General features: G+C 41.8%; 2 protein-coding genes across 2 annotated transcripts; both read left to right on the top strand.

The window, feature by feature from the left end:
- The first annotated feature begins 378 nt into the window (after window positions 1-378).
- Window positions 379-41,178, top strand: ALLC (allantoicase). The gene is given in 14 exon segments (XM_073336624.2): window positions 379-978; window positions 10,834-10,884; window positions 12,855-12,905; window positions 18,621-18,669; window positions 18,672-18,704; window positions 19,952-20,095; window positions 23,676-23,743; window positions 25,169-25,301; window positions 32,445-32,600; window positions 38,280-38,353; window positions 39,457-39,565; window positions 40,364-40,410; window positions 40,412-40,492; window positions 40,917-41,178. Coding segments are annotated over 14 exon segments (1,746 nt in total). The 3' UTR covers window positions 41,067-41,178.
- Window positions 41,179-49,678: 8,500 nt separating this feature from the next.
- On the top strand, window positions 49,679-164,933 carry DCDC2C (doublecortin domain containing 2C). Its single transcript, XM_073336085.2, has 13 exons — window positions 49,679-49,977; window positions 52,598-52,649; window positions 68,852-68,928; window positions 73,842-73,973; window positions 79,815-79,952; window positions 89,796-89,841; window positions 106,105-106,270; window positions 108,073-108,173; window positions 128,869-128,931; window positions 134,592-134,633; window positions 139,793-139,862; window positions 154,544-154,664; window positions 157,300-164,933. Exons 1-12 carry the CDS (start codon window positions 49,679-49,681, stop codon window positions 154,630-154,632), a joined length of 1,275 nt encoding a protein of 424 aa, XP_073192186.1. The 3' UTR covers window positions 154,633-154,664; window positions 157,300-164,933.
- Window positions 164,934-243,793: the final 78,860 nt, after the last annotated feature.

Below are 243,793 nucleotides of genomic sequence, written 5' to 3'. Positions count from 1 at the left end.
ATTAGTTTAGTCAGTGAGCATGCCCCAGGGTTTAAGTCGTACGGCTCTTGTAGGCGTTCTATGCCAAGAAGTGACCCACATGCAGACTATTTGCGCTGCTTGAGAGAAACCTATATCAGCAAAAGGTGCAAGGTTTGCAAGTCGTTTAAACCTACGGACCAAAAGAGAAAGGGACATTAGGCTCAGGGCCATCCTGATGGAGTCGGCGCTGACCCCGACCCTGGCATGCTGCTCTGAACCGGTACCTTGCACCGCGGCATCAGTACATGGCAACCCTCCGGTGCCATCGACCAGTTGGCACTGCTCCCCATCCACGGGGCCAGGAAGGCTCCCTCTTCGCAGCGGCACCGAGGGAAGTCTGGGACAGAGGCTAGGCCCATGTTGGGCAGTCCTCGATCCCTGCCAGGCCCCAGGTCTCCTACTCACTTTGAGCGGAGTAGCCTGGCCCCTTCAGAACAGGCCTCTCTGGATGTCCGGATGCTGTCCATGTCTGAAGCCCTCCAGGCGGCCCGGGACATTATGTCCATGCTGGTGCCCAGAGCGCCGCCAACGTCAGCCCCGCACTCCAGAGGCAAGCCGCTGCTGGGATCTCTGCAGTTGCCACTGGCTCGGTACCGGTCTCGGTCGAGGGAACATTCCCAACGCCGATCACCGCCCAGCGATTGTTCGGGGCAGAGTCCAGGTGGATTTGTTCTCGACGCCAACCAGACTGTCTGGCTGGGTTCCGTCCCTCCGGGATTCGCGGCACCACTCGTCCTCAAGGAGCGAATATTGGCGGGACTGCGGCGGGCGTTGCTATCGGTCCTCGTCTCGGAGAGGGTACCACAGTCAATCACGGCACAGTCATCGACGCCGTTCCTGCTCGGACTCCTGCTCCAAGTCTCTGCCAAGACATCGCAGCCCCGGGCGTCGATTGCCGGCGTTTTGCCGTCGTGGATCTGCCCGTCGAGGTCATTTGCAGAGCAGCTGTTACTGCCGGTACTGGTCCTCCATGTTGAGATTGCGGTCCCATGGCTGTCGTAGATCCCAGCACCGCCACTTCTCCCGGACCAGAGACAGCAGCAGATCTTATGCCAGCCCGGTCTCCATTTGTAGCCGTCCTTCAATGGGCCAGGCCAGGCCAGCCAACCCGAACAGCCGGCCCCGCCAGTGCCACACCAGGTGCAGTGGCACCGAGCGTAGTGGCTGGCCCAATGGTACCAGTGGGCACTGTGGCCTCCGGTGCAGCCCCCGGTGGGAGCTCACTGGGTGGCCGGAACTTCGGGGGCACTGTTGGCCTCCCTCTCCAGACCCCCGAGAAAGGAGGCGGTGGGACGTGTGTCCTCAGCACCATGCCCAGAGTCCAACCAGGTGGTGGACCCTCTGGTGCCGACCAACACCCACAGCACCGCACCGGCCTCTTCTCCCCTCCCGGAGGAAGAGATTGCGGCCCCATCCCCCTCCGTCCCACAGGAGGACTTCAGAGCCCACCAAGAACTCTTAAAGAGGGTGGCAACAAGCCTCCACCTCCAGGCAGAGGAGATGGAGGAGCCCTCAGACTCCCTGTTTTATGTGTTGTCCCCAGCGGCACCAGGTAGGGTGGCCTTGCCTCTCCATGAAGGGATGTCTAAGATTTCAAATGCCCTGTGGCAAACATCGGCCTCGTTGGCCCCCATCTCTAAAAAGGCAGAACACAAGTACTTTGTACTAGCTAAGGGGGCTCTGGCTTCCTACCTCGAGCAGACCAAGCCATTAAGAAAGTCCTCACAACTGTTCATCACCGCGGCTGAGCGCGCGAGGGGCCAGCCAATTTCCACTCAGCGGCTTTCCAATTGGATCACTTCGTGCATCCGGTCCTGTTATGAGCTGGCAGGTGTGCCATTGTGAGGGCACACTCGACTCGGGCACAGGCCTCGTTGGTTGCCTTCGTGGCCCACGTCCCCATCCAGGACATTTGTAGGGCTGCCACGTGGTCTTCGGTTCACACGTTCATCTCACACTATGCAATCGTCCCCAAAACCAGGGATGACGCTGGGTTCAGCAGGGCTGTCCTCCATCCTGGGAACTTGTGAACTCCGACCCACCTCCAACAGGTATAGCTTGGAATCACCTACACATGAGCAATCACTCAAAGAAGAAAAGACAGTTACCTTTTCAGTAACTGGTGTTCTTTGAGATGTGTTGCTCATGTCTATTCCACATCCCCCCGTCCTTTCCCTCTGTTGGAGTTGTCTGGCAAGAAGGAACTGAGGGTGGGGGGAGTGCGCAGCTCTCCTTATACCGCGCCAGGCAGGCACCACTCCAGAGGTTGCAGGGGGCGCTCCCCGCTATGGGTACTGCTAGGGGAAAAGCTTCTGGCACCAGTGCACATGGCGAGCATGCACACCTATTGTGGAATAGACATGAGCAACACATCTCGAAGAACACCAGTTACAGAAAAGGTAACTGTCCTTTTCTCTTTAAAGAGCCTCTCTTTTCTTGCATCTATGCAAGCCCACAGGGCCAATTTAACATACTTTTTAAAAGTTTATATTATATGTCTTATTATCATGGACACTGATTTGCATGTACAATCATATATGTGTATTACCTACTTAAAATACATTAAATGAAAATTTAGCCCAAAGCATTAGCTAATGTGGACCCACTTAAACTTATAGGTTTTGAGGATAAACAAATTAAGTCCTTCAGTCTCTTCAGGAGGTACCTGTATTGGTTTTGTCACCTTTTTTTGTCTCACCTTTTTCTATTTTGATATGTGGAGATAAGAACTGTGTACACTATTCCAGATGCAATGTAAAGTGATATTATAACATCTCTTATCCTGCAATAAAAATTTCTTCATATATACCCATCCATCAATTATCCTCTTTGCATCTGCACTTTGCTAGAATCATAGAATATTAGGGTTGGAAAAGACCTCAGGAGTTCATCTAGTCCAATCCCCTGCTCAAAGCAGGATCAACACCAACTAAATCATCTCAGCCAAGGCTTTGTTAATCCAGGCTTTAAAAACCTCTAAGGATGGAGATTCCACCACTTCCCTAGGTAACCCATTCCAGTGCTTCACCACCCTCCTAGTGAAATAGTTTTTCCTAATATCCGGTCTAAACCCCCACCCCTCCCCGCACTGCAACTTGAGACCATTGCTTCTTGTTCTGTCATCTGCCACTGCTGAGAACAGCCTAGCTCCATCCTCTTTGGAACCCCCCTTCAGGTAGTTGAAGGCTGCTATCAAATCCCACCTCACTCTTCTCTTCTGCAGACTAAATAACCCCAGTTCCCTCAGCCTCTTCTTGTAAGTCATGTGCCCAGCCCCCTAATCATTTTTGTTGCCCTCCACTGGACTCTCTCCAATTTGTCCACATCCCTTCTGTAATTGGGGACCAAAACTAGACGCAGTACTCCAGGTGTGGCCTCACCAGTGCCAGATAGAGGGGAATAATCACTTCCCCCAATCTGCTGGCAATGCTCCTACTAATACAGCCCAATATGCCATTGGCCTTCTTGGCAACAAGGGCACACTGCTAACTCATATCCATCTTCTCGTCCACTGTAATCCCCAGGTCCTTTACTGCAGAACTGCTGCTTAGCCAGTCAGTCCCCAGCCTGTAGCGGTGCATGGGATTCTTCCTTCCTAAGTGCAGGACTCTGCACTTGTCCTTGTTGAACCTCATCAGATTTCTTTTGGCCCAATCCTCCAATTTGTCTAGGTCCCTCTGTATCCTATCCCTACCCTCCAGCGTATCTACCTCTCCTTCCAGTTTAGTGTCATCTGCAAACTTGCTGAGGGTGCAATCCACACCATCCTCCAGATCATTTATGAAGATATTGAACAAAACCAGCCCCAGGACCGACCCTTGGGGCACTTAATACTGGCTGCCAATTAGACATGGAGCCATTGATCACTACCCGTTGAGCCCAACAATCTAGCCAACTTTCTATCCACCTTATAGTCCATTCATCCAGCCCATACTTCTTTAACTTGCTGGCAAGAATACTGTGGGAGACCGTGTCAAAAGAATACTGTGGGAGACCGTGTCAAGGAACAACACGTCCACCGCTTTCCCCTCATCCACAGAGCCAGTTAGCTCGTCATAGAAGGCGATTAGATTAGTCAGGCATGACTTGCCCTTGGTGAATCCATGCTGACTGTTCCTGATCACTTTCCTCTCCTCTAAGTGCTTCAGAATTGATTCCTTGAGGACCTGCTCCATGATTTTTCCAGGGACTGAGGTGAGGCTGACTGGCCTGTAGTTCCCAGGATCCTCCTTCTTCCCTTTTTTAAAGATGGGCACTACATTAGCCTTTTTCCAGTTGTCCGGGACTACCCCGGATCACCATGAGTGTTCAAAGATAATGGCCAATGGCTCTGCAATCACATCCACCAACTCCTTTAGCACTCTTGGATGCAGCACATCCGGCCCCATGGACTTGTGCTCGTCCAGCTTTTCTAAATAGTCCCGAACCACTCCTTTCTCCACAGAGGGCTGGTCACCTCCTCCCCATGCTGTGCTGCCCAGTGCAGTAGTCTGGGAGCTGATTTTGTTCGTGAAGACAGAGGCAAAAAAAGCATTGAGTACATTAGCTTTTTCCACATCCTCTGTCACTAAATGTTTATGCACATTGATTCCAAGTCCGTTTTCCCACTTATCTAGATTATTAATATTTGTAGGATTTTCAGAGGCGTTCTGTAATGGCTTAACTCTCCTATTGACTTCAGTGGGAGCAGAGCTAGGCAATGCTGGAGGGCTTTTGAAAATCTCACTCATTGTGTCAAAAGTGTGCCAAGTGCTGTAAAACAGTCCTCTAATTTGCATCTATGCTGTGTTTAATACCCTTCCCCATACGGCTCTGTTTTGATCTCCCCACTCTTACGTACTTCATACTTATCTTCATACTGAGTATGAACTAAAGAACAGATTCCAGCACTGTTTAAACAAAGCAATATATACATATGATGGAGCAGCCTACAGTTGGATGTCCTCTCAGAGATGCATATTTAATAGTAAACAGACTGTGGGAGATTATTTGTCACAGGTTAAAAAGAAGAGAATATTTAAACCAGTAATGCAAGTTTAAAAGATCTAATGGAGCATGATTGAGATTATGTATGCTAAATTTGTTGCTAGGAATATAATGAAAATGAAGAGGATTCAAAGAGAAACACACAGTAGGAAGCAATATTAAATAAGGTAGCCGAGGAAAGAAGAGATTTTTTAAAAAAATCTAATAAGGGAAGGTGTTGGGTTTAGTAATATTTCATGTAAAAAGAGCTGTGGGAGAAATGCAGTCATAGCGCATAATTAACCTGGTATTTCCTTGCTTTTATGGTTTTGAATGGGTAGATATTGCCTTTAATCAGCCTTAACTCGTTTGTAATGAAGTTTTGCTTGGGTGAATTAGATATTTCAAAAAGAAAAGGAGGACTTGTGGCACCTTAGAGACTAACCAATTTATTAGAGCATAAGCTTTCGTGAGCTACAGCTCACTTCCTCAGATGCATATCGTGGAAACTGCAGTTTATCTTCACATGTTTCTTACATCTTCGTAATTCCTGAATTTATTGGTGGTAAATGGTGTAGTCTGCTTTAACTGACAGTGCTTAATGTGTGAATCTTTTGGGAACATTATTGCAATAGTAAATGAGTAGACAAGCTGACCTCTGAGATGTTTTACTCATTTGAGGCTAAGATGTGGCTTTTCCACAAACCCTGAGTAAGGGACAGCACACTATTGCATTGCCCCAAGAGCTGACTGGGAACCAGACAGTGACTCTGATTATGCCTGTGCCTGACAGAGTTCTGTGCCTGGTGCAGATTCCTTCCCCTGGCAGACTGGCTTGGCTGTGCTGACCAGCATGTTAGAGGGAGGACCCAAGCGTCTTCTCTTATCGTCCCCCTCCCAGCCCACCTGCACGAGAGGGGGACTAATGCCCCCTGGAGGCTGCTTTTCTCCCTGTTGCACTCAGCAATATATAGGAGCCAGTAGCCCCCTAGCTCATTTGTGCAGCAGCATTAGGCTAGTGATCTAGTCTTCTCGTTGGAGTGCACATAGCTAAATGTCAGAGAGAGACAGGATACAGTGGTCAGCACAGCGATTAAGCCCCAAGAAGGTAACTTGGGTGCCCTTTGGGTGAGGGGAGGATTGCCAGCCTACATCCAGTGGCAAAAGCTTGAAGTAGAAGCATGGGGGTAGGTGCCAAATCCCGCTTAGGAACCATAGTGTTAAGTGTTTATGTCTGAGGAACTGGGCCTACAAGGATTTTTAAGTCCTGTGGTTGGGCAGGACTCTTGTAGTGTGGGCAGTGGAAGGGCAGGGCTCTGATATCTACACTGGAATAAAAGACCCATGGCATGGCCATGGCTGGCCCAGTCAGCTGACTTGAGCTTGAGGGGCTTGGACTGCGGGGCTAAAAATTGCTGTAAAGATGTTTGGGGTGGGGCTGGAGTTCAGGCTCTGGGAGCTCCCCACCTCGGGTTGCATGTCGGAGGCTCGTTTGCTGCTCAAGGTTCTCTTCTGTAACAGGCCAGTTACTGAACCAAATACATAGTGAGGGTTGTTTTTGGGGAGGGATGAAAGGGATTAGCCTGTAGTAGGGATTGATTTCTTAGGGATGGGGAATGGGTAGGGGGCATACAATGTAAGGGGGTGTATAGACCTCAGTTACCTTGAAGATAGGGGAGGGGGCAATGAAGGAAGCTCAGGGGAAGGCAGAAGCTGAGCCAGCTGGGCTCAATTGCAGCTCCACCAGCAACAGGCTTTGTTTCAGTGTGCATCAGAGCTGGGAGGGGTAGAAAGAAGGAAACTCTCCCTGAGACCTCTTTGGAAAGAGCTTGAGACACCTGTGTCAAAAGACCCTCTGAGCCTTATCTGCATTTCTTTTAAAAGGAAGCCCTAAGAGACCCCTCTTTACCTAGACCTTCTGAGAGTGAAGAGGATGTTGTATGGTGCAACTCCCTTTTTAGTGTAAAAGAGAAAAGAAATCTTTGTTTGTGAATCTAAAATACAGGTGTGGGAGCCTTTCTCAAAGGGATGGAAGCTGCCAGTGGAGGTATCCATGGCAGGGAGTCTCTCACACATGGCACTAGGGGAGGGATTGTGTTGATGTCTTTTTGGAACATTCTGCAGGGAAAGGGTGCCTCCTGATACAGCAGCTGCACGTGGACAGGGAGCAATAGAAGCAGATGAAAGCATGGTGACTCAGTTTCTGCAGATCCAGCATCAGCAGAAGACACAATCGGCCTCATAATGCCAGGAAAGAAGTGCACTTGGCTGCACAACAGACTCCTCAGATGTTTTACTGTAGTACAGCTATTGCAACTACTGTATACCGTTCATCCGCGGAAACCTTTGTCTACCTCATACCACTGTGTATAAAGGCCCAGAACCTCAGGGTGTAGCCATGGAATGCACAGCAGAACTTGGGAGAGAAGCTGCACCAGTAACTGCAAGTTTCACAATCCTAGGCTGTCTTGGTCCAGTGTCTGGGGAAAGTCTGAGCAGCCCAGCGACTGCACAAAGTTAAAGTGGCTTCTAATGGCCCTCAGAACATTAGAGCAATCAGGAATTGCTGGGGTTCAGGGATTACTTCACCAAGACCCCGTTTCCCTAGTCACATCTCCTGTGCCAACAACCAGTGTGTGTGTGGCATAGCAGCCAGTATGCTGGCTCTGTACCAAGGGAAGATCACAGGACGAAGGGATAATCCTCCTATGGCTAGTTATGCCAGCTTTAGGGCTGCTTTATGCTTGTGGCATGGTGCAAAGCAGCCAAGTACAGCCAAGAAAATGTGCCCTGAGCTAAATCCCTCCTTGAATCAGTTAGGCCAACCGTGGAATATGCTGCACAAGTCAAGATACAAATAAGCTGTGGCTGTACATGTTTAAGCTCCAAAAAGAACTGCACAGAAAAATATTTATATCAATCTAAAACAAGGAAAGATGAGCTGTTAATCTTTGCTTTTCAGAATCAATAAGTCCAGTGGCTGTTTACTGATCAATTGCATCACTATGCTTACTTTGGGCTGCAGACAAACATTTAAAAACTTTGACCTCTTAAAAATTTCTTATTTCTTTAGCAGACACAGGAGTGGAACAAGTCATAAGGTAACATGAAAAAGCCAATGCTGACAAGTTTTTTATTTTTTGATAGGCTATTTTACATTGCATGGGAGTATAAGGATATTTCAGATGGAATTAATCTTTATAAGAATTTAAGTATTTGTTTTCCAAAGTAAAGTAACTTCTAAGGTATTCTCTCAAACAATGTTTAATAACTTTTGGGTTATCTAATTTATTTGTAATGGTAGCCTAGATCAGACAATGATGGGTCCATTTAGAAACCTAAATGGTATCTGAATTATGAAATACTTCAGCACAAGAAAACTATAATTTTTCCCTTGACATCTGAAGAGACATGGTTTTGGAAAATACCAGTTATGAAACATAAAGGCCTTACTCTGACCTTTCATCTTGTGTCTGCAATTGATTACAGACACAAATCATAGAATTCAGACCTCGAACTTCCTAATTGGAACTGTTAGTTGTGCCTGCAGATCAGATAGTTAGACCCTGAAGTGTGTATCCACAATCTATTGTGACTATAAAATTGCACCAACAATCAATTGCAGGTGCCAGAGTAGAGGCTGTTATTGAAAATATCTCTCTCAATATTTTGTGGTAGCAATGTGACAGACGTAAATTTGGGTGTAAAATGAAAGAGGTCCCTTTTTTGATAACAGAAATACTGAAGAATATAGCGATATTAGAAATTCTATATGAGATTTCCCAAAAGACACTGCACCAAATTTTTGATATTTTTTCCCTAATCCTGATCAATGTCAATGTAACTTCATGGCATTCATTTCTAATAATGGACAGTGCCATTTGCTCAGTACAAGATATACAAAGAGCACTGAAAGAATCACTTTTCTCTAAAAAGTAAAGTATCTACTGTATAGTGGAGGTTTTGATTGCCGGAGTTGTTCAGTAAATGCATGTTTAACAATAGGAACCTGTAGAGCAGCCTCTTGGTGGCAGAGTGTAGTAACATGGAAGAAGCTAAATACATCAACAGGCTGCTGATTGCTCTAATTACAGTTGGAAAACATTAATGAGATAACTAAATCAGATTATAAAGAAAGCATAAAACAACCAACTAACCATTATGGAGAAAAAAATCATATTTAGTAGGTATAATGGAAGTACTGTTCAGGGCAATGTGTGGTAAATTATAATAACAGGACTGGGCTTAAGGGTCTGTCATGATGCGGCGAGGACAGAATCCTTTCCTTTCAGGTCCTGGGGGTGGGAACAAGATAAAAAGTAGGTGCTGATGTTCTTATGGGGCAGCATATGTATTACTACTTGGATTACAGTATTGCCGAGGTGCCTGGTGCTTTATAAATCAACTAGAGATGGAGTCCCTGACCTGAAGAGCTCGTAGTTAGACAAGAACATAAACACAGGGAGAAGCTATGAGGAAACCAGGGTGGCCCTATATGTAGTTCCCCTCCCCAAGCTGGCAGGAGCATGAAGTATCTGCACAAGGAGTATGTGCATATACCTCCTGACAAAGGAACCGTTGGCAGACCATGACACCTGGCCCCTAGACAGTGGTCTGGGATACAGTGATTATTCTAATCTGATTGTTGGTATAATGTTTATCTTATAGACCAAGGGAGGGTTCCAACCTTGGACTAGGGTCACCCACACTAGATGCACATTTCCCTGCACCTGAATGACAAGGGGATTCACCCTGAAGGAGGGCAGGCAGTGCTGCTCTTACCCTTCCTCATGATCTTTGCAGTGAAATGGCAGCTTTCAGTCAAGGCTTGTGGCATGGAGGAACCCCACTGATGACAGCTGCTTAGCTGTTGTGGCTGATACAGTGCATTCACTAGCTCCCTGGGCTATGCTTGCTCTCCTGCTAGCATTGTCCTCCTTTATGTCGCACACTCAAGAGAAGTCAACTAGCACTTGATTCTCCCAGAAGATTTCCCACCACGGGGAGCATCCTATCGAGTCTAGGCTGGCACAAAGAGACATGGACCTGAAGCAATTCTGAACCCTCTTAGAACATGCCATATTTCATCTGCAGAAAAGAAGAGTGAGGGGGAGTGATTAATAGAAGGTGAACTTTGATATCGTGATGCAAGAAGGTAAATTAAGAATCTACTATTTACAGCTTTGAAAAATATGTGGACTTTTTATTTATTAAAATTTGATTTAACTCCCACACCTAATCATATTTTTATCTCCAATAGATGCATATTATAAATCAATGGAGATGATAAAAGCGTATCCTGACTGTTCAGATAGTTATTTTTCTTCCAGCAAGTAAATAACCCATTCCTGGAGTCCAAGTTTTCTTTGACGGCTGAGAAGCCAGGACAGAATTAATGAAATGAGAAGTTTCAGAGTAACAGCCGTGTTAGTCTGTCTTTGCAAAAAGAAAAGGAGTACTTGTGGCACCTTAGAGACTAACCAATTTATTTGAGCATGAGCTTTCGTGAGCTACAGCTCACTTCATCGGATGCATACCGTGGAAACTGCGGTAGACATTATATACACTCTCTATATATGTACACTCTGTGTGTATATAATGTCTACTGCAGTTTCCACGGTATGCATCCGATGAAGTGAGCTGTAACTCACGAAAGCTTATGCTCAAATAAATTGGTTAGTCTCTAAGGTGCCACAAGTACTCCTTTTCTTTTTGCAATGAAATGAGAAGTTATGCTGAACATGCTCCTTCTCATTTCTCTCGTTTCGTCTTTGAATAGAATACTTCACTTCTGCTTTTAGAGGAAAGATGGCTGCTCATCTCAAAGGAGAAAAACCTCACGTTTGACCTGACTTTCTCCACCGGAATGATTTGGCGTGTGAAGCTGTAGGAGGAAAGGTAAATGTATGCAATTCAAAACACAAATTGTGCTTTCAGCGCAGATTATACTTGACATTTCTACAGCTATTTCCTACTGAGGATCTAAAAGTGTTTTGCAGACACCAATGAATTAAGTCTCTCAACATTCTTGTGTGCTAAGTATTATTATCCACATTTTACAGACGGGAAAAAGGAGACACAGAGAAATTAAGAGATTTGCCAAAGGTCACACAGGAAGTCTTTGGCAGAGCCAGGAATAGAACCCACAAGTCTTAATTTGCAGTTTTATAATCTGAACACAGTCTTTCCTAGTGTTCAAATTCTGAAGATCTAGTCAACACAATTTTTACCTATGTTGGAGCAATCCGATGAAAGGAGCTAGATATACCCAATGATATACATCCACTTTGCAACAGAGAAAATTGTCATCGTGTTTGGGTTTTCTGGGTCAGTCATCCTGGCTTCCTATGCTCCAAAGAAGGGCAAGTCAGTAATAATGCTATTGATGATGCATTACGACAAGGTTGTAGAAGGAGACAAAAAAGAAACCCCACATAATTCTCCAGTAGAGTGACAAAAGTGGTGTCGATAACAATGACCATCTTGCAGGAATGTACTTCGTACAGATGCAAGACAAATAGGTGACCAATGGTTCTTTTCTTCAACATGCTTGATGTTGCTGGCATTGCAAGTTTCATCACTTAGGTCAGTGACAATCCTGCTTGGCGCCACACTTGCCCAAGACAAAGAAGGCTCTTATTCCTTGTCACTCGAGGAGAATGACTTGTAGATGCACATATAAAGAGAAGAATCCTTCACACACAACATCTCACCATCCCGATCAAAGCAGCACTCTCATCCCTTGGCTACCATCAAAAAACAGCCACCACGGGAGCACCTAGCAAACTCAGCAGTGGACTCTGCTAAATTTGCCCAAGGTCAGCTGATTGGAAGGACAAGCAATGTGGAGAATGCAGTGAATTTGTATGCTCTGACAACTCCATTCTGATGCTGACGTGTAAAAATTGTATACTGACTCACACTGAATGAGACTCCAGCTAGTTCTTTCAATTTGCTCGTTAAATAAAGATTTTTCACCTAAAACATTAAAGAATTATTCTTAGTTTCTGAATGCATTTGGGGGACAAAAGTCCCCCACAATATAGTTAATGTAACTTTTTTCTCAATACTGCATGAAGGTTAAAGAAAAAAGTGCTCTGCTGTAAAATGAACCATGTCCTTAAGATTGTTCAGTTTAGCATATGTATGTACAAAACAGAAATACATATTCACAAATCTAGGATTGTATCTCATTGATGGAGGTACTAGTAGTATACCTCCACGAGCAGGGCTTCTTGTCCTGCAGCTACGGGGAGATAAGAATCCTCAGTGGAAGGCCAGGTGTGGCCTGGTTTGTGATTAAAAAGATATTTTGTCCACTTGTTTTTTCTGCATCATGTCATATGAATCCTTATAGCAATGCTTCTAGTCTGAAGAACCACTCATGAAGGTGGAGGTTTTTCAGGTGTACGCATCATGAGTTATTTACAAAGAAAATGAAACAAACCCTTCCCTATGTCACAGCAGTAGGTAAATTTTTTGTAAATAAAGATGCAGAAAGAAGAGTAAGGCCCTGATCCTCAAGCAAACAATTGAACTCAATGGGGTTCTGTGCAGGTTCATTGGAGTACAGTATTGGAAAGAGAAATGCATACAAAGATGGAGAAAGAAGAGTAAGGTCCTGATCCTCAAACAAACAATTGAATTCAGTGGGGTTCTATGCAGGTTCATTGGAGTATTGGAAAGAGAAATGCATACAAAGAAATAATTTTTTTTTAAATATGGTCTTAAATGTATATGTCTATAAGCCTTTAGGCAACTTAATATTTTCTTTTTACTGGATAATTTAACATTGCACTAGGAAATGAAATGAAATAAAATAGTATATATTTAAAATTATTTTATTTTTATTTTTTTTATTTGTGTAGGTTTTATTTGCAACGGACGACTTTTTTGCTCCTGCGGAGAATCTCTGGAAGGTATAGTAGGCTGACATTCCCCACTTTGGAGGGTATGCCTGGACTGTTAAGATTTTAGGCTTCAGAGGCAGGGACTGTAACTTACTGTCAGAGACCAGGACGTGGGCAGTCATACCTAGTGGTTAGAGCGGGAGTCAGCTGTCAGAACCTAGGGTCAGAGCCAAAGACAGAAGTGAGGCGTCAGAGGAGAGGGTCAGAGTTGGGTTACTTGGAGTGAGACAGAGCTAAGAACAAGCAAGTCCCGGAGCCAGGGGTGAAAGTGGGCTGGTACGGCGTACTGGTAAGAAGGCAGTACTGGCCTGTACCCAACCGATATTAAAGCACTGCTGCAGCAGCACTTGAACGTTGCTGACCCCCGTGTTGGTGGCCCTTCCGGTAGGGACCCTACCAGCAGGGCTGCCAACAGGGGGAAAAGGGGCAGCTGCCCTGGGGCCAGCGATTTAAAAGGGCCCAGGGCTCCCGACCACCGCTGCTGCTACCATTGTCTTTACTGGAAATTACTTACCTTGTAATTATGCTTCTCCCTTTGCAAGATTCTTGTTCTTGGATCCCTAGTTGAGACAGGCAGAACTTCCTTAGTTGTCTAAGGGCCGTGGGAGTGGGTAGAAGCACAAGACCTCCTTGGTCCCCAATGGTGCTTGTGTGTGGAATATAACTGTAATCCCTAGAACCTTCCAGTCACATCCTGAATTAGCAAGAAGTAAAAGCTCACAAAATAGTATCAAGCCAATCATTGAAAAATTAATGCCTCTGAAATGCAGCACAATACAAACCGATCAAGATGTAGAGATAAACACCACTAGCTGGAGATGTCTGTGCAGGAAGCAAACCCCATTGTGATTATGCAAAAACATGCTTGCATTATTATGAAAACATAAGAATGGCCAGGCTGCATCAAACCAACAGTCTATATAGCCCAGTATCCTGTCTTCTGACAGTGGCTGGTGCCAGAAGCTTTGGAGGGAAAGAACAGAACAGGGCAATTATTGAGAGATCCATCCCCTGTTATCCAGTCCCACCTTCTGACAGTGAGAGATTTAGGGACACCCAGAGCACGGCGTTGCGTCCCTGAATTTGTTGGCTAATAGCCATTGATGGACCTATGCTCCATGAACTTGTCTAATTCTTTTTTGAACCTTGTTATACTTTTGGCCTTTAAAACTTCTCCTGGCAATATGTTCCACAAGTTGTCTGTGCGTTATGTGGAGTACTTCCCATTGCTACTTCATCTTTTGCATCCCACCCATTAGCTGGTTTCGTCCAACTCTTGCCTGGATTGCTGTTTGGGGTAGTGACTACCTTTTTAATGTGTGTTTGTACAGTGCCAAGCACAATAGGAGCTAGTGCAATACAAATAAATAAAAATAAATAGGCTTCCCTTCAAACTTTGAGGGGGTGGGTGGATGAATGTGAATCCTAAATGATAAAATCTTCTGAGAAGCAGAATTACTAGGTAGGAGATTTTTCTTTCTCTAAAGATGCCATCCAGGCAGGAGTCTCACCCCTAAGATATATCTACACTTTGAGAAGGGGAGGTTGAGGACAAATACCCAGTCCAACTGTGATCAAGCTATTGTCGAGGTATTCAACCTTATTTCATTTATGGACCCTTAAAAATTTTTTGAATGGAGGTGCGGACACCTTTGAAAATCTTAGACCTATAGTCTACGGACCCCCCAAAATCCACGGACCACGGGTTATTGAAAACCACAGTTCTGTGGTAACGACAACATATCACAGACCCCTTAGACATAGTCTTCAGACCCCCAGGGATCCACGGACCACAGGTTGAAAACCCCTGAGCTAGTGCATTAAAAATAGATTGTAGTTGTGGAGATTGGAGCAGCATGAGGAGCTAGTGCACCCCCTGCTGAGTACAATCCTGTCAGAGATGCTAGTGTGGCTAGCCCCTCCCACCACTTGCACTACCACAGCTACGCTCTATTTTTAGTGTGCTAGCTCGATCAGTGCAGGTGCAGGTATGTCTCCTCAAGCTGGGGACATACCCTTAGAGATTGAGAAACTTGAGGGATGCACCAAGCAAAAACCATGAATAAAACCACAACAAGGCCCAAGAACAAGCCCAGTGTTAACAACATGAATATAGCTGGCTGAAAAATGGAAATTCCTTCCCAGGAAAGACTATATATGCGTGAATTTTGTTTTTTTTTAACCAGACCAGAACAAAATGTTAAAAAATTGAAATTTTGTGCAGGAAGGAATTTCCAGAAACATTCAGTTTTGGGAGAACCAAAATGGAGGTTTTTGGCTTGCTGGCTGCCTGCCTGTCAGGCTCCCTGGCTGGCTGGCTTCCCTGGGAGCCTGGGGAAGTGACTAGCAGGCAGCTGGGCAGCCTGGGAACAGGCTGTCTCGGGAGCCTAGAAATCAGGCCTGCTGGGGAGTCAGCCAGGTGGGCTGCTAGGTAACAGGGACCTGGCCACCCCACAGAAGCCAGCTAATCAGGGAGATGGCCAGTGACTCCCCAAGTACCCCTTAGAGCCAGGAAGTGGGCCACCAAGCTTTCTGAGTAGCCCATAGAGCTGGCTGCCAGACCACTCAGCTCCCTTAGCAGGCTGGGAGCTGGGGAGCCTGGAACAGGCTAGCCTAGTGACCCTGGCAGCCCTTGCTCCTCAACATCTCACTTGGTGGGCTGCTGGAGAGCCTGAGCCCAGAAAGCTGGCCACCCTGGGGAGCTGGGCTGTCTGTCTGGCTTCCCTGGCTGTGCAGTGGATGCCTGCCAGGTGAGAAGCTGGGCAGCCTAGGGAGCCGGAGGGACCCTAGGCTCTCCAATATCCTACCAGGCAGCCTGCCAAGCAGCTGGTGGGGAGCCCAGGGAGGCAGGCAGTGGGTGGGCACGCTGGCAGGAAACCAGATGCCTGGCTTCCATCAAACATTATGACAGAATGGACACATTCCACAGGAATACGTCAATTCCACAGAACAGAATTTTCCACAAGAAAACATCTGACCAGTACTAGACATGAAAAAGAAGGAATGTTTGCATGTGTATTTTTGTTTGGAGCATAAAAGAAGGGCCAGATACCTCCCTGTTTCAGGGCACCTCCGTCACTACCCCATGTAGTGCACTGCCTGGGCAGTCCGTGTGGTGTCTCAATCACAAACACCCCTCACACGTTCACCGCATGTGTATTTATTCTTTCCTTACAAAGTATCACAGGGTAGTGCAGGGTTACAGCAAGTAGAGGATTCCACACAACCTTCACTCCTCAGCCCAGGCTCACCCTCTGAATGCTATGTTCCGCCCACTAATATCCTCCCAATTACTGAGCCAATTGCCCCATTAGCCTAGCAATCGCCACCCAATTGTCAGTGATCCCCAAAGGAAATTGATTAATTGGTTTCAATTAAGCCCATACTCTTCTCACTGCTGGAGCAACCTCAGTGACCAAGATGCTACTAATAGTGCGCGGTCACATGCCCCAAAACACTAGGCTTAATATTATAGCCTGTAGGCAACCAGAAACAAAGGATCTGGTTCTGCATTGTCTTTTCCATTATGGAGTCATTTACACTTTTGCAAAGTGACGGTAAGGTAGCTGTACAATGAGCCAGTTGGTAATAATGAAGGGTGGTGGCCCCTATTACCTCTCTGACATCTTCATTGTGACAGGTGGCTCTTGCTACTTTTGATAAAAGAAACATTTGTACAGTCTTGTTTATGATTACCAAACTTTTTGATTCTTGATTACTGATTTATTTCAACTGCTGTCTCATTACTACTGTAATAATAACTTCTGAAAGTACCCAGGTGTAATCAGAATTCAGGCATTACAGTACAGTGGAAACTATTTCAATGAATCAAGTGGGATTTCTCCTCTCCCCCTGCCTCAACTACCATTTCCTTTAATCTCCTAGTAAATAATAGCACAAACATTTAGGAACATAGGAACTGAATGAGATTGATGCGACTGAATGAGATATGATGAGATTACTGGTTCTGTGGATGAAGGGAAAGCAGTGGATGTATTGTTTCTTGACTTTAGCAAAGCTTTTGACACGGTCTCCCACAGTATTCTTGTCAGCAAGTTAAGGAAGTATGGGCTGGAAGAATGCATTATAAGGTGGGTAGAAAGCTGGCTAGATTGTCGGGCTCAACGGGTAGTGATCAATGGCTCCATGTCTAGTTGGCAGCCGGTATCAAGTGGAGTGCCCCAAGGGTCGGTCCTGGGGCCGGTTTTGTTCAATATCTTCATAAATGATCTGGAGGATGGTGTGGATTGCACTCTCAGCAAATTTGCAGATGATACTAAACTGGGAGGAGTGATAGGATACAGAAGGACCTAGACAAATTGGAGGATTGGGCCAAAAGAAATCTGATGAGGTTCAATAAGGATAAGTGCAGGGTCCTGCACTTAGGACGGAAGAACCCAATGCACAGCTACAGACTAGGGACCGAATGGCTAGGCAGCAGTTCTGCGGAAAAGGACCTAGGGGTGACAGTGGACGAGAAGCTGGATATGAGTCAGCAGTGTGCCCTTGTTGCCAAGAAGGCCAATGGCATTTTGGGATATATAAGTAGGGGCATAGCGAGCAGATCGAGGGACGTGATCGTTCCCCTCTATTCGACATTGGTGAGGCCTCATCTGGAGTACTGTGTCCAGTTTTGGGCCCCACACTTCAAGAAGGATGTGGATAAATTGGAGAGAGTCCAGCGAAGGGCAACAAAAATGATTAGGGGACTGGAACACATGAGTTATGAGGAGAGGCTGAGGGAGCTGGGATTGTTTAGCCTGCAGAAGAGAAGAATGAGGGGGGATTTGATAGCTGCTTTCAACTACCTGAAAGGGGGTTCCAAAGAGGATGGCTCTAGACTGTTCTCAATGGTAGCAGATGACAGAACGAGGAGTAATGGTCTCAAGTTGCAGTGGGGGAGGTTTAGATTGGATATTAGGAAAAACTTTTTCACTAAGAGGGTGGTGAAACACTGGAATGCGTTACCTAGGGAGGTGGTGGAATCTCCTTCCTTAGAGGTTTTTAAGGTCAGGCTTGACAAAGCCCTGGCTGGGATGATTTAACTGGGAATTGGTCCTGCTTTGAGCAGGGGGTTGGACTAGATGACCTTCTGGGGTCCCTTCCAACCCTGATATTCTATGATTCTATGAAGAGTGGAAGGGACCTCCTATGTCCCAGAGTCCAGTTCCCTGCTTTTTGATGACAACCCTGCCGTATAATCCTGTTCATACATCTTTCAAGCTCCATCTTAAAACTAGTTAGGTTAACAAATTTTCTTTGCACACATTCTTCCTCTGACTGCACCTCTTTTGAGGAAGCAACTTTAAAATACATTTTAGCTTTGATTAGAATTTATGACGACTTTCAAATACTTCCATTTAAAATACAAAAACAGTTAGCAAACTGTTCCTATGGTCATTACACATGCAAAAATCTCTCTGATATCGGTGGGGTTACTCTGGATTGATACCATATATGTAACTGAAAGAAAAAAACTGGCACATGGAAGTCTAGCTCCTCAGTTGAAGTAGATCAGTATAAATTCATTATTTGATGCATCTGATATTTTTCTAGAGACAAGAATGAGACCTATATGCTCCTTTACTAATAAAATCAGTCAAGCGGCTTGAAACCTGCATGTTCTATGCTGGTCAAAATTCTGTGCTCAATACGCTAAGCTTAGTGGAGTTGTATTGGTGTAAGTGAGGAGAGAATATGGCCTGTTCTTATTTATTTTTTTAGAAAAAGAGTCCAGTTTTTAAACCAGATGAATTGACTGATTATGGCAGATGGATGGATGGGAGACAAGGAGGAAAAGGGTTCCAGGTAATGCGCTTAAGATTAGTCACTTAATAAATAGTAACAGTAGAGGATTTGCAGAAGAGGTGGGAAGAGGAGAGGAAATTGACTGACATCATTATGAAGCCTTCCAGTTTTGAGAGTGGTGAGTTTGGAGTTGTTGGGACTGAATGAACCAGAAACGCCAAATGAATCTTTCACAGTGTGAACCACCACATGGACTAAAACTACTGGCTTGGGTTCATCCAATCTATAGGAATCCATACCTTCAATTTTTGCACAGTCATACTGAATGGCAAGAGTTTAACCAGTAGATAAATTCATGAGTTTAATGCATACTGAAAAAGCTCCAGAAACTGCTTATAAACTTCCTGGGAGTTTGAGTTCTTTTTGTGCTTTAAGTATCCATTCTGTGATGGCTCTTGTTGTCAAGACCTGCTCTTTTGTGTTTTGTTTTTATTTGACGTCCAAGTACTGTATATACACTTGTAGTGATTTGGGGAGACTCCTAAACCTGTCATTGCTCATTCCAAAATAGAGATGGACCCAAACCAAAATGCTGGATCCAAATACCCCTAAACTTAGATGTATTCAAAATCCAGACTTAGGTCTTTGTCTGAATTTTTAAAATGTCTTCTATTTTATAATGGTGTGAACCAAACTCCCAGGTATGAGCACACTCAAAATTCTGGGGTTTTGAAATCCAGACCTGAATTCAAATTCTGTGGTGTGAGCTCATCTTTTCTCCCAAATACATGCACATTGCCACATTTTGAGAAAAGGCAACCAGATAGCCCAGTTTGGAATAATTCTTTCTTAAAGAGTTGTTGACCTATCCTTTGATTTTCTGTCCAAGGCCTTAGGAAACCACACACCTTTTTAAAATCCAAACATCTAATGCTCTTCAAAATGCCACTATAACAATCAGCAATTTGGTACTATTCATGTTTTGTCAAGTATGCTTAGTGTCTTTATGGAGTTTTTCAGGTTTTGATTACATGCAAATTCCTTCAAAAATAAATTGGAATGTGTTGTAGCTTTTTGATTGTTTTACACATAAATTGATTTTACAAAAGCACAGATCTGAACACCTCCAAATTTTGGTGGTGTTGAGGACTGTATCTGGATCTAAAGTTAACCACTTGAGCCCTTTTCTTAAACATATTTAAAAAGAAGTGTTGTACTCGCTAAATATTGTTGAAGAGAATTGATACTTTTATTCCCTGGTGCTATATTAAACTTGTTAGAAAAGCAGTTTGTCCTCTGTCTTTCAGGACATGATTGGTATATTATCCATTTGGGAGTACCAGGTATTGTCCGTGGATTTGAGGTAAACACATCTTTCTTTGCTGGAAACTGTGCTCCTCGTATATATTCAAGCAGCCAATCACTTCAGCAGCTCCGGACTTTGCAATTAAGTAAAACACACTATATGAAGCTTCCAAAGCTTTCATATTTTCACCTCCTGTCACATTACGAATATTTTTCTGCAACTTTTGGAGATCTTTGCACCTATTTTCAAAGAATTCTACAGGTTTTTCCTCGTATTCTTTATGTTTGCTATCAAAATGGCATTTTAGATTGGATGGTTTCATACTTTTCATTTGTGAGAGTCTCGTAACAAATCACACATAGTGGAACAGGCCCCACCTCATCGCCACTCCACGAAAATCCCAATTTAAGATATTCTTCAACATATTTGCAGGCTTTTTTCATTTTTCTTTGCAGCTGGTACGTTCAATAAACTTACAGATGGTTCATACGGTTCACTAATTTTGTCATCACAATTGTCTGATGTAGCCATATCACTGCATTTTTCGGCATAATTATCACTAACATTCGTATTTCCTTCATTATTTTCTTTTGTATGTTTCAAACTTCCTGTTTTTAGCCAGCGATCCATTGTAAATGGAAGAGCTATTTGCTCTTTACATTGTATTGCTAATATTAGAGCCTTATTATTATGGGGGAAAGTTAAGTGCAATAATTTGTTTCTTATGGTAGTTAAAATAGTTACATTTCAGGCATTGCATGGTTAGTAGTTGGAGTGATGTAATTCCTGGAAATATCGCCTTGGGAAAACAGCACTTCTGGCAATGCAGTGTCAGTAACGCTGGGCGACCAAGGCTGTGAATGATGGGGGAATACAGCTGTTGCTTCAATTGTTTTATATCACAAGTTCACACCACTTACCCCACGGTGTTGCGTGTGCTTAATAACAAAACACATTTCAGAGAATTGCTGAAAAAGCACAAGAACAAATCTGCACAGACACACCCCTGGAACCCCAACCTGGGGTATTCTATCTGCTACCCAAGATCCATAAACCTGGAAATCCTGGATGCCCCATCATCTCAGGCATTGGCACCCTGACAGCAGGATTGTCTGGCTATGTAGACTCCCTCCTCAGGCCCTACGCTACCAGCACTCCCAGCTATCTTCGAGACACCACTGACTTCCTGAGGAAACTACAATCCATCGGTGATCTTCCTGATAACACCATCCTGGCCACTATGAATGTAGAAGCCCTCTACACCAACATTCCACACATAGATGGACTACAAGCCGTCAGGAACAGTATCCCCGATAATGTCACGACAAACTTGGTGGCTGAACTTTGTGACTTTGTCCTCACCCATAAATATTTCACATTTGGGGACAGTGTATACCTTCAAATCAGCGGCATTGCTATGAGTACCCGCATGGCCCCACAGTATGCCAACATTTTTATGGCTGACTTAGAACAGTGCTTCCTCAGCTCTCGTCCCCTAATGCCCCTACTCTACTTGCGCTACATTGATGACATCTTCATCATCTGGATGCATGGAGAAGAAGCCCTTGAGGAATGCCACCATGATTTCAACAATTTCCAGTCCACCATCAACCTCAGCCTGGACCAGTCCACACAAGAGATCCACTTCCTGGACACTACGGTTCTAATAAGCGATGATCACATAAACATCACCCTATACCGGAAACCTACTGACCGCTATTCCTACCTACATGCCTCCAGCTTTCACCCTGACCACACCACACGATCCATCGTCTACAGCCAAGCTCTGCGATACAACCGCATTTTGCTCCAACCCCTCAGACAGAGACAAACACCTACAAGATCTCTATCAAGCATTCTTACAACTACAATACTCACCTGCTGAAGTGAAGAAACAAATTGACAGAGCCAGAAGTCACCTGCTACAGGACAGGCCCAACAAAGATAATAACAGAACGCCACTAGCCATCATCTTCAGCCCCCAACTAAAACCTCTCCAACGCATCATCAAGGATCTACAACCTATCCTGAAGGATGACCCATCACTCTCACAAATCTTGGGAGACAGGCCAGTCCTTGCTTACAGCAGCCCCCCAACCTGAAGCAAATACTCTCCAGCAACCACACACCATACAACAGAACCACTAACCCAGGAACCTATCCTTGCAACAAAGCCCGTTGCCAACTGTGTCCACATATCTATTCAGGGGACACCATCATAGGGCCTAATCACATCAGCCACGCTATCAGAGGCTCGTTCACCTGTGCATCTACCAATATGATACGTGCCATCATGTGCCAGCAATGTTTCTCTGCCATGTACATTGGTCAAACTGGACAGTCTCTACATAAAAAAAAATAAATGGACACAAATCAGATGTCAAGAATTATGACATTCAAAACCAGTCGGAGAACACTTCAATCTCTCTGGTCACTAGATTACAGACGTAAAGGTTGCAATATTACAACAAAAAGACTTCAAAAACAGACTCCAACGAGAGACTGCTGAATTGGAATTAATTTGCAAACTGGAAACAATTAACTTAGGCTTGAATAGAGACTGGGAGTGGATGTGTTATTACACAAAGTAAAATTATTTCCCCATGTTTATTCCCCCCTACATACCGTTCCTCAGACGTTCCTGTTAACTGCTGGAAATGGCCCAACTTGATTATCAATACAAAATGTTTTCTTTCCCACCCCTGCTCTCCAGCTGGTAATAACTCATCTTAAATGATCACTCTCCTTACAGTGTGTATGATAACACCCATTTTTTCATGTTCTGTGTGTATATAAATCTGCTCACTGTATTTTCCACTGAATGCATCCGATGAAGTGAGCTGTAGCTCATGAAAGCTTATGATCAAGTAAATTGGTTAGTCTCTAAGGTGCCACAAGAACTCCTTTTCTTTTTGCGAATACAGAATAACATGGCTGCTACTCTGAAACAACACATTTTTTAGTTCTTAAGGAAAGAAAATTCTCCATAAAGGGCTAAATCCAGAGTCCAAAAAACCAGCCTAAGTAGTCAGGCTAGGTGCCAAGCAGATGTACCATGGGAGAAATCCTACCAACCTTTCTCAGGCTTTAGATGGCTCAAGAACTACTCCATTAGAATGAATGAAGTGTATCCATGGCTCTGGATGTGGCCTTTCCACAGTGAATGATGGGGAAAAACCATGTAGGAGTAAATCTTTTAGCATCATTTCTCCCCCTTCTTGCCCTGGCTCTATCTTCTCCTTTCCCTGCCTGGTGCCATACTGGTTGCTCGAGGAGGTCTGTTCCGTGCTGATATTACATATCCCTGCTATGTTCCTCCACTGTCCTCTATACAGCTATCCCTTTGTACAGCAGAACTGCACTGGTTCCACTGGCAGGGATCATGCTGGAGCTGCAGAAGAGGAGCCTGGATTTAGCTCCAAGAGAAGAACCGGAGCTATTGTAAAACAAAAAAAATTGAAATAATTCAGCTAAAATGTTTTTGTTAGTAGAAATAATATATCAAATACACTTCCAGAATAATATATTTTTATAGGCATGGTCCACCTAAAATAAGTATTCCTACAAAATGATCAGCTTCTTGCGATGGCATTACTCAGCTAATCAAATAGTGCTTTTACTACTTCTGTCATTCTATATATTTTAATTTAAAAACAAAAATATTTCAATAGCCCTAGTTACTGACTGGGTGTGTGTTTATATTACTCCTGCAGTGGATTTACCAGAGTTTTGGCCAAGAGGGGACAGGATAGGAACTGCAGCTTCAGATGAAGAGTTAAAAGCTGTCAGGAAGGTATATGACGTTGGAGGCTGGCCGGTTCTTGGGATTCTAACGGGATACAGAAGCTTTTACTTCTAGACCATAGTTTGAATTAGGCCTAATTTGATTCTGAGTTAATGTTGAACTGTGATGGCTTTTCAGAGATCTATTATTAGATTGAGTGTTGGTCTGAATCCAGATCCTTGTGAGCAGGTGCCCATAATACCAATTGTGCTGATGGCTTTAATGAGCATATTTACTTTGGCAGTGTCATCAAAGAGGACAACAATTTAGTGGGCATGGACACTGAATTATCCTTTCACACTTAGAGGGAGCACCTCCAAAATGGTGTTGAGACATATCTGTAGGACAACCTAGGGAAGTTTGCATGCCGGTGCTGTACCTCTGTATTGAGTACAGGACTTCATTTCTCAGGGCTGGCACCTTTCAAGAGTTCTCAAGTCACTTATTATGTTTTAAAAAAATAAACAGGCCATTAATGTGACGTTTCTAATTGCCATGACAGTTTCGTTGTCCTGTACAAGGCTTTTCTTCATTTAATTCCAGTTTGTTCCAATGAATCTTGCTTACCTGTGGCCTCGTGTTGGATGCCTCCATTTTTAGGCGCCAGGCTTTAGATACTTTAAATATATTAAGCTGGGTACCCAAACTTAAGGCACTTTTGAAAATGGTCTTGTACAGGTCACATAGGAAATCTGTGGAAGACCTGGGAATAAAAAAATCAATTTCCTGACTCCAAACCACAAGATCATCCATTCTTCCCTCCTTGAATGCTGTGGGATATTTGCCTGAGTAAGGACTGCAGAATCAGACCCATAAAGTCTGTATTGCATTACATATGGATTGAAGGTTGTTCTAGGAATATATACTAGATTTACACTAGTGTAAATCAAAAGTCACCCCCAATAGAATTACTTCAGACTGACACCAAATGTAACTGAGAGCAGAATACAGCCCCTTAACTCTTTATTTCATTTTTGTTTTGCAATGAAAATCTCAGTTTTGACATTATATTAGCATCATGTATTTATTTGGTTGTAAATAAAAAATTTGGAAAATAAAAAGTACTTCCCTACCCATTTAATCAAAGAACACCCCACCTTCATTTGAATGGTCAGTCCTCAAAAATGGATGGTTTATTTCAAACTTTCTTAGATGACAGATGAATTTCTTTGAAAGTTCAACTCAAAGGTACTTATTTTGGAACTGTATAAGCTGCTGAACACTGGGGCTTAGAATGCAAATACCATCCCAACCCTACCTGTAAAACACAGGTGATTAATAAAGGAATTCTAGCAAGTATGGGGTAGAGAAATAAGGGCTCAAATATATCAGAACATACTGGGATGTATTAATTCTAATTAATAAACATATGGACTAAAGAAGAATATCCGTCACGTTGACCCAGACAACTAATTAATTAATATTTGTTATCAGATGAAGTCAGATGAATGGACTCTTCTGGTTCCCATGAAAGAGTTGAAACCAAGATACCTTGATACTAGCCACAATTATTTTTCTGCCAGCTGTAAGAGAGAATGGACTCACATAAGGCTCAATATCTATCCAAGTAATTGATTTTTATATATCCAGGTAATATATATTATGTAGTGTGTGTGTGTGTATGTGTATATATATATATATATATATATATATATATATATATATATATATATATATATACAGAGAGAGAGAGACTCATGAACTATGGTATTTAAAAAGAAAAGGAGTACTTGTGGCACCTTAGAGACTAACCAATTTATTTGAGCATGAGCTTTCGTGAGCTACAGCTCACTTCATCAGATGTTTACCGTGGAAACTGCAGCAGACTTTATATACACACAGAAATCATGAAACAATACCTCCTCCCACCCCACTGTCCTGCTGGTAATAGCTTATCTAAAGTGATCAACAGGTGGGCCATTTCCAGCACAAATCCAGGTTTTCTCACCCTCCACCCCCCCACACAAATTCACTCTCCTGCTGGTGCTAGCCCATCCAAAGTGACAACTCTTTACATAATCAAGTCGGGCTATTTCCTGCATAGATCAAGGTTTTCTCACATCCCCCCCACCCCCATACACACACAAACTCACTCTCCTGCTGGTAATAGCTCATCTAAACTGACCATTCTCCAGGTTTAAATCCAAGTTAAACCAGAACATCTGGGGGGGGGGGGGGGGGTAGGAAAAAGCAAGAGGAAACAGGCTACCTTGCATAATGACTTAGCCACTCCCAGTCTCTATTTAAGCCTAAATTAATAGTATCCAATTTGCAAATGAATTCCAATTCAGCAGTTTCTCGCTGGAGTCTGGATTTGAAGTTTTTTTGTTTTAAGATAGCGACCTTCATGTCTGTGATTGCGTGACCAGAGAGATTGAAGTGTTCTCCGACTGGTTTATGAAGGTTATAATTCTTGACATCTGATTTGTGTCCATTTATTCTTTTACGTAGAGACTGTCCAGTTTGACCAATGTACATGGCAGAGGGGCATTGCTGGCACATGATGGCATAGATCACATTGGTGGATGTGCAGGTGAACGAGCCTCTGATAGTGTGGCTGATGTTATTAGGCCCTGTGATGGTGTCCCCTGAATAGATATGTGGGCACAATTGGCAACGGGCTTTGTTGCAAGGATAAGTTCCTGGGTTAGTGGTTCTGTTGTGTGGTATGTGGTTGTTGGTGAGTATTTGCTTCAGGTTGCGGGGCTGTCTGTAGGCAAGGACTGGCCTGTCTCCCAAGACTTGTGAGAGTGTTGGGTCATCCTTTAGGATAGGTTGTAGATCCTTAATAATGCGTTGGAGGGGTTTTAGTTGGGGGCTGAAGGTGACGGCTAGTGGCGTTCTGTTATTTTCTTTGTTAGGCCTGTCCTGTAGTAGGTAACTTCTGGGAACTCTTCTGGCTCTATCAATCTGTTTCTTTACTTCTGCAGGTGGGTATTGTAGTTGTAAGAAAGCTTGACAGAGATCTTGTAGGTGTTTGTCTCTGTCTGAGGGGTTGGAGCAAATGCGGTTGTATCGCAGAGCTTGGCTGTAGACGATGGATCGTGTGGTGTGGTCAGGGTGAAAGCTGGAGGCATGCAGGTAGGAATAGCGGTCAGTAGGTTTACGGTATAGGGTGGTGTTTATGTGGCCATTGTTTATTAGCACTGTAGTGTCCAGGAAGTGGATCTCTTGTGTGGACTGGACCAGGCTGAGGTTGGTGGTGGGATGGAAATTGTTGAAATCATGGTGGAATTCCTCAAGGGCTTCTTTTCCATGGGTCCAGATGATGAAGATGTCATCAATATAGCGCAAGTAGAGTAGGGGCTTTAGGGGACGAGAGCTGAGGAAGCGTTGTTCTAAATCAGCCATAAAAATGTTGGCATACTGTGGGGCCATGCGGGTACCCATAGCAGTGCCGCTGATCTGAAGGTATACATTGTCCCCAAATGTGAAATAGTTATGGGTAAGGACAAAGTCACAAAGTTCAGCCACCAGGTTAGCCGTGACATTATCGGGGATAGTGTTCTTGACGGCTTGTAGTCCATCTTTGTGTGGAATGTTGGTGTAGAGGGCTTCTACATCCATAGTAGCCAGGATGGTGTTATCAGGAAGATCACCGATGGATTGAAGTTTCCTCAGGAAGTCAGTGGTGTCTCGAAGGTAGCTGGGAGTGCTGGTAGCGTAGGGCCTGAGGAGGGAGTCTACATAGCCAGACAATCCTGCTGTCAGGGTGCCAATGCCTGAGATGATGGGGCGCCCAGGATTTCCAGGTTTATGGATCTTGGGTAGTAGATAGAATATCCCAGGTCGGGGTTCCAGGGGTGTGTCTGTGCGGATTTGATCTTGTGCTTTTTCAGGAAGTTTCTTGAGCAAATGCTGTAGTTGCTTTTGGTAACTCTCAGTGGGATCATAGGGTAATGGCTTGTAGAAACTCGTGTTGGAGAGCTGCCGAGCAGCCTCTTGTTCATATTCCGACCTATTCATGATGACAACAGCACCTCCTTTGTCAGCCTTTTTGATTATGATGTCAGAGTTGTTTCTGAGGCTGTGGATGGCATTGCGTTCCGCATGGCTGAGGTTATGGGGCAAGTGATGCTGCTTTTCCACAATTTCAGCCCGTGCACGTCGGCGGAAGCACTCTATGTAGAAGTCCAGTCTGCTGTTTCGACCTTCAGGAGGAGTCCATCTAGAATCCCTCTTTCTGTAGTGTTGGCAGGGAGACCTCTGTGGATTAGTATGTTGTTCAGAGGTATTTTGGAAATATTCCTTGAGACGGAGACGTCGAAAATAGGATTCTAGGTCACCACAGAACTGTATCATGTCCTGAGGAAACTTCAATCCATCGGTGATCTTCCTGATAACACCATCCTGGCTACTATGGATGTAGAAGCCCTCTACACCAACATTCCACACAAAGATGGACTACAAGCCGTCAAGAACACTATCCCCGATAATGTCACGGCTAACCTGGTGGCTGAACTTTGTGACTTTGTCCTTACCCATAACTATTTCACATTTGGGGACAATGTATACCTTCAGATCAGCGGCACTGCTATGGGTACCCGCATGGCCCCACAGTATGCCAACATTTTTATGGCTGATTTAGAACAACGCTTCCTCAGCTCTCGTCCCCTAAAGCCCCTACTCTACTTGCGCTATATTGATGACATCTTCATCATCTGGACCCATGGAAAAGAAGCCCTTGAGGAATTCCACCATGATTTCAACAATTTCCATCCCACCACCAACCTCAGCCTGGTCCAGTCCACACAAGAGATCCACTTCCTGGACACTACAGTGCTAATAAACAATGGCCACATAAACACCACCCTATACCGTAAACCTACTGACCGCTATTCCTACCTGCATGCCTCCAGCTTTCACCCTGACCACACCACACGATCCATCGTCTACAGCCAAGCTCTGCGATACAACCGCATTTGCTCCAACCCCTCAGACAGAGACAAACACCTACAAGATCTCTGTCAAGCTTTCTTACAACTACAATACCCACCTGCAGAAGTAAAGAAACAGATTGATAGAGCCAGAAGAGTTCCCAGAAGTTACCTACTACAGGACAGGCCTAACAAAGAAAATAACAGAACGCCACTAGCCGTCACCTTCAGCCCCCAACTAAAACCCCTCCAACGCATTATTAAGGATCTACAACCTATCCTAAAGGATGACCCAACACTCTCACAAGTCTTGGGAGACAGGCCAGTCCTTGCCTACAGACAGCCCCGCAACCTGAAGCAAATACTCACCAACAACCACATACCACACAACAGAACCACTAACCCAGGAACTTATCCTTGCAACAAAGCCCGTTGCCAATTGTGCCCACATATCTATTCAGGGGACACCATCACAGGGCCTAATAACATCAGCCACACTATCAGAGGCTCGTTCACCTGCACATCCACCAATGTGATCTATGCCATCATGTGCCAGCAATGCCCCTCTGCCATGTACATTGGTCAAACTGGACAGTCTCTACGTAAAAGAATAAATGGACACAAATCAGATGTCAAGAATTATAACCTTCATAAACCAGTCGGAGAACACTTCAATCTCTCTGGTCACGCAATCACAGACATGAAGGTCGCTATCTTAAAACAAAAAAACTTCAAATCCAGACTCCAGCGAGAAACTGCTGAATTGGAATTCATTTGCAAATTGGATACTATTAATTTAGGCTTAAATAGAGACTGGGAGTGGCTAAGTCATTATGCAAGGTAGCCTGTTTCCTCTTGCTTTTTCCTACCCCCCCCCCCCCCCCCCAGATGTTCTGGTTTAACTTGGATTTAAACCTGGAGAATGGTCAGTTTAGATGAGCTATTACCAGCAGGAGAGTGAGTTTGTGTGTGTATGGGGGTGGGGGGGATGTGAGAAAACCTTGATCTATGCAGGAAATAGCCCGACTTGATTATGTAAAGAGTTGTCACTTTGGATGGGCTAGCACCAGCAGGAGAGTGAATTTGTGTGGGGGGGTGGAGGGTGAGAAAACCTGGATTTGTGCTGGAAATGGCCCACCTGTTGATCACTTTAGATAAGCTATTACCAGCAGGACAGTGGGGTGGGAGGAGGTATTGTTTCATGATTTCTGTGTGTATATAAAGTCTGCTGCAGTTTCCACGGTAAACATCTGATGAAGTGAGCTGTAGCTCACGAAAGCTCATGCTCAAATAAATTGGTTAGTCTCTAAGGTGCCACAAGTACTCCTTTTCTTTTTGCGAATACAGACTAACACGGCTGTTCCTCTGAAACCTATGGTATTTAACAACTTCTTGGCTGGTTCTGTGTCTATCCAATCTCACGTACTGCTGCCATCGGAACAGGAAGAGAGCAAGTACTTTGAAATAAAGTAACTAGGAAAGTGCTGGGCTAGGTATAAGGCTTGGTATGAGGATTAGGTTTTTGCTGCTTTTGGTTGGCTAGTGGGATGATCAAGCAGAAACAAGACACGACAATAGGCAGTAAAGTCTATTAGCAGGGCATAATCTTTATAAATACAAAGCAAACAAGTTAACAAAAGCAAAAGGGTTACAAACCAAATTTTTCCCAGCCTTGAGATTAGCCTAACCTTCAGATTAGCCTAACCTAGGTAGGGAGCCCTGACTTCCTCCAAATATTGTCCTCTTCTCTTCTTCCCTTCCTCTTTCTCTCTAGCAGCCCTTCCTTTTACACAGGTGTTCAAAAGGCATCTGGAGTTCGCCCCTTGTGCTCTGGGGACTAGACTGTGTTCCTGAACCCTCTAACACATGGGGTTCATGATTCTAAGTCAGTCGTTTACATTTACATTTTACTAAGTCAAGTTCACTTGGTGTTTTGGGGTTCAGAACCAGAAAATGTCCTGTGAAATTCAAAGTGAATGCAGCAAGATCTGACAATTCTAGAAATCAGCAGAAAAGCAAGGAAATGTACCCCCAAATGCTGGGCTCCTCATGCAATGAATGCTAATGTTTTAGGCTTGGGTCTTTTTTGCCTTAAATATGCTGAGGTTTCTGTATCTTTGGGTCACAGGATCAGGCAACCCTGCCTCAGACAATTGATAGTGAATAGTTCCAAAATGAACACATCAGCTAACAGGGAAATAGTGGAAATCTATTTTAGGCACATAACCCTCTCTGTGACCATTGGATTGCATTTAGTGATCCAAAGGTGATTGTAATTATGTGAGATGGACTTCAGTCCTTAGGAAACTAGCCTGTCCCGAGCAGTTTAATACCTTCAGGGGTCTGGCAGTTTTCCAGGGCCAGAGAGCTAGACTGTGAAGGAAGGAGGACCTGAGATGGAGGAGGTGCCAGACCAGGCCTCCTGAGCAATGTCAGTCCTGGCTAACACTGTTGTTTCTGGTAGGAACAACCTGTTTTCTCCCAGCCTTCTTTCCTTCATTTCCCTGCCTCCCCCTGATGCTGATCTCACTTATGTATTTGTGTGTGAAGCATGCACAGGAAGCAGTATGGGGTGAACAGGGGAGAGAAAGTGGCTGAGGATGGAACAGAACAGGGAGACAGAAAAAGTAGCTCTGCACATAAAAGTTGGTGGCTTGGAGCAGAAGGCTCATTGCCAGTCAGAATGGGGCCTTCCTGCGGCAATTACGAGGGACCAGAGGTCAGCCAGAGAAGCCTCTTTCTGTTATGTGCGTATCTTGGGGTTTCCAAATTTGTGAGTTTAATTAGTTTTTTGGTGAGTTCAATTTAAAAAATATATACACCACTGCCGGCAGCCATGCACACGGTTGTGTAGCTCCTGTGGAGATAAACACCACAAGAAGTACCATCTCAGAAACACAGCTTCATTTGTGGCCCCTGATTGGTCCAGACACCCTGTTTAAGCCCAGGAGGAGTTCCTGGAATTGGACTCTATTGCCACTGCCAGTTGTAGTGTTAGGCCTGCCCCTCTTGATCTTGGACTCCTGGTTCCTGACTCTAGCTCTGATCTTTGGTGCTGTTCCTGGCCTCTGACCATCACTGCTCCGACCAGTAGGCATGACTACCCAATCCACAGTCATGACAGTTGCCTGATTTAAATTTCCTAATGCATTAGTATACATCTGGATAAAGGATGCACTGTATAACAGCAGCTTCTTTTGTAATAAACTGTTCAAATGGAATTTAAAATAATATTTTGCTTTTTAACAAATTTCTGAAATGCTCATGAGAAGGCATACTCCTAGAAGAAACTTTGGAGCAATCATAGAAATGTCAGGCTGGAAGGAATCTCAAGAGATCATCTAATCCATTCCCACCACACTGAGGCAGGACCGAGTATATCTAGAATGCACAAATATATCCAGAACTGTGTTGTTATAAAGCTTGTTTGATCCTTCTATCAGTTTTGCTCTTTGATTCTCAGTGTGAATTTTATAAACTTTTATAAACTCTACACAATGGTTTAAAGGGTTTGACAGTATTCTCAGATACTACTGCACTGGGATTATTAGTGCACTGACATGTATCATGGATATCCTTCTGGCCTTGATGTTTATTAATGACATAATAAATTGAAGAACCCCAGTGTGGAAACGTGTCATGATCAGCTTCCACACTGAAATCCAAACCCTTTCCTTTTATTCCAGTGTCTGTACATTAAAAGGAAAGTACAGTATATCTTGCATTTGCCATCTGTGCTGTACACTGCATCTGAATATGTATAAGCATGGCTCTCATGGTTCTATTCATTCTTAAAGATAAAAATCATTCACTTTAATTTTATTTTTTGACAGATGGTGGGATTGCACATTTCAAAGTGTATGGTGTTGTGCAGAAAGACTGGTCAGCTTCTGGCCCAAATGACTTGGATGACTTGGTGGCAATGGAGAATGGGGGTATTTGTGTTGGATTTAGCAGTGCTCAATGAGGCCACCCAAGAAATATTCTAGGTAAGTTAAAGGCATTTACTATTTCTGGTTTTAAATACTAAAAGTAAACTGTATTCACAGCATAGAATCAATGTTAATCATTCTCCTATGTAGTTTAACAAAAACTCCCTCTTTGGTCACAGTAGTTACGATAACTGGTTTAAAGTCGAATTTACTGAATTCAGTCCTGTAGTCTTTTCTCAAACAAAACTCACATGAGATGCAGGTCTGGGCCCTACCCACATAGTTATATGAACTTACCAATTAAATATATTTGTTTTATTAACTTAATTTATGATAGATGCAATCTTCCATATGGGCCAGGATTTCTAATGCCATCTGTAAACAAGGATTTCACTTCTAGGCCACTGCTCAGTAGTAAATTTAAATTGTTACATTTAGAGGGCTCATTCTGTAGCCAGAGCTCAGATTATCTTCTCCTGTGGCAAAAACTTTGGGAAGGAACTTTTTAAAAAGAAGACCACAAGGATTTCCTCATGGAGAATCCCCTGTAGCATGTAGATAGTATGGTTTTATTCCTTCCACCACAGAAAAGCTGCCCCAAACAGGGCAGATATCCTGAAATCTGCAGGATACATCCATATAGAGCAGGGGTCGGCAACCTTTAAGAAGTGGTATACCAAGTCTTCCTTTATTCACTCTAATTTAAGGTTTTGCTTGCCAGTAATACATTTTAACGTTTTTAGAAGGTCTCTTTCTATAAGTCTTTAATATATAACTAAACTACTGTTGTATGTAAAGTAAATAAGGTTTTTAAAATGTTTAAGAAGCTTCATTTAAAATTAAATTAAAATGCAGAGCCCTCCGGACTGGTGGCCAGGACCCGGGCAGTGTGAGTGCCACTGAAAATCAGCTTGCATGCTGCCTTTGGCACATGTGCTATAGGTTGCCTAACGCTGATATAGAGGTTCTGAACTCCCTGGCATGGTCTTTCCCCATACCCCTCACCTCCCTGGTAGTGAGCTGCCACTGGAGCCATGCTACCAGGGACTCCCTTTTGACTTCAAGTGGCTCGCAGGGACCCCAGTGTGTTCTGGGTATGGTGGAGGGCGTGTTATGCAAAATAGTGACTAGTCTAGGGTGGTATTAACTCTTTCAAGGAAATTCTTCCGGGCTAGGACGGCGGCTTTAATGTTTCCACCACTGGTCTGCCCCTTCCCAAATTCCATCCTCTCTCTCACAAAGACCCCAGATCATATGGAGAAGAGGTCTGGAAAGTCAGGGAGGGAGAGGAAATGGTGCTTTGGAGGTGCCAGAGCCTTCCTTCCATGGGTGGAGCACTCCTCTACATGTGATTCTTGGGGGATCTGATCTGTCCTCTCTTTTGATGCTCTCAGTCTATATCCCTGTGGAGAAGTGTTCACATCACAAAACCCACCACCACTGGCAGTCTCAACAGAAGCAAAGGACTGAATTGAACATAGTAACAACCATTCTGGCCCCCCTAGAAATGGGCGTGCCTGGTTATGGTTGTGGCATACTGGTGGGGCAAAGTGATGAAAATAGCATATCCATTGCCTGCATTGTACATGTTCAGTGGATATACAGCAAGGTGACATACCTGAAAACTACACTCTAGCATCTTTCATGAGCACTGAATTCAGAAAAAACATTGAAAGCAGAGAGAAACCACAGGTGATTTATAGAGAATACCTTCCGTCCACTGTGTTACTGTGACAGGGTGCTCTTAGTAGCTATAAACTGAGCCCTTTGGAAGCCAGCACCCTGGTCTCATAGAACACCCAGAGCACTGGTTGTAGTTAGGGCTAGTCTACACTAGACGCGCTCCAGCGGCGCAGTTGCACTGATGCAGCTGCACTGCTGTAGCATGTCTGGTGAAGAGGCTATATGCTGACAGGAGAGAGCTCTCCCATTGGCATAATAAAACCACCTCCATAAAGGGAGCAGCTATTTCCGTGGGAGAAGCTCTCCCACTGACATAGAACTGTCCATATTAGTGCTTAGGCTGGTGTAGCTTACATAAGTTATATCAACATAACCTATAGTGTAGCCAAGCCCTCAGAGTAGGAGGGACTTAGTTTGGGTTTGAAAGGGCAGAAGAGATCACTTGCACCTGTAGAAAACCTGAGGAGCTAATGAGGAAATTAGCTCACCAGCTGGGTAGCTCTGAGTAGAACGCAAGCAGTAAAAAAGGCAGAGCTAAGGAACAGCATGGGACAGACTGAGAGCTGGGCTTGGAACTCAGGGGCAGTTTGGGCTGGTGGCTGACCAGAGCTGGAAATACAAACTGAAAGTGAAAGGCTGGAAGTTATGTTGGAAAACGAGGGAGAAGAAATAATGGGTGAGGAATTGTTTCAGATTAGGAAGAAGAAAAAGGAATAGAAGAATTTGTATCCAAAGAATACGGAGCAGAGATGGATGGATGTATTCTTACATGGCTGAGTAGAATATAAAGATAACATATTGAATGAAAATGTCAGCATATAGAGGGGTTCTCAAACTGGGGTTGTGAGGTTATTATGTGGGGGGTTATGAGATGTCAGCCTCCACCCCAAACCTTGCTTTGCCTCTAGCATTTATAATGGTGTTAAATATACAAAAAAGTGTTTTTTTAATTTATATGGGGGCAGGGTCACACTCAGAGGTGTGCTGTGTGAAAGGGGTCACCAGTACAAAAGTTTGAGAATCACTGGCATATAGGAACTCAAAAAAGCTATAGAAAAGTAAAAACAGTCCCAGGTAAAGATAGTATATGTAATGAAATGCTTAAGCACCTATCAGAAGGGAGTTTAAGAGTTTTACTGAAATTATATAATAATACATGGGGAAAAGGAATACTATTGGCAACAAGCAAAACATGGTAAATTACGCACAGTACCTGATGCGTATAGACCTATTGCCCTCACATCGTGTGTGGGCAAAATGATAAATTAGAGAATAGTAGCATACTTGGGAAAAAAAAGAAATAAATTGTGTACAAAATGGTTTCAGGAAAGTAAGATGCACAGCTGATCATACTGTAAGATTAGAAACAGAAATACAAAAAACCATGAGGAACAGAGAGTTTGACAGTTTTTTGGACATTGAAAAAGCATCTTACATGGTATGGAGGGAAGGCTTGCTGTATACGCTAGCCGCAACTGGAATAAAAAGAAGAATGTTCTGATGGATAAGAGATTTCTTAAGTGATAGAACCATACAAGTCAGGGTGGTGGTGGCTTTTTAAAATATTTATAAACTTACTAACGGCAGCGCACAGGGGAGCATTATCAGCCCAATCCTATTTAACATTACGATTAATGATGTCCCGGAGAATATATGGGCAGGAATAGATATTACTCTATTTGCTGATGATGGTGTTATATGGGCCAAGCATAGAAGACTTAAGATAGCAGTGGAGACAATGAAAGAGGCGTTCGGGAATTTCAGAATGTGGAGATACTTGGGGATTTAAGTTCACTTGCTAAAACAAAGGGAATGAACTTCACAACAAGGAAATTTGGGAAAGAATGAAAGCTATATCTCTATACAGAAAGAATACAGGTAGTTCAAAATATTACATTCTTAGGAGTTATGTTAGATGATAAACTAACTTGAAAAGGTCATATAGATAATATCAAGACTAAATGTAAAGGTAGGATGAATCTTCTGGGAATAATTGAGGTGCAGATAAGAACACATTGTTATTGCTATATAGGACATTAAAAAGACCAGTTATATATTATGGAAGCTAAGCCTTTAGAATTCAGCTTCTAAATCAGCACACACAAGAAAAGAAAGCTGATCCAAGCCCAAGCTCTGTGAATTGCATGTGGTGCAAGTATTACGACTCCTTTGTGTGCTTCACATAGCAACCGGAGAAATGCCTATAAATTTAAGGATAAAATTGTTAGATTTTGCCTTTTGGGCTCAGGTTAATGTAAATAGTGAAGATAAGAGTACAAAACAAGTATATGAGGATTGTTGGGAATTAAGTCAACAAGAAGTAACTGGGCATCACAAAAACTCCCATATGCTAATAGGGTCAAAAGGCGGGTATAAGACTTGGGTGAAAAGGAAGATCTGGGAGAAATTAAAATCTTTAGTCATGGGAAATTGAACTACAGCTGGACAGTTATCTCTCTAGCTGTGGATTTGGAATTATATGAAAAAACAAAGGGAAGAGCAGGACCATTAAATACGATGACTATGATTTAGGAGTTTATACATGGCAAATCTCTACCAATGACTCTACAGAAGTCTACAGGTAGAGTGGGAATGGCCTTTTGTATCCCTGAATTTGGAATTCAGAGATCTATGAGTCTATCCAATTTTGTGGTCATTATGATGGCTGAATTGACGGGCACACTGTTAGCACAGTGTTAATTGCTTTGCAAACCTGCACAACCATGATGCCAACAGTGGACTTTACAACCCCTCATTGGTTTGCAACTGACAGGTAGCTGTCTGGTGTTGCTAGCTTCCACAAGGCAATAGTCCCTTGGTTCTGCATTAGTATGGCTTCTCTGAATCAAGTGTTCTGGTGTGGGAGGTTTGGTGCAAGCTCATCGCACATCTCCATGAAGGTCTGTTTCCTAATTTAGAAGTTCTGAAGCCACTGCTGGTTATCCCAGGTTTCCAATACGATGTGATCCCACTACACCATATGATTCTCCTGCACCAAAAAGGATGGTCCAATCATAGGCATATTGTGGCTATAGCAGCATTCACCATATCTGTTCCATGGGACACAAATAGATTCACCTGGATAAGAGATGTATGCCTAGCTATGACTGTTCTATCCTATCTGACTCTTTATCAGGTATAGTGGTGATTAGAAAAGAAGCCACATAAAACAGGAATGACTTAATCAATTAACTATTGTTCTGTACTACAGAGGTAGTACAAATGGGTATACACATTGTAATAGTGTGGATTCCAGTGCATGTTGGGGTACTGGGCAATGAAATGGCAGATAAAGCAGTGACAAATGCCTTAAAATGGGGAGGTTGATATACAGATACCTTTGCATAAACAGGACATCAGAAGTTTGGTTAAGAGAGAACTTAAGAAGCAATGGTAAGAACTATGGGCCAAAGAGAAAAAAGGAAGAAGGTTCTATGAAATGTGTGCTAAACTTGAGGATAGTAGTGTACTTAATAACTATGATAGAAGAAGTAAATTAACTATATTTAGTGTGCTAACAGGTCACTGTGATCTGAATGGTAACTTAAATTTGCTAAACAAGCACAAAGATGGGTTGTGTGATGCATGCAAAGTCAAGAAAGAGTTGAGCATCTGCTGTGGCAATGCAAGGACAATTACATCGAGAGAAAGTTAGTCATAAAGAATCCAAGATGCCTCGGGATGAGAGAAGATAGTCCAAAAGGACTGGTGAGAGTACTGGGAAAGTGGAGTAGCATTTAAAAAAAGCATCACTTCACTTTTTTAAGGATACAGGACATTGATTTTTTTGCTTATGTGAAAACTGAGGTAGGTGACGCTCATAGTCTCACATGCTGAGTCTGCTGCACCATAAAACGACAGGAAAAGAAAGGAGTGGGGCTACACATGACGGCTGCTATGTTGTGATGCACTTGGAATATAAACATCAATAAAGACACTTGGTGGAGGTACTCTGCTGGACTGTATGTGCCGCTTAATTCACAAAAAGGATTTATCAGCCAGGGTTTCCAGGAGCTGAAGGGGGAGCCAGTTCACAGTTTCCTATTTTTGTAGGGATAGGAAGAGCAACATCCATAGAAGATGGTTGGGAAACAGCAAGAAGACCGGACAGGCCACCAGTTTTAAAAGTAAGGAATATGTGAGTTACAGTTCTTATTTTAGATCTGTTTACAATTATTTTTTTCATAAAGATTTTCATTTTAAATCCCCAAGAGGGGTGTGTGTGTATATAGGTGTGTGTGTGTGTTAGTGAAACTTGTGAAGATTTAAAATAAATTTTTCTTAGTGTGTGTTGTGTTCCCAGGAAGTAGCAGCAACTCATATTGTAGGCATTGCAGTATATTCTCTAGGTCTAGTTCAAAACTATTAGGCCCCCTATGGTCTGTCTTTTTCTCACCATCTCTATCTGGATTCTTAACCTTTCTTGATAATGAAAAGAACTATACTAAAAGGAGAGATGATTATCATCTTTGGGAATCCAGATTCTTAACAGAGAGACAAATGGATATAATAATAAAGTTAAAGGATGCAATATTTATTGAGAAATGTGCAAGCAGGTTTAAAGGGAGCAAATTATTAATGGCCTAATCCTGCATTCATTGCAGTCAATAGGAGTTTTGCCACTGATCTCAAAAGAAGCCCTAAATAATGCAAAACAGGTTGAATGCTTATTGTAAGAATTACATGTGATGTGGTATGTGGAATGATTGAAATGCCGGCACTTGCAACTGGAAAGGGATCACTTTGTTTACTCCTTTAGTTTACTTTTGTTTAATGGAACCTTAAGATTAGGATGATTTTGGCTTTCAGACTCTAAAAATGGGATTTCTTCTTGAAGAGAAACTACTTGTCATCTTACAGCTATCCATAGGAAAACATACTGAATTGCTTGTGAATTCTCTCTTTAAATGCATTATATTTGTATTGACCTGCAGATTCCATATCTTACTCAGTCCTATTAATAGAGCTCTAAACCATTCCATGAAGGTAGCTTATATATTATTTAATATAATTCTTTGCAGAAAAATTTCTCATTGTTAGAAGGGAGGTGGGGAATCCTGTGTTCAATCAGATTAATTCAATAGTTTGAAAGTAAAACGTACCTTATACTTTTTTCCTTTCAGAAATCAAGTTCAGCTAGTAAATGCAAAAATGTACCGTCTTGCCTTTACCTTTTTGATTTTTTGTAATTCACCGAACCACGTAAAAGGCTTTTCCCTCTTATTTTCAGGCTGATGACAAAGGTATCCTCCTCATATCAGGGAATGAATGGGCAGTTTTCCGGCTGGCACATCCTTGTGTAATAACTCACATTAAAATAGACACTTATCACTTTAAAGGTAAAACAAATGCTGCTTATTTGGCCCCTGTATTTTACTGATCATACCAAAACCATATGTTGTACCATAGATATATTGTGCAGGACCATTGGTTACTGGGCAAAGGTGGAGTTAAACTGTTTCAGCAGTTGATGATCAGCTAAGCTCAGGGGCACCTAGGGTGTATCTTCCTTCTGCTGGGCATATCGGCACCAGGACTGGGTAGCATAGAAGCCACTATAGCTGCCCTAATCAGGGGAGGATTCCTCGATGCTGGGGGAATCTTTGAGGGCAGTCACTGAGTGAAATCCTGACTCCATTGAAGTCCATGAGTATTTTGCCATTAAAATCCTGGTTTCATTGAAGTCACGATCGAATGGATTGGAGAATCTGAGCACTTTATATCAGTTCTTACAAAGAGTCAAACCATATTCCTCCAAGCAGTAGGTTTTAAATATTTGTAGAAAAAATGTATTTTATTGAACAAATATAGTATGACAAATGTGGAATTTATGGAATAAATTATGTAGTTGTTATTGGTCCTGGTGATGGAGGTGGGTGCATAATTCACTAATATTCATGAATAAATAGAAGTGTTGTGATTTTTTTATATTAAAATATTTGTAAATAGCTTTTTAATTATTTGTGCAGCTCTACTTATTTCTTCTAGTCATAATTGCAGTATAAACGTAAAGAATCAATTCTGTGTTTTGTGAAATTCATTACTCTGTGTTTCAGCTCTGAAAGCCTAAATTTATCTTAAGAAAATAATTATAATGCAACAAAAATATACAAAAACATGTTACTGTTTGCTGTCAGGTAACTTTCCAGATACCTGCAAACTTGAGGCCTGTGTTCTGAACACACAAGAAGGAAAAAGATTGCATAACACAGAAAGGGAACCTTAAACAGGATCCAAAATGGAACCCTTTGCTTTCTGTTACAAAGGTAAGGCTTTTATTTCTAGATCACATGAATACTGTGGACTGTTAGCTTATAGCCTATTGGTTGTATTGAAATAATGCTTTTTTTAAAAAGTGTTTTGTAGGTGTTTATATGAGTAGATCAATTTACAAACACTACAAGGACAAAACTACACAGTATAGTAAGCAAAAGTGGACACACACCTTGTTTTCATGATTTTTTTTTCCCTTGGGGGATGGAGAAGCATTATACAGTATATCAAATAATAATGAGATTTATTTTAGATTCTTGAATTTTGTAGTTTCTTCTCTGTGTATCTGAATTTCATCTATTCTATCTGTAACTAAAGTGTTAGTGGACATATGCACCCTTCTGTCTATATGTAACAGTTATTCTGTTAAAAGGCAGTATTTAAGTATGCCAGTTTTACCTTACATTTTTGTTTTAGCTTAAGCCTAACAAGAGGCATTTCTTCGGTACTGCCCTGGAAATACAGGATGTAATCACTCAAGTGAGACTCATTATTGTTCCTGATGGAGGTGTAAGTAGGATGCGTCTCTGGGGTTTCCCACGGGCTCCATTTTATACAAGCAAATGAACAAAGAGGATTTTCTAAAAAAGGCTTTAAGGGTTATAGAATGGATGTTCACTTTTTTCCGTATTATATACACTTGAATATATTTGTTGAATGGTACACATTCATTAAACTAAGCATGACTTTTTCCCAGCAATAATTCAAACATAACAATTCTGTATGTCTCATGGCTGTACAATAATACAATGACTTCTGTACTCCTAGGAATATAAGGAAAGTAATATATTTTTGCTGAAATTGATTTTCTCCAAAAAATACATCAATGATAACACAGTGCATTCCTGGGTGATCAAAGCTCATCTTTGTGAGAATCAAAATTGAAGGCCAAATTATTTTAACCACTTTGTAAATCCACTAATTACCCTAAAATGTACTGCCTGTAGTGTCTTAGTGGTGAAAAGAAATGGCATTTTTAAATACAAATAAATCAGAGACAGGCTATGCTTTATTGTTATGTCTGTCTTAATTATAAGCCAATCAAAAAGATCTACTTATGTTCTACAGCTTTCACTCATGTCTACAGTTCTCATATACAGCCATTTCATAATTATTCATTATATAAATTATGTATTCATAAGCATCTCTACAGCCTATCCTTCTGATAGTACAAAGTGCGCTCATGGATTATTTTGTCAAGATTCCAAACCCTAAGAAGAAAGACAGGTTGTGTCTCTCTGTCAGCTTCAAGTGTGTCAATATATTGGTGGAATTTGGAAACATATATTTCTTTATGAAAACACACAGAATGATTTTAACCCTCCTTTGCCTTGCACTTTTTTTGCTGTAATCTAACACCCAAATATTGTCTGTTTCTCTACGAGCCTATGCTTGAAAGTTATGCTTAAAGAGTGCTTAAAGTTATGCTTCTAAACCCCTATTTAGCGATCTAAATTAGTGACCTGATTTTCAAAAATACTGAGCATCCCGGAGTTCTCTTTGACATTAGTGGGAGCTATTGGGTGCTCAGCACTTAAAAAAAAAAAAATCAGGTCAGTGCCTAAATATGTCTTCAGAAGCATAGCTCTAAGCACGCAGTTTTGTGACCCTGGGCCTAGATTATGCTGAATGAGGAGAGAAAAAAGTGCTCAGCCTGGGGCTGACTCTACAAGGCATGGTGAGGCTTTTTGTGTGATGACACATGATCATGATATACTGCAGACAGGAAAAGGTGGCCCCACCTTCTGCTTTGCTTTCCTTACTCTGGGCACACACCAGCCTTGTTCCCCATGCACCTCTCATTTGCACGATGGCTTCTGGGGGGAAGTGGTGTGATGGAGATGGAGAGTAGTTAGGGCCATGGGCAGGCATCTTTATGGGGGGTGAGTGTGGGTGGGTTTTTAATTGTTTGTACTCAAGCTTATATTGTAGTAATTAAAATGCTGCATGATATATATATATGAAGGCAGATATGGCAAACAATTTTCTGGAATTTTACATAATAATTGAATGTAAAATAGCATTGTCTGTAACAATTATGGAGGCATTGGCAGTGATTCTGTAGTTAAAGCTGAATTGCCCATGAAATGGGGACTGCTTTTTCTTTATATGTAAGTAGTCTGTCACTGTGAAATTTGACATAAATGTATATTTTATATAGGGTCAAAACTGGGTATTACAGAATTGTATCTGACTTTACTTGTTTAATGCACTGTATTTGAGAGCATTCAAAATATGTTGTGGCATAACATATACTGTTTGTAATCTATGCTTTTGATTTACACCTAATTACTATTCCTGACATCATTAGTATTATGTTGTTTATCACTCTTATGAAGTGTCAGTGAAAAGTACTTATTCTGTAATACTACAATCTATCCAAGGTATTTGTAATCCCTATCTTTAATGTATTTCTCCTCATAACACCCTGCTGGATAGGGAAATGCAGCTATCCCCATTTTGCAGATGGAGAATGGAGGCACAGAGAGATTAAATATCTTGCTAAACGTCACACAAGAAACCTGTTGCAGAACAGGGGATTGGACCCACAAGTGCCAGGCCAGCATCCTCCCCACTGGACCATCCTTCCTCTTATGAGTCATCTAATATGTGTCCTCTCTTGTTCTAAGAAAGAAGCTTTTCTCCATTTTGTTTATTAACCTTTATAGCTTACTTTGTATTCTATCCTTTAGTTAAAAGAAAAGGAGTACTTGTGGCACCTTAGAGACTAACCAATTTATTTGAGCATAAGCTTTCGTGAGCTACAGCTCACTTCATCGGATGCATTCAGTGGAAACTGCAGAAGACATTATATACACAGAGACCATGAAACAATACCTCCTCCCACCCCACCCTCCTGCTGGTAATAGCTTATTTAAAGTGATCACTCTCCTTACAATAAGAAAAGGAGTACTTGTGGCACCTTAGACACTAACCAATTTATTTGAGCATAAGTTTTCGCGAGCTACAGCTCACTTCATTGGATGCGCATCCGATGAAGTGAGCAATAGCTCACAAAAGCTTATGCTCAAATAAATTGGTTAGTCTCTAAGGTGCCACAAGTACTTGTTTTCTTTTTGCGAATACAGACTAACATGGCTGTTATTCTGAAACCTCTCCTTACAATGTGTATGATGATCAAGTTGGGCCATTTCCAGCAAAAATCCAGGTTTTCTCACCCTCCGCCCCCCCCCTCCAAACTCACTCTCCTGCTGGTAATAGCCCATCCAAAGTGACCACTCTCTTTACAATGTGTAAATATAATCTCATTTGGAAGGAGAGACTCTCTAACACTCAATAAATTTTGAAGTTTTTAAAATCTGCCCCATAATTATGAGATTTTTTTCAACACCATATTTCAAATTTCTGTCTACAAATATTCTGAAAGTTCACTCCTTCACCGTGTCACAGCATGAGAATTTCCCACCAATAAATCTCACACAAGAGAAGCATGACAAAGTCCCTAAGGAGCCTGAAAATAATTCTAAAACTGGTAACAAATAATCACTCACAAACTGAAATGATCTATTTAAAGCAATAGCAATCAAGCTTTTGCAGTTGGAGAACCACAGAAGTGATTGCACTATTTTTTTAAAATTGCTTTTTTCCCTCGCTGGGGACAGCTGCCAGAATGTTGTCAAGCAGCCCTGTGCCACCTTACTCTAATGTGGAACCAATGACTTTAAAATGAGTCTTCTACCGGTTTCTCCTCTTTTTTTTTCTCTGACAAAAATTCTACTAGCTTGTTTGTGCGAAAGGGAGTTCTCTGGGCTTTTGGAAGGGCTACAACGTAGGGGGAGGGAGCAATGACAGACCTGAATTTAAGGTGACATGATGGGAGAATAGTAAGTAGCAGGAAGGGAAGGAAGAGAGTTTGAGGAAATTTTGTGCTAGGGAGAAAGGAGGAGAGACTGAGGGGATTTCTGCAAAGGGGGTGAAGTGGTTGCAGGTCAAGAGGAAGGAAGAGGAACTGATGGGGGTGGGAGAAGGGGGTGAAGTGATGGCGGGTGGTGAGAAAGAAGGGGATCTGATGGGGGTGGGAGAAGGGGTGAAGTGACTGGGGGTTGGGGGGAAGGAAGGGGATCTGATGGGAGTGGGAGAAAGGGGTGGAGTGATGGCGGGTGGGGAGGAAGGAAGGGGATCCGATGGTGGGTGGGAGATGGGGTGAAGTGACTGGGGCTGGGGAGGGAGGAAGGGGATCTGAGTGGGGTGGGAGAAGGGGGTGGAGTGATGGCGGGTGGGGAGGAAAGAAGGGGATCTGATGGTGACTGGGGGAGGAAGGAAGGGGATCTGGGTGGGGTGGGAGAAAGGGGTTAAGGGAGTAGGAAGGAAGGGGATCTGATGGGGAGAGGTGACTGGGGGAGGAAGGAAGGGGATTTGAGTGGGGTAGGAGAAGGGAGTTAAGGGGGCAGGAAGGAAGGGGATCTGATGGGGGCCGGGGAGAAGTGACTGGGGAAGGGAGGAAGGAAGGGGATCTGATGGGGGCCGGGGAGAGGTGACTGGGGAAGGGAGGAAGGAAGGGGATCTGATGGGGGCTGGGGAGAGGTGACTGGGGGAGGGAGGAAGGAAGGGGATCTGATGGGGGCCGGGGAGAGGTGACTGGGGGAGGAAGGAAGGGGATCTGAGTGGGGTGGGAGAAGGGAGTTAAAGGAGCAGGAAGGAAGGAAGGAAGGGGATCTGATGGGGGCCGGGGAGAGGTGACTGGGGGAGGAAGGAAGGGGATCTGATGGGGGCTGGGGAGAGGTGACTGGGGGAGGGAGGAAGGAAGGGGATCTGATGGGGGCCGGGGAGAGGTGACTGGGGGAGGAAGGAAGGGGATCTGAGTGGGGTGGGAGAAGGGAGTTAAAGGAGCAGGAAGGAAGGGGATCTGATGGGGTAGGAGAAGGGGGTTAAGGGGGCAGGAAAGAAGGGGATCTGATGGGGGCCGGGGAGAGGTGACTGGGGGAGGAAGGAAGGGGATCTGATGGGGTGGGAGAAGGGCGTTAAGGGGGCAGGAAGGAGGGGGATCTGATGGGGGCCAGGGAGAGGTGACTGGGGGAGGGAGGAAGGAAGGGGATCTGATGGGGTGGAAGAAGGGGGTTAAGGGGGCAGGAAGGAGGGGGATCTGATGGGGGCCGGGGAGAGGTGACTGGGGGAGGGAGGAAGGAAGGGGATCTGATGGGGTGGAAGAAGGGGGTTAAGGGGGCAGGAAGGAGGGGGATCTGATGGGGGCCAGGGAGAGGTGACTGGGGGAGGGAGGAAGGAAGGGGATCTGATGGGGTAGGAGAAGGGGGTTAAGGGGGCAGGAAAGAAGGGGATCTGATGGGGGCCGGGGAGAGGTGACTGGGGGAGGGAGGAAGGAAGGGGATCTGATGGGGGCCGGGGAGAGGTGACTGGGGGAGGAAGGAAGGGGATCTGATGGGGGCTGGGGAGAGGTGACTGGGGGAGGGAGGAAGGAAGGGGATCTGATGGGGGCCGGGGAGAGGTGACTGGGGGAGGAAGGAAGGGGATCTGAGTGGGGTGGGAGAAGGGAGTTAAAGGGGAAGGAAGGAAGGAAGGAAGGGGATCTGATGGGGTAGGAGAAGGGGGTTAAGGGGGCAGGAAAGAAGGGGATCTGATGGGGGCCGGGGAGAGGTGACTGGGGGAGGAAGGAAGGGGATCTGATGGGGTGGGAGAAGGGCGTTAAGGGGGCAGGAAGGAGGGGGATCTGATGGGGGCCAGGGAGAGGTGACTGGGGGAGGGAGGAAGGAAGGGGATCTGATGGGGTGGAAGAAGGGGGTTAAGGGGGCAGGAAGGAGGGGGATCTGATGGGGGCCGGGGAGAGGTGACTGGGGGAGGGAGGAAGGAAGGGGATCTGATGGGGTGGAAGAAGGGGGTTAAGGGGGCAGGAAGGAGGGGGATCTGATGGGGGCCAGGGAGAGGTGACTGGGGGAGGGAGGAAGGAAGGGGATCTGATGGGGTAGGAGAAGGAGGTTAAGGGGGCAGGAAAGAAGGGGATCTGATGGGGGCCGGGGAGAGGTGACTGGGGGAGGGAGGAAGGAAGGGGATCTGATGGGGTGGGAGAAGGGCGTTAAGGGGGCAGGAAGGAGGGGGATCTGATGGGGGCCAGGGAGAGGTGACTGGGGGAGGGAGGGAGGAAGGGGATCTGATGGGGTGGGAGAAGGGGGTTAAGGGGGCAGGAAGGAAGGGGATCTGATGGGGGCCGGGGAGAGGTGACTGGGGGAGGGAGGAAGGAAGGGGATCTGATGGGGTGGGAGAAGGGCGTTAAGGGGGCAGGAAGGAGGGGGATCTGATGGGGGCCAGGGAGAGGTGACTGGGGGAGGGAGGGAGGAAGGGGATCTGATGGGGTGGGAGAAGGGGGTTAAGGGGGCAGGAAGGAAGGGGATCTGATGGGGGCCAGGGAGAGGTGACTGGGGGAGGGAGGAAGGAAGGGGATCTGATGGGGTGGGAGAAGGGGGTTAAGGGGGCAGGAAGGAGGGGGATCTGATGGGGGCCAGGGAGAGGTGACTGGGGGAGGGAGGAAGGAAGGGGATCTGATGGGGTGGGAGAAGGGGGTTAAGGGGGCAGGAAGGAGGGGGATCTGATGGGGGCCGGGGAGAGGTGACTGGGGGAGGGAGGAAGGAAGGGGATCTGATGGGGTGGGAGAAGGGCGTTAAGGGGGCAGGAAGGAGGGGGATCTGATGGGGGCCAGGGAGAGGTGACTGGGGGAGGGAGGGAGGAAGGAAGGGGATCTGATGGGGTGGGAGAAGGGGGTTAAGGGGGCAGGAAGGAGGGGGATCTGATGGGGGCTGTGGAGAGGTGACTGGGGGAGGGAGGAAGGAAGGGGATCTGATGGGGTGGGAGAAGGGCGTTAAGGGGGCAGGAAGGAGGGGGATCTGATGGGGGCCGGGGAGAGGTGACTGGGGGAGGGAGGAAGGAAGGGGATCTGATGGGGTGGAAGAAGGGGGTTAAGGGGGCAGGAAGGAGGGGGATCTGATGGGGGCCGGGGAGGGGTGACTGGGGGAGGGAGGAAGGAAGGGGATCTGATGGGGTGGAAGAAAGGGGTTAAGGGGGCAGGAAGGAGGGGGATCTGATGGGTGCCGGGGAGAGGTGACTGGGGGAGGAAGGAAGGGGATCTGATGGGGTGGGAGAAGGGGGTTAAGGGGGCAGGAAGGAGGGGGATCTGATGGGGGCCAGGGAGAGGTGACTGGGGGAGGGAGGGAGGAAGGGGATCTGATGGGGTGGGAGAAGGGGGTTAAGGGGGCAGGAAGGAAGGGGATCTGATGGGGGCCAGGGAGAGGTGACTGGGGGAGGGAGGAAGGAAGGGGATCTGATGGGGTGGGAGAAGGGGGTTAAGGGGGCAGGAAGGAGGGGGATCTGATGGGGGCCAGGGAGAGGTGACTGGGGGAGGGAGGAAGGAAGGGGATCTGATGGGGTGGGAGAAGGGGGTTAAGGGGGCAGGAAGGAGGGGGATCTGATGGGGGCCGGGGAGAGGTGACTGGGGGAGGGAGGAAGGAAGGGGATCTGATGGGGTGGGAGAAGGGCGTTAAGGGGGCAGGAAGGAGGGGGATCTGATGGGGGCCAGGGAGAGGTGACTGGGGGAGGGAGGAAGGAAGGGGATCTGATGGGGTGGAAGAAGGGGGTTAAGGGGGCAGGAAGGAGGGGGATCTGATGGGGGCCGGGGAGAGGTGACTGGGGGAGGGAGGAAGGAAGGGGATCTGATGGGGTGGAAGAAGGGGGTTAAGGGGGCAGGAAGGAGGGGGATCTGATGGGGGCCGGGGAGAGGTGACTGGGGGAGGGAGGAAGGAAGGGGATCTGATGGGGTGGAAGAAGGGGGTTAAGGGGGCAGGAAGGAGGGGGATCTGATGGGGACCGGGGAGAGGTGACTGGGGGAGGGAGGAAGGAAGGGGATCTGATGGGGTGGAAGAAAGGGGTTAAGGGGGCAGGAAGGAGGGGGATCTGATGGGTGCCGGGGAGAGGTGACTGGGGGAGGAAGGAAGGGGATCTGATGGGGTGGGAGAAGGGGGTTAAGGGGGCAGGAAGGAGGGGGATCTGATGGGGGCCAGGGAGAGGTGACTGGGGGAGGGAGGAAGGAAGGGGATCTGATGGGGTGGGAGAAGGGGGTTAAGGGGGCAGGAAGGAGGGGGATCTGATGGGGGCCGGGGAAAGGTGACTGGGGGAGGGAGGAAGGAAGGGGATCTGATGGGGTGGGAGAAGGGGGTTAAGGGGGCAGGAAGGAGGGGGATCTGATGGGGGCCAGGGAGAGGTGACTGGGGGAGGGAGGAAGGAAGGGGATCTGATGGGGTGGGAGAAGGGGGTTAAGGGGGCAGGAAGGAGGGGGATCTGATGGGGGCCGGGGAAAGGTGACTGGGGGAGGGAGGAAGGAAGGGGATCTGATGGGGTGGGAGAAGGGGGTTAAGGGGGCAGGAAGGAGGGGGATCTGATGGGGGCCAGGGAGAGGTGACTGGGGGAGGGAGGAAGGAAGGGGATCTGATGGGGTGGGAGAAGGGGGTTAAGGGGACAGGAAGGAGGGGGATCTGATGGGGGCCAGGGAGAGGTGACTGGGGGAGGGAGGAAGGAAGGGGATCTGATGGGGTGGGAGAAGGGGGTTAAGGGGGCAGGAAGGAGGGGGATCTGATGGGGGCCGGGGAGAGGTGACTGGGGGAGGGAGGGAGGGGATCTGATGGGGTGGGAGAAGGCGGTGAAGTGGAGGAGGACGGAAGGGGATGCGGCGCGGAGCAGACTCCGCGCGGAGGGATCTGAGTGCCCGCGGAGGAGGTGCGGTAGTCGCGGGCAGGAGGGAGAGACTGGGCGAGACCAGGGCGGGTTTTTCGTCCAGACCCCCCGGCCGCGCTGTCCTGGTGGCGGGCCCCCGCTCGGCAGGTTGCCGGGGAGACCAGTCAGTGCCCCGGGGCCCGGCTTGCCCCCTGCCTGCGGGGATGGGGATCACAATCCCCGCGGGTCACGTCAGCCCCGTGCCGGGAGGGGAGAGGGGCCGGCTCGGGACAGCTGCTGCGATCCGGGGGTGGGGGCCGGGCCGGGCCGCCTGGGGACGCTATGAATTAGGAGGCCTGGGGAGCAGCCCCAGCTGGTGCCTGGTACAGCTCAGGAGGCCGGACAGCGGCTGTGAATAGCCCCCCACCCGTGCCCTGGCTGGGGGCGGGGGGGTTATGGTGTGTGTTAGCCTCACCTGCCCCTCCCAGCCCACCTTCCCCGGGGCCATGGTGCCATCGCCACGCCCCCGGGCCAGCTACAGCCTGACGGGGGTGACCCCGGCCAGCACGGTGCTGGTGTACCGCAACGGGGACCCCTTCTTTTCGGGCAGGAAGTTCGTGATCCACCATCGCTACGTGAAGACTTTCGAGGCGCTGATCGCCCTGCTGAACGAAGGGGTGGAGGTGCCCTTTGGGGTGCGGACCCTGTACACCCCCCAGGAAGGGCACCGCCTCCGCAACCTGTCCGACCTAAAGCAGGGCGGCAAATACGTGGCTGCCGGGCGGGAAAAGTTTAAAAAACTGGAGTAAGTATGAAAAGCTGGCTCAACATTTAAATTTTGTACAAATCTTTTATTATTACCCTAGTTCCGAGAAACCCTAATAAAGATCAGGGGTCCATTGCGTTAGGTGCTATACAAATGCATAATAGGAGACAGTCCCTGCCCCAAAGAGCTGACAAAACTAATTAGACAAAACTAACAAAGGGCGAAAGGGCCTGAAACATTGCACAAAGATGTGAGTTACCTACCATTACACAGTAAATCTGTGGCCAAGAGAGGAATGGAATACTGTTTTCCTGAGTCCGACACCACTGCCCTCCATACCCACTGGAATACGTTGACAAACCAAAGCCAACAGAAGTGTTTCCAAAAGTTAAAATGGGGAAAAAAATAGCTAATGGAAATAGTTGGCTTTAAACAACTCTACATTTCTCTGCAGGGTTTGCAATAAAAATGTGGCTGCACTGAGAACCTGAAACTGACTGTGGTATCTGGCTGGTGAATCTTGCCCATATGCTCAGGGTTTAGCTGATCGCCATATTTGGGGTCAGAAAGGAATTTTCCTCCAGGGCAGATTGGAAGAGGCCCTGGAGGTTTTTCGCCTTCCTCTGTAGCATGGGGCACGGGTCACTTGCTGGAGGATTCTCTGCTCCTTGAAGTCTTTAAACCACGATTTGAGGACTTCAATAGCTCGGACATAGGTGAGAGGTTTTTCGCAAGGGTGGGTGGGTGAAATTCTGTGCCTGCGTTGTGCAGGAGGTCAGACTAGATGATCATAATGGTCCCTTCTGACCTTAGTATCTATGAATAAATGTGAAACTGGCAACACTGAGTTTTAGTTGTCCAAGCTGATAAAAATGCAAAAAGCAATTTGCCTTTTTAAAATGTGAACTTGTTATGATTAATTCATATAATTACCCATTTCTTTACCCACCTGTAAAGTGTCCCTTCTAGCGAAGACAGTTTCAAAACAGGTGGTACCAACACTTAGGCCTTCTCTTCACCAGGAACAAAGGTGTGTTTTTTAATAAGTGGTAAAATCCTAGTGAAGACAAGGCAATTTGTAGGTTTAACATGAGTTAATGGGTTAAAGATCAATTCGGTTTAAAGAGAATCTCCAGTATTAGTATAAGGACAAAGTTTGGAGTCTACCCCAATGAGGGCAGTGGTACTGACAGCAGCTGGTAAATTACAATAGGAAGGGCCATCTTGCAGATAGTATAGCTTCTAAAATGTTATGCTCTATATTGAGCTTGAATGGAAATGATGGAGTTGTGATTCCAGATGTTCAAACAACTCCACTGCCTCTGCTGTGTCTCCTAGTTTTGCAAAGGAAGAACAGAGGGAAATTAACAAGATTCCAGTCAGCTTCACTGAAAAACTGTAGGCAGCACAAATTTCATGCACCAGCTGTGGTTGCTGCTGCTGGTTGGGGAAACTGGAAATTATTCCTGAGAAGATTTGGGCTGGTTAAATGCTGTAGAAGAAGTGCTCAAGAACATTTATTTGAATTCTGAATTACTGTTTGATCAGACGTGTTTATAGTCTTGATTGTGCTTTTTAAAAAAACATCTGTGAGCATGTTTTTGTTTGCAGAAACTCACAGAGAATAGGTGCAGTTTGTATGAATACCCATATTTGCCTGGGTGTTTGTGCATGAACAAAATTGCGTTATTGTTTGTTGTTCCAACAGCAAGTAACTGAAAGGGACATAACTGAGCACTACTGATTATTTTTTCCCTGCATTTTGAATGTGAAACTGAAATTCACATAGTAGTTTTTAACGGAAATCAATTTATATAGTTTCTTATCAAGTCCAAAGATCTGATGTTGACACACTTCTGGCAAGAGTGTAAGATAACTGCTGTTATAGTGCCATTAGTGGGCCCATAAACATTTTTGTTTATTCTAAATAACAGCTGCTTTTTGAACAAAACTTGGCATTGGAGAAGATGACGTAATAACACAAAACAAATCAAAACAAAATACCACAAAACAAATAAAGAACATCATATTTGGAATCCATATGGGATTTTATAACAGTTTTAAAATAGAGTAGTTCAAATTTAGGACCCAATCATACAAGCTGCTGAAGAATCTTCTGGAGAGGTGTTGTGCATTCTCAACTCCGACTCAAGATCATGGAGAGGATCTTTGCAGGATACTCAATAACTCAGCAGTGTTCTTTTGAACTTACAATATCAGCATCTTAAAAAATAAAAAGCATCCAGAGACCCCAAATGAGATTGAAGCTCCATTGTGCTGTGCACTGTATACACACACAGTCCCTGCCCCTTAGAATTTACACTCTAAAATAAATGGACAAGACAGACAAAGTCTGAAAAGACGGGAGTATTATTTCCTCTTTACAGATGGGGAGCGAAGGTCCAGAGGTTAAATGACTTGCCAACAAGTCTGTTGGAGAGCCATGGAATAAATTTAAATATACTGAATCCCAGTCCAGTGCCTAAACCACAAGCCCATCCTCCCAATTTATAAAATATACCAAAACTGACTAAAACCTGCAATATTTTGTCACTAATTAAGGGTGTCACAACTTGGTTAAATGTTTTATGAAATTACTACTCTATTGAAACAGATGAATATATTTTGTCTAATTTTCCTTTTTCTCCCCCTTCTGCAGTTATATTCATATAAGCATAAAAAAACCACAAAGACGACGGAAGGTAGTGGTGGTAAGTATATAACTCTTAACACTACCCTTTTAACATATTGTCAGGACTTAGGTTATTAATTGGCAGTATCTTTGTTTCTTTCATAAGGAAAATTTTGAAGCACAAAAAAAATAAAAAAAGATTGCACTCCAATACTTTCTAATCACTGGACATATCCTTGAAATCTCTCTTGCCACAATTTCTCCAACTCTTAATACCATACAGTTTATATATGTGTTTCTCTAAACAAAGGTTCACTATTGTAATGATTATTGTTTTATATCCAATATTTACATGGTAAGGATTTGTAAACCTATTAAAACTTCCTAAATAAATAAGTAGTTAAAGATTTCATTTGCAATTTTATCGGAAAAGATAATGTACAGTCATGATGCTCATGAAGAACAAGACGTGCCTGAAATTAATTGTCCCAAATTTTAGATTCGTGCACTTACCTTTGAGATACACATCACACTTGCAGTTTGTCATGGCTTTTCTTGTCTCTATCGCTATGTTCTCCATTACCTGTAGACTGCCTCAAAGAACAAATTTTATGAATTTTTACCAAACAGACAGTAATTATTGCACCTTCTCTTTTTTTATAGGCTGTGCACCTAATAGTATTTGAAAGTGTTAATTTCAGGTGACATTGATTGATAACAGTGCTTTATAAATAATGTAAGCAATCTATAGCTAGAATTTAAGGGATATTAATTTCTGTTACAAAAATAACCCATAAACATAGGGTTAAGGATTTGCATCCAAAGATGAAAATAAAAAGGCTTAACCCATATCCATATTACATTTTTATTTAACATGGATATGGTTACTCAGGAAGACCAGGGCTACTCAGGAAGGCTTGGAAGGTTTGAAGGCTACTCTGGAAGACCACGGCTTCAAAAAGCCTGCTCCTAGTGACCAGAAGAGCTAGCAAACAGAAGTGACTAATAGGGCAGTTTTGCAAAGGAGTTTACAGGGGGAGCATGAGAGAGGGCTAGATACACTTAACATTTCTTAAACGTCTTTAAACTTAAGCCAAAAAACACCCCCTGATAAAAACAAAACAACAACAAAGGAACGAGCTTCAGGAATAAAAAGAGAATGAAGGCAGAAGTCCAGCAACAGAGTGGGGGCTACCCAGTTTATTGCACCCAATGCAGCATGTATGATTACCTACCCTATGGGCAAGTGGCCTATGTGTGCATTCAGTGCAAGGAGCTCCTGGCACTCAGAGACCGTGTACGGGCTTTGGAGACCAGGGTGGCTGAGCTGGAGGAGCTAAGGAAGACAGAGAGGTACATAGATGAGACTTTTCGGGACACAGTAGAACGGTCCCACTCTTGGTATGACAGCTTCTGTGCTGTTGAGGAGATTGAAAGTCTCAGGGAAAGAGAACGTCCAACTGAAGCAGAGGGAAACGATTCCATAGTTGGGACCCTCCTTCCAGATGATGTTGTGGTATCCTCTTGCACTGAGGGTACCTCTCCGGGGGAGGGAACTCCAGTTATTAGGAAGAGACAGGTATTAGTAATGGACGATTCGATCATTAGAAACATAGCTGAGTTTGCGATGACCGGGAGAACCGCATCGTGACTTGCCTGCCTGGTGCAAAGGTTGTGGATCTCTCGAGACGTCTAGATAGACTTACGTGTAGTGCTGGGGAGGAACCGGTGGTTGTGGTACATGTAGGTACCATTGACATAGGGAAGGATAGGAGAAAAATCCTGGAGGCCAAATAAGAGATTGAAGTCCAGGACCTCCATGGTAACGTTCTCTGAAATGCTTCCAGTTCCATGTGCAGGGCCAGTTAGAAAGGCAGAACTGCAGGGTCTCAATGCGTGGATGAGATGATAGTGTAGGGAAGAGGGTTTTAGATTTATTAGGAACTGGGGAAACGTTTGGGAAAGGGGGAGCCTATACAGGAAGGATGGACTCCACGTAAACCAAAATGGAACCAGATTGTTGGCACATAAAATTAAAAAGGTCGTAGAGCAGTTTTTAAACTAAGGGCTGGGGGAAAGCCGACAGGTGAGGAAAAGCATGTGGTTCGGACAGAGACATCCCTTAGGGGAGGATCTACTAATGGAGATTCTCTACATCCTAGTAAAGAGAAGAGAAGATGATAAAATACAGGTAGGATCTGATGAGAAACAGTCAAATGAAAAAAAGTCTCATTCAGTTACATCATGTAATGTGAGACAGCTAAAAAGTGAAAGGTTTTTAAAGTGCTTATATACCAATGCTAGAAGTCTAAATAATAAGATGGGTGAAGTAGAGTGCCTCGTATTAAATGAGGATATTGATATAACCGGCATCACAGAAACTTGGTGGAATGAGGATAATCAATGGGACACAGTAATACCAAGGTACAAAATATATCTGAAGGACAGAACAGGTTGTGCTGGTGGGGGAGTGGCACTATATGTGAAAGAAAGCATAGAATCAAATGAAGTAAAAATCTTAAATGAACCAAACTGTATCATAGAATCTCTATGGATAGTAATTTCATGCTCGAATAATAAGAATATAGCAGTCGGGATATATTACAGACCACCTGACCAGGATGGTGATAGTGGCTGTGAAATGCTCAGGGAGATTAGAGAGGCTATTAAAATTAAAAACTCAATAATAATGGGGGATTTCAATTATATTGACCTCAGGACAGGATGCAGAGATAAAGTTTCTCTACACCTTAAATGACTGCTTCTTGGAGCAGCTAGTCCCGGCAGGGAAAAACACCATAGTGGCTCAACACTGTAGCATTTAATTTCAGAAAGGGAAACTACACAAAAATGAGGAGGTTAGTTAAACAGAAATTAAAAGGTACAGCACCAAAAATAAAATCTCTGCAAGCTGCATGGAAACTTTTTAAAGACACCACAATAGAGGCTGTTCAACATAAATATATAACCCAAATTAAAAAACATAGTAAGAGAACCAAAAAAGAGCCCCCATAGCTAAACAACAAAGTAAGAGAAGCAGTGTGAGGCAAAAAGGCATCCTTTAAAAAGTGGAAGTTAAATCCTAATGAGGAAAATAGAAAGAAACATAAACTCTGGTAAATGAAGTGTAAAAATATAATTAGGAAGGCCAAAATAGAATTTGAAGAACAGCTAGCCAAAGACTCAAAAAGTAATAGCAAAATTTTTTTAAGTACATCAGAAGCAGGAAGCCTGCTAAACAACCAGTGGGGCCAGTGGACGATAGAAATGCTAAAGGAGCACTCAAGGATGATAAGGCCATTGCGGAGAAACGGAATGAATTCTTTGCATCGGTCTTCACAGCTGAGAATGTGAGGGAGATTCCCAAACCTGAACCGTTCTTTTTAGGTGACAAATCTGAGGAAATGTCCCAGATTGAGGTGTCATTAGAGGAGGTTTTTGGAACAAACTTGCTAAACTAAACAGTAATAAGTCACCAGGACCAGATGGTATTCACCCAAGAGTTCTGAAGGAATTCAAATGTGAAATTACAGAACTACTAACTCTAGTCTGTAACCTATCATTTAAATCAGCTTCTGTACCAGATGACTGGAGGATAGCTAATGTGATGCCAATTTTTAAAAAGGGCTCCGGAGGTGACCCTGGCAATTACAGGCCAGTAAGCCAGTCTTCAGTACTAGGCAACCTGATTGAAACTATAGTAAAGAACAAAATTGTCAGACACCTAGATGAACATAATTTGTTGGGGAAGAGTCAACATGACTGGTGTGGAGAAATTAAATAAGGAAGTGTTATTTACTCCTTCTCATTACACAAGAAGTAGGGTCACCAAATGAAATTAATAGGCAGCAGGTTTAAAACAAACAAAAGGAAGTATTTTTTCACATGAAGCACAGCCAACCTGTGGAACTCCTTGCCAGAGGATGTTGTGAAGGTCAAAAATGTAACAAGTTTAAAAAAAGAACTAGATAAATTCTTGGAGGATAGGTCCATCAATGGCTATTACCAGGACGGGAAAGGATTGTGTCCCTAGACTCTGTTTGCCAGAAGCTGGAAATTGGTGACAAGGAATGGATCATTTGATGATTACCTGTTCTGTTCATTCCCTCTGGGGCACCTGGCATTGGCCACTGTCGGAAGACCAGATACTGGGCTAGATGGACCTTTGGTCTGAGCCAGTATGGCCATTTCTGTGTTCTTATGTTATGTTTTCTTTACTTTGCACCTTCCATGGAAGTGAGACAGAAATGAGAATTGAAGACTAGAAAAATTAAAGGAGAGATTATGCAAAACTATTAAAGGGTGATTTCGATTTCAAATCTGTAAACTTCTACGTGACAAATCCTTAGTCTCTACCCACTATTTATTTATTACTCCTTTAAAAAGGGGAGTTGGAAATACAACCGCTGCCATTTCATGTCTTCATCGTCTGGTGGGCCAAGTAGGCTTAGTACTCATTTTGCAAACACATGCAGACCTGTTTCCTGTATTTTGAATTTTTCATGCTACTGTATTTTGCATTATGGGCTCTGGTATTGCACGCAGTGCATAGCGTGGTAGCATGCTAAATTCAGACACAATAGGGCAAGTGGTGTTAACTCAAACGGACACATGAATCCCCACCTCCTGGACCTCTTAGCCCTCTCTTCTCCAAAAATAGTTGCCACAGTTGGATCTGTGGCTAATTTCTTTTGGGCCATGGATCCCTGACAGCCAGGATACAGATGCAGAGATCCAGGGGATCTGTGATTAATTTGCCAGTGCTTGGAGTCTTTAGAGTCTTCTAGGAAATTTCTCTTAATCCTTGGATGCCATTCGAAACATGGTGAGAAAGGAATACTCAAAGGAGAAAGTGGCAAGATCAAGACCATTGTCACAGAGTTTTTTCAAGGTACACGTAACTTCTGGTCACATGCAAAGAAATGCCGGGACATCTCTAGCTTTAGAAAGTGTACTTACCTCGACTTTGGCTAAAAATTTCAAAAGTCCAATCCACAGACAAATTAATTGGTCTGGTGTATTTTAAGTCTCTCTTCACCTCTTCAGTCCCTTCATCACCTTCGCAACAGCATTCCAGATCATCCTAATGTTCTAAACTCCTCAACATGCTGCGTAGCTCAGAATCAGAACCTGCACGAGCCTAGCAAGGTCTACATCACGCAGAGCCCAGTTTTGTCACTTGGTGTGTAAGTGAGGGAGCCCAGTACTTCACTGGGGCTGTTAAATTTGCATGTAGGTTTCGATTTAGATTGTAAGACTTTTTGGATGACGGGGATTACATCTTTCTTTTTCATTTTATGTAGTACTGAGCCCACTGTTTGCGCTCAACAAATACTTACAGGAGGAGCTGATATAAAGTTTGCCCAACATTTTGAATTATAAAGGATTCTTGCAACCTTTTCTTTGAGAATTGTTAACACTTACCAGTACTATGTTGTATGTAGAGGGTTGGAGAAAAAAGCCAGTTTGGGTTCCCTTCATGACACTCCCGGACCCAGCACATGGCCCCAACAGCCCACAGAATTTCAGGGTTGAAAGGACCTCAGGAGGTCATCTAGTCCAACCCCCTGCTCAAAGCAGAACCAATCCCCAATTTTTGGCCCAGATCCCTAAATGGCCCCCTCAAGGATTGAGCTCACAACCGTGGGTTTAGCGGGCTAATGGTCAAACCACTGAGCTATCTCTGCCCCCATCACCCTGTCCTGTGGGTACCACATGGGCAAGGAGACTCATGAGGTGGGAAAGCAGGAGAGCTAGGCTGCATATTGCCCCAGCAACCCATCCTTTCAACTCTGGGATAAGAGGCTTCCCCTGCTGCTAGCTTATGTAGTTGGTTCTGTAGGTTGGTTGGTTTGTTTGTTTGAAGTGGTAGTTGTCTCTCCTGAAGCCTCAGGGTTCAAACAGTACTTGGAGGTTGGTACCTTGAACAGGAGGGGATTAAAAAGTGGAAAAAAATCACTGCACAAGTAGTTAACATGTGCTCTACCTTGGGCTGTAATGGCACTCATTGAGGCGGAAGGAGAGGGGGGAAGGGAAGGCTAAATATGACACATGATAACAAGAAATTTGTGGTTTCTTACACATGGCCACTGCATCCCTTTAATATTGTTTGTTAAAAGTCCTCTGGGAGAATCTGTGCTATACATGTTTATCATTAAGGTTAAGAATCCATCACAGGTATTTTTAGTAAAAGTCAGGGACAGGTTGTGGGCGATAACCAAAAATTTATGGAAGCCCATGACCAGTCCCTGACTTTTACTAAAAATACCCTTGGGGAGAATAACAGTTGAGCACAGCTGGGAAGCTGACCTCCGGCAGCTGCTCCACACCCGCTGCTGCTCCTGCAGCCCTAGGGGGGCTGACCCAACCCCAGCCGCTACTTCAGCCCTGGGCTGTTTCTCCAGTGGCCAGGGGATTGCTGCTACAAAGGTCAGCCTGCTCGCCAGCTGCTCCGGCAGCCCCAGGGCTGACTGCTGCTCCGGCCGCCCTGGAGACTGCTGCTCAGGCAGGTCGGGCCTGGCTGCTGACCAGCTGCTGTAGCCCCTCTGCCGCTCTGCTGCTGCTTCAGCCCCAGGAAGGCTGACCCAGTCCCGGGTGCTGCTTTAGCCCTGGGGCTGCTGTTTCAGTGGCCCTGGGGCTGACAGTTGCTCCAGCCCTGCCACTGTGGAAGAAGTCCCGGAAAGTCACAGAATCTGTGATCTCTGTGACAGAATCATACCCTTATATATCATCAGAGGCTTTTCTGTGTTGCCAGTCGCTTTCATACCTAAGCCCAGGATCCTTGACTGGAAAAACTGTCTGTGCCACTCCTGCTTTTGGTACTTTGCCAGCAGCACTAGTGAGCGTGGTAAGGTAGAACTGATGCAATTCTACTTTGGTTTTGATTTTTACTTCTGCTAGGTCCTCAGTACTGAACATATGCTACTGTCAGGGAAGAGGAGGAAGGGGGAGGGAAAGGCTAGCATTCCCAGTGGCAGAGTAGGATCATTCATGTGCAGCTCTGGCATAGTGTGCCTCGCTATGGTGCAGCTGGCGAAGTAGTGAAACTGAGTAGGATAATGTCAATTATTGCTTTTTGGTGCCATGGAGAAAAGTAATAAAAATACAACAAACAGTTGCTCTTACTCCTGTAGGAACTGAAACACCTTAGTTCAAATTCAACTGATGAATTCTCTGAATCGTGCTTCTGACCTAGTTTTTAACAGTTAATCTAAACTGCTACATTTTCTGTATTCTCTGTTTGTCACCCATTATGCTTTGCAAAATGTCTCCTAGTTTATAGTGTTTTCTGAAAGTGAAACCACTGTTCCAGCTCCCTAAGGAATAGTTGTTCATTGAAATTCCATATACAGATTATGGGCCCTGTGAAGGTATAAGGGTTATTATTTGACTGAGGTTAGAGGCCAGCAGTGGGTTGACTGGCTGATTAGCCCCTCCTGCTGCACCTGCAGGAATAGACCTGCAGCTTAACTTGCTGATCCTCATAAAAAGAGTAGCAGGAAACGGAAAGGAGGAACTGCAGTACCTACTAGAGGCTGGAGCTACTGCTGGGAAGAACTGCTCCTGGAAGCAAAAATGGACAGAAAGGAGACTGGGGAAATCCTGTTATCAAAAGCTCTGAGGTAAGAGCCAGGATCTTTGGACTGAGGAACTACAGGGGGTGAGGGACAGACTTTGGGAAGTTTTGATCTTGTTTGTTGAGGAGACTTGAAATAAAAGCAAAAAGGAAACCACAAAAACTGACCCTGCTGGAAATTGCCTTCCCTGGACGCAGTGAGAAGATTCCAGGTAGAATTCCACCAGGGAGTTCACTGGCTCAGAAAGAGCAAGCTGGGGTGCAGCCAGAAGAAGGAGTTATAAGACAGGCTCCAATCTCTTACATATAGTACCTGTAGATCTGAACCCCTTTCATAAAGAAGGGCCGTGGAGGAGATACTCCAGATGATTGTGAATCAAGAGCAGGTGGAAAATGAAAGGAACCACCAGTCCCAGAAGGTACTCCTGGCCTCTCAGCAATGTTTGCAGGAAGCCCAGCTATCTGAGCTTGAGTGGAACAGACTGTTCCAAGTAGATATGGCCTGCTTAATCTCATAGCAGCTGTGGTGAGACAGAAACAGCCATGGAGGGATGGACCTGCCCCAGAGTTTCACCCAGTCTCACCTTGACCAAGATGGGCAGCACCTGATGACCCAGAGACCTACCTGACCTACCTTCGAGTGGGCTGGGAGAAGAGTTCCTGGGCAGCGTAACTGGTCCCATAACTCACTGGTGAGGCCCAAGCAGTGTATTGGTCACTGAGTGTGGATGAAGCACAATCCTATGCAATGCAAAAGGCTGCCATCATGGACTGCCCTGGTCTCTCTACAGAAGCTTATTGGAAGATATTTTGGTTGGAGACATTCCTTAATGGGGCATGCCCCTGGGCAGTAGGTCAGTGGCTCTGGGATTACCCAATAACTAAACCCAGAGGCCGAGACTATGGTGGAACTTATTGACAATATTGGCCTAGAACAGTGTTTCCCAAACCTGGGACACCGCTTGTTCAGGGAAAGCCTCTGGTGGGTCAGGGCGGTTTGTTTACCTGCCGATTCCACAGGTTCGACCGGCTCCCACTGGCCGCGGTTCGCTGCTACAGGCCAATGGGGGCTGCGGGAAGTGGCGGCCGGTACGTCCCTTGGTCCGTGATGCTTTCTGCAGCCCCACTAGCCTGCAGCAGCGAACTGCGGCCACTGGGAGCTGCGATCGGCCGAACCTGCGGATGCGGCAGGTAAACAAACCGGCTGGGCCCGCCAGGGGCTTTCCCTGCACAAGCAGCGTCCCAAGTCTGGGAAACACTGGCCTAGAACAATACCTACACATATGCTGGTACAAGCCTGGGTTCGATGGTTTTGGCCCGCATCCATGGCAGAGGTGGTCGAGACAACTGAGAGATTTCTGGAGGTTGAATTACCTGCAGGTGGGAAGGCCAGACTCTCAGTCAGCTAGCCACACTTAGAAAGGCAGCGAGAGATGATAACCTACCAACCCAGCGAGAATCTACCAAAATTTTACCCCACCCATGGGACCCTACACCCAGAACAGGGGCTCCAAAGTCCCAGGCTTTCAAGGAACCACCATTGCCCTCCTGTGAATGGCTCTGGTATGTTACCGCTGCAGGCAACCTGGGCTCATCCAACAGGGAATGACTCATGATGGACTGTGCCAGTATAATAAAGGGGATAGAGCCAGGGAATTCCAGTTGGGTGACCAAGTGCTCCCACTTCTTCCCAGGTCAGAGAGTGGCTTAGGGACAGACTTGGGGAAGTTTTGATCTTGTTTGTTGAGGAGACTTGAAATAAAAGGAAAAAGAAACCACAACAACTGATCATGCTGAAAACTACTTTCCCTGGACTCGACGAGACAGTTCCGGCAGAGTTCACCCAGGGAAGGCACTGGGTCAGCAAGAGCAAGCCAGGGTCCAGCTGGAAGAGGGTACTATAAGACAGGCCCCAATCTCTTACAGGCCTAGTCCACAAAACCTTTGCATGAGTGGTCCTTACTCATGTGAGTAGTCCCATTGTGTTTGCAGGAGTGATTCCTTCATGATTTCTGGTTTAGGGCTTTGCCCTTAAGGTAATGGCTAACCCAGAAGTGATTGTTGGACTCAGTGTTATAAGTTGAGCCCCATGACATTGTTTTATAATTTTTCATTTTAGTTTTTGGGAATTATTTGTTTCATTTTATCCATTAAAACCATTTTATTATATTTATGTGAATAAAATAACTCAAATGACCGTACATAAATAAAACTAGTATATAAATCCATATTTATGTGTACTACATCATTTTATTAAGCACTGTTTATTATTCCATGCCTTCAGACCTCACCAACCCTATCGCAGTCGGTCACCCCAAAATACTCTGGACAGCTCCTTAACACCGGCCATAGCACTTCCCCAAAATAATTCCTGGAGCATATCTTTTAGAAAAAACATCCAGTCTTGATTTAAAAATTGCCCAGGATGGAGAATCCACCATAACTCTTAGTAAATTGTTCCAATGGCATTACCTTAACTAATAAAATTTTACACCTTATTTCCAGTCTGAATTTGTCTAGCTTCAACTTCTAGTCATTGGATTGTGTTATAACTTTGTCTGCTAGATTGAAGAGCGTGTTATCAAATATTTGTTCCTCATGTAGGTACTTGAAGAGTGTAAATTGGATTGTGTTATAACTTTGTCTGCTAGATTGAAGAGCGTATTATCAAATATTTGTTCCTCATGTAGGTACTTGAAGAGTGTAATCAAGTCACACCTTGACCTTTTCTTTGTTTAAGCTAAATAGCTTGAGTTTATCACTATAAGGCATGTTTTCTAATCCTTTAATCATTTTTGTGGCTCTTCTCTGTACCCTCTCCAATTTGTCAACATCTTTCTTGAATTGGACACTAGAACTGGACACAGTATTTCAGCAGGGGTCACATTAGTGCCATATACAGATGTAAAATAATCTCTCTACTCCTACTCAAGATTCCCCTGTTTTATGCATTCAAGGATTGCCTTTGTCCTTTTGGCACAGTGTTGCACTGGGATTTTATGTTCACCTGATTATCCAGCGTGACCCCCAAGTCTTTTTCCGAGTCACTGCTTCCCAGGTTAGAGTTCCCCATCATGCAAGTATGGCCAGCATTCATTGTTCCTAGATGTATATCTTTACATTTGGCCATATTAAAAACACTTTATTTTTTGCTTGCACCCATCTTACCAAATGATCCAGATCTCTCTGTATTAGTGACCTGTCCTCTTCATTATTTACCACTCCCCCAATTTTTATGTAATCTGCAAACTTTATCAATGATGATTTTTATGTTCTCTTCCAGGCCATTGATAAAAATGTTAAATAGCATAGGGCCAAGAAGTGATCCTTGCTGGACCTCATTAGAAACATACCCATTTCAAGATTCCCTGCTTACAGTTACATTTTGAGACTTCTCTATTAGCCAGCTTTTAACGAGTTCAGTGTGTGCCGCATTCATTTTGTATTGTTCTAGTTTTTTAATCAAAATGTCATGTGGTACCAAGTGAGATGCCTTAAAGATGTCAAAATATATTACATTAACACTATTACCTTTATCAACCAAACTTGTAAAGTAATAAAGAAAAAAATTCAAATTACTTTGACAGGGTCTATTTTCTATAAACCCATCTTGATTGGCATTCATTGTATTACCTTTCTTTAATTCTTTATTAATCTTTCCATTATTTTACCAGAAATTGCTGCAGGCTGATAGACCTATAGTTATCCGGGTCATCTCACTTATCCTTTTAAAATATTGGCACAACCGTTATACCAATGTTGTTAAACTGATACAATTATACTGGTGGTATCCCCAGGTGGACATACTTATCTCAGAATAAGAGTGTGGGTTTTTTGGTTGAGCTTAAACCCCTTCCAAAGTGACACAAGCTAAACTGAAAAAAAGGCACTTTCATACTCGAGTGTCCATCTAGGGAGTTATTCTGTTGTAACTATATTGGTTTAAATTCACACCTTAGGTTATAACTTTGTTGTGTAGATGAGCATTTCTGGGCCTCAGTTGTCTTTCTCTAAAATGGCTGTAGTAGCGCTTCCCTGTCTTGCTGGGATTTTGGGAACATAAACACATTAAAGACTATGAAGGTGTCAAGATACTTTGGTAATGGGTGCCATAAAAGTACTTAAAATGGATAGTGGGAGTAATGGTAGTAAACACTGTACCTGGTAATAAGAGTTGGCAAGATGAGGACTATTGTTTGTGTATTATTACAACACAAGCAACAAAACATGCTTGATGTTTCTCAGTGTTTTACTTGAAAAACTTCAAAATTGAGTACAGTCCATTATTGGCAATATCTTAAGGGGAAAGGGCACACTTGTGAATCCTACTGCACTAAATTAAATGTTAATAGATGAGGAGTGGTCACAGGTGGTTCCTGATGTGTTATAAAACAGTTAACCGAGAACATTGACTGGAAGTCTGTTTTCATATTGTCAAGGTTCCTTCCCCACTCTGAACGCTAGGGTACAAATGTGGGGACCTGCATGAAAAACCTCCTAAGCTTATCTTTACCAGCTTAGGTCAAAACTTCCCCAAGGTACAAAGTATTCCACCCTTTGACCTTGGATTGGCCGCTACCACCACCAAACAAATACTGGTTACTGGGGAAGAGCTGTTTGGAAACGTCTTTCCCCCCAAAATACTTCCCAAAACCTTGCACCCCACTTCCTGGACAAGGTTTGGTAAAAAGCCTCACCAATTTGCCTAGGTGACTACAGACCCAGACCCTTGGATCTTAAGAACAATGAACAATCCTCCCAACACTTGCACCCCCCCCTTTCCTGGGAAATGTTGGATAAAAAGCCGCACCAATTTGCATAGGTGACCACAGACCCAAACCCTTGGATCTGAGAACAATGAAAAAGCATTCAGTTTTCTTACAAGAAGACTTTTAATAGAAATAGAAGTAAATAGAAGTAAAGAAATCACCTCTGTAAAATCAGGATGGTAGATACCTTACAGGGTAATTAGATTCAAAACATAGAGAATCCCTCTAGGCAAAAACTTAAGTTACAAAAAAGATACACAGACAGAAATAGTTATTCTATTCAGCACAGTTCTTTTCTCAGCCATTTAAAGAAATCATAATCTAACACGTACCTAGCTAGATTACTTACTAAAAGTTCTAAGACTCCATTCCTGGTCTATCCCCGGCAGAAAAACAGCATATAGACAGACAGACCAGACCCTTTGTTTCTCTCCCTCCTCCTAGCTTTTGAAAGTATCTTGTCTCCTCATTGGTCATTTTGGTCAGGTGCCAGCGAGGTTACCTTTAGTTTCTTAACCCTTTACAGGTGAGAGGAGTTTTTCCTCTGGCCAGGAGGGATTTCAAAGGGGTTTACCCTTCCCCTTATATTTATGACACATATTTTGACACAGTCATACAGAAGATCGTTCCATAGTTTTATTGCTCAGTGATATTAGTAAATACACACCCACATAGGCAATCCTCAAAGCATAAGTAAATATACTGTTATGGTCTGCATATTGAATCAGTTTTTGTCTTTTTTGTCTTTTCACTAACCTTTGGAAGAGAAGAGCCAACTTCTGCAATGGTTTATAGCCCCTGCAAAGTAATTAATTGCATTGGGATTGCGTAGGTTATAAATAAGGCTAAGATTTAGTCATGGGTATTTTTAATAAAAATCATGGACAGGTCATAGGCAATAAACAAAAATTCATGGCCTGTGACCCGTCCATGACTTTTACTATAAATAGGCCTGATGGCCAGCCCTTGCTCCAGCGGCGGAAGCTGACTGCCCCTCGGCCACCCACTGCTCCGAGGATCCCGGGGACCACTACTTTGGGTCCGCTCTGGGACTGCTGCTGCTCCGGGACCGCTGCTCCTGGGCCACCCTAGGACCGCTGCTGCTCCATGGCCCCTGGGGCCAGCCGGATTGGGCCACTTGAGCAGCAGCTGGTGCAGCTGGCCCCAGGACTGCCTGAGCAGCTGGCCTCAAGCCGCTCCAGCAGTGGCCGGTGTGGCTGACCCCAGGGCTGCTCCAACAGTGGTGGACCCAGAGCTGCCCCAACAGCGGTTGGTGCAGCTGGCCCTGGGGCCGTCTCAGTAGCTAGCTCCGGGGCCAGCTGCTGGGGTGACCCTGGGGTCAGCTGCACCGGCCGCTGCACCTGTGGAAGTCACAGAGATCCAGGAAATTCATGGCATCCGTGACCTCCGTGACAGACTCGCATCCTTAATTATAAATTAATGCAGAATTTGGCCACTGGTATCTCGGTTAATGTGTTTGTGTGCTAATCCTCATGTATCTCTCTTAATGTTTTCTTTGTGACTTTTAGCACTTTGTTTCCAGCCATTGTTCATGTGGGTAGCTTTCAAGGGGTTTGATGCACTTGCAGTTTTATGATCTGAGTATGTATTACTGGGTGCCCTGTTAGTGTTACTCCTTCTGTCTCCTTAGTTTGCTGTTACATGTTCTTAGGATCCCAAACTGGCTCTAGAATTCAAATTCAAGCAGTTGGGAGTCAATATGCAAATACTTACATGATGGTCTCTTTTTTTTTTTTAAGTACTTGTGTGGGGGTGCTTTTTGAAAAATCAGGACAGCTTAGTATCTGTGTTCTGCTGTGATTACTATATTCTGAACTGTTGTGTGAGACCCTGTTTGAGTCTTAGTCCCAGTTTCTCACTTCTTGGAAAGGCTGCTGAGTGTCTCAGGGAAAGGAGTTTATTATGCCACTTGACAGTGATCCCTCTGGTTGATCAAACTGTGTCAGCAGTCTCTGAACAGAATCCTCTCCCGGAAGGATGCGGGATGGCGGTGACACTAAGCCTTGAGGATGGGAGAGGTAAAGCAATGAAAAACTTGGGGCTCTTCGAGCCTCCGACAGTTTCTCCAAAATGATGCTCTTCAGAATCTGACCATTGGATGGGACGGAGCTAAAGTATAATCTAAGTATGGCCCAAAAATGAAATGAATACTTTGCCTCAGTTTTCAGGGAGGATGATAATATGGAACATGTGCGTGAAGGCAGTATGGCTGAGGGAAGTTAGTGTCTAGAAATGGAAATTTCAGGTGGAAGAAAATCTTAAAGAGCTTGATGTACTCCAGTCAGGGGGATTGGATAATTTCCATCCCAGAATACTGAAAGAACTAGCACATAAGATTGCTGGTCTTGTAGCAAGGATTTTTAATAAATCTATCTATTTAGGGGTAGAACCATATAGCTAACATCATACCTGTATTTAAGAAAGGGGAAAAAATGTGATCCAGGCAATTACAGACCTGTTAGTCTGACCTCAGTAGTATACAAATTGAGAAGTAAATGATAATTAAATTAATGGAAATAAATGGTAAAGGGAATGTTGAGACATTATTGACATGAACTGTGACCATATAGATCATTGTTGCAACCAAGGTCCTATAGTTGCACCAAATCTTGTATAAAGAAGGTCAAATAAGGTGTCTATGAAAAGGTTGTAATTTGCTGGTCATGATTATGCTGTCTGTATGTGTCTATTATTTTTGTATTTGAAGTTATGAATATTGGCTATGTACTTGTATCTCAATGTGTTCGATTCTAAGTAGCACTAGTGAAGCAGTTGGCCAGCTTATTGAGAAGGGACTCTTTAGATTAAGTGCCCAATCAAGAAACACTTAACTGACAATGGACCTTGGGAGACTCCAAACACTTAACTGAGAATGGACCTTGGGAGACTCCAATCCACATATGAGGAATCTTCCTGGGAACGTTCAAGGTAGCATGTGAGCAATGGTTGCTCTACCTGTAAAGAACTGAGTCATGCATGGACATGTGATTTGCCCATGTGACTCCAAACTCCATCTTGCTGCTGTGCTGTGGATGTACTCCAGAGACAGATTTGAGCCTGCAGTTTATTCCATCACTGCTACAAGCCTGAACCAAGAACTTTGCAATTGCTGTATGTAATTGATTACTTTGACCAATTTTAACTCTCATCTATATTTCTTTCTTTTTATGAATAAACCTTTAGATTTTAGATTCTAAAGGATTTGCAACAGCGTGATTTGTGGGTAAGATCTGACTGGTATATTGACCTGGGTCTGGGGCTTGGCCCTTTGGGATCGGGAAAACCTTTTTTCTTTTACTGGGGTATTGATTTTCATAACCATTCATCCCCATAAGGCGCGGTGCTAGTGGTGATATCGGGAAACTGGAGATGAGACTCGGAAGGGGAGGAGGGCATGGCTCTGAGTTGGCACCAATAATTCTTTCTCTCAGTTGCTTTGCTGGCTGGTTCTTGCTCATATACTTAGGGTCTAACTGCTTGCCATATGTTGGATCTGGACAGAATCTTCCCCCAGGTCAGATTGGCCATGATCTTGGGATTTTCTTCACCTTCCTCTGCAGTATGTAGGTGTGGGCTGGGTATATCTCACTTAATCATTTCCCTGCCATTGTGGAGGCCTTGATCACTGGTGCACATTGGTCCCTCATGTTCACTGCCTGTGGACATAATAGTGTAGTCTCCTATAGTCTATAATACTGTGGTCTAATTTTGGTTGTTGGGTTTAGTGGTGTTGTAGCCTTTGAGATACAGGAGGGCAGACTAGATGATCTGGTGGTCTCTTCTGGCCTTAAACTCTATGGCTCTATGACTCTATAACATTTGAACCTGGGTCTGCCATGTATATAACTGAGCAGCACTTTTAAGATTAAAATGTTTTAAACATCCCGCATAATGTGTGTTTTATTTTTCTTGCAGATTAAACCAGTAGTTCATAGTAAAATACGTGTGCCTTCCAGGTGGCAACTGATCTATAATAAGCCACGTAATATCAAGTAAGTATGTTGTGAATCAAAACTCTAGATTTGGTTTTAAATATTCTGCAAAACTCCAAATGTCTAGTTCAGTGGAAAGATTATGTTTATAATGAAGCCCAGGTACAACAAACGTAATTTGGAAGGGCCAAATTCAGTCTTGATTTACACACTGTTTAGCTCCTATTAATTTAAATGTAATTTGTATCGTGTGTGAGCCAGAGCAGAATTTGGCTCCCTCTATCATTGTGGAGGGATGGAGGGAGGGGCGAGAAAGAGGGCACCACATTCCTTATAATTATATTGATTTTTTTTTTTTTTTTGCAGCAAACTATTTTTTGGAAAAAAAATTACATATTCTAGGGAGTTATGTGATGTAGCTTTTTTGTGTCACAGATAATATTGTAAAAGGACACTTAGGATGAAAGTCATATTTAAAAAAATCTGTATTAGAATCACTAAAATAGATTTTTAAAACAGTGAAGTGCCATGAATGGAGGGATCAGAAATGAGCAGATTCTCATAGGGGTACAGAAGGAGGGAGTTCCAAAGGGATGGTCACACTTGATATTGATCTGTGGTGAAATATACTGCCCTCCATATGTTGTTAATAAGGAAGCGTGTTGTATGGCTGCACTACCTCCACTAAAAATGTGATGTTCTGCGGGCAGTGGAAGCAGTGCAGTTCTGTTGCACAAGAAGTGGGGAAGGAATAACTGGATGTGGAGGAGAAGAGCCAAAAATGCGTTGTGCCTTAACATATGATGCCACTTTAAGTTCCATTTGAGAGAACTACAGTGGTAATACTCATAGGTTACTTAAAGCGATGAGCATTCCAAGAAGAGCCCTTTTAAAAGTTTATGTATTTTATTTACGTATTTTTTCAACTTTTAAAATGCCCATTGTTCCCACTGGATGCATGTACAAATATTTAAATTACAAGAAGTGACAGAATCCAAAAGACAATAATAAGATTATCTGAATCCCACCAATTAATCATTAAGCCTCTATCATCACCCTCTGCCAAGAATTTATCTTTCCTAGTTGAAGCTTGGGAAAAATAAATGAGGTTGCACTAGGACCTAAAGTTAACAGATTTGGGCTCTGGCAAATGTAGAATTCATTTTACACCTCCATTTGAGGATCCTACTCTAAGAATGCCCTGCCTTCCATACTCCATGCAATTAAATAAAGAGATTTTTAGCCCAGGAGTTTTGTATAATCTCATCTGTTATGGTATCATGTGGGGAAAGAGGTGGTTTCAGATGTAATCATGATCCAATCCATTCAAGGCTTTTGAGGTCAAAACCAATAACTTTTAAATTGCACCCAGAAGTAAATAGGAAGCCAGTGCAGTTTTCAGAATCCAGAGGTATTGTGCTTCTGGTGATAAATACAACTAACAAGCTAGTGCTGAAATATTTAATCTTCCATAGCCTTAAAGCAGTTCAAACTAATTTCAGCATCAAACCCAAAAAGAGTTGAGATTAAAAAATGTAGACTAAAGAGTATTTATGATATCACGTATGATTTGAATTGCTACTTCAAAGAAAGGAAGAGGGTGTTTATTTATATACATAACTCTCAAACATTGGATGTTTTCCATGAGTACATTAATATAACTGAACTTAGAGATAAAAAAGACCCATTAGGTCATCTAGTTCATTCCCATGACAGTCATGGCTTGCTCCCTACTATATGTTTTCTAGTGCTTTGTCTAATCTAGTTTTAAATTATTAAATTAAATTTAAATTGGACCCTCCAAATCATCGTTCGGGATTATTCTATGGTTTTATATTTCTCACCAACAGGCACTTTTCCCCTTGTGTGGGCTATTTTGTTCTTAATTTTATTTTGTAAAAATTATATCCATTAACATAGTTCAGAAAATAATGGTATTTAAAATGTACCATAGCAACACTTTTTTGGTAAATCTAATTCACTGTTTTAATGCATGATCTCTGTGTTTTATATTAATTTACTGAAAATTCCACTAGATGGCCCCAAATATCTTCCAAACCCAGCCTTTCTCATTTTAAAATATTGTTTTAAAGTGGCATCCGGACACACATATCTGCTCTTGACTGCAATTTGACATACTGTATTATTCATCCCAGGAATTATGATTATTATTTTTTATACTTTTTAAGAGTAGAGTTCATGAGAAGCATTGGCCATACAACAATATTAACCTATATAGGGAGTTGTATTAACCTATATAGGGAGTTGTACTATGGCACAATGTGTAACTTCAATGTGTATTTACAAAATATAGTGCACAGATGCTCTTGGAGAAAAAGGCATAATGAGGAAAATTAAAAGTCAAAGGGATGGGTGGAAGCCCCAGTGCATAGGGTATTTAAAGCTGAACTGAATAAAACACTTATACATTCATAATAGGCAATTAATTAATTATTACAGTGTTCAAACATATGCTAGGTGCCCTGAATTACACGTAACTAGTACCTGGTCCCTGTTTCAAGTGACCTATAATCTAAGTTCCCATGTGATGTAATAAAACAGTGTTGGGATGGAGAAGGAGAAACATGAAGGTAGAGTCTCACGGGTATTGCAGCAGCTTTTCAGCACTTGGGCATCATAAAGTGGTTGAACTCCCGCTATAGCTGGCCAGTGGAGAATTCTTCTTGCGTAGCAAAATTCTCTGGCATAAAGCTAGCAGAGCTGGCTCCTTTTCCAGCCCTCCCCTCTTGCCCCAATGTAGCATTCTCCAAAATGCTACATTCATTCTGCACAGATGCAAGGTCAATTATGGAACTTACAGCAAAGGTGGGAGTTAGAACAGGCTCTCAACTACTATATACTGGTGTAGGATCTGGAAGCTGTAACTAGTGGAGACTCTCTAAGCTGATGGGAGAGAGCTCTCCCATTGACTTAATTACGCTACCTCTGCAAGAGGTGATAGCTATGTTCTCCCACTGACCTAGCGCTATCTACACCGGCACTAACTTTGGTGTAATTTACGTCGCTCACGGGTGTGGATTATTCACACTCCTGAGTGACGTAAATTATACTGAAGTAAGTGGTAGTGTAGACAAGAGTTGAAAGGGAACAAAATAAGGGAAGAGAAAAAGGGGAAGGGAAACATGGTTTTAATAGGACTAACATTTATGGAGTCGGTATTACTCACTGTGAGTGAGAGTCGCAGCATATGACCCTGAACATTCAGTTGCTACATACAGGCCATATACTATCTGTGATCTCTGTGCAAACCTCCCACTTACAATGTGGGAGATCTGCTCTTGCGTAAATCTGTTTTTACATAGTAAACAGCCGAAGTGTATATTCCAGTCCACCAACTATACCTACGAATGTAACTCAGCCCTCCACACAGGAGGAGTTTGACAGTCCTGCTTTAGGGCTTTTGTGTAGGCTGCAGTCACCTGATGCCAATTCTTGTGTACACCACATGGTTGTAAAGCATGGTTCAGCCTCATGCAGTTTTGGCATTTTGGATGTGCCATACTATGCTAAGCAGAACCAGATACGTAGCACGGTTTGGTGCTTCAATGTAGGCAGGTCCACAAAAAATGTAGTCAGTTTTGGATTGTTGCACTAATCATTTTTGTTAATGGGATAAAATCTCATTAGAATGTTAGTGGCATCATGAGGAGTAATAAGGAAATAAAACATATTCAAACGTTGTTCAAATCACCATCTGTGCTTTATAGAGACAAGACGGTCGGGTTGAACTAATAGACTAGTTTTAGTCTTTTTAATTTAGCTGGTTTGAAGAAGAGAGGTGCTTTCTCTCCACTCCCTGGGTTAGCCAAGCTGCGCTCCCCCATAGCTGGTCCTCTTCCTTGGTGAGAAGGTCAAAGCTTCTCCTGTTTCAATCTACTTTGGCCTGCAAGATCCCTCACCCTTTCTAGGGAGAGAAACCCTATTATCTCCTTGAAATTGCTCCCTATGTAATCAGCACAAGTGTGTGGGGGTGGGATAGCAGAAGCTGCTTGTTCTTCTGAGAGAAAAGAACACCTATGCCTCAAAAAAGTCTGGGTGGAGTGTGTGGCGGTAAGGAGAAATATCAATGTACAACTATGTGGCTATGCAGGGGGAGAGCTCATTTCACACTGTATATGGGTTACCTTGACTGCCCCCTCCTCCTCCATCAAAGGAGCACATCCTCTGTCATTCCTCAGAGTTTCTGTCCATTTTGTGGGCTAGGGATGCTGCTTTTCTGCATGTGAAGAAGCACAAGTGCTCCTTCCCCTCTACAGCAAAATGTTCTAGGGCCACTGGAGTTACTGGAAGCCGCACCAAGAACCTGAACATTCTCTGCAGTCAGCCAGTGCTTACTCTTGGCCCTGCCCCCTGCTGCTGATATAAAATGCCACCTTCCCAGCAGAGAGTGAGGCTGCTTTTGTGGAGGGGGCCTATAAGGCTGATGGCCCAAATAGCAACATTATTTTTAAAGAGACCAACACTGCTCTATTCTTTACTGTGACTCCTTCTAAGAAGTGAGGGGTCAGCCAAAAAGTGATTCCAGCCACTCTTAAAGGTTGAGTAGGAACAGCTTTCTAATATGGGCACCAGTGAAGAAATCAATTGATTCTATTATCTCTTTTAAAGGATTGTACATTATTTCCTCTGGGAATTGTGAGGACATCTTTGGACAATATGGAGAGAAAGTAATTGAATTTTCAAGGGCTATATTCTTCTTGGCTTCTCCAAGTGGACATATTTCACTGACTCTCCCATCATGTCAGACAGAAACATATTAAAGGATACAATTCTTTCTTTTTATGGATGAGTTTTATGAAATGGACTAAGATTTAAAATGTATTGTTGAAATCTTCATGGCTACACTACTAACGATCCAGATTACATAAGGTTGTCAACTGATATTTTTAGTTTTTCTTTTGTTTATGTCTTTCACTACTGAAGAAATATGGCTTTTTTTTGTCTTTTGGCAGTGTTTTCACAAATGGAGATATGCTTAAACCACCTGTAAAATTTATCATACCCAGGTTTACTTTGAAAAGCTGGAATTGCGTCCTTGCACTAATAAATGAAAAAATCTTTCTTCGCTGCGGTGGTGTTCATAGGTAAGATTACAACTGGTAATTTAATACAAAAGTCCTGAGTCTTGCAATTTAGGGTTCTTTTTGTATTCATATGCTACACCAGTTATTAATGACAATCTAATATTTTGATTGGTTGTGTATGAAAGAAAACGGAATATCAAGGGCAGGACTTTTCCAGGTTTCTGAGAATTTGTGTTTCCTGTTGCATTTAGTTTAGTACCTTTTTATATATCTTCATTTAATAAATGTTCATAGCAGTTGTTTTGGTTCATCAGGACACCATTGTATGTATCTTTGCTTTAAAACCTGGTGTTTTGTATTTAGTACAGACATTAATGGAGAAGATCACAAGAGTAACATAAAAGACACCTTTTCTACCTTTGAAAAAGAACAATCTTTATGGAAGGGCTGGGGTCAGGAAGATAAAATGGACTAGTGTTAACATAATGGTGAAGATAAGATTAACCAATGCTTTAATTGTGAAATAGTGCGTCAAATTTATAACTGGTTTCAGAGTAACAGCCGTGTTAGTCTGTATTCGCAAAAAGAAAAGGAGTACTTGTGGCACCTTAGAGACTAACCAATTTATTTGAGCATAAGCTTTCGTGAGCTACAGCTCACTTCATCGGATGCATACCGTGGAAACTGCAGCAGACTTTATATATACACAGAGAATATGAAACAATACCTCCTCCCACCCCACTGTCCTGCTGGTAATAGCTTATCTAAAGTGATCATCAGGTGGGCCATTTCCAGCACAAATCCAGGTTTTCTCACCCTCCACCCCCCCACACAAAGTTGGACTTTGTGAACTTTGTGTGGGGGGGTGGAGGGTGAGAAAACCTGGATTTGTGCTGGAAATGGCCCACCTGATGATCACTTTAGATAAGCTATTACCAGCAGGACAGTGGGGTGGGAGGAGGTATTGTTTCATATTCTCTGTGTATATATAAAGTCTGCTGCAGTTTCCACGGTATGCATCCGATGAAGTGAGCTGTAGCTCACGAAAGCTTATGCTCAAATAAATTGGTTAGTCTCTAAGGTGCCACAAGTACTCCTTTTCTTTTTGCGAAATTTATAACTGGCGTAACTTCAGCTGACTTCCTGTTTGACTAAGGTTGTTGTTTTATTAGTGACTATTTTTTTTTCGTAGTGATCAGAGTGTGCTATGTGGTTTCAAAACAGAAAAGAAGGCATGAAAGGAGGCAGAAAAGAAGACAAATCATGCCCTGAGGAGCTTGCAGTATATAGACAGACAAATGAATGAGGGCAAAAGGAAGGGGTTCAACATATATGCCCAATTTAGATTTTTTTGGGTTCAAAGCTCTTGGATGCCTTTCAAATTAATGGGAAGTTTATTTTCTTTTCTGCTCACAGATCCTCTCCTTAGAATTTAAATAAAATGCGCACACCCTGGGCAGACTTCTGTCCCTTCCTCAACTTAGTAGTTTAGAGACAATCCATACTGTTCAAAGCACCCACTTAGGAAACAGCTTTAAACTGTGAAACCATTTTTGTGATTACACCAGAAAGTATATTATATCCTCCTCACATATGGTAATTAAAAAATGGCTCAACCATTCTTTCTCAGATTTTCCAGGAAAATGTCCCATTAGGTTAAGCGTGTAAAGTTTTGGCACTGTAAGCAGTTTCATTCAGTGCCTCCTGGTGTCAAGCATGGTATTGCAGAGTCTTTGCCCCTAGCGCCCTCTGTTGATCTTTTGGTTCTGCAGCAGCCTGTTTCTGTTCACACCTACCTCTCTGGCTAGGTCATGTCTAGTCCGGACCCCCTTCAGGGGTAACAAAAATCAAAAAAAAAGTTTACATAAACAAAAGGTTAGACTCACAGACTTTAAGGCCAGAAGGGACCATCATAATCATAGTCATTGCAGGCCACGGCATCTTACCCACACTCTTCTGTAATAGGCTCGTAACTTCTGGTTGAGTTACTGAAGTCCTCAAATCTTAGTTTAAAGACTTCAAGCTACAGATAATCCATCATTCACTCTGGTTCAAACCAGCAAGTGACCCCATGCTCCATGCTGCAGAGGATGAGGAAACCCCCCAAGGATCTCTGCAAATCTGACCTGGGGGAAAACTCCTTCCCTGTCCCAAATACGGTGATTAGCTAGACTCTGAGCATGTGGGTGAGAACCATTAGCCAGACACCTGGAAAATAATTCTCTTGGTAAGTATCCATCTCATTTCTTATCTCTGACTGCTGGAGATATTTGCTAATAGAAGTTGCATATGCCATTATAGGCAGTCTCATCATACCATCCCCTCATAAACCTATCAAGCTCAGTCTTAAAACAAGTGAGGCTTTTTGTCCCCATTACTCCCCTTAGGGGGCTGTTCCAGAACTTCATTTCTCTGATGGTTAGAAACGTTTGTCTAATTTCAAGGCTAAACGTATTGATGGCCAGTTTATCTCCATTTGTTCTTGTGCCAACATTGCCCCTTAACTTAAAAACTCCTCTCCCTCACTGGTGTTTGTCCCTCTGATGTATTTATAGAAAGCAATCATATTTCCCCTCATCTTTCATTTTGATTAGGCCAAACAAGCCAACCTCCATGAGTCTCTTCTTGTAAGGTAGGTTCTCCATTTCTCTGATAATCGTAGTAGCCCTTCTCTGCACTGGTTCCAGTTTGAATTAATCTTTCTTAAACATGGGATTCCAGAACTGCACACACTTTTCCAGATGAGGACTCGCCAGTGCTTTGTATAGTGGTAATAACACTTCCCTATCTCTATTGGAAATACCTTGTCTGATGCATCCTAGGATTGCATTAGCCTTTTTTTCACAGCCACATCACACTGATGGCTCACAATCATACTGTGATCAACCAGTAGACCCAAGTCTTTTCCCTACTCTGTTGCTTCTAGATGATATGTCCTCAGCTTTTAGCAAGAATTCTTGTTGTTAGGTTCTTAAACCTTCCTTGGGCTCCTCTTCAGCCTGCTGTCTGGACTCTCTTCGCATCCCTTCTTCCAGACACTGCTTCAGGGCCTTCCACAGAAGCCCCGGTGTGATTCCTTCTGCAAATAGTCTTGTCAGCCCTTTCATGAGGCCTAGATGTTTCAGGCTGTCACCTGACCCCAATTAGTTCTGCCCCTTCTGACTAAGATGCTGTTGACTATTGCTGAGGTGGGCTGATGGAACAGGCCTAGTTAGCTCCATGCTTCTTGACCCATAAAAGAGCAGGACAACCTACTCCAAGCTTAAAAGGGAAATTTTGGGAAAGATATAAACAGCTGAAAATCTATATCTGTTCTGTTTTCTCCACTACCTTATTTACACTTCTGTTCATATGTCAGGAAGCGTGCATATTCAGATTTGATTAAATTGCCTGCTATCCATACTCACTACAGTATTTCAAATATCCATAACCACAAATTAAAAACATTTTTTCTGTTAGCAAATGCACTATGCACAGAGGACTAATTCGATGCTAAGTTTGAGTTTTCTCCACCAGAATTTTGAAGTCTGAGGTCCATGCACAAAAAACATGTGCAGGTTTGTGGCACTTAGATTTTGGCATCTACCTATCTGTGTTTGGAAATCCTGATTTGCACGTTACAGTAATTGTATGCAAAAATGTAGGTGAACAAATTTATGCACTTTTTTTGCAATGGAACGTGGGCCTCTCCCTTTAAAACTAGAGTGCCAGATCTTCAATAATTTCCAGTCCCTCAACTTCCATTGGCTCAGTTCCTTGCAAGAGGTGTGCAGCACCTTTGGGGAAGTAACTCGTGGCCCTTAAGGTTCAGCAGTTTTTGTGTTACCGTATGTGCATAAAAAAAATCTTGGTAAGAATGAGAGTAATTTTCCCTATCTTATTATAACTCCAAACTGACTAAATGGATTTTCCTCGGTTTTTATAGGAAAACCCATCATTCGGAGACAAAGCATGGATATGTTCAGCCAAAACATGAAATTTTTAGAAAATTTTACCAGCTTCTCAGCTAGTGAAATTGGGCATAGCTTCACTTAGCTACACCCATTTACACCAGCCGAGTATCTTCGCCATTGTGTCTGCATTTAATAGAAAGCAATTGTAACCTTAACTATAGCTTTTGCTCTATAATTGTAGCTGTTTCCTTTTCTATTGCATCATCATCATCAGGGCAAAGCCCGAAAGGACATGGCCTTCTTGCATATCAAGTGCCACTTGGATTGATCTCTGGCTGCATCCCTAACCTGAATTGACTGAATTGACAAATATTCAGATTATGTCCATTACTGGCAGTCGTGTCATTCCATAGAAACTTCTGGTGCACAGGTGATCGCCAGCAGTGTAGCAGCATTCCTTGGTATATACACTTCGGAATTCAGTGGTCTTCCATTCTAATGATATGTTCATACCAAGAAAACTGCTGAAACTGAACCAGCGCTGATGGAGGTGGTTGCTGGGTTTGGCTTCAAATATCCTAAATTTCTGATCTTGTTCTGCCACTTGATGTGAAGCAGCTGACAAGAACTGAAAATGTCAATCCAGTGTTCTTCAGCCTTCCTCAGTTCCCATGTTTCACTGCAATGCTGATTTGCAACTTCATAGGAAGCTTAATGTCACAACGATCCCACGAGGTTGCTGAAGGTCCAAAACATGTCACCAGCTGTTTCTACTATAAGTGTCTATATCTTTTGAACATCCTCCAGCACTATCTATGGTGCTTGCAAATATATAAAATATGTCATTATTATTTAATAAATATTTAATTTGCTTTCTAAGGCTTTGCAATAAAATGTTAAATTGTCCTCCCGTATTAAAATAGTAACTTAATTTATGTGTATTGTTAGGATATAGCTATTCAGGCCTGTCTGTAAAGGCCTATACTCTAAGAATTTAGGTGTATTCTTATCACTTGGCTAGTTATAGAGGTATAAAAGGAAGAATCAAAATCACTGTCTGCCGGTGTAAGGTCAGGCTAAGGCCTTTGGCTAAGCAACAGAGGCAGCCATAAGCTGGGAAGCGACCGGTCACATCCTCACATTCCAAACTAGTCACATTGAAAGAAGGTGCTATTGGGCTGTTAGGAATACAATCCTGTCCTGATAATGCCTATCGCCTCCAGAGAAAGGGAAGTGCCTAGAAGATGTAAAAGGAAATTTAGTTTGATAGCATCCTGTCTGGCAAGAACTCACTTATCAATAGCTGGGGTGTGAAATCCTCACTTCTGTATTGTTTTGTCATTATAGTTCCCACTTTGCTATTGTTTGTCTGTATAATCTCTGTCTGGTTCTGTGATTGTTTCTGTCTGCTGTATAATTAATTTTGCTGGGTGTAAACTAATTAAGGTGGTGGGATATAATTGGTTACATAATCATGTTACAATATGTTAGGATTGGTTAGTTAAATTTCAGGAAAATGATTGGTTAAGGTATAGCTAAGCAGAACTCAAGTTTTACTATATAGTCTGCAGTCAATCAGGAAGTGAGTGTGTGTGTGGTGGGGGAAATGGGAACAGGGAATGGGGGTGGGGAAATTGGAATCATTTTTAGCTAAAGGGGGAAATGGGAACAGGGACACAGGTAAGGCTCTGTGGTGTCAGAGCTGGGAAGGGGAACACTAAGGAAGGAAACTGGAATCATGCTTGCTGAAAGTTCACGCCAGTAAACATGGAATTGTTTGTGCCTTTGGACTTTGGGTATTGTTGCTCTCTGTTCATGCGAGAAGGACCAGGGAAGTAAGTGGGTGAAGGAATAAGCCCCCTAACATGTATAATTCCTCTGTTCTCCTGAATCACAGCTGGGTGGAGCATTGAAAAAACCCTGAAACTTGCACTGCAAGTCTGAGTATTGCATTATACTCTATTCATTGTTACTTCCTAATCTTTATTTCTATTTCTTTTGCTTAAAGCCTCTACACATTGGATGGTCATGCTGTACATGACTCAGATGGCTTAGAAGATGATCATTATTATGTTGCAGTGGGCAAAGAAAAGTTTAAATCTTTGCCATACTGGCGTTCTTCCAGAGTTTCACCAGAAGTTCAGCGGTAAGCTCTTTCTTTCAACATCCATTTTTTCATGTTCTACATATCTTCCTACCGTATTTTCCACTGCATGCATCCAATGAAGTGGATTTTAGCTCACGAAAGCGTATGCCCAAATACATGTTAGTCTCTAAGGTGCCACAAGTACTCCTTGTTCTTTTTGCTGATACAGACTAACACAGCTACCACTCTGAAACCTCTTTTGTAATGTAATCTTAATTTGGAGGGCTTGATCATGCAAGATGCTGAGGACTCTGACAGTGAACCAGCAAAGAACTTAAGCATGCGCTTAATTTTAAGCACACAAGTTGTCCCATAGGATTTCAGAGTTTGACTAGTTCAGAGTCAGAGTGCTCAGTGGGATTAAAGTCCATAGTTAAAGTTTCTGACAGATAGATTTTGGATTTTCTGGATTCAATGCATTGTCTCATATTTCTTAGTTTGACTGTATCAATACATTCATTTAACTGAAACAACGAGGCGTCCGGTGGCACCTTAAAGACTAACAGATTTATTTGGGCATAAGCTTTCGTGAGTAAAAAACCCACTTCTTCCATGCATCTGAAGAAGTGGGGTTTTTTACTCACGAAAGCTTATGCCCAAATAAATCTGTTAGTCTTTAAGGTGCCACCAGACGCCTCATTGTTTTTTTGGATACAGACTAACACGGCTACCCCTCTGATACTTGGATTCATTTCACTGAAGTGTTTCAGTCTTTGTTTTTTTTTTTTTAAATATTGAAGGCAAATGGTGACCTAACCTTGCTAATGTTCTTAGTGACTGCTGTCATTGCTAGTTTGTAGATTATCTAACGTATAATAGTAAAGGCAGGGCAAGTGCCGTCTTTGGGAAACTGAGACGTGTTTCTGCATAACCAGCCTTATACAGCTTCACCATTAAAATATCTGCCATTTCTATACTGGCATATATTGGCATTCATTTCTGCAACAAATGTTTGCCAAAGAGTTATAGTATGTGATGCTTTTAAAACACCCTTTCATAGTGCACATTGTTGTTGTGAAGTTTTCTCTGAATTTCTTAATTCTGTGTATTTTAAATCACAGCCTTACCACTGCATTTTCTCTCTCTCTCTCACTCTGTCACACACACACACATTCATTGCATTTTCTTATTATTTAAACATAATTATCATTCATATCTAAAATGTATTTTCAATTACTTTTACAGGGTTATATTGCTGGAGCTTTTACTTTTTTTAAAATAAAAGCTAAAAGTGTAATTTTATTGAATTCAATTATTAAATTGGTTTCTTTCTTGGAATGTCTGTGAACTGCTTTCTAGACTGTAGAAAATGTCAGTTAAAGGGCACCGACAAAGGTATTGCTGAACAGTGACTAGTTTTCATGCCTATCAGGAATTGCTGAGTTAAGCAGTTTTTGTAAAGTGTCTCTATGGGATGTGTGTTGACTGCTCTGAACTGATTGCTGTACTGAAAATACGGTTGAAGTATCAGGCAATATTTGTGGGTTTTCTAGTAATCTTTGCTAAAGCTATTTTTCTGTCAAGTTTTTTAATGGTCATTATTATCAAGAGAAGAAAAATATCCATCATTTTCTCTCGTATAGTGGAACTGGATGGATGGATGGTTCAGACTGTTCAGCTTATTCATATGGCTTCTGCTTTTTTGTTTTTGTTGTCCTTCCAACTTCATTTTTATTTTTATATTTCACAAAAATACTACAAGCATTAATTTGCAATGACCAATCAGCCGAATGCATGGAATCTCACTTTTTTCCATAAATTGCCTGTTGTATATAAAGTGCTTCATATCAGTTTGATATTAGAAAATTCATATTTTTAGTGGGTTTGTTCTTATCAAGCTTTCTTTTATTAGTTTTTGAACTAATGTCATGAATGGTAGAACCTAGACCCAGTAGGATCAGAGTTGATGTTGATCTACACATATCTTTTGGCAGTTTTATCATTTGGAAATATACAAGGGCCTAATAAATTTTATACAGTATAATGCAAAATTACAGGTCTAAACACTAGCTTCCCCAAAAACCCTAATGGTGAAATTCAGCCCTGGTGGAGATAGACAGCTCAAGGTTCTCCACACTGCAGAATTCATCTTGGGGAGCACTCGCCCAGAACGGTCTCCATGCTGGTCAGATGTGGTAGATTCTCTTTGTAGCGATGGTCACAGTCTATAAAAGTGTATTTGGTTGATTGGTCACTGAAATATAAATTATGTGGTGGATTTCTGCATTTTGAGTCGGTCAACTTATATCTTTCAGACCTTAAATTGGATATACAAGAGAAATTTCAGCTTCCATTTCAGTCTATTGCTTTTGCTTTTTTGGGAATTGTTGGAGACTCCATTAAGTCAGCAGCCTTCCTCCTGTTTCTGGGAAGTTGCTTATCCAGCATTCAGATTTCTTTCAAATGACTGTGTTGTATTAGAATGTTAGAGCTCATAACAGCATTAATCCTAATAGATTTGGCCTGTATACAGTATGCGCACACTTCCTTAGTTTATGCCCACATAGTTTTTCTTCTTCCAGGAGAAATTGCTTGATCAAGACTATTCATCTTTTTCCAACTGTAGTGAAATTAGTTAAGTGGTGGGTTCAGCTAATTAAAGACATGGTAGGATTCCACTATATCAACATTTCTCTATGGTGATTGGCAGTTCCAATACTACTAATCATTTGCTTGGTAACTTAGAAGGCCCAATTTACTTTTTATCTAACTTTATTGCCAGTGCTCTGATACGGGGTGATAAACACAGTAAAAAAACTTTGATCATCTCATCATTCATAAACGGTTATAGATGAAATGTAAATGATAGGTGATCTGGCATCTGCTGTTCTGGAAATTCTGGTGGCAATCTCTGAATCCTTCCACCTGTTTATATAAATATTGTATTTGAGTTATCATCGTCTCAATCTGTGAATCCAGCTCATCTTTAATTGAACTGTAAGAAGTCTTTATAGAAAGTGATCAGTGTTTTGGATTTCACCTGAAACTGAATTGGCAAACAGCACAGAATATGGAGCACAGAGAACCATGGCTATCAGAACGGGGGCCGGAATATACTCCTCTAGCTAAGGCTGCTGGGTGATTTTGAAGAGTAGTAAATAGGAGGTTAGCATAGAGATCATAGATAATTGTAGCAAGGATTGCATCTGTGATGAAAGGATGCAATCCTTTGTCCAGTTGAAGAAGAAATAACCAGTTTCTAGTCACCCACTGTTATCAGGAGCAGAAATTACACCACTAAAATCCTGAGATTGCAAATCACTTCGAAAATTTGTAGGCAGAGGCCCTCATTTGCAGGTATTGCAGTAACCTCTGCCAACTCTACTTCTCTCTGCCAAAAAACCCCTTATCCTATCTGAACTGACTCTAGTTTCACCAAGGTTCTTATCTCAGCCAGATACTGAGAACACAGGGAAACAGTTATGTTCAGGGCTGATATAACTCAGCTGTAAGTATCCTTTACATCAGCATATCTGTAACACTGTAAACCATAATGCCTTGCAGTCTTCCCCAGTTTCTTTAAATATACATTGAGTAAAAGGGGTCACAACAAGATTTTCAAACTGTGTGAGACTTCACAAGTGATAACACTCAGGGAAGACCTGCCCAACACAGACCTCTGGGCTTTTCCAAAAGGAATGTGTAATCACTTTAATAGCTCTGTCCACTCATTCCCAAATGTGAGTTCTCTTGAAGCTAAGAAATTCCTTATCCATAAAACCTCTTCTCTTAAGCATATACTTGCTTAGATGGGTGGTATCTGGTAGATTGCTTCTTGTTTCTTTATGTGTATTGGATTTCATTGACATGTCTGGGTTGAAGACTAATCCATCAAAACTCACCTAGGATTGCTTGTAATTGATCTTGTAACGATTGAAGTTCTCCCTGTGAATCATAGGTCAGGCACTTTCTAAAAGGCCTTACATATTTATGTACCAGTTTGGCTTCTGTGCATGATTTGAATCTAATTTAGACTTGAACAAGTGAGAAGATCCTCCCTCTGAGCCTATTAATGATTGTCACTTGCGTTTCATATTCTTTATTTGGGGCAATTACATTAGATAGATGGGGAAGCGAGCTTCAAGCCCTTATAGGCCTTTTTGTTTTTTTCTGAAGGACAAAGTAGGTAGTAAAAGCCCATACAAAGACTGTTAAAGTCAATGGGAGTCTTTTTTTTTATATGAACCAATTTTTCCCTCTTCTAGTGTTCGTTCCCCAAGCTAAGCTGTTTATCATAAGATTGGTGTCAAATGAGCTCTTTGTTGCTACACTTATGATTTGAGGGACTTTTACAAATCCCCTCATCTCCTTTTGACTTATATTGGGTTAAAGCTGAGGGAAACTCATTTTCAAGCTACACTTGTCAGAGTGGCTAGTTGAATGTACTTCCATTTGCCTTGATTTAGCTCAGGTGCCCATTCTTAAAGGTCAGTGAACTTATTTTACTGGAATGCCTCTTGTGCAGTCTGTATTGTCAGGTACCTATAGCTGAGTTCCATGTGGTAGAGTTCTTACCACACACTTATTCAGTATATTGACTTGATATATTTCCTGAATAGATACTTTTTTAGAAGACTTATTCTTTATTCTTTGTTTAATAAAGAACAGTTTCTTCTGATAGCTTTGACCCTTCCTGGGGGTACCCAGAGCTGTGAGGCACCTCGCTACAAACCTGTGTCTGCCAGGGGTCAGCTCCCCAACTCCACTGGCTACGGGCAACACAAGCACACCCCAAAAGGTCTGTGCATGCCCATATGTCTCTTTGCAGGTTAGCAATAGGCACACTCCAACCTCTAAGCATCTCCCTGGAATATCCAGCCCCTGATCCATTGGACATTCACAGTATTTACAGATTTGCTGCTCCCAAAGAATCAATATACTCCAACTTATCAGTTCCACCTTAGATCACCACTCTTCTTAACAGACAGCACTTAGATATGGTTATAATGAAAACAAATATAAGTTTATTTAACAAATGATAGAGATTCTGGTATTAGCAAATAGAAGTATTGGAAACAAATGGTTACATATAAAATACAATCATAACATACATTCTAGACCCTAGACTTATTTACATTGCAGAACAATGCTCACCCAAAGTCCTAGCAGAATTTTACAGCCAGGCTGGGCTGTGATCCCACTTTCATGAAGCAAACACACACTTTCAGTTTGTTTCCTGGGTGAAGGATAAAATCTTGTCCCCTCTCCTTTTTTGAAATTTAGTTACAGGCTATTGTCTCTTACCCCAGTAGGTCCCCTTTTCAGAAACTTAGCTTGGGGTTCCTTTGTTTCTGTGAATTCTCAGGTCTGCACCTGGTTCATATAGGAAACATAGCCTGTCTTCATGGATGTTTTTTGTTCTACATGGTGATTAAGTTAGCTCTGAGGTTCACCTCGCTTCAGGTCACAAGCTTTGCTTCAACCGTTTTGGAACCTAATATTTTACATTTTACATATCTCTTGAACTATTTCCTATACAAACTTCTTGCAACAATTGTGACCAGTGGGCTTCTAGCTTTTGGTACAGACCTCAGATGCCACACTTTAGTGAACTAATATACTTATATTTAACCCTGTAAAACTGTATGCACCCTACTGTGCCCTCTGTCAGTTGGCACCAGGAGGTCCTTGGGTCATAACAGTATTTGTGGCTCTTTAACAAATTGTTTGCATAGATATTCTGTTTGTGATGTGTGAACCCTTGGTGCATAAACCTGGACCTTTTTGGAAAGCATTGGATGTGCACCCTACTTATGCAGGTAGCATAAATCTATGGAAGCAGGCAATCTTTCCCAACCTCCCACAATTTAACTTGGTAAGTAACCGTTCTTTTTCTTCAACAGTTCCCACTACAATTGATTAAAAAACAATCCCCAGACCCAAAGGAGGTGGGGTCTGAGGAGCCTTACTTGGATAGATTGCAAGAGTGCTATCCCAGGCTGAACATCTTAGCCTCAAGGGTAGTCCAAGGAGTAATGAAGGTGTGAGCCTTTTATATCTCAACAAAGGGGGCATTAGTGGTTTTTGACTTGTGAAATCTCTTCTAAATGCATGTTTGCTGAACTGTGGGAGAGACCTGATTATTTTAAAGTGAAGAGATAGTACAGATTGAAGAAAATGGAAGACTGGTGACGATGAATTCCTTTTTGTTTTGCTGAGATGAAGAACCTCTTGCATTTCACAGAGCAGAAGATTTTCTGGACTCTCTCAGAGCCATCACAGTCCAAGTTGCTCAGCCAGTTGGCATCTTTGTTCTCAGACTTGGGCATCTTGGATTGAGGTGTAGAATCTGATCCTATTCCTGGGATAAAAGTTCTGGCAGGCTGGGGAGAGGCACTGAAGTTTATGCTGCCTGGACCAGCAGGTTGAACCACCAAAATTGATAGGCCCATTCTAGACCTATGAGTAGTAGCATCTGTATTCTATCTTGTCTGCTCTTCCTCAGCATTTTGGAATGCGAGAAATAAAAGGGAACACACTGAAAAAACATCTGGTCCAAGAGGGATGCATCTATTGGAGACCCAGGATTATGCACTTGATATTGTGCTGTTTGGCAACCAGGTCTTCTGAAGTGTTCTCCAGACTGGGAACAGAATGTTGATGAATGACACTTTCAGAATTACTCTTACTGTGCACTGTATTTCCAGCTGAGATTTTCCATTAGGATTTTTACTTTTACTGGAAGACAGAGACCTGTGTCTGTGATATGGTGATGAACATGAATTCCAAAGTATCATGGTTTTACCACATTGATGTCTTGATAAGGGCAGTTTTGCAATTTATGCAGAGAGCCATACACTTCTGCAAAATGGTTGTACATATACATTTTGCAAAATGTGCTGTTCATTTTTGCATAATATTGTGATTATTCACATTTACTTCACATTTACTGGAATCAAATCTGGTCTTTGTAGGTTGCTTAGTATCTGTCTTGGTTGTATTCTCCATCATTGGTTGTAATCTCCATCACTGGAGATTTTAAACAGCAGGTTAGACAAACACTTGTCAGGAATGGTCTAGATAATACTTATTCCTGCCATGAGTGCAGGGGGCTGGACTACATGACCTCTCAAGGTCTCTTCCAGTCCTATGATTCTGTGATTCTATTTTTAATTAGATGTGATCAGTTCTTTCACTGCTTGCTAGCACTTTCATTTGTAAGGCGTAGTTTTTGCTAATTCTGCAAATATCCTTTTGTTTGCAAAGTCAAATCAATTTCTCTCAATAACCTAATGTAGTCTCTAATTAGTGCATCTGTTAATTGTTCAAATTCATATGGACTGATGTGCTCAGTGAAAAGTATATGTATTTGTTTCATCTTGGTATCTCTTAATATATCTCCAGAAGCAATTTATGGTGCCACAGTAATATCCTGTGGCGCTATGGCATAATGAATGTCTCCCTGAAGCCTTTCAAAGAACTATGTGGAAAATATAAGCACTAATACAATGAACACAAATACCTGCAATATAAATACTGGACCTCCGAAACATCCTTATTTTTTTATATTTGAATAACTGCAGATTATATTATAATTTAAATAGTTTGTAGTTTTGTTAAAAACTTTGATTTAAAAATATTTTTGTAAAAGTATTTTTGCAAATAGTATGTAGATAATCTCTATATTTTTAAAATTTGCTTTGCCGTTAGGTTTTAATGAATTTTGACATTTTATATTTCTGAGTATTGTTAAAACTGTCTGCCTCAGGTACTTCAAGTACCTGAAGAAGAACTATGTGTAACCTCAAAAGCTTGTCTCTCTCACCAACAGAAATTGGTCCAGTAAAATATTTACCTCACTCACCTTGTTTCTCAAGTACTTAAAGCAGTCTTTTTTGGAACTTGTTAAATCTGCTGTCCAGTTCAAAAGACTCTATGAAGAGAATTCACATTATTATTGTGCATTGATAGGGACTGGATGATTCAGGGGGATTTGCACTGAGATACAGAACCTTTCACCTGTAGGTAGTCAGTTCAATCTAGATCAGTAGTGACTAAAAGTTGTCACCATTTCAAGGTCTTTTGAGGGACCTAAGTAAAGAGAGTTAAAGTTCTAACTGTAGCTGCTAGTGGCCACGTGTATACTTCACAATAATCCCAAATGCACAAACAGAAATCCATTTCAGCCTTGGAAATTGAATGCTTTCACCCTCAAGTCAGCGTTTGAAGCATATTGAGGAATATTGTGCCATCAGTTTTTGGGCAGAATTCTTCTTCACTGGTTTCTGTGGGGACCTCTGCTCAAATAATTATGGCATGGTATGGTCCATGAGCAGGCAGCTGTATGGGATTTTTCACTGCTGCTTATGATTCTATGGCTTGACTGACTTTATAGTCATCAGCTACACTACAAGTTGTGATGACATGGACTCAGGGTTGCCAGTGAAGATTAAAATTCACTATGTTCTATGCTAAAAACCACATGATGCTATAACTTACAAAATGAGACCTTGATTTTGGAAACAGATGAACTGGTGCAGAGCCTCATTCCTGCACTGAGTCCTAATAAAGTCAGAAAATATTAACCAAAGGGGTTCTGTGTGGGACTAAGAGTCAGCACTGACACATCTGTTTGCAGGATCAGGGTCTAAATAAGACATCTTCTGTTGCATTAGTATTCAGGTTCATGTCCTAACCACTAGTGGAAGACATGATCACAAACACTTGAGTAGGTCTGAAAGTCCAGCCAAGAGAGGTCAGTGGTGCACATAAAAGCTATCCCATTTCAGTACATTACAAACTATGCCGTAAACAGGTTCTTGGATCCCAGCAAAAAGTTGTCATTATCTGAAAGTTGCCAATAAGAGAAAGGGCCCCCCATTTTCAAATGGATGTATACAGTACATACCAGTATACATGTACAATGATATACTATAGTCGTATTTTTGTATTGTATTTTTGTTTGATACAATGTTAAAAATAAACAGGAAACATGAAAAAGCTATACATACAAAATTGTTTCCTTTAACATTGCAATTTTTCTCTGTGTAGCTTCTGAAGTAAGATGGTAGGTTAAGCAAATGAAGTAAAACAGTCAGACTGTATTCTCCCTCCCTGCCAACTGTTTATGTGACAGGCACAGGTAAATTAAAAAAGGAAATTTTGGTATACTTACAGTCAATGCTTCAGGTGTGTCACACAAAGTAAAATGTCACACAGTTTTAAGCCACAATTTGTCCAGTGTCATCACTGTTCTTTAGAATCCACAAAACAACAAATTTTAAAGACACCACACTTCTCAGCTACTCACACTAGCTTAGTCTGGGATTCACATGGGGCCTCTAGAGCCTGAGCTTTACTGGTGAGACAGTCGACAATTTTGAAGTTGTGACACAAAGCCGAAAGTGCACAACTGTGCAGTGTGTTATGAATGTTGGCTAAAGCATGTACAGCAGTAATGTGTGTGCACTGTAGGTCCGGGAGACACACAAACAGTCATGTACTACCTCACATTTGGAGCCAGCAGATTCATTACAAGTGGAACCTGTTCTAAGTTGTCGATAAGTGACATGAGAGTTGCTCATATATGAATTCTGTTAATACTAAAGTCAGTGAGATGTGGTCGGTTCTTGGGAAAATGTTGCTAATAACTGAAAGTTGTCTTTATCAAGATTGCAAATAACCAGCATTAACTGTATGATCTTTTACAATGTGTTATACACTTCCCATGTTGTATCTTTTCAATAAATGGAAATAGGAGTTCAGTTTTTAGGGCTGTCATAAGTAGTGCATTCATTTAAAATATGTTTAAAATAGCAAGAAATGGATCGGCATGGATAGTATTCTTTTTTAGTTTAAAATTGACAAATACTCATATTAGGGTAACTATATTTTTTTTTATAGCAGATATGGTGAGTCTCCAAAAAGGCCCAGAAAGAAAAAGGCAAGAGTAAGTGAAAAAATAAAATTAATATTTTTTATACTTTACTTTAGTTTCTTTTGTACAATCAACACTGTAGAAGTAATAAAATATTTCAGTGTTAACAGTTTGATAAAAATAACTCATTACATAATGGGAAATCTGCTTTAATTTATATTTCAGCTCAAATGGTCTTAATTTTAAGCTTTTGCCACATCAAGTAGATAAAATGCAAACAAACATTAAAAACATATTGATACATTTTAAAACTGGGTAATCTTTAAAAAAATTTCATTCTAATCCAATTGAAGAAAATTGTTACTAAATCCCTATTTTTGCTGCCCTCCCCATCTTGGCTTTACTTGTTTATGTAAATCCCAATGGAAGATTCAGTAGTTTCATTATTTAATTTAGAGAAATTAGATATTTTATGAGAAGAGTCTTCATGCTATGGAATAGGGTTAAAAAACCCCCCAAATGAACCAAAAATTGTATTGCTTCCTTTATCCAGGGCACTATCAATTGTCTGTTTAGATTGTGAGCACTTAGGAGCAGTGACCATTTCTACTTAGGAACTAGATTGTTTATCATTTTGTTTATCATTTTTACATTGCAGATATTTGTAATAAAAATAATATAAAGCGAATCCTGTACACTTTATATTCTGTGTTGTAATTGAAATCAATATATTTGAAAATGTAGAAAAACATCCAAAATATTTATGATAAATTTCATTTGGTGTTATATTATTGTTTAACAGTATGATTAAAACTGCGATTAATCATGATTAAATTTTTTGAGTTAATCGCATGAGTTAACTGTGATTAATCAACAGCCCCAGTATAATTATTTTTTTGTACATTGGATTGTTGCTGTGACTGTAAGCTACAGAAAAGAATTGGGAATTATCTTTTTGGAAAGCAAGATTATGCTGAATTATGAAGAGCTCATATAGAACTAAAATGACAGAAGAAGATGGATGTGGTTAGGGTGGAGAAGGGATTAATGGATTGATTTACCTGTGGCAGTAAAGCATGGGAAGATATGCTTTCTGGTTGTGAAAATATCTGGTAGATGTTAAACTCCAGAGCAGAAGAATCTATGGACTATGAATAAGGTAAATCCCACTGGACACTTGATGCAAACAACCTAATGTTTTTCTATCAACTTTTTATTAAATTTTTAATTTAATTTAATAGCTCACCTTAAGTGATCACTCTCGTTACAGCGTGTATGGTAACACCTATTGTTTCATGTTCTCTATGTATATAAATCTCCCCTCTGTATTTTCCACTGAATGCATCCGATGAAGTGAGTTGTAGCTCACGAAAGTTTATGCTCAAATAAATTTGTTAGTTTCTAAGATGCCACAAGTACTCCTTTTCTTTTTGCAAATACAGACTAACACGGCTGCTACTCTGAAAACAGAAAAAAACATAAACTATATATAAACTTGTCATAATGCGTAAACTTCTCGTAATATATTAATCATGTGCTACCTTATCTTAGCTATACTTGAAACATTTAATTATATATAATATGAATGGTTACAAATAAATTGATTTATATTTTATTACTCAGTTGACAAACAACTGAAAGTTGTTTATAAAAATCCAGCAAGCTATAGGGAATTTATTAAAATAAGATAAAAATAGAAGCAAAATTCAGAGAAGGGGGATAAAGACAGGGAGGGAAGGAAGTTGGTTGAGAGAGAAGGGGAAGAAAAAGAAGAGGCCCATGAATTTAAGAGAGTCATTCAAATACTCCCAGATGAGCATCCCATATCTGAGAGTTTTTCTAGGGTATTTCTGTTGTGGAGTACAATTCTTTCATAGTGGCCAAGTTTATGATATCTATGCTCCAGTCTTCGTTTCCGTTTTTGTAGTACTAGTCTTTTAGAAGTTTGGTGCTCAGCTGAGCCAAAGTTTTTTCAGATGCATTCAGCTTCCAATTAACATCCATTAGGTTTAAGATGACCTGTTTAGCTTGTAACACAATTTTATTTGATAGGAAAAAATTAACTCTGCATTGTGCCAAAAGCATTGGTAAAGTAGCATTCCCAGAGCATATGGGTTAAGTTAGCGTCTGCTGTCAGTTTCAGAATGGAGAGAGGTAAATAGTGGTGTCCCCCAGGGGTCTGTTCTGGGACCAGTCCTATTCAACATATTCATAAATGATCTGGAAAAAGGGGTAAACAGTGAGGTGGCAAAATTTGCAGATGATACAAAATTACTAAAGATAGTTAAGACCCAGGCAGACTGCAAAGAGCTACAGAAGGATCTCTCAAAACTGGGTGACTGGGCAACAAAATGGCAGATGAAATTTCATGTTGATAAATGCAAAGTAATGCGCATTGGAAAGCATAATCCCAACTATACATATAAAATGATGGGGTCTAAATTAGCTGTTACCAGTCAATGGAGTCATTGTGGATAGTTCTCTGAAAACATCCAGTCAATGTGCAGCGGCAGTCAAAAAAGCGAACAGAATGCTGGGAATAATTAAGAAAGGGATAGATAATAGGACAGAAAATATTATGTTGCCTCTATATAAATCCATGGTATGCCCACATCTTGAATACTGTGTGCAGATGTGGTCACCCCATCTCAAAAAAGAGATATTGGAATTGGAAAAGGTTCAGAAAAGGGCAACAAAAATGATTAGGGTTATGGAACTCCTTGCCGGAGGACATTGTGAAGGCCAAGAGCATAACAGGGTTCAAAAAATAACTAGATACATTCATGGAGGATAGGTCCATCAATGGCTATTAGCCAGGATGGGCAGTAATGGTGTCCCTAGCCTCTGTTTGCCAGAAGCTGGGAATGAGTGACAGGGGACGGGTTACTTGATGATTACCTGTTCTGTTCATTCCCTCTGGAGCACCTGGCACTGGCCACTGTTGGTAGACAGGATACTGGGTTAGATGGACCTTTGGTCTGACCCAGTAGGGCCATTCTTATGTCCTTATGAATCACAGTGCCTACATTTATCTGATGTAGTGGCACGTGGTTTGAACAGTTTGAGAGGGGTCCAATGCATTTCTAATATGATTTTCTGCTGTATTAATCTTAAAAGGAGGTCCAAGAAACAGGTCAGAGCACTGGTTAAAATTTGTTTCCATTGTTTAACAGAGCTGGAATAATTTGTCTAGTTCCTCCTCCCATTTGTTATTTAGGGAATCAGTGTTTAATTAAAATTTCTTGGCCAAGTGTGCATGTACTGTTGCCATAGGTTTTGGCAATCTGAGTAATTGGAGAAATGGGTAGGGGGTAGTGCAGGTATTGGGGCCAAACAGATGGGAGATGGCATGTTTAAATTGGATATATTGCCACTTCTTCTTAGTCTGTAGACTGAAACTTTCTTTTAGTATTGTAAAAGGGAAAAAGGTATAATTTTCAATAAATTGACTGACGGTCAAAATCCCTTTTCTAATCCAGTCTGGCCCGATGATGGGGTTGCCAGCTCTAGAGTTTTGAGTTACTGCAGCTAGATGCTTTGGTATGTAGAAGAGGGTGGTTTTTAGATTTAGTAGACTTGGTATGCCATGTATTTCTGGCTGCCACAATAGTTGGTAATTGTTCTTTAGGGAATCAATAGTAATCCAAGTGCAGCGCATTGGAAAGTGGTAAAGGAACAACCAATTCTTCTTCCATCTGGACCTAATCCAGGATTCTATAGCATAAGAGAATGAGCCACTGTGTTTCTGGCTAAGAATTATTGCATGATGGTAAAGTTTAAAGTTCAGAAATCTAAAATCACCTGTTTTGACAGGGGCTGTAACTTGGTCAGGAGATTCTGGGTTTGTTACCAGCACCCCACAAGAAGGACCTGAACATGGTGTCTATTTTGGTAAAATAAAATAGGAATGTGGATAGGGAGGAAATTCAGCATAAAAGGATTCTAGAAAGGGCATTCATTTTGATTTTGTTTTTTCCCCCAAACGGGGAGAGGTAGTATCTGTCATCTATTTAAATCATGATTAATAGGGGCTTGACTATGTTTTTAATTTAATTAGGGAACAGGATGTCCAAATATCTGAGGTGCATCTGTTGCCATCTAAATATCCCAATAGGAGAGCTACTGCCAGCTAAATCCAATAAGGTCTTCATTGTTTCCAACTTATCCCAATTTATTTTGTAGTCAGATAATTTACCAAAGTTATCTATTGTTTGTACAATATTTGAACTAGCTTGATCCGGATTTTTAATCAATAGGAGGATGTCATCTGCATATAGAATAATTTTTGTCTCTGGAGGCCCTGATTTGATCCCTTGAATCCCTTGGTTCCCTAATTAGTTCTGCATGTGGTTCTAATGTTAGATTGAACATGGTGGGGCAGGGTGAGGGACATCCCTGTTTAGTTCCCTGAAACATATCAGAGAGGGGGGATATTGTGCTATTTGTTAGAAGATGAGAGTTGGGATTGGAATATAACAGCTTGATCCATGAAATAAAGGATTTCCCCAACACAAATTTATCCAGGGTAAGAAACAGATATGTCCAGTTCACTCTGTCAGAGGCTTTCTATGCATCAAGTGAAATGATTGCATGGGAATTTCAGGACTGATGCTGGAATGCCATAACAGTAATCAACAGATATGTGTCGTCTGCACTATGTCTTTTTAATAAAACACAGCTGATTGGGGTGAACCAAATCACTCATTACTTTTTCAAATATCTTAGCCAATATTTTTGAGTATTTTTATATCAGTATTGATTAAAGAGCTGAGTCTATAACTATAAGACATTTGTACATCCTTACCAGGTTTACGTAGTACAGTAATTAGGGCTTCCCTCATAGTAGGAGGTAATGTACCTTTCTTTAAGGCATCTTCGTAAATATTTAACAGCTTAGGGGCTAGAATATCTTTGAAACTTTGATATAATTCTATCAGAAGGTCATTAGGGCTGGTGGTCTTGCCCAGACTTATTTCTTCCATGGGTTTGATTATTCCCTCTGATTGCAAGGGAGAGGTTAGCCTCGAGTGCTGCTCTTCTGAGATTTCTGGGAGGTTAAGAGTTCCAACAAAACTATTCAGTTCTTCTGGGTGAGGTGGTAAATCATCATTGTAAAGAGCCTGATAGAATTTCAAAAATAGATCACTGATCTCTTTTTGATTAGTAATAATTGGCCCTTGTTCTGATTTGAGTGATGTTTTTGGAATCTTTGATCTCTCTCTTTTAATCTGTATGAGAGAGGTTTCCCCATTTTCTCCCCGACTCCCAGTATGTTTGACTCTAAAAAAAAAAAAAAAAAAAAAAAAGAGCAAATTCCAGCTTGTGCTGAAGTCAGTCTGTTTACTTCATATGTTAGATTAATTAATTTTTTAAGATTTTCTTGGGTGGGGTAGTTTTCACATTTTAAATCTATAGCTTTAAGTAGAACATACAATTTCAATAACTGAGCCTGGCTAGCTTTCTTCCTACCTGCTGAGTAGGAAATGAACCTGCTCCTAATAAATGCTTTTAGTGTATCCCATAGAATGGATGGGAATATCTCTGGTGTGTCGTTTTGAAGAAAAACTTTAGTTTCTTCTGTGACACAGTTCTGAAAATCTTTATTTTTCAAAAGAGAGGGGTTCAGTCTCCATCTTTTATGAGTTTAGTTCAGCTCAGGAGGAGAAAATCATAATGTCTCTGATCATGATAGACTTGATTTCTTTATTAAGCACTGAGTCCACCAGATTTGTAGAAATCGGAAGAAATGTATTTGTGAATATGGGGCATGTGGGGAAGAAAAAAATGTGAAATCCTTCATTGTAGGGTTCTGTAACTACCATATATCTTTTAACCTGAATTCTTCTATGTAATCTTATAATTTTTCTAGCATATGATTGTGTACACTGGGGCTGACTGGCTAGTCTATAAAGGGGTTCAACACCTCATTAAAATCTCTTGCTAGGATTGATTCTAGTGGGATATTAATTAATTTTAGAAGAAAAACTTGGATCATCTTTATTGGGTCCATATATGTTAATTAAGGTATATATAGTTTAAGAGATCTTAGCCTTCACCAGCAAAAATCTACCTTCCTCATCTTTATTTACGCCTAAAATTTGTAATTTGAGTCTTCTGTGAAATGAAATTGCTACACTGTTGGCAGTGGAGGAGAAATTGTTAAAACACCCTTTTTCCCCAACCTCTTTTCCTAAATTTTCTGCATCCAAATCATTAAGGTGGGTTTCCTGTAGGAAGATATCTTTTATTTGAATAATTAGTGCAAAGGAGGAGGTTAGGCATCAATTATAAAGGCTGAGCCCTTATAGTGAAGGAATGAGAAATGCCCTGCTGTGAAAGGTGTACGATTATAAAAATATGGATCAAGGTAAAAAGATCATAGTAAATTAGGGTTGGCATACTACAGTTTGATTATCAATAGTGCAGGATGATAATGGTGCCAGGGGAGGCATTGTAGCTATTTTTATAATGTAGGAAACAAATAGAATGTACATAGGCCTGTGGTATTTTTGTGTATATCTTTAATAACGATCTGCATGTGTGCAAATGCTAGGGTGACCAGATGTTCCGATTTTATAGGGACAGTCCCGATATTTGGGACTTATATAGGCTCCTATTACCCCCTACCCCATCCCGATTTTTTACACTTGCTATCTGGTCACCCTAGCACATGCACATGCATTCACATTTGAAAGATGAATCATGGGAGGAACTGCCAAGGTAAGTAACAGTATTTAAGGAATATTATACAATACTATAGAATAGAGCACTAAGTATAGTGTATTGCACTAAGCACTTAGGAAATATTTATTTACACAAACTCTTTTCTGGGAGATGTTCTTTATTTTTTTGTAGTTTAAATATAGAATGAATCTTAATTTGAGCAAAATGGTGTTTGTCGGATTTGCCTCTTATGTATCTGATTCTTTTTTCAGTTTAATAGAATTATCGTCATCCAGCTATAGTGAATTGGAAGAAGGCTTGAAAGAGTAGCAGAAATGTGACCTTACAAGAGTGTTAGTGATTACAGACAATATAGAGTATCATAGATGAGTGCAATGTGTTAAAGTGTAGCTTGATTGCTTATTTGATTCAGATGGATGAATATCTGAAGTTATATATCGAAACCAACCTTTCAAAATTCATGTGCTGTAGAGCTGGCTTGTTAATATGAACATTTCTAACATAATGAAAAAAGATGTGGACTATAGGATATATTTTGTATTATTACACATGCAATAAGGATTACCCATGTCTAACACGTAAGGTTGTAATCACTATTCCAGCTGCTAGAAAGAAAGTTTTAGTAAGATTGTAACTACTGAATGCAGAAATTAAACGCAATAAAGCTTGTTAATATAAGACTTCTGTATTAAAAACAACTAGTTCATTCACAAAAATTGCTGAAGAGAAAAATTATGTAACTAGTGAAAAATTCAGGTAAGGGTAAGATTTAATTTTTTGCAATTTTTTTTTTGTACATAGCATGGGCACTGCAGTTTAATAAATTAAGCCGAAAATATAAATAAAACTCAGTGAAGGCCACATGCTTCTTACTTGACATTTTAGGTTAGTAATTTCAGGGACAAGGCAGTATCTCACGATAAATGTGAAACATTCCTGTCATCAATCAACATCATAAAGGAGCAACACTGGAGTTCAAATGTTAGCAAATCTTCCATTTTAATACATCTTCAGATTAGATATGTCATATGATGGAAAACACAGACGACGTTGCTCTGATGAGATTCACTTGAGAAAACAGCACGTCTTTTGCATGCACCTTCAGTCATTTTGTTATGGAGATGGATTGACTTCAGAACAGGCTGCTACTGTTCTTTGTTTAGGTGGCTATGTAGTTCATCCAAGGCTGTCTTGGGAAACTATTTTTTTAGTATCTGAGTTTTCTAACCTATTACAATAATATTGAAATGTAACTAGGTTTCTTGAAATAAGTGTTATTAATGAATAAATATAGTATTAGTAATAGAATGTTGCATGTTTAGTGCTTTCTTTCCTTTTCTGTAATTGTAACTTCTGAATATGGATTGGTTAAATGGTGTTTATTTTTAAGTGAATTAAGAACACCAAAAAGGTGCCAGAGCAAAAGCTGAGTGACTGGGGATGGATCACTCAATAAATTGCCCTGTTCTGTTCACTCCCTCTGAAGCATTGGGAGCAGCCACTGTTGGAAGACAGAACACTGGGCTAGATGGACCCTTAATGTGACCCTGTATGACCATTCTTATGTTCTTATGTAAAGCAATGGAAACTGAAGGTCTCTACTTATAAAATAAGCACAGTGTGGATAATTACAATGAAATCTTCCATGTACTGCCTTTACTAGCATAATTCTATCCAACTGAGAAACTACATCTAGAAATGAGAAAGTAGTTCAAATCCCTTGCTGATTTATGTCTTGGATTATAGTTGTTAGCTAGGGTGACAATTGGCATCAATTATGATACTTCACTAGGAACTGTACTGAGACTACTTGCTAATTTCAGATAGGCCACGGAACAGACATCAGATATTAACAACATTCAGTCATTTCCAATCCAGTATGGACTGAGACTGTAAGCAAGAAGTGAAAGATTCTGTATTCTAACTATGTGTATTTTTATGGATTGTTAAGGCAATATAGGTTAAACCTAAAAGACACATGTACTGTATATAAATCTCCTATAAGTGTACTGTTCTGCAGACACTTACTACTGGGCACAGTGCTTACTATTGTGAGTTGTCTCCCTGACTTCAGTACAGGGACAGGTTTATTTGTGGAAGGAGTTCAATGGAAGCGTGCCCGTTTACAGCAGTGCTGAACTTGATCACTTCGATAATTTTTGACATCTTACCTGGAACAAAGTTAAAAGTGAATGTATCCTTAGGAATTTAGACTATAAAAATTACAAATATATTCTAAAATAAAATATTTGACATTCAGTTTCTTTTCAGTTCTTCATGCACATTGCCCTAGCCCAATTATCCATTAGCCAAATATAATAATCTACATTATCTGGTCTGAAATTAAATGAGCAAATGTACCAGCACAATGTCGTTAGTTGACACTATCTTTAGATGACATTTTGCTGCCCCATCTTGCAGTACTTACGAATGTGAATAGTTCCAGTGACTTAAATGACAACCAACAGTCATTTCACAAGTATTTGTTAGACAACCTCTTAAGTCATGCTGATCTATACAATAACAATGGTCAATGTAACAGCAGAACTGATGATACTAGCAGCAAAAGAACTATGTATTTATAATTTAGATTGGGTAGATAGTATAAAATCTGCAAAGTCTTTAGTATTTGGATTCATAGGAGCAGCAGTAGCCAACATCTCCTATTGACATTTCTCTTTTGTATTATGTTTGATAAAGATACTTGTTACACTACTCTATGGGATTGGGCTGAGGTGATGGAACTTCTTTGAAATATAGATGCACCTCAGACATGCGCACACACACACATACCTATAATACATTGCAATGACAAATTTCTGTTGGAAGCTGATCTAGTGAGATAAAATTCCTGATGCACTAATAGAGAATATTTGAACCACCAAACTGAAGAGCACTTTTTAAGGTGTGACTCTTGGTCACAGTAGTTTTCTATAAATAAGTTCCTAGTTAACTTACCAACCAAGCATTCCCTGTCTCCCCTCCCCCGCCCTTGCAAAAGATAAAAATGATGTCGATACAAGCATAAGAAAGGATAGGGAACAAATTAAAGTAGCTGACAGAATGTTGTAGTTACATCAGAGAACTAAAGTGCAACCTCTAGAGCAGTAGAACACATTTCTACAGAATGCTTAATACATTTTACTGTCTTTTGAATCTGGTTTGAATGAGTACCTCCGGATGATGTATGGTCCATTATCACTGATAAGTATACAGTACTTCCCTTTTTCTGGATCTGTTCTCTAATATCCATTTTTAACAAATCATATATTTTTCTCAGATTTGCTTTAAAATAATCTATAAATGTAATTTTAGTGTAACATTTTTCATATCTAATTAAAGCAACAGTATATCTTTTACGTTAAAGGTATAAAGGTGTTTCTTACTGTACAGTGAAATCCCTAATATAAGAAATCAGATGAGAAGAAAATGTTTACTTTTATGTTTTAAACGTTGTAATTTAAAAAGATTTCTTTAAAAAAAAATCACAGCTCTCCGTAAATTGATACATACATATCTGAATGCCACTTGAAAGAGGAAAGGTGGTCATCGTAAAGTCAATATAGCAACAGGAAAGTAAGAAAGATTCTGTTCTGGCTCCCAAATCATCAACCAAATAATTAACTGAGGCCAAAATTTTCAAACTTGAGTCCTTAAAATCAGGCATCTAAATCCATGTTTAGGCACTCAAATAAAGTGTCTGGATTTTCAGTCTTCCTTCACTGCCAAAAAAGGAGTATTTTTACAATTAGATAGTTAACTTGAATTAGCTATCTTGCTTTAAAATCCTTGCGAAGTCAAGGCACAGGTAGTTTTTATTTCAGTGTCGCTAATCGAGGTCAACCTTGTACCCCTCACCTGGAGTTTACCTCAACTAGGTACATAGAGGTAAAAACTACAGTATGTTGTGGTAGGAATTTTGCCATAAGATATCTAACTCAAGTTAAAACATACCATTTTTGGCAGTGAAAACAACCTTCAAGTACTAATCACTGGGAGCATCTATGACAATCAGGCCATGTTTTTGGATTTGGGCAACAAAGTTTGAAAATTTTGACCTAAATTCCAATTGCAGGCCCAAATTATACCGTTGGTTACACCCTACTGAAAGCACTATTTAAAGAAGAAGAACACGCCCCCTCACTCCCAGCCTATGAAACCGCAGCTTGAGTTTTCAGAGCTAGCAATTACAATAACCATATTTCTGCTTGCAAACAAAGTGAACTTAAATCATAGAAATGTAGGGCTGGCAGGGACCTTGGAGGTCATCTAGTCCAGCCCTCTGTGCGCTAGACTTTCTCTGACAGGTTTTAGTTTAATCTGTTCTTAAAAATCTCCAATGATGTGGATTCCATAGCTTCCCTTGGAAGCCTATTTCAGATCTTAACTACCTTTATAGTTAGAAAGTTTTTCCTAATACCTAACTGTGGTGGGGTATACAAACACCAAACTGGAGAGCAAAGGGTTATGAAGCTCCTCTGGGCCAGGAGGCCCTGCCCCACTGCACCTGCACAGGCTGGAGGAGGAACTTAGAAAGGGGAGCAGAGTAGCTCAATGGCAGGCAGATAGTGGAGGTGAGCTGACCTACACTCTGAGCTCTGCTGCTTGCGGCCTGGCTATAGTGATGTGAACAAGCCTACAAAGAAAGGACCGTTGACTCTGAAGGTTAGAGACTTTATCTTTGTGTTTAATTCTTTACTTTACCCTGTGGGAAGAGAGGAGACTGGTAGGAAGTGATCCAAGGAGGTAGCTGCATAGCACCTGAAGGTGCAGGATTTAGCTACCTAACATTATGCTCTGGATTAGGGCCCAATGGAAAGAGTGGGCCTGGGCTCCCTTACCAGCCCTAAAGAGGGACAGCTAGGGAAATCCATTTCTTGGTGGGGAACCTAGTTGGGGGAAGACTCTAAAGATGCAAGGGTCTGGACCACAAGACCCCCAACCCGAAGGGGAAGCCCTGAATCCCTTGCTTAATCATGATGACCTCCCTGTTATTGGAGACTCTATATATACCCTGAAAGGGGTGGACTTGAAAATGTGACTTGTCTGGAGAACTAAGTCACTGAAAAGACAGATCACTGCAGGATAGAGCAGTAACAAGAAAGGTGAATGCTGGGGAAGAAGTCAACCTGCCACATCCCCTCCTGATCATTAGGCAGCCTTGGTGGTGAGTGTTCCCCTTCACACTAACCGAAGTCTCCCTTGCTGCAGATGAAGCCAATTACTTCTTGTCCTACCTTCAGTGGACATGGAACACTTATCATCATTCTCTTTAACTACCCAGAACCGGACACAGTACTCCAACTGACCAGTGCAGAGTAGAGTGGGACAGTTGCCTCCTTTGTCTTACATACAACATTCGGGTTGATACACCCCAGAATGATATTAGCTTTTTTCTCAACTGCATTACATTGTTGACTCAGATTCAATTTCTGATCCACTATAACCCCTAGATCCTTTTCAGCAGGACTACTGCTTATCAAGTTATTCCCCATTTTGTAGTTTATTCATTTTGATTTTTTTCTTTGTACTTGTCTTTATTGAATTTCATCCTGTTGATTTTAGACCAATTCTCTAATTTGTCAAGGTCCTTTTGAATTTTATTCCTGTCCTCCAAAGTGCTTGCAGTCTTTCCCAGGTTGGTGTCATCTGCAGGTTTTATAAGTATACCCTCCACTCCATTATCCAGTGAAAATACTGAATAGTATCAGACCAAGGAGAGACCCCTGAAGGACTCTACTAGATATATTCCCCCAGTTTGATAGCAAACCCATTGACAATTATTCTTTGAGTTTGGTCTTTCAACCAGTTTTGCACCTACCTTATAGTAATTTCATCTAGGCCACATTTCTCTAGTTTGCCTATGAGTATGTCTTAAGGGACTGTGTTAAAAGACTTACAGAGATTAAGTCATACCATGTCCAGCTTCTCTCCTATCCACTACGCCAATAACCCTGTCAATGAAGGAAATGAGTTGGTTTAGTACAATTTGCTGTTGACAAATCCATGTTGGCTATTACTAATCATCCTATTATCATCTAGGTGCTTATAAATTGATTATTTAATAATTTGCTCTGGTAACTTTCTAGATATCAAAGTTAGGCTGACTGGTCCTGTCAAGGTTCCTTCCCCACTCTGAACTCTAGGGTACAGATGTGGGGACCTGCATGAAAACCCCCCTAAGCTTATTTTTACCAGCTTAGGTTAAAACTTCACCAAGGTACAAACTATTTTACCTTTTGTCCCTGGACCTTATTGCTACCACCACCAAGCGTCTAACAAAAATAACAGGGAAAGAGCCCACTTGGAAACGTCTTTCCTCCCAAAATCTCCCCCAAGCCCTACACCCCCTTTCTTGGGGAAGACTTGATAAAAATCCTCACCAATTTGCATAGATGAACACAGACCCAAACCCTTGGATCTTAAGAACAATGAAAAAGCAATCAGGTTCTTAAAAGAAGAATTTTAATTAAAGAAACAGTAAAAGAATCACCTCTGTAAAATCAGAATGGTAAATAGCTTACAGGGTAATCAGATTCAAAACATAGAGAATCCCTCTAGGAAAAACCTTAAGTTACAAAAAGACACAAAAACAGGAATCTACATTCCATTCAGCACAACTTATTTTATCAGCCATTTAAACAAAACAGAATCTAATGCATATCTAACTAGATTGCTTATTAATTCTTTACAGGAGTTCTGACCTGCATTCCTGCTCTGGTCCCGGCAAAAGCAACACATAGACAGAGAGAACCCTTTGTTTTCCCTCCCCCTTCAGCTTTGAAAATATCTTGTCTCCTCATTGGTCATTTTGGTCAGGTGCCAGCGAGGTTATCATAAAATCATAGAATATCAGGGTTGGAAGGGACCTCAGGAGGTCATCTAGTCCAACCCCCTGCTCAAAGCAGGACCGATCCCCGACTAAATCATCCCAGCCAGGGCTTTGTCAAGTCTGACCTTAAAAACTTCTAGGGAAGGAGATTCCACCACCTCACTAGGTAACACATTCCAGTGTTTCACCACCCTCGTCGTGAAAAAGTTTTTCCTAATATCCAACCTAAATCTCCTCCACTGCAACTTGAGACCATTACTCCTTGTTCTGTCATCTGCTACCACTGGTTATCTTAGCTTCTTAACCCTTTACAGATGAAAGGGTTTTTCCTCTGGCCAGGAGGGATTTAAAGGTGTTTACCCTTCCCTTTATATTTATGACAGGTCCATAATTCCTTGGGTCCTCTTTGTTCCCCTTTTAAAGTTAGGTACTATGTTTGCCCTTCTTCAGTTCTGTGGAACCTCACTTGCTCTCCATGAGTTCTCCAAGATAATTGGTAACAGTTCCAAGATTGCTTCAGCTAGTTCCTTCAGTACTCTAAGGTGAATTTCGTCAAGCCCTGCTGATGAGAATACATCTAAATATTCTTAACATGTTCTTTCCCTATTTTGTCTTGCGTTCCTTCCCCCTTGTTAATATCTGGTCACAATTCACCTTTTTAATGAAGACTGAAGCAAAATAGTCACTAAACACCTGAGCCTTCTTGAGGTCATTCCTTATTAGCTCTCTTTCCCCAATAAAAAGAGCACCTACACTTTCCTTTTTCCTTCTCTTGTACCTAATGTGTTTATATAACCTCTTCTTATTGCCTTATGTCCCTTGCTAGGTATAACTCATTTTCTGCCTTAGCCTTTCTGATTTTGTCTCTATATACCGGTGCTATTCTTTTGAACTCATTCTTAGACATTTGCCCATGTTTTCACTTTTTGTAGGATTCTTTTTTGATTTTTCAGGCCATTAAAGAGCTCCTGATGGAGCTCTTTGGCCTCTTCCTTTTCTTTTTGTCTTTCCTTCACATCGGGATAGTGTACTGTTGCTCCTTTAATATTATCTCTCTGAGAAACTGCTAGCTCTCTTGAACTCCTTTTCCCCTTAGATTTTCTTCCCATGGGGGTTTACCTAAAATTTTCTGACTTTTTTGACTTCTATTGTACTTATTCCACTGTTCTCACTCCGTCCTTTCCTTAGAATCATGAATCTATCATTTCATCCTCACTTTCACCCAGATTGCCTTCAGATTTGCAACTAGTTCCTCCCTGTTAGTCAGAATGATGTTTAAAATGTCTGTTCCCCTTGTTACTTCTTCCACCTTCTGAAACAAAAGGTTGTCCTCAGTACATTTCAAGAACTCATTGGACATTTTGGGTTTTGCTGATTAAAGTTTCCTATTACTACCACGGCTTGTGTGATTTTGCTCTGAAAGTGGAACCCTGGAATACCATTTTCACAGTAGTTTTGCTGAGTAGTTCCACACCTTAACTCTTGTTAATAAATGTGCTATTTTGTTTGGTTTTTCACTAGTGTTTGTTTGCTTTAGCAAAGCTAACACAGGACAAGCTGATGGGCTGTCTGTTTAAAGTGGCAAAACCAAGGGGGTTGCAAGTAGAGCTGGTTGGAAACTGGAATTTCCATTCTGTGGGAAATGCCAACATTTTTAAAAGTTTTTTTTTTTTTTTGGTTCCAAATTGGAACAGAAAGCAAAAGCTAAACTTTGAAGTTTCCTATGAAGTGAAACCCCCAAAAATGTTTGTTTGGAACTTTTGAAACGTTTCATTTTGATAATGTTGAATCATTTCATTTACATAAAAACATGTTACTGCAATAACAAATGTTTCATCTTTTCATTTTGACTCATTTAATTTAGACATTTATATTAAAAACATTAATGTGCATACTTATATATAATATAATATAAAAGTCTAAATGCAATGAATCAAAATGAATTAAAACATTTTCACCTTATCCAATGAAACATTGTGACCTCATCAAAATGAAATGAGAAAATCTAAATTGTTTTAATCTTTTCCCTGTTGCAAAACTCATTAAAAACTATGAATTCTCACAAAATGTTTTCTTTGACAGAAAATTGTTCCATCATATTTTTCAACCAGTTTTAATTGCAAATCTGATTAGTCTTTCCTGCTATCTTAATGCTATTTCTACATAAGGACTGCTGTATTAGAAGTCTCATAAAGATATGTTTATTGTCTATATATATGTAAGTACAACTTCTCAGTGTTATGTCCCTACCTACAGTGGAAATCTAATGAGCTGACCCACACACAGGAACCTAGCAGCTTCTCTGGAAAAAGCATAGTCATAATTTTTAGCCACATGCATCTAAAACTGCAACTATAACAGTATGAAAATCTACATTATAACAGCAATAATCATGATATGGATTAGTTCTTTGCCATTGTAAATTACAGTCATGGTCTGGTTACGGAAAAAGACTTTAGAGGCTAATAGAAATATCCTTGATATTGCAGTAAAAATTGATGAAAGCCATTTAGTAATTTTTAATAGTCTAAAATCCATTTAATCTCCCAATTCCAGCTGTTGCTCCTTGTTGAGCCCTGTAACAGCGGCAGTGCAGGAATGAAAGTGGAAGGGCTATTGCTCTTTTCCAGCCTTTGCAAAGTCAAAAGGCCTTCTAAGAAACTAAAGCAATAAAGCAGATGTGTGTGAAGGATTCTGAAATGCATTGTTGTTAATGCTGAATGTTCACAGTTGCAAACAAATTACTTGGGCATATGTAACAGTTAATATAAAAGAGATTGTTAATCATTTGGATGTTCTCTGTTTAATGTTTCATTTAGTCAGAGAAACACAGTGCAAGTCAACCTTCTTGTAAACATTCAGCAAAATCACAGAAAAGTCCCAAACCAGCAGATGGAAAAGCACACTCAGTTTTTTATGCCAAAGAAAGCAAAGAAGTCAAGAAGGCAAGACCTGAAAGGACTACACCTCTGGGATCTGATAAGGGTAATATGAAATACTGCTTCTGTTGTGTAAGGCAACAGTTATGTTTTAAGAATTTTATTTTGATGAACTATTTCCATTTTTGTTTTTTTAAGTCTATGGAATGGTTGCTGAAATGTTTCTATTAAATATAATGTATGAGGAGCAGAGAAGTGAAAATATTTATTGCTCCTTTGGAAGTAGTACAGAGAAAACACACAAACCAATATTTAAAATATAGGTGCATATAGACAGACTTCTTAATCCATAATTCCCTCGCAATGTCCATGTCATTTGGTCAGCCATTTTAGAACGGTTTATGGTGAACATGGTGAACGGTTTATGGTGAACGTAACAGTGTGAAAATATATCCATTTATAACATTTATATCCCTTATTTCTTGTATAAAATCATACTTTAGGAAAAAACATAGCTGTTGTACTGTATACATACTATGTATATTTGTGTACATATTTCTAAACTTTTCTTAGATTGTAAGATCATTAGCCTGGGGTGTCAGGATCCCAGCTATTGGGGTGCAGGGTTGAGGCTAAGGCTTGGGTTGGAGGGAACTTGAGAATATGGTCTGAATTCAGTCTAGAGGGTCAAGGCCAGAAGCAGCAGTCCGTACCAGCGTCATGCCATAGGATCAGGTCGTAGTTGAGGTCAATGAGCTGCATCGGGTTGGAGCCAAATGAGCCAGCCAAAGTAGGATTAGTGGAACCACGGCAGGGCTAGGCATTAGAAGTGGAGCAGGGGACCAGGAACTGAGGTGTCAGGAGCAGAGCAGGGGTCCAGGAGTGAGGCCAGGTGTCAAGAGCAGGGCTAGGGTCAGAAACCAGGAGCAAGGTAAGGTATCAGGAATGTGCAGCACAATCTGTTTGCAGGAGCAATCCAGGGACCCAAATAGTTGTGCAGACAGCCTCCAGGTGTTTAGCCTAGACCTTAAATAGCATTCTTGGGCCAATCAGAGAACACAGTAGGCTTTGCCACTCAGGACTGCTATAGGTGGGACATCCAGTATGCTTGAACCTATAGGGCTCATAATCTGCTGTTCCATGCTTCACTGGAGCTGTTGGGTAGCAGTGTGGATTGAACCAGCAGACATGGGTTTTAGAGCCCGAGCACCTCACGTGGGGATTGTGTCCACCTGCCTACCTCTGTTTATATGCAAGTTTCTTCTAAACATCTTAGGTTGTAAACTCATTAGACTGCGCGTTGTGTCTACCTGCCTACTTACATTTGTACAAAACCTAGCACATGAGGGGTAATCAGGTCCTCTGCATACATTAATATTAAATTATGCAAATTGCTGATCTTCATTCTGTCTCAAACTTCTGAATGTATATTCTTGCTTTTTATTAAGAAATAAAACATAATAAATTAAGAGAAGACAAGAAGAAATTATGTTTTGGCTATTTGATTGCCCTTTACTCTTCTATGGCATGAAGACTGATAATTCAACATTTTTAGTCTGTTTCTGTTATAGTTTTAGTTTACTGGACATTGATATTTGCACTGCTACATAACCCTTTTTTGGCCAAGTCTTCTGCACAACACTTCCTAGTAAGTCCTTTCAGGCAAAAATAAAATATTTCAACAGGAATACATTTTTTTTCCTTGAAACTGATTAGGTTCTGCAACTTTTGGAAATAAAGCCAATAAGATTAACGTTTTTTCTTATTATAGAATTGATTCTTTACTTACTAAGAAAAATAATGAATTTTAATAATCCTACATGTCAGTTTGATGAACAAAGAACTGTGACATGTTCATGGAGGTGTACAAGCAGTATTTGATAACTAATGTTTTCCATTACTTTCCAGCACCAAGTATTTTTAAAGCTGGTAAACCCCGGGGAGAAGTTCAAGGGGCAGCAGAGGTACAAGAAGACAAAAATCTGAAAGTGGAAATGCCTATTGATCAGGTAAATTCAAGGCAAACTTATTGCCCTCTAATAAATTTATTGGTATAAAATATTCTTGGCCCTTTAAAATAGGAAGAAAGAATTTAATTAGCACATCCCTCTCTCCCTCTGTCTGTCTTTGACAAGAATAAGGTAGAAATAGATTTCCTAGAGTCTCTGGGCAAAAGCAGCCCTTTGTTTAAGTTACTGTAACTATTATATTAGAAAAATTAGTGAGACCTGACTAAGCTACTAGTCTGTAAAAATCCCATGGTTGATTTAAAGATAGAAGTAGTGAAAAAACTTGGTGTATGATCTTCCACTTTCCTTGCTGAATTATACATATCAAAGCACATGTCTTCTCTATTAGTCTTAATGAAAAAGATCAGCAAGCCTTAAACAAGGCCTTGTCTAGATGAGGTCTTAATTTGCACTGATATTTCTTGCACATTGATTGGTGCATATTAGACAGTCTGCAATAATTGTGCATCCACTGTAAAATATTTTCTGTTTCAGTATGGATTGGTTTGTATACATGGCATGGACTTTGGGCGGAGTAGGTGAGCAACATTCTGTGCAAGTATCCCGGAGTGCTTTGCTTTGCTTTGTTGCTATTCTGTATGCATTCTGGGACTTCTCTTGCTTTGCATTGTGGGATACTGTAGCAGTGTGCACTCACTGCTGCGGCGCCTCCCGCTGGTCATCCAGGAATTAACTCATCCCAGCCTCAGAGCGCCTCCTGTTGGCCGGTGTCTCCCTACCGATATCTGCTTACTAATCAATCTCGACCACTTATAGTACTTCTGATGCCGCATCCCTCACCGGCCCACAGTGCCTCCTCTCCTGGGTACTGCCAGTGACAGTACCCCCACACTTGGGCTCCTCCCTTCCCCAGGGAACCCCAATCCTCTAAGCCCCCCCTCACCTCAGTGACCCACTGCCAGTCTTCATCTAGCCCCTTCCCTCAGGGGCAAACTGTAGTCTGAAGTGGCCACTCATCATCAGCCAGGGGGTTGGACCTGCTGCCTTTTCCTACTCTGGCTGCTCCCCACAGCCCCAGTGCCCCCTCAAGCCTAAGAAGCAAAGCCTCAGCCTGGGAGTTTGCCAGGTTGGAGCTCCTCAGCTCCTCCTGCTGCTTCTCCCAGCACTACTCTGCCCAAGGTATGCCCCTTCTGCTTGCAGGCAGCCAGTCCTTCCCTCTCCAAGGCTGGAGAAAGACTGACTGCCTTCTGAGCCTGCAGCCCTTTTATAGGGCCCTGCCTGGCCCTGATTGGCTGCCTCTCAGTCTTTTCTGATTGACTCCTAGCCCCAGCCCTCTCCAAGGGCTGGCTTTTAACCCTTTCTGAGCCGGAGTGGGGTGACCGCCCTGCTACAGATACATAGCAGAAGTTAGCTGGGAGTGAGTGGAATTGTGGCACTTGGGGATAAGCTCAACAGTGCCCATGATTCCTCTCCTGCTGTCTTATTCATTTCTTGTGGGCAAGCCTGTTCCATTTTCAAAACATCCGGCATTTTGTGTCTGCTATCCTGGAATAGTGCTCCAAGTTGTGATGCTGACAACTGCCAATCCACAGAGACTGGTGAACATTTATTTGAGATCTTATCGCCAGGTGACTGTGGCTTTGGATGCCATATGCCGAGCACTTTTGGCAGCTGCAACAACAGCTGTACCAGATTGTTTTGGAGACTTGGGGTGATCAGCCATTGTGGCAGAATGTGAGGATGACAAAGGGCACTGTAATAGGGTGCACTTTGTCCCTGTTTGCAGATACCCCAGGAACCTCTGAGACTCTCCCCATTGAGTGGCAACCTCAATTTATTTATTTACATTTCTAGCACCAGTATGGGAATGCAGACCCATGCAGCAATATAATATACAGTGCTTCTCTATGTTTAAACCTTTCCCACCAGGCCAGAAGTCTCCCTTCCTTGAGATTTCTGAACACACTGGACTCAGCTAGCCCAGGTCCTCTCCTGACTCCCTTCCTTCCTGTGTCTTTCTATGCTCCTCAGCTGATGGGCTAATTGGTTCATCAGCCCTCCTAGCCTGATCGGCTAATTAGCTTGTATATCTCCAGTCAGCCTTTTCCAAAGGCTATGTCTATATTGCAGTGTAAGCCCAGAGTTAGCAGAACTTTACTTAACAGACCATGGTTTATTAATCTAGGGTTTGAGCATCTACATTCATTTGTAACCGTAGATTAGGAATGGGAATCTACACTGCATTATGTGGGCCCAAGTCCAATCCCCCATATCCGAGACTTCCTAGCGCCCTCCCCAAAGGTGTCCTTTGCTTGTGGTGCAGTGAGGGAAAACTTGACTATCCACCAAACTTAACTGTCCAGAGGACAATGAAAGCTGTCCTGTGGAATTGTGGAATACTTTTCGTGGGGTCCCAGAGCATGAGTCCAGCAGGTCTGTGTTTACACTGCAAAGCAATAGGGCTTGAACCCAGGGTCCCGGCTTGAGTCCTGTGTCCCAGGTCCTATGCTTGACTCAAGCTCAGACCCTTCACCTCTGTGGGGTCCTGGGACCCTTCGTCTGAGCCCTGGGTTAGCTCAGTTTATGTGTAGATAAAGAGGAGTTAGGCGTGACGCTGAATTTGTAACCAGGGCTTACATTGCAGTGTAGACTTACCCTAAGTGATTAGAATGCTGGCTCCCTTAGTGTCCAGCATTCTGCCAGAGGCACTTTCCGAAATCTGCCCTGGGCTCACCCCTGAGCTGCAGCTGTAGCACACTGTCATGAATACTCCCACAACCATTCAGAGCCATGTGGCCATCATCACCTGGAAGCTTGCCACCCCAGACAGCTACTGGTCAGTAGCCAACCAAGCAGTCAGAATTACAAATTTCAAAGTTTCTATCCCCTTTCTCCTTAACAGACCAAATATCAGTCAGTACAGCTCTCTTGTGGGCAGCAGGACCGGGCTTACTCTAGAAAATTTATATGTGCGCCAAGCTATGGTGGTATTTAGCACTGGAATAGAAATGTAGCTTGTTCTTTAAAAAAAGAAACATTTCCCTCTGTAAACTCTGGCACTTTGAGGTTTATTAAGAACATAAGAACAGCCATACTGGGTCAGATCAATTGTTTGACCCAGATCAATAGCCTGGTATGCTGTCTTTCAACAGTGGCCAGTGCCAGATGCTTCAGAGGGAATAAACAGAACATGGCAATTATCAAGCGATTCATCCCCTGTCTTCCAGTCCCAGCTTCTGTCAGTTGGATGTTTACGGACACCCAGAGCATTGGGTTGTATCCCCGACCATCTTGGCTAATAGTAATTAATGGACCTATCCTCCAGGAACTTTTCTAATTCTTTTTTGAACCCAGTTATACTTGTGGCCTTCACAACATCCCCTGGCAATTAGCTGAACAGGTTGACTGTGCATTGTGTGAAAGTACTTCCTTGTTTTTGTTTTAAACCTGCTGCAATTGGTGGCTCCTGGTTTTGGGAATTTATATAGTGGCATTATGATATTTTTTGCCTTATTACCTGTCCCTTTCCTAATAGTTCCCAATAGTCTGTTGCTTTTTTGGACTGCTGCTGCATATTGAGCAGATGTTTTCAGAGAAATATTCACGATGACTCCAAGATCTTCCTTTAGTGGTAAAAATTTAGACCCATCATTTGGTATGTCTAGTTTGGACTACATTTTCCAATCTGCATTACTTTGCTTTCTGAGATCCCTCTGTGACTCTTTACAGTCAGCATTGACATTAACTATCTTGAGTAATAACTTTGCCACCTCACTATTTATTAATTTTCCTAGATCATTAATGAAAATGTTGAACAGCACTGGTCCCAGTATAGATGCCTGGGGGACCCTGCTATTACCTCTCTCCACCGAGAAAACTGACCATTTATTCCTACCCTCTGTTTCCTATCTTTTAACTAGTTACTGATGCATGAGAGGACCTTCCCTCTTAGCCGATGACTGCTTTCTTTACTTAATAGCCTCTGGTGTGGGACCTTGTCAAAGGCTTTCTGAAAATCCAAGTACCCTTATTCAACTGGATCAGACTTGTCCATATGCTTGTTGACACCCTCAAAGAATTGTAATAGGTTCGTAAGGCATGATTTCCCTTTACAAAAGCCATTTTGACTCTTACCCAACATACCATGTTCATCTTTGTGTCTGATAATTTACCTGGTATTGAAGTTAGCCTTACTGGCCTGTAATTGCCAAGATCACTTCTGGAGCTGTTTTAAAAAATCAGTTATATTAGATATCTGCCAATCATCTGGTACAGAGGCTGATTGAAGTAATAGGTTACATACCACAGGTAATAATTCTGCAGTTTCGTATATGAGTTCCTTCAGAACACTTGGGTGAATACCATCTGGTCTTGGTGACTTATTGTTTAATGTATCAATTTGTACCAACACCTCCCTCTAACACCTCAGTCTAGGACAGCTCCTCAGATTTGTCACCTGAAAAGAATGGCTCACGTCCTCTGTAGTGAAAACTGATGCAAAAAATTCATTTAGCTTCTCTTCAACAACCTTGTCTTCCTTGAGTTCTTCTTTAGCACTTCGATTGCCCAGTGGCCCCACTGATTGTTTGGCAGGCTTCCTGCTTCTGATGTACTTTAAAAAATTATTAGTTTTTGTGTCTCTTGCTAGCTGCTCTTCAGATTCTTTTTGGCCTGCCTACTTATACTTTTACACTTGACTTGCCAGAGTTTATGCTCCTTTCTATTTCCCTCAGTAGGATTTAACTTCTAACATTTAAAGGATGCCTTCTTTTGTTTTTTGCCTCTGACCACTTCTTTTACTTTGCTTAACCATGGTGGTGCTTTTTTGGTCTTCTTACTATGTTTTATAATTTGGGGTATACATTTAATTTGAGTCTCTATTATGGTGTTTTTAATAACATGCAGCTTGCAGGCATTTCACTTTTGTGACTGTACCTTTTAATTTCCATTTAACTAGCATCCTCATTTTTGTTTAGGTCCCTTTCTTTAAATTAAATGCTAATGTACTGGGCTTCTTTGATGTCCCCCTCCCCATAAGGATGTTACATTTAATTACATTATATTCACTATTACTATTACTACCACTATTACTGAGCAGTTCGGGTATAGTCACCTCTTGGACAAGATCCTGTGTTCCATTTAGGACTAAATGAAGAATTGCCTCTCCCCCTGTGGGTTCCAGGACTAGCTGTTCCAAGAAGCAATCATTAGTGCTATCTAAAATTTTATCTTTGCATCTGGTCCTGAGGTGACACATACCCAGTCATTATGTGGATAGTTGAAATCCCCCATTATTATTGAGTTTTCAGTTTTTGTAGCCTCTCTAATTTCCCTGAGCATTTCACAATCACCATTAGGTTGGTAGTGTATTCCTACTGCTATGCTCTTATTATTGAAGCATGGCATTTCTATCCATAGAGATTCTATGGTACTGTTTGGTTTAAGATTTTACTATATTTAACTCCATGCTTTCTTTTACATATAGTGCCACTCCGCAACCAGCACAACCTACTCTGTTATTCCTGTATATTTTGTACCCTGGTATTATCGTATCCCATTGATTATGATTGTTCCACAAAGTTTCTGTGATGCCTATTTTATCAATATCCTCATTTAATACCAGGAGTCAAGTTCACCCATCTTAGTATTTAGACTTCTAGCATTTGTATACAAGCACTTATAAAATTTATCAATATTTAGTTTTCTGCATTTGTGTGATGTAATTGAACGGGACTCTTTTTCTTTTGACTGTTTCTCTTTAGTTCCTACTTGTACTTTATCAACTTCTGTCCTCTCATCTCTACGAGGATATAGCGTATCCCCTTTAATAAATCCTCCGCTCAGGGATGTCTCTATCTGAACCATGTGCTCCTCTGAACCAGTCGGCTTTCTCCCAGCCCTTAGTTTAAAACCTCCTCTAAGACCTTTTTAATTTTACATACTAGAAATCTAGTTCCATTTTGGTTTAGATGGAGCCCATCTTTCCTGTATATGCTCCTCCTTTCTCCAAGGATTCACCAGGTTCTAATAGACTTAAATCCCGTCTCTGAACATCATCTGAACATCGTTGTCTCATCCATGCATTGAGACCCTGCAGTTCTGCCTGTCTAGCTGGCTCTTTGTGTGGACTGGAAGCATTTCAGAGAATGCTACCATGGAAGTTCTGAATTTTAATCTCTTACCTAGGAGCCTAAATTTGGCCTCCAAGACCTCTCTTACCTTTCCCTATGTCACTGGTACATACATGTACCATGACCACCATCTCCTCCCCCAACACAGAATGTTAGTGTATCTAGATGTCTCAAGAGGTCTGCAGCCTTCACACCTGACAAGCAATTCACAATGTGGTTCTCCTGGTTATCACAAACCCAACTATCTATGTTTTTAATCGAATCCCCATTACTATTGCCTGGCTATTCCTAATAACTGGGGTCCGCTCCCCTGAGAGGGAATGAGAGGATGACATCATCTGTAGGAGAGTCTTAATTATGGGATTGTTTCCCTCTACTCCAGCTTGATGTTCTCCTTCCCCCAGACTTTCGTACTCCTCCACAGCACAGAAGCTGTCTGAGTGGGGATAGGACTGTTCTGTTGTGTTCTTGAAAGTCTCATCTAGGTACCTCTCTGTTTGCCTTATCTCCTCCAGTTCACTCTGGTCTCAAGAGTGCACTGAATGCACACATACACCACCTGCCCACAAGGCAGGTAATCACACATGCTGCATTCAATGCAATAAAAGACATTCCAGAATGCATTATTCTCTTCTGTCTTTGCTGTGGTATTGGTAATGTTTTTAGGAAATCAAAAAGTTGTATGATCTGATGGATAAGGGTTGTCTTGATACCAGTAAGTTTTTAAAGTAGCATGTGTTGAAGGCAGCTTCATAAAACTTTTTCCTCTGCTACTTAAATACTATTCCTTAAATTTTTAAACCATCAAGGTAAGGAAAAATGCTAAAATCAAGTTTATTCATGCATCTGCCAAAAACTATGGGCTAAGTATTTGCATGTTACTCAGGTGTATGAACCAGGGATTTAAATTGCGGTATATAAACTATAAAACATAAAACATGTATTTATAACATTTTAGTCCCTCTGATGATGATAGAAATGAGAGAAAAAGCTTCAGTCTTTGAACTTAAAATAGTCTTGTAAGGGGTCACAGCTTTTTACTTGCTCCCTTGCACTATCTCCTCCAATGATTCAAAGCATAGCTTCCAGCTTTATACTCCTGAGCAAGGGTATGCCTTCTAATCCCTGACAGACACTGGATCAGTTAGCCCCAAGAAAAAGATGCTTTAGAATGTTAATTGCTTGGTGCCTGGGAGATGATGTGTGGATACTTGCTGAAATTCTGTGGCCTCTGGGAGAATACTCCGATTTCCCTGTGTGTGTATGTACTAAAATTTTTTTTGATCTGGAATCTATTAGATTCCCTGGAGATAAACACTGTCAGGTTTTGTGTCTACTTTCTGCACAGCACATGTGGAAGGGAGATGTAGCCAGTTTCATTAGCAAAATGAGAGCAGAGTGGGGACTTGGATCTAGCTGAACAACATATGAAATGGCAAGATTCTTCTAGTGTTTACACTCAGTTACTTTGTGACACAACTGTACCTACAGATCATAGAATATCAGGTTTGGAAGGGATCTCAGGAGGTCATCTAGTCCAACCCCCTGCTCAAAACAGGACCAATCCCCAACTAAATCATCCCAGCCAGGGCTTTGTCAAGCCTGACCTTAAAAACTTTCAAGGAAGGAGATTCCACCACCTCCCAAGGTAATGCATTCCAATGTTTAACCACTCGTTTTTCTCGTCGTGAAAAAGTTTTTCATAATATCCAACCTAAACCTCCCCCACTTCAACTTGAGACCATTACTCCTTGTTCTGTCATCAGCTACCACTGGGAACAGTCTAGGTCCATCCTCTTTGGAACCTCTTTCAGGTAGTTGAAAGCAGCTATCAAATCCCCCCTCATTCTTCTCTTCCTCAGACTAAACGATCCTGGTTCCCTCAGCCTCTCCTCATAAGTCATGTGTTCCAGTCCCCTAATCATTTTTGTTGCCCTCCACTGGACTCTTTCCAATTTTTCCACATCCTTCTTGTAGTGTGGGGCCCAAAACTGGACACAGTACTCCAGATGAGGCCTCACCAATGTCGAATAGAGGGGAACGATCACGTCCCTCGATCTGCTGTCAGTGCCCCTACATATACATCCCAAAATGCCATTGGCCTTCTTGGTAACAAGGGCACACTGTTGACTCATATCCAGCTTCTTGTCCACTGTAACCCCTAGGTCCTTTTCTGCAGAACTGCTGCCGAGCCATTCGGTCCCTAGTCTGTAGCGATGCATGGGATTCTTCCGTCCTAAGTGCAGGACTCTGCACTTGTCCTTGTTGAACCTCATCAGATTTCTTTTGGCCCAATCCTCTAATTTGTCTAGGTCCCTCTGTATCCTATCCCTACCCTCCAGCGTATCTACCTCTCCTCCCAGTTTCGTGTCATCTGCAGACTTGCTGAGGGTACAGTCCACACCATCCTCCAGATCATTTATGAAGATATTGAACAAAACCGGCCCGAGGACCGACCCTTGGGGCTCTCCACTTGATACCGGCTGCCAGCTAGACATGGAGACATGGATCACTAAATGTACAGACTGACACAGACAACTGCATATTATTATGCAGAAATGCAGACACTCCTAGACAATATAACAACACAATATTACAAAAACTTACTACTGGACAGTTGTTGAGCACAACTGAGTGTGAATGCATTATTCATTTCAAGTGAACTTCAGACTTTTTCTTGCAGTGTGGGTAAGAATCATTCAGCCTTTACTGAACAGATGAAAAACAAGCTTTATTGAATAAAGAAAAGCAAATTCAGGCTCTCTAGCCTTGAAGTGTTTGAATCACATAACTGATTCTCTTTGTGTGTCTCTGTCTGTCTGTCTGTCTTTCTGTCTGCTTGAATATCTGGAAACACATTAAATGATCTCATGTCAACTGGCTTATTTCCTTGAGTACCCCCAGTTAGAAAATTGTAGAAATATTGCCGGCAATATATGTGGGTTGAAGTAGAGAGGTGGAAGAGGCTGGTTTCTAAGATTGGTACAGTCTCTTAATCCATGGTTAACTGACTGGAGCGCTGTGCTTTGCTATCAGCTATCAACTGCTGCAGAAGTTTTATCAGCACTGTTATCCAGATGTTTCAGAATGGCTATGAATCTTAAATTTGACCTTGTTTTATGTTTCCACAAATTATGTAAGTTTTGGAGTTGCTTCTATTAATTTCTTTGCTATTGAGCCATGGTATATGTCTGTGTATATTGCACCAGGCTACTCCTCTCCAACTATGGTAAGTTAGGCATTAAAAGCCAAATTAAGCTACTGAAAGTAGAACCAGCCCCTGTAGTGGGGAGGAAGAAGGAGCTGCACCAGACAAACAACAGTGCCTGGAGGCATTTCTTCTGTTCAGGGCATGAGCAAACATAAAGTCTCTGAAGTTGTGAACAGCTGTCAGTGAGCATGCTCCTTTGTACTTCTTTTCAAAAGCTGTAAGTGGAGCTCTCCAGTGCAGCTCTCAAGGCTTAAAGGCTCATCTAGCAGTTTCAAAATATCTCCCACAATACATTTAAACCATCCCATGGCTTACTGAATAGTTTGTAAATTGTGGTGATAAGGGATGGGAAATAAAACTGGTTATGTCCAGTTCGGCAGTATTTGACAAATGGAAAGATAAGACCCCAGTAGGGTGTTCAGGAGGCTTCAACCTCAAGAAGCATTTTGAAAATACCTGTCTTTTGATGCATTCTAAAACCAGACTAACCCTCTGCTTTTCAAATGTATTTTTTGGATCTAGAACTATACGTTATTCCTGGAAAGACTAATGTATAGTCATGTACAGAGGTGGAGATGAATTGAAAGTTTGCTGGAGGCAGAGAAATCTCTTTATCCCACTTCAGTTTCAACGCTTAATTGTGTGAACACGCACACTTATTGTATTGTTACATATTAACATTCACTTTAAGCTAATGGATGCTTAGTTGCCTCCTTTTATTCAGATCTAAGTATATGGTATTTAAAGATTTTGTGCCTCAAATATGACAGATTTTTCCTTCCATCAAGAGTTTTGGTGGAATGTAACACCAAGATAAGTGTGACTTTGCATGAAGGGTATGAAGCACAACTCCATTTGTTCATAAGAATTCTGCCTCCAAAACCAAGAACTTCATTATGAGCTGATAAATATTAAAGTGCCCAGGTTTACCTTATTGCAGAAAAGTCAGTCAGTCAAATCTTTGGAGCTCTATGTGAGGCAAGCATGAGGCTCTCTTCATATGTATTTAGGGAATATCTCCACTGGGTTATTTGAAATTGTAATCCTTGCACTGCTGTATTATAAACTGAGTAAGAAGATAAAAATACAACTCTGTTTACTTCTTCATTCAGAGAATGGAAGGGTGGTCTTGTGGCTAAGGCATGCAATGAGAACTCAGAAGATCTGGGTTCAATTTCTGATTTCCAGCACACTTCCTGTGTGGCCTTGGTCAAATCACTTAATCTCTCTGTGCTTTAAAAGTCCATCTCTAGAACAGGGATAATCAATCTTCTAGTCTCTTTAGACTGTAACATCTTTTGGGAGGAGGAGATCTCTTACTTTGTGTATGTACAGCACCTAGCATAGTGGGGCCTTGATTGTGTTTGGGCTTCTAGGTACTATCCTAATTCAAATAATTAAAGATTCAACCAGTTAGTTCCTTAAAATGCCTCTGCTATACTCTGAAGACAACTTTGAATGGAAGGCTTGCCTCATGTCTCCAGACTCAGCTTGGTTCCTACCTCAAGCTGTTTGCTTTACAGAAAATCCCCCTTAAAAGATTCAGAGATCACTTGATCATTGAGAACTGGGATAAAATTTGTGGTAGTTAGGATCCTCAAAGTTGGAACTGTTTATTGTTCCACATAATAGTTTAGGCTGTCTTCTGCATAAAGGACCTGCATATTAGGGGCTGTTATAAAGAGGATGGTGATCAGCTGTTCTCCATGTCCACAGAAGGTAGGGTAAGAAGTAATTGCTGTAATCTGCAGCAAGGGAGATTTAGGTTACGTATGAGGAAAGACTTTCTAACTATATGGATAGTTAAGGTTACCAAGGATGATTGTGGAATCCCCACAATTGGAGGTTTTTAAGCACAGGTTAGACCAGGGATGGTCTAGGTTTACTTGGTCCTGCTGCAGTACTGGGTGCTGGACTAGATGACCTCTCATGGTCCCTTCCAGCTTGACATTTCTCTGATTTTATGATCTAACATGATATCTTTGTGACTGTTCTGTACATTTGTGGCATCTTTCAGGACAAGACCCAAACTATTTTTGTTTCTTGTATTTGTGGACTGTATGGCAGATTCAGGTTATGTTTGCCAGCTTCTGAATTTTTTTTAAAGGCTTGTTGTCTTTTGTTGTAAGTTTATTCTTAGTTATTGTCTAAGGCAACCATAAGACATTGGTCTACATACTTTAATCTAGGTAGTCTGGGTAACAACAGTAGTGAAGTCATGGTGTCATTGGTTACCTCACAAGGGACCCTGGGTACATACTCGGATTGCTAGCCTGTGTCAGGGTCTGTGCCACGTTTTATGTACGCTAGCTAGATTAAAGCTGTCATGGGTATGTCTACCCATGCTACAGTTAATTTGTGGTGTAGACATAGCCAATGAAGAGCATAGATCTCATGTTTAATTTAACAGATACAGTTCTCAGTCTGCTCTGTGTATAGAGGAAGGGATTAGACCAGTTCCATGTTTTAAACATCTGGATAACAATACTTGCACAGGTTTCAGAGTAACAGCCGTGTTAGTCTGTATTCGCAAAAAGAAAAGGAGTACTTGTGGCACCTTAGAGACTAACCAATTTATTTGAGCATGAGCTTTCGTGAGCTACAGCTCACTTCATCGGATGCATACCGTGGAAACTGCAGCAGACTTTATATACACACAGAGAATATGAAACAATACCTCCTCCCACTTGCACAGTACTCCAACAGACTGGTTAAAACATCAGTGTTGCTGATACTTTAAAAATGAAGCAAGGAGAAGTGTTTACCAGTCAGGATACATGATATATGCTACTTCATCTCTATCTTGATCTTCTCCAAATACAAATAATGGCTTTTATGTTTCTTTTTTGCATAAACAAATCTGATTAAAGACACCATCATCTTTCAGTTTCAGGAAGAATGAGAGAGATTGCCTAAGGGCAATGAACTATTACCTCCTGTGAACTCTCTCATTCAGTTCATCTATCAGGTCAAACCACTTGTGACAGTAAAATCTTTGTTTGTATTTTAAATTGAATTTAGAGCTCGTGAAAGGTGCCAGATGGACAGCCCAGGGAAGTGAAGTCATCTGTTTATTCATGGAACAGATGCTGCTCACGATGCAGCAGTGGGTTGCTGCTTACTAGCCCACCAATATGTAGGAACTGATCTGGAGTGATTAGCTCAGGTTAGCTTGGTTCATGACCTGACACTCCTTTGCCTCTCTGTTCATATACATTCTAATCATATAGAGACTGAAAGTCATATTCCTCCTTAAGACATCCCAGTGCCAGCTGCTGTTATAAAAGGAGACATAGTTTCTTTTAATTTCCCCACAAAGTCCCCTAATTCTAGTAACAACTGGAAGTTACTATTCTCAGAGTAAGAGATAAACTTGGTCCTGCCTGCACTCTAAGCTACATAGCGTTACTTTTGGAGACTGAGAAAAAGACAGCTGTTTGTTGAGGGCATGCTAGCTTTCTCTTGTGTTCTGTGACTAGTTTTCATTGGCCTTCAAAGGAAGTGGGTCACACACTCTTGCACAGAAAATGCTTTATCATCACCGCTCTCTGAATTTCCCTGGGTATTTCACCGGACACTTTTTTTTTTTTTGTAGCTCTGTATACAGGTGCAGAATGAAACCTGACTCTATAGGCTTTATTAACGAGGCTTCCCATATATTAGTGCTCCATTTCGGCCAAACACTACATCACCTCCTTGGTGAAAAATGGCTCTTGTACAGACCCATTATTTACTTATAATTATAAATCCATCTAACTGATAACTAGATCAATAAAAAATTTGCCAGAATACTTTTGTTCTCCACTGTGAATACTTAAGCACAAGAACCATGTGCTCATTGGTTGAGAGACAAAGATAATACCTGTGTTGTTCACCTCTATGATACTAATACTAAAAGAAGTCTTCAGTGACTCATGTTCACAGTTTGCATGGGTTTGCATATACATTTCAGCTGTCTACTCATGATGCTTTATTAACTCTACTAGCCATATAGAGATTGGAAACTGGTCAGCTATTGTAAGAATTTCTTTGTTGCCATTTTTGAACTCATATAATATTTCAGGAACTGGGCCTGCCTGTTACACAGCTCCTTCCTGATATTATCACAAGATAGACCTCAACCTGTTACATATGAAAAGATTATCCTGAAAATAAAGTGGCTTCATCTGTCTCTTTTACTAAGAAATTAAATACAACTTTGGTGTCTCTCTAACTGATACTATATTTACAATGCTGAAATTCTTTGAAGATTTCATTCAAGAGACTGGCAGGAAGTAACACTGCATTTCCATTATTCTACCATCAGTGGACACTTTCAAATTATACCTCAGGGCAAAAAATACAGATAAGTGGAATTACAAAATCAGAAATATTAAACTGTGTTTCTTCACTGTTTAGCCACACTAAATCATTAGGTCGACCCAACTACAATGCACAGGGTGCAAAATTTTTCACAGGCCTGAGAAATGGAGCTAGGTCAATCCAATTTTTAAATGAAGACTAGGACTAAGACTAGCAGGAAAAAAAAATCAGCTAAAGAATACAAATATAATTCCCATTGAAATAACACCAAAAAGTGAAATGTAATCACCAGTCAAGAAATTTTGTTGGATAATACAAGCCTTTGGGACTTGTGATAAAATTTGCAATGGGTATAGTTAACATAGAACCAACCTGGCTTGGTAAACGCGACCTCGTGGAAAGATGGAAACAGAGAGCTTATCTGATTTCCACATCTTGCTGCAATCTTAAAAGGTGTATCTTGGAGGCCCTCCAAGCAGTTTTCCAGAAGACAGTCTGTTCAGTTTTGCTGAAGATATCAATGCAGAACACCACTGCAGACTTTACTAGAAAAGTCAGACGGGCTTTTGATATTTGCCCATAATTAAAGGGAGACCAACAATTTAAAAAGAAAAGGAGGACTTGTGGCACCTTAGAGAGTAACACATTTATTTGAGCATAAGCTTTCATGAGCTACAGCTCACTTCATCGGATGCACGAAAGCTTATGCTCAAATAAATGTGTTAGTCTCTAAGGTGCCACAAGTACTCCTTTTCTTTTTGTGAATACAGTCTAACATGGCTGCTACTCTGAAATCTGTCAAAAATTTAAAAGTCACACTTATTTCTGAAGATATTTTGTCTACTATTGATACAAGTAACCCCTAAAATCCAGTATAATTGAAAGTTTAGGAAGAAAATCCCCCACAAAAATTCTTTTTATTTTGTGCATTTCATAGCCCATTGTGTAAAGTTAGTTTTCATTGTCTCCACTGTATAGTCTATTAGTTGGTCACTTCCCTCTTTTGTGTGTGTGTGAATCTTTTACACAGCAACAGGGAAGATAAATGTATTTTAAAAAATAAATAGGACTCTGAAACCCCAACAACGGGCAGGGTACTCAACTTTCAACACACTTTTTAACTGAAAGAAAAGGAGTACTTGTGACACCTTAGAGACTAACCAGTTTATTTGAGCATAAGCTTTCGTGAGCTACAGCTCACTTCATCGGATGCAGACTAACACGGCTGTTACTCTGAAACCTGTCACTTTTTAACTGAGAATTTCAAACTGATATTGTGCCTTTAATGCTAAAGTACTTGGGGTCAAATCCTGGTCCACTGAAGAAAACAGGATTTTTGCCACCAACTTCATTGGCATCAGGATTTGGTCCGAAGGTGAAGATGAAAAGCTTTCAGCAATCAGGTTTGGGTCTCCTGATGTGTTAGGCTTTGTTTAAACACTTAGGAAACCTTGGTCTGCGGCCTGGTCTACATTTAAAAGTTTTGCCAGCACAGCTATACAGTAAGGAGCATAGACACAGTGATAGCGACATCAAAGTCCTTTTGCTTGTTTTTTTCAGGGAACTGGTATAAACTATACTGGCAAAATAATTAAAATAAAATAGACTGCATCTATACTAGGAGAGGTTGCAGGCATAGCTCTTCTGGTATAGCTATACCAGCAAAGCCTATCTAGTGTAGACAAGACCAGTGTCTCAAAGAGTTTCTAATATAGAGCAGCAAATACCAACATTGCAAACTACTAATTTTATTTATATTTTAAAATAATTGCATATGCTGCGCATGCATTTTACTACATTTAGTCATAAAGCACTTTTAATCAAATTGCATGGCTTTAAATATTAAAATATTTGAAAATTATATTTTAATTTTAGATCATATTTCGGAAAAAAGAGTATTCAACAGGGCAGGTTGCCATTATTGAGGCACTGCTCAAAAAAAAATCTCATGAAGTTAAGGGTCTCAGTCTCTAACATTTAATTTTTGGGGAGGTTATTGGAAAGGTGGTGTCTGAATAGCTCCAGCTGTATCTTGAACTTGCAAATGTTGCAGATCACTATCAGTTTTGTTTTAGCTGCACAGGTGATTTTGTTGATGGCAATCTCTCTCAGCAATGGTGTACATGCTGATGAGGATCAAAAGCTATCAGCAGCCTTTGATACTAATAACTACTAGGCTTTGATAACTTGTCTGTGGGATCTTTCAGGAAGATAACCCTTCAGTGGACTCTTTCCTTCCTCTTTGAAAGGTGCTAAAGGGTAGAATGAAAGCATTATTTTAGTTCCCCAAGATCTTTGACAAGCAGAATACTGCAGGGTTCCAACTTGCCAACCATCCTCTCCAATATATATGTCAAGACTTCAGGGGAAATAGTGAGAATTTTTTGTTTTGCAGTGTCATCAATCTGACAAGTGTGGTGAAGTGGTTGGGAGGAAACTGGTTAAAAATGAGCCCAGATAAGATGGAGGAGATGCTGATTTGAGGAGGAGGAAATATCTAGAAGGCATGGTCTTCTATTTGAAGTGTCTTTGATCTTCATTATTCTCATTCTTGGGCAGGAGGAGGAAAGTTTTGGATGCACCTCTGCTCTTGGTGGTGATGCTATTTCAGATACAGCTATCCCAGACTACCATCATTTCTTTCTGATTCTTCATAGTTTCATAGAGTTTAAGACAGAGGTTCTCAAACTGGGAGTCGTGACCCCTCAGGGGGTCATGAGATTATTACATGGGGGGTCGCAAGCTGTCTACCTCCACCCGAAACCCCGCGTTGCCTCCAGCTTTAATAGTGGTGTTAAATATATTTAAAAGTGTTTTTAATTTATAAGGAGGGTCACATTCAGAGGCTTGCTGTGTGAAAGGCGTCCCCAGTACAAAAGTTTGAGAACCACCGGTTTAAGGCCAGAAGGTACCATTAGGTGTAATCTAATCTGACCCCTTCTATATAACAGGCCATTACATTTCATCTGGTTACCTAGCATTGAACCAAATAACTTGATTTGACGACATCAAGAGGTAGAGAATCTCTACCACTTCCTTTGGTAAGTGTACCAATGGTTAATCACTCTGACAGTTAAAAATGCGTACCTAACTTTTCATTTGAATTTGACTGGTTGCAGTTTCCAGTCATTAGTTTTTGTTTATGCTTTTCTCTGATAGAGTAGAGTCTGGTATTTTCTCCTCATGAAAGTATGTATAACTGTAATTAAGTCATCTCTCAATCTTTTTTTTTTTAAAAAAGATAAAGAGATTGAGCTCTTTAAATGTATCACTTTAAGATATTTTCTCCAGCTCTTGGTCCTGCTTTGAGCAGGGGGTTGGACTAAATGACCTCCTGAGGTCCCTTCCAACTCTGATATTCTATGAGTCTATGATTCTATTCTATGAATCAGTTTTGTCACTCTTTTCTGTACCCTCTCAGATTTTTCAACTTCCTTTTAAAAATGTGGGTGGAAGAACGATAAGCAATATTCAAATATTGGTCTCACCAATGCTGTACACCGGGGTAGGCAACCTATGGCATGCGTGCCAAAGGCAGCACACGAGCTGATTTTCAGTGGCACTCTCACTGCCCGGGTCCTGGCCACCGGTCCGGAGAGCTCTGCATTTTAATTTAATTTTAAATGAAGCTTCTTAAACATTTTAAAAACCTTATTTACTTTACATACAACAGTAGTTTAGTTATATATTATAGACTTATAGAAAGAGACCTTCTAAAAATGTTAAAATGTATTACTGGCATGCGAAACCTTAAATTAGAGTGATGAAGACTCAGCACACAACTTCTGAAAGGTTGCTGACCCCTGCTGTACACGATGCAAAATCACTTGCCTACCTTTACTTTCTATCCCCCCAGTTTATACATCCAAGGATCTTTTATATTCTTTCTTTATCAATTAAATCCTGTATAATTGTTTATCAATTAAATCCAGTACCAGCTTTTCCAATATCTTTCCTGGAATTGATGTGCGGTTAACTGACCAATATTTACCTGGGTCATCCTGCTTTCTCTTTTTGAATATTGCCACTTTCAACATTAACACTCTTACAGTGTTCTGGAATTTCCCTAGTCTTCCAAGACTTATTAAAAATTAACATCAGTGTGCCAAAGATTTTTTCAGCCAATTCTTTTAAGACTCTTTAGTGCAAGCTATTTAGGTCTGTTGATTTTAAAATGTTTATCACTAGTAGATGATGATGTCTAGCATCCTCCTCAGCAACTAACAGACTGGAAATTGCTTCATCATCCTCATGTGATATGAATACATCCTCCCTCTCATTTAAAAAAAAGTCAGAAATATTTATTGAACACTTCTGTCTTTTCTGCACCATTATTAATAATTTTACCATCTCCATCTACCATTGCTAGGATTTCTTTTGTTCCTAATATACCAGGGATGGCCAAACTTTGGCTCATGAACCATATGCGGCTCTTTTATAATTAAAGTGCAGCTCACAGATTCCCCCTCGGGGTTCCCCCATTCTCCACCTACCAGACTGAGGAGGGAGCTTGGGACTCTGCCTTGCAGCAGGGTGGTGGAATAGAGGCTTCTGCCCAGTGGGGAGGAGGATCTTGGGCCTTCAGCCTCACAGGGCGTGCCTGCTTGGGTTCTGGGCTTCAGCAGGAGCAGGGCTGAAACCCTGAGCCCCGGCAGGTGCCTCCCAAGGTACTGAAGCCCTGACTCCCAGCAGATGTGCCCTGGCTTGCAAACTTCTGAAAATTGTCGTATGCTGCTCAGGGGTCTGTAAGTTTGGCCACCCCTGTAATATACTTAAAAAACTCCTTCCTATTGTCCTTAGCCCTGTTAGCATGGATTTTTCCCTATGTGACTGGAGTCCCAGTGGGGGCCAGCTATGGTCACTCAATTAGGGTGAACTGCAACAAATGGGGCAGACAATCCCTATAAAGCTGGTGGATATTCCAATACTTAGATTTACCAAGACAGCATAAAACAGCTTCTTTATTACCTTACTGGTTACTCAGAAGTCCAAACAATACAGTTCCCTTAAAGTGATCCAGCCTCAGGCCTCCATCCAGGTACCTAAGTCAAATATTTCATAGGTTATAGTCTAATGTTCAAATCTCATATTCAGGACATACCAGCATAACTGGCCAGACTCCACCCATCTGGGTTCGAGGGGCAACACCTCCCCCTCTGCATCAGTGGGAGGCCACTCTGCCTCACCAGATGGCCATCCAAGAAATTCATCTTAAAGAATTCCCAATTTTCATTCATGTATTTCTGTCTAAATTTTTCCTCCCAATTAGTTTTGCCCATAATTTCCCTCAGTTTCAGGAAATAAACCCTTTTGAAGTCGCCACCATAATAATCTGTGCCTAAGTAACTATAAGGCTAGAATGCAATGTGCTTTACTGGGGGATATCCTTGGAAAGGCATAGTTAAGCTTCTAGGAAATGGTGCAGGATGCATGAGAGAAGGGCAAAGGGTAAAGAAAGACAGCCGCGGAGAGTTGGTGGTTCAGGAAGATGTGTGAAGGAAAGCCATCAGAAGATATGGGGATAGCCCTAGAGGGGGAAAAATGATAACGGTCCTAAGGAAAGAGAAAGAATGGGACAAATGGAGGATGGGAACAGAAATAATAAATGATAGAGAGGAAAACAGAAAGAAATTAAATATGATACAAAAGAATAGAATGTGTGTGTAAATGAGAGAGAGAGCCGTAAATACACATTTCTTTTTTCTATTTGCCAGGTAGTCTTGTAGGGTTGATCCCATCACGGATATGATTTTATATTTGTAGTATAAAATTCTGATGATTTATTTTTGTTTGGTTTGGGGAGATGCATTGTGGGAGGGGCAGCAAAATTTTTCTTTGCCTGGAAAAACAATACATCTAAGGTTATCTCTACTCTAAAGCTACTTTGCATTACTCTGACTGTTAATTGTTTCCTTCTCTTATATTTTTCTTAGAATGTATTTAGTCAGGTAGTTTCCCAAAATTTATTTTACTCCATCAAGCCAAAATGAAGTTCCTTGACTTTATGCAGAGCATTTGCAGCTTTCTGCTCTCACAAACCTTCCTAGCTAAATTTTCTCTCTGCTCCTAGTCCCTTTCACTCCCTATGTTCCATTAGTGTTTACAATTAATTCTTGTTTTAAAATTCCAAAGCACCTGCTAAGCTGGTACTTGCAAAGTAAAATACCTATGTTTCTATGGAGAAAGTGGTGTCATAACATTGCAAAGGAAACTAAGGTGTCCTGACATGGATCAAGTGCTGCTTGCTTTACTCATACACCTTGTCCCTACAAAGTCAATATAACTACTTATGTGAGAAAGAAGTGCAGATTGTGGCCCAGTGTGTTTAATCTATATCCTCATTGTATAGCAGGAAAAGATGGTTTACTTTTCTTTTACTTTACTTTTTACTTTTAGTGGTATATTGTGGAAAAGAGATTTTTCCTTTTCACTGTTAGAATTACTTTCTGAAGTTTTTTTAATTCCAAATTCAGTCTAGTGCAGATTTAAATTTCTGTAAACTTTATAGAGATTGTCATAACTGTGCTATTTTGTAAACTTCCTTAAATGACCTGTTTACTCAGAAACCTTCTACTAAGCTGATCATTAGCCATTTCAGCATAATGGAAGGAGGTTTTGGTATTTGGTATAATGTTTTTGGTATTGTAAACCACACTCATTCCTTGTGGTTGTGATAAATCACTTTCAAACATTAATGTTGATTATGAGTTCATATAAATTATTTATGAACTGACTTTCTTTTACTGATATGAAATATACACATTTCGTTATTTAAATACTTTGAGCCAAATCCTTCAGCCATAACTTAGGCAAAAGTCCCACTGAAGTCCATACTCAGCCTGAAGTCAAAGTAAAGTCTGCTGGATCAGCGCTTCTGTTTCTTAACAAGTACATAATTTTTGTGCGTACATATTTTGAAGCACAAATTATTAAGCTAGTATTTCTCTGTCTATTATTACTGTTGGGTAGACTAAAATTTTATTTTAAAATGTATGTTAAAATGAAATTGAAACCAAGATAAGTGTAATAGAAAAGTAGTTAGTAGCTAGGATACAAATTCTGTCTATTACATTGATTTTTTTTCACCTAGGTTCCAGCTCAGATTGTCCAAGAAGAAGAAATTGTGGCACCTGCCAGTACTCCTGCTGATGAGGTTAAATTTTTTTGTTTTCTCAGTAGGGAGGAAAGTGTATAAATCTGTAAATTAAGAGTGGACTAGACTAGCAACCCTTGAATCTAACCACTTTTTGAATTTCAGGATTGAATGTGAAACACTTGTATTTGATTCTGAGATCCAAACCAACTAATGTAGCTTTAGTCCTATGTTGGATCCCAAACTGGGCTGGATCTATTTTCTTCTTTTGGTTTTGATGCCATTGAACTCTCAAAAGAACATCTGATCTCATAAAATATACATTATTCAAAGGTAGTGGAAATCTTGCAGGATCATCTGAACTAACTATATTTCTGTCATTTGGGGCCTCAGATTTACAATAACAGTTCATAAAATTTCAGTGGCTGCTGAACCAGCCTTGACTGAGACTTGAACCTAGCCTATAGCTAATCATCACTTCCTTAACCCATCTGTACCATAAATTAAAATGCACTACATTTGTAGTGATGTAAATGTCCTTAATTTTCAAAACCAAGTGCCTAAAGTTAGGTTCCTAAGTCCATATTTAGGCACTTAAATAAGTAGTTTGATTTTCCAAAGTGCTGAGCATCTAGCAGCCAACATAGAAGTCAAGGGAAGTAGCTGGCTGTTGAGCACTTTTGAAACTCAGGACATGTATTTTTGTCCCTAAATTTGGATTCACAAACCTAACATTAGGCACTTGTTTTTGAAAATCTTGGCCTAGATTTTTATTCATATTTTATTTAAAAAAGATTTTAAGACAAAGTGCTAACTCTCAGCCTTGTGCAGTACACACTGTGGCAGAAATCCTAGCCCCATAAAAGTCAGTGGAATTTTGCCATTGATTACAATAGGGCTAGGATTTCATCCAGTATGTAGTTTTCATTCTGAGAGAATTGTTAATCTGCAAAGCATTGCTCCTGTATCAATGCCTTCCCCTTTGGGCACTATAAAATGAAAAACAGAGTCAGTGTGGTCTAGTAATTAGAACAGAACACTGCACAAAGGGTTCCGAGGTTCTCTTCCTAGGGACAGGTCTACACTATCACTTAAGTTGGTCTAACTTACATCGCTCAGGGGTGTGAAAAAAACCTGCCCCGAGCCATACAAGTTTTGCACTTTCCACAACAGCGCTTTGTCAGCAGGAGATGCTTTCCCGCCAATATAGCTTCTGCTTCTCGCTGAGATGGAGTAATTATGCCGATGGGAGAGCACTCTCCTGTCAGCATAGCGCATCTTCACCAGATGCGCTACAGTGGTGCAGCTGCACTGATGTAGCGCTGCAGTGTAGAATTGCCCTAATTCTCCCACAAAGTGTGACCATGGACAAGGTCTCTGTGCCTTGCTTTAGCCATCTGTAAAATGTATGTAATAGTATCTACCTCACAAATGTGTTGTAAGGTTTGCTTAATTCGTGTCTTTCATGTGTGTTAAAAACTGACAATTATCAAAGCTTGTTCAGCACCTAGAGCCTAATGCACACAAATTCCACCACTTTCAAGCCTAGAGCAGCTGTGAAAGGCAGTGTATGCTGGCTCCAAGGTACACCAACCTGTACAGATGACAGGCTGGTCTGCCACAGTTGTGATAACTACAAGATTTTGGTTGGATAGCTTTACTTTTAATTAAGGTTCGATGCACCCAAAAATAATCATCTTTATTGTAGGCGGAAGGTGTGTGATATTGTACAAGATAGTTTTCTCAGATTAATTAAAGGATATAAAAAAGGAATAAAAAGAAGAAAAGTGTTTGTAATCAATATTGTTTAATCAAAATGGTTCAAGCCTGTATTAAACACACATTTGCTTCTGTTTTTATTTCAATGCCACAAGTAAGCCAAGGGGTGGTTTGTAGGCACTGTGCCCTTTGCAACATAAATAATAGGTAACTAAATGGTTCAGTAATGGAGTAAGTACTTTGATCCCAGATTCCACAGGATAATTAGAAACAAACCTTTGATAATTATTTGTAAAAATATGCCCAATAATTATTAATCACATTGTTTACTAACACACATCCCCTTCCATAGATTTATAACCAATTTATACTCTGTAGCTAGAGAACTGGACATACTGTTAATAATCTGATAGATTATTTTAAAGATTTAATGCAAAACTAGATGTTATTCTCATAATCTCTCACATAGTGCTTTCCATTTACAAACATCAGTTAATGATCACAATGAGCCTTTGAGTAAGGCATTATCTAGAGCAGAGATGGGCAAATTTTTTGGGCCGAGGGCCACATCTGGGTGGGGAAATTGTATGCATGGCCAGGGCAGGGGGTTGGGGTGAGGGAGGGAGTGCGGGATGTGGGAGGGGGTGCGGTGTGCAGGAATGGGCTCAGGGCAAGGGATTGGGGGCAGAGGAGGGGTGCGGACTGCGGGAGGGAGCTCAGGGCAGGGGGTTGGGATGCAGGAAGGGTGTGGGGTGCAGGAATGGGCTCAGGGCAAGGGATTGGGGGCAGAGGAGGGGTGCGGACTGCGGGAGGGAGCTCAGGGCAGGGGGTTGGGATGCAGGAGGGGTGCGGGGTGCAGGAATGGGCTCAGGGCAAGGGATTGGGGGCAGAGGAGGGGTGCGGACTGCGGGAGGGAGCTCAGGTCAGGGGTGTGGGGTGCAGCAGGGGGCTCAGTGCAGGGGGTTGGGATGCAGGAGGGGTGCGGGGTGCAGGAATGGGCTCAGGGCAAGGGATTGGGGGCAGAGGAGGGGTGCGGACTGCGGGAGGGAGCTCAGGGCAGGGGGTTGGGGTGCAGGAATGGGCTCAGGGCAAGGGATTGGGGGCAGAGGAGGGGTGCGGACTGCGGGAGGGAGCTCAGGGCAGGGGTGTGGGGTGCAGCAGGGGGCTCAGGGCAGGGGGTTGGGATGCAGGAGGGGTGCGGGGTGCAGGGGGGGCTCAAGGCAGGGAGTTGGGGTGCACCAGGGTGCAGCAGGGGGCTCAGGGCAGGGAGTTGAGGTGCAGGCAGGGGGCTTAGGGCAGGGAGTTATGGGGTGGGATTCAGGAGGGTTTCGGGCTCCGGCCCGACGCTGCTTACCTAAAGCGGCTCTGGGGTGGCAGTGGCACACAATGGGGCCAGGGCAGGCTCCCTGCACACCTGCCTTGCCCCATGCCATGCCGGACGGCTGGAACCACGTCCCTGCGCGGCCCCTGGGGTAGGAGGGGCACATGGCTCCATGCGCTGCCCTTGCCACACCTCCAGGTACCTCCCCCGAAGCTCCCATTAGCTGTGATTCCCTGTTCCCAGGCAATGGGAGCTTCGGGGGGTGGTACCTGGAGGCAAGGGCAATGCACGGAGCTCTCTGCCCCCCGTGGCCCCGGGGCCGCAGGGACATGATGGCGGCCAATTCTGAGAGTAGCACAGGGCCTGCCACACCATGCGGGGCAATCCTGCGGACCAGATCCAAAGCCCTGACGGGCTGGATGCGGCCCGCAGGCTGTAGTTTGACCACCCCGATCTAGAGTTTATATGGAAGAAACAAGGATGCTAAATGATATGCCTGAAACACAGAGTTAATCAGTATCAGAACAGGGATTAATAGTATCACAAATAATAAACAATCTATAAATCCATGAACTAACGGTTCACTTCCAGCAAACCGTTTTTTCTTTTAGTGGGGTTTTCATAATGAGGAGTGGGGAGGAGGTACTTGCAAACCACAGTGATCACAAGAAACAGTGGTGAAAACTAAGGCCAACTATGGTACCTGGATCCTGAAACCTTTTGTTCTGAATGTGTTTGCTGATACACACTCACTCTCTTTTTCCTAGCTGGAACTGGGAAATATATATTTTTTCATTATTTGATTCTTTTTTTGGTGGAAAAAAGAAAAGATTATGGGTGAGGCAGTTACTACTTGTAATGACTCAACAGCTGGGAGATGCATTGCCATCTGCTGCTGAGGCAGTTTAATAGCTTAGTCCAAGATTTAAAAAAAAGGGGCCTAAAGTTCGGGCCCTGTAATCCTTATTTGGGTGCCTTAATATGGATTTAGGAGCCTGACTTTAAGCACCTTATTTTGCAAATTTTGGACTTAGAGCTTTAAGTCACTGTCAAAACTGTGATCAGGCCCAAGTCATATGCAGGGAACGTGGGCATAGGAGTTTGGATCTGCCTGAAACAGACAATAACTACATAAAACTATTTTTTTGTTTTATCATTCCAAGTGTGAAGGACACACACAAATGAAATATAGAGAGTCTCTTATTTCAGTTAGAACTCAAATAAAGTCAGGATGTGGGCGTTAGTTCTTTACTGGCATTGTGTGGAAGGAAACGGGGAATTTTCTAGATTTATTGTGGCATTGCCCAAAAACAGATACTGGGAAGAGGAAGCTAAATATAATTTTAAATACAAATCTACCCCTGAGAGATTGGATATCAAAGGAGTGCTCTGATTAGCAAATATATAAATGAATAAATCTGAAAGTTGTTAGGGGTTTGTGTTCCTCTAAAACAGTTCTAAGAACGTCTTCATTTGTGAAAAGAACATTTGAAAGAAACTGAAAATCATCTATCATTCTGAACATGGAGGACTGAAATAATGAAATGAGTGACCTTCTGGCACTTGAAGGGATACTGTTTAAGAGGAAGAACAAAGAATTTTGAAGAAACATGGAGTTTTTGTACCTTTATATGACCTTTAACAGTTATAACAGATCAAATCTAGAAGTATTTTCAGTTTTGTCTGAGAAAAAAATAAGTAAAAGCAGAGTAAGGACTTTAGGCTCTGTATGTCTGTGTCTGATCATACTTCCAGTGAACTGTACTGTCATTGTTGTACTGCTTCTAATATAGTTCTAATGGATATTTTTAAATACCCTTTTATTCCAAGTTCTAGTTTTACATTTTTAGATCCATATTGCAGCTTTAAGCCTCTCTTAAGGTGCAATTTTGCTAGGAGTGTCGGGAGCAAAGTGTGGCACTTACTCTACACCCTTTCAAAGAGTATAGCATGTTCCACTCTGCAGTCTTCACCTGCCTAGCTCTTTGCAGATTTGGGGAGAGAAGACTTCTCCCTAGTCCCTTCCAACCCCATAATCAGCCGGAGACACAAGACTCTGGCAGGCTATTCACAGGAGGATCTCAAGGCTCAGATTACAGAATGCTTCTGCCTGAGAAGAGGATGAGCTACTTGTGGCTTTCCTTCTCTTCTACACACACCTTCAAAGGGCTAATCCCAGTTTTGCCCTGAGGGCCATACTCTGCCCTTAGAATTGAACACAAAGGGAATTGTGCCTGCATATCTGAAAGCAGAACTCAACCCCTTGTATAGTGATAAAAAAAAATTAAATGACAAAATATGTATAGTTTGGAATATTGATCCAAAATGTTAGCATAACTGAGTGTTTGTGATAATGTCATTATATTCTTCATGGAAAAAAGATTAAACTTGTCTGTCTTTGTAATTCTCCAAGCACTATGTTTCTTGAGAAATTGATGCCTATAACTTACTTTTAGTAAAAATGTACAAACACTGTTCAGGTCATTAAAATACAGTGAAAAAGTCAATTTGAGATTTAATAGAATTTACAATAAAGGAAAATGGTGTGCATGTCAAAACTATTCTTTATATGTTGTCCGTGTGTGAGATTAAAACTGAGAGCAAAGAAAGAGTGATAAACGTTAGTAATGGCATTGCAACTGAAAGTGCAAGTGACTAATCGTGTATCTTTTTTTTATAGGTTGAGGAAGATGGAAGTGCCTATGAGGATATTGAAAAAAAGGTTTGTATAAAAAAGAATGTCAAGTTACTGGTTTCAGAGTAGCAGCCATGTTAGTCTGTAGCTGCAAAAAGAACAGGAGTACTTGTGGCACCTTAGAGACTAACACATTTATTGGAGCATAAGCTTTCGTGGGTTATAGCCCACTTCATCAGAGGCATAGAATGGAACATGTAGTAAGAAGATATATATACGTACAGAGAACATGAAAAGGTGGAAGTTGCCACACCAATTCTAAGAGGCTAATTAATTAAGATGAGCTATTATCAGCAGGAGAAAAAAAACTTTTGTAGTGATAATCAAGATGGCCCATTTCAGACAATTGACAAGAAGGTGTGAGGATACTTAACATGGGGAAATAGATTCAATTTGTGTAATGACCCAGCCACTCCCAGTCTCTATTCAAGCCCAGGTTAATCGTATCTAGTTTGCAAATTAATTCTAGTTCAGCAGTTTCTTGTTGGAGTCTGTTCTTAAAGCTTTTCTGTTGCAAAATTGCCAACTTTAAGTCTGTTACTGAATGACCAGAGAGGTTGAAGTGTTCTACTGGTTTTTGAATGTTATGATTCCTGATGTTGGATTTGTGTCCATTTATTCTTTTGCGTAGAGACTGTCCAGTTTGGCCAATGTACATGGCAGAGGAGCATTGCTGGCACATGATGGCATATATCACGTTGGTAGATGTGCAGGTGAACAAGCCCCTGATGGCGTGGCTGATGTGATTAGGTCCTCTGATGGTGTCACTTGAATAGATATGTGGACAGAGTTAGCATCAGGCTTTGTTGCAAGGATAGGTTCTTGGGTTAGTGTTTTTGTTGTGTGGTGTGTGGTTGCTGGTGAGTATTTGTATCAGGTTGGGGGGCTGTCTGTAAGTGAGGATTGGTCTGTCTCCCAAGATCCGTGAGTGAGGGATCGTCTTTCAGGATAGGTTGTAGATCTTTGATGATGTGCTGGAGAGGTTTTAGTTGGGGGCTGAAGGTGACAGCTAGTGGAGTTCTGTTATTTTCTTTGTTGGGCCTGTCCTGTAGTAGGTGACTTCTGGGTACTCTTCTGGCTCTGTCAATCTGTTCTTTCACTTCAGCAGGTGGGTACTGTAGTTTTAAGAATGCTTGATAGAGATCTTGTAGGTGTTTGTCTCTGTCTGAGGGATTGGAGCATATGTGGTTGTATCTTAGAGCTTGGCTGTCACCAGTGGATCATGTGGTGTGTCCTGGATGGAAGCTGGAAGCATGTATAAGGATAGCGGTCAGTAGGTTTCCGGTATAGGGTGGTGTTTATGTAACCATCGCTTATTAGCACAGTAGTGTCCAGGAAATGGACCACTGTTGTGGATTGGTCCAGGCTGAGGTTGATGGTGGGATGGAAATTGTTGAAATCATGGTGGAATTCCTCAAGGGCTTCTTTTCCATGGGTCCAGATGATGAAGATGGCATCAATGTAGCACAAGTAGAGTAGGGGTACCCGCATGGCCCCACAGTATGCCAACATTTTTATGGCTGACTTAGAACGATGCTTCCTTAGTGCTCGTCCCCTAACGCTCCTATTACAAAGAAGATCGGGTGGGTTAACACTGGGGCTGCTCTATTGGAGAGAGATTTAGAGCACAATTCGAATCTCCTGATTTACAGAGGATTTTTAGGGGCATCATGAATCTCATTCATATCTATGGAAAGGGTAACATTGCAGACAGCAAAGAAACTGGGTTTTCAAATGGGGTCGAAATAGTTTCATGTGGAAGCCCAAGCACAGGGATGGAATTTAAAGGGCTCTAGGACTGAAGACCCTGCAAAGGGCCAATCATTTGTTACTCCAAGAAGGGGACTGAACTTGAAGAAGTGATCTGGCTGGAGAGCTGGGGCAATAAAAACTGAGAAGGCAGAGTCTCCAGAGATGAAGCCCTGGGGGCAATGCTGTATACCAGGGCCGGTAAGGACTTAAAGCTAGCCGAGAAGGGGCTGAGGACTGAGCCTAGAGATAGGCTAAAGACTAACGAGGGCACAGGGATAGGCCCTGTTGGACCTTTTACCCTGGAAGGGATTTGTCTGTGCATAGAGACCGTATGTGACTTGGCCAGAGGGCTGGACCGCTCAAGTCCTACCTGACAAGGTTAACAACTCACAGGGGGTGCTGGGAGCAGAGAGAGTGAGTGCAGGTTCACACCGAATGGACAAGAAGTGAGTGAGCCCCCTCACAGTGAGTTGTCATGCTATTTTCAGGAACGATTTGTCTAAGGCTATTCACTGTATTAGAAACATGATCATACATGCTGTCCCCTATGGGAATTTTGGCATTGAAACTTGGCCAACGCTTAGGAGAAATGTATAATTACCCATTGTTAAGAGGCAATATCTTCCTATAGTGTACAAAAATCACTTAATAAAACTGCATTAGTCGGATTAAAAATATGACAGAGAATCTGTAAAACATTTGTAGAGCTCAGAGTGAAAATTTTGTGTTTCAGAAGTAGTAAACAAATTAATTATATATACAGGAGTAGCCCATTAACAGTCACCAATTCAGAAAAGCATCTTGATTCAGGAAAGCATCTCTATTCAGTGTACCACTTAAGCATGTTCTTAACTTTAAGCATGTGCTTGAGTACCATTGATGTCAATGGGACTCAAATACATGCTTAAAGTTAAGCATGACCACAAATTCTGTCCTGACTAGGGACAGAGTAGAGCACATGCGTAAGTTCTTTCCTGAGACAAGGCCTTAAAGAACTTTATGTTGGAGTAAAATGTTATTAATGTGAGTAAAATAGTTTACATCTTTTACTTGTGATTCTAATGAAGGGACTGTATGTGTGTGTGCATTTCTATATATATTTAGTTTAGTTTTGTGTGCCACCAATACATTAGTTTAACCTACATGTCAGCATGATTATCCTTTAGTATTTACAGTTCATTATGTCCTGTGGACCAAATTCTGCTTCCAGCTGTACTCTCTATAATTTATGGGGTTTGGATCTGTGCATGTTACTAACTTTTAAGCATTCAAATTCAGATAAGTTTTTCTCCCCCCCCCATAATCTCTAATATGTTGTAGAACACATTATATATCAAAATAGTATTAATTTGCAAAAACAACAGACATAAGATACATAGATGCTTCAAGGAAACTAAGAGGGTAAAGTGAAGAGTTTAATACTCAGAAAGGGAATATAATAACAATTGTATTTGAAATGTACATTTGAAATAGGTTTGCAGGCATGTAACTTGAAGCAAAACTTGACTTTGGATGTTTAAAATTTAATACCCAAAAGAATTGTATAGTTTGATTGTTACAAATCTTCTTCCTTTATGAGTATTAAACTCTTTCCTATTTTTTGTGTGTGTCTAAAGAATGTGAAGGTTAATGTTTGTAAAATGCTTTGAGACCCTCAGCTAAAGGTGACAAGTATAATGGAGAAATTATTATTTTTCCCTCTCATGAAAATTTTAAACTGAAAATTAGATATTTGCACTGGCAATATTATCAGTGTGTACAGCTGGTTACGTAGGTTTAAACAAGTTATGGGACTTGAATATATGCAAAAAACTATAACAGTAATTGATAATTTTTGGTTGCTTTATCAGTATACTAGCAAAGGGTTTCTCTTTAATTAATATTGTTAGAACTGCCAATAAAACTCAGATTGTTTGATCAAGTGTCTCTTGCATAGAAATTTTGTGGTTAAAAAATCAAAGTCACATTGATTCTGTTTATTGATTTTTATAATATGTTGCCCACACAGTATCTTTAATTTTTTTTCTCCACTTATTTTCTTTATACTGTTCTCTGGCTACAATTAAGTATTTTAGTACTTCCCACCTAGACAAGGTCACCATTGATCACCGAGAAGTTGTATAAACTAAGCATCAGTCATCAATAATGCTAAACAGGAAAACAATGGAGAGAACATTCAAAACTGAACTTTTAAATGTCCTATCCATCCATTTAGGTTTTTATCCATATTCATTAGCATATTGTATGTAGAGGAAGATCAAGTATTAATGCAACAATGAGTTAGAGCAGTCACAGGTGCTGGCTTTTAATTTTCCCCGCTCAGCCCCAGGCCCTACCCCAAATCCACACCTTTCCCCAAGCCCCCAACCCACCTCTTCCGCCCCCACTCCACTCCACCCCGGCCCTGCCCCCACTCCATCCCTTCCCTCAGACCCCACCCTTGCCCTGCCTCTTCCCACCCTGCTCCTCCCCACTCCCGCCTCTTCCTCACCTCTTTCCGCGTGCACCCCATCTACACTCCTCCCTCTCCCTCCCAGCGCTTCCTTCATGCTGCAGAACATCTGTTCTGCGGCATGCAGGAGGCGCTCGGAGGAAGGGGGAGGAGTTGATTGGCAGGAGGCTGCTGGCGGGCGGGAGTGTGGGGAGGGGAGCTTGGCACCCACTAATTTTTGTACACAAACTAGGAGGCATGCCTTTCTGCGGGGGGCACCATAGGTTCTTTGGGGAGGCACAAAGAAACTGGGATTCTGCAGGACTCACTGCCATAATAGCAGGAATGGGATAAAAATAGAGTGGTTATTGCAGAGTGGTACGGGAGCGGGATTAAAAAAAAAAGATGATCCTTCCGGGCCACAAACAACATGTATGTTCCAACCAGCAGCTGCGCCTCTCTGATCACCTAGCTAGGAAGGCAGGGCTGCTGCCAGCAGAAGCAGCATTGCCACCCTTACTTCTGCTGGCCTTCAGAGCAGGTGACGGGAAGTTGGTGGGGGACAAATTCTGTGAATGGTAAGGGTGGCGTGACGGGAAAAGTTTACGTACTCACTTAGGAGCTCTTTTACAGCCTAATGCTGTAATAATGTCCCATTGGGAAGTTTTTCACTATATCTAACCTTCCATGATTCCATCTGATTACTCCAAATTACACCCAAATAATTCTCTCTCATCTTTTGGGCCAAATTCTTCCTTGGAATAGTTCTGGACATTTCCAGTGACTTCAGTGGGAATTGCATTTGTATATCCAAGAAAATAATTTAAATTGTGTTTGAATTTGTTTTTTTGTATGCTTCAGATATTTGTAGCCTGCCAGCAAGTCTCCCCTTATTTTCTTGTAGCCATTCTATACGTTAGCTGTTTTAATTTTTCCTTATAAGTCAATGCGTCACCGTCTCTGAACCTGTTGCATAGAAAAATACCAATGATTTGTATTTCAGGAAAAGAAGAAAGAATGGAGCTTCAAAAATATGTTTGGATTCTTTCTCAAAAAGCCTGAAGAATCTAAAGGTATGTTATGCAGTTATTGATGGATTAGAAAGAACTCATGCACAAAACAAATTTACAACAGAAAACTGTAATACAGTCATCCTAATTTTGTGTTAGATGTAGCTGACTTTCACCTTCCTGCATAAACTCTCCCAGTCAAATCTCTATTTTTAGGTTTCCTACACTGAATGATGTAGATTAGGAATCTTTTGAATCAGCAGATTTGAAATTTGAGCTGCAAGCCAGCATGTATAAGTGTATTGAACTGGCTGATGAGGGTATAAGTATGAGTGAAAAAAGAACTTGGCATCAGTTTTCCCCTGCTGCTAAATTATGAATTTGCTCTTTGAAATAAAGTTGGCTAACAATCTGACAAAGTTATTTTTATGCTGCCTCACATAGCTAATAGATTGGTTAGTGCCATGGCACTGTTAGTGGAACAGGCCTGTGTGAAATATCTAGTGCTGGTGATCAAGATAGCGATTCTACTACTATCTTCATTGGCTGCCTAATCTAGGTGAAAAGGAGACCAAGTGCATGAATCTTCCCTGCTGGTACATAGCCCCTGCATAGGCAAGATCCTCGCAGTACCTCCTAAGTGGTACCAACTGGCAACTGGGTCCTTGCATGCCCAGGCAAATTCTGTGAGGGATCTTGGAGCAGCAAGGGGTCCCAGAAATGTAGTGAACATGCCCTGACACTCACTAACCTATGCCCCTAATTACTATGTTGATTTCTGTGGTTTCTGTGGCTGATGAGAGTATTCTACTCTACAATGGCATTGCAAGACGATGTCTACTACTATAGAGCAGTGGTTCTCAAACTATGGGGTGGGCTACACAAGAGAGGCGTGGGAATGTATCAAGGGAGGTGTGAGCTGTGTGCTTTTTTTTTTTTTTTTAAAGAGCTCTGGCTGTCAACCCTTGGTGGTTGGGGCTCATGCAGAAGGGCTATGCACACCTGGGAGGCGAGGATAAAAGGGACAGCTGGAGCCCCAACATCCTGGGGCCGACAGCCAGAGCCCCACCACCTGGATTTGCTCTAACCCCCCCCCCACACACACACAGTTAGTCCCTCACGGGGAGGTAGCCTGGGCTTGGGCTCTCCTTCCCTCAGTCCCTCACCTGGAGGTGGCAGGACTCTGGCTGTCAACCTCGGGATGGCAGCAGCAGCGCAGAAGTAAGGGTGGCAATGGGGAGTTAAGTCTGCTGTGAAAAGTGATATTGACAAATACCACTTTTCACATTGCCTCCCTTACTTCTGTGCTGCTGCTGGCAGCGGTGCTGCCTTCAGAGCTGGGTGCCTGGCCAGCAGCCGCTGCTCTCTGCTCTGTCTTCAGAGCTGGGTTGCTGTATGTGTACTGTGTGTGTGTGTGTGTGTGTGTGTGTGTGTGTGTGTGTGTAAACGACTGCAGACACAAAGAAAGGGGTCCCAATCAAATAAGTTTGAGAATCACTGCTATAGAGGGCTCATGGAATAATTCCACGTTGACAGCTATAGCCTGAACCCTAACTCTTACCAGTTCTCTTGGGAATGCGTGCTGCTGGAGCACTGCTGAATGGAAAAGAGAGCATGGATGGTGTGACACAAGCCATCACCACAGAAAATAATTCATGCCCGTGATCTGATGATGGGGGAAAGTTTTACAGTGATGGGCAAGTGGCAAAGCCACAGGTGTGGTGATGCTGGTGGTTGTAGTCACACATTTGAATGTAGGTGGCTCACAACACCAATTATAAATGTTTCATGGACTATTAGGACTTTATGCAACAACGCTACTGCCAGCCGACCTGAGAGAGGCATAGCACTTGTAAGGGAGTATGGTTAGCCATGTAAATTTAAATCACATTCAAAAATCAACCACAAGAGGGGGAGGTTGCTCATACTGAATAAGTAACACTGGTACTTTCAGTAAAATTTAGTTAATAGTTAATATATGTTTTTATTTTTTCACAAAATGTAAAAATTAAAGATTCTATAAAAACGCAAATTCCATGTTTTTCTGTGGGAAATGGATTTCTAGGGTCCCTGGTCACGAGATCCAGTCTAAGCTTAGAGACGTACAGAATCAATGGTAGAATGCCAAGGCAGATGAAATCCAGGGCTATGCTGACCCTCATGAGAACAAAGATTTTGTGCTGCTTTGAAGACATATATGTTCCTTCACATACCACTACAGTGGTATTGAAGAGTGTGGACAGCCTAACACTGACTATTGACAAAAGAGAAATCCTTCAGTGGTGACAACAGCGTTTAAGTGATCTAACACACTGTCCAACATCAGAGACAAGACATTAATAGCAGTAATTGATCAGCCAACATGTAATAACATGAATGCAACCCCATCCTGTGACAAAGTCAGCACTGCAGTCAGTGCCACAAAGAAGTTCAGGGCTCCTAGATCTGATGGCATTCCTGCAGAAATATTCCAGTATGGAGGTGAGATCCTGCTGAGGTGACTGCAAAGACTATTTCTCAATACGCGGAGTACAGAAGATGTACCGCAAGACTTCAAAGACACCACCATTGTCACCATATACAAAAGGAAAAGTTAAAAGTCCAGTTGTGGTAACTATTGCGGTATCTCATTACTCTCCATGGCTGGAAAGATTCTGACTAAAATATTCTTTGATCATCTACTATGCAACATAGAATCATAGAACTGGAAGGGACCTCGAGAGGTCATCTAGTCCTGTTCCCTGCACTCAAGGCAGGACTAAGTATTTAGACCATCTCTGACAGGTGTTTGTCCAACCTTCTCTTAAAAATCCCCAATGATGGAGATTCCACCACCTCCATTCTAACCATCAGAGGAGTGAAGTTTTGGAATAGCCTTCCGAGGGAAGTAGTGGGGGCAAAAGATCTATCTTGCTTTAAGATTAAACTCGATAAGTTTATGGAGGAGATGGTATGATGGGATAACATGGTTTTGGTAATTAAATATTCATGGTAAATAGGCCCAATGGCCTGTGATGGGTTTTTAGATGGGGTAAGATCCAAGTTACTCGGGAAAGAATTTTCTGTAGTATCTGGCTGATGAATCTTGCCCATATGCTCAGGGTTTAGCTGATCGCCATATTTGGGGTCGGGAAGGAATTTTCCTCCAGGGCAGATTGGAAGGCCCTGGAGGTTTTTCGCCTTCCTCTGTAGCATGGGGCACGGGTCACTTGCTGGAGGATTCTCTGCTCCTTGAGGTCTTCAGACTACAATTTGAGGACTTCAATAGCACAGATATAGGTGTGAGGTCTTTTTTAGGAGTGGTGGGTGAAATTCTGTGGCCTGCATTGTGCAGGAGGTCAGACTAGATGATCATAATGGTCCCTTCTGACCTAAATATCTATGAATAGGCAATTTGTTCCAGTGCTTAACCACTCTGACAGTTAGGAAGTTTTTCCTAATGTCCAACCTAAATCGCCCTTGCTGCAATTTAAGCCCATTGCTTCTTGTCCTATCCTCAGAGTTAAGAACAGTTTTTCTCCCTTCTCCTTGTAAAAACTTTTTATGTACTTGAAAACTGTTATCATGTCCCCTCTCAGTCTTCTCTTCTCCAGATTAAACAAACCCATTTTTTTTCAATCTTCTTTTATAGGTCTTGTTGACCTTTCCTGGACTTTCTCCAATTTGTCCACATCTTTCCTAAAATGTGGTGCGCAGAACTGGACACAATACTCCAGTTGAGGCCTAATCAGCGTGGAGTAGAGCAGAAGAATTACTTCTCATGGATTGCTTACAATACTCCTGCTAATACATCCCAGAATGATTACTTTTTTTGCAACAGAGTTACAGTTAACTCATATTTAGCTTGTGATTCACTATGACCCCAACATCCCTTTCTGTAGTACTCCTTCCTAGGCAGTCATTTCCCATTTTGTATGTGTGCAACTAATTGTTCCTTCCTAAGTGGAGTACTTAGCATTTGTCCTTATTGAATTTCATCCTGTTTATTTCAGACCATTTCTCTAGTTTATCCAGATCACTTTGAATTTTAATCCTATCTTCCAAAGCACTTGCAAACCCTCCCAGCTTGGTATCATCCTCAAACTTTATTAAGTGTACTCTGTATGCCATTATCTAAATCATTGATGAAGATATTGAACAGAACCGGATCCAGAACCGATCCCTGCAGGATCCCACTCGTTATGCCCTTACAGCATGACTGTGAACCACTCATAACTACTCTCTGGGAACGATTTTCCAACAAGTTATACACTCACCTTGTAGTAGCTCCATCTTGTGTGAGACAGTGGGTATGTCTGCTCTCACATTTTATAACGCTCTAACTTGCTGGCTCAGGAGTGTGAAAAATCACCCCCCTGAGCACAGCAAGTCTGAGTGCTTTAAAGCGCTAGTGTAGACAGGCTCTGAGCGCTGGGAGCCGGGCTTCCAGCACTCAGAGCTAATCCCCTCAGCAGCACTTTGAAGTTTCCATTGTAGACATACCCAGTATCAAAAGCCTTCCTACAGTCAAGATATACCACATCTACCGCTTCCCCACTATCCACAAGGCTTGTTACCCTGTCAAAGAAAGCTATCAGGTTGGTTTGACACTATTTGTTCTTGACCAATCCATGCTGACTGTTATTTATCACCTTATTATCTTCTAGGTGTTTGCAAATTGATTGCTTAATTATTTGCTCCATTATCTTTCTGGGTACAGAAATTAAGATGACTGGTCTGTAATTTCCCAGGTTGTCCTTATTTCCCTTTTTATAGGTGGGCACTATATTTGCCCTTTTCAAGTCTTCTGGAAGGTCTCCCATTTTCCATGACTTTTCAAAGATAACTGCTAATGGCTCAGATATCTCCTCAGTCAGCTCCTTGAGTATTCTAGGATGCATTTCATCAGGCCCTGGTGATTTGAAGACATCTAACTTGTCTAAATAATTTTTGACTTGTTCTTTCCCTATTTTAGACTCTGATCCTACCTCATTTTTACTGGCATTCACTATGTTAGATGTTCAATTGCCACCAACCTTCTGGGTGGAAACTGAAAGAAAGAAGTCATTAAGCACCTCTGCAATTTCCACATTTTCTGTTGTTGTCTTTCCCCCCTCATTGAGTAATGGGTCTACTCTGTCCTTGGTCTTCCTCTTGCTTCTAATATATTTGGAGTACTTGTTTCCTTTTATGTCCCTAGCTAGTATGATCTCATTTTGTGCCTCGGCTTCCCCCCACCCCGTCATTAACTTCACGCTACTGGAATCGCAATGCGGTTTTGGGCCAACATGAGGTATGGCAGACTTGATATTGGTAGTCCATCAGATGCATAAGAAATGCAGATAACAGCACCTGTCTTTATAGACCTGGCTAAAGCATTTGACACCATCAGTAGACCTGGCCTTTGGTAAGTGTTATGTAAGTTTTGTTGTCCAGAAAAATTGACCAACGTTCTGAGACTATTTCATGATGGAAATAGTAGATGGTGTTCTGTCCAACCCATTTCCTATTACTAATGGTATTAAGCAGGGCTCCATTATTGGTCCACTCTTTTTAAATCTCTTCTATGCAGCAATGCTTGATGATGCTACAAAAAACCTGAATGCCGGTATCAGGATAAATTTCCAATCCTCAGGAAAATTATTTAATCTGAACAGGCTGCAATCTTCCATGAAGATCTTCAAGGCAATTATTTATGAGCTGCTGTATGCCGATGACTGTGCTCTAGAGATACATACTCCAGAAGATATTCAATGGATTACAGACAGATTCACGCAGTCTGCAGAGAGGTAAGGGGTGACAATCAATCTGAAAAAGACAGAGGTCATGTCACCAGGAAAACCCTACATGAAACCAAAAGTCACTATCAGCAACACACATCTGAATGCTGTTACAGACTTTTACTATCTTGGTAGTATATTGTCGAATGATGTTACTGTAGACAAGGAGCTGATAAGTTGTATCAACAAGACCAGTTCATCATCTGTCAAACTATAAGGCAGTCTGGCAGCAACATGTTATTAAGCTTCAAACTAAGTTAAACTCTATAAAGTGGTTGTACTGTCAAACTTCTTGTATGGGCATAAGACCTGGACCTGCTACAGGCATCATATTAAGCTGCTAGATAAGTTCCATTTACAACATCTGTATGCCGTACCTTGCATCAAATATGGCAGATAAAGTTACCAGTAATGAGGTTCTGGAATGTAGTCACTCTACACAAATTGAAGCCATGTTTATCACATCACAGTTACCCTGGGCTGGTAGGGTGTTGAGGATGGATGACACCAGCATGCCAAAGCAGTAGCTGTCTGGCAAACACAGTGTGCAACTGCATATGAGGCAGCACAAGAAACGCTTCAAGGACACACTGAAACATAACTTGAAACAGTTCAATGTTGATTTTGACAGCTGGACTGATGTTTACAGATCATGCTGGCAAGCAGTGGTCAATGATGGATTTACCCAATTCAAGATTAACTGCAGTATGGATCTTAAAGGATACAGGCAGAGTTGTAAACCTCAGCAGGCACAGACTGTAATCCCTTCCTCGGCATCAAGACATAAAACCGCCTCAGCATCATCTTTGGTCATGAAGGACACCAACAACAATGTGAGCTATTAAATAGATGTCTGCTGGATAGCATGTGGTTAGATTATGGGGATACAGAGTAAAGAGTAGAACTCAAGACATTATGGATCCTACTTTGTACTTAGACCTCAAGCTCACATTTCCTTTCATATACAGATATGAACTCTGAACTTCCACCTTCCTTTTCAATGTATTAAGCTTAGCTATAAAATGGTTTCTATTGATGTTGTTATCTCTACAATAAACTGAAAAGAGTTTATCTGAATCTTATAACAGGAGGCATGGCAAAATGCACTTGGAATTGTGAATTTAAGAACATAAGAATGGCCATACTGGATCAGACCAATGTTCCATCTAGCCTAGTACCTATTTTCTGACAGTGGCCAATGCCAGATGCTTCAGAGGGAATAAATAGAACAAGACAATTATCAAATGTTGTCCAGTCCCAGCTTTTGGCAGTCAGAGGCTTAGGGACACCCAGAGCATGGAATTGCATCCCTGACCATCTTGGCTAATACCCATTGAAGGACCTATTCTCCATGAACATATCTGATTCTCTTTTGAATACTGTTATACTTTTGGCCTTCACAACATCCCCTAAAGATGAGTTTAACAGATTGTCTGTGCATTTTGTAAAGAAGTTCTTCCTTATATTTGTTTTAAACCTGCTCCCTATTAATTTCATTGGATGACTTTCACTTTCTCCCCACCAGTCATGATTTTATAGACTTCTATCATATGCTCCTTTATTCATCCAGTTTCTAAACTGTACAGTCCAAATCTGTTTAATCTCTCCTCATATGGAAGCTGTTTTATAACCCTAATAATTTTTGTTGCTCTCTCTGTACTTTTTCCAGTTCTAAGATACCTTTTTTGAGATGGGGCAAGCAGAACAGCATGCAGTATTAAAGGTGTGAGTGTACCGTGGAATTTGTATAGTGGCATTATATTTTCTGTCTTGTTATCTCTTTGCTAATGGTTCCAAACATTCTATTAGTTTTTTTGACTGCTGCTGCATATTGTGCAGATGTTTTCAGAGAAATATTCATGATGACTCCAAGATCTCTTTCTTGAGTGGTAACAGCTAATTTAGCTTATTAAGTGGCTGTTGGGTGGCTCGGCAAGCACTACAAATGCTAGAAGAAGCTAATTTAGACCCCATTATTTTATATACATAGTTGGGATAATGTTTTGCAATGTGCATTACTTTGCATTTATCAACATTGGTTTTCACGTGCCATTTTGTTGCTCAGTCACCCAGTTTTGTGAGTTCCCTTTGTAACTCCTCACAGTTAGCTTTGAACTTAACTATTTTGAGTAATTTTGTATCTTCTGCAAACTTTTCTACCTCACTGTTTACTCCTTTTCCTGATCATTAATGTTGAACATCACTGATCCCAGTACAGATCCTTGGGGGACACCACTATTTATCTCTCTCTACTGTGAATACTGACCATTTATTCCTACCTTTTGCTTCCTATCTTTTAACCAGTTACTGATGCATGATAGGACCTTCCCTCTTATCCCATGACTGCTTACTTTGCTTAAGACCCTTTGGTGAGGGACAATCTCAGACTGGATCACCCTTTCCACACATTTGTTGACACCCTCAAAAATTCTAATAGATTAGTGAGGCATGATCTCTCTTTACAAAAACCATGTGTGCAATTTCATGGGGTTCACTCACCATTAGGGGTGCCTCCTCCTGGCCACTCTGGGGATTAGCTCCTTCCACATGCTGCACTTTCCTTTGGCAGTCTCTCCACCCATCTTTGGAACTCCAGGTACTCCTTCTTTGTAACTTGGCCCTCAAGCCAGGTCACTATGCGCCCTCATCTCTCGGGGTATCAAAGTCTTTCAGGACAAACTGTCCCAGGAAGTCCGCTCTCCCCTGCCTGGTCTGTGCCACTTCGCCAGTGCCTGGTAAGGGAACATGAGCCCACTCTCTACTCCAGGACCCAGTTCTGGGGCCATCTCATCAGCACCCAAGTTCTGCCCTATGCCATACCTTGCTGCTTTTCCCCTGAGCCTTTCCTACCTTTCTGGCTCTCCCTGAAGTCTGGGTTTGCCACTCACACACCCTCCTCCCAGGGAGTAACTGTAGACTATCCTCTATAGTCCCAAACATACCTCCCTTCTTCCAGAGGGTGACTGCAGACTCCTTCCCTGCAGCCCCTAGCTGCTCTCAGCTCCTGGGCTTTATACAGGCTCCTCCTGTTCCTGCCCAGTCGAGCCATATCTAATTAATCCCTGCTCCCTGACTCCTCCAGATGCAGTCTGGGGACTTAATTGGCCCAGCTAGCCAGTGTAACCCCACAGACCTTGTGTGGGGTGGACACCCCATCACATGCACCTCCTTTTGTGTGACGGTTTCCATTTATGCATATAACTAGCTGTTTATGTGCACAGTTACAGGAAATGGACATTCAGGGTTGGCATGCAATAGTTCATGTGTTTTTACACACATTTGTGAGAATTTGACCCATCTTGTCTAATTTTTAAAACTTACTTAGCTGTTAGACAAATCAAAGGACAAAGATAGAATGATTTTAAAGTTACTGCTGTGATTAAGTTTAGGCCTTGTCTACACTAGAAACGATTTGTTGGTATCACTACGCCTGTACAATTATAACCGCAAACATTCCAAGTGTAGATGCAATTGACACCAACAAAAGAGTGCTTTGCTGGTATGGCTTATAACAGTTCCCTGAAAAAACGTTTTTGTTGGTAAAGTAATTGCATCTACACTTTTGATGGTATAAAAATGTCATAAAAAGAAAAATCACAGCCCTAAGAGATATTACCACACTGGCAAAGGCCTCTAATATAGACGAAGACATAGTGAAAGAATTGTTTTGTTCTGAGCACCCTTTCAGATTTCAAATCAGGCTAATCTCTTTGATGTTGATGATCATGTGGACAATTCAAGTGTGAGAGTATTTGGATATAATGGACAATGAGGAAGTGTTGGAGTAATCAGTGGAGCATGCAAAAGGACTGATTAAATTGACTTGCCTTGTGATCAACAATTTTTAATTTTAAAGGTTCATTGTGATTTTGTGATTAATTTAAATCCTGTCTATTTTGACATCTACTTCAGACATGCAGAATCAGCCTACTCAAAGCCAAATAAATTATATTATTCTCTAGCTCTCACTTCCCTTCTTTCCATTAATTTGGTATACTTGGAATACTGTATACAGGGCTTCTCCCTATTTCACGTGCTGTTCTTTGGTAGATATTGTAAGAAAGATTAACTTCATAGAATGCCTTTTTTAAAGCTCAGTTTTGTTTTTAGATGTACTGGATACAGAGAGAAGAGATATGTTTAGGTTCTTCTGAGAGGCATTGTGTTACAGAGAATTGAACAGGGTGCTGGGGGCACGGGGATAGTGGGTAATCCCACTTCTATTTTTGAGTCATGCAACTTTGTGTAAGTCATACTAGATCAAATTCCAATTTTATTTTACAATTTAATTGACTTCACATGAGTTGTACATTAGCTCACAATTAGACCCTGTGTCTGTTACTTCCACTGTCAAATGTTGATAATGCTTACCTACCTCACCTGCAGTCAGAAAGGGTTCCCAATGAGTACAAGTTATTGTTTCTCTTGTCATCCACTTCTTTTAGGGCTACTTATGTCAGGTAACTCACATCATTCTGAATTGTAGGAATGAGTATGTCATGGAGAATATGATGATGATGTCCTTTTAGCAGAAACTGAGATTTGTGATCTGCTAGGTGAAGAAAAAAAAAGAGATGTGTACAGGTTCCTGTCATGAAACAACCATTTTACTAGAACGCCATGTCAGTTAGTTACTGCAAATGTTACTGTATGTACTGCTATCAATTCCTGCAATCTCTTTCCTGTTTTCTTTATTGGAAATCAGACCCCTGACAACAATCAGTTACATTTATGGACCTTTAACTTCTGTGGATTTACACCAAGGGAAAATCTGGCCCAGGAACAATAATTATTCTATAACTGGACACTTCACTCAGTTACATCATATTGTAGAACTGCTTCCTTGTCCAGTGTTTAGGGTAAATATTGTGACTGAAAATTCTGTTTTTCATTTTCTTCATTTAGAAGTGAAACTTAATTAAAAGATGATGGCTAATACAGTAGCACTATTTATTTCTGGATAGATGCAGCAGATGAGTGCTTAGTTTTCATTGAACTGGAGATCATAATGTGATAGGGTCTTTTTAGTTTAATATTCAATAATTTAGTTAAATATCTATATATTAGCCTTGCTATTGAAAGGGGGTTACGGAAGTAATCTATTTTTATACTGAATATTATCGTTCTATTCCTACTTTTTCTATAGATGGTCTTTATTGCATGGATTTCAAAGGATGCTGCTCTTTCCATGGGACCGTATTTAATTTTGTCACACAAAAGCTTGTCTCTTCACCAACAGAAGTTTGTCTCAGAAAATATATTACCTCACCCACCTTGTCACCCTATCCAATGTTACTGTTATTTGAGACCCTGATTCAACAAAGCACAAACATGTACTTAACTTTAAGCATGTGCTTTAGTCCCATTTAAGTCAATGGAACTTAAGCAAGTGCTTAAATAAACTTCTGAATCAGGGCCTGAGTTAGGTGTTTCATGCAGTCTTTCATGTCATATCACAGTCATATCTGATTTATAATACTGTGTGTATATCCTTCATAATTTCATAACATAGCAGTAGGACACTGTGCCTATGCTTCTTTTTGCAAAGTTATAATGTAAAGGTATTATAACATTTTGACCTTTTATTATATGAACACACCTCACTGGAAGACACATCTGGAAATAGTTTGTTATTAACTGTACTGTATTTTAATTATATGAATTATAAAGTACATATTTTGGGTATTTTTAGATGCACATTTTTAAAGATGTAGTTATGTGTTCACCTGGCTGGTGTACATCAGGTGCATGCAGAGTTGTGCCTTTAAAAATCTGTTCTGTAACTGCTTCGTGATAGAGAAATTTGCAGAGACATAGGTTCATATATTATTTTATATTCAAAATAACAATTTGTTAACATTTGATGACTGTGGTTATGGTGCAGAGATTTATTTCCTTGTCAAGGCAGTGGACTCAGGCTTTTACTTACAGCAAGAGGGCTGTTTTAATGCTTGTCCTAGGTAGTTATTTCATTCATCTAATCCATTCTGAACTGTCTTCCTCTTTATTCTTCCAGTAGTGTGATCTTTACTACTATGGTATTCTAGCTATTAGCTGTTTAGTGTGAGATAGACCTTCACTATTTCACCCTTTCATGAGAATTATTATTTTTCCGACTGTCAAGGCTATTATGAGCCATTTTGTCAATAGTAAGGGTGTATTAATTTGGAAGGACAAGGAGTCATATAATATCTTGATTAGGGGATATTTATTTCTAAGGCTGTGGAGAGGTTATTAAGTATTTCTGGCCAAAAAAGTCAGTTCAGAATATGAAAATCTTATGTGTGAAATACTAGCTGTTTGCTGATGTTCAGAGAATTGTAATCCTTCGCAGATGTTTCTTTTATCCAGTCATCCTGATTTTGAGGGTGACTTCAACAATCATAGTTTGTAGCAGGGGATCTTTGCATGGATCCATAGAGCCAGTGTCTGGTTGTGTTGACAACCATGTTGTTTCTGTACCTGGCGCTGTGCTTCCAGCTGTGGAACGTCTTCTTAAAGTTGCAGACACCCATGCTTACAGCATGGTGCCGTGCTATGTGGTCAGCTGCCAGATGCTCGAAGATCAGATCAGAACTATTCATCGTATGCAGATTTTGTTTTGAGTATCTTTGAAGTGTTTCATCTCCCCTCCACATTTACAATTGCCAGAGCTTAATTTGGAATATAGTATTTGTTTTGATAGACAGGTCTCAGGCATATGAATTATATGACCAGCCCATCCCAGCTGGACATAAATCAAATGAGCCTCAATACGAACCAAACCGGCTTTTGCCAAAACTTCTGTGTTGGACACCCAATCCTGCCATTTGATGCCCAGAAGATGTTATGTGTGTCACAAATGGAAACTGTCAAGCTTCTTAATGTGCCATTGATAACAGGGCCATGTTTCACATCCATAGAGTAATGTTGTGAGGACAATAGCATTATACACTTCGATTTTTTTCTGTAAACAGGTTCTGTTACTTCCAGATTTGGTGATAAAGGTAACCATATGCAACACTGGCTTTCTTAATTCATGGGTCTGCAAAGATGTACTTAGAGGCTTATTGCATTTTTACCCTGATAGAGTCCTACTTTATATACTCTATGGGGGGAGGAGGGCTTTACAGTAAAACCTATTGTGTATCTTTCTGAAAACCCCTTAATACTGCTGAGTTGGTGTTTGTCATTTTCCGTACTGTTTTCCAGTCTCTTTTGTTGAACTGGAGTTTTTAGTTCATTTGCCTATTTGATTTTTTTACTTTTGTGGCAACAGATTTGATAGAGTTCAGCTATCAACATATATTGTATAAAACCTGCTCTATTTCCAAAACTCTTTCTTGTATGGAACTCTTAGAGGTTCTGAACCTGCATTCTTTATACACCTAAAAGTTCCACTGCTTCCAGTGATGGCTTTTGGTGCCCAAGGAATGCAAGATTAGGCTAATTATTTGCACAGCTCTGGCTACTAGTGGTAAAATGGGTTGCTTTGCAATATCCTTGCAATACCGTTTGTTCTCTGTGTTGGCAGCCTTACTGATGTGCCAAATAGTGTATTATGGAACACACACCATTGGCTGTTCTTCTCAAATGTAGATTTCATATGTCTTCAATCTTTTGGTTGACTTATTGTGAGTAGATGACAGATGAGAGGAATGTGTCATGAATGTAGTAACAAAATAAAGTGTGCTTTCATTGATTTTTTTATAAACTGTGAATGCAGAATCGTATATGCAAACAGTATATGTCTTGTGTATGTATTTTTTATGTATATATACATACTGCATATACAATGTACTCTATATATTTCATATGCCTGATGAACATATAATGTTTTTAGATATTGCTTTTTGTCTTCCCTTTTTATTTTAGTTTTATATTATTTTCATTAGTAGCTTGGTTATTTTGTAACAACTGTGATCAACTATGCCTGGTTGTTTGACTTCCTTCAGTGAATCTGCCTACTCTGTAAGCATGCAGGTGCATCACTTTAACATGCATTAGTTTTGTTGCGTATTCTTGGTTGTTGCCTTGGCAGATCTTCTGCGTCAGGAAAAAAAATCACCTCTTGCCATTTTCTTTCACAGTAGCACAGAACACACAAACGATGTCTACTCAAACTATCATTCAGATATCAATATCCATAAAAACTCCTCCCAACTTCTGACCTGCAAAAGGCCATACATGCTGTGAAACATTACATCTTGCCTGGGCCTATGCACCATGAAAGGACAAGAGTTGTTGCTGAATCTGACCACAAAAACAACTGTCCTTAAAGCGATGATACTAATGGACTAGATAGACAACAGTGAATTAGATGACTAGATGGCAGTGGTTACTCGTAGCTTTTAGGTGATTTATCTGTTTGTTTATTAAATTGTAAATCCCGTTTTTGGCACCTGTGACCGTTCTGCTGGAAGTAGCTGTACTTAGGCTTCCCCGCTCTTGGAATGCAGTGGAGATGTGAGTTGCCTCCCCCTTCCCCCTTAATTTCAGAGACAAAAAGATCCGTGTAGCCCAGAGCCTTTACACTGGCCTCTCTGGAGGGGAAGAGAAGAAGCCCCAGCTGCTCTTTTTTTAACTACAAAGCAGGAAGACAGAAGAAACATAGGCCAGGGGAGGGACTGCCAATGAAGAGTGAGAAGAAGAAATAAGATAATCCAACCACATTCTGCACTCAACTGGACATGTGGATGTCTCATTGAGATCAATAGGAGCTCTACATACATATCTGGGGACAGAATTGAGTCCATCATGTCTAGTGAACGCTGACACATGGTTATTTAGCATGGAAGTTGTTTTTGCTTTCTTTTCCTGGAGCTATAAATGTTATTTCTTGAAAGGGTACTAGTTACTTTAATGAAAGCATAAATTAGTATTTATATAGTGTTTTACATAGTTTAGGGAGACTAACTTATTGCAGTCAAAATCTGTATTATTTTAAAGTAAAACAAAGAATCTAATTATAAAATGTTTTATCACATTTATTTATTTATTTTGTAGACAAAGAGGGAGAATCCGAACAAAACCAGCCTGCAGAGGAACCCATACCAGAAGAAATTAATGAAAAAAAAAGGAACATAAAAAGATGATTTCAAATGTCATGTCATGTTGTGCTATAGAGGTACAAAAGATGTTAATACTTAATTTTCCCCTTATTCTCTTCCTTTCTGATTTGCAAAATGAGCTGGATTGAAATGATTGGCTTTAAGATTTTTTAAAAAACAATAGAAACTGGAGATTAAATATGCCTGATTCTGAAAATATCTCACTAGTGTGCTGGAATATAAGGCCCATGCCTGCACTATAAACTTACACTGGTATAACTACGTCGCTGAAGGGTGTGAAAAATCCACACCCCTGAGTGATGCAGTTATACTGAGCTTACCCCACTCTCATGGAGGTAACTATGTGTAGTTTAACTATGCCTATGGGAGCAGCTGTCCCATCAGCATAGTAGCATCTTCACTGAAGCACTACAGCGGCACAGCTGCACTGTTTCAGTGTTTTAAGTGTAGACCTGCCCTAAGGCTCTGGCATTTGTCCAAGAATCAAGTGAAAATGTTCCTTTATTCCTATATTGATTTGTGACCCACATTTTTTGAAGGCATTCTTTAAATTTTTCAGTAAATGTATAGATTTTTAGGCCAGAAGAGACCATGATAGTCTAGTCTGACCACCTGTATAACACATCATAGAATTTCACCCCGCCCGTAACTTGTGGCTGAACAAGTGCATACCTTTTAGAAGCCATCCAGTCTCAATGTAAAGATTCCAACTGGTGGAAAGGGTACTGAATTCCTTAGTAAGATGTTCCACTACTTTGTTATCCTCCCTATTAAAAATGTCATCTTTCCAGTTTGAACTTTTTTGACTAAATAAGGAAATATATTTTGCCTCATAAATGTAATACTTTACTTTCTACCTATATGTAACAACTATATGATATAAAATCATGGTGTTCGATCCATATTATTATTGCTAAAATTACTGCTTCAGGGCATGGATTTCCCCTACCCTTTTCTTGAGGATACCATCGTATCTGGTAGCATCCATTGATTCAGGGTGTCTAGTATCCTGTTTGAAATGCTGTTCCTGAGGATGGGAAGGTGAAAGCCATGACTGAAAGCCATGAAAGCCATGGTGAAGCCATGACTGTTCTACAATCATCTCACAGTAGCTGCTGGACACTGGCCTGATCCTCAGGGCTGGCCAGGTTCTCCTGGACACAGAACTTGAGTGGGGGCCTGAGGGTGGCTTTATGCTGTCTGTGGCTTTTCAGGAGGAGTTTAAGGTACAGGTTTTGATCTATAGAGCCCTAAATGGCTTAGCGCATACTGACCAAAGAAATCACCATCCCAGCATGCCATGCGTTTGTGTTGTAAATCAGTAAAGTGCTTGAGCTGATGCCCTGCTGATGTAGCAAGAGGCCTAAGGGCTTTGGAACCTCCCTCGGTCCATAGCAGCACAGAGGTAGGGTATGCTGCAAAGCTAGTCTTCAACCTTTTTTGAAAAAAGCCGGAGGAGAATTGTTGGAGCAGGATGGTGATTTAAGTTGGCTAGCTTGCTGGCTATAGGCTGTACTGAGCAGTATAGCTTCCGTTTAGGGATACTGAAGTGTTATTTTAGAGGTGGGTCTCTAATTTACGGGAAGGACTCCTAGAGTGTATGACAGCTCAAGTGCCTCTGATGACATCCACTACGATAATGTGGGGTGGGGACAGAGGTGGTTTTTCAGGTAGGTAAATCCTAAACCATTAGTTTAAATTCCATGGGGAAAACCACAGGCATCGTAAAGCCACCTTTTTAGTGTATGTATAAATGCAAATACATTAATAAATAATTCTTAAAAGTAAAACTCGTAAGCAGATGTGCAGGGCGGGGGGCAGGGAATGGGGATAAGCAAACCTGATTTAAACATTAAGTAGTTAGTCCTGATTGAGTAATCATAATAGTGCATCTCTATATAACTTTTAAAGGCAGCTACAGTGCTTGCAAATTCATATGGCCAGTGAGGGAGACAGTGTTTTCCAGTGATAACAGTAGTGGACTGGGAGTCTAGAGACCTTGGGTTCTATCACTGATTCAGCCACGGACTTTTTATGTGAACCTGGGTACATGTGCCTCACTTGTGTGTAAAAAGATGGTAATAATGATACCTACTTTTGTATATTATTTTGAGATCCTTGACTGAAGGAACCCATATAGGTGCCAGTGAGTTTTATTCATCTGTCAATGAACTCTATCTCAGATCAGGATTGAGCTTTAAATGTCAAATTGTTTCAGACTGGGATTTTAGTAGGTAAATTGGTGAACTCTTCAGTGCCTTTCAGTGATAGTTTTTCTTTGTGCACTTTCATATACATTTTGTTAGGCTCCTAACCTGCAATTTATAGTGTGATGCACTGTTGCAGAGCCCCATTGACTTCAGTGGGGCTCTGTGTGCATGTAGCCATCTGCTTGTGTACTGTCACCTATAGGACCAGAGCCTTAGGCCCCCAATCCTGCAAAGACTTTTGCACCTGTTTAATTTTATGCACTGTGAATAGTCCAACTGAAGTCAATGGGACTGTTCACAGTGCATAAAGTTAAGCACGCTAGCAAGATTGAGGCCTTAGATTGTAAATTGTTGTTTGTGGGGACTGTGTCATCCTAGGTGTCTATACAATATCTATCATATTTTGGGGGACTTCAGTAATAATAACAAACAACCACAGTCATCTGTGTTTTGACATTATCTTTTCATTTCTCTGTTTCAGGATTTTAATGATGCAGGCCAGGATGTAGTTTGCAACTCATGAAATATCATGCTTACTACAGGGGACAATCTTCTGCACCATCAGTTAAGACATAAAGTTCCTCATAAAGAAACAAATACATTCCTCCATCTTTCTTGCACAATTAGAAGTGTAAACCTTTAGTGAGTGGTTATGTGATCTATACTCAGTCATTGGGTATGTATACATGCCTCCTATTAAGCCTTGACTAGTACGTTTGAGAATGAAGGAGTTTAATTAGTGACTACCAAGTACTGCAATCTTTACTGTACATGTTGTTGATGATTAATTTTTTTTGTAATTTTCTGATGAGTTATTTCTCTGTTTCTGCCTAATCAGCAGGCATACTGCGAAATATAACGCACTTGCAAGAATATTACCGTCTCATAAGATGAATATGTTTGATGATTAAATTAGGTAGAATAAAGTAATAACAGTCACATACTCAAGGAGAATGACATGCTGATCCTTTGCTTTGGTTTGATGACCTTTATAAAAAACAGAATAGCATTTTAGAAACAATCCAATCTATTTCAAGTCAGTCCCAACATAACAAGGAAATGTAAAGAATCCTCAATAAGCCATATGCTTTTGGAAAATGAAGGAATTTCTCCTCAGTTAAATTAAAAATACCAGCCTTGATCTGAGGTCAACATGACATAAATCACTGAGGTAGCAAAAAATTCTCAAACCTGATAAGAAAACATATTTGCTGCTAAATTTAATTACTAACCTTGATCAGAAATGTGCTTGCAGCCTAGCATTCATATCAGGAAGAGACAGACTTCTGTGCAAACAAAATGAAATATCTGTTGTTTCCTGCATATAAAATAAATCCTTTCCTACCCACATTTTCCCTAATGATAAGCACCAGTTTTTAGCCATATCTTTACACAATGTAGTATTCATGAACTCTTAACTGTTCTTCCATGAAATACAATTGTTTGATGTAGGGCCAGCACAATTCTGATTGAGAACTAACATGCAGAAGATGAAAGATTTGGAACAACTTAGGCAATATTACTCCTTGAGCTGTCTGTGACTAAGGCCCTGATTCAGGACAGTACTTCAGCACATGCTCATGTGCTGTCCTGAATCGTGCTTTCCTGAATCATGGCCTATATGTTTAGTGTTTGGAGAACAGAGTGAGAGAATATGTATTCACACCCAGAAGGAAAAACCCTGGTGCTCCCCTGTCATTCTGTTTGTATCCATGTATTGTAAGCTCTTTGGACTGTCTTTCTCTTCTGTGTCTGTACAGCTGCTAGCGCAATGGGGTCGTGGTCCATGACTGGGGCTCCTTGGTATTATGATAATATGCATAATACATAATAGTAGAATAGTGTTTTCACTAATTAAGTCTCTTCCCAAGAAGAAAGACAGGAGATGAAAAAGAGGTCTTTGTAAGGTATTGGTTTGGTTTGGCAACCTTTGATTCAGGAATTATGGTGGTAAGAGCTGTTGCTTTAAATTAGATATCCATGGCTGCATATATGTATCATTCAGAAGCTAATCAACCTCTCCTATTCTGTGGAGAATCATTTTGGTGAAAAGGTTGAGGTCAGTATACAGAGTTAAAGGAAACCAAGGCCTGCTTTGTTCACTGTATTCCACAAACTCTTCTACTGTAGAGAGGCAAACGGGAAAGTGCTAGTCCTAAGGGACCTTATGCCAATGGAGGCTCATCATAGGGGAACAGATTCCACCCTTAGCACCCTCTACACTGCAATCAGGACAGCTGGGGCAGGAAATGTTGCTGCCAGCATTCCTCCAGTTCGCTTCCTTCTCCTTTAGCGAAATTTTTTGCTGGTGGGTTATGGTTAGAATCTGGTTCCTTTGTGCAGCTCAGGTGATGTGAAAGGGCTGGAGTATAATGCAAAATCTAGCCTTTAAAGTAAAGAAAATTGTTCATGTGTAATTCTTTTTCTTTTGAAGACTACACAAGATTTCCACTCACCCACATACCAAACCAAACTCTGCTCATTATATTGATTTTTGTTCATCTTGGCAGATAACTCTTGTGTGTTTGTTTCAACAGCGTATTTATGGGAATTTTTGCTTGCTGTGTTGTCAGGAAGTTACTGGATGGTTCTAAGGAGGACCCTGACAATTGGAATAGAGGGATTTGGGTGGGGGCTCAACTACCAGTACTGCAGAGGTCCTAAAAGCTAGCAGAATTCTTGGGACATTGTGTTTCCAACATAAGGAGCCAAGAGTCTGAGTAATTTGATGCTATCTTTACAGAAGAGTTATTACAGGTAAGCAATTTTCTTTACTAGTAAGCTGAAATTTAATTTGAATGTAGAAAAATAATACTCACTTTGGGATACACAATGCAGCATAAGGTACAGATACTGGTCTAATTAAGTTTGTTTCCCATTATAGCATAATAAAAATAGCTCTGAAACATCAAGTTAGTGCAACTCTGAACTGCATAGCCTCCTTAAGTAGCTGTCAGACCTTGCATCTTTGTGCATGAAGTATAGGACAGTTCCCATTCTAACTTGTGAAATTTGTATTTCTGGAGCTTTTACAGGTTTAACCTTCATAAACTCAGATGGCTCAAGAAAATGGAATAGAGGGTAATATCTCATGTCCTAGACAAATTTCTTTAAATCACAAGGTCACCTTGTGCCTCAGCAAATTAAAAAACCACAAATTACAAGAACAAATTAACTTAGAAGAAGAAAGGTACAAATGACATAACTACAGAGCACTGAACAGGAAAGCATTGTTGTGTAGCTTCCGGATGCCAAGTACATGTTTAACACAAGATCTTGCATGGAAAAGCTGAACCTGCAGTTTTTTGGTTAGGATCTGTTTATTGGGAGGGAGAGAGAAACTGGGTACGCTATTGACATCTTGACTGAAGTAATGTAAACAATGAGATGTTGGTCTTAATGCTATCAAAGATGAGAAGAGCTCTCAAGTTACAGGTAACAGAGAGATGAACAAGATATTTACTAATTATGCAGAGTTTATTTGACCCAGATATGAGATCATTTTTTTTAAAGAGCACTTGATACTGGTAGCCAGCGTTTGATATGGTTGAATAAGGTCAAGATACCAGCATGGAGGATATTATATTTTGGGTATGTTTAATGTGATTTAAACATTTTACACATGTACCCCAGCCACGTTAGAAACAGAACACGTTAGCTATATATATAAAAACCTCATGAAAACCAGATTTACTTAACATTTAAAATAAGTGTAAAAAGGTATGATTAGAGCTAGCAAGGTCACCTTTGAAGAGTTCATAAAGTGTGAAATATCCTTGAAAAACAGGTTTAACCTTAATGTCACTGCTGGCACTGCTAGATTTGTCAAGAGGTGTTGGAGTGGGGCTCAGGGTCCCCAGACTCTTCTGCAGAGGCTATTGTCAGAAGCCAGCACGGCAGAAAGGAAGGCAGCACATGCCATGCCTTGTTTCAGAGTACAGCAATGGCTGCATGAGCATGTGGTCCTCTCCCTGACAATGCTACTGTGCATCTCTATGAAACATCAAGGCAGTTGAATTTCTCTGGAATGATGTCAAGGAGAAAGTGCATGAGAGTTAGAGATAACTTGTTCTTAGCCGAAAGGAATCCAGTTTGGTCCAGCATTCCAACAGAAGCCTGAGAAAGACAACCCAATATCTATCTTAATGCTGTTCATTTTTCAAATATTAGATGCTAATCCTGGATTCAGAGCCAAGGGTATGTCATTCAACAAAACATCCAAGATAGGCTAGGACCAGTGGTGTGCAGAGTGAAGGGGTGAAGAGGTAGAATTACTCCTTTTTGAGAAACTATGGGTCAGAGGCTCAGCTGGTGTAAATTGGTGCAGCACCATGTAAGTCAGTGCAACTAGGCCAATTTGCAACAGCTGAGGATCTGGCCCCATAACTCTGCATTTCCAACTTTCAGGCCTTTACTCGTTTTAGGGTGGTCTTAACTCAGAGTGTTTTTGGATTTCAAATGTTTTATTTTTAAAGAAGTTATAGCTCTAATTAGAGATGGGTCCAAGCCAGGCCATTTGAGCATCACTGAACTTTTGTAGGGGAGGGGTGCCAGATCACAGATGCAAACTATAATGGATGGTTCCATTCTCTACAACTGGCTAAACCAAAACTCTGGAACCAAACACTCCTGCCATTTGGGAGTTTTCCAACTTTGGATCTGAATTTTGCAGCTCTGACTCATCTATTGATTTGAAAGGTTTGGATTATTTTCCTTATGTTGTTGATACAAGTTTAGTGTTAATCCCAGTTTAGTAAAGTCTTTGGTCTAGGGCTGAGACCTTTGAGTCCTGATTCCCAATTTTGTTAAATAATCAGTAGATCACAACGAAGATAGACTTTCTTTTCTTTCCTGGGTCATATGAATTAATCTGTTCCTTGCCATTGTTCCTTGTTCCATAGCTATTATAGAACTTCAGTCCTTTTTTTTGTTTTTTTTACATGTAGTTTAGAGACAAACTGATTATAACAAAGATAACAGTGGGAAGGGAGGGGCATCTTTCGATATAAAACTATGTAAGAATTTCCAAATATTAAAAAATACTCTTTAAACTCATAGTAAACATTAAGCTTCTACCAAGCAAGCTATAGGAGAATGCTCATTCTTTCTGAGCTGTGATGTTAATCAGCTATTGTCACTCAAGACACATAAGTGGACATTGAGTTATGAGACACTGTTTTATTTGATAAATGACATTTCCAACTAGTATTTAAAAAATCAATTTCTACATAGCAGTTGTCATGTTTCACCTTATATTTGAACTGAAGTGCTATAGTGAAACTCATGAGAATGCAGATTATCAATCATTTTAACCTTCTTCACAATTTTTTTAACTCCCAGTTTAGCACATATTGAAAATAGTGGCAGATAAGACCATAAGGATTAGGTGGAAAATGTGGAACACACTAGCTGACCTTTACATATAAACTCTGTTGTTGCAAGCCCTACACACCTGTGAGCTGCAAAAGAAAGTAATAGATTCTTGTGGAAATAAAAAAAAACGTATAAAAATTTTTAAACACACACACCAAGACACCAGCCTTTTAGAATATCTTCTGTGGCAGTTGCTAATAATTTCTGGATTATAATAAGTAACATAAAACACTTTGAATGAGAACAGCTGTAGATACAGGTTTTTGGGTTTTTTTACAGATGCTGTATCTATTTTTGAGCAGTGAGTGCATTTGGAGAAGAAGGGACCCAATCATCTGAGTGCTCAGCTCCCAGTGGCTTTATGGAGGTGCTCATCCTCTTACAGAGCTGGAGTCAAAGGGGGAAATTTAGTTTAGGAAGGGATGGAATTTTGTTTTGTCATCATTTAGACTGTATATAGCCTTATTAGTCTTTGAAGCCACGAGGGATTTAAAATACAGAATTGCTTATGAAAGCCCAACAGCTGTAAGCTAGGGAAAATACATGTTCCTTTTACAAGTGGTAAATATATGGGCATAAGTAGGCCAAAGAGCTAGCTATGAATATGACAAGATACTTCTTGTTAATGAAAAAATAGGACTAAAACTATACTTTTGCGGAGCTATATCTGGACTCATTCTGAAAATTAAGTTTCAACTTTCATGTGAGTTTCACCTTAAATTGATCTCTAGGCTTTTCCAATCAATCTTCACACATTAGATTGCTAATTCTGAGTTATAACGTCCATTGACAGTCTACACTATGGATTAAGTGTGAAATCATGCAAATACAAGTCACAAATCACAAAAGAAGAGGTTAGCCTCTGGCATGCTTAGCTGACATCTCTAGAGAAATTTCTCAGAAAGTGCTTATAGTATAGATCTTTGCCAAGATTGAAGTGCAAGATAGCAAATCCCTCTGGTCCAGTCTAACTCTTTCTACCTTAGTGCAGTAATTGCAAACAGGTCAGGAAAATTTGGTTTCTAGAGGAAATAATTTATCAAAACAACTTCAAGTGATTCCCAAAATGGAATTTGGAATTATGACTCTCTGGCTTATTAAAGTATTGATAGTTGTGATATTGACTTGCAGTAGGAAATTTTACATCATATTGTCAAGTAACACTACAGTATGTAGAAGTAAAAGACAAACAAAACAGAAATTTGCTATTGATTTCCCCCCAGAATGAAAACACAGCAGTCCAGATGGTCAGCTGCAGAAAATCAGTGCAGCTCCCTTGTCTTCTGTGGAGCTATGTCAGTGTATACCAATTGAGTATGAGGTGTTTTAAATACATAATAGAAATACATGCTAAATAAGCTTCCATTTTACATTGTGCTGTCAGCCTAAAGTATCCTGAAACATAGGCGCCGACTCCGTGGGTGCTCCGGGGCTGGAGCACTCAGGGGGAAAAATTGGTGGGTGCTCTGCACCCACTGGCAGCTCCCTGCCCCAGCTCGCCTCTGCTCCACCTCCTCCCCTGAGCGTTCCGCTTGATCCTGCTTCTCTCCCCCTCCCAGCGCTTGAGCCACAAAACAGCTGTTTCGTGCAACAAGCCTGGGAGGGAGTGGGGATGAGGGGGAATGTGGCGCTCTTGGGGGAGGAGGCAGGGCTGGGGCGGGGATTTGTGGAAAGATCCAATGGGGCGGGGCGGGCGCAAGCACCCACCGGCACCAACAAAAGTTGGCACCTGTGTCCTGAAAGTCTTCATGTACTGAGGGCTAACGCCTGCCCTGTGGTGCACGAGTGTGCAAGGCTGGGAACTTGGGAATAGGGAGCCCTTCCCACTGCACACACAGCCAGGCAGCTCCCTCCATAGATCACAGGACTTGTGCTTGGTTATAATGCTGGAGAATGCACCATGTCCCCAAGCTGTGCCTTGCCAAAATTGACCTCAGGTGCAGGAATTCACTGGCAGATGGTTGGGTATGCTCATCTCCAGGGCCAGATTAAGACCTTTAAAGGCCCTAAGAATGGAAAAGATTATTGTGCCCCCCATATGTAATTCAAAATAAAAACAATACTATACCATAAAATAAAATTTTATTTTTTGAAATGACACAAAACTTACATGTATGCTGAAATTAAAATAGCTTCTTTCTAGATTTTCTGATTGCAAAATTCTGGATAAGTTCATCGAAGCTGGCTCGACGAAGCATGTCTGCTTCCATACACACTAGGGAAAGTGAATCAAGTCTGTCCTGACACATTGTTGTTCTCTGAGGGTTTTTTATTCTTTTCAGCTGAGAAAAAGAGCATTCTGTGGAGCAGTTAGTAATCATCAATGTTAGAAAAATACGTAGTGCGATTTCTACATTTGGAAACACACATTGTATTCCGTCTTTCAGTATTGTGTCATGAAGATCAATGTGACTGAATTTCGTTTTTCCTGTTTCATTAAACTTTGCGTGCATATAACAGTGGAACTGCCGTACTTCTCCACAGAGATTCATATTCAAGTCAACAGGGTATGAGTCAACTAGCTCTTGGAAACCTTGTGAATATTATTCGTCAGATAAGTTCACATCGTTTAGAAAAGAAAATCTATTTGATACTTCTTTGTACACTTCACCTCTCCTCTTCATATGAGCTTCAAGTGTATCAATTATAGCGTAGTAAGTAGATGCGCAATATTACACAATGTACACTATATCTATCTATATCTATATATATATATGAAAGAAAATGAATCAAGTACGTATAACTCAGAAGAATATATCAATAATAAAACAAATTTATTGCAATACATGACAGGATCTGATTTCCTCGCATTATTTCGATCTACGTTAGCAGGACACTCTCCTGGTTTAGGTGGGGATAAGTAATAAAAAGAGAACAGAAAAACGGGAGAAGTGTGTATAGTGGAGTGTAAGGAAGTCTAAAAAAGTTCTGATTTTTCTCATGATGACTACTTTGATACTTTTTTTGAAATATCAAATTTTTTTTTAAAAAATCTTTTTTTTTTTGGTGCCCCCTGCTTTGCTGGTGGCCTAAGTACGTGCTTATTGTGCCTATTGGGTAATCCAGCCCTGCTCATCTTCCTTGCTCAGAGAAGCAGCAGAAGATTCCAGCCTGTGGATTCTTGTCTTCCACACAGAACTGACCTTGGATTCACCTTTGAAAGAAATGTTTGCTGCCCACCCTTGCACAAAAACTAACGGTAACTGATTCCTTTTCACCAGAGTCCTACTGCTATACACAGGGCTGGCCTAAGGATTTTAGGGAGGGTGGGGGAGATGATGCGTTGAAATACATACCAAACTTAGTAACTCATTTTTGTTACAAATATGTTTGGTATTTTATGTCTTCCCAGCTTTCTGCTGCAGAAATGGAACCCAGTTACTTTCCCCTTTCGGTCAGAGGGATCAATTCATGTCAGTGTATATTTATTTATTTATTATTATTTAGAGCTGTCTTCACTTAGTTTAAAAAAAAAAATAACAAAGGGAGGTCCACAGCTTCTGCTGTCACAGGACTCAAGGCCAGTGCTGAGCATCCCTGTGTCAGAAGATGTGTGGATGGCATATATTAATTTAATTTACTGAACTGGCAATGTGTGGGGCTGCACATATGGCACTGGTCTGGGAGGCAGCAAACCTGGCTTCTATTACTGGCTCTGCCGCAGATTTGCTGCGTGACCCTGGGCAAGTCACTTCCCTTCTCTGTGCCTTCACTGAGGTCAAACTAGGTCATCTAGTGGTCCTTCAGGCCTTAAACACTGTGAAACTGGACAGAGTAATATTCAAGCTTATACATATTTATGTATAAAATATATCATAAAGACTCTTATCTACTCCATGGTTGCCCCTCTCTGCACAATTGTTCGATGGAGCAGATAAGGTGCAACCTGTCTTTGCTCCTGATCTCAGGGCTGTGATTCTGGGGAGCCATTACATAGCTCAACCAAGGTCTGCTTTATTCCTCTCTGCTTCCCTGCACTTTCCTTGCATAAGGCAAGGGCACAGTCAAGCCTCAAGGCTTTTGGAGGGGGTGGGACGTGATGGAGGTCAAGGCTTGCGTGAAGGTTGGGAGCTTTATAGTCATTGATTGATGGGTGTCTAGCTGGTATTTGTGGTTAGTTTCTTTGAATCACCTGCCTCCACTGATTCTCCTGGGGCATTGCAGCTTCCATGCCAGCCCTTACTTTGGCCTGTGCTTGGACAGCACAAGCACTCCCTTGATAAATAGCTTTTGCTGCGTGCTCTGTGGTGTGCGGGTCTGGGCTCAGACCAAAGAGGGAGCAGGTCCATAGCTGACAGTCCTACATAGTGAACATTTTGCTATCAGCTCCCCATCTTTTAAACTAAGAATGATCAAATTTGAGAGCTTCCACTTATTTGTGGTAATATGGCACAGGGAGAGAGGCATTCCCTCAAGTAAGAAGACCTGAAGCCATTTAGGGATTTAAGGGTCAAAAACTACACTTTACACTCCATCTAGAAACTAATAAGCAGCCAGCGCAGACCACAGAGCACCTTGGCAAATGTCAGGAAATTTGTCTATAAGAGGCAAAATAAATGTTGTCTTTGGCAGGTTTCAAAGTCAACAAAACATGTGCTTCATCCATAGATTTAGGGGACAGAGGATTCTGGGAATTTATCAGACAAATTTGCAAGCTTGAAAATCCATCAGGATCTGGCTACTTGCCGGCAAGAATCTGTTTAATTACACTATGAACCTTGTAAGAAAGATAGGGTATAAAGCAAATCTTAGTTAAGCAAACTTAGCTGAATACCCATGCCACCTTTCTTTGGGTTCTTTTAGTTTCAACTGCGTAACTATCCTTAGCAAAAGCATCCAAAAGTATAGGATATAAGGAGGTAAAAATAGTGTTGGACTACAGTTTTGATAATATAAAAAAATTGGTTGATATGTTAACTATCCAGGTTTTCAGAATCAAATAATACAACCACAATAGACAATAACTGCTACTTAACCACTATTCTGGAAAGGGATTTTGTTTAGACTTTTGACTAAACGTCGCTCAAAATAGGACCTCACTTGTGTCAGTTTAATTTGTTATGAGCTCTGCAGTTGGTAACACAACAGAGGAAAAGCAATCCAAAGTTAAAGCATAAGACAATTGCTTACATACCAGTTCACTAAAGTCTCCATCCCAATGGGTCCATAGCAGTATACCCTTTTAACCTACTTCCCAAACAAGTTACATTAGCCCCAAGATCTTATTAGCACATGTAGACACAAAGAACTTGAAAGGTTGTCTGTATCTGGTACTGCAAGTCTCAAGCTCAGGCCCCTAGAGCTGCCAAGCGGGTGCTTGATCCTCTACACCATGAAGCTCTGAGGACTAGTTAAGGGTACTGCTGCTAATACACCACCAGGAGAGGCTACAACCACTGACTCACCAGGGTGAGATGACTAACAGAAGACTGCTGATTGGCCTCCTCTTCCTCTTCCTGTCCCATCCCTTGTCTGAGCAATTAGTTGTGTGGCCTGTTGCTGTCCAGACGTCTGAGACTGGGTGCCTGGTTCCTGATAGCATATGTTGTCCCTGTCACTATGCCTGATTCCTGCATCCTTGCCCTGACCAGGTATTAATTGTTGACTCTGGTATTAACCCTGGGTGTGACTTTGGATCCTGACTCTGGCTTTGATCCTTGGTGTGATTTCTGACCCTGATTCTACTCCTGGCTCTAACCAGTAGGTCAGACAGCCTACATTATGGGCCCTAATTGTCCTCTCACCATCCAATCAGGGAATGAGACATCACCTTTGAGTTCTTGCAGCTGGGGCTAGAATTTTCCAGAGGTTTTTTCCAAAACATCTTGTCACACCTCTTGTGTAAGACACATTAGGCCATAGCTGTTGGTACAACCACCTTAGGACATACATTGAACACTGGCTTGTTTGCTTTGGTCAGCAACTTATCGCTGCAAGTCCTTTTCATGGGCCCCTCTGCAGTGCATCCAATAGCCAACTTTGCATGCTATGCTTGGTCAAGTTGCAGTTTCTCCATCAACACTCTGCTAGCTGCTGAAATGTCCAGTTTAAAGTTCATATAGTTTATACAAAGTTCCTCCACATTCTTTGAACTTGTTTTAACAGTCCATTATACAATGCAAAGTCAGTTCAAGAACTGTTGTTCTCCAGCAGGTTGCAACAGCTGTATAAATATTCCATTTCTGTTCCCCTTGTTTTAACAACAATGTTGGGATCTTTGTATGTATGGGTGAGTTGCCTCTGTGCCTTATTGATCAAACAGTTACATTTCTGAAACAACTAGGAGTCCGGTGGCACCTTAAAGACTAACAGATTTATTTGGGCATAAGCTTTCATGGGTAAAAAACCCCACTTCTTCAGATGCATGGAGTGAAAATTACAGACACAGGCATAAATATATGTTGGCACATGGAGAGAAGGGAGTCACCTTACACGTGGACAACCAGTGTTAAAGGCCAATTCAGTTAGGGTGGATGTGGTCCACTCCCAATGATTGAGGAGGAGGTGTCAATACAAGAGAGGGAAAATTGCTTTTGTAGTGAGCGAGCCACTCCTAGTCCCTATTCATTTCAATTCATTCATTTTTATTCATATTTCAATTCATTTGCAAACTTAACATTGTCACTGTGCCCTCCTGATTCTGGGCTGCTCTGGGGACTGGACATGCCCTGATGTAACTACAACTTTGGGGGACTTTCTAAGTTATGGCAGCCTCCCTGGAGTTGCCTTATGGACCAAAACACTTCCTGGAATCTCTGTAGCACTGAGTGCTGTGGCCCCTCATATGCTTCCTGCCCCTGCCTTTGGGGCTTGTGAAAGGGTCCTTGAAAGACACAGTTGCTGGACTGGGGCATCCTCATACAGCACTAGCTGGGGCATCTCAGGTACCTTTATGCTGCTCTGGCCTTCTAAGGTGGTGTAAAGGGCTAGGGGATGGGGCTGATGATCTCATCCAAGGTCTTTAGTAAGTAGGTAAATTCACACATGCTGATCTGATCTTCATTATTTCGCCTTTCACTCATATATAATGAGGTACAAAAATTCTCAGAGACTGTGTATTTCTTCTGTTTAGAGTTAACTTTGTCTTTACCCCCCTTTTGCAAGTATGTTTTTCTTTTGTTCTCTAGCCTCAGTTTATAAGTTATTATTTTATGAGATGTAGTACCCTACGTAATTAGGTGGCTGCATGAGCTTTATTGCTTGACTTGAAGCAGTCAACACACTTGGTTTCAGAAATAACCATTTTTTCCCAGACTAGTTTGGTTCCTCTTCTTTTATCTAGATCCGGGGACGTGAGCAGGTTTCAGGGGTCCCTCAGAAAGAAAAACTGAGAGCCCCTGATCTAGATAACATGTCAAACCCATAAGGTTTCAGAATGAAAACTGGAATAGCAATGGCATTTTTTATTTTAAAAGAATTTCTATTTACAATATTGCTGCAGCATGTCACATTTGAAGAGGTTCCTGCATTCCATACAGAGGAGAAATTAATACTGGTAAGTACTAGCATGTTTCAACCTCTTAGTTTCAGTGGCTAAGAAAAAATGCAGGCATTTGGAAGCTGTTGAAATACAGGCACAATAGAGATGATGATGGTCTATTGCAGTATTTCTCAACCTTTTCAGGTTGGCAATCCCTTATCCAAAGTCAAATGTTCATGACCCTCTTACATTTACTGTAAATGTTAGAGTAAAACATGTGTCAATGACAGGCCTATCTAATTTATTCGTGTGAGAGTATTTCAAGAGGATGACAGAGCATTGAACCGTGAAGGATAAAGGTGTGAGGGGAATGGAAAAGTGAGATTTTCTTTGCTGTAGAATGTAATAAAATTAGCAACACCATTTAATGGTCGCCTGGGGGGTCACGATCTACTGATTGAGAAACACTGGTCTATAGATTTGTTAGCTAATCTGTGCATACTAAACTATGGGAGAATATTAGGGAAAGTCTGTGAAGGTAAAATAAGGTCTTTGCTTACAGACAGCCCCCAACCTGAAGCAAATACTCACCAGCAACCATACACCACACAACAAAAACACTAACCCAGGAACCTACCCTTTCAACAAAGCCCGTTGCCAACTGTGTCCACATATCTATTCAGGGGACACCATCATAGGGCCTAATCACATCAGCCACACTATCATCAGAGGCTCATTCATCTGCACATCTACCAATGTGATATATGCCATCATGTGCCAGCAATTCCCTTCTGCCATGTACATTGGCCAAACCGGACAGTTTCTACATAAAAGAATAAATGGACACAAATCAGACATCAGGAATTATAACATTCAAAAACCAGTAGGAGAACACTTCAATCTCTCTGGTCACTCGATTACAGACCTAAAAGTTGCAATTCTTCAACAAAAAAACTTCAAAAACAGACTCCAATGAGAGACTGCTGAATTGGAAGTAATTTGCGAACTGGACACCATTACATTAGGCTTGAATAAAGACTGGCAGTGGATGTGTCATTACACAAAGTAAAACTATTTCCCCATGTTTATTTTCTCTCCCTACTGTTTCTCAGACATTCTTGTCAACTGCTGGAAATGGCCTACCTTGATTATCACTACAAAAGGTGGTTTGTTTGTTTGTTTGTTTTTTCTCTCTCCTTCTGTAATAGCTCACCTTACCTGATCACTCTCATTACAGTGTGTATGATAGCACCCATTGTTTCATGTTTTCTGTGTATATAAAATCTGCCCACTGTATTTTCCACTGCATGCCTCCGATGAAGTGAGCTGTAGCTCATGAAAGCTTATGCTCAAATAAATTTGTTAGTCTCTAAGGTGCCGCAAGTACTCCTTTTCTTTTTGTAAAATAAGGTGTACTTCCCTTTTAAATTAAAGCCTGAAACTACTGCAAGATTTTATTTAGAACTTGCCTGAGTGCCTTTTTCCCTACAAAATATGATATAGTTTACTTTAAAATTCATGTTACAATAGAATCTCATTTGACACAGCTCTTTGCCAGAATGACAAAAGTTAATTTCAAGGGAAGTTTGAGCTCTCTATCTTTGTACTTTTCCATAATAGCCATGTTTCCCAGACTCTACTGTGTGATAGCTCAGTTTTGGTGTACCGCACAGAATAAGAAAAAAGGTAATATAATGGAGAGAAATTTTTTTTCCAGCTCATTTCTGACATGCCTTATTCAAGAAAATGATTGTTCACACTTCACAGTTTGGTCTGTCTATCAGGCTGGGAGTACTGCAGCGTGCAATAGTAATTGGGATGACGATTGTGGTGAACTCTCTCTTTGACCCGTGCTTTAACAAAGAGGCTTCTATTTGTCACTCCAGTGTTCAAAATGCTCATTTCTGATCTCACAAGGTGCACATTTATTTAAAAGATTTTAATACAGGTATAAAAACAATGCTTTATCTGCAGATTTAGTACACCATCAACTGGTGCAGCCTTCTTTTGGGATTACACATTTCAGCAATCACCGTTCTCTTCAATGAGACGGTGTATAATTGTTATGCCACTGAATTTCAGTAATTTTCTCGGGTGCAGGGCCAGATGTTAAAGGAGGAGTGTAGATCTTAGGAATCTGGTTTATTTATATGTTTAAAGGGGAAAACCAGCAGTGTCTGCATGCAATTAAAGATCCCTTGGTATGTTCCTGCCCCCTACAAGATCTGCTTCTTCTCTATTTGTGAGCTATCAGAATTTCTCAAATGGATGTGGTGTGAACGTGTCTAGAATTAGCAAATCTCCCCTCATCCCCCATTATTTGGTGTGATACTATCAAGAAGAAAAGGCAGATTTTGTCCATAAATTACATGCAATGTTTAGTATTTGTCTACATCATGTGGATTCATGAGACACTATGGAAACAAAGCAGTGGCCTTGATCCTGTGCTGTGGATGAGTAGCCAGTATTGCCAACATGAGGCACTCAAAAATCATTTGTCAAAAATTGCAATTATGGGGGTTGCTCTGTACACCAAGCTCCTAAGATTCCAGTTGTTTGCCAAGTAGTCCATGACTCTGAGGCAAGCACTGTTGGGGCTTCAGCAGCTGGGCCTTGTAGGCGCTAGCCCTGCTGGGTCCCAGTAATCACTCAGACACATGGCTAAGGGAAAGGATATTTTACTAGGGCTGGCGGAAAAGAGAAAGGTTGCAAATACCTTAGGTTCAGAGGCATAAAACAGTTACAGTTCAAAGTGAGCGATAGTGGTAAATGTTTGGGTCCTGAGATCTTGCAGGTTTACAGGCAGAAGCAGTTAGTGTCTCTGAGTGGGGCCCCTTTGCACTAACTTCCTGCCCAGCGACTGCTGCTCCCCCTCAAGGCCCACATGGCCTGCACCAACTGTAATGTCTGGTGGTCTCCATCTGTTCCATACTTGGCTCTGCAAATGGTTCCTGAGGATTTACCTCGGATTTCAGCTTCTCTCCAGCTCTCTGCTTGCCATGTAGCAGCTCCTGGCTTGCCAGGTGGCTGACACTTCCAAACGGAGCCCAGCCATTTCCTGGTTCAGGCCTTTACCGTTACCCAGCCAGCAGGAAGGGGTTGTGCTGTAGGGATAGGGCTGATGGTAGTTTAGTCCTCTGCTTAGCAGACCCCTCACAACATCAGGTGCAGGCCCAGATGCTAAAGTAGGAGTGCAGAACTTAGGAATTTGGTTTTATTTATATTATATTTTATTTTATTTGCCTTAAAAAAAGTCTGTAGGATTCAAGGTTTTTTCTCAAACCATTGGGCTAGAAATTTACTTTTAAAAAAAATGAAAGCTGAAGTTCTCACATAATCACCTGGGCCCTGGGAGCGGGGCTTCTGAGACAAAAACATCAAAGACTGATGATAAAAATCACAATAGTTGGTAACCAAGATTTGCTCATGAGTGAACTGTGGATCTGGGGTAAGGGCATGTAAAGGTGTTTTTAAATCACCTTGCTTTTCCCCAATCAGGGGTGGACTGTGTGGTGGTCCAGTTTCCTAGCATAAATTGCAACAACCTGTGCTCTGTACTAACTGCTGCTGGGAGCCAATAGCCCCAAAGAACTATTATAGAAACCATGGCTCTCTGGGGCACAGGGAAACTCTTGCCACACCCTTATGCTGGTTGCAGGGCCACATTGTGCTGGGTGCTTCAAACAAATATAAAATGAAAGACAGTCCCTCCCCCCAAAGATCCATGAATATTAATTGTGTAAGGCACAAGATAGAGAAGAAGGGGGAGAGAAGGCTAATAGTAGATGGAACACCAATTGTTACTTTCAAGAGGACATACTCTTTTCATTTGAATTGGTCCCTTTTTATCATATTCAGCAAATATGAAAACATCTTTCAATGGGGTTCTGTATGCAAAGGAATCTTACCACATGCCTTCAAACACAGAGGGACTTGATTTTTCCCCTTCTTCATTCATTCTTAAGACCATAAAAAGAGCCATGCTGGGTCAGACCATTGATCCATGTAGCCTCTAGTCTGTCTCTGACTTGGGCCAGTGCCTGATGCTTCTGAGGGAATGAACAGAACAGGGCAATTTATCAAGTGATCCATCACCATGTTGGCCAGTCCCAGCTTTTGGATATTTAGGCACACCCAGAGCATGGGGTTGTGTCCCTGACCATCTGGGTTAACAGCCATTGAGACTCCTGTCCTCCCTGAATTTATCTAAAATCTTTTTGAATCCACTTATACTTTTGGGCTTCACAACATCCCCTGGCAATGAATTACACAGATTGGCTGTGCATTGTGTGAAGTACTTTTGTTTGTTTTAAACCTGCTGCCTATTAATTTCATCTGGTGACTGCTGGTTCTTGTGTTATGTGAAGGGGTAAATAACACTTCCTTATTCACTCTCTCCACACCATTCATGATTTTATAGACCTGGATGATATCCCCTCTTAGTCATCTCTTTTCTAAGCTGAACAGTTCCTGTCTTTTTAATTTCTCCCCAAATGGAAGCTGTTCTGTACCCCTAATCATTTTGTTGCCCTTCTCTGCACATTTTCCAATTTTAATATTTCATTTTTGAGATGGCATGATCAGAACTGCATGAAGGGTTCAAGGTGTGGGAGTACCATGGCCTTATGTAGTGGCATTATGATATTTTCTGTCTTATTATCTATCCCTTTCCTAATGGTTCCTAACATTCTATAAGCTTTTTTGACTGCTATTGCACACTGGGTAGATGTTTTCAGGGAATTATTCATGATGACTTCAAGATCTTGTTCTTGAGTGGTAGTACCTAGGTTAGATCCCATCATTTTGTATTGTATAGTTGGGGTTATTTTTTCCAAAGTTCATTACTTTTGCACTTATCAACATTGAATTTCATCAGCCATTTTGTTGCCCAGTCACCCAGTTTTGTGAGAGACTTTGTAACTCTTCACAGTCATCTTTGGACTTGACTATCTTGAGTAATTTTTTATTATTATTATTTTGCTACCTCACAGTTCACCCCCTTTTCCAGATCATTTATGAATATGTTGAACAGCACAGGTCAAGGTATAGATCCTTAGGGGACCCTGCTATTTATCTCTTTCCACTGTGAAACCTGACCATTTACTCATACTCTTTGTTTCCTATCTTTAACAGTCACTAATGCATGAGAGGACCTTCACTCTTATCCCATGGCTGCTTAGTTGGCTTAGGGCCTTTAGTGAGGGATTTTGTCAAAGGCTTTCCTATGGAAGTTTTTCATAGTTTTTTAGGTATGAACTTTGTCAAGGTTCCTCCCCCACTCTGAACTCTAGGGTACAGATGTGGGGACCTGCATGAAAAACCTCCTAAGCTTATCTTTACCAGCTTAGGTCAAAACTTCCCCAAGGTACAAAATATTCCACCCGTCGTCCTTGGATTGGCCGCTACCACCACCAAACAAATACTGGTTACTGGGGAAGAGCTGTTTGGACACGTCTTTCCCCCCAAAATACTTCCTAAAACCTTGCACCCCACTTCCTGGACAAGGTTTGGTAAAAAGCCTCACCAGTTTGCCTAGGTGACTACAGACCCAGACCCTTGGATCTTAAGAACAATGAACAATCCTCCCAACACTTGCACCCCCCCTTTCCTGGGAAATGTTGGATAAAAAGCCTCACCAATTTGCATAGGTGACCACAGACCCAAACCCTTGGATCTGAGAACAATGAAAAAGCATTCAGTTTTCTTACAAGAAGACTTTTAATAGAGATAGAAGTAAATAGAAGTAAAGAAATCCCCCCTGTAAAATCAGGATGGTAGATATCTTACAGGGTAATTAGATTCAAAAACATAGAGAACCCCTCTAGGCAAAACCTTAAGTTACAAAAAAGATACACAGACAGAAATAGTTATTCTATTCAGCACAATTCTTTTCTCAGCCATTTAAAGAAATCATAATCTAACACATACCTAGCTAGATTACTTACTAAAAGTTCTAAGACTCCATTCCTGGTCTATCCCCAGCAGAAATCAGCATATAGACAGACACACAGACCCTTTGTTTCTCTCCCTCCTCCCAGCTTTTGAAAGTATCTTGTCTCCTCATTGGTCATTTTGGTCAGGTGCCAGCGAGGTTACCTTTAGCTTCTTAACCCTTTACAGGTGAGAGGAGCTTTCCCCTAGCCAGGAGGGATTTCAAAGGGGTTTACCCTTCCCTTTATATTTATGACAAACTTAGACCCAGTATTCTTGCTACCGCTGTTTTCCCCTCACTTATCCTATAGCTCGTGATAAACTGGTGCCAAAAAATGGTAAGTGAGAATAATAATTTATAAAAGGGTGAATTGAGATGTGAAAACTCATATTTTTCTACAGAGGTGAGCTCTCCCATTGTTTTTAAATGAATATGTCAGAGTAGAAATGGGGCCTATATGAATGCAATTTATAAGCATCAAATGTCAAAATAGATTGAAATTGGCAGTGGAAGGATGGACAAGCTGGAGCTGCAGTGAGCTGTTAACTAGACACTCCTTCAAGTACATGGAATGCAGACCTCTTTCAGCTGTTGTTCCCACTACCAAGTCTACTTCAAAATTTAAACCATCATGTATTGTTAAACTTTATGTTGTTTTAAGAAACACACTGAAAGTGACTATATTTTTAAGTCTCCATTTTTAGCCCTCATCTCCATTTCCTGATTTGAGATAGGGCGGCTGCCTGGATGACCTCATAACCAGGAGTCCTCAGAGCAGAGAGGTTTTTCCAGTCTTGTGCCACATGCTGCTTGGCTGGACTGGAGGATAGAGGCCATATTTTACTAAATGTATAGTAAGGATCTAAAAAGTAATGTAGTCCTAGGGTAACCTTTAGGTTTGTCAGAGTTCTGTGTGTTTTCAAATTGTGTTCATGGAATGGAAGTGTAAACCCTATGGCCAGAAACTCCAGAGGGGAAAGCACTTTTTACTCCCTCTACTGGTGAAAAGAGAAAAATGCTGCCAGCGAGCATATTAAATGCATAGGCTACCTACCCACAATTCCTCTAGTGAGGAATTACCATAACTGTACATAAACTTGGATTTTGGGGGTAGTGGGGAAAGAGCTGTGAGAGTAAGAGATGATGTGGAGGAGAGTAACAGAGCAGAGTGGACTTGGTGAGGCCCTGTTCCCCCAGCACCTTAATAAAGCTTACTCACTAGCTGGGTTAGGAGATGGTGCTTCCAGGCAGACCGGGCAAGATGCTCCTTTGGGATTGGAGACAGAGCTATAAAGAGACGCTTGCATATCTGCTACTTGCTGATCCAAAGAGTGAGTTCAGGTTGGTGGGTGGGTGAGGTCAAGGGACTATCACCTGGTGAACAGTCTCACCAGTGAGTGGGAAGGGAGTTAGATTACTGCCATGTTATTGGAAGAGGCATGGTATTTTACTCTTTATTTACATATATTTTGTTACTGGCTCTTCCCAAATGTATGCCTCTGTTTCCTTTCCCTAATAAAGATTTCCTTGTTTGTACACAGTCTTGAAGTGTTTGAGAGTGGGGAAACCCAGTACTAAGGGCACAGAGAAGGCACATTTAGTTTTCCCAGGTTTCTGGGTGGTGGCTCAAGCCAGTTTAACTGTTTGTCAAGAGGGACCCTCGATATATTGAACACAGCCCTTATTTGCTGCTGTTAACCACATCACAGAAGGGTTACAGAAGAATATTTTTATGAACAGAATTGGAATGATTTATCTGTGTGATGTTATGAAACATGTTTATTACATGGTGGTTTAGGTTTATTTAAGTGTCTATAGACCTTGCAAATTTGTTTTTTTTTAAACTATATTGTGTAGAAGCCTAGTTTCAGCCTTAACTTTAGAATGACTAATTGGGCTAACTTTATCCCTGGCACAAATCCATTGTTTTCCACAGTCCTATATTACTGGAGAAGATGAGTTTGGCTCTCAAACTCCAAAAAAGATAAATGAAACCCTAAATTCAAAGGAAAATATCACTTGCATTTGCCCCAAATAGAAAACACACAAGAAAATCTTTTCAATTGTATTTATTTTTGCTTTCAGTGTCAGGGAAATGTATTTAATGTTTTGTATCCCTTAGTGCAGTGCTACTCAAAGTGGTGGTCCGCGGACCGGTGCTGGTCCACGAGCCATCGGCTGCTGGTCTGCGCACACATTGGAAAAAAAAATTGCCAGTCCCCTACATCAGACAGCTTGAGAAGCACTGCCTTAGTGTACCCATCTTAGCTAAGAGGCTGGAATGTGTATGATTGATCCCAAGAACAAACAGAGCTCTGGATGTCAGTGTTCAATTTCATCACTGAGATCTTCCTTCAAAGTGAAAGATGCAGAGATGCATTCTGAGGAAAAAGAGGTCTTTTCAGAATCCTTACTGCTGTCCCTCTCAATTGCTATCAGAACTTATCTGTAGAGCTGTTAAGTTTCTGCTAATCTTAATAATTTTTAAGGACTTTCATACTAACTATTATAGTTTGACATTTAGGGTATAGTGCTACTATTGTAGTTTAGAATATAGTACAATGGTTTCAAACTGTGCCTAGAACCTGAGTATATATTAAAAAAGAAAAGAAACTCCAAAGACCACAATGTGAGGATACGGGCTCTGTTTCTTTAACTCTTTAACAGGAATCCAGTCTGGAGGGGGCTAGGGATGCTGGAGATGCTGGACAGAGTAGCTTTAGGGGTAATACTGTTTTCCTTATTCTAATGCAGTCCCTTGTTCAGTGAAAAAGTTCCCCTTTCTGTGATTCTTTGTCATTGTCACATGACACTGCATGGCCATTCTATTCTGAGGCCTTGTTTACACTGGCAAGTTGCTGCACAGTAAAGCAGCTTTCTGCGGTGTAACTCCCGAGATTGACACACGGCCAAGCCACTTAGTGCGCAGAAACTCCTCGATTGCAGCATTGCAAAAAAACCCACCTCGAGGAGAGTCATAAGCCTTACAGCGGAGAGGGTCCAGCGCTATATTGACAGTGTAAACACATTGCAGCGCAGAAAGCAATCAGTTGCTTCCGAAGTGTCCCATAATCCCTCAAGGGGCCGCTCTGCTCATTGTTTTGAACTAGGCTGCCCTGGAGACATGTGCCCCTCCCCTTTCAAAGCTCCCTTTCTGACAGCCCTTGTGTACTGTGCTGATCTGCTCCAGGACACAAAGCAAACCATTAATGTGGAATGCTTGTGCTGTTGAACACTTAGGCAGGGGTGTGCGTGTGTGTGAGAGAGAGAGTGAGAGCAATTGCTGCGCAGAGAGCTGGGGAGGGAGGCAGGGGCTGATGTTGGGGTTTCCCCCTCCCCCTGCCTCAGGACTGGTTGCTTCCTGCCGCTGTCTGAACTTACAAGACAGCATGTTGACACACTATCTGTCCCTCAAAACACACTGTCTCTCCTCCCTCCATACACATACACACTCCCTGTCACACACTCTGCCACCCCCCGCCCCTTCAGTGGAAAAGCAGCTGGCAATGTAGTAGGATGCCCATGGAACAATGGGATTGGGAAACCTGCATCACGATGAAGCTAGGGTGACCAGATAGCAAGTGTGAAAAATCGGGACGGGGGTAGGGGGTAATTGGGGCCTCTATAAGAAAAAGCCCTGGATATCGGGACTGTACCCATAAAATTGGGACATCTGGTCACCCTACATGAAGCATTGCAAACCCTTCCCAAAGCACCCTGTGGCCAGTTGCACAGTGGGATAGCTAACACAATGCACTGCTCTCTTTGCCATTGCAAGCGCTGCTTATGTGGATGCGCTCCAGCGTCACAAGGAGCACAGTGTGGACACGCAACAGAGGTTTAATTCCAGCGCTTTAATAAAAGTGGTATAACTTCTTGTGCAGAAACTTGCCAGTGTAGACATACAAGTCAAAACTTGTAAGCAAAAGCTAGAGATTAAAAGTGATTCTGACAACCTCTGGAACTTCCCTGGGGAACGGATGTGATAAACTGGGACATTCCTGACATCCATTAAGGAGGTCACATTCTGATAATATTCAATTAGCGAGGGGAAAAAATAAACATATGAGTCACCAATTACCTAGTTCAATTAATGAGCAGCGACTGGTATGAATACAAAAAGGGAAACTGGAGATATTTTCATTCATTACATTCACTTCAATAAATGGTCAATTAATCTTAAGAATGATAAAACCAGTAAAGGGGAGCAGATGAAAGGTGTTACTCAGTGATGTGTGCATTTCACTTTAACCCAGTTCAAATATAAGCTACTTCATGACTGATAACCCTGTCAGTTTGTGATTAGGGACAAATACATCATCACATACTTATAACAAGATATCTAGCCCAGTCACAGACAAAACAAACATTCCAGATTAGACCAAACCAAAATGCTATTGGAGAAAGATTAATAAAAGTGCCCAAACCTATGAGAATCTTGAAAAAATGTCCCTTTTTTTCTGGCAATGTTTAAAGTGCAGTAGTAAGCATTTGGTGCACATTTCAGCAGAGAGGGATTTGTTCTCAAGAACAACCGGCCCCTCTGGAATAGAGTTGAGAAGCATTCATGTGATACTTTGGGCAGCATTTGCATGGCAGGATCAGGCAGTATGCTGCTTGATCTATATCTATTAGGAGAATGCCGACTCTAGGGCTATCATGCTGAACCCTTCTCAAACACTAAAATAGCCTTTCACTGAAAATTGTAAAATGGGGTAAATGCAGAAACTCTCGTCATAGGCCCAGATTTTTAAAGGGGTTTTGACATTGCACTCAGTGCTGCAATGCCTAATTTATTTAGTAGCCTAAATCTTATTTTCAAAAGGGCGTTAGGTTCCTAAGAACCTGAATTCCTTTTGAAAATGAGATTTAGGGCTTGTCTAGACTAGCACTTTACAGCGCTGCAACTTTCTCGCTCGGGGGTGTGAAAAAACATCCCCCTGAGTGCAGCAAGTTTCAGCGCTGGAAAGCGCCAGTGTAGACAGTGCACCAGCGCTGGGAGCTGCGCCCCTCATGGAGGTGGGTTTTATAGAGATTTTTAAAGAGTTTTTTTAGCGCTCTCTCCCAGTGCTCTGCTCTGCCATGGCAGCGCTTTAACGTTGCCAGTGTAGACTAGCCCTTAGGCTCTCAAATCGCTTAGGTTTCGCAGCACTGAGTGCAGCAACCCCTACATATCTTTAAAAAGCCAGGCCATAAGCCCCGAAGCCCAGGTGTCCATAAGAGACTTGGCAAATGGACAAAGTGCTGGAGTTTCTCTTTCTGAAACAGAATTAGGTGGTGCTAATCCCATTCGGGAGCTCTGTATATAAATTGTCTTTAGTTTCAGCACCAGCTAAGTAATTCTGCTATGCTAGTGCCACGCCTCCCTTCCAAAACTGACATGTGGGAAGCTGAGGGACATTTTATAAGCCAAGTTTTTCATACTTATCTATAAAATACCAAGCAGCTACAATGATGAACAATACAAGCATATATTTAATTGTGTGTATAATTCTGATTTCTGCATGCAGAGTAAATTAACAAACTCCTACTTACTAGCTAATTCAGAATTCAGTATAGAGCTGGGGCCTGACAAATACACACTAGAAACCTGCTCCATGGAAGAACAAATCCAGCCTGTCTCATCATCTACATGTCCAGTATATGTTACAAATCTGGTCTTACCAACAAGGTAAAAATACATGCAGGAGTTTTAACAACATAGAGAAAATAAGTAATCATGATAATTTGGATTTCTCATACATATAACTGCTCCTTTGTAAATAATACAATCGTGCAAACACATGCTTCACTTCAGGTACATGAGTAGTCCCATCAATGAGACTACTAATTTGTCTAAAGCTAAAAGCATGATCTGTGTAGGAGACAGAGCTTTCTCAGGAGCTGGTCTGAGACTGTGGAATGAACTGCCCTGGGAACTAAAGAGCATCAGAAACCTCACCATCTTCCATTCTGACTGCAAGGCATAATTCCACATTCTTGCCTACACTAACAAACACATACCAATATTTACACATTCAAACAAAAAATACAACCACCAGCCTACCAAAGCAAAACACTGCAATGCACACACAATTCTCGCCTCGGGAAGAGGATAAAAGAGAATGAACCACATGTGACAGACGTTAGTCAATTAATATTAACATGTGACTGGAAGGTGCTCAGAAACTATGGTGATGAGGGCAGTTTAAAACCCCATCTAAAATAGATGTATTTTTAGGATCAGGGCCAAAGATTGCTCTTTGAGAGAGAGACGCTGGGGCCAGATTCTGATCTCTATTACGCCAGTGTAATTCTTGAGAAATGCCATTTGTTTTAATGGCATTGACAAAGATTAGATGAAATCAGAATATTGTCCAGTGTTGCTGCCTTAAGGAGCTTGTAATCTTTTACTGGTCTATGAAGAACTACCATAGCTCTGGTGTTGTATAAATAAATAATAGTGCTCTGCGTGAGATGCTTTCCACTTTTCAAAGCACAAAAGAAATTTGAATCTTCAGATCTGTCACATGCTAATTTATCAAGCTGTATGTACACTTTCTTTTAAATAGTCTGCACCTTTTCCCACAAGATTTCAATGCCACTTCATTGGTATGGCAACTGTTTATCTTAAGTCTAGCTTCTGTGTACAAGTGTTGCAATATTTGGTTTTTTTTTTTAAATCTGACTTAAGGAAAACTGAATTCTTTTTCTTTTAGCTGAATACTGTAGGTATTTATAAATGATCCTCCCAAAGAGCACAAACTTCCTGGTGACTCATGTGACCTATGACTTTTGCTCCTCACTCTGGGAATTCAGTAACTGTGGAAACTAAAAAATGATCACACTTTAAAAAAAGCAGTGGCTTTTTAAAATTAGGCTGCAGGCTGCAGATTGTAAGCTTTAATACATTTGCTGAAATAAATGGTTATCTTTCAGCTGTTTAGATTTACCTTGTAGTGACTTCATACATGGGAAAATATCAGATGAAATCTGTCTCTTGTTAATTTTTAAATGGTTTTATCTCTTAAACTTTACTATCTTATTAAATCAATAGGTGAACCTTGGATATGAGACTTGTGTAAAATTTCCCATGTTGGTGGAAGAATTCATCATATGCGCCAATACAAGCATGTCTCAGAAATTCATGGTTGTAATTTAATTTTATGGGGTGAGAATCATGCAGCTCATCATATTTCTAAATTTAAATTAATAGGTCTAATCTCCCAACTTCCACTTCCCAGTTTCAACTGCAAAGTCAATATGCTTGAAAAAAACAACTCTGAAGTTGTTTATATATATATATATATACACACACCAAAAGGTAGGCATATATATATAGTTTATCGTTATATAGAAACTGTCATTTCCCTCTTTTAAGACCAACAGGCAGTACCTTGTGCTATGTAGCTATACTGTGGTTTACATTCACTAGTAGTAATGGAGATGTATACATCGGGAAAAAATGCACCTATCTATATACACACCAAAAGGTAGGCAAGCCTTGTCAGGAGTATTATTCTTGTTTATTGTAACATTTAATATTGTGCTAGTGCACGGAATCAGAGCCTCATTGTGCTAAGCACTTTACAAACCTACGTCTCCATCTTGCAACTGGATCTGTGCAGACCCCCATGTCCATGTTGAGACTGTTCATTGACTTTAAGGGCCATTTCTCTGTAGTGGTGACTAACTTTAATGCTTGAGCTAAAAGACTCAGGCCTATTAGCCATGGCTGAGTACTAGCGATCACTGTGTGGTGGCCTACCCACCACTAGAGGGGACAGTGTCACACCAAGCTGATGGGGGGTTACATAGCATAAAATCCTTTGTGTTTAAAAGTAAGCATGTGTTTAAAAGCTTAGACAAGAAGGAGTTTGGTGGCATCTTAAACACTAACAGATTTATTTGGGCATAAGCTTTTGTGGGCTACAACCCACTTCATCGGATGCATGGAGTGAAAATTACAGATGCAGGCATTATTATACTGACACATGAAGAGAAGGGAGTTACCTCACAAGTGGAGACCCAGTGGTGACAGGGCCAATTTGATCCCATTCCCAATAATAGATGAGGAGGTGTCAATTCCAGGAGAGGCAAAGCTGCTTTTGTAATGAGCCAGCCACTCTCAGTCCCTATTCAGGCTCAAATTAATGGTGTTAAATTTGCAAATGAATTTTAGTTCTGCTGTTTCTCTTTGAAGTCTGTTTCTGAAGTCTTTTTGTTCAAATATAGCTACTTTTACATCTGTTATAGAATGTCCAGGAAGACTGAAGTGTTCTCCTACTGGCTTTTGTATGTTACCGTTCCTAATGTCCGATTTGTGTGCATTTATTCTTTTACGTAGGGACTGTCCGGTTTGGCCAATGTACATGGCAAAAGGACATTGCTGGCACATGATGGCATATATAACATAGTAGACGTGCAGGTGAATGAGCCTCTGATGGTGTGGCTGATGTGGTTGGGTCCTATGATGGTGTCGCTAGAGTAAATATGGGGACAGAGTAGGCAACAACGATTGGTTCCTGGGTTAGTGTTTCTGTGGTGTGGTGTATAGTTGCTGGTGAGTATTCAGGTTGGGGGGCTGTCTGTAAGCGAGGACTGGCCTGCCTCCCAAGGTCTGTGAGAGTGAGGGATTGTTTTCCAGGATAGGTTGTAGATCGTTGATAATGTGTTGGAGAGGTTTTAGCTGGGGACTGTATGTGATGGCCAGTGGTGTTCTGTGATTTTCCTTGTTGGGCCTGTCCCGTAGTAGGTGATTTCTGGGTACCCGTCTTTTAGGGGCAAGGTTGCGAAAGATTGGCGAGGGGCTAAGTGGTGGACTGAGTATGTGACTGGATGTAAGCAGAGGATGCAGGCAGTTCCAATGAACTTTGTCCGACAGACCCTGCCAAAAGACATTGTAGCATAGCTCAGCATATTTTTGCCTGTAAACGAGTCAGTTTATGTAATAAGCATAAATCGTACATATAAGAATGTAGCCAGCTGTTGACCCCGTGTAACCCCAAGATAAGCGTGGAGAATATAGCGCTGCAGAGGACTCCCCCCTGGCGGAGTCCTGCCTGGTCAGCTGTCCCGAACGGCCAGAGTCCCCTGCAGCCCCTCCGCGTATCCTAGGGCTCCCCGCGCAGTTTGGAGTGTAAGTTCTTCCTTCCTTCAATAAAGCAGAGTTTACTATTCTTAGGCCTGAGTGTACTCCTTTCGCTGGTATCTTCCCCCACAGCCCTTGCGGGCACACGTCTCACTCTGTCAATCTGTTTCCTCACTTCCCCAGGTGGGTATTGTAGTATTGTATTCTTAAAACTAAAAATGTTCACTCCATGCATCCGATGAAGTGGGTTCTAGCCCATGAAAGCTTATGTTCAGATAAATCTGTTAGTCTTTAAGGTGCCACCAGACTCCTTGTTGTTTTTGTGGATACAGACTAGCATGGCTACCCCTTGATATTTAAAAGCTTAGGTTGTTCTGCTCTCTTACATCTGTGTTAGATTACTTTTATTAATTTTGTTCTTGGATAAATTCCAGGGGAAATCCTGTTCATTTTTCTCTTGTTAGTAGTTTAATGGACTACTTCTCTGAGATATACAGGGGACCAAATCCTGTTTGCCTAATTTTTTGTTTAGATAGCAAAGAGTTTTTATTTCCTAACATGACTCTAGTCAGGTCATGTGAGCTAATGAGGTTATGCCCACCAGTTAAAGCAAATGCGTGTCCACTCAAATGTAGACGTTAACCCCAGTAAGTAGAGTGGCTCATTGACACAACTACAAATCATCACTCCCAGACATGCTGGAAAATAGAGACTTTCTATTATATTTCTATGTAAGACAGAGCAAGATCCTGAAGGCTAATCATTCACATGTGCAGCATTCAATTAAATATTGTTCTCTACTATTCTGTAAAAAATGGAGTGGAAACTGCAAAAGCTGAAGGCACCATTATCTTATTATTAGTCATATTTATATTACCGGGGTGCCCAGAGGCCCTAATTGGTATCAGAGTCCCATTGTACTAGGCATTATACAAAGCAATGCAAAGACATGGTCCCTATTCCAAAAAGCTAAAAATGAAAGAAATCCTGGACTAGCATGACATTTTAATGCTTGATGATTTTAGACAGTATCTATCAGATTTAAACATCAAACCCTTAAAACTGGTTGGTTTTTTTTTGGCCAGTTTATGGGCTGCATCATACACTATCGTTTTAGCTGGAAGCAGAAAGCAGGCACAACACATTTGGCATAACTGAGGTAAAGTGTGAGATAATTTAACAGATGAAATTGTTTTGCAACCAGTCATTCCACTTACTGAAAACTTGATGCAGAATGCTCAGCTTGATGCTTCTTTTGTCAATCAGGCAAGCTGTTTATAAATCTTTTAAACTGCGGGTAGAGTAAATCTTAGAAAAATCAATGTATATTTGGTTAGTGATCTTAAAACAGCCTTAAAGCAATTTATTAACCCATCTCAAGAGGAATGTGTATATTTATGGTTACAGTGTGACATGAAAGCATTGGGGAGAAAGAACAAAGACCATGCTGCATCTGGAGGCCCAGGAGAAATTCTGGCTGACTCAGCCAAAATTCTTCCTGGGGGACAGCAAGTTGAAGTGGCAGCTATGTCACTATTTGAATACTTTGTTCTGCTATGCAGGACAAATGCAGGCAGTGGATGAGTCTCTAGTCCACTCGTCAGTGTGTTGTGTGTTCTCCTCTGTGCCCAATACACAGAGGATGGTAAAGTCCATTACAGTCCCCAACTATAGAGGCTGGCTCTTTAGCTCAAGCTGTAGCAGCTGGTGCTTTCAGCTCTGGAGATGTCTGGCTCAATCCCTTGAGGTGACTGTCATATAAGCAAAAGTCTCTACTCTTATTCAACCCTGTATCAGGAAGCTAGCTCTACCAGAGAGCAGCGGCTCCACTCCCAAGCCATAGTGTGGCTGGACACTGTACAGTGTTGATAGAGGTGGGCACAGGGAAATCTCACTGTGCCTGTCTCCTGCATTTCTCCTGCTCCCTGTACACCTGCACAGGGACAGCCACAGTCTTGGCCCACACATACAGCATGTCTGAGGCTTAATGTTTGCAGTTTAACATTTATTTCCTTCTGGGTTCACTTAGACATGTTTTAATATTCAATATATTTTCCTGGATTTAAAATGTATCTTAGTTCTTGATGAATGTGAAAGAAAAAAACAGAGAAAAATGTGCAAGTGGAAAAAATAGAAATAGCATGTTTGTGCAATCTATGCTTTGTAATCTACTGTGGGGGAAAAGGTCTATTTGAATTCAATATCTCATTTCAGCTCTTGTTTCAGCTGGCTGTCCATAATAACATTCATTTCACAGCTATTATTTTGTCCTGTTAGAGCTGCTGTTTCAAATAGATGGGTACATGTACTTGATCAAACACCACATCCATCCAACCCTGAAGATGCTAAAGTTACCTCTTAGGGGACAATTCAGCCCTTAGACCTGTCTCACATCTCTTTGTAATACAGAATAATGATCCTAACTGTCACTTTCATCCAAGGCACTCTCGGGGTTGTACTGTCGAAGCTCTTAGTCACACAGGGGAACAAGGAAGAGTAAGGCCCACCATACTCTCTCATGTAGTCCTGCTCAGATTGTGTCTCTGGCCATAGTTGAAAGGGGAAAGAAAGCATACTCCTTTCTGTATGCAAGCAAGCAGGTAGTGGCGGTGAGCGGGAGTCATGGCTCTGTCCCCCTTACTAGCTAGTCAGGGTAGCTGGCTGGGTACACAGCAGGGAGTAAGTTGCCCCATGAAAAAAAATGAAGTAACTTACTTCCGCAGAGCACAGGAGGAAACCTGACAGTCTGTTTGTTCTCTGGCCTATTCCTGGGGCATTGTAGCTACTTGTGCCCCTTGCTCAGCGAAGAGTGTAAAGGTACATTTTTGTCCTAATTGTTAAAACCATGAATCAGGCCTCACAGCAACCCTGTGAAGCAGGTCAGTAATAGCAGTGTATTAGAGATGGGGAAACAGAGAGAGACTTACCCAAGGTCATGCAGTAAGGCAGAGACTGTTATAGGAGGTTCGAAGAGCCATGCACCTGCCTTCTAGCCCCTTGCTCCTCTGTCAGGGCAGTAGAGGTACCTGTTCCCAACCTTAAGCTTGGGGTTTTCGGCTTTCCCCCCACATCTGGGCCTAGTCCCTTAAGGAGTGTGATAGAAGGACCTGGGCCCTTCTTCTCCACCAGGTCCCAGCCCAGGGCCCTGTGAGAAGTAGCACCAGCGGGGTCCTCCCTGAAGTGAGTCTTAGTTGCTTCCCTGGGCTACTTCCTACCCATAGATCCCTTCAGTTTGGGGCATAGCCCCTTAGTCCAAACAGTCAATCATCTTACAACAAAAGAAACCTAGGAAGCAGGGCCCTGCAGGACCTACTGGTTCTCAAAGTTAGTGGTGGCTAGAGAAGGCTCAGTCTGTGAGTCTTTATTGTTCTGCGGTCCCCTTTCAGGCTTACTCTTCTATCTGGCTTCCTGAAGAAGGATTCCTCTTTGTTCCAGCCTGTCCAGCATCCTTTGCCTGGGCTTCTGAGCCCCTTTTAATCTGCTCCTCCAGTCAGAGCATGGTCGGCAGCTCTGGAGGCACATGGCTACCTGGGCCCATTATTGCCTTTTAAACCCTTAAGGTCCAGTGTAGGGTTTGTATACCATACCATACACCCTCCCCCTCGGCCCCTGAGTTGCTGTGTCACAGGGCTGATCCAGGTCTCCTCCATCATATTTGCCATGCCTCTGTGATGGGACACTTGAAAGCTATCCCTCTGCAGTGAGAGGTACTACTGCAGGATGCACAGGTTATGGTCTTTCATGGAGTTCAGTCACCAGAGTGGTGCACGGTCAGTTATGGGGACAGTCCTTCTGCTTAGTAAGTAATATCAAAGGGTATCAACAGCCCATTTTACTGCCAAGGTCTCTTTCACAATGACCAAGTATGCTATCTCCAAGGGAAAAACTTTCTGCTGAGAGAGAGGATGGGATGCTCTTTTCCGAATTCCTGAGACAGTACTGCTCTGAGCCTGATATCGGGTGTGTTGATCTGTACAATCATTGGCTTTGTGAAGTCTGGGATAGCACTGGTTTCTGGCTCAAACTGTCTTTCAGTGCTTTAAGTGCTTTTCACCCAACAGATTTTTTTGGGCACCATATTCTTTACCAGGTCCATCAAAGGGGCAGCAATGGTAGTGAAGTTCAGGATGAATCACTCATAGTACCCCACCAATCCCAAGAAATGGCAAACCTGCTTCTTGGTGGAGGGGACAGGGCAGTCATTTACGGCTTAGACTTTGCCCAGCAAAGGTTGTAACTGTCCCCCTCCCACTGTATGCCCAGGGGTGAAAGTAAGATGGTAAGGGCCGGTATGGTGTACCGGTAAAAGGTAGCTGCCAGTACCAGCCTGTATCTCTGACTTTAAAGTGCTTCTGTGGCAGCACTTTAAAATTGTTGCCCCTTTTGAGCCCCCAGTTGGTGGCCCTGCCTTCTTTTTAGACTTGGGTGTCAAAGGGATCTGCCAATACCCCTTCATTTGGCCAAGAGTGAATATATACTTGGCCACCCTCAGTCTTTCTAGTGGTCTGTTATCCTGGGCATGGAGTATGCGTTGAATCTGAAATTTCATTCCTCTTGTGACAGGTGGAAATTGATACAGTACTACATTGACCTGTCATGTTTGGGCACAAGCACAATGGGGCTTCTCCACTAACTCTGAACTCTTCCTCAACGCCTAGATCTAACATGACCCAGAGTGCCTGGCATATCGTCTCCCACTCATCTTTGGAAGAGGTTGCAAACTCCAACGCACCTTTCATATGGCTTTGGTGTCAATATCGTGGGACACCAGAGGCATTTGTCTTGGAAACACCAAGAATACCTCTAGAAATGAGGCAACCAGCTGACAAACTTGTTGCTCCTAGTCAGGCTGCAGATGTCTCCCTACCAGTACAGGGGTAGGATCTTGGGTCATAGAAGCCCATGGACCCCAGTTTGGGGTTAGGGAGGGAACAGGGTGTTGAGGAGACCCACCTGGTCCTTCCATGCCTTCAAGAGGCTGACATGATAACCTGGGAGGAAGAAGCTGACTCGAGTGTGTCAGACCTCATAGTCAACTTCCCCCACTCATCTCACCACCTTGAAAGGGCCCTGCCATTGGGCCAATAACTTTGATTCCAATGTCAGAAGCAGGAGTAATATTCAGTCTCCTGGCTGGTACTCTCATAGATGGGCCCTCTTGTTACAGGTCTGCTGTTCAAAACTCATTATTTCCATTTTCACAGATTGAATTCTGAGATTGAAAATTTGGTTTAATTCTGAATCATAATGAAAAACAAAAATAAAAATTGAAACTCCCTTCAAAATGAAATTTGAGAAAAAAATCATTTGAGGTAAATTAAAATATTCTATTTCAATCAAACAGAAACATTGTTCCTATTTTGACTTTTCATATTATAATTACATTTTGAAACAAAAAGCTATTTTGATATGAAAAATAAAATGTTCTGTTCTAATAGGGTCAAAATGGAATGTTTTGATCTTATCAAAATATTTTTCAATTTTTTTAAAACAAAATTTCGTCAAAATCAGTATGTTCCTGCAGAAAGTTAAGATTTTGACAAATTGGAAGTTTTTTTCATTTGAAAATGGAAATTGGAAAATTTTTAACCAGCTCTAGTAATTTTTATATATATGATATAATATAATATATAATAATTATTTTACTGCGTAGTTTGAACATCAGACAGATCTGAATCACCACAACTAGAGCTGGCCACAATTTTCATCCAGAATTCTTTTCCATTGAAAAATATAGTTTTGTCAAAGTAGAATTTTTTCACAGCAACATGTCAATTCAACAAAATTTCAGTTTTCTGGCAAGAAATGTTGAAATGAAGTTTTTCATTTAATTCACATTTCAAGACATTTATCATAAATATCACTTTGTTTTTCAGTGTAAAAAATTGACCCATTTTATGTCACCGTCTATACACAAAAAGTTAATTTAGTTTCAATTTAAAACTGTTGACATTTTTCATTTTGACATTTCTGATTCAAAACTCTTCAGAATTTTCACTGAGACTTTTTTTTATATTTCAACTTTCTATTCTGATTCTGAATGGTAACTAATTTTTGAAATGTTGAACTTTCCTACAGGACAAAAATTCTATTTTCCAAAGAGCTGTAATTATAATTAGGGCTGTCAAGCAACTAAAAAATATAATCGTGATTAATCGCATTGTTAAACAATAATAGAATACCATTTATTTAAATATTTTTGAATGTTTTCTACATTTTCAAATATATTGATTTCAATTACAACACAGAATACCAAGTGTACAGTGCTCACTTTATATTTATTTTTGATTACAAGTATTTGCACTGTAAAAAACAAAAGAAATAGTATATTTCAATTCACCTAAAACAAATACTGTAGTGCAATCTCTTTATCATGAAAGTTGAACTTACAAATGTAGAATTATGTACAAAAAATAACTGCATTCAAAAATAAAACAATGTAAAACTTTAGAACCTACAAGTCCACTCAGTCCTACTTCAGCCAATCGATAAGACAAACAAGTTTGGTTACAATTTGCAGGAGATAATGCTGCCCATGTCTTGTTTACAATGTCACCTGAAAGTGAGAACAGGTGTTCGCATGGCACTATTGTAGCTGGTGTCGCATATTATTTACTTGCCAGATGCGCTAAGGATGCATATGTCCTTTCATGCTTCAACCACCATTCCAGAATGTATGTGTCCATGCTGATGATGGGTTCTGCTCAATAATGATCCAAAGCAGAGCAGATCGACATATGTTCATTTTCATCACCTGAGTCAGATGCCACCAGCAGAAGGTTGATTTTCTTTTTTGGTGGTTCAGGTTCTGTAGTTTCTGCATTGGAGTGTTGCTCTTTTAAGACATCTGAAAGCATTCTCCACACCTCATCCCTCTCAGATTTTGGAAGGTACTTCAGATTCTTAAATCTTGGGTCAAGTGCTGAATCTATTCTTAGAAATCTCACATTGGTACCTTCTTTGCGTTTTGTCAAATCTGCTGTGAAAGTGTTCTTAAAACAAACGTGCTGGGTCATCATCTGAGACTGCTATAACATGAAATATGTGACAGAATGTGGGTAAAACAAAACAGGAGACATACAATTCTCCCCCAAGGAGTTCAATCACAAATGTAATTAACACATTATTTTTTTAACGAGCATCATCAGCATGGAAGCATGTCCTCTGGAATGGTGGCTGAAGCGGCATATGAATCTTTAGCATATCTGGCATGTAAATACCTTGCAATGCTGGCTACAAAACCATGCAAACTCCTGTTCTCACTTTCAGGTGACATTGTAAATAAGAAGCAGTCAGCAGTCTCTCCCATAAATGTAAACAAATTTGTTTGTCTTAACAATTGGTTGAACAAGAAGTAGGACTGAGTGGACTTGTAGGCACTAAAGTTTTACATTGTTTTGTTTTTGAGTGCAGTTATGTAACAAAAAAAATCTACATTTGTAAGTTACATGGTCACGATAAAGAGATTGCACTACAGTACTTGTATGAGGTGAATTGAAAAATGCAATTTCTTTTGTTTATCAATTTTACAGTGCAAATATTTGTAATAAAAATAATAATATAAAGTGAGCACTGTATACTTTGTATTCTGTGTTATAATAGAAATCAATATATTTGAAAATGTAGAAAAACATCCAAAATATTTAATAAATTTCAATTGTTATTCTATTGTTTAACAGGGAGATTAATCACAATACATATTTAATTGCAGTTAATTTTTCTGAGTTAATCATGTGAGTTAACTGTGATTAATCGACAGCCCTAATTATAATCAAATGAAATAACTTGTGGCATGCTGATAGTGAATTTTACCTCACTGAGCTGCACTGAATTTCTCAGTAGACTACAGTTACCAGTAATGGAGGGAAATGAATCAAATACTTTGAGAATAGCATATAGAAATTGCCTACCATTGAAAACCATCTCTCTGCTTGTCTACATATTTTGCTGGTCACAAGGCAAATTCAAAACAGATTAGTCTGACAATGAATGAAGATTGCATCACACTGACAATGCTTTTGGCAGAAAGTCTTGAATTTCCCCTCTTGCCCCTGGAAAATTATACTGTCATGCAGTACAGCCATAACTTTTTTTCACGTTAACTCCCCTACTGTTGTGTAGTTGGAACAATATATCAATAATATCTGCTGCTTGCAATGATAGCAAAGAAATCATGGACTGACGCACTTTACAAGATGCCTTGTTTTTTGTTAGCTTGTTTTGGTTGTTATTTTTTATTTTATTTTGGGGCAATCTGCAAGAAACAGTTTACATCTTATCTAGAAGTCCCAATCTGCAGTTAATGGAGAAAGATTAAAAACCTACCTCCTAAATCCCCAGCTGATTTCTTCAAGTTCTTAAGATGACCACTGTCTATTCTTGTGGATATTTTAAGACCCATCCTCAGCTGCAATTTTGTGTGTTTACAACACTTTGCTGACTTAACTGCTAGTTGGGAATCCCTACCTACCGCTCCATGGAGCAGGAATCCCCAGGTGGCACGGAATTATTGTAGCGGTTCTATACCACCTTTCCTTTGCAGCCCCTAGTGTTGATGGACGGCCAAGGAAGGAGAGAGTAGCTGGTGCCTGCTGTCCTCAGGCTGTTGGAATGGCCTGCTGGGGGATAGGCCACCAAGTTAGAGCAGCTCTGAGGCTGCTCCAGTTTATTCCTGAGGCTGAATTCTTTCCATTACATGGAACCAAAGGTAAGGTAAAGCTGCATTTACCCATTCCCCCACTCCAAACTCTTTAAAGAGGGCAATTTCAAATGATGTGACTAATTTGTTGTGTGGAAAAGAAAGCAAGCAATATTAAAAAGCTTTTACATCATCTTGTATCATTCATAAATACAGTAGTGTAAGGGACCAGGGAATAGGCAGTCTGGCCTAGAAGGCACAGTTAGGCTAGTATCCACAGGTCAAGGACAGCCAGATGGCAGCAGGATTCAGTGTAGTTGCTAGAGCTGGGATCAATAAGCAAGAGTCAGGGTCAGAGTCAGGCTGGAGTTGGAGAACAGAGAGCAAAGATAGTTACCAGGCTGGAATCAGAAGGTCAGGGTTAAAATCCGGCTGGGGTCAGAGACTGGCTATCAGAAAGCAAGGTGACATCTGAAGCTGCAGCAGGCCCAGAGTCTTTGTAGTTGCCCAGACAACTGCCTGGGCCACCCTCCAGGGTTAAATAGTGAGCATGCCCAATCAGAGGGCGTCAAGGTACTGTCACTCTAGATCCTTTAGGTGGTACTTCCTGCAGTGCCTAATCTCCACAATGTTTCTTGGCTGCACCTCTGTATGACCTTCTGGTGGTAAGTACAAATATCACCTATCCTAGGCTCTACAGACCTGGGTTTTAGTCCCACAGGTCCTTACAAGCAGGAACAGATAATCTCACCAGACTGATAATAATGTCTTAAGCTCCGCAGAGTATGCATGATTTCTTCCAATGACACAAAGAAATTTTCTGTGTAAATATCTTCATGCCCATTCATCTGCTTACTATAGTTGTACTAACTGCACACAACCGATTGGACATGGCAAGATCATTTTACTGCTCATAACATCTCATTTTAATTGGTAGTTTGATGCCATTGAAACTGTATCTGCCCTGACCTGTCATCATAATTTCTTCAGTAGCTTCCCTTGAACAGCCTGTTTGTTTTGTGCTTTTAGTAGGAGGTAGGTTACAGATCATCCTAACCCTTCAAAGGCCTAAAATTCCAGTAATAATGAATCAAGGTTTCTATATTTCATATAGTTTAAAGCCAGAAGGCACCATCTAATATGACCTCCTGTATATCACAGACCATTAATTTCACCCATTTACTCCTATATTTAGCCCAATAACTTGGGTTTAGCTGAAGTAGGTCAGTCCTCGGGAGACTTAACTGTTGTGTGCCACAGAGAACAGAAGAGACAGAATCGTGCATGTTAGAGACCCATACTGGTCTCTAATACAGAGCCATGAAGACGCCCTCAGCTGGAAAACAACAGGGAGGAACATACTTCCTAAAGGTGGTGTTACTGCTGTGGAACAATCACCATCATCAACACTATTTACCAGAAATGTCAGGAAACAATCCCTGCCCCACACCCCACCGTAGCCATCCACAGTCTTTGAAATGTTGATTAGAAATGAAAATTTTCATTTCAAAATTCCCCCCAAGGAAACAATTTTTTTCCTTGGAATTGACATTTTCATGCAAATTTTTTTGGTTTCAATTAAATGGCATTTTTCAACAGGAAAGCTTTTCACACACAAAAAAATTAACCAGCTGTAATAAAGACCAAATGGATTAATTTTTTTTTATTTCAAGCTGAATTATGTAAACCTCTGTCCACACTTTATCTACTAGTTGGGTTTTGTGAGATACCCTGGTAATTTTCTAGAAGTACAACTCCAGGTCTGATCTGTAAGGTCCAGACACCCTCCTCCAAGATTCAGAATACTCTCAGATCTCAGTGATTCATTGAATGGGATTTGAGGGTGCTGGTCATCTTGTAGAAGTTGCTCAGCACCTTGCGGGATTGGGTTTTAGATTAGGCTTTCTGGGCTGCATAATTTAACTTCTCCTGTTAGGGAGTCTTACTCACTATGCTCCTAGAACCTCAAGTTATATCAATAACTGAGGAAGAAACATAACTGTCACCAATGCACAAAAGAATGTTCAGAAAAGGACAAAGATCAATTATTCCCATTAGCAAATGAAGGTTGAAGAAGAAATGTTCTTAAACTACAGAAGGAAAAGTGCAGGGTAGATATTAGATGAAACTTCGATAAAAATTAACTATAACAAGCAATTCAATGAGAGAGGTTACAATAGAGTGCAAGGTGACAATAGATACTCAGCTTTAGGGATGATTAAATATATTAATGCTGATCTTATACAGTGAGTGGATAGATTAATGACCATCTAGAAGTTTCTTCAAACCCAAATTATTCTAGAAATTGCATTCAATCTGGTGACTATAGCACGTGTTCACAAACATGTCTGTGGTGCACTTGCAATAAAGCCAGCTACAAATAGCTTCCAAGGGCAGTGAAAGCCAAGATCCAGATTCTAGAGAACATTAGTCTTTCTGCTACCTCCTGCAGCCGAGGCAGATCATGTATAATGACATTCCATTTGTTTGCATGCTCATTGCTTGTACAAATTTCATATAATAATAGGTTCAGAGCTGTGCTTTGTGTTACATATTATGCATGGCACCCCATATTTTATGCCACAGAAGGTGCTGAACATGCTCCCCATCTATCTCTTGCCACAGATTCCTCCCTCACACATGTGACTTCTGCCTAAATGGGGAGTTGACAAATGGAATCTAAAATAGCTGTCTGACACCGCCTCTCCACTAAGCCATAATATATGCATTTGAGAGCATCCTCTCTCTCAAAAAAAGAAAAGAGAAAAAGAAATCAAAACATTTCTGTATATAAGCACATTTAATTAGAAGCATCAGGTCTTACTAGAGAACAAACTGTATCTTAGATTAAATGCTGGGAGGACATGTCAGGCAGTACTACAGCTTTCTCAGGTACCTTCAACTGTTTAGTTGGAAGGACACCAGACAAGATCATGGGCCAATTCCAAGTTCACTTGACTCACAGATAATGCTTTGGGCATTGATTACTCTGGCTTATAGGGTTGATTGATAGTAAATCTCCCCAATTACCATTTATTAAGCTGGTGTTTTGCAAAATGTGGGGTGCACTCCTCTGAGGAAGGGAGTGAGCTAAAGACTAGCTGAGGGTATGAAGACAGAATCTCCTCTCAGCTGCTCTCTGGAGCCTTAGCTTTCATTTAATGAAAAATTAGTCTCTGGCTGTAATGATTGTGAAGAAAACCTTCAAAATGTACCAGAGTGTAAATAATGCAACCTGACTTTGCAGAGAGCCTGAAACAATAGCTCTCAGGTGTTGTGATGTCCTGTCTCTTTAAATATTTGGATTCTGTGCTCACTTAGACAAGAACATCACTTTAGTTTCAGTTCTGCTGCCAGAACAATAAAGCTATCACAGTAGACAGCTGTGTTTCTGTCTGCCCCCTCTGTGTCTATCTCCTCCTCTGCTGGATCCAAATATCACATATTGACAACACAAATCTTGTATCCCAGAAGTCTCCTGTGCTTCCAGTGCCTGACTAAGAAGAAGAAACAGTAAGCAAATAATATATTAAAAAGGGAGAAAAAGATCACCTAGAAGCACAAGGTGGCAGACTGCTGCTTTTTATGCTGCAGGGACAGCTGGAGAATTAGGCGATTAAAGGGAGAACAAAGGAGGTGGTTTCTGCCATTGCTATCCAATTTTTGGAAAGACAGAGCAGTGGAGGAAGTAAGAAGCCATTTTGGCTGACCACCTGCAAGCCTGCATTAAGGGTCTATAGCCAGCAGAGGGAGCCCAACTACAACCAAAGGAGTGAATCTGCAGTCTAAGCATACCGACAGCAGAGGGAAATCAAGCACAGGTAGCACTCACTTTAAAAAAAAAAAAAGTTTCCCTGTGCCAGTGAAGACATTCGGGAGGCCCGAAGTCTGACAAGAGAGAAGAGAAAAGGCAACTTTTGTGGACAAAGTTGGTGAGTTTGCTGAAGACCGCAAATCATAGGTGGTATACTTTGAGCATTGAGAACAATGCTTTCTCTTGTGAAGGGAATGGTACTACAAAGTACTGTGTTGGATCATAAGAATCCCCAGTGTACACAATTCATGTCACGTCAACATGAATTATCTGTGACTCAAGGTTGATCTTATGGGGAATGCATGTGATCATTCTGAAATCACGTCAATCTCAGGTTTTGGAAGCTTCTTCATAAAGGTCATTTTGGCATTGCACAGATGAAGGGCATAGCCTGGAGTCATGTCTGGTGGCTAGGGACTGACAAAGATATTGAGAGGAATGCAATGTGATGTACTACATTTCAGCAAATTCAGCATGATTTTGGCCTAGCTCATTCACACCTTGGCTTGTGGCCTCAGACACTTTGGACATGTATTCACATGGACTTTGCCAGACCATTCAAAGGTTATATGTTTTTGGTTGTAGTAAACGCCCATTCAAAATAGCTAGAAGTTTTCAGAATGGCTTCTATTACAGCTACCAGGACAACTGGACATCTTTGTACCTTGTTTAGCCAATTTGGTTTGCCACTACAGTTGTTGCATGACAATAGATCTCAGTGCTGTTCTGAAGAATTTCAGAGGTTCCTACCTTCAGATGGCATTCAGCACATACATTCTACTCCTTGTCATGCTGCTACAAAGAGACTAGTGGAATACTCTGTGCAGACATTTAAGTATGGTTTAAGAGCTAGCAAGTCTATTTTGCATCATCAACAGAAACTGGACCATTTTTTGCTTGTTGACTGGGACACACCACTGTCAGGGCTTCGGTATTGACCTCAGGCCTCCCAGGTCCTTAGGCAGCATCCTTAGCCACTGTGCCACAGTAACGCATTAAACTACTGGTGCTGACTCCCAGTCTTATTGCTAAAGGCCTATAGGCTCAGATCACCCATGCCTCAAGCCCCTGATTAGGTCGACTGGCAGCACTCTCATTGGGTAGCTGGACTATATAACGCCTCCCCAAGAGGAGGTGGAAGCTGTCTGAGCAACAGGCCACTGCTGGTTGCTGCCAAGACTGTCTTCTTGTGCTGCCTCTTCTGACCCTACCTTGTTGCCTTACTGCATCGCCTGACCTTTCTTTGTTGTCCTGCTATCTCGCCTGCCCCTACCTTACTGCCTCACCTCCCCAACCCACTGAACTGGCCATCTTCCAGCTGCTGACTCCTGCGAGAATGCCAAGCTGCCTCTGATACAGCTTGACTTGCCAGTTATCCGGCCACCTGCGCATGCTTGGCTACTGCTCTGGACTGCCCTCTAGCCTGTCTGAGCCACTTAGCATTACAGTTTGTTCAGCTCGTTTTAGTTTCCCCATACCCAAAAAGGGTATAGAAGCTACAGGTATGGTGCCCCATGCACCCCAGGAGACACTGAATCTCCAGGAACAGAGCACTTGCCTACAGACGGAAAACCAAGACTTACAGACCACAGTGGACCGACTTCAGGTGGAAAACTGCACCTTGTGAGAACAGATCTTAGGAGTGCAAGCAGCCCCATGGCCCATGTTGCCTTCAGGACCTGAACCCCCTGTACCTTTACCAGAGTGCTACGACAGTATCCGCAGCAAGTTTTGAGGTGTTGTGAACCAGTGCAGGCTTTATTTCTGCTGTCATCCAACACCTACCAGACAGACCAGGTAAAGGTGAGACTGGTCATCAGCTTTCTAACAGGTGAGACCCTGGACTGGTTGTCCTCTCTGCTAGAGCAGGATCACCCATGCTGGATGGCTGGGACACCTTCCTGAGAGCATTTGTGACAATCTTCAGTGACCCATACTGAGCTTGCACCACTGAGGTGGCCCTACAGAGACTTCACCAGGCTTTGGGATCATCAGCAATGTATTGAACCCTCTTTCAACACCTGATGGTGGATACAGCTTGGAATGGGCTGGCCCAGCTGTCATGCTGTCTGGAGTGGCTCACAACTGTGAGTGCTTACCTCAGGGCAGACTGTCAGAAAACAGGACAGACATTCCAAGCCGGTGATATGTTCTACAAGTAGATTTCACCAAGCCAGTAACAAATGTGAACTCTTGGATCACTGTGCCAGTCTTACCATGGAGTCACAGACAGTTCCCTTGGACCCTGCAGTCTATCTTACCACCCAGACAAACTGGACTTTATGATAAAAGGTCACTTAAACCAAAGATCACATCACATTTAGGTTGCTTCCAGTCCCAAGAGACTAGTCACTTACCCCAGGTCAACGGGTACTCTGGATCTTTCACCAAAGACAATGCTGCCAGCCAATTGGCTTCACCTTTGCTGACCCAAGATGGCATCCTCCCCACCCCAGAGAAACAGATTCATAATCCATGTGAGGCTGTGTGTGATTCTTATTCAGATGTTGTCTGAAAAATGGGCCACTTAATTTAATTTTCAGCAGGAGTTCTTTTAAACTATCCCTTAGTCATTGCTAATTTTCATACAGTGTTATAATGATGACAATCCTTTCAAATGTATACAACACATTTCATCTTCAAAATGCTTTTTCAGTACTAATTAATCCTCACTGAGAAGTTTAATGAGCACATGCCAGAGAATTGTATGCTGACTTCATGCCAATTACCAATACGTTTACAAGATGCATATTCAAGAAGTTTTCCAGAGAAGAAAAAGACATGATTTAAATTAGCCTGGGAGGTGGCTTTGTGTGGAGTGAAGTTATATGCTGGCTTGGTAAATATTCTAAATGTTGGTACGCTTTGCTTAGAGGTTCAATTATCCTTTCCTGTGAGCAGGTCAGGCTTCAAGTTCAATGGTTGAGGCTAAAAAAGAGAGCATTTTTATTAGTATTATCATAGTGCCTGGGAGCCCTAGTCATGGACCAGGATCCCATTGTGCTAGGTGCTGTACAAGCACAGAAAAAAAGGCAGCCTGTGTCCCAGAGAGGTTACAATCTAAGTAAGAGCATCTCCAATCAAAAAACATTTAAATTAAGGGTACTTTGGGAGCTAAAGACTCATTTAAAAAAAAAAAGTTTGAAAAGCTATGCCATACACTATTAACTCATTGGTTAGGGATTGGCAGTAGCCAGTTTCACAGTAGTCTGTGGAGACAGGTAAGGATTATTAGCCTCACTTTACGTGTGGAGAAGGGAAGGCAGAGAGGTTAAATGACTTGGCCAAAGCCCCAGGAGACGTCACTGTAAGATCCGGGATAGAACTCGGGGATTCCTAGTTTCCAGGCCTATGTTTGCTGCTCAGTCAATGTACATGCTTTTAAGGAATGTGCTTTATATAGAGCTATATATAAACTGTCTTTTTATTACTTTGTATGTAACATTTGGGTGGGCTAGAGTTTACTTCACTGCCCTGCTCCTAGTACCACAAACAAACAACCTTCTATGGAAAAGCACACAGGGACCCAGAATTCATAGAATCATAGATGATTAGGGTTGGAAGAGACCTCAGAAGGTCATCTAGTCCAACCCCCCGCTCAAAGCAGGACCAGCACCAACTAAATCATCCCAGCCAGGGCTTTGTCAAGCTGGACCTTAAAAATCTCTAAGGATGGAGATTCCACCACCTCCCTAGGTAACCCATTCCAGTGCTTCACCACCCTCCTAGTGAAATAGATTTTCCTAATATCCAACCTAGACCTCCCTCACTGCAACTTGAGACTATTGCTCCTCGTTCTGTCATCTGCCACCACTGAGACTGGCCTAGCTTCATCCTCTTTGGAACCCCCCTTCAGGTAGTTGAAGGCTGCCATCAAATCCCCCCTCAGTCTTCTCTTCTGCAGACTCAAAAAGCCCAGTTCCCTCAGCCTCTCCTTGTAAGTCATATGCCTCAGCCCCCTAATCATTTTCGTTGCCCTCCACTGGACTCTCTCCAATTTGTCCACGTCCTTTCTGTAGGGGGGGGCCCAAAACTGGACTCAATACTACAGATGTGGCCTCAGCAGTGCTGAATAGAGGGGAATAATCACTTCCCTCAATCTAAGGCCAATGCTCCTACTAATGCAGCCCAATATGCTGTTAGCCTTCTTGGCAACAAGGGCACACTGCTGACTCATATCCAGCTTCTCGTCCACTGTAATCCCCAGGTCCTTTTCTGCAGAACTGCTGCTTAGCCAGTCAGTCCCCAGCCTGTAGCAGTGCATGGGATTCTTCTGTCCTAAGTGCAGGACTCTGCACTTGTCCTTGTTGAACCTCATTGGATGTCTTTTGGCCCAATCCTCCAAGTTGTCTAGGTCACTCTGGACCCTATCCAGCAAGGAGTGCACAGGGTCAACTTCCTCACAATCAAGTACAAAAAGAACAAATGAAATGAATTTAAGAATTAAGTACCAATTATATAAGGATAAAGAAACATAAATTATAACAACCACAATTTAATTTCTCCAACATAACATGGCTACTTTATAATCCACAGACATTATCCTCGCAGTTATACATAAACATAAATAAAGAAAACAAATGAAATCTTAACAGGTCAGTCCTCACAGAAACACAGTGAGAAGAAATTCAGAGTTCCCAAAAGCTTAGGTTGAGTTCACCTAAGTCTTAGTTACAGTCTTGGATCACCAAATCTATACAGTCTGCTTACTCAGTCAAAAGCACTGCAACAATATCTTCTCTTCTCCTGTTTGTAGAAACCTTGAACTGGGATCCATGCAGACTTTTTTGCCTCCTCTGCTGAAATCACTCAGTTTAAGTATCTGTATTAAAAAAAATCCCATGACAAGAAAAATGCAAACTGAGAATAGCAAAGTATAAGTGAGACTTTCCCCATCATCACATTTTAATATGGAAAAAGTTGGTGAATTATACTCTTTGAGGCAATTTAACTAAAACATTTTGGCTGAAATCAAACTTTCAAAGTATCAAATTTAAGTAAAAATTTAAATTTTCCCTTATCACTAACCTGCTGCAAAATGCTTCAGAGTTAGGGGAAAAACAGCCTGCTTTCTGCTCCTGGGGCTCAGTTTCTCTGACTCCTCACTGGACACATAGCCTTTTGCAAAGCAGCTGCCCTGATTGCTTGGCCTCATGGAATCTGAGTCCACCAACAGGGAACCTATAGAGCATACCCAAAACTACCACACCAAATTCCAGAAACTTCTGAGGGTATGTCTACACTACGAAATTAGGCTGAATTTATAGAACTCGGTGTTGTAGAAAGCGGTTTTATACAGTTGATTGTGTGTGTCCGCACACAAGTGCTCTAAGTGCATGTAGTCGGCCGAGTGTGTCCACAGTACCGAGGCAACTGTCGACTTCCGGAGCGTTGCACTGTGGGTGGTCTCCGTCGTCATCTGAATTCTGGATAGAAATCCCAGTGCCTGATGGGGTTAAAACATTGTCGTGGATGGTTCTGGGTACATATCGTCAGGCCCCCGTTCCCTCCCTCCCTCCGTGAAAGCAGGGGCAGACAATCGTTTTGCGCCTTTTTTCTTGAGTTACCTGTGCAGACGCCATACCACGGCAAGCATGGAGCCCGCTCAGCAAACCATCACCGTATGTCTCCTGGGTGCTGGCAGACGTGGTACTGCATTGCTACACAGCAGCAGTTAATTGCCTTTTGGCAGCAGACAGTGCAGTATGAATGGTAGCCGTCATCGACGTAGTCCTGGGTGCTCTTTTAATCGGGTGCCTGGGCAAACATGGGAGTGACTCAGCCAGGTCATTTCCCTTTTAAGTTTTGTCTCGTTGCGATTCAGTCCTACCAGTGCACTGTCTTTTAACCTCCAGCCAGCAGAAGATGATGGCTAGTTGGCATACTGCACCGTCTTCTGCCGAGCACCCAGGAGATGATGACGGCTAGTGGTCGTACTGCACAGTCTGCTACCAGCAAGATGTATAAAGATAGATGAAGTGGCTCAAAACAAGAAATAGACCAGATTTGTTTTGTATTCATTTTCTCCTCCTTCCCTCTGTGAAATCAGCGGCCTGCCAAACCCAGTTTTGAGTTCTATCCTTGAGGTTTTGAGTTCTATCCTTGAGGGGGCCATTCAGTTTCTCGCAAAGCCACCCCCTTTGTTGCTTTTAATTCCCTGTAAGCCAACCCTGTAAGCCATGTCGTCAGTTGCCCCTCCCTCCATCAGGGCAAAGGCAGACAATCGTTCCGCGCCTTTTTTCTGTGCAGATGCCATACCACGGCAAGCCTGGAGCCCGCTCAGATCACTTTGGCAATTAGGAGCACATTAAACACCACACGCATTATCCAGCAGTATATGCAGCACCAGAACCTGGCAAAGCGAAAACAGGCGAGTAGGCGACGTCAGCGTGGTGACGGGAGTGATGAGAACATGGACACAGACGTCTCTCAGAGCAGGGGCCCTGGCAATGTGGGCATCATGGTGCTAATGGGCCAGGTTCATGCAGTGGAATGCTGATTCTGGGCTCGGAAAACAAGCACAGACTGGTGGGACCGCATAGTGTTGCAGGTCTGGGACGATTCCCAGTGGTTGCGAAACTTTCGCATGTGAAAGGGCACTTTTATGGAACTTTGTGACTTGCTTTCCCCTGCCCTGAGGCGCAAGAATACCAAGATGAGAGCAGCCCTCACAGTTGAGAAGCGAATGGCGATAGCCCTGTGGAAGCTTGCAACGTCAGACAGCTACCGGTCAGTCGGGAATCAATTTGGAGTGGGCAAATCTACTGTGGAGGCTGCTGTGATGCAAGTAGCCAACGCAATCAAAGATCTGCTGATATCAAGGGTAGTGACCCTGGGAAATGTGCAGGTCATAGTGGATGGCTTTGCTGCAATGGGATTCCCTAACTGTGGTGGGGCCATAGACAGAACCCATATCCCTATCTTGGCACCAGAGCACCAAGCTGGCGAGTACATAAACCGCAAGGGGTACTTTTCAATAGTGCTGCAAGCACTGGTGGATCACAAGCAACATTTCACCAACATCAACGTGGGATGACCGGGAAAGGTACATGACGCTCGCATCTTCAGGAACTCTGGTCTGTTTCAAAAGCTGCAAGAAGGGACTTTATTCCCAGACCAGAAAATAACTGTTGGGGACGTTGAAATGCCTATATGTATCCTTGGGGACCCAGCCTACCCCTTAATGCCATGGTTCATGAAGCCGTACACAGGCAGCCTGGACAGTAGTCAGGAGCTGTTCAACTACAGGCTGAGCAAGTGCAGAATGGTGGTAGAATGTGCATTTGGACGTTTAAAAGTGTGCTGATGCAGTTTACTGACTCGGTTAGACCTCAGCAAAACCAATATTCCCACTGTTATTACTGCTTGCTGTGCGCTTCATAATATCTGTGAGAGTAAGGGGGAGACGTTTATGGTGGGGTGGGAGGTTGAGGCAAATCACCTGGCTGCTGGTTTCATACAGCTAGACACCAGGGCGGTTAGAAGAGCACAGGAGGGCGTGGTATGCATCAGAGAAGCTTTGAAAACCAGTTTCATGACTGGACAGGCTACGGTGTGAAAGTTCTATTTGTTTCTCCATGATGAAACCCACCGCCCCTTGGTTCACTCTACTTCCCTGTAAGCTAACCACCCTCCCCTCCTCCTTTCGATCACCGCTGTCAGAGGCAATAAAGTCATTGTTGCTTCACATTCATGCATTCTTTATTCATTCATCACACAAATAGGGGGATAACTACCAAGGTAGCCCAGGAGGGGTAGTGAAGGAGAGAAGCACCAGGAGGGGTGGTGGAGGAGGGAAGGACAAGGCCACACAGCACTTTAAAAGTTTAAAACTTTAAAACTTATTGAATGCCAGCCTTCTGTTGCTTGGGCAATCCTCTGGGGTGGGGTGGCCGGGTGGCCGGAGGCCCCCCCACACCGCGTTCTTGGGCGTCTGGGTGAGGAGGCTATGGAACTTGGGGAGGAGGGCAGTTGGTTACACAGGGGCTGTAGCGGCGATCTGTGCTCCTGCTGCCTTTCCTGCAGCTCAACCATACGCTGGAGCATATTGGTTTGATCCTCCAGCAGCCTCAGCATTGAATCCTGCCTCCTCTCATCATGCTGCCGCCACATTTGAGCTTCAGCCCTCTCTTCAGCCCGCCACTTACTCTCTTCAGCCCGCCACTTACTCTCTTTAGCCTGTAACCTCTCCTCCCGGTCATATTGTGCTTTCCTGCACTCTGACATTGTCTGCCTCCATGCAGTCATGTGTGCTATGTCAGTGAGGGAGGACACCATGAGCTCAGAGAACATTTCATCACGAGTGCGTTTTTTTCGCTTCTAATCTTCACTAGCCTCTGGGAAGGAGAAGATCTTGTGATCATTGAAACACATGCAGCTGGTGGAGAAAAAAAAAGAGGCAGTGGTATTTAAAAAGACACATTTTCTCTAACAATGCCTACACTCTTTCACGGTAAACCTTGCTGTTAACATTACATACGCAGCACATGTGCTTTCGTTCCAAGGTCGCCTCCCTCCCACCACGTGGCTAGCCCCTCACCCCCCCCCCCGGCTAACAGTGGGGAACATTTCTATTCAGCCACAAGCAAACAGCCCAGCAGGAACGGGCACCTCTGCATGTCCCCTTAAGAAAAGCACCCTATTTCAACCAGTTGACCATGAATGATATCACTCTCCTGGGGATAACACAGAGAGATAAAGAACGGATGTTGTTTGAATGCCAGCAAACATACACTGCAATGCTTTGTTCTACAATGATTCCCGAGTACTTGCTACATGGTGGGTAGAATAAGGCTGCCCTCCCCAGAAACCTTTTGCAAAGGCTTTGGGAGTACATCCAGGAGAGCTGCAAATGCCAGGGCAAATTAATCATTAAACATGCTTGCTTTTAAACCATGTATAGTATTTTAAAAGGTACACTCACCAGAGGTCCTTTCTCCGGCTGGCGGGTCCGGGAGGCAGCCTTGGGTGGGTCTGGGGGGGACTGCCTCCAGGTCCAGGGTGAGAAACAGTTCCTGGCTGTTGGGAAAACCGGTTTCTCTGCTTGCTTGCTGTGAGCGATCTACAACTTCATCATCATCATCATCATCTTTCTCGTCCCCAAAACCTGCTTCTATGTTGCCTCCATCTCCATTGAAGGAGTCAAACAACACAGCTGGGGTAGTGGTGGCTGAACCCCCTAAAATGGAATGCAGCTCATCATAGAAGCAGCATGTTTGGGGCTCTGACCCGGAGCGAACGTTTGCCTCTCTGGTTTTCTGGTAGGCTTGCCTCAGCTCCTTAAGTTTCACGCGGCACTGCTTTGGGTCCCTGTTATGGCCTCTGTCCTTCATGCCCTGGGAGATTTTGACAAATGTTTTGGCATTTCGAAAACTGGAACGGAGTTCTGATAGCACGGATTCCTTTCCCCATACAGCGATCAGATCCCGTACCTCCCGTTCGGTCCATGCTGGAGCTCTTTTGCGATTCTGGGACTCCATCATGGTCACCTCTGCTGATGAGCTCTGGCCGGCGTGGCAAGCTGCAGGTGACCATGCAAACAGGAAATTGAAATTCAAAAGTTTGCGGGCCTTTTCCTGTCTACCTGGCCAGTGCATCTAAGTTGAGAGTGCTGTCCAGAGCGGTCACAATAGAGCACTCTGGGATAGCTCTCGGAGGCCAATACCGTCTAATTGCGTCCACAGTACCCCAAATTCGACCCGGCAAGGCCGATTTAAGCGCTAATCCACTTGTCAGAGGTGGATTAAGGAAATCGATTTTAAGAGCCCTTTAAGTAAAAAAAAAAAGGGCTTCATCGTGTGGACGGGTGCAGGTTTACATCGATTTAACGCTGCTAAATTCGACCTCAACTCCTAGTGTAGAGTGTGGAGAGCTAGTTGTGCATCTGCCTAGGAACAATGAACCAGACCATATTCATTCCTACCCCTCAAACACATATTGTGAAGAGCTCTCTCCCTATTTGGCGGGTGGGTTAGATATGCTCTTTGGTTAGAGCCAAAATATTTCACGGAGACGAATCACTTTTGACACAATATTTGACTTGAGGATTTCTAAGGTCCTGGGTGGATTCTCTCATCTCTTCCAAATTGGGAGAGGGTGGAGTGAGAGAAAGAGAGAGAGAGAGAGACCCAAATCAAACACCTGACCTTTTTGATCCCAAATGGACATTTTGATACAATTCTATTTTGTGAAAACATTCCGAAAGTTTTGTTTTTGTTCCAATGTGGAATGAAAACAAACATCAAAAGTTGCTGCAAAACAGAAAGGTCAGTCTCTGGCCAGCTCCAGTGTTCTGTTTAGAAATAGGAATCTACTTCAGGTGCTTCATAAAACTTTTTTAATTTGTTGTGATGTTTTTGCAATTGTTTATACAATACACAGTAGTTTCATTTCTTTAATGCAGATAAGTAGCTAGGAAGGTAGCTTTTTTCTAATATGAGATAATCATTAGTGTTACTGCTATTTTCTGGGGGATGGAAAATTCCCACCAAATATATAGTATCTAAGAATTTTTAAAAATATGAATTATTTGACAGACTCTTACTATGTATCCTGTAAATATACTAGACAACTTTTTAAACACCTGATATTAGTTACCTGATAAAATGCAATAAGTCTAAGGAAGCTTTATTTAAATGCATCACATATAGACATGGTTTAAGGTCTTTCAACAACGAAATAAACCCAAGTGGCTAGTCAAAGTTCAGGGCCCTGGGGATGTTCCACTTTGAAGTAGCAACTGATGGAGTCTGTTATTTTCTTTGATACTGTCTTGCTTATTTATAAAGAATGAACTATGTCTTTGAATGGAGAAGGAATCTAGAACAAAAGGAGCATTTTTAGTTTATAGCCCTTAAGCATCTTTAGCTGATGGCTGACCCAAAATCTCTGGCTAGCTTTTTTTTCCAGTGTCATCTTGTCCCTAAAGGCTCCTGTTTGGTTTTCTGGCCTATCAAATCAACCCAAAGCCCCAACAACAATATTTCGCCCAAAGTGCCTGGGTGGGTTCATACACACCTTTTTTAGGGGTGGGCTTATGTTTACAATTATGTTAATTGAAGAATGAATTCACACCTATCAATCTCAAAGAGGTTTTAATTCAATCTATAACAGTGGTTCTCAAACTTTTGTACTGGTGACCCCTTTCACATAGCAAGCCCCTCCCCCCTTATTAATTAAAAACACTTTATATATATATATATATTTAACACCATTATAAATGCTGGAGGCAAACCAAGGTTTGGGGTGGAGGCTGACAGCTCACAACCCCCCCATGTAATAATCTTGCGACCCCCACTTTGAGAACCCATGATCTATAACAAAGTTTCACCCACCTCAGGACAACAACATATTATTTACTCAGGGGAGGACATCAGCTGCTTCAGAGCTGTTCCAGTGTATTACGTTAATCCTTGTAAAACAACATTTGACAACATTGTTACCAGGAATGGAGTCAACTATGACATTTTCTACATAATGGAGAAAAACGTGTCTGACATGATGACTGACTTTGGCTCCATATAATGTCACTCCTTGGTGTGGAATCATTAAAATTAGTGCAAAATGTCCATTTTTGGAAAAAGATATTTTTTTAAAGCATGCAAAATGAGAAATCCACCCCTCCCCAAAAATAATACACTTAATTGTTATGCCTTCTTCCAATATATGAAAAATGGCCTAAAATTCAATTAAAAAAAAGGTAACATTTTAAAATGCTTGTAGGCTGCGGATTTGTGTAATCCAAGTTCCAACACACACTGATTTTCTTTTAATGGAAGAGTTATGAACCCCTGAAGATGTTTTATAAGTGAAATGCTGATAGGCTGGTAAGGTGAGTGTAAAGCTTTTTGAGCCACCTTGGCCTTTATCATGTAACTGCTTCATTGGCTTGCTGCGCTGACACGGGGCCTAACTGCACAGTTAGGTCCTAAAAGCCTGGCTCCAAAGTGCTGTGTTTTCCTTGCACATTATCATCTGAAATAAAGATCTGAGAATCTACTAGTCAGGTGTCTGGTGTGAATATTGTGTTTGCAAATTTGAAGTTAACGCCCTATATATATTATCCAATCCTCACTTAATATTTCCACAAACATTCCTGCCAGGAAACATATTTGCTAGAATATCTGAAGAAACTAAACACGAACAGGATGCAAACACAATGAGAAGCAAATTTGCTTACAAACCTGAAGAAAAAAAATCTGTGGATTTTTTTTTAAGTACTCAACCAATTCTCTTTATTAATTTAGGCCTGACTTAAGGAAAGATCTTAAGCGAATGCTGAACCCCAACCCTATTCAAAAAAGAATTTAAGCTTGTGCTTAACTTTGAGCATGTGTTTAAGTCCTAATTCACTTTATTAAGTGTTTAATACTTTCCTTTATTTGGGTCCTAAACTCTATTTCCAGCTTGTCATAACCATACAGCTAAGGGTAGCCTAGAATTCCTCCTTACCTGTAAGGGGTTAAGAAGCTCAAATAACCTGGTTGACACCTGACCAAAAGGACCAATGGGGAAAGAAGATACTTTTAAATTGGGGGTTGGGGGGAAGGTTTGTTTGTGCTCTTTGTTTGTGTGTTCTCTGGGGAAGAAGAGAAGCATCGGGTCAGAAAAACTCCTTCTCCTAAAATCATCCTAAAATGAGTCTCAATATTGCAAGAAGAGTAAGTAAATAAGGCAAGGCACGTTAGATTATCTTTTGTTTTTAGCTTGTGAATTTTCCCTTTGCTAGTGGGAGGTTTATTCCTGTTTTTTGTAACTTTGAACTAAGCCTAGAGGGAGCTCCTCTGTATTTGTGAATCTTTTGTTACCCTGTAAAGTTATCTTCCATCCTGATTTTACAGAGGTGATTCTTCACCTTTTCTTTAAATAAAATTCTTCTTTTAAGAACCTGATTGATTTTTTCAGTGTCCTATAGACCCGAGGAGTTGGATCTGTGCTCACTTTGTAACCAATTGGTTAGGGTATTATTTGCCAGCCTCCCCAGGAAAAGCGGTGTAAGAGCTTGGGAGGATATTTTGGGGGAGATAGGGCTCCAAGTGGCCCTCCCTGAATGTTTGTTTAAATCACTTGGTGGTAGCAGCATACCATCCAAGGACAAAAGGAATTTGTGCCTTGGGGAAGTTTTTAACCTAAGCTAGTAGAAATAAGGTTAGGGGGTCTTTCATGTGGGTCCCCATATCTGTACCCTAGAGTTCAGAGTGGGGAGGGAACCCTGACACAGCTGGTCAGTGATTTGACTATTTTTGGCAAGTATATTTAATTTATTTTATACCTCATTGATCTTACAACTTTATTTTTTCTCCTACTTTTCCATTGTTGCAATTTTCCAACCTGAGCACTGTTGCTGGCATTGTTTTTTTTTTTCAATTTAAGCACAAAACATCTGTGTTTCTGGTTTTTGCTTTTAAAGCTTACGCCATGACCTCGTTTTTGCAATATGTTCCTGCTCCCTTCTGGTTGTATCTATAGAGGGTTTTACTAAAATTGACAGACATACTAATTCTATAACACTAGGAAGTTGGTTAGCATTTTTTTAGCATCTCCAGAGCTTTTCCATTACTCTTCTCTCAGAACTATTCAACATCTTCTACAAGAATTTCTTTTAGGAGTGCTGCATGTTCTGATACATTACATTTTCACAGATTGGTCAACACGCCTAGAAACATATCCTATTTTCAGGCAGTGGCATACTCAAAATTGCATCAATCTTACTTTTATCACATTTCAATCTATCATAGAGTGTATGACCAAATTGTGGTATTTTACTTCTTTGAGATTCCCCCCCCCCCTTTTTTTTTTTTAGCTGAGAGGGACACAGTCAAGGTTGTCAGGCCTAAAAACTGGGTCTATTTCTTTTTATGTCCTATCTGCAAGGTCCCTGTAATCAGTGATATTATTTTTCTTCTCCAAAATAAGTGCACCAATTCTCTCCTTTACTATCTCTCTCGCACAAAAACAAAATGATCATGGTTCAGCACTCACAAGCAGGTTTCAGTTTCAGTTGTAGGTATCTAGAAGACTTAGAAGCATAGGCGGCGGGTACCATGGGCTGGGGGAGGCTGTGCCTCCCCAAACAGCTAGGCATGGCCCTGCCCATGCTCCATCCCCAACTGCCCCCCCCACTTGAATTTCCTGCTCTGCATGCCGTGCCGCTCCAGAATCCAGTAATCCCTTGTGCGGTGGCCCCGGCTTGGGCTGGGGCCATGCTGCCTACCTTCCTGATGCTCTGGGACTCGGGGGGTGGGGTTAGGCCACACGACTCCCTCACGGTCCTCGGGCTGTGGAGGCTGGGGCCATGCACCATCTGCCCTCCCGGCGCTCTGGGGTTGGAGAGGCTGGGGTCACATGCCGCTGGCGCTCCGGGGCGGGGGGGCTAACCTGGGGCATGGACCAGTGGCTGTGATCGGGGGAGGAGGCTCTGGGTTCCAGTGAGGGGGATGCAGAAAGGGCAGGGCCTCGAGAGGAAAGGGGTGGGGGGCTAGCTTCCCCCAGCTGGCGGTTCACGCGCCACCCATGCTTAGAAGAACAGTGAGATTTTTTTTTTTAATTATGAAAACTACCTCAAAATCATTTCCCCTGACTTAGCTCTGAATTCAGCAAAGCACTTAGTAAGCATTGGTTTAATGCTAAGAAATATGCTTAATTTCTAATGGACTCAATGAGACTTAAGTAGATTCTTAAAATTAAACATGCTTAAATGCTTTGAGGTCTGATCCATAGCCCATTGAAGTTTATGGGAATCTTTTAATTGACTTCAATGGACTTTGGGTCAGGCCCGCGATGAACAGGGATCAATTTAAGTATGACTTTAATGTTAAGCATGTGTTTAAGTGCTTTGCTAAATTGAGGCCTTAGTTTTAATTTGATTTATTTTGGGCTCATGATGCTTTTCAACATTAAGGCTCCTATGCATCACCTGTGTGCTTTTTTCTCTCATCTATGTCCTTGCATGGTTAAATTACTCTTCTGTGAAACCATTTTGAGTCTGAATGGATTATAAATAGCAGGTATATAAGTGTATACTGCCCAAATGGTGTAGCAAACATATAAAGTCTCATATGAGAAATATTTGGGTGTAGGATAAATAATAACAAATAAGACTAGTAATAACAATTGTTAGAGTTTTAAACTCGCTTCAAGGTGTTAGCATTATATAACATTTAAAAGTTTGCTTGTAATTTTTCTTGTACTCAGCTGTATTTTTAGTTTGGACAAATATGCTGCGGTCTCTTGGGTGAACTATCTTGTTAATTCTGTTTTTTCCCTGCAAATATAATTAGATTTGCCAATTCATGGGACTCATTGTATTGCTTGCTTTCTGGTGGCATGATTCTTCAAGGCACTTAAAAGTTTTGCTGGCATAGCTACGTTGGTTAGAAGTGTGAAAAAAAGCATCCCCCTAACCAACACAGCTGTATCAACAAAAGCCGTAGTGTACTGTGCTTTTGCCAGGATAGCTTATTTCATTAGGGGAACTGGTGTGACCTATAGTGTCAAAAGCACTCTTTTGCTAGTATAACTTGTGTCTACACTAGCAGAATTTGTTGGTATGGCTTTACTAGAAAAATAGCTCTACCGGCATCCCTTGTTGGTGTAGACAAGGCCTAAGTCCTTGTGCGGTGCACTGCACTGTTTCTTTGGTCTGGTACACATGTGCATGGAGGCTATCGTTGGACATGAGTATGGTTAAGTGCTAGATGTACAGTCCAACAGGCATCCTAGGGGTACAGCACTAGAGTTTGCCAGCAGCCCACCGATAACAAAGGGGGGACTGTGATCCTCAGCACTGAGGGGAAAGGGTGGCAGCCCAGGCCTCTCATTCCTTTGACACCCCCCCCTCAAGGGATATGGTATGACCTGGCAAAATCATTGGCACTAGTGGTTGATAGGTTGAGCAGCCTTCCTGACAAGAGTGGGCCCCTCTCTGACGAGGAAGTAATGCTGCTGCAGGTTTGGGGTGTGACCGATATCCTGCAGTGGACCATGGATCAATCAGGGAGGATCACCCCCCACCCCATTGCCAGTTGCAGCATTCCTAAAAAACTCTAGCAGGAGAAATGGCAGCTGATGCCTAGAGCTTATGTGGGATCTGATTGCTTGCTTGGGAAGCATCTAACAGGGTTAAGGATAAGATCTGGAAAGGGGTATTTGTGGATTTATTTACCTTGCTGTTCAGGGAAGAGGAAGAGGGAAAAAGGGCAAAAGAAGGAGGGCAAACCTACAGACCTAATGTGTTTGAAACTCTTCAGAGCTGGTCTGCAGCCTTTGGCATTTATGAGAGTATAATTTGTATAAAGGTGTTATGGCGTTTGTTATTGGACTACCCCAGGAAAAAAAGATGTAGCTTATTTATGGAATGGATTTTCGTCTGGTTTTGGGTGTCACTCCTGGGCAGAGAACTTGAAGTCTGTTAAAGGCTTTGAGCGTGTACTGAAGGCAAAGATTGCCTCAGAGGTGGCAGCAGGGAGAGTGGCAGGCCTCTTCCCCAGGCTTCCAGTGCCGGAATTGTCCATATCTCCCCTGGCTGAGGTATCAAAGAAGGCAATCCGTCATCTGTCCTACCCCCAGGACTCATCAGTAAATGACTTTATTGACCCCCAGCTGTGTTCAGTGAGATACTCATCTTTTGGTGCTGTGGTAGCTATGATTGCATCCTGTTGCTTCCAGTTTATCTCAGGGATTTTAACTAGTTTGGGACTTCCAGTTTGAAGGCCCCTGTTGTTTTGATGAAGCCATGCCCCTGGGGTGCTCAGTGTCATGCGCTGCTTTCAGAAGATTCACTTTCATGTTGAAGTGGGCAATTGTGTGTGAGACTGGCTTACATCTCAACAACTTCTTATATGCAAGAAGATTGGTGACAGGCAATGGTAAGTACATGTGTTTCAGAACCGAGCTAAGTGTCTCAGGGTCCCCCTTGCCACAGAAAAAACAGAAGGTCTTGCCCAAAGTTTAACCTGTCTGGGCATTGAATTCGACAGTCTGGGGTGTTTCTATGTTACCTATAGAGAAGTTGGAATTGGGAAGGGTACTGATATGGGCTCTCAAAGGGGCAAAGAAAATTACGCTGAGGCAGCTACAGGTGGTGCTGGGGCAGCTAAACTTTGCATGGTGGGTGGTGGCTACTGGTCAGGCATTTTGTGCCCATCTGGTGTCTGCCTCCTCTGGAGTGCGAAAACCCCACCACCTTATGGGGTTGACGAGAGAATAACGAGAGAACTGAATGAAGACTTAGAAGTGTGGGAAAGATTCCTGGAAGGGTTTAATGGGGTTTTTATATTGCATTTGGACTGGTTGCTCAAGATTGAGCTCCAGGTGCAATCTGATGCCTAAGGAGGCACAGGTTTTGGGGTTTACTTTCAAGGAGAGTGGTGTGTGCAGAGGTGCCCAGAAAGCTGGGTGGCTCAGGATATTATAATGGATATGACCTATCTGGAGTTTTTTCCTATTTTGGTGGCAGTCTCTATCTGGGGAGAAAACTTTCAGAAAAACAGTTTATTTCTAGAGTGACAGCCAATCTGTGGTCCATATTGTGAAATGACACTCGGCTAAGATTGCCCAGGTAATGAGGCTGGTGAGGGCCTATGTTTTATGCTGCCTGCAATTTAATATCCTTTTTCATACAGTGCATGTACCAAGAGTGGATAATGGTGTTGTCAGTTCTCTAGCTTGATTTCAGGATGACAAATTCTGGGAACTTCCCTTCCTGGCCAGCAAAGATCGACGGGCGATGCCCCAACAACTTTGGAACCTTGGCTCCCGACAGCTGTGGGACTAGTTAAGGACTTGTTAGCTCTGTGGACTCTGAGAGCCTACAAGGCCAGTGTTCAGAGTTGGTGGAATTTAGGGCACAGGAAGGGCTTCATGGGGGTGGGGGGGTGGCTTATGCCCACACCATGTGGTTCAGTATGTAGTGTCTTTGATCCACCACTGGTTGACACATTCCACTATCTCTGGCCGACTAGTGGGCCTGTCCTACTGGAGTAGGTTGATGGATTTCTAAAACTCATATGGGCATTTCATAGTATGAAAGCTCTTAGAAGGATGGTCATGGAAAGGCAAGTGCTGGAGGGACTACAGGCTACCCATAACACTGAAAACCCTGACAGGGTTATTAAAGCCTCTATCATGGGTCTGCAGCTGTGTGAGGGAGACCATTTTATTTAAGGCAGCATTCATTGCTGCCTTCTTTGGCATGTTTAGAGTGAGTGAGCTGGTGCCTATGGCAGCTGCAGACAGGTCCAAGCATCCATTAAGCATAACAGACATGCAACTATCTACTGCATCCATGCATTTAAGGTACTCAAAACGGAAGGGAAAGAGGGTGTATGTGGTACTGAAGGAACGTGCAGACAAGGTGATACAAGCCTTATTAAATGTCCGGGGCTGCAGCCAGACCCACTGTTCACACACAAAAATCTTGAGCTACTGTGGTCTTCACCTGGGAAAATTTGGTTCTCATTATTGCATGATCAGGACAGCAATGTCAGTGGCTGCAGAGAGTTTGGCCCATGGCAGGTGCAGGCATTAGGGTGCTGGAAATCAAGGTGTTACAGGACTTATGTCTGCACCAAGGAAAAGATTGCAGGGAACAATAAAATATAATTAACTCAATGTGCTTGTTTGTTTCAGAGGCTACCCAGAGCATACACAATGTTTGGATTTGTGGGCACTCTACAGTGCAGTGGGCCCACAAGAGGGAGGCCAGGATGGCAACTAGATCTCAGCTGGGCTTCAGGGCTGAAACTATTTGCAGCCAGTGGTTCGGCAGAAGAGCCAATGCAGTGTGATCTGCTCATGCCACTTGTGCACTCACTGATGAACAATGAGGACTCACCTCACATCATGGCTATTCACCCTGGGGAGAAAGATCACAAGGACTGTACAAGAGCCAGCATGAGGGACAGAATCAGGGGGTGTTAGCCAGATTAGACAATCATGGCCAGAGGTGAGATTAGTATGGTCAGAAATACTTGCAAGACAGGTTTGGCAGGGAGCCGCAAACACAGCCCATGTGGACAAGGCTAGAAAGAAAGTGAATAGGGAGGTCACCAAGATGTTCCTGGGGTTCAGTGATATAAGCATAAGGATATGCCTTACAATTGGCCTGAAGTTTTCACGGAGGGTAGCATACATTTGTCAGATGGAGGTGTTTTCACGGAGGGTAGCATACATTTGTCAGATGGAGGTGCTGACATATGGCAACAGAATGTGAGGGAATGGATTGGGAAGGAATTGTGACACCAGGCAGTATGGATGAGGGGGGACCAACCACTGACAGCCCTTGTGTCTGGTTTTCATGTGGTTAAAAGTATAAAATGAATAGTTCCCACAGGTAAAAGACCCGAGATTTTGGTAATGGGCCTTGGACTCATGGGATAGGGGGAGACCTTGGGGCCTTGGCAGACTGAGGTCCCCACGCTTCCGCTCCCTTGGTCTCTCTTGCAAGCGGGCAGGGTGCTAGGACTCAGAGTGAGCTGAGTCCTGGGCATAGGCTGAGGGGAGCCTACTATGAGTTGTGGATTAGATGGTACAGAGACCTGCAACCACTACACTGGAACCAATTAAATGCCTGGTATAGGAGAGTATGGGTGATAGGCAGGTAGCGCCTCTCCCTTGTGCAACTTTAATAAAAGTTGCAGCCTGCCACTTAATTCCATGCATGTGTCCTCATTTCACCACTGTGTCCCTATCAATAGATATTAAGGTCTACCTGCTCATAGGTCAGGTTTTCTAAACCTTTAATCATTTTTGTTGCTCTCCTCTTGAGTCTCCAATTTGTCCAAATCTATCTTAAAATGTTAGGTTTAGAGTAGCAGCCGTGTTAGTCTGTATCCGCAAAAAGAACAGGCGTACTTGTGGCACCTTAGAGACTAACACATTTATTGGAGCATGAGCTTTCATGGATTATAGCCCACTTCATCGGATGCATAGAATGGAACATATAGTAAGAAGAAATATATATACATACAGAGAAGGTGGAAGTTGCCATACAAACTGTAAGAGGCTAATTAATTAAGATGAGCTATTATCAGCAGGAGAAAAAAACTTTTGTAGTGATAATCAAGATGGCCCATTTAGACAGTTAACAAGAAGGTGTGAGGATACTTAACATAGGGAAATAGATTCAATATGTGTAATGACCCAGCCAGTCCCAGTCTCTATTCAAACCCAAGTTAATGGTATCTAGTTTACGTATTAATTCAAGCTCAGCAGTTTCTCCTTGGAGTCTGTTTTTGAAGCTTTTCTGTTGCAAAATTGACACCCTTAAATCTTTTACTGAGTGACTGGAGAGGTTGAAGTGTTCTCCTACTGGTTTTTGAATGTTATGATTCCTGATGTCAGATTTGTGTCCATTTATTCTTTTGCATAGAGACTGTCCGGTTATCTTGTGGCATCCAGAATTGGACACAATACTGTAGCTTAGGTCTCACCAGTGCTGAATAGACTGGGACAATTACCTCCTGTATCTTACTATGACATTTTCGTTCGTACACCCCAGAATGCTTCATTTTATGAACACTTTTTGCCTTTCTTTCTAAGAGATGAACATAAGTCTGTACCTTTGACAAATAATTGCCTGGAATAATATTCTGTGAGTCTTGGCACTTGAATATGTCCCTTTGTTATTAGGGGCTGCTGATTTTCCCTCTTAGGTCTACTCGTATGTTTCTTGTCAGTGTCACTCATCATTTGCATTTAATTTCAGGTGGCTTTATCTGTCATGGAAATAGTCATGATTTAGTCAGGTATGAGATGACTTTTTGTAGGGCGCAGCTTACTTTCCCACTGTAACCCCTTAGGGTTTAGAGAGCATGACCCCTTTAAATCTTTTTCTTATTGGAGTGGGGGAGCAGTGAGAGAAAGGAGGGAAACTTGGGGGTGTGGCTCTGGAGCCTGGTGAGACTGGATGAAGTGAAGGAGGGAGAACCTGCCTGAAGCCTGGGAAGGACAAGGTGGCCAATCGGGGACACCCCAGGACAGGAGCCAGGAGGAGCACTGTGCCAGGGAGGCATTGCCTGAGAAGGACAGGCCGGAGCTGGACCCAGTATCACTCACTGCTGTCCAGAGCTGCATGGGGCTGTGAGTCCTGGGGCTTGTGACTCTGCATTGGGAATAAAGAGGGAGGCTGCGAGTTAGTTAAGTGGGGAGGTTGTTGCTCTGTGTTGCTTTGCAGAGAGCAGCAGAAGAGGGCACCGGAGGGGTTTGTTGGGGAAAGTTCACTGGCGCCGGAGACGACCAGGGGCAGCCAAGACTCACCATTGAACTGGAACTCTGCTCAGGACTCCTGAACTGTCTGTGCGGACACATTGCTCAGGGTCTGCCCTTTCAGACTGTGCTACCACTGGGCCTGTGGGGCCTTGGTTTGGATGCAACCCTGTTCGACTGTTCCCCCTACATTTTTTTTTTTTTTAAAACTGAGATGGAAGTCACTCCGGAGTTTCTTTGCTCTGTGAAGGAGATCCCAGGGTGCGCAGCATAGGTGTGTGCGTGTGTGTGTACTGCAATGTCCCCGTATGGGCCACCAAGTTTAACTTTAGTGCCCTCGTGGCCAAGATGGAGTCTGCTCTGCAGGCAGCTCCGGCCAAGAGACGGCGCACGCAGGAATGCAGCAGGAAAAATTCCTTCCACCCCAGGGGCACCTGTTCCAAACCCCCCAGAGTGAACACACACACCCACAGGAAAAGTCAATGGATATAACAAAGGGAGATATTTATTTACAGAGGGATGAGATATAGCACAGACCTTGACTTCATATGTTTGTGTGCAACACTACATACTATGGTAGTGGTGGAAAAAGACAACAATATCCCAAGCCCTAAAAAGACTAAAGATTTAATGGCAGCTAGCTGGAAACAAAATCAATATTATCATTTTCATGGATGAAAAGCTAAGTTTACCCAGAAGGAAAATGTAAAGGGATTGTAATAAGCCAAATTCGCTATACTCATTAGCTCTAATTAGTACTGACTTACACCCCTGTAGAATCCCATTCAGGACAGTGCGTTTGTCATTGCTAAATTTCATACATTATCTAGAGATGTACTAGCAATTTTTAATGCTCTGCTGCTGTTTTTTTTTTTAATTCCACTCACAAGGATTTTTTTTCAGATACAGCCATACTTGAAAAGAAAAGGAGGACTTGTAGCACCTTAGAGACTAACCAATTTATTTGAGCATAAGCTTTCATGAGCTACAGCTCACTTCTTTTCTTTTTGCGAATACAGACAAACACGGCTGCTACTCTGAAGCCATACTTGAGTATTTCATGCTCCTATGATCTCCCCTAGGTTTCAGACTGGTGCTGGACTCCTGAAGGAATGTTTGCTTAAAACTGGATCTCCTCTAGAATTCTGAATCAAAGTCCTATAGAAACGATCTGTTTTTACTGTTTGAGGGCTTGTCAGCATGATTCCGCACTAGAGAGGTATAAATTCTAGTAAGCACCCTGCTGGTGCACACTAGAATTCCCTGTGTATTCATGTAGAACTGCTTGGAAGGCGACTACATGAACTGTGCCAGGGAACGTTTAGGGCACATCAGCAGGGTCCACACAGGCCAGTTAGTGCACAACATTCTAGTGTGTACTACAATTTACACCTCTCTAGTATGGACTAGTGCAAAGTGAAGCCAAGTCCTGAGCCTCATTTTCCTTATAGAAAACTATGTGTCTGATTCCTGCACTTCAGTCTCCTTCATGTGTCTGTTATGAGAACTGTCATGGACATTTGATGGAGTGGACTGTATGTTGAAGACAATGCATTATTGTATGTTGAGAGCTGAATTTCATTTGCTCACTGAAAGAGAATTCAAGCTTGTTCCCAAGACCATAAAATACAAAGGCTAAGCTGTGTCCATTTTGAATGCTTAAGTCTGGAAATGATACAGCTAATATGGGTGTGCAGTTGTATTTGTAACAGTCAACAATTTAAACAGGTGGAAGCTTAACAGAGTCTCAGAACAATCTGAGATAGGGTGATAGTCATCTATTTAAATGTGAAATCAAATTACGCTCATAACTGAGTGTATTCATTTTTATTTGAATGCTAAAGAAGTTTGTTTTTTATTTCAGAAATAAAGGACGGTGACCATATTGTCCACTTTATATTTCCATGAAGTTAGCAGAAAATGACTTTAAATTCAAGAAGCATTCTTATATTTGCGGAGGTCAATTCACAAGGCTCTTTGCAGAATTGCAACTTGCCGATCATAAGCATGCAGTTTCCTATTAAATTCTTTGAAAGCAGACACCTGAGTGCTTTTGATTAAATATGGAAAAGCTACATTTAAGCTTGGAAGTGAAATTTAAAAGGATTTTTTAAGACACTTTCATACCAAAAAATGTTTATTCTAGTTCTTTAATGTTTTTGGGTTTAAAGTTAATTCTATAGCCAGAAAAAAATAAAGACTAATCCAGGGAACATGAAAGAGATTACCTGCAACAGCTGATAAAAGAACCCAAGGGGGGGAAAAAAACCCAAGTGGGAAATGTAACAGCATCCTGTTCTCTCTGCTGTGGAAACATACAACAAACACTGCATTAGGAAACAATATGTTATCTTTCATGTAGCTATAGTGCATATATATAGCAAATATTTTCCAAGTTGATGGTGATAGCTTTGGAGGAAAAAGATTCTAGCAGGAGGAGGGCTGCTGCCGTCTCTGTGCCTAGGGGTGAAAGGACTGAGTGGAAAGAGGCCAGTTGGAAGAAGCTGATTGAGGGCTGCAGTTGCCCTGAATTATAATTCATCTCCGAAAGGAGGGCTAAGAGACTCAAGGTTTGAGCAGAGGAAGCCTACCTGAATGGGGGCACAGGCCCCAGAAGGAGGGCTGTTGGACTGCTAAACTTAGGAGAGGAATCCTGTCTGAATTAGCAACCAGGCCCCAAAGGCAGGGTTGGATTTGAGGGTCTAAAGAAGAGATTTTTACTATGTAAAGGAGTTGACGAATAAGACCTCAGCACTCAGTTCCAGGAGTAAATTACTGCAAGAACCAAGAGGGAAATGAGGGCAGTGTGCCTGCAGGGTCAGGCTGTGCCACAAGGGGGCAGCACCCTGTTACACTGACTAAAAGACACTGAGCCTTTCAATTATTATAAGTAAAATAAGACTAAGAGGATTTGAGATATTAAAATCCCAGGGCATTTTGGAAACCCTAATGGGTGGATAAAAGGGTGGCATGCAGCTACTGGCCTGACCATGGAAATTTCTGCGAAGGACTGTGACTTACAGTGACACAATCCCTCCCTGAGCGCCATTGTCTTCAGGAGCACTGTGCAGTCTGCGCTGTTTATTCGGACGGGGCAGGCTGCTGATAACCCTCTCTGCGAGCCTGGGTGGAAGAGGGAAGGCCATGGCCTTGTCTCCCCCAGGCCTTCCTGATCCCTTTGGAAAGTAGAAGCGGCCCCTGAGCATTGGGATCACGGGTGTGACAGGTATTTGGGTGGGCTGTGCAGGGGCGTGTGTGTGGAGTTCCTTCCACACACCCCACACGTTCTGTCCAAGCACAGTCCTCTTACAAGCTGGGCCCCAATAGCAGCCCATGCACTGGGGCTGTTGTCTGCAAACCTGCCCCATTCTTCTCCTTCAAAACCCTCCTTAGAAAACCCCCTTCGCTGGGATGCCGACAAAAAACTTGACAACAGTTAGGTAGCTGGTGTGCTGAGACCACTGCTTATCTTGCTGACCAATATTGTCTCATTGTTTCCTTTTGCTCCTCTGCCTGTTTCTATCTGTAGTCACTTGTCTTATACTTAGATTGGAAGCTCCTGGTGGCAGGGACTGTCTTTTTGTTCTGTTTGTACAGCACATAGAATAATGGGGTCTTTGTCCATGAATAGGGCTCCTAGGTGCTACAACTATACTACTAATAATAATGCATCCTGCCACCCTTACCAATATGAGTATTCCTTATTCACACAAGTGTCCCATTGACATCAACAGGTTTTGTTATGCGAGCAAGGATTACTCACATGAGGAAGGGTGGCAGGATATGTCCATAGCACTGGTTAAGATATATGCATTTAATTGCAAGCCAAACAAAATAAAAATAAAACCCAACAAATAACGCCTCCCGCTCCCCATCCCTGCCCCATCCCCCATTCATTGATGTGTGAATTACTAAACTGGAAATTGAAGTCCAAGCCTTTGAACAATGGTGCATAGAACAATGCAGTCAATGTAGTTCTGGTCATGTTATAACCCCAGACAATAAATATGGGCTATAACCTAAGATTTGGCCTCCCGAGTGCTGGAACCTGTTAAGCCTCTCAGAAAAGAAGAACCAGTTTTATCCTTGGTGTAATAACTTTTTTCATTTTGGCTTTCTAGAATAATAACATTCTTAATTTCCTTAGCAGCACGGATAGTAGCCACAGGTATTGACACAATCCATACTGTATTTCAGTCCATGCTGCTACCATCTATCAATCCTAATTAATATCAACTCAGCCTGGCAGAAGCCCTCCTCTTGGAGATTCACTTATTCACAACTCTCAGTCTGTTGACTTTATAAACACAGGGTCCAAATCTGTGGCACACATTTGATTAACAAGGCCAGGCGACCCACTCTGTCTTGATTTGTTTTAGCCCTAGGACTTTCAGCAGCAGCTAAAAGAAATAGTCCTCAAATGCAGGGTGTGTAGAGGGTGTTAAATTGAGGTACTTGTATTCAGTGCTACACATGTGTATCCATTAGGAATTTTCCTTGTCTCTCCTACACTTAAGGGCCAAATCTACCACCCATGTTCATGATGAGTGGTACTTTAATCTACAGCTAGTCCCACTGATTTCAACAGAACTGGTTTCACTGCACAACCCTGCGCACTTGGATTTGGAGGGCAGGCCAGAGGAAGGGCAAAGACAGATCCCCTGCTAAATAGATCACTAGCCATTGCATCCTTAAGGCTCATGGATTTAATACTTAGATGCTTAATACTGAGGCTTGCTGCAAAGAACAGGGTTTAGTTCTCTAAGTGCTTTTTTGAGCTATTTTATTCCATTGTAACAATAAATATAATGGATTACTTCTGTCCCAGTTCAGACCAGAGCCTTCACTGGTGAATAGCCCCAACCATTTATGGGATGGATGCAAAACGTAACAGGTGAATAAAAAAGAAGACGTGCTGAACTTGAATAAACTCAGTGTTTGCTAAAGTTCAGAAATGATTTCTGCATTGGTGTGGCATATAATTACCTATGTGATCAGTGACTTTATGATCCATGAGCATCAGAACTCCTGTTACTGAAGTAATGTGGTGAAATATATATTTATCTAGCTACATGAGATGCTGTGCTCCAAAACTTTCATCCAGTAAACTATCGTTTGTACTAGGAACTGTTTCAAACCACTAGAAACAAGATTCATTTTTATCCAAAGGGCCCTTGATCTCAGACAAGGTCCTTAAGTGCTACAATAATAGAAATAATGATACTAGACTTTCTTTTTAAACATTGCTTGGAATATTACAAAGAATGTAGTATTATGATTTCTCACTAGATTTCAGTAAAGGCAACAATTTCATTCCTTTTCGGTAATGGTACCTGCACTGACTAGACTCTGTATGCTGTACATATTCTTCAAAAGTATCAGAAGTTCCATTGATTAGTAAAAACTTTGCTTCGGGCCTAGACATACCTGGTGACATAATCCAGCATTTAAACAAGGTCACTATAGCACATGATGCAGTCAAGCTACAAGTACTGTGTTCCATCTCTTTTGAACTTTAAGAATATTTCACCCTCTGTTCCCTTATGTCCAGCAGGTACATCCAGCTGGGTCTAATTTATACAGAATAAACCTGAATTTTAGGAAGGTGGCAATTGCCATACTGGATCAGACCAGAGTTCCAGTATCCTGTGTCTAACAGTGGCCAGTATCAGATACTTCACAGGAAGCTGTTAGAATCTTCAAAACAGGCTGCTCATCAGGTAAGTATTTTTATGACCCCTGTTGGTAGTGGTTGGTTTATGGTTGAAGCATAATGGCTGATATCTCTTCTATGTTTTGTCATAAGTGTGGATATTCTCATTATCCATGTGTCAGTTTTTTTAAATCCTTCTAAGCTCTTGGATGCATCTAAGTAGTCCACAGGTGGTTAATGAGTTGTGCAAAAAGATCCTTGTACTAATTTTGTTTTGCATTTTCACTGATTTCCCTTTATTGTTGTATCATGAGAAAAATGGTATCCTGATTTGTCTTCTCTAGACTATTCATTATTAAATAATTATCTGCCTTGTCCCTCCTGATTCATCTCCCCTCTTAACTACATTTCTAGAACCTGATTCTCCATGGTCTTGCACCATGGGCAGTCATTTTCTCCTGGGCAAAGTGGGTATAGAATTCTGATCTGGTAGCATTTAACATTCAATTTGAATATGGGGATGTTTGTATAAAAGATTCTCTTCATAGGGAAGTCTCCAGTCCTGTAATATTTTTTGTTACCTCTCTGGTCCCTTGCTATTTTTCTGCTAGTTCTCTTTTGAGTTGAGATGAGATGAACATAGCATTCAAGGTGAGGGAATACTATCCATTACCATCTAATAGTATTCGAATATTTAATTCCATTACCTGCATGTTCAGCATTGTAAAAGTCCTATTCTATGAAATTTTTCAGGTGAGTAGCTTAACATAAGACAGAGAGAACATCTGAGGAAAATTATAAAAGAGTACTAGGGGTTATTAAATATATGTAGCAGTATTTCATTCTTCTGCTTATATAGCATCTCATATTACTGGAAGTTTGCAACCACAGCATCCCATTCTGCATGATCCATGGCTGATCTCTTTGTGGATTAATAGTCCTTTTGATCCACCCAGGAATATCACATCATCTGTGCAAGATCTTCTTTTTCTGCCTCATATTCTTCTGCCATCAATTTTCGCTTTCAGAGACAGTGAACATGTATCGCCCGCTGAACTCCTAAAATGTGCCCTGCAAATCAAATCTTTCTTTTCATAAGATCTCTAACTAGTGTTCCTGAGTTCCAATCATCTCCAGTATTTTTTCATTGGTTACATGGCCTATCCATAAACTGTTTGGAATTCTTCTATAACACCATAATTTGAAGGACTGTAGTTTCTTTATTATTGATTTTTTGAAAGTCCATGTCTCACAGCCAAAATTTAACACATACCAATGTAAGTTTTTAAGAGCTGGAATTTAGTCTTTAAATTTATTCCCTTCTCATAAGAAGTTTATTCTTCCAAAATGTCTCTTTCTCTCTTGCTAGTCTGGTGCTGAGTTCAGTGTCTGATCTTCGATCTTCTGTAACAATGCTTCCTAAGTAGGAATAATTTCTCACTTGCCGTATGACTATGTTGTTCATGGGAATCTTGCATGTTTTCCAAGGATCCTTGCATACCACCATAATTTTTATCTTGTCCACTTTTAACTGTAGATCATATTCTTTCATATATTTATATTCTTTTTTTGGGAACTCAAATATTACCAATCTAATTTTCCATTTTTTAAATTCAGAATTCCTCAGAAGCTAAAACTTGCATGTGATCAGATCTGATAAATCTCCTCTGAGATGACTTTTAAGGCCTTTTCCTCCATGCTGCTCCTTGTATGATAGAATTTGTATTATGGCTGTTTCAATGAGATGACAAAAGTCTCATTCCTTAGTTTTCTGAAATTTCCGTCATTCCAACTGTTACAGTTTGACTGACTGACAGGCTCTGTTATAGACCACACTGACAAATGCAATTAATGGTATAATCTGAGAAAATTGTTTTCATGTATATACTCTAGAACCTGTCTGAACAGGAAAGTAGAAATTGCTGAAGGAAGATTGTAAGGGGGAGAAACTGGCTTTCCACAAGGAAAGGTAAAAATAAAAAAGCTACTTAATGCTAACTTGTGCCTTGTTAAATATTGGGAAGTGTTGACCTTTGATCCATGACCTGATCTTGGAACTTTTCATATAAAGGCTTTTTATATTATTATTCATATGTTAGAATAATCTAAGCTGCTTCAGGAAATGCTACTATGCAAATAGAAGAAAATATTATTTAAACCATTTTTGGAAATAGGCTTTGCTATGAGCGGAAGGTCTAGTAAGGCCTGACAGCATAAAATGGCAAAAATTAGCATGACCATGGTTATAAGGACTGCTTGCAATATTATGCCTTGTAATAAACAAGTAAACCGCAAAAGAATATAGACAAGCTTAAAATAATGGATTTTAGGGTAATTCTGGCATAGGTAACAACGAGGTTAACTGCATTAACGTGTTGGAAATACTGGGAAATGTACTGATGCAAATAACTGACTATCAACAAATGGAATCCCAGTTATAGTTCCCTGGAATAGTACACATAAGCAGAAGGCTGGGAGGTAATATAAATATGGTCACTGGACATGTGCGACTGTACAGGAAAAAGGGGCATAAAGTAATGTGTATTTTTAACCTCCAGTGGGCATATAGGGGTGATGGGATGGCAGAATCCTGGATCATCCCTTTCCACTTATGATGGGGCGCGATAGCTCAGTGGTTTGAGCATTGGCCTGCTAAAGCCAGGGTTGTGAGTTCATTTAGGGATCTGGGGCAAAAATTGGGGATTGGTCCTGCTTTGAGCAGGGGGTTGGACTAGATGACCTCCTGAGGTCCCTTCCACCCCTGATATTCTATGTTCTCCACTTAATGTTTTCTTCAGTTTTGGTTTCTAACAGTCTTCACAATGTTGTGAGTATGTAAATATTTAGAGTTGTCATATTCTGCATATCTATTTTCTGTGTGCTGATGCTTATGTTTGGACTTATTTGAGTGCTAAGTAAAGTTTTCATGTTTCTATATATGTCCCACCAATCTCATTTTTCATAATAAATACATGTCGCAACCTAACTGAAGAACCTGTTACTGGTGACTTGTGCAATTTGCATCTGGCTTGATCAGAAGGCTATAGAAGTGTTGTACATAGCAAGTACTTTAGTTATGACTCATTAAAAAACCAAAAACCAACTAACCAACAACAAACAACACCACCCCCCCAATACACTATAGAATACTCTACCACTTCTTCTCCCAACCATTTTAGAGACAACTTTCAGTATTTACACACATTGTGCCTGTCACAACTATTATTTTACCACTAGCAGCTGAAAGCCCTTGCTGTCCACCAGGTGTGGTGGATTGGCATAGTAATTCACCCTCTGTGCAGTCTCCATCCTACGACCAATGAAACTGTTGCATGCAAATTAGCTGTAGGGTAAGGGTGATGATTGATTGAGTTACCTCTGATATCAAAATGGTGTAGGACTTTTGGCCTGACATAGATACATGCCTTCCTGTTGCACAAGTTAAAGTGGCCGAGAACTTAAAAATCAGATGGCAACAGACTGAATCCCGGAGATGAGTGAGCCTAGTAATATTCTGAACAAAAACTGCTCTCACCCATACTTGTAGCTGTTTCCATCACTTCACACTGACTCAACAGGCATCCTAGACTTCAGAGTGACATCAAAAGTGACAGTCTTTGAATCCTTATATAGAAGACCACTGGGGTAACCAACTTTAATTTCCAGTATTCCTACTGCTTTGGTTCAAAGAACTTAAAACTAGAGATGGACCCAAGTCCAAAATCTGACTCTGGATCCCAGCTTTCACAGAGGTCAGGGATGAGTCAGCTGGATCTGCGGTTCTGCTTCAGCTCAATCTGTATGTGAAGTTCCATTAAAGGAGTTGGGTTTAGTTTTCGCTATTTTGGGGGTTGACTGACTATGCAAATGTTTAAAGTACATATGTATTTTCAGTTTTACTGTATCCCTTCAGGGAATGTGTGTATATTTTATAGCCAGGGAAACACGAGTGGTTGACTGATCTGACCACTGGATGTCACTATTTCTCCATGGACACACCACTTAAAGATCCTTCACCCGGACATAAAAAAAAATAGCTCTTGAAGCAAGTCCATATATGTCTGTCTCAAATCAAACAAGCCCTTTCATCATTCAACTATGGGGAAAAGACCAAACATGCTAATTTACTAAATTCAGAATGTAGTGGCTTTGTCTTTCATTCAGAACTGAAGAGAAGGTTTAGATCTTTAGTTGGACAGTACCACCTCACTTGAAATTTGAAACAAAGTGATTTGTTTTTGCTTTGAACAGTAAAGCAGCTCAGAAATTAAAGCATTTGTTTATAGTTTATTTTGTCATAGTATGCATTCAAATTTGGTAACCTTAATACAATTATTTGTTTATTTTAAACCTTCTTATGCTAGGAGGAGAGAAGAAATGTTTATAATAAACCTGTAAGTGCAGCAGTTCTTGGTAAAGAAATAATTGAAGATTGCCGCATAAAATTGCAGTCAGTCAATCAAAGGTAAACTTATATTGCTTATAATAGCCCATTGCAGCTATGGGCATAAACTCACCTAAGAAATTAACTTTGACAACATATAGATGTTAACTCTTCTCCCGGCAAGTAATAAAGCTTTTGTGGTGAGTGGGGAAAAATATTACAACTAGTAAGTTCAGCCCAGGAGAGAGATACTCCTCTCATGATTTCCCAGAAGATATGGATGATTGCCGCCCAAAGTTTGATTAATGCAGCAAATGTGTATCACATGGCAAAACAGACAGTTCTTCTTGCAGCATTCTTCATTTCATGGTGTATATTTTACAGTCAGATGGTTGTGACAGGCCCATGGCCACCTAGGACTTCATGTTCATCACTGGGTTGCACACCAGGGCTGCTTGGAACATCACTGCAACAGTGAGGATAGGTTTCAGATCTCCAGCTCCACACAGCTGACATTTTGTGTTTATAACCAGTAGAAGACAGTGGCACACATATAGCAGACAGTTAACTATAGTACATTGAATTCAAAACAAAGGGTTAAGGGTCAGCATATTTATCTGTGAAAATGGAGAGGGGGGGGTAGATAAAGCTGAACCTCGAGGAACCCTCTTTACAACTTACTTTCACAGAGAATTTGTGCACATTCTTGTTATGATGTTAGTAGCAACCACATGTTGTAGGTGCACTCTCAATGAAAATGTCACATTGTGTTTATTGATCATCCTAGGGTTCACACTGATATAAACTAAGAAAAATATCATGGGAGTATACTCTACTCAGTAGTCAGCAATAATGGGTGCTGGAAATGAGTCAACATGTACTGAAATTGAGACACAGTGCCCAAATTAATATAGACATGAGAATACATTTCAAATATGGGTAGAGGAAATTACCTTTAATAAATAGACACAACAAAATATTCACAGTTAATTTTATTTAGTTAGTTACACACTTTGTAGGTTTAAAATAAAGTAAACTTTCCCCAAAATGTTGTTGCAAGTTCCAAAGGGACCGTTAGTGGGCAATTCTTAAACATGTTTTTATAAAGCTAGGGACATTCATAGGGGAAAAACAAACAAAAAACAACACCCACAAACAAAAAAGCAAAACCACAACTTTAAGAGTGGAGTTAAGTTGTAAATATGTATCAGTCACTTAAAGAGAACCTTGTAACAAATACAAATTGTAGTCAAAAGCAAATATTGGAAGGCCAGGGAATTCTAAATCAAGATTAAACTGTTAAAAATGTGGGAAAACAGTTCCACCTCATTTCTGTCCCCTCTGGGGTTGAACCCACTGCTGTCCAGAGAGATCTTACCCTCATACTACTTTGTTCTTTTCCAGTCCATTTTAAAAGAGTGAGTGATTTTCTTTCTTAATATTAGTTCCTTGTTTTACTAGGCATAGAATTGATACCTAATGGACAGTCATTACCAGGATCATTCTTTCCTTTTTAGAAACTTGACACTACACTCACTTTTCTCCATCATCTTCTCCCCAGCTGATGGTAATTTATCATAAAATTCCTTTTATACCCTATTCACCCAGAGTCATCAGTTTATATTTGTTCAAATTGCCCTTTCTCTGCTCATTTCCAGTAATTATTTTGTAGGTTCTTCCTTTTTGTCTTAATTGTGCAAACATTTTTTCCCTATTTTTCTTGTTAAAGACAGCTCTTAAGGAGTTCAATATCTAGAATTGCTGAGTTGTCATTAATTCACCTCCTTGTTTATTAATGAGCTTTCTCTCCACGTACACTTTCCCTGACACATTAGTATAAGTCTTATTCTTTATAACTTTAAAATAATTACAAATGATTGTTTTTCTCCCAACATTTTAGTCACTGAACTCCCCAAAACTAAACTTCTACTGTTGTCATTATTAGGGATAGAATAAACCAGTGAGGTCACCTAGTTCCTGTCTCTGCTTTGCATACTCAAGTGTTTTGTTTTGAATCCTATAGGAGATTAGTCCATAGTCGAATTGACTTCAATATTAAAACATGTTTCATAATCTCCAGCCAACGTTTTCCTTTACCTTATTTCATGCCATTAATTCAAGGTCCTCCCTAAACTTTTATTAAGCTTGACTCCTTTCAGTAGACAGGTGTCAAATCACCACATTATGTATCTTTTTAGAGCACTTCTGACCTTTCCTTATTCCACCACCATCCCCATCCTTTCATCTTTTTTACCCTTTCCTGGATCCTCTCCTACTTGCCTTTTTCTTATCATGAGTTACCCTTAGCTGCTCGAAATATGAGCACAGCAATGCTGTGGGCCTGATTCTGACTTTGAATAGTGCTTTACTCTGCATGTAGCTCCATTAGCTTCAGTTGAACTATGCACAACGTAACCATTCAACATAAGCAAGAATGATCATCTATTCCTGTTTTAAGGGGGTCAAGCACCCACCTCCCATGAGCAACCCCTCTAGTTGGGTGTGTCTGCATTCTTTCAGTTCTGGTGAACCCTTTCAGTGGTTCTCAGGCAGCTTTTTTCCCCACTGACTCAGCCCTCCGGCCAAGTCTCACGCACTGAATGAACCAGAACAGACCCCTTCTGGGGCATACAGTCCACCAACGCCTGTCTCTCTAACCCTCCCCAGGCTCAGTCTTTATGTAGTCCCAGCCCTGGTATAGGGCTGTATCCCCATGGCTTCCTCCCTCCTTGGAGGCACTATCTTCTTGCATCCCTGCCTGGGTTGAGTCCCCACAACCAACCAGCAGCTCCTTAATTGCTTCCCCAGTCCCTGCTAGCAAACTCTTTGGCTCAGTCCTAGCAGCCTCTCACTCCCCCAGTCCCTGCCAGCAGACTATCTTTAGTCCTGCTACTCTTCCAGCCAGACACATAAGCTTTTTTCTCCAGCTTCAAGCAACAACTAGCTACTACTCTGTTCTGCAACTCCTTTTATATGGCCCTCCTGGCCCGATTGGCCCTTCCAACAGCCCCTCTGATTGGTTGCTTCGTCACAACCACTCTAGGCATGCAGGACCTCTCCACTGCTCCTTTCTGGGATGGGTGTGGCAGAACCCTGAGGCCTCCCTTTGGGCCTACTCCACTGTATCACACCAGTGTGAAGAGAAACTTCCTTCTGATCTTTGGCTTACCTCTGTGAATCTGTTTCCATACAGCTTTGACTTTTTTTTTTTTTTGGCACTTGTCTGCTTTCTAACCAACAATCTAACTAAATCTTTTGTTTAAGATTTTTCTTGCCCACATGTATTATCCTTTTTTCCCCTTGATAACACTCACTTTATTAATTTGGATACTTCACAATTGTCTGTAGATTTGCTTATATTTTCCCTTCATGTTGTTTTTTGATTCAACCTCTCATACCTTAGCCTGGTATTCTCTGTAAATGTAATTCATGTTTCTTTTACTTCCTCCTCAGGGACATTTATGAAGCTGATAAAGAAAGCAGGGCCCTTCCAGCTTCTCACTAGATACTTCATCCCATCTAAATGCCATGCAGTACTATTTGTAACTATTCTGTGTTTACAGACTGTTAACCCATCTGTCAACCACTCCTTGATCCATTTCACTTTATTGTCTCCAGTATATCTTGTATGGCACTATGACAGGGTAGCTTGCCTCTTGAGGTCTGTAGGGCCTTGGGCTAGTCAACTCTTAGTCAAGTGACTCTAGTCACTCCTACTAAAGAGGCACAACTGGGTTGGATCAGGTAATTCCCCGTAAAGGTCAGCAGATGGCTACACTGATGGGATAGGCTGTGAAATTGTACAAAGAAATGCCCCTGCAGAAATGATCCTGATACCAGAGGGGTTGTAGGCCCAGAGCTAGAAGCCTGAGGTTTTAGCCAGGTTGGGCCTGTGAGCTGAGTGGGCTGATAGGAGAAGGAAGCTAGTGGGTTGAGCCCTGGCCAGAAAGAGCTGGGGCTGGTGGATTTGGGTAGAGTAAACTAGGACAGGAAGAGCTTTTGTGCGGCAGAAGACCAGGGCTGAGTATGAACCTTTGTGTTATAATCTTTATTTTGGGGAGTGGAGGATTGTTTGAACCATTTCTGTAACTCAACCAGATCCACGTGGGGGTGCTATTAGCTATGAGAGAGACTGTGGTGTTCTTAAGGGGCATGCAAGAGGCTAATAGGGTCAGGGTGCCTGCAAAGTGACCATAGGTTATGGGGGTGTGTGTGCTCAGTTAATGACACCCCTACTATGGGTGCTGTGCTGAATGCTTTGCTGCAGTCTAGACCTTAATAGGTTATATCTATTGAAATCCTTTCAGTCACACATTTTATAATAGTAACAAAGGGTTTTGAGTTGGTCTGGGATTGCTTTTTTAAAAACAACTTATTTCTTATGTTGCTGTTATCCTAAAAGATCTGTGTGAGGAGGTTTAAAGGCCCTTCAGCATGTAAGGGCTTAATGGTTTCCTGCCTATCACATGCCTGCTCAGGCTGGGTTACAAAAGGAAGGGGAAGCTGATACAAAGGAGGCTACCATGGGTAAGGGTATGCTTTCTTCTCCCCCAGCTGACTGACTCTGGAAAGGTTGTGGGTGGTTGGTATCCAATAGTCTGGATTGACTTGCTCTGGTTTTGAGTTTGGGATTTGGAAACAAAACAAGTCCTGAATAAAGGGATATGAAGAGAGTTGAGACTTTACTCTCCTAGCCCTAGCTGGTCAATCTGTATGCTGGCTTACAACTGTCACCTTGCAATAAACATTCCCTGAACCTTCTGCCTACATGGAGGCCAACTGATTCCAGTGAAGCTGTGTGGGGGCAAGGTTTACCTATATGACACTTGCTGCAGGACTTGGGCCTGTGTTCTTACTAAAATTTTCATAATTTTGTCATTTTAACTGCAATTATGGATCCCTAATGTCTGGGGGCAGTGGGGTGGGGAGAAATCACTAAACAAACAATACAGCATTGTTTAGTTACTCTGTAGCCCAGCTGAAGGTGCTGGCTTTGAGCTGTGTTGAGGACGCATATGGGGTTCTTATTTCTAAGGGCTCTGGTGGATTCTTCATTGCTTGAAGTCTTCAACACAAGACTGGATGACTTTCTGACATATATACTCTAACTCGGGCTCAGAATACTGGCCTTGATGTGGGAATTACCAAGTGAGGGTCTATGGCCTGGGTTATGCAGGAGGACAGACTAGATCATAAATGTTCCTTAAAATCATGAATAATTCTTCTGTTCCAAAACTCAGAAGTACAGGGCCCCATTCAGAGATGATGTAAATGGTAGTGCCTGTTACATACTGATAAATCTCTGAGGGTGTGCATAACAGACTGACTGCCCACTTAACCTGACCCCTCCTTCTAGCTGCTTTTTCTGCTACACTTTGGTATGTAAATCTTACCAGCTTACACTGCCTTTCAAGCACTTCAATTGAAACACCTGGGTGTTACATACGTGGCCATTTGTGTCACCCCTGAATGAGAGTTTATTTTGTCATTGCTTCCTTTCTTCTGTGTCTGTTCAATTGCCTCCAAATTATTAAACTGCTCAGGAGAACCCTAAACTCCCACCAGGGCTTTTGGAATGATGGCGTATTGTCAGCCCGAAGGCTCAGTGTTCCAAATGATGCACCAGAGGGACAGACACTTACTCCTTGTAGTTCATAGTGGGATTTGTGTTTGTATTTCCACATGTTGCATTGAAAATTTGCCTTAGAGTTTTCACATATCTAATCTTTAGTCCAGTGTTTATGAATGAAACTTGAAGGCAAACTGCAAACTAAGTTATTAAAATATATATTAAATTTATGTCCAGTCCCTACAATAGCAGTCCTCCCCCCCCCCCTCAGAAAATAGGGTTACAGAATGCTCTTATGCCCTGATACAGTAGTGGATTATTTAGTTGCACCTTAAACACTTCTTGGGAAAGATTATATGGTTAATAAAGGAATCCATTTGTTTCGTTGTTTGTGAAAAATGTGAAGCTGTAAGCCTGGAATTCAACTTGTATTTAATCACTGTATCTGAAATGTAAGACATTGTAAAGAGGACATTAGGCCAAAAATGTTAGAAGTTGCTGTAGATCTTACTTCTAGACAAATCTTAGAGAGGTGCAGAAGTTGTCACACACCTGCTCCTACTGCATGGTTTTTGGGAAGCAAGCATGTTCTGTGCAATCAACTCCTCACTTCTCTTAGCACAAAGTCACCAAGAAGGAAAGTGTGAAGACCAAAATGTTCAAACAACTGTTGCTTCCTTAGTCTGTATGGTATTATTTCATATAAGAGACTACATGATTATGCAATGTAAACCAACTAAGCCTTATATTGTATAAATTAGACAAGTAGGGCTAGTTTGTGATCTTCCCAGAATAAGGGGAAGGAGGAAACTATGGTAGGTCACACTGTGTGCCACCAACATGGTAGCTTAGCTAAGCCACTGGGCATGTTGGGGGTGATAGAGTCAAGGCTCTGCATTCTCCTTGCTGCCTCCTGCCCAAAATGGGGGACATAGTTCTGCAGCGCCTGCTACCTCCTGCCTTGAGATGGGTGAATAACTGGCTTCAGTGGCAGTTCCAAAATGCTGAGAACTCAGTTTGGGTTGAACTGAAACAAAAAACTTCAGAATTTTTGGTGAATTGGAGAAGTTTGGGGGAACTTCACTTTGGGTTGAACAAAACAGTTTGTTCAACCTGAAATTAAACATTTTGTGTTCAGGCATTTCTCACCTGTAATAAAAGCAAAGGATATGAAAGAGTAGCTGCATAGACAACAGCCCTGTGTTGTAGACGCTCAGTTGGCATGGGGGAGACCTAGGTTTGAATCCCCACTCTGAAACAGGGATTTGAACCCCCATCTCCCAGGTAAATGCTCTACCACCCCAGAATAGGCAACAGCCTGATGGTGGTTTTCTCAGTATCTCCTGATGAAGCTGTTCCACCTGGTATGTATAGATAAATAAAAGTTGGGACAGAGACAGACTCTCTATCTGGGAGGAAGAACATTCGGGTTCCAATCCCTGCTCCAGTGATGATTTATAAATAAAGTGGAACAGTTTCCACAGAAGACACCGAGTACCCCACCCCAGAAAGGAGGGTGAGTAAAAGCTGAGTAATAACTTCAGGGTTTAAAGGCCCAATCCTGCAGGTACTAAGTCCCTTTTGAGAGGTTTAGAACACCCTCAGCTGTTTTTCCTGCCCTGCCCCCCCAAAGTTCAGGAGAAGCATTGAGAATATTTGGCATCTCTCAGAATATGGTCCTGTAAAGATTTAATTCAAAGCAGCTGATATTAGCACAGAAATCTCTCTTCCTGTTTTCTTAATAACATATAGACTTTTATTAAAGCAGGGCTGATCCCCATAAGTTGAAATCCGCTCCTATAAAAATATCAGACAAAATTTGGCTGCTAAGGATATCTTGGAATCTCTTAAGAGAGCAAATGGAAGCTATGTAGAATATATGAAACATGTCATGGCATGAATAAGATGTAAATGCAGTGCTTGGATGATTGTAGCAGTCAGTGTTATAGCATATGACTGATCCAATTGTGAGAACAAGTTCCAAATGTCCATATTCCATTCTAATTTCAGTCTTGAGTGAGAGTGGAAAGGCCAGTGGTTTTTTTTTTTGTTTTTAAATCCTTTAACTAAATTTCTCCATAGCTCATTGGTACCAGGCAAGGAATGTAACTTTGAAAGACTGTGGGAACATGGGGGGAGATGGACAAAAAAACCAACAACCCAAGGTAAAGAGAGTGCGAATTTCTTTTTGTTTGTCTCAGAGCATTACTGATTGATCTTATACAACTGCAGGATGTTAGATCAAATTATGTCAGGGGATCTGATTTTCTCAGTCTTTCCTCAAGAAAAAAGTAGCTGGAACCAACATCCTGGTTTCAGTTTATCCACTAACTGCTCACTATTTTTATCTACACGGTTTACTCAAGCATGTGAAGAAAAGTAAAATATAGTCTAATGCAATGGTTCTCAAAGCCGGTCCACTGCTTGTGCAGGGAAAGCCCCTGGCACGCCGGACCGGTTTGTTTACCTGCCGCGTCCGCAGGTTTGGACGATCGCCGAGCCCACTGGCCACGGTTTGCCGCTCCAGGCCAATGGGGGCTGCGGAAAGGGCGGCCAGCACATCTCTTGGCCCGTGCTGCTTTCCGCAGCCCCCATTGGCTTGGAGTGGCCAACCGCAGCCAGTGGGAGCCGCGATCGGCTGAACCTGCGGATGCGGCAGATAAACAAACCGGTCCGCCGTGCCAGGGGCTTTCCCTGCACAAGTGGTGGACCAGCTTTGAGAACCACTGGTCTAATGTAAAGGGACAAAGACTGGACTCCACTGGAAAGTGGCTCGGAATGTATTTTTGAATGAGAGTTCCATGTCCTAATTTTCTAACTGACCTACTATTCTCTATTTTAGCTGCTTTTCAAGTTCTGTTGGGTGGTAGTGGGCCATTTGGTGAAGTATGGGGTATGACTCCCTCAGAGCCCAGTGTGGTTCCTCCTTTCTGCACTGGCATTATTGCTTTGGAGTAATGCAAGGAACTGCCACAAATCGTAAACACCCTGTCTTCATCACACACTCATATTTTGCTGGGCACAGGAGGAAGTCCAGGACTGGCGATAATACGTTTGGTCCTCGGCCTGGCAGCAAAGAGCACTATCCCTAACCCATTAGGCTGATGCAATGTGGGTGTGGTAGAAGGTCTGATCTTCAATACATTAAACATTTTTAAAAGGCTTATGCTAAAATGGTTGTGCCAGGGTGCAGATAGCACATAGGTTTGTTTAAACACGGTAACAAAGACCGCCTTTTTTAGAGTAAAAATAGTTTCCTGACGTGGCAGTGTAACAGGCCAGAACCGTCACCACTGTAAATAGAGGCAGCTCCAGAGCATCCATGGAGCTATGCTCGTTTACACCAGCTGAAGAGCTGGCCCGTTGTGTAGATGGGACTTTGGAAGTAAAGGTATTTTTCAGTCACAAGTGGAGAGGAATGCACACACTGTCTCTTTAAATGTAAATGTGCTGCTTTATTAAAGCTGATTAACTGAAGTTTTCTCTTGGAAAAGAAATGAGTAATTTGGACACAGCTGAGACCTTGCAATCACAGTAAGTACTTGTGGTTTCTGACCCTGGAGCTATAACCCAGCTGCATCTGCCATTTGAGCATGACACTATGGGAGCAATTATGCACTAGCCCTCCATGTAATGGTCAGTCTAATGGCCACTCACAAGGAACATTACCATTTTACCCTATGATACCATGTTTTAAAATAGGCAGGAAACATTGGCTTTGATTGCTGTTAAGTTTAATGATTTGTGAAATCATTAGCCACAAAAATTGTCCCTTTTATCCAGGCAGTAAGTTGAGATTATTCCTTTTTATCCATAGTTTGGCCTGCTACTTGTTCTATTAGAGACTTTTCAAGCAATGCACTTGGATCTAATACCCTAAAACTCTTAGATAAAATTATTTTAACCAATGTTCAGTGCAGAGTTGGGGAAGAGTTTTGAACTTAAATGTTATGAAGTAACAAAATGAAGAGTTTTTTTAAAGAAGGAAGTGGGGTGTCAGCTTCACAGAACTCTTGCTGATAGGTTCTGCTGCCGACAGTCATTTAGCTTTCAGATAATACAAGCTGGAGAGAAGGTTTATGTTGCTAGTGACCTGCTTCCTATTCCAAATGTAAATAGCAATTTGCAAAGCTTACATCTGGATCATGATTCAAACTCTTCTTTCAGAATATAAAAGCATTAAGATCCAAGGCCTCAACTGGGGTTAACCTCTCACTAAATGTGAGCTGGAGTCCTTAATCAGACTGGAGACATAGGGGTCAGATGACAATGTTCTGACCTGGCCTAAAGTCATCATACAGAAAGGGTTGTCTTTCCCCTTTCTTTTCTAGTTAAGAGTACTTAGCAATTACATAGGGCTCTCCATCCATAGATCTCAAAGCACTTTACAAAGGCATGTAAGCCTTTACTGATGGATAAACTGAGGCACAGATGTTAAGTCTCTTGCCCAAAGTTACACGGTAGATCAGCAGCAGAGTTGGGAATGAAACTTAAACTTTTTGATTCCCAGCCCATGCCCTATCCACCCAACCATGGGCTTGTCTGCATGATGAGATAATGTGCTCTATGGGGCTTTGATTCCTAAAAGTGCACTAATATGTTGTGCAGAAATTGGTTGATGTAGACCCTGCTTGTGCACGAAGGTTCCCTAGTGTGCTTTAACATAGCACAGTTTCATACAGCACTACTTAAAGTGTACCAGCGGCATCTACAGGGACCACTTAATGTGCAACACCACTGTACCGCTAGAATGGGTCTTGTATGCTTGCTTGTGTGCATGTGTCCAAACTAGCTGAAAGGTGCTATTATAATGGGGTAGTGGGAGGCTGAGGCAGTAAGTACACCAAACACTCAATCTTCCTGCACCTCAGCTTAACTCGGTGTTGAAGCACAGGACAGGGTTCTGTTTTCAGGATCTCTCAGAAAGCATTACACAGAGTTAAACCTTGGGGCTATTGTATATAAAATCCCGACAAGTAGGTGTTAATAGTTCCCAGTCAGTTTAAGAGTACCATATAATTTAGTAAACATTTAATACACACAACACTGTAAACAGTAATTGGAATACTATGAATAACTTACACAGGCAGTAAATGGACTAGTATTCTTTATACAGACATCCCCACTTTGTTGCTGTTATATTTAAATATAAGGCTCCAACATAATATTTATATTTCTGTACACTGGCGTGCACAAACACATTCTCCTTTGATTTCCTTTCAGAGATTTCTCAGTCTTTATAGTGACCGTAGTATGTAGTGTGTCACTTGGATTCTTCAGAGTTTGAGGAGAATAGCAACACTTTAGTCCTTTCAAGTACTTCAGAAACCCAACAGTCTGGGGATCTCTACAGCTAGCCGTGGTCCAGCCATAGGTTAATAGTTGACTGGTCCTCAGTTGCTAGTGAAGCTGAAATCTGTAGCCTGTATCCAAAGTGGTACAGATGTTGGGATCCATAGACACCTTTCTTGGTTCTGGTCAATCAGCTGCTGAATAGAGGGATGTTTTTAACTATTATTTATAACCTTCTTCCCCTTTCACTTTTGTTGGGCTGAACTTTCAAATGATAAGTATATGCAGGATCTGCAACGCTCCTTGCCCACAATGCAACCTTTCTATGCAGTTTCAGAAACAGCTACTGAGTATGACTAGTAACTTCCATATCGTACTTCTGGATGTTTCTAGCTGAGTTGAATGTGCCCTTCTAGCTGAGTTGCCCTGCTCTGTGCACGTGTGCAGAGACAGATTATTCCAACTAAAATCCATCTCTCCTCCCCATGGCTTCTGTTTCTTTGGGCCAAAGTAAATGCTACAGTATAAATCATACGGGTTATTCTATGATGAGTGCTAGAATTTCCATGTTCTCTTATATGCTAGAATATAACTATAGTGTGGGGGCTGTTCCTTATCCTTCCCTTATACAATAAGTATTGTACAGTTATGGATTTGAGATTACTTAACACTGAAAACGTATAACATTTCACACACCCTCAGAGGAATCTCACAGTTGTAACCAAAATACCTTTCCATTCCCATGTCTTGTGGTTACAGCTCCTTGCATAAGGGGAAGAGCATCTTCAGAGATTCAGGATTTCATAGTCTGAGAAAGCAACTAGATTTCTTGTCTATGGATACTACTTGCAGGGCACAAGTGGCATGTACAGCTTTGAAACTGTGTTGCAGACCTGCTCTATGGTTCTGCTTATGCTTTATTTTTTCTCTCTGGTATTATTTGACAGTCAGTAGGATCTAAGGATGGGCACTGGGTGGGGAGTCAGGAGACATGGGTTTAATTCCTGTCTCTGTCACTAAGCTTCTGTATAACCTTAAGCAAGTCATTTCTCCATATATCTATTTTCCTTCACACTGTTCATCTGTCTGAGGCAAGGACTGTTTCAGGACTGTATAGTGCCAAGCACAAAAGGGCCCTGACAACTATGTTTTTGACTCTCCCAATGGAATAAATCTCTCCCAGTGGAATAAATCTCTTGGGAGAGCACCCCTTCACTCTTTATTTAATTAAGCCCACCTCTGGGGTTGTTACTGCTAACCAGTCTCATAAGAGTTGAGATCTGCAGAGGCAATCCTTGCTGGCCTGAGAGGTTGCTACCCAGCAGTGGAGTTCTGAGTATATGGTCTCTACATTTCAACACTCACTTTCCCATTTCTTTGGAATCCTTCAGTGGAGTTTCATGTCACTCCATCCTTCAATGGTGTTTCATGTGGCTAGGGATGCTGACTTGTATGTAGTATATTGCATGATCTGTTTGAGTGTGCTCATGTGCCTCATTGATTACTATTCTCAGCAGAGAAGAGGAACTTCCGTGAAGTAGATCTGGAGGAAAAATCTATTCCAAGAACTCCAGTTACAAATGAGTAACTGCTGTTTTCTCAGTATATGGTGTGGCAGGGAGCAAATTGCCTATAAGGAAGCACTGGGAAAAGCTGTCAGGAAGCTTAACAGTACCCAAAGGAACAATAGTAGAATGAGGGTGGGCCTGAGCACCTTGGCAGGAGACCAGGAGCAGGTTCCTGGCCTTTTGGAATACATCTACACTGCAATAAAAGATCTGTGGCATGGACAGAGCTGACTTGGTTTTGCAGGGCTTGGGCTATAAAATTACAGGTTTTTTTTATTGCAGTGTAGACATACCCACAATCTCTTAATCACAAATTGGAGTGAAAAGTGGTCTTCCTGGAGCTAGTCATAGCAAACATTCTCTACTGATGGAGAGACTAGAGCAAGAGTGAGTGAGCAGGATGAAGGCCAGTCTCTGTGGCAGCATTTAGTATAAATTAAACTTTCTGGTGACAATAGGACCTACTTCTTTCCTCTGCCTTAGTTTTTTACCACATTTCTGCTCACCAGTGTTGGTGAAGATCCTCCAGTAGTGTCAACTGGAATAGCTCCATTGATTTCTAAAAGCTGATTTAGACTTGAGGTCAGTGGAGCTATGTGAATTTACACCAGATGAGAATCTGGCCTTTAGTTTGAAAGTAGCCCTCTAAGTATTTAACAGACCTACAGTTTATACTTTACTGGCCATGAAAAAGAGGTTGACAAACAGGGGTGAAAGTAAGTCTAGGGACTTACCTGTACGGGGCTGGGCTGGGGCCGGCTCTGGCCCCTGGAAGGGGTGGGGCCTAGGGCGGAAGGGGCGGGGCTGGGGGAGGTCAGAGCCAGCCCCGACCCACCCTCTACCGGCAAGTGCCTCCTTCCCCCTCCCCGGGGTAACAGCGGCAGCCGGGGGCTCTGGCAGTGGTTTAAAGGGCCCTGGGCAGTAGCAGCGGCCGGAGCCCTTGGCCCTTTAAATTGTCCCCAGAGCCCTGCCACCGCTTCCCCAGGGCTCCAGCAGCAGGGCTCCAGGGACGGGGCTCCGGCCGCCACTACCGCCCCACACCCTTTTAATCGTCCCCGGAGCCTGCTGGAGCCCTGGGGAAGCGGTGGTGGCGGGGCTCCGGGGATGATTTAAAGGGCCCAGGGCTCGGCCGCCGCTACCGCCCCGGGCCCTTTAAATCGCCCCCCCCAGCCCCGCCACCGCCGCTACCCCAGGGGTCCGGCAGCAGGGCTCTGGCAGCAGTTTAAAGGGCCGGGGGCTCCAGCCACTGCTGGGAGCCGCAGGCCCTTTAAATTGCGCCTGGGGAAGCCGATCCACCCCAGTATGGTGCACCGGCTCTTGCCGGTACATAATGCCGGGGCGTACTGGCTTACTTTCACCTCTGTTGACAAACTATCTAAAATTGGAGCTACACTCCTTGTGGCAGGAGACAGGATTGGCTACACTGAATACCTAACTGGTTGGCTAGTTGAAGAGGACTGTTCTGCCTTACAGATGGAAAACGACCCATTAAGTCATCTTGTTCACACCACTGCCAATGCTGGGTTGTTTTATACAGTATGTTCTCTACTGGTTTGGCCAGTCCAGTCCCGGCTGACCCTGGAGATTGGGTTTTTATTCACTTCCCTTCAGAGATCATTCCATAGTTTGATAGGATTGTTCCTGACATCTGATCTAAATGTTCCTCTTTAATTTTGTCTCATTATTCCTTCCTATGCTTTCTAGGGCCTTCCTCAATAATTCCACTAGCTCTTTAGTGTTTGTCCTTCAAATGCTATGATGCAATTATAGTCCCCCATAGAAATGAGTCCATAAATTCTACAGGATCAGTGGATCAGTAATATAAAAACTTCATTAAAAAGAACTGTCAGGGGTTTTAGCTTCTGGGAACAGCAGCCTAAGATATGGCAGCTATTTTTTTCTTTATTCTTTTGTATGATTGTACACTTTCCAGTCATTATTGCAATCATAAATGTAAAGCTAGTTATTAACATTACTAAGCTCATGTTCATGCTTTCTATAAAGTTCCTTGTTCATTTGAACACACATTATCTGTAAGTGGCTTTTTAAAAGTAGCCATTGGGTGCAGTCCTCAGTCTAGGGATATTTATTTCAAAAACAATATTACAGACTGTCTCTGCAGTATGTAACTTGACCTTGTTTGAACTCACTTATGAAAGCTTTAAAGTAAACAGATCCTTCTTGTCCTTTTCTGTATAATCCATTTAATTAATCTGGGGAGATGAAAAACTTGTTTCCAGTGAGGACAAACTGTTTTCCAGAGAGAAAAACTCTTAAAGACATGCCTGTCTTTGCAGCAGTGTCCCTCTGGTATCATGAACCACAATATAAAGAAAATTATCCAGAGTAAACCAAACTGCTTGTAATTGTCTAATAGATTGGGGCTAGTGGCTCCTGGAGCCTGATTGTTCTGTAATCCTGACCAGTGGTTGCCACTGCAGTTGAAGTCAAAGGGAGTTGAGTGCCCAGCACTCCTTGAAAAATCAGGATCAAGGCTTTCAGAAACTGAGGCACACAAAAGCAGTGTCCTCTTATGAATTTTTTGTCCTTAGTATTTAAAGAATTGATGAGACTGAACTAGGTCTCTTACTACAGTTCTTACCGAGTTCCTAAAATAAAACTAAGAATTAGCATCACCAATAAATCTTCACTTAAGAGAGGTAAGTAACCAGTTTTAATTAAAGTGGGTCATGGTTGATGATTGCTTACTAATCATTATTCTAATTCCTGTACTACTTTTAGTCTCCTACTCTGAACATTATGCATAGGTAAAATTGTCAAAAATAGCCCTGACCTAGCAAAAAAAAAAAAAAAAAAAAGCATATTCTTAACTTTAAGTACATGAGTAGTCCCATTGACTTCAGTGACACTATTTGGACATTTAACTATGTGAGTAAAGTGCTTTGCTGGATTGGGGCCTTTGGATATGTCCCAGCTTCCACTAAAGTAAATGAACATCTTTCCATTGATGTCAGTGAGAGCTAATCATGCTCTAAATCAGCAGTTCTCAAAGCCGGTCCGCTGCTTGTGCAGGTAAAGCCCCTGGCGTACCGGACCG

This window comes from Lepidochelys kempii, chromosome 3, assembly GCF_965140285.1.
Source record: "Lepidochelys kempii isolate rLepKem1 chromosome 3, rLepKem1.hap1, whole genome shotgun sequence".
Classification (NCBI taxonomy): domain Eukaryota; kingdom Metazoa; phylum Chordata; order Testudines; family Cheloniidae; genus Lepidochelys; species Lepidochelys kempii.
The sequence above is the reverse complement of the archived record's forward strand: the minus strand, read 5'-3'. Positions and strand labels throughout refer to the sequence as shown.

Excerpts from the sequence above, each read along its gene's own strand:
- DCDC2C (XM_073336085.2), top strand. The coding sequence starts at position 49,679 with ATGGTGCCATCGCCACGCCCCCGGGCCAGCTACAGCCTGACGGGGGTG. Across the intron at positions 89,842-106,104 it reads CCAGAAAGAAAAAGGCAAGA|TCAGAGAAACACAGTGCAAG; the intron begins GTAAGTGAAAAA and ends TGTTTCATTTAG. Across the intron at positions 108,174-128,868 it reads TGGAAATGCCTATTGATCAG|GTTCCAGCTCAGATTGTCCA; the intron begins GTAAATTCAAGG and ends TTTTTCACCTAG.